This window comes from Camelus ferus, chromosome 19, assembly GCF_009834535.1.
Source record: "Camelus ferus isolate YT-003-E chromosome 19, BCGSAC_Cfer_1.0, whole genome shotgun sequence".
In the NCBI taxonomy this organism is placed as follows: domain Eukaryota; kingdom Metazoa; phylum Chordata; class Mammalia; order Artiodactyla; family Camelidae; genus Camelus; species Camelus ferus.
The window spans coordinates 36,269,155-36,547,585 of NC_045714.1; the positions used below are offsets into that span (position 1 = coordinate 36,269,155).

Below are 278,431 nucleotides of genomic sequence, written 5' to 3' on the forward strand. Positions count from 1 at the left end.
TTTTTAGTTCAATAACCTTGTCATACACATGGAAAAAACTCAGGCCTTGAAGTCATATATATTTTTTGTTTTGTTTTTGGAAAGGAGACTCACAATTTCTATCTGTGAAAATGAAATTCCCTTATGTATTAAAACAGTAGCTTGAAGACATATTAAAGTCTCCAAACAATTTCTCCTGCTGGATGGAAATTCTTTTTTCTTTTTACCCTCCAGCCTTTTGCAGTCAAGGCTTAATCTGGCTCTGACAACTTTGGCTAACCTCCTCCTCAGGAAGGAGAGTGGACCCTGAGCAGATCACATGGCCCTTTCTCATCTCCTTGGGAGCTGTCTCCTGTGAGGGTAGATTAATTTTATTTCTGAGGCCCATGCTTAGAAACCTGTGTTGTCCTGTGTCTACAGAACCAGGTTCAAACTCTAGTCTGGCCCTTGAGGCTATTCTTGATTCGGCTTTCTCCACTGCTGTCATCCCCCACGCCAATTCCTCCCTGACCCAAAATGGTTTTTAGGTACTGCTAACAACAATTCATTGACAGTAATTGAGAATTGACATGAATTGAAAGGGACTTAGGAATCACTAACATTTATTGAGCACATACTATGTGCTAGGAATGGTCTAAGAACATTATACACATCTCATTTGATTCTAACTCCTAGTAGAGTAAGGATTCGGATCCAGAACTGCTGGCTTTGCTACTTATGAAATTCACTCAGCCTGTTAGATTAATGAATGTCCTTGGATATAAGATGGGGGTAACACATTATATCGCCCAGAGCACTTATGAATATCTTTACTCAATTATCTGTGCTTTGCATCAACTCACTATAGTGCTAATATTACTACTATTGCTATAATCATTTGGTTACAGGGCTCTTTGCTGCATCCTCTTGTTTGTCTTTTCCTAGCCCAGCTCTTTTACTGGGTTAACATCTCATCTTTGAGAGCAAGTATCATCTCTGGGAAGTCTTCCCACATTGCTCAGGTGAGGTAAGGTCTCCTGGTGCTATACTCTTGAACCACTGCGTACCAGAGAGGCAAACCAGCAGTACTGGCTTAAGATATTGAAGTGCCTCCCGGCTGGTTGATAAGTAGCTCCTGCCCCAGCTCCCCACCCCATTCTTCCCTGAACATCTCCCTCTGCTTCTGCAACTAACTGGGTGAAACCCAGCCCAGAAGGGGCCACCAGGATCCAGCCCATGCAATGAAGTTGCCATCACTCCTGCCACATTCTGCTCCTGCCTAGCACTACATGTGGTTTGTAATTAAACAGTGATTTATGTGATGAGTTATGTGCTCTGCCTCCCCTGCTAGACTGGAAATTTTAAAGAGCTCAGAGGCTATGTCTGATTCTTGCTTACCGTTAAATCCCCAGGTCATAATTGATCAGTGAAAATACATGTTTGTTGAATACATGAATACATGTTATCTGGATAAGGAAATCTGCTCGAAACAGATTATCTTTTGTGATGCTGGGCAATTGACCCCTCTGAGCCTGTTTCCTCTTCTGTAAAGTGGGTATAATTCATCCTTTCCATAAGTCTCTATGGAGAACCTATGTATCAGGCTCTGGGAAACAGCGGCAAAAGAATTGAGAAGATCCTTGTTTCTGTGAAATTTATGTAAAGGCAGACAATAAAAGCATAAACAAGTAAGATGACCATACCGGTACTCAGAAAAAAATATGATGAGATTACAGGGTCATTATAGATAGTTACAGAATGTGTCTCTGAGGTGGGTCCTTCTTCAAAGCTCCTATCAATTTTTTTTAAATCCAATTTCCCATTTTTATATAAAGTCATTGTAAAACCAATTTTTTTGGCTACTAAGGTGGAGAATTTGTAACTGGATCCCGCCTTCTAGGCGGAGTCACACTGGCCCAAGGAGGGATCTCATTGGCTGAGGCAGGCCACGTGCCGCACAGCCCCGGCAGCCGGCGCCCCGCCCCTTGGGCACCTCAGCCGTCGATCAAGTATCGGGCTCCGCCCCCAGCTCGCGGCTTAGTCCCTCTCTATAAAAGGAGCCGGCGGGCAATGACGAGCCTCTACGTCGGCGCGTAGCCGGGTGGGGTGCGTGTGAGGTCATCGCGCGGGCGGCGGGCGGGGTCGGGCGGTTTGAACGAGACGAAGACGGAACCGGAGCCGGTTAGGGGCAGCGGACGCCGTCCAGCCGAGAGCTGGTGAGCCGGCCAGCGGGCACGGGGCGGCGGCCAGGGGGCGGCCGGGCGGGCCTCGGGCTGGGCAGGCGCCGGCGGGCCGTGCAGGCACTGCGGGCGGTGGCCGGGCCGCTCCTCACGGCCGTGCGGTTCGGCCGGGTGGGGGAAGGGCGGTGCCGTGACCCGGCGCGCGCGGGCTGGGCTGGGGGCGCGCGCTCCGCTCTGCCGTGGGGGCGGGGCCTCTGGCCGGAAGTGGGGGCTGCCCCTCGGCGGCGTGGGGGCTTATGGGCCGCGGCCGAGTTGTGGAACCCAGATATTGGTGGCAGGAGGTTCTTGGGTGGCCGGGCCGGGTAGAGGGCATGTGTGTGGTTAAGGGGGGTCCTGCTGGGAGCCCTGAGGACCCCCACTGTAAGAGGCCGGTGTCGCCTGATGGTTAAAAGAGTTAGGGTTTCGGGTTCAAACCTGGAGTCCCTGCTGTGCGGCCTTGGGCAGGTGCTTTAACTTCTCTGGGCCTCAATTTCCTTATGTGTAAAACGGAGGACAAAGATAGTACTACATACAGAAAGCTCTTGTCGCGATGCATAGCAAAAAGCACGCCAACTCAATGGAGTCCTTCCTTCATCAGGTGTTTGTGTAGGGCCCACTAGGTGCTGGGCACTGTGCTAAGCGCAGGCTGTACATCTGGGAGCAGGCAGGCAAAGGCTTACTCTCCAGGAGTCTGCGTTATGGTGGAGAGACAGGAAATAAGAAAATACGTGGAAGAGATAATTTCATATGGTTACTAGGAAGACAATATAACCGGGTGACAGGAACAATGCTTTTTCAGTACCAGCTTCACAGTTGGCCTGGGCAGCTGCAGGGCAGAGTTTGGCCTCTATCCCATTTTTGGACATGAGGATCCTGAAGACCATTGAAGAAAGGTACACCAGGCCTGCCAGCCACCTCTAATGGGGTATCTCTGAGAGTAGTAACGATAGTAGCAGGTAATTAGGCACTTGCTATGTGCCAGGCATTGTGTTAAGTGCTTGATGTGGCATTGTGTTATTTAATATCACATTGTCTCTAGGAGATACTATCTTCATTTAGCTAATTAGGGGACTGAGACTCTGGGAGGTAATTTGCTTTATGCTGTCCAGCAAGTGGCTGAACCCATGTCTGACTCTTGAGACCAGGCTCTTAACTTCTGCATTACGCTGCCTCCCTGAGTTTCAGTCTAGAGAACGTATTTCATCTAATGTGCCCTTTGTCGTGGTGTGTCACAGTGTGTAGAGGTTTCTGGCACATAGGGATGCTTAGGACATGCTGTGCTTTTCACTGAAGTGTTTTCACTTAGAGTCTCACCACTGCCTTGTGCAGAAGATATTGTTCACCTTTTACAGGTGAGTTGTTTGTGATCCAGGAAGGTGAAGTATCTAGGGTCACATTGCCTTTTGTTTTTTCTTTTTCTGGTGGCACTTTCCTCCTGCTCTTTCCATAGGGCTCAATGTGGTGCCTTGGACGTAAATAGTTGCTCATCAGCCAGCAGTGAATCAGAATGGGTTTGGGAGCTTGCTAGAAGAACTGCAGAGGGAAGAGAGATACCTGGAGAAGCTAGGGGAAGCTTTTTCAAGGCTATTTAAACCTGGATCAAGGAACCTTTGGTGGGGGTGGGGGGTGTGAGGTTTGCGTGGTGGTTCTGGGGTCTTCCACTGAAGCCAAGCAGTGGAATCCTCGTGGAGGAGGAGTGAGCTGTCGCTAGCTGTAGCTGAGGCTCTGAGAACTGGGCTCTGTTTTGACTGTATGGAAGAGCTAATTAAGTGGTTGAGTCAGTGGATGTTTATTGCACATCCACAGGGTGCCTAACCCCATGTATTTAGTGGTTGCAGAGTTTGCAGAGCACATGGGACCAGGTATTAATGTACTGCTAATGAAAGAGTTTTAAATTATATGATGATGAAAGGCCACTAACGTTTTCTGAGCTGGGGTGTGGTCAGGAGACACACGTGGCTTAACCAGCTGCTTACATTTTATGACAGCAGGACACACACAATACCCGATGTATGTATGAATGTTGCCAAAATAGATTACAAGTGCTCAGTCTGGGTCTGTGGTTTTTATTTGGATGTGTCTCTCCTTGGTACCTGATAATAGCATTTTGCACCCAGTGTGCAATTCATTTATTCTTTCATTCAGGGATTTTGAACAGGGGAGACACTTGATCTGATTTGTGATTCAGAATATTCTCCCTGCTGCTGTGAAAACAGATTGAGACAGAGACTAATTTGATGGCTGTTGCAGAGAATGGGGTGAGAGATGGTGGCGGCAGGTCTCCGCACTGTTTTTGACAATGGAGTTGGGAGAATGAGTGGGACAGGGTCCCTCCCTTCCCTGGACCTTGCTTGTTTAATGCGAAACCCAAGCTTAAAATTCTCAGCTCTTTGCATAGAGCAAATTGCCTGCCTGTCCAGGTCTCATCTGGGAATGATTCAGAAATGAAGAGATAATGACAATTGCAGAGGTTTGAATGAAGTACTGTAGGAACATAGGGATTAATTTCCCAGAGGAGTCAGGAGCTAAATTGTGTTGGCTCCTTGTATAACATGGTTTTATCATCTGAGTTTAATGTAAGAGTGTTGATACTTTGCTTTCTGAAAAAAGTTTATATTTGACACTGTCCTGCCAATCTGAAAACAAGTAGCATTTATTGAGCCCGCAGTGTGTAAGGCACTATGCCAAGTGCTGTGGGGGGACGGTGAATGTGGGGCTGGAGGGCACAGACCTGATAAGTCATTTATCTCTCCAGACCTCAGTCATCCGTGTTCATAAAAAGGGATTGAATGGGTAGATATCTGTCTTTAGCAGCCCTCACTTTCTGCAGCCATGTGACTCGGGAGGCAGAGGCTTGCAGGAGATAGGTGGGAGGACTAGCTAGTCACTGGAGGAGAGAAGTAAGAGAGCATGGGGTCCCATGGTGGTACCACTTTAGCTCTGAGTTTTTTCCCCCATTGGTAATACTGATGTTACATGAAGTGAGGAAAATTACGTGTCAAGATTTACTGAAATTTAGTGTTTTATAGTCATGTATCTTCATGGTAATTGCCCAGGGATTTCATTTAGCTCTGGATAAACCTGCCCTTATCTCATATTGCCTGAGTCTTCCCTTCCCACTGTCTGTTCTCTGCCAGCAGTCAGGGTGATCTTTTTCAAACTTCGGTGAGAGTGTGATTCTGCCCCACTTAAATCCCCACAACAGTGGGGATTTACAGTTAAAGAAGGTCTGAACTTCTTGCCATGGCCTGCAGGGTTGTAATGTGATCTGGCTTCTTTGCTTCTTTTCTCACTTCTTTTGCTGCTCTCCCTCCTGCTCACTGGGCTATAGCCACCCTTCTTCCAGATCTCCGCGTGGCTGCTTCCTTCTGATTCTTAAGCTCAAATGTTAACTTGGAGAGGCTTTTCCTGACCACATTTCCCTCCACCCCCATTGCCTGAATGGCCGATATGAAATGACATTTATGTATTTGGTCAGTGTTGAAGTTGCACTACTAGATAGTGCGCTCCCTGCCGACAGACAGCTTGTCTCTCCTTACTTGTTTCCTGCTCCCTAGAGCAGTGCTTCATAAATATTTTAGCTTATTATGTTTCTGTGTATTGTTTGGAATTTGGAAGCCTGGCAGAAAGGTGAGGGGCAGCCTTTTCTAGGGGAGAGAAAAGAATGTGGATGGTGGGGTTGGGTGGACTTGGCACTGGTTCTCAAGGCTTTTGTGTTGAGCCTCTCTTTCCTCATCTGTAAAATGAGGAGAATGAAGTGAGCCTCACAATGAATTGTTGGGTTAAGTGATAAATGTCTGGGAAGCTTCTGGTGCTTAGTAGGCCCGCAGCTGCTCTCCTGTCTTCAGGAGGCTCAACAGAGAATTGGTTACCAAGGGCTCTTCATTGTGAGGTCATTTGCCACCACCTTTGTGGTACTTAGGTTGTTGAAAAGCTTATTTTCTTTTTGATTATAAAAATAGACATAATCTTTAAAGAAAATTTGGAACCTTTATAGTGGAAACTGTAAAGAGAAATTAATAAAAGCCCACCATCTGAAGAAAACTGATGTAAACATTTTGATATGTTAATAGATAAACTTCGATTGACATTTTCTAAGCCGAGAATATTCTTGTGCATCAGCCTCCCTTCATAAAGCACTTTATCATCCCTTTACTTAGTGTCTCTTGTAGCTTAAAATTTTATACCAATCACATTAAGATGGGGCCTGAATTTAAGGCTGGCTGGTGTTGGGCAGTTCATTTCAGGTCATGTTTATGCATGGAAATCCAAGCTCATGGTTGGAATCTGAGTGTCTCTGATTTGGCCTGTTGGGGAGGAAGGTGAGGCTCCCACAGATCTGTTATGAGTGGCTTCAGGAGACATTGGTTCTTTCTTGCTACCTAATAATGTGAGCCTTTCTCATTTCTTCACATGCTGTAGAAGATGGCAGTGAACGTGTACTCAACGTCGGTCACCAGCGATAACCTAAGTCGACATGACATGCTGGCCTGGATCAATGAGTCTTTGCAGTTGAATCTGACAAAGATCGAACAGTTGTGCTCAGGTAAGAGAAATCCAGTAGACCCCTTTTCCAGGAGAGACTGCAGGTCCTTCATGGATGCACAGGCCTGTATCTGCAAAAGCCACAGACAGGTTTGGGTTTGATGTTAGAGCTGCCCCATTTCTTTCAGCCCTGCCCTGGTTCCACTTCTGAAAAGACTGCCTGCCCACTGTCTGGCTGTAGAGGCTGCATTCTGAGGCCTGCAGCTTAGCTCCAGGTTCTCTGTCTGCCCTCTTGCTCATCCAAATTTGAAATGCTTTATTTGAGAGAATAATTGTAATTGTTCTAGTTCTGTATTAGTTTATCAGTGGCTTTTCTTACTCCCAAGTAGCACAGGACCAAAGTTAGGCAAGTTGTACCATTTCACCCACAATTTTAGTGAACTACTACTTAATAAGAATCTGGCAGAGGTAATGATTTAAAACAATTATACTAATTGTATAACTTTTAGAAAACTAGAGAAGAAAATAAAAAATGCCACTAGTTTCATTATTCAGAGAAAGCCACTATTTGGATATTTTCTTTCACTTTTCTGTGCACAGATATATTTGTATATATTCCAGCTTTTTTCACTTTACGTTATATTGTGGATATTCTCTAGTGTCCTCCACTATCTTGGAAATACTTCTGTGTAATGGCTGTATACTATTTCTTTCTGTGGATATGGTGGAGTTATTTAATATCTTGCCAGTTTTTGGACATCTAGGTTATTTCTAACTTTTCCATTGTGAATAATGGCTAGGTGTGGTATCCTTTACCATAAATTTTATCTCTATTTCCCAGTGATTCCTAGGGATGGAATTACTAGATCAAAGGGTATAAACTTTAGGCTCTAGGTAATTATTTTTCAAAAAAGTGTTGTCAATTTCTACTTCCTCCAAAGAGTTCCTGTCTCAACCTTTTGTGAGGTCTGCTGACTGCCCCTGACTGTCCTGACATAAAAAGAATGTAACATGTAGAGTTATCCAAACTGGATTTGCCGTAGACAGGAGGTGAGGTCAAGAATATACCAGAAGAAGGGTGACCTGTATATCCTGGTGCTACTTAAATTCTTGTTCTTTGGATAGAGAATTAGAACCTTCAGCTTCTCCTAGTAATTAGAACAACAGTCATTTAATTGAACTTGTGTGCCAAGCGTATGTAAATACTTTTCAAGTATTTCTTCATTTTATTATCACTATACCTCTGCATGGTAGGGATATTTATTAACCTCATTTTACAATGAGGAGACAGGCTTAGAGAAACTGAGTAGCAAGTACAGAGTTATATGATCAAGAACAGATTTGAGGCTCGAAGTATTGTTCAATCAAGAGCTCACGTTCTTCAATCCCTGTAGCTTGCTCTCCAGACTTTTCTTTTACCAACTAGTGCCATTTGGATTGACTTAAATTATTGCTTTCATTTATATGAAAATTTTTTTAAATTCAGCTTTTGTACTTCCTTATTTTATAGCTGGGGCTTAGTCTTGGTCTTAGTTTCATTTGCTTGACTTCTTATTTCCGCTGTGAGATTGAATCTCAGTTTTATAGATAGTCAGAGAGAGGCCTGATGTGGAGTTGTACAGTGAGACAGTGGTGCCCAAGAGTCATACTTATTAAACATCAGTTACTTTGTTAGTCGTAGGCACTGGTTATTAGCCTTAAATCTCTGCTGCTTTCCCCCTGCTTTTTGTTAATTTCCTCAGTTTCATCACCACGTCCGCATTTGTTCAAGGTTTTTAAAGCAATGTTTGCCGCGTGATTAATGACTAATGTGGGGATGAGGTCACCTTAGTTTTCATTGGAGCCAGCTTTCTCACCAGCAATTTCTCCCTAAAATTTACCTCTTTCTATAAATATACTCCAAAGTGTATTTTACTTAGTTAATTCGGAAATGAGATCTCTTTTCATGTGTAAATAAGGTGTACATGTGCTGATCTGGCTCCAGATTTATCTCATTGGGGCAGAGCCTGTCATTGATAGTCAGGACTGGGCACGAAGAGGCTTCACTGCATGGCCCACACACTTTTTGCTATATACATACTATATCTTTTTAAAAGAATCATTTGAAGAGCTAAACAGATGTAAATTACATATAATGAATTATAATGATACTGTCTCATTAAAAATTTGTGAAGATTTTTAACTTTGCTTGCTACCTGCATTTTTGTTGTCCTAGATAAAGTACTTTTCCCCAGTAAAAAGTGGCAAGTGCAGAACATTTTGATTTGTAAACAAACGTTCATTCATTGCTAGTTCTCGTATGTGCTGTGTAGGACTTTTCTCAGAATACGCAGAATGTTGCACTGTGTTTCACATTGGTGTTTAGAAAATGGGGTCTTGGCTTCCAGTATGAGACCACACTGGATGAGCTACAGACATTGTCCCTGCAGAAGATCTGCTGCCAGGGGATTGGAGTCAGAGTGAGACTCCGCAGATCCTTCAGTTGACTGAGGCCCAAGGAGAATCCCAGTAGCCTTTAACACTAGTGCCTGTTCCGTCTTGATCTTCCCTCTGATGAGCAGAGGGTCACGCAGACCAAATTCTCTACTAAACACAAGCTCTGAAAGGGGTGAATAGGTTTTTTCCCTTGAGAGGGCAAAACTCTGAGGTGCTACACTATTAATGTGCTGGCTGCCTGTGAAATGGCTGTTTGTCAGCATTGTGGGCTCGCTGCCCCTAACAGTGAAATGAGCCTTTGCTTGGCTCTTGTAGTGAGATAAGGTGAGGGTAGCTTTCAGTGATAGAGTTGGCTGGTTGTTTCAAGATTTCATTACATTCTCTAGTCTCTCGTTCTGAAAGAGTTAGTCATCAAGTATTTTGGAAAGAAAGAGAGTGGTTCTGATGAGGGATTGCTTGTGTCAAAGGGGGGATGCTGGTTGCTTTCTGGTCCCTCTGCACTTTTCCATGGGCCTAGCACGGTGCTCTGAACGTGTGGAGTGGCCCTCACTGAATGTTCCTGGGTCCCCCTTGACTTCTTGTCTTCTCCCCTCCAGCCTGGTCTCCTTCATAGTTCCTATGCTGTACAGAAAGGAGAGGTGTTCAGATGCTCGCAGGCCAATGCTAGATTTCCTTTTCCCTCTGCTTATTGTGCGGCCCCGCCAGCCCTCGAGCGTGAATAAAACAATTTGTCAGTTTTGCTCCCAGAGCCACTCTGAGAGTGTGACACCTCTGACTTTGTTTTTCTCCTCATGTTGGCTCCCTTTTCCAGACACTGTATTTTGGGCCGTGATTCCACCATTCTTCCAGTGTCACAGGCCTGAGAAGCATCTTTTGAGGCTATTCACAAAGTTCTATGTCTTCTGCAGGATCTTCTGCAGGATCTAGCTCCTTAGTTTGCAGGTTGCTGCCACAGTGGCCTCCTAACCGGGCCCTAGGTTCCCTCCAGGGCCCTCACACCCACTACTCTCATTTTACCAAGATAGTCTGCAGCCTTTAGAAAAAACCTTTTTTTTTTTTTTTTGAGTAGCTCCTCTGCTGAAGTATCGCTTAAATTTTTTTGCCTAACTCTTCAAGCACCTCCTTGATTTTTCTTTGCATTAATTAAAGCAAAACAAAAGACAAGAAACTTATTTCCTTCTGATTATAAGTAGTTATGTCTTTGTTATAGAAATATATTAAGAAGAAAATCATAATCTTCTGTGTTGTCACAAGTTAGTGATAGTTATTGTTATCTCTTTTAGCTGTATTCCCCCCCCCCCCAATTCTGGTTTTATTTTTTGAGCTCTTATCATAGACCAGGCACTCTCCAAAATGCTTTACTTATATGTTACTTATTTATGTATAATCTGGAAGGTAAGGACTGTCATCCCCTTTTATAAACTGAGATAGAAAGGTTAAACAGCTTGTCCAAGGTTACTCATCTTAGCTGTACTTTGTATTTTCCATAAGTTCAAAACATAATTGACATACTATAGTCACACTATTTTTTGACTAACTTAAGGTCTCAAAGTGGTTTAAAATTTAAAAGAAACAAAGAGATAAACAGTGAAAAGTAAGCCCATCTGCTAGCCACCCAGTTCCCCCACCCAGAAGTAACCAGTGTTATCAGCTGGGTGGCCTCCAGAGAGATTCTGTGTGTACAAGCAGAAATATCCATCTGTCCATATTTTGTGTGTGTGTCTTCTCTTCCCCCCTTTTACACAAGTGCTAGTGTGTATATTCTGGAGAGTGTGCCATATTTTTATAGCAGGTGCCACTCTGCTTTCTTTTATGGCTGTGTAGTACCATGATTTCCTTGGATGAGTCCCCTATTGATGGGCATTTAGTTTGTTTCTAGTCTATTGCTATTGCAGACTGTTGCAGTAAGTAACAAATACAAGCACACATGTGTTGTACAGTTTTGTTTTCTGCTTTTAACATTAAAATTGGATTAATGTTTGCATGTTAAAATATCTGGAGGCTGACTTTTAATGTCTGCGTTAATGACACCTCACAGCTTTCTGTTTCCAAATTTTATTCATTCTTTAAAATGACTCACACCTCACCTACTCTGATGCCTGAACACTCTAACATTTAATAGTCAGTATGTTTCCTGTGTGTTAAAACTTTGAGAGTTCTTAATCTGGAGTTTTCTGATAGGAGGGCATCTATTCTGTGTAGAATGTTGATTCAGCTTTCAACTAATTCTCCAAGGGACCCTTGACCCGAAAGGGTTGAGAGCCAGTGCACTCTAGATACGACAGGGGCTGCGTGGTGCCCTTCTGTGTGCTCGCACCGGTCCCGGTAGGGATGGGCTGAGGCAGTCCGTGGAGACTTGCTAGTTGATGCCTTGACGCAGCTGGTACTGCCCTGAGTCTGTCTGCAGCTTCCAGCCACAAAGGGCATGGCCAATACACCTGCCACAGGCCACTGGGACAGCGGCCATCTACGAGGGGTCCTCTTCTAGCCCTGCTTACATTGCCAGCCTTTGTTACTAAGGCAGAGACTGGAAGGAAGGCCCTTTTTAACCTGTTCTGTACCCACTTAGGACATTTATAGGTCAGGAACTTTTGAGCCCTTTTGTGAAAAAGCAGCTGACAGACTTTTTTCTTTTAAGCATTTACCTTTTTTTTGTTATCTGATTATAAAAGTAATATTCATTGTAGCACATAATTAATATTTTAAAAAGAAATGGCCACTATTCAGTCATATTTGATATATAAAACAATAACTTCATATGGTTTAATATGAATCTTTTCTATGTATATATATTAAGATGGGTATTTTTACATATACAAAGACATTTTATAGATATGTTTTTGTGGATTTTTTTCTTTTAATAATAAATCTTGGTCTTTTCCCCAGAAAGTAAAAAAATACACATATGTTGAATGCTTGCATAATATTCTCTCAGGTGATGGTGTGTGAATTTATGTAATCGATTGCTCCTACTGTTGGACATGTAAGTTGTTTCCATTTTTTACTCCTTTGAATAAAGTTATGATAGAGGTTTCATGTGTAAATCTTTGCCCTATTTTTAAAAATTTTCCTTAGGCTGGATCCCCATGTGTTTATTAGATGTTTACATTTTCGTGTGTGAATTGTCCAGTTAATTTGTCTGTTTTTAGTTGAGGTCTCAGTGTTTACACACACACACACACACACACACACACACTCTTTTCAGTCAGTTAGAGTGTATCAGCATGGCATATCTTTTTTCCCCCAATCTGGGAAATGCTTCTTTATTCCACTGTAGGCTGTTCAAGATGGTGTGTAATGATACAGAAAAGAGCAGTGGACAGGGAGTCAGGATACTTGGGGTCTGGTTCTAAGCTTGCTGTCTGGCCTCTGTGGTCTTGGGCCACAGTTTTTGGTCCTCAGGTTTTAAATTTATAATAGCTCTAAGGGATCTTCTAGCTGTAAAATAAAAACTGAAAGTTTTTCAAGCAGATATTTTCTGAGTTAGATGACTGCTGCTTTTAAATGGTTTTGAATGGAAAGTCCCATGAAAGGCTTGAGAATACTGTGCATTTAATAAATGCACATTGTTTTGCTGTTCCAGAAAAAATACCTTCCATGTGTAAAGCAGTGCTGTGGATATAGATGCTTAATAGGTTCTCTTCTGTGTGTGTGTCTTTTAAGTTGAGTTGTGTGTATCAGGATCCAAAGCTAAATCTGTACAGTGCAATTGGTAAATTATGACTTTTAAATCTCTTTTAAAATATAATAGTCATCACTCTTCACACTATTAGTTTGTTAAAGAGACCTCTGGAATTTAGGGAGCTATTAGTTCTCCATTTAAAAAACATAAATATTGCTAATTTGGTGCCTGGTATATAGAATTCCCACAGTATATTTTTATTGGTTGAGTAAATAAATCAGACACTGAAGAATCAGGCTTTCACTTTCTGATGCGCCTTTCTAGTAAGAATGTCACTCTGGTCATTGAAGTGCTTCTGCTTTCTTTGCATCTTTGTAAAAATAATGATAATGGCACTTTTTTCTAATGCTGGAACTGGTAGGGAGCCAGTTTGGCCTGATGTAAAAATAAGTTGAATATGCATATTATGGCAGCCTTGTTCTGCAGAACACCTATTGCTTAGTTGCTGGGTTTCTTGCCTCCTTTCCTGAAAGGGCAGTAAGTGCACATGAATCCTGCCCTGTATTAGGAGAGTGCAGTTTGGTGGGCATTAGAGAAATAACATGCCTGGAAATTTTAAGTGCCAAGAAAACACTTTTTGGGGGTGGCGATGGATAAAAATGGACACGTGGAGGAAGGAGTGAAATTGGGGAACAAATGGAATGAAATATATGCAGTAATTTCTTATAATGACCTTTAAAATGAAAAAAATTTAAGACACAAAAATGTCTTCTATTCAACTTTGTTTATAAAATGATAGGTTAAGTTTATTTAGAGATGGGAAACAGATATCATAGAAAAAAACATTTTTTTAACCTAGGTCAGAGGAAGGATCTTTGAAATAGTGGGGAAATCCCTCCTCCTGCCAGCATTCATTTTTCTTTGTAGTTGTTTTATTGTCATGCTGGTTTCTTATAAAGAAAAGTTTTAAAATTTCATAGAAACATTCCTTTTTCTCGTCATAGCATTCCAGGTTGCAAGTGTGTTGTAGAACTTACCAGGTAAAACCATAGTCTTGTTAGTTAAAAAATTGACTTTGGGAAAAAAAAAATTGACTGAAGTCATGTGATAATGAAGCGTTTGGGTTTTGTGTTTCCACTTTACAGCTTTTAAAATTGTATATGGATTAAATGAGTTTGAGTAAATTTTCACCCTGCTTTGTTAGTAGCTACTGCATTTAGTGACCTAGTGTGTATTTTCTTCTTTTGTTGTTGTTCCTTCAGGGGCTGCCTATTGTCAGTTTATGGACATGCTGTTCCCCGGCTCTATTGCCTTGAAGAAAGTGAAATTCCAAGCTAAGCTAGAACACGAATACATCCAGAACTTCAAAATACTACAAGCAGGTTTTAAGAGGATGGGTGTTGACAAAGTAAGTAAATTTTATTCTTTCATTTAGGTTGTTTCTTAACTAGTGATAATTACTGGGAGGGAGGGCATAGCTCAAGTGGTATAGAGTATGCTTAGCATGCTTGATATCCTGGGTTCAATCCCCAGTACCTCCTCTAAAAACAAATAAATCTAACTACCCCTCCACAAAAAAACTAAGGAATTAAGAAAGGCTTACCTGGATGGATGGTCACCCTAACTACATGGAATAATTTAGTCTTTGATCAATATTGTTTTTAATATATCTCATAAATATTATTTTTAAGTGTTAATAAGCAAAATTCTATGAAACTCTTGTGAAAATTATTTTAAGAACAATATGTGAAATACTAATTTATATGCCAATAAAAAAAAAACTAGTGATAATTACTGAGGATACAGATGCTGGCCCATTACTTTGGACATTTTCTTCTTTTCTCAATTTATATAGTTATCTTTTCTCCAGTTAACAGAATTTACTGGGAGCAAAGTTTCCCTCTGCTCTCCTACCCCCTTGCTGTCTTCCTTCTTCATTTTGAAGTTGGTAACTTTGTGAAGAATTAACCTGTAAATCTACCTGTAAATTTTTTTTTTAATTACTGTTTAGTCTATTAATCTGACATCTGACTCCTTTAATCTCTGGATTTACTTCTGTAAAGCATACCATATGGTAGAATAAGTAGTTCTAACAGACAAGATTCTAGAAATACTTGATTTTTATAGCAAGATACAAAGAAGATTGCTGGTGGGTGCTAGGAATTTCCCACTTGCCCCCAAGCTTATTTGAAGGTATCAAAAACACAGTCCACCAGGTTTCATTAGGACAAATATCCCTGATTTAGGAGATAATAGATTATTGCAGAATTATGCAGTTATTCCCCACCCCCATTAGAAGGGCCTATCCTTTTTTTTTTCTTTTTTTTTTTTTAGGGCTTATCCTTTAAAAAGCCATTTTGGGGGGGTAAACTTTTTTAAGTAAAGCTTGTAATCACCCCCTAGTTAGCTACTGTATGCTGTATCTGGTTTCTACGTACCGTGAAGTCAGTCTTTTTATTTTAGTTTTGTCTGTGTGCAGTATATAAAATAGGCATTTGTACTGTAAGAATATCATTTGGTTACCAGGCATAATTTTAACTAGGTGTAGTTTATTATATAGAATAATTTTTTCTTTCATGGCATTTATTTTTTTTGTATAAGGAAAATTTCTGAAGTATATAAAAATAGAGGGAAAGGTGCAATGATCCCCCATGTACCTCAGTGATTATCAACTCAAGGCCAGTTTTATTTCATTTATACCTCTACCCCACCCCCTGTTCTCATGGATTATTTTGAAATGAGTTCCAGATGTAACATTTTATTTGTAAATGTTTTGGTGTCATACAAAGAAGTTTTTAAAAATTTATTTGCTCAGAAAGGTGATACAGTTCAGATTATTATGTATATTCTTTTTTTTTAAAATAAAAGTATCATTGCAACTGGAATCCTTTGAGAATTAGAAGATAGTTGAGTTGGACTGCAGTCCAACCATTTGAAGTAATACCTGATAGCACAGTATTCTTCTATAATAAAAAAAAAACGTAGAGGGTCTTTTAAAGTATGTTTTAATAGGATTGGAATTACTTGAAAAACATACCATTTTGTGGAAGTCTATTCCAGGACTGATTCTGTACCTTGACCTACTTTAAGATAATTTTATTTTAAAACACATCTCATAGACACCTGTGGTTAGTTTGTGCTATGGATTTCATACTCTGACAGGCACTGTGGCCATGCAACTTACACGGGAGATTTACTCTTTACAGTGGAATGACATGTCTAAGGATGTGTTTGGATATGTGACTTATATATGATACTTGCTTTTTTGCATTTCTGATTTCTTCTGATGGATTTGGAGGGTGTTTGGCAGGTGTAAGTTCTCTGTGGAGGAAACTGAATGAAACTTGCTCTACAAACTTCTGGGGGCTTACTGAGCACTTAGTCTTGCCTCTAAAAAAAATTTTTTTTTCTCCTTTTGGCAGAGCTTTGAACTGATTTGATGATTGGATATGTTTGATACTTGCCAAAAACCTCTTGCTTTGGGCTCAACAATCTTGATGTTTCTCTGCAGATAATTCCTGTGGACAAATTAGTAAAAGGAAAGTTTCAGGACAATTTTGAATTCGTTCAGTGGTTCAAGAAGTTTTTTGATGCAAACTATGATGGAAAAGATTATGACCCTGTAGCTGCCAGACAAGGTCAAGAAACTGTGGTGGCCCCCTCCCTTGTTGCTCCAGCTCTGAACAAACCGAAGAAACCTCTCAGCTCTAGCAGTGCAGGTAAAAAAAACCACACACACACAAAAACACCATTTCCAAGTAATAATACTCCAGATATTCATTCATTGATTCATACATTCAATATTCAACCAGAATTTTTGGGGTAGCTATAGGCTTAGGGAGCTTAAAGAGCATAAACCCAGTCATGTGGCGGGAGCATGGATTATGGCATCAGGGCCCTGTGTTTGTTCTTAGATCTCTGGAGCCCTGTGTAGTCCATTTCACCTCTTCTCCACTGTTTCCTCTGTAAAATGGGAATTTCAATACTTGCCCCAGAGGGTTGTTCTTAAGACTTGAATGAGTTATTGTACATGATTTTGCCAACACTCTGTATGGAATAGAAATCCCTTGGGTTAGCTCATATTAAAGAGATCTTTAGTTTGAACACAAGGGCGTTTCACAGAGCCCTAGGATAGGAAGTTACAACCAGACCTGAACTCCCAGGAACCGCAGAACTTTCTAGGTCTCTTGAGGATTGCTCTTGGCTCTCTGCATCATTGTTCCGTCTGCAGGTCAGCTTCCTGTGCTTACCACTTCCCTGCCCTCCCTCGAACTTCAGCTGCTTAGTGGTGTTGGCTTGCTGTGATACCAGCAGAATCTGGGAGGCAAGGGGAGGGTGTTGCTACAGACCTTCTCTAAAAGGTCTTGGCCTGGTAGGTTTCCCAAGGTGTGTTTGCAGTACTGTACTTACAGAACATATGTATACTTCGGAACAGGGTAGGTGTTCGTTAGTTGCTAATTTCTTCTTTCCAGAAGGTTTCAAGAACATTAGTTAGAGCCACATAGTACCCTGAGAGAGACTAATCTACCTGGTAGGTAGAGAGGGACATTGAGTACTTTTTAATTTTAATGACTTTATTATGCTATGATTCACTTACCATACAATTCACCCATTTAAAGTACACAACTGAATGGTTTTTAGTATATTCTCAGTGTGTTCAGCTATCACCATAATCAATTTTAGAACATTTTCACTACCCTAAAAAAGAAACGTCATATGTTCCTGATAACTGTCACTTCCTATTTTCCCCTGACTCTCCTCCTTCGTCACTAGCCCTACGCAGCTGCTGATCCACTCTCTGTCTATGGAGTTACCTATTCTGAATATGTTATATAAATGGGATTCTAGAATATGTAATGTTTTGTGTCTGGCTTCTTTAATTTAGTGTAGTATTTTCAAGGTTGATCCATGTTGTAGCATATGTCAGTACTTTATTCCTTTGTATGGCTAAATAATATTCCATTGTATGACTGTAGCATGATTTATTCATCAGCTGATGATCATTTGGGTTGTTTCCATTTTTTAGCTCTTCTGAGCAATGCTGCTGTGACTATTTGTATACAAGTTTCTTTCTGTGGGCATATGTTCTCATTTCTCTTGGATTCAAGAGTAGGTACTCTTGGGAAAAAAAAAAGAGTAGGTACTCTTGGAGCAGAATTCTTGGGTCATGTGGTAATTCTGTGTTTAACCTTCTGCCAAACTACCTGACTCTTGTTCAGAGTGGCTGAACCATTTTACATGCCCATCAGCAGAGTATATGAGGGTTCAGATTTCTTCATATATTGAGTATTTTTATTCTTTAGCTTGTTAGAATGGGGAAGTGTGTAGATAATCCTGTGCAAATTTCAGGTGCTGCCGACAGGCATGTGGAGACTTGCATTATGCATTTAGTCCTCAGGGTAAACATATACTAGAGATCCTCTAGGGAAAATGCCTGTTACTATGGGTGAAAGGCATTATGGTTATTGGGCAGTTTGGGGTGACAGGACGATCAAATATTTCTAAGCCTGGCATAACATACAAGCTTTACAAAATAATTGCTGAATGAATGAATAAAACCATGAAATTTACCTTAAGATAGATTGTTCTTGATTATTCTTATTTTAACTTGTAGATAGGTTGACCCCTTTACCTCTTTTTCCTTGTCTTTGCTTTTGCCCATTCTTACTGAGAGAAGCCTATAAATCCTTGTCACTGTGCTGCTTTTCTCTCCTAACCCTTCTAAACACCCTCTGAAAGTTAAGCAAGATACGGGTTTTGAAGTCAGTAGTGGTCAGAGCAGTCTCTACCCCCGCCTCTTCCCAATCCAAGGAGCCCGAGGTTCAGAGTTCGGAGGCACCTTACTTTCCAGATGGGGAATCGTGGGCACCCTGCAACAGCTGGGACTGTGAGCTCCTGGCGTGAAGTTTTCCTTTGCTGCGTAAAGCTGCCCTGTTTGTGAATTTGGTTGGAGCTGCATTAAGGAAGATCATCCAAATGTGCCCGAATGACTTTGCCTCTTTCAGATGATAGTCCTGTTCACCCCAGTGGAAAAAAGACCACACAGAAGGACTTAGTCCCAGCACGAAAGATCGTGACTAAAATTGGTACTTATCTGTGCTACCAGGATGAAAAACCACTTTGGGCAAACACGAGGGTGCTGTTTTGCATGCTGGGCTCTCTACGTTGGGTCCCCTCACATAGCTGTGGAGGGCAGTTGATCACAGCTTCCTCTTGTTGTCTGGTGGGTTCTTTTTTGTCATGAAATTTTTCCTCTTAAAAAACTACGTCTGCTCCTCTTAGCTCCCCAGAGGCCCATTGCAACACACAGAACTACTGCAACCCCTAAGGCTGGCCCGGGTGTGGTGCGGAAGAACCCCGGTGTGGGGAATGGGGATGACGAAGCAGCCGAATTGATGCAGCAGGTAGGCACTTCCTGTGTTCAAGACAGGAGGCATTAGAGGGGAAAGGGCTCTTGCTGCCCTGACCAGGGGAGGCTTGTCCGTGTTCTTGTTGAAAGACCTGCCTTGTCTGTGTAGAAAAGCAGTCCTCATGACGTGTGTGAGCACTTCGGGTGCTGTGTGGGGACTGTGAGCGTGGAGGTGGGGGACGGTATCAGGCATTTCTGAAATCTGTTAGTGTGACAGAAACCAGTGTCTGTTTGGAAACCCGTCCATACAATAGAACCCTGTTAAAAGTCTCTGGAACGCTGTCAGGGTTCTGTGGGATTTGGAGAATGTCTATTGAATTTTGGCTCTGGCAAAAGATAAAGGAGAGATAACTTTCTAAATAATAATTTGAAAAAGATTCCGCAGTCTGTCTCTGCTGAAGTCTGGGCTCACTAGAGAATTAAGTTGAGAATGGAAGTGGTATGAAAACTTGTTGCTTTTGTGCTTAATAGGTCAGTGATTTGAAATGTCTTCCTTGGGATTAGTTAAATATCCTGAAGGTACTTGGTAGAGTCTCTGTGAATCAGAACAAATTTTAAAACTTTTAGACATTTTCTCACTAATTCTTATAGTTGTTTCATTTGTTCCATTGCTTTTGGATGATTTTGTTGATTAATTCCAGTTTTAAAATCAAGAATGCTCTGTGATTCCTGTGAGTTTGGGATTGAAGCTTTTTACTTTCCTAAAAGCCAAGTCCTAAAGCCCAGGGGAAATGGCCTCACTTTAATCCAGAACCTCTTGTGACCCAGACCGTAATCCTAGGAAATCAGGACATAAAAGCCTGCCCAAAGATCACATTTGGTTTTTTTCATTCTTTGATTTGTGTGTGCCCCATGGTCATAGGTGCCTCTGGAGTATGGAGATGACTGGGTCACCACCCCCATGGTTTGGTTGCCTCATGCACCCTCTAGGCACTGGCACCATAAGTACAGAAGTCCTGGAGAGTAAGGAGACTTCTGTGACTGTTGGTTCCAGGCATGGGTAACAACACAAAGCAGTCTCAGGGAAAAACGGGGAAGAGTTGTTCATGGCCAGACATGGTGACCAGCACAGGGTTGGCCTTATGCTCTCCGGGAGATGATGCAGCGGCTTCTGTGGGACCCGCTGCTCAGCTGGGTCCTCTGTGAGGGAATGCCACCTTCGGGTTGTGTGGATTTGGGGATGATTCTGGTGCTCCCACTTCTACTTGGGGCAAGGCAGTTAACCTCTCTGAGTGCACTGCTGCGTGTGCAGTGGGGCTCATACTTTGATCATGAGCTGATGTTGTGTCAGGTGCCTTAAAGTGTGGGATAAATGGGGTAAATGGCAGTGGGTGAAAGACAGTTGTGGTTACTATGGTTCTTGTCTGTGGTCTTGATAGACTGACATGGTTTCTAACATGAGTTTTAAAAGTTCACAGGAATCAGATTTTTTTGGTGAAATGAACAGATGTTAATAGCAAAAACAAAACATTTTTAGAGTGTGCACGCCATTGCTCTCCTAAGCACTTTGCTTTTGCGGCAGCCCTGTGAAGTGTTACAGAGAAGGACAGTGCGGCTCAGAGAGGTTAAATAGCCTGACCTGGGGTTTGGACCCAGGTCACAGCTAGCTTGTCCAGCCCTGCCTTGGAATTAATTTGTTTGGCTTGCAAAGAGTTTTTATTTTTATTATTATTATTTTTTAATATGAAGGATTTTAGGTTCTCTCCAGGTTGCCGAAGTCCTGCGCACACCCTGTTCCTGAATCCCATGGTCATTTACATGATCTCTCTAACCCTGAAAGTATTTGAAGTGATGGCCCTTGATGAAGTTGTGGAGGTCTGGAGGACACAACCGATGTGGAAAATAGAGCCACGTGGGCTTGGTAGGCTAAGAGAAGAGCAGTGTATTCTACACAAGTTATGTTGTGGTGGTCATAGCATTAGGAGAACTGCAGTGATTCCACATTCTTAAGTTGTCCTGGAGAAATTTACTTCTGGTTGATTTTAGTCTTAAGTAGTGCTGTTCAACAGAAATAGAATGCAAACCAGAATGTGAGGCACATATATAAATTAAAATTTTCTAGTAGCCACATTGGAAAAAGTAAAAAGAAACAGATTAAACTAATTCTAATAACACATTATTCAATATATCTAAAATACTAGTGTTCTGACATGTGATCAGTACAAATAATTGTCAGATGTTTTACATTTGACCACTGTACTAAATCTTTGAAATCCAATGTGTATTTAATGTTTATAGGCTGTCTCAATTGCACTGGCCACATTTCAAGGGCTCAGGAAGCCTTGTGTAGTTCATAGCTACCATATTGGCCAGTGGAAGTTTGAAGTGTTTTCCTTGGGCTTCTCAGGTTATAGCTATTACTTCACTGTAAGGCATGGCTCTAAGAGTGACATTGATTGCTAGCTATAGATTTTTAGTAACCTTATAAATAGAGGAGTACCAGGTGAAAGCTGGTGACTTAGTGTATGGTTATTGTTTTTTTGGAGTCACAGTTACTGAGTGGTGTCAGGGAGAACTGCTGCTTTGGCCTTGGTGGGGCCTGGAGGGCTGGGTTCTGGTGCCCTTGACGACTGGTAGGCCAGAGAAGGTTTCAGTGAGTTTGTGAGGGAGGCACTAGTGGAACATGCGTGTACAGGTGGATTCCAAGGTAGCGTGCCTCAGTAAGGCTTTTGACTTCCTTTTCCTTCTTTCCTTTTCATGTGATTAGAAGGCCTCTTCCTTGGCCCTTGGATCTTGGAGTTGAAGATCCAAGGCAGTTTCCGCTTGGCGGGGTTAGTCACCTCTTGCCCTTTTATCCCCTTCGTACTCCACTTTGAGAGTAACTGATAGTTTAAGGAGAGGTGACAAGCAGCAGTAAGAGCAGGGGTGGGGAGAATGGGGGCAGATGGATGGTTTCGTTTTGCTTGGTACTAGGTAATGATAGTACTTTATTGAAACTTTCAGTTATTTTTAAAAGTGATTTCTGTGACTGCGAAAGGAAAAGTGAAAGGTATCTGGAACCTTGATTCTGGTTTGGTCTGTTCAGGCCTTTGATGATGAACATTGAAGTTAAGTCTTTGACAAAATGGTCCTGGTGGCTCTAGTCACCTGCTTCTCATCTCTGGATGCTTCTTGACTGCAGGTTATGAAGGGGCGCTTCCTTCCACCCTGGATGGGGCTTTGGTTGGGTCTCACTTCTTTGTCGGCTGTGGGGAAGCCGGCTAAGCTGTTTGCTTCAGTTTCTGCAACTAGAAGTTCAGGTGGACTAGATTTCGGTGGTGCCTTCTGGCTCTCAGAATTCCCTGCTATCCAAATTGTTCTTAGTGGCTGCACCTGTGATTTCCTGGCTCACCTTTCAGGAGTGTGCCTGGTTCCTATTCCCTCACCTTTCCGTGTGGCCCCAGCCTATAAGGCCTGTGAGGATTTTGTGCTACACCATATGCCATATAATTTGCATTTAGTGAAAATTAAATTGAATTCGCATGTCAAGAGATTTGAATATACTGGAATGAAGATGCACTGTGCTTAACATACACAAAGGACCGTGAGGGTTGTCGGGACTTTTACTACTCTTGTCTGGATGAAGTCCTGGCCCGAGCACTGAGATTTATTTCTTCCTTGCCCCTTTGTGGAAATTAGAGGCCCTCCGTGGGAGCCTGCAGCATATGTGGTGAGCTGAGAAGATGCTCAAAGAGGCTAGAATGGAATGTAGTGGGATCTGCTCCCTGCCTTTGCCGTCTTCTCTCCCTTTTGAGACTCTCTTGGGGTAGATGGTGGTGCAAGAACTCTCTCTGCAGAGGATACTTTTCTTTTGAGTCATGGATCACCCCCACCCCAACATATTGGGGAGAGAAAGAACCATTGAGTTTTCCAAGCCCAGGTCCCCCTCAGTCCTAGCTGTCTTTGGGCTAGTGTTAGTCATCCTTAGCTAGTCTTCCCCTCCTAACTCGCCACTTCTACCCCGCTGCCTCGGACCAGACCCTCTCTTACTATTGATCTCAACTTGGAAAGAGCTGGACTTGATTGAGCAGTGCCTTGGTAAGGACTCAGTAGATGATTGTTGGCCACCCTGTTGGGCTGGGTGGATTCTGCTTCTGTATTTGTCTCAGGCTCCCATGAGTTTCTCTCCTTGATCTTGTCTTAGTCCTTGAGAAGTTATGCATGTTTCATGGTGTAGTTTGATCTTTCCTGGGAATTGTTATAGTCAAGGTGGCCATGAACAAGCCAATGCTCCTTATCTGGAGCTGAGGAAAATTGACATTAAAGTGAAGTGGGATTTTGTCCATGTTAGAGAGTTTGGTGAAAGATCACATCTCATTTTGGGTTGGAAGTTTGTGTGATATATTACTGGTGTGTGAATGCCAGATGTTTCACCCTTTCTAATGTCTTGTGCAGGTCAACGTGTTGAAACTTACCGTCGAAGACCTGGAGAAGGAGAGAGATTTCTACTTCGGAAAACTAAGGAACATTGAATTGATTTGCCAGGAGAACGAAGGGGAAAACAACCCTGTATTGCAGAGGATTGTGGACATTCTCTATGCCACAGACGTACGTATTGACCTGAGGATACTTTCTTGCCATTTTGCCATCTAAGAGAAAATACATTTTATTTGGTTGCTTTTGCCAGACTCAGTGCTGATGCTTGTTGTGTTACAGCATAGCATTCATCAAAAGACTTCATCTTTGACCCTCAAAGTCAGCCAGAGGGCACCTCTGCCCAGTTTCAGCCTCTGCCTTGAGGTCTCTGAGCATAGGACACTGAGGTGGCTGGCTTGCCCTACTTCTGTAGTTTGTGGCCACTAATAGATCAAGAATGCCACAGAATGCTTTTAGCCCTTCCATCCCCACTCCGCCCCCTTCAGCTTGGACCCCTCAGCCAGAGATGCTGCCTCCTTTTGAACAGAGCCCCAGGCGTGCCCTGGAGAACCAGGCACATGGTCCCTATTTGATGTCTGCTGCCCACAGCTGTCACCTTTACTCCTCCCACCCAGGAGTGTGCCTGGTTCCTATTCCCCCTTTGTGGTCATGTTTCTTGGGATCCATGTACATTACACAGCTGAATCTGCTGATACTAATTATGCTGTGTTAACTGAACAGGGAAAACTGATTTTCCCTAGATTTAGGATTTGGTATCTTGCTGTGTCCACTGTTCAGTGGCTGTAATTGATAATTCTTCTGCGTGCCTAGCAAGGTCTGTAGGAGCAAACTACAGTGTACATCTAAGTGTTTCGTAGTATGTGGCAGGATACAGGTGAAAGGTAACATGTTAATAACTGCTGTTATTAACACTGTCCTCTAAACGTATCAAGTGAATTTGGGGGGATTAAGACAGATGACTGAAAACTTGATAATTTGTTCAAATAAATCCTTATTTCGAGCTTGCTCTGTGCCAGATAATGAAAGCAAAGATGCTAAAGATATAGGGGTCCTTGTTCTAGTCTGAGTATTGTTTTAGTGGAGTCATCTAAAGTAAATTCAGCCATAGAGATTTAGTTAAAAAAAAATAAGATGGTGGTTAAAGGGGAAAGTCTGAATTTTTATGGTAATATAGCCATTAGTACACGCCAGATGCGGTGGAGTGAGGGTGAAGTGGGAGCCATACATGTTTTCCCATGCCTCTAATGTTGGGTCAGTCTTGGGGCTGTTATGGGTGCTGTGGGGGTTTTGGGTAAACAAAACCCTCACAACACCTGCAATAGCATGCGTGGTTCCGAAGTGGGAAAGAGTACATAAAGGAAGGCTGCTGTGTGAGCAGTTTATCGAGAGGAGGTGGTGTGGTACTGTTATGGTGATGTCAGGTATTTTTGGGGGTAAATTTTCTTAAACAGCTTTATTGAAGTTCATTTGACAGAGTGAACTGCACATATTTAAGTACAACTTGGTATGTGGAATCATCACCGTAATTAAGACAGTGTACATACACATCCATCACCCTCAAAAGTTTGAGGGTAAATTTGTGCTCAGTTTATGCCTTCTGTGAGATGTGAGTCCACTGACTAATAAAATAGCAGTCACTTGGTCTTGTGCCATTAAATGCCAAGTGTGTGGTAGAGACAGGAAGAACCGTTGACTTTGAGAGGTTTTAAATATGAGGAAAGTGAACCCACAGTAGAAATCGATCCTTCCTTCAGTGTTGAGTAACAGCTTTCCCCTCTCATTTTCCCATTTTAGGAAGGCTTCGTGATACCTGATGAGGGGGGCCCACAGGAGGAACAGGAAGAGTATTAACAGCCTGGACCAGCTGAGCAACATCCGAATTCTTCACTCCAAATCATGTGCTTAACTGTAAAATACTCCCTTTTATTATTCTTAGAGGACTCACTGGTTTCTTTTCATAAGCAAAAAAGTACCTCTTCTTAAAGTGCACTTTGCAGAAGTTTCACTCCTTTTCCAATAGGTTTGAGTTAGGAGCTTTTACCTTGTAGCAGAGCAGTATTAACATCTAGTTGGTTTACCTAGGGGACAAAGAGGCTGACCATGGGCTCACTGTGTGGATGCTGGTAACACTGATTGCTGGAGAAGGTGTTTTTATGTAATACACTGAGGAGGAGACCTCTAATAGAGAATTGTAAAGACTGATTTGAATTTTAAACTAATGTGAAATCTTGGCAGAGAACGTTTTAATAAATAAATGCCTTAAGAGTATTTAAAATATGCTTCCATATTTCAAAATATAAAATGTAACGTGACAGGTGATTATGTGTTTGACATTGTGTCTGGGAAGGAAGGGCCAGAACCTGGAATCTTTGAAACCTGCAGTTCACAGCCCTTGTGGGGCTGCTCTGATCCTCATAGGCCCAGACCTTGGCCCAAAAGGAAAGTTTAAAAAGTTACTCTGTAAAGCCATTTAGTGTCCTTGACCAATTGCATCTCTGCTAAGAAGCAAGAGGCATTGTTGCCTGGATGAATAGAGTGTGTGTTTCAGCCCTGAGAAGTTTGAGTGGAAGAGCTTGATTTTCATTGCGCATTTCTCTGGTGACTTTTCCAATTATCTCTGCAATTTCTATGTATTGTGTTTTTTTGGAAATGAGGTGCGTCTAGTTTTTAAACCTAACAACTACTTTTGGGGACTTGCCCACATCTCTGGGATTTGAATGGGGGTTGTGTCCCGTTTTACTGTCTTTTAAGTTTACATTTAACGTGTTTCTCTTCTCTGCTCCCCTTGCCCACTGGGGACTCCTCTTTGGCTCCTTAAAGTTTGCTGCTTAGAGTGGAAGTTCAGCAGGCAGGTGATCATGCTGCAAGGTCTATCTGGACCTCTGGCAAAGACAGTGATCAGTGAAGGCCATCGCTACCTTGGGATCTGCAAGGCTGGGTGTTTTTGGTACCTGCTGTCCACAGCCCTCCACTGTTATTGGAATACTTTGCCAGTGCACTAATCTCTTTGGAGATAAAAACGTTAGCGTGTTACTAAATGTTAATTTTCTTTTGCAGAAAATACAGTACCATGTCTGAATTAATTATTAATATTTAAAATATTTCATTCCTTAACTCTCCCTCATTTGCTTTGCCCACAGCCTGTTCAGTTCCTTTGTTTGGCAGAATTCTGCAAAATGTGTGTCACCCACTACTGAGATTGTTCAGCCCCTGATGTATTTGTATTGATTTGTTTCTGGTGGTAGCTTGTCCTAAAATGTGTGTAGAAAGCAGGTATTTTATGATAAATTGTTGTGTAGTGCATGCTCTGTGTGGAATTCAGAGGAAAACCTAGATTCAGTAATTAACAATGCCAAAAAATGCAAGTAACTAGCCATTGTTCAAATAACAGTGGTGCTATTTCTCTTTTGTGGCCTTTTAGACTTTTGTTGCCCTACAATTCCATTTTATTGGGAACCCATTTTCCACCTGGTCTTTCTTGACAGGGTTTTTTTCTACTTTAAACAGTTTCTAAATAAAATTCTGTATTTCAAGAGTATCATGTCTTCTGAAATTTGTCTTGCCCTGGGTATATTCTTTAGGTTCAAATGATAAGGTACCCATGCTTCTTAAATTAGGGCTGATCTTTTGAAATCCTTCACTAGTTTTTCAAATGTGCTTGTTTCTAAGCCTGTTTCTTTTTTCTCCATTCTTCACAGTACATTTCTCAGCCTCCTGCTGTTTCACACTCTCATATTACTGTGAGAGATCTTTCAGAAGTCCATTGCTTGGCCTAGCTTCCATGAAACCTTTTCAGGCTGTTTCCTCCTGAGAAATACAGCAGGACAGAGCTTGGTGGATACAATGGGGCAATACTTTTTTTTTCCCTGAAAGTATGTTTCAAAGGCAATCAACACAATCCATCTATAACGTAACATAAAAATGTCACCATTTCTTCTTTCCGTTTGAAATTCTATGCTATAAAAAATGAATTCAAAAGGAGATGTGCAGAAGGTAGTTACCCACCACAATTATGGATGCTTTGTAAACCCAACTTGATAATTTTGGCTCGGGTTATATCCATATTACTTCCTTAGAAGTTAACAGTGTAATACCTTCCTGAAATGTTATGCACCTCAGAAGGAATTGGAGATGGTATGTGTTGGTAATCTACAAGAATCTGCCTCCAGGAGTCCCTGGAGTTATATTGTTGGGTAATGTCAACTGAGAATTTACCTTGGAAAGAGTGAAGCTGATACTGCATGTACCTCTGACCTAAGTCCTTTGGCCTGTCTCTTTAGGCTGAGGCACATAAAGTCTTTTAATGTGACCTATTCAGGTTGGGTCACTGGTGCAGTTAATTTGAATAAGCTGCTTGGTTTGCTTGGCAAGGTCTGTGTGGCATGCAGGATAGGTAAACAGATCCGTTCTCTGACTGGAGTTGGATTTAGAATTCACTCATGCTGGGTGGTTCTCAAACTGATGGGCTTCAGAATCTTTGACATAATGTATTTCTTGACTGACATAACATATTTCTAAAGTCCAGTCCCAGAAATTCTGAGTCAGATTAGAAGTCTGCATTTTACTGTGAACCTCAGATGACCTGGGCTTGATGTCCTCAGACCTGTACTTTAGCCTCACATTTATGCCTGCAAGTTCAAGCCTAATTCTGGCAAGGGGAACATCAGATTGGAGTCCTTGTAGGCCCCTCCTAGCTTTGTAACTTTTGAGCTAACTGATCTCTTTTCTTATTCTGACCTGCAAAATGGGGATGATCATGTTATTGGCTGTAGTGCCTCCTCACTGGGTGCTTATTGAGATCAGAATGAGCTGATAAACAGAAAAGGTGACCACAGTGTTAGAAAGCCCCCATGGGTTCTTCAGATCCAGCCTGAAATTCTGTTTATAGGTCAGAAGAGTTTAGGACAATTCCTAAGATAGGTTTTGAGTATTTTGTAAAATAAGTAACAGGTTCTCTTAATGTTTCTTTTTCAGCTTTGGAGGCATTGATGAGTCCAGCTTCTTTCATTTTCAGACTCTGATTTTCATCCTGGTTTTCCCCAAGTGAAATCAGTCTAAACACATCTTCCACCATTTTCTCTTAGTTGGAGATTCATTCAGTAGTTCAGATTCATTGATTTAAATATAGGTATTTTCTTCAAGGTTTACTCTCTAGAATATAGTTTGGTGTTGGAAAGGAAGCCCCCCCCCCCTTTTTTTTGTAATAACCAGAATGGCCCTAGGGAGGTGGTTTTTTAAGGATTGTTTTATGAGATTGGTATAAGGACTTTTTTTTTAATGATGTTTAGTATAGTTCACCATAGTCTGCAAACAAAACCTAGGCTTTAAGCCTGATCAGCCTAATCAGATTAGCTTGCAAGTATGTGGGTGACCCAGATGTGACTGCTGTCAGCAGAGTGGAAGTAATTGCTTTGAGCCGAGCTGAGCCTGAGCCCGTGGTCAGTGTTTGTGCCTCACCAGTCATTTTGCTGGTCTGGTGGTACTGTTGCTGTTGATTTAAAATTGGGAGTATGTCGTACTTTTGAATTCATACATTCAATTATAAAATTTTAAAACCAGGTGAGTTTGTGTTTGTTTCTGACACTTGCTGCTTTTTTCTCAGTTTTCACATGTGAGAATATAACTGTCTGAAAGAAAGCCCACAGAGGGATTCTGTACTTTTACATCGAGCTTGACTATCCTTAGAACCACTACCCCAGATGCCTTCAGCCAGATTGTTATGCGGCTATAACTTGTGGAGGTCACTTACCCTTGTAGCTTAATCTGAGTTGGAAAGTAATGTTACCTTAGTCCTTGGAGCACAGAATTTCTATTGAGGTTGTGTTTAGACTGCTTCATTAGTTTGGTTATCTAGGTAAGCAAGTCTAACCTTAGATTTGAATTTCTAGGTCCCTTATTCCAAGACCATATATATAAATTTAAAAAATTAAAATAGCCTATATTTCTTTTTTATTGGAAGCTCTGAGGTTCTGAAATGTAAAATGAAAGGAGCCTTCACAGACGCATTTCTCCAAATGGGGAGAGACAAATCTTTGTCCTGTGATCGTTTGAAAGCAAACCAGGTTAGCCATCAAAGCCTAGAACTTTGTAAATGGTATCAAGAGATAAATTTAGAATGACAAAGTGATCTGTTAGCAGTTTGGAATTCTGTAAGATGCCTTACCTTAAAAACTAAAAAAGAATTTTTTTCTTTTCACTTTCTTGTGGTTTACTTTCATACTTTTCACAGACTGCAGGAATCATTGGTGAGGATAGGCTGGATGCAGGTATGACGAAGAGGAGGAAGAGTAATTTATTCCATTTAGTGATATCTTTAATTTTCAGTTTTGATGGTACAATGAGATTTGAGAAGCTGGTAGTGAGATTCAGTCCATCAGGGTAAGTCTTAAGAAAGCTGGCTTTATGGCTCTTCCTAGTTTCCACTGGGGACAAAGATGAGTTTCTAAGATTCAGCCTTCATGGATGATTCACAAATCACACTGTAGCCTATTAAAGTTAAGCCAAGGTCAAGCATGCAAGTGGGCAGACTGAACATATAAAGGGAGTGTGCGGCTGGAGCTCCTCCCTGACCTTTACCAAAATGAACGAGGGAGAAGTGCTGTGATCAGGGAGCCAAAGACCGGAGTCTTCATCCAGGCCTTGCATCCCTTGTCTCCAGAGCACAGCTTTTCAATTGGCTTAGTGAGGAGATGAGTGAGGATGCTTTCCCCAGGATCCCTTCTGAGCCAGGAAAAGCTACTTAGATCTGTAAAGGCCAGTAGGATACTGGAGCTGGAAAGAGTGGGAGAGTGCCCAGTTCCAGCAAATACTGCCTCTGGAGGCCAGTTTTCATCAGTTGAGCAACAGTTTTGGTACAAAGAAAAAGCACAATGATTCTCAGCATCAGCTGCATACCTTTTGCATGTGAAATTTTGAAAAAATTCTCACAATGAAATGGTTTGTAAAGTGTACAACTTTGGTGTTTAAATAAAAGCTTTGATTCTGAAAGAAGAGGTTTTGACAGGAGAAGTAAAAAGTGGCTCACATGCATTTGGCTTTTTTCCCCCATAGGCTGCAAGCTGCAGGGAGAGCTTCGCTAGTGCATTTGTCCCCAAATCGCCATTTAGTGCAAGAAGCTAAGTATGTTGTACCCAGAATCTGTCATGGTTTGTCCTAGTCTAAGCTGAGTGACCTTCAGATTTCTTTCCTCTCTTGCTTGCTTCACAGTTTTAGCATGTTTGTGTTTATATTTCTCATAACGGGACCTGTTTATATATTTTGAAGTAGTTTAGATCCAGCGTACCTCAGGGTCATCTGGATTTTAGCATTCTAAAGGTTTCTAACCTGATATCTCTCTTTTTTTTTTTTTTTGTATTTTAAATGTTTTTCTACAGAATAATGTGAGCGTTAAATGTGTAATTATATATGACTGCTGGTTTTACTTTGAAATTTTAAACCCTGCTTGGAAGAATGGAATGAATTATTTGTGTTTTTTACAGGTAGCTGTAGGCTAATCCCGGCTTGCCCCTATGTGTGCACCTCCCTCCCTATTAATTTTAAAAGCTGAGAGAAGAAATAACTATTCAGTGTTGAATGAAATAAAAATTATTTTTAAAAATTTCCTAAGAATTTTTAACTCTCTGACTTAATTTTTTTTCTTTCTTTTTGGGGGAGAAGGTGGGTAGGTACTGAATTGCCCTGAGAATCTTCCTTTTTTCTTGAATCCTGGTATTTTGAAATCTTTGGTGTTTGAACCCGGAGTTCTCTTTGGCAGTGTGGTGTGTGGTAGGGAGCATTGTTTTGAATATCATGCGAGCCTCAACTGAAGGTGTGATCTTGCCATTAACCCTCAGGGTCCCCCCCCCCACCTCCACCAGTCACTGACTTCTGTCTTGTTTATTTGAATTTGAAAAGAGAAAAGCCTCTCTTCTTGGTTGTCAAGTTACATTTTAAAATTTTTGACAAATTTTATAAAGCTGAGAAGAACACGAACTTTTGTTAACTTTATTGAGGAATAATTGGCACATATAAATTGTACATTAGGGTACAGTTTTTGACATTTTAAAACCCACCGTGGTGAAGCTGGAGACGACAGTGTTGGCACCGCTGCTCAGTGGAGTGGAGGTGCCTTCCCTGCAGCAGCTGACCGGCTGTTGAAGCGCTGGCCGCCGGGGCTGCTCCCTTCCGGAAGCATCCCATCTCTGCTGACAGGGAGCGGAACAGAATCTCTTCAGGATTAGCAAGTGATGCCTGAACTAGTCTCAAGTAGGACTTTGAACTTTATTCCAGAATTATTCTGTGCAGAGGTTTATCTAGGAGATTTTTTTCTTTTAAATGCCCTCCCTCCTGCTTCTGTTTGGTTTTTGTTTTCAAACCTGAGTTATTGATGATCATATGGTGCTCTTTTTAGGTGGGGGTTTTCTGAACTTTTCCTTACCCAAAAAGTGGAATGCATCTTAGTATTTCCCCGTTGTTCTCATGCCTCTTCCCAGGGAAGGAAGATTACATTTGTTGTGATAGAATTTAGCATATTTTAGGCCCATATAAAAATATTGATAAACACAAGAATTGCTGAAAGTAGGAATAGTAACATTGGATTAGAAAATGGAAGCACTTAGCCAAAAAACAGTGGGAAACAGTCAAATGTAGCATCATCAGTCTTCTGTTTTTTTTTTTTAATCCAAATAAACCCTTCTAATTTATTAATATCTAGTTTAATAAAACTGATTTAAAACTTTTTTTCTATACCTTTTACAGCATTTCATCGAGCCACTCTACGTTTCATGTTCCACAATGTGACAAAATCTTTTGTCTCCATTGTTGTTGAAATGGGAGCAGAGAGTTTTTCCTGCATGTGGGTGTTCTCTGTGTGGTGAAGATTTGGGGAGGGTTTGCTTCATGGTCAGTTCATATTTTGGTAACATCTAGGTCATTGTGAAAAGTGATTTAGCTGGGTATCTTTAAGTCTGGCATCCCCTGGTTGAATTCTCCCCAAGAGATTTAGCTTTGGCCAACTCATCCTGCTGTGTTGTGCCAGGGGCAAGATTGAACAGTGCTGCACAAAGTCCAGGCCTGCCATGAAGTCTGGATTTGTAAGACCCCCATCTTACACATTGTGCTCTTGTAGCCTTCCTCTTTTCAAAGAATTGGAGCTCATGCAGAGGGCATGTTAAGTCAGCTGCTGTGCCTTTCACTGTCCCAACTGTGGGGGCCAGTTGGCTTTTTGGTTTCGGTGAACTTGCTCTGTCGTTAGACTCCTTGGCATTTTCCACGGTTTCCATGAGAGGTGGGCACTCTGTGCTGTATTTGTCCTGTGGCTCACTTTCTACTCATATTTGTCCTGGCTGTGTCTGCTGTAAGTTCAACTTCATCAATAAAATGTCTCACGTGAGATGAAAAATGGCTGCGTGGTTATGGTTTGTGGAATGAATTCTGATGTTCCGTTTTGTGTTCTGTGTGTGGATTCTGTCTCATTTTCCTGGTTCTAAATGGGGGCCAACTGACTGCAGTCAGGTGGAAGCCCTCGGAGTTCAACAGTAACCTCATAGAGGGGCTGCTTTGGACTTGGGGACAGCTGCCAATATGTCTCAGTCGGGAAGGAAGTGGAATACCAATAAGCCCCTGTCAAATATAGCCAGCAGGATTAACTGGGGAGAGGAGATCGGGTCAGGGTGAGCGAAGGTTTGGGGTTAAAGTTATCTCCAAAAGATTGGACACCTGAGCCCTGAGATCTGTTTGCCTGAGATTAAAAGCTGAACCGGAGAGCCTTTCTTACCTGTTTTCAGGACAGCTTTAACTGCATTTGGCCTTAAATCATCTGCCTCTACAAATTCTGACAAACTGATTATTCAGCAAACCAGTTATTCTTTCCCATTCCCCCACGTGCTTCCCTGGTGGCTGCTCTAAGCTCTCACTTGTGTGTCCAGGTTTGTGCTGTACCCCACCCCCACCCCCTTCCCCTCAGAGCAGGCGTCCCCTGATCTTACCTGTTCTCTCCTAGATAGACGTTTAATTCTGCATCTAACTCTTCTCTCCCTCCCCTCCAGCATTAGAGGACGCTCGGCTTCTTACTCTGGTGCTTTGCTTTTGGGTGTCTCTGTTGCTCTCAACCGATGTTTTTTCCCCTTTTGGCCTCAGTCCATGAACATACACAGAGCTCCTCCCTCTCTTCTGGTTAAACTCATATTTCTCTCTTACAGAACTTTCAGTTCTGAAATAATTAAAAAGATTTAAATAGTTGCAAGAATAGTATAAAGAACTCTCCTTTGCCTGGGAAGACTAATGGTGAACATCTTGCCTCATTTACTTTATTGTATACTTTTGTTGAACCATTTAGGAATAAATTACAGACATTGTACCCCTTTACCCTTAAATGCTCAAGTGTATATATCCTAAGAACAAGGACATTCTCTTCTAACCACAGCCCGGTTGCCAAAAGCAGGAAATAACATTAATTCAGTATTCTCCTATAATGTAGAGTCACATTCAAATTTCACCAATGCTCGTAATAATGGCACTGAGAGATTTTTCCCCCCAGTCTAGGATCCAATTCAGAATCACCTATTGCCTTTAGCCTTGCTCTCTTTAGTCACCTTTAATCTGGAACAGTTCCTTAGCTTTTCTTTGTGTTTCATGTCAACGACAGTTTAAGAGTAAAGCCCAGTTGTTTTGGTAGAATGTCCTGCAGTTTGGCAGGGGATAGGGCCAAAGGGACAGTCCTGAGCATGGCACGCAGGAGGTGCGTGTCCTTTGTTGGTGATGTTAACTTTAATCACTTAGTGAAGACTTTAAAGCAAAACAAAGCATGCTTATTTTCTTTATGCATCCCCATGCTTTCCTGCTTTGTATAAATGTGATGATACCTGTGCCTTTTGTTAGTGCAGACTTTTTGCTATTCCTTTATTCTTCGCCCCCCCCTTTTGTCACATTAGCCCCCAGCTTCCCATAATCTGTATCAACACCCTAGTGTGTATGTCTTTCCATATTTTTCTCTGTACTCATACTTTTGTATTACTGATAGTACAGTACCACCTTAGACCCAGGCAGGAAGGGTCCCTGCCCAGGGCCAAGCTTTAGGGTATCCCACTCTGTCCCTCCTCTGGCGATGCCCCTTTCCACCAGATGAGATAGGTCCAAGGGGCTAAGAGGATGGTCACTCAGGCCCTGCTGGTACACGCCCCTCATCCCTGCTCTGAGTACTGAAATTCCCTGTCCAAATCAGTTTGAACCTGATTCCAGAGTCTTTATGGGCCTTTCCCCCAGTGCATCATTTTTGAGGGCATCCCTGCCTAGGCTTGCAGTGGCGGGGGAGCAGTGGAGGTGTTGGGGAGGCGCAGCCTGGGTATAGGGGCTGAGATGTCCTACACGCCACCATCCACAAGCCTCTTAAGCAGGACGGAGGGGTGTAGGGGTGGGTAGAGGGTTTGGAGGCTGGCTCTCTCCTCACTGCCAAATTCTCTCACTGAGCTGAGGAATTCCAGAATTCTAAATTTGAACGAGGCCTTCCATGTTGTTATAAAAGTGTGTGTATGAAGGTAGGAGAATAGAATGTATTTTGTTTAATAGTATGTTAATTTATAAACATTTTAAATAACTAGACTAGCTGTGTGGACCAATATTCTTTTGCTCTCGGCCCCATAATTATTAAGGATCGTCCTGTTTATAAATGTGTTTATGTGTGTGTGTGTGTACACACGTGTTCTTATCTATATAATAAGCACATACCTATTTGTCATTCTTCTATAAAAATTGACATCACAGTGTGCACTGCTTTCTTATAGGATCTCATGAAAATCCCTCCTAGTCATCTGTTGAAGGTCAGGTTCATCCTTCTGCTTGCCTGGGTAATTCTGAATGCAGGTGTACTGATTTAATGAGCCATTTCTCTTAGATACTCATTCACTTTATTTTTGGCTGCAGCAACCACTTTTGTACAATGGTCTTTCACAGATAAGTACCCACCATTCACTCCATTGAAATAAATCTTAAAGATTGCCATTAACCTATTCTGAATTAAAAAGAAAAATAGAGAAATGCATGAATTAGACTATAGACATCCTCCATAATCTCACCTGCCAGCAATAACTGCCATTGGATTTGGAGTGTATTTTTCCAGGCTAACATACACGCGCATATATGCGTAACAGAAATGAACTTATGGATACACCTCTGCGGCTTTTTCACGGGTGACCTTTAATTGCCGTGTTCAGTGGTTTTCATTTCTTAACCATCTTGACCCGCTCTGGAGCATCCCAGTCTTCCTAGCTGACGCATCCTGACTTTTGTGTGTTACTCCCCTCTTTGGCTCCTAAATGTAGCCACTCCTCAAGTTTCAGTCCCCGTATTTCAGGTAATTGTTTTTTATTTCTAATCGGAGAGCCCAGCATCACATGCATTAAGCCACTATCCCGCCTTGCTCCCTTTTCTGGAAATGTTTCTGGTGTTTCCCTCAGTTACCCTGGTTCCTGGCTTCCAAGTCTCCTTTCCTTTGGCTCTTCTCTCTCCTTTGGTCTTTATATCTGAACTGGTGCCAAAACACAGTTAGCTTAGGACACCACTGGCCAGTTTTCAGTCTTCCTCCTCCTCCCCTCTCCCCCCATCTCACGCTGATGTTTTCGTAATTGCCCTTCATCCTGTCCAGACTCCCCAGCGAAGATATTTAGGATTCTACATTCTGCTTCCATTTTTCTTTTCGTTTCTCCTCTTCCATTATTCCTCCCCTTCCATTATTCCTCTCCTCACTTCACCCCCTGCCCCGCCAGGAGCCCTTTGTCAAGCCAAGCTGGCTCGTTCACTCTATCCCCTGGGCCCGTCTGGGGCTTGACTGTTTCCTGGCCATTGCCCGGCCGTCCTCGAGGACCTTCTCGAGGGGGACTTGCTGATGAGGTGGGTTCATGCTCCAGTACTCCTAATAAAACGCTGTCTTCCGTCCCCTATGGAGGTGCCGCTGACCCTGTGGAAGTGTGCCCTTGGTATTGTCAGAGCAGAGCCCCACGGGATGGACTGCTCCCACGTGTTGCACCTGACCCCATGCTACCGTGAGAAGAGATCGTCAGTTCTCCTACAGAAGTTCTTCCTCCAAGGGCTTTGAGGGAGGCTGGCAGAGCACGCAGTGGCAAGTCGGGCCTGTCCTGCCCCACCTCTGGTGCATGTATTTGACCCTTTGGAAATGTGCTTGTCCTGGACCTTATTTCCCTAATCTGTGACTTGTGGTTGGACCCCCATGTGGCATCCTCAGCGTTTTCTACTTCTGTAGAAAGGGCGACTCCCTTTAGGAAGCCTCTGGCATTAAGCCAGGAATGTAGTCACTTGTGAAGCCCAGTAGGCATCAGTAGGACAACTCTTTCCTATCAGGGGAAAGAGACTTACAAGTTAAGCTGTAGAAAAGCTCCCTGTTGGAGGAGCCCCTGTTGGAGAGGTGCTCATTGAATGTGTATGGAGTAGGGGGTGTCCATGGGCATGGGGCAGCCACCCTCTCCCTTGACTGTGACTTCTTTTCCACTCTCCTGTGACGTGGCTAGGTCAGCCTCCCACATGGTCCTTACAAAGACTGGAGTTAAAGCAACTATGATTCCCTATTCTAGGTCAAGTTCAGAGTCTTCCAAGGACTTAAGAGAGAGCTCTCTGTCTCAAAAGGTAAGAAAACCATCAGAGCTGATGATGGGAGGGAGTGTTCCAGAGCCACGAGATGTCACTCATCGGTATGGAGGTTGCAGACTTAGATATTTGCAAAGTAACTTAAACCCACACTGCAGCAGGCGGGTTTTCCCTTTTAAAGCACTCTATGGGCCAAAAGGGGCAAGTCTCAGGCCATCAATTTGTAGTCTCTATATGGACTGTATTTAATTTTGCCCAGCCAAGTTGTGATAATGGTGGGGTGGGCTGTAGAAATTGTTATCAAGCCAAGTAAGTATTTAGTGTCTATTATGTACTTGGAGCTGGGGAATACAGAGAATAATTTGTATAAGTTGAATTAAGATTAAATTAAGATAAATTTAAGGCCCTGGCCTTCAAAGAGCTCACTGTGAGATGGGGAGTAATAACGGGAACTATCAGTGTATGACTACAATTTGCTGCAGCTTCACGTGTGTTCAGGTGTCATTTTGTCTCACCACAACCCTGCATGGTGGGTACTGGGGAGAGATTTTGCAGATGAGGAAACTTGTGGCTCAGAGAAGTGATATGATAACCCCGACATAAATTAGCTTGGAAGTAGGGAGCCAGGCAGAATTGTAGCCCAGAGCTCTGGGACTCCACAGCCACGTCTCCCGTCACACCTTGCTGTCTGCATGTATGGTCAGGCATGCACAGGTCTCATGCATATATGGCAGATATGAACAGAGAATTTGGGAGCATGGAGGTGGCAGTGATGACACTCACCTGAAAGTTACCAAAAAACTCCTTGGAGGAGATGCCATTTGAGCCAGACTTTGAAGAACAGATAGCAGTTCACCTCTCTGGGTGATGGTCTGTTTTGCTTAGAGGTAACAACGTGGGTAAAGTTGAATTCTTGCTAGAGAGACAGGTCTGGGTTACATTGCAAAGGGCTTTGAGTGCCATGCTCAGGAGTTGGGGGTGGTGGGAATAGCCTGGGAAGTGTCAGCTAGAGTCGGGGTCAGATTTACCTTCCAGAAAGATGACTGGTGCCAATGTTAGGAGGATTGGAAGGGAAGGGTAAACTCTGGTCCCAGTTGGGGAAGGTCATTGTACTCATCCCAGCAAAAGTCTAGGGCTTGAGGAGGGGCAAGGATGTGGAAGAGGAAGGTTTAGATGTGGGAGATTGATCACAGTAAGACTCAGTTGGAGGAGGGACAGTAAGAATTCAAGGGAGGCAGAGGGAAGAGCCAAAGATGGTGCTGGCATTTCTAATCTGGGAGCCTGTGTGGCTGGTTAGAGCATTAACTAGCTCATCTGTTTGGCTCCATGAAGGCAGGTCTCCACTCTGTTCACTGGTGAATCCACAGTGCCTATCACTCAGATGTGCATAGACCATGAGTGAATGAAGGCAAGTTCACAGGAGGACAAATGTGTTTGCTCGTTTGGTGCAGTTGGGATGAGGAGAGTGAGCAATCCAACCTCCATGTGGTCTTTTGACTTTTTGAACTGAAGTTTTCTTGACTGCCCGAGGCCCAAAGCAATGTATTTCAGTGGGCAACCCTCACTGGTTATATGTAGTCCACACCTGGAGTCTTTTGGGGGAGGCAGCCTTTGATGGCCCAAGACGTTAGTCACCTGAAACATTGTGCTCAGTGTCAAAATGAGTTGAACATAGAGGCTGTGGAGAGGAAGCATTGTTGAGGGCTGGAGGGGTGGGGAAGGGTAAGGGGGGATGTGAGAAGGTGAGGAGGAGGAGGAGGAGGAAGAAGAAGCCGAGAGCCCCTGATTGGAAGGGACTGTGTGTGCAGGTGGTCTTATCTGACCTGGAGTGTCTGGACTGGTCAGGACAAAATCACAGTCTCGGGAAGACGGAGCTGCATGCCTTGGGGTCTTGAATTCTGACCACTGAAGATTTGAAACTATGTGGTTACTGACTGAAGCACCTTGTAAGTTATAGTCCTGTGATGTGTGAGATGGGATCTTGGCTGTGTCCACTAACCTCGCTGAGCCTCAGTCATGGCATCTGTAAAACAGGAACGATAGTTAACACCCCGAAGTCAGGAGAAGCAGTCCAGATCTTCCTTCATCTTCCTAAGCCTGAAAGTGGTTAAGACTTACACACCATAACGCTACATACCCCGAAGATGTGCTCTTTCAATAAAATGTGTTTAAAAATGTTCATCTCAGGAAATCAACCCTCTTAGTCCCTGGTTTTTGTAGTCATCTTTGTTCCAGGTGTCCTCTCCAGGTGGATTCCAGAAGAACAAGGAGGCTCTTAGCTCCCCAGCACCATCATTCACCCTTAGCCAGACATCCGACTTCCAATATGAGTCTCAGCTGTTTACTGAGCCACACCTGGCAGAGATGGAGAAAATGTTTGAGAATTCAGTTGACTCGACTGGAGGAGTTAAGGCTGCATTGTGGGCTCAGTCCCTGTGGCTTCTGTGCAGGGTGGGAGACCCAGTACCTGGTGTGGGTGGAGGGTGTAGACTCAAGTTTTTCTGCATCCAGTATCTCCTTTAAAACTTTTTATATTGCATTGGAAGCCTATTGGAAGCTATTTGGGACTGAGAAAAAAAATAGCCCTAATCCAAACACTTGGGTAACCATTGTCAGCATTTCAGTGTGCTTTCCTCCAAACAACTTCATATGTATGGTTTATTATCTATTGCGGTGTTAACAGCATTCTCACAGATTTAGTGGTTTAAGCCAATGCATGTTTATTTTATTAATCTCACCGTTTCAGTGGGTCAGGAGTCTGGGTACAGCTTAGCTGGCGCCTCTGCTCAGGGTCTTACTAGGCTGCAATCAGGGTGTCACCTGGGGCTGAAGACTAGCTGGGGCTTGACTGGGAAGAATCCATTTCCAAGTTCACTGAGGTTGTTGGCAGAATTCAGTCCTTTAAGCTGCGGAACTGAGGGCTTTTGTTTCTTCCTGGCTATTGGCTAGTGATTATCGTAAGCTCCTAGAGCTGCCCAGTTCCTGGCCCTGTGGGACTCACCACCATGGCTGATTTCAAGGCTCAAGCCAGGCAGAGAGAAGATCCAGCAAGATATGTGCTATAATCTTGTAATCATGCACATACAGTTCCGTACATCTTGTCACCTTTGCCATATTCTACTGGTCAGAAGCAGGTCACAGGCTATGCCATACTCAAGGGGAGGGGAATCACAGGAGAGCGTGAGCGCCAGGAAGAGGACATCATGGGGCCATCTTCAGTCTCTGCCCCAGATGTCTGCGTGTGTTTTCACATGTCTATAATTGGACTATATATGTAATTTCAGGCCCCTCTTTTCCTCTTAATTTCTTAAGGGTTTTCATAGTGCTGTGTGGTCTTCTGAACCATCATTACCAGTGAATACAAGTGCTCTACTGGTTGACCAAGCCTTTTCCCTAAATAAAACATTTAGATTTTATTGAGTTTAAATAACATTGTGAAGAATGTCCTTTGTGCATCAGACTTTTTTCTCTTTAGAGCTTGATTTTTCCCCTTGGGATGATACACATCAAGTTAAATAATAGGAATAGTTAAAGGCACCTGTATTTCTGTCCACTAGACTCTGAGAGCCAATGCTGGGGCCACAGGTACCTGCCCCATCAATTTGTGTTTGTGTGATGTTTACGTGTTACACATGATGCGGGCAGGAAAGCGTAAATGGCCAGTTTACAAAGTGAGGCCGGGGAGGGACGATTTGTGCCAGACCTGAAGCTGAGATGGTCCTTAATTAGAATTCTTTGGGTGTCGGTGTTGGGCAGCCAGGAAGTGCTACCACGTGTCTTGGAGGAACCAACAGTGCCAACTTTGGCCACGATTTTTATTGTGCTTGTGTTTTGTTTTTATGGTAATATATTCACACAGTTAAAAATTCAGAAGCTACCCTTATCTCTCCCTCCTTTCAAAGCAGACCACAATGCAGTATTTCTACAATGTTGCGTTATAAACATTTTCCAAAAAACAAAAAATTCAAAAGGCACTTTTCTCATGACACCTTTTCTTGGTATACAGAGAAAATGTCTCCCTCAGCTGGATAGTTCTACCCAGTTCCAGCATGTCTGTCCCTTTAGGCGGTTACTGCTTTCAGTTTCCTGTGACCTTCAGAAGCACCGAGTGCAAGTAGTGGCTCCTCGTCTTTTTTCTAGGCAGTGGCAGCCTACCGTCCACACTGTTCTACTCCTGGCTTTTTTTTCCCTCCAATTTTACTGAGACATAATTGACAAATAACATTGCAATATATTTAAAGTGTGCCAAGTGATAATTTGATACCATATATATTGTGAAAGATCCACACAATTGTCTACTTACTCCTTGCTTTTTTAAAAAAATTGAAGTATAGTTAATTTACAGTGTTGTGTTATCCCTTGCTTTTTTAAAAAAATAATTTTTTAAAATCAAGTTTCCCCCCTTGCTTTTAACCTAGTATGTCTTGAAATCTTTTCCTATCAATGTAAAAAGAGCTTCCTTATTTTTAAAAAACTGGCCATAGTTTTAAATGGAAAAAAGGAGAATTCATCCTTAGCTGATGTAGGGTAAAGGAAAACAGGATCATTTTTCTCCTTCAAAAGTCTTTAAAAGAGGTGGATTCTGAGCATTGTTTGATACCATTTCTCGGGAACCCTGACCATTCGTGCCTGCCTTGGAGGGAACAGGGGAGATACAGGGTTCTCTTCCCTGTTCCGCAAGTTCCCTTTTTGGCTGTACTATTTTTGTTGGTCTTGAAAGTGTCCACGTGCCCCAGCCTGTCGTTCTTGTGGGGCCTGCCTCAGGGATGCTGTGGGCTGCTCAGTGGGTCACAGGAGAAGCACTGAGCTGGGGGGCCTGCAGCTCGGCCTGCAGCCAGGAGGGCGCTTTCCTTCTGCACAGGTGCTCCTGGGCGGACGTGGGTGGCACATGTGCTGAGTGCCCCTCTCCCTTAGGCCAGCAGACATTTGACCAAGCTCTGCAGGGCCTTACAGGCTGCAGAGGCCTCTGTCGGGTTTCAGTTCTCCCTGAAGCCCTGCAGCAGGGGTCCTGACTCCACAGGAGGAGCCTGGGCTGGGGGCTCTGCTCAGACAGACACCAACAACAGGCCCCAACAGAGCGGTCCTCTGACTCCAAACCCTGGGCTTTCTTGGGCTCCCCCAGCGTGTGTTAACACCTCAGATGCCCTTCCAGTGAGAGCAGGGGTGTGAGCCCTCACGCACACCAGCCTGCCCTTGGTGATCTGGTGTGCCCTCCGGGCAAGCGTGGGGAGCAGTCCCTTATTTCTCCTAGAGGAGGGATGGAGGCTAGGAAGCACCATGCTTTTCTTAAACATTTTTAATATACCATTTATTCTAAAGATGCTTGTAAGCATATAAAAAATAAGCTATCTTCCTACCTCTTGGCATTACAAAGAAAGGATGAGAAAGGGGCTTGGGGCCAGCGGGCACTTGGGACTGGCAGTGTGTATAGGTAGAAAATTCAGACAGTGCAGAGAAGTGCAGAGGATGCAGTGGAAGCCTTCTCCCTGCGACCCCTCCCCTGACTCCTGCCCCTGTAACAAAGGAAATAATCTGGGACGTGCCTGGGAAAGGTGAAGTAGGAATTTTCCCAGGAGATGGGGAGGAGGGCAGGTCTGGCAGAGACTGGCTTAAGAGAGGTGTTGCTGTGCTCCAGGAGAGAGGGGTGTCCTGCAGGTGAGGCTGGGAGCAAGGCAGCCCTGTGGTGGTGGGTGCTCTTAGATCAGAAGCGATCCTGAACTCCCACAGTGGGGCTGATGGGGAGGTGACACATCTAGACCCGTTTGAAAAAGGTAAGTGTTATGGTGGCCAGGAGGTCAGGATGGACATGGCAGGGAGGTTGGTTGAAAGAGCGCGAGCTCGTCATGTGACCGCCCTGTGTAGGGCAGTGGAGAGGAGAGGAGAGGAGAAAGGCTTCTGGTTCCAAATCCCCGCTGCACCACTGTGTGTCCTTGTGCCAGTTCCACGCCTCTTGTGCCTCTCTATCCTCATCTGTAAGATGGGAGAATGACAGTGCCTGCATTCTAGGACCACAGGATTCACCCCTCAGGTGTTCATCCTGGGCGACTGGGTGGAGGTGATGCCGTTAGCAGAGACAATGAACATAGAAAAGTGGGGCAAGTTTTGGGATAAAGATAATAAATTGTATTTTAAACATGCTAAATTGAAGGGGCCGGGGGATACTTGGAAATGGTCAGGGTCGTGGAGATAAATTCTCTCCTGAGATGTAGAGATGGATGAGTAGATGAGGCTGTTCAAGGGCAGTATCCCACGGAAGAGAAACACTGAATGACAGGGCAGAGCAGGCAGTGGAGCCTGGGGGAGACAGAGCCTCCCAGGCAGGCGGGAGTGGCCGGTGCTTCGCTGCTGCTGGAAGGGAGGAGAGGCTCTAGGACCAGGAGAGCCCCCCTCAGGTGTGGTTCCAGGTCACTGGTGGCTCAGAGGAGTCAGCTGGCAGGAGTCTCCCAGAAAGTCTTCTCCTGTCTGATCCTAGGGAATGTAGTGATGCCCTCCCCAGGGAAGTGACGTTTTCACATTTGTGCTTTCAGAGCTATTAATGAACCATTTGGTGAGAGATGAGTGAGTGCTTCCTTTTAGAGGCGACAAGCAGGGGACCTGACTGGTCTTCATGGTATGCAGGACACCTTTGTGTCTGTTCTCTTGTGATCCTCAAAATTTTTTCGGTAAGCTGTTTGTAAGAAGAAGGATATTAAAATAATACAGCAGTGAATATTATGTACAGGTTCTTAAACACCAATGAAGGGACTCTCCCTGTAGTGCTTTTAAGAGTAGTTTGTTCATTAAACCTGCACAAAGGCGCTTTGACTCCCAGCTCTTTCCTGAGGGGAGGGCTCCGTGCTCGGACTGTCACCTGAGGTCCATGTGATACACAGAAGGACTGTTCGTTAAGTGTCACTCAGACGTGTATGGCTCTTGGCTGTTGCTTCAGGTCAGCAAGATGGATCTTCCTTTAAGCAGGGCAGCTTCTGTTAGGCTTTCGTTTGTTCCTCAGTCTAGCAGTCAGTGATAACTGCTGCTGTAGCGCCTTGCTGGCCGTTGGATGAGGAGCATGGAATTGGGGGAGAGCTTGACCTCTGGAGCCAGATTGCTGGGGACGGCCTGAGTGCCACCACTCACAGCTGTGTGACCTTGGGCACGTGACTCCACCTCTCTGTGCCACAGTTTCCCCACGAGTCCCCCTAACCGCCCCACCTCCGACACCGTCAGGAGGTCAGTATGAATAAACACAGATGATACTGGCACCCAGTCATTGCCATCACTGACATGGAGGGGACAGACTCAGCCCTGCCCTCCCAGAGCTCATGGCTAGGGTGGTAATGAGGAAAGTCAGCCTCCTTAGAAAAGTAGAGGAACCAGACCTGTGAAGACCTTGAGGTTGGCAGGGTGAGAAACCTTGTGGGGCCATCATGGCTGGAGCAGAGAACGCAGGGGATGGAGGTGGGACCTGAGGTCCGAGAGGAGCCAGATAACACATAGCATTCAGGCCATGGTGAGGGTTCCAACACTTGGAGTGGGTTTTAGAAACACTTCTTTTAGTTTAAAAAAAAGATCTAGACAGGGGTGATTGACCCATTTGCAGGCAGATTCCCTTGTAGCCGTAAAACCCAGCATGGGGAGAAAATTTCATCCCTGCGCCTGTGCCTCTCCCCTCCCCATCTTTCTCTCCAGCCCAAGTTTGTATTTTAATTGCCTCTAAAAGATGCACTTCACTTCTTGTGCTATAGCTTTGAATTTATTTATGTCTCTTTGTTGTCACTGTTTACTTTTTTTTTTTTTTTCATCAATGTTCTTTGTCTCAAAGCCTGGTCTGTCTTGTTTGCTGAGAAATGGGATCTGATCTTGGATCTGATCTTTTTTAGCAACCCCGGCCCCACTGCTGTGAGGCCAACACACGGCTCTCGTGTGGCAGGTGCGCAGCCAGCATTTGTGGATGATCTAACGTTGAACAGATGAGATGCAACGTGATCCTCTGTGTGTCCCCCACTCAGCACCCAGACAGCTCCATGACCAGTGATGGACCTGAGGGACTTGCCATAAAGTAGACGGTGTTCTTTCTTGTCTCTTTTGAAGCCCTGGACATCAAGGCTTTCATTAAGGCTGTGAAGAAGATTCTGAGCAATGTGTCAGATGAGATGCTGGAGGCGCTGTTTTTGAAGGTGGACATAAACTGTAACGGCTCCGTCACCTGGGTGAGGAGGGCGCCCCTGCTGCCGCAGGTAGCTGGAGGGAGGCTGGAGGGGTTGGGCCTCAGCTGCTCAGTGGAGCACGTGGAGGGCTGGTGATGAGGGGTGGGCACAACATCAGAAAGCCTCCCGTGGACTCTGGGGGGCTTGCTGCATGGAGGGAACGCTTGGAGTCTTTGAGGGGCCCTCCTGAGACTCCTGTGAGCTGGGTTCATTGCAGCTCATTCCCCTCCAGGGGTACAAGAGAGTGGATAACCAACTCTCAGCGACCCCGCATGAGACCGGCAAGGACCCCCACCTGCCACGTGGCTCCCCTGCACTCCAGCCTCCTATCTGGCTAAGGGGATTCCGGCTGGGGCCACAACCATGTTGTTGCCCTTCATGGTCACTCAGGGGCCATTAGATTTAAAAAATGTCAGGATGTAAGAGCATTTTAATAGTAATGCTTTTTTCCTGCTGATTTTAAATGTTCTACAATGAGCATGTATAACATTTAAGAATACGGAACGAACTGCAAAGAAACAGTCTGACATATTGATGGCGCACTGCTGACAATGATAACTAGCATTTGCACCAAGCACTGTGCAAAGCAGTTTATATTATTATTTTACTTAAACCTCACAGGAATCCTATGGGGTAGTTGCTGGTAATTTACCTCCATGTGACAGATTGGGAAACTGAGGCAAGAGAGGAATAAACTGGTCCAGGGTTACAGAGCTAGTTAGTGCCGAGTCAGTCTTCAGACCCAGGGATTTTGCCTCAAGATCCCATATGTTAAAAGCCCACTCAGTGTAGACATACATTCTGTGTTTTTCTGTGGCTTTTTTTTGCCTTCATTTCGCTTAATATTCTGTAATAAACACGTTTCCAGCACTCTGTCATCTACACAATGATTTTTCTTAATAACTCCCTACTTCTTGTTACAGTTTCATATGGTGGTGGCACTTTGACCTTGGCCATATTTTCGTGAGACTGGTCAACAGAGCCTAGAGTTGCCTTCGTGGCCTGGCTTAGGGGTCCTCCCCTGCTGCTGACTTGATATATGAGCTGGGGCAACTCATCTAGATTTCTGTGGGCCTCAGTCTTACTACCCCAAAGTGGGGTGAATGAAGAGACTCAGATGAGATGCCAGATGTGGAAGTGAGTGAGGATTATCTAGAATTACAGAAACAAATTAAGGAGGGAGGCACTGCTGTGCTAGCTTCACAAATGCTGGCAAACAGACCCTTCGCACCACCCAGATCCAAGAACAGCACTGTGGCTGGCTGGGGAGAGATGGGGGCGGGCACTGGAAGCCAGTGCTCAGACCTCTTGGCTGACACGTATGGCAGTGCTTGCGTTTCTCCCTGAGGCAGCAGGAGTACGTGGATTACGTGATACGCGAGTTCTGAGCGAAGGAGAAGATGATGAGGAGCCACCGCCCGCGCTTCCACCTTCCCATGAGGATCATCCCCCTGTAAGGAGCCTCTCCTGTACTGAAGGGTGTGTCTGGACAAGGCTGGGGCCAGCCCTGCATGGAAAGCCACATAGGAAACCGCTCCTTGAGCCCTGTGCCACTCCTGGGCCAAGTGGCTCTTTGTCCCTGCTTTGACCTCTGCCTGACCCTGAGGGCCCACTCCTTCATGAGGCTCTTTATCCTCTCTCTGTGCTCTGGCCCTGTGTGCCTCCACTCCTCCAAACTCCCCAAGAACCAGGAAAATTCTAGTGGATGTGGACCACAGGCCCAGGCCTCCTAAGCTGGGCTGCCCACAGGCCCCTGGCTCCCTTCCCGGAGCCCACTTTGTTGCGACACCAGATGCCCAGTGCCGGTGGCTGGAGCCCAGGAATGGGTCCTGGGTACCAGGTATGGTGACCTACATTTGTGACCTGGTTAGGATAGGATGTGGGTGGGTCTGTCCCAGGGGACCACACCCCAAGCAGGCCACGCGGCAGACCATGAACTTGAAGACTGTCTTTGCCCTCAAGCAACCTGGATTTTAATAGAGAAGATGGTGTAATGAAAACTGCGGAAGGGTAACTTTTAAAACAACTTGGCCCTGGCAGAGGAGGCAGAATTGGAAGTGACGGCTAGAGGGGAGACTGTGAATGTTCGTCAGGCTGTGGGCAGAGCTGTGGGCTGAGGGCTGGAGTAAGAGGAGGGCCATGTCCAGATGACGAGTCCCCCCTCTTTTCTGCAGAGACTGTAACGCAGTAGCATTTCCCAGAGTCATGGGTTATCTGTAAGTCATGGCTCAGATCACGTCCATAGTGACATGTGGAAACGGCTCTGGCTGGAGTGGGGATCAAGGCGCCTGGGTTCTAGTTCCAGCTCTGCTGGTAACCAGGACATAACTCCAGGCAAATGGTTATCCCCTGTCCCTGTAAGGTGGGGCAACGTTACCTGCCCTGCTGGGGCCTGGAGTTGTGGGCACATCAAGTGGGAGAGTGTGTGCTGTGCCGTGTCTGGCCCTTTAATTGCCAGAAAGAAGCCACTGGAAGGTGGCATTAAAATTCGCTGGGAAGGCTGTTCAGTGGCTTCTGGTGAGGCCAGACCTGCCCCAGGAGCTGTTTGCTACACTCAGGGCAGGTTTTTGGAGAAGAGTTGGGTGCATGGAGTCCTGATTTCTCACTATCCCCTTGTCCACTTCCATCTCATTCTTGGGCCCTATTCCCCACTCCACCTCCAAACACTAGAGCATTGCTGGAAACGCTGTTATTTCAGTTTTTGTCTTGTGACAAACCTCACTTCACTTGCCTTCCATGGATGTTCTTCCTATGAAAGAACTTTTGCAAAAGATGCTTGTCCCCTGTCTTCTCTGGCCCATCCCATCTTGAGGACGCTGACTGGCTATTTCATGGGATAAACTTACTGCTTTGGGAGCGCTGTCTCATCCCAGCATCATAAGTGGGTCTCTTTTCCTTCTGGTGACCGTGGATAATGGTAGCAGTCCCCTGTGAGGAGGGCAGAGCCCATGTCTTGAGTTTCTCTCAGAGCCAGAGTGTCTTGTGGTGCGGGTGTGAGGGAAGCTCCTCTTGCCGGCTTTGGCCTTCCTCCTCTGTGCTGTTTGCCCTGGTTTTGTTTGGGCTCCTCTCTCTTATTACCTTCCACAGGAATCACGGGTGTGAGATTGTGAAAGTAGAGTTTCTAGTCCAGCAGCTTAGGAAGATTGGGCGTTTCCTGACCGTCACCAAGGACGGGATCCTGTAGTTCTGGTCGGAGTCCTTCTCGCTGACCAGCTCTTTCAGGGTGAGTGGGGCCCACACCGCGAGCCTCTGCCTTTATGCCTTGGACACAGAGCAGGCTCCCTCCCTGGGTTCATGGACTAGGCAGTCTTCACTTGCAGCCGCAGCTCCTGGGACTGGCTTCTGGCTTCCCCATGGGACTGTGGCCTCACAGTTCTCTTCTGAAAGCAGGATTCCACCTGGATGTCCACTGCACCTGGATGTCCCAACAGACACCCTAAACCCAGTTTGTCCAAACCGACTGTCGCTGTAGCCCTCCCTGCCCACCAGGCTTACGTCTCTGGTGCCCCATGTCAGTGAATGGCATCACCATCTACCAACGTTCCCTGCTAGAGATCAACCTTCTTTCCTTTCCCCGTCACACCCATTCCATCACCAAGTCCTGCTGGTTCAGATCCTTCCCTTGGACCTGGGAAGAAGTCACAGTGGTTGTGAGCATGGGCTCTGGAGCCCAACTACCAGGTGTAGAACCCTGGCTGCACCACCTTCTAGCTCCCCGGAAAGTAACTGTATCACTCTGAGCATCAGTTTCCTCATCTGTCAAATGGGGTTGGTAACAGTACCCCTCGCAGGGCTGTTGGGAGCACTTAATGACATAATCCATGTCTGGTGCTTGGAGCAGGTCAGGGCAGCAGCACACACCTGAGAAACATAAGCTGACATCACCATTGTCTTTGTGCCTCAGCCCCTGGCCAAGTGTGGTAAATGATAAAACACTCAGGAGAACCCACTGTGTACTTGGTGTTGCCAGGCCAGTCCAGAATCCTCCCGCAGACGAGGGAGGCACAGCTCCACAGGGAAGGCTGAGTGAGTGTGCTGTGTGACTACCGAGCATTTCCTGGTTGCACTGGGGGTCAGCCCTGGGGCAGGAGGATTCTGGATGGTTCCCCCAAGTTGCCAAGGGAGGGAACTAGGTTGGTGGAGTTCCAGCGACTCTCTAGGGTGCACTTTGTAGTCTAGGACCAACGTGGATTCATACTTGTGCTCTTGAGGCTGGGGTTTCTGGCACATTTCACTTTCTTTTGTGTGTTTATTGGGGGAGGGGGTTTACATTATAGCCTGAGCTTCTGGTCGTGGCTATTATGGTCACCAATGCCCCTGAGGGCCAAAGTCTGGGATGGCTGAAGAGGGCAGAGGGAGGCTCCCTGAAAGGCTGAGCAGAGCTGGGCATGCTTCCTTGAGGGGCTGCTTTGGCAAGTAGGTTGGGAAGAGTGAGCCACCAAGTACCGTCTTGAACACCCACTGTATGTCCACGGTGGTGCAGATGGAAAGCCCTGGAGTCTGGGGCAGGGGCTGGGCTTCACTTACTAGCTGTGCAACCTTGGGCAAGTCTCTGAGACGCCCTCTCAGTTTCTCTGAGCATGGGTAGGGAGGGGTGATGGCCATTACCATCATCTCCATTGTGTGTGCATTAGACCCCCAGCCCTGGGCCAGAGAGGGTCCTCGAGGGTCCCCGGTCCATTGTCCTCACTGCCCCAGCTGTTAGCCCAGGCCTCTGCTCTTGGTGCTCTGGGTTCTGATGAAAGAGTTCAGAGCCTGTAGCGTTATTTGGGGAGTAAAATACAAGTTCCGTAGCTGGCGCCCCTCACCCACAGCCCATGCTCTCCAACCCAAGCCTGTCGGGCTGGCCTCCTCTTTTCCTTGGACATAGCAGCTCATTTCTGCTGATCTGCCTTTGCTCATGGTGTCCTCTGCCTGGAGTGTCAGCTCAAATCCTGTCTGCATAAGGGTTACTGAGGCTGGCACCAACCAGGGTGGGAGGCACCCATCCAGCCCCTCCCAAGGCCGGGCAGCACACCAGAGGCTTTATTGTCCCCAGTTCCATCCATTCCTCACAACCCGGCAGGATGATTTCTCGTTAATAAGCCACTCTGGCCAGGTGACACTGGCAGATGGTAAACAAAATTCAGACAAAACAAAGACACCTAATACCAATGTTAAATGTCAATTATATTCCAATAAAAATCAGAAAAAAGATTCAGGCGTAGGGGGCAGACTGTGGAAAAGTCAGTTTCCTTCTCTTAGACCCTAATTCCTCTCGCTGGAGGCAACTGCTGTGACCAGTTTGGGGAGGAATCGCCTGTACATTCACCCTACTTCCTTTTTAAATACACAACTGGTATCACGTTATAATGCTGCTTTCACCTTGCTTTTTCACTTAATAACAGATTTTGGCCACTATTCTGTATTGTACATACACAGCTCCCTTGTTCTTAACGTCTGGGCAGTGGTTGGTGGTGTGGGTTTCTGTGAGGCGTGTTTCCGGGCAGTGTCTGGCCTGTTGCTGTCAGAGCTGGGCAGCAGCGCCCACTCCCACTTACACGTCTCTGTGAGTACATGTGGGTGCAGTCATGGGAGCCTCTTGGAAATGGATCCTGGGATCACAAACGATGCACGTTTAAAACTTTGATAAGCTTCTCAAATAGCTCTGAAAGGGGATTGTGAGGATGGGTGCTCTTTAAGTCCATTTTACAGACGTGGAAACTGAGACTCAGAGAAGTTAGGGAATTTACCCAAGGCCCCACCGTTAGTAGTGGATGGTAGCTCTGGGTTCCACAGCAGGTGTGTGCCTGACTCCCGGGCCTCGGTGGCAGGAGAGGGTTCACGGGACACTGCGTTCCTGGCGTGCTCTCCTAGGCAAGTTTCCCCAGCCCAGGTCTCCTCTGCCCTGCCTCTGGCAGCTTTACCAGATCCAGCCACTCCACAGCCAGCAGATGTGGGTCATCGACATGGTGTGTCTCCACAACATGAACCTGGTTGCGATCGTGTCAACTGACCAGAAGATAAGTGAGTCCCCACAGCTCCCCAGGCCTGCTCCTGGCCACTAGAACCGTGCATTTGCACTTGGAGAGGTCTGTCACCTAGCCAACTGAGAGCGTGGATTAGAGTCCCCTGGGAGCATTGCTGGGTGGAGATCCCCAAGGCCTGGGACATAGGCTTTGGTTCCAAGCATGCCTTCCTCTGTTTCTTTCCCAGAGTTCTTTGATAGCAGTAACCATAGATGTGTCTGGGCCTTCACCTTCATTGATCTGGACAGCTGCGTCCTGACCATGGATTACTGGTGAGTTCCCTGGGAGACCAGTGCACAGTCTTGGCAGCAGCTCCACCACTTGGAGGGGCCTGTGGAAGCAGCCCTGGAAAGATTCCCACCTGTGTGCCTGTGTTCTCTTCCCCCAAGCTGCTTCCCCTTTCATGGTCACTCAGACCTCAGACTCATCGACTCCTCTTCCTCTCCCTCCCCAACCAAGTCAGCCATCTGATTTGCCAAGGCCTGTCCTGCTGTGGCTGAAGGCTCTGGGGATGTCATAGTCCATCAGTAGGGTGACTTGACAAAGAGCAGCTGGAGGACCAGGAATTCATTTATTTTGGTTTAAGATAAATTACTGATTTATCTTGGACCTGATTCACCGATGGTCTGGATCAGGGTGGCTGGGCCCATGTTTGTCAGCTGTTGAGGGCAAGGCTGGAAAGGTGTGTGGGAACTACCCTCACTCCCAAGGTGGAGAAAGGCTGTTGGAATCTGAGGAGGGGTGGAGGGTTGCAGCTGGATGTGCCCAGCTGGCTTCACAGCCTCTTCTGCCTCCCCCTTTTCCAGGTCTGACTACCACAGAGCTGTGTTCTGCTATAGGGACACCAAAGGCAATGTCATTGTCTTCACCTCCGACGATGTGACCAATGGGCTGTTCAACCCCCGAATCCTCCCCAGGACCTCCAAATGAGGTAGTGAAGATGTGAAAGTTTGGGGGGATCGTCTTGCCCGGCGGTGTTCTTCCTCCTCCTTGCCTCCATGCTCAAGAGCCTCTGGGAAGTCACCCACGTGCTCAGCTCAGGGCCACCAGTGGGAGATGGGGTGATGGGGTGACAGCAGGACACAGGAAGGGTAGGTAGTCTCTCTGAAGGTGGGAAGCTGTGCATGTGAGAGCTGGTGTAGGGGTGGGAGGGCTTCAGGACCTTCCTCATCCCAGGAAGAAAGAACCCATGGCAGCTGTGTGACCCTGCTGGGTCTTGGGGAGATGGCCCTGGCTTCCTCCATGGTGTGAGGAGGAGTCTGCTCTTCCTGGCTGGGAGCTGCCTATGGGTAGGTGGGGTGGGGCTAAGAGGCTGCCCCAAACGTGGGCTCTGCAGGGCCTGGAGGAAAGCCCCGCTCCACGCAAGCTGAGGGAGCGGCTGTTGTCACAGCCCATTAAGGGAGCAGGAGCTGGAGTTTAGGGGGTGAAGCGCTTGCACAGGCCCCACAGTGGTAGCTGAGATCAGAGGCAGGCAGTCTGCCCCAGAGCCTGCAGTTTAACCACTTGCTGGGCTGTATCCCAAGTGGACTAAATGCTGGAGGATGCTGTCTGAGGCCGCTCTCCTGAAGGGCACTAGATCCCGAGGGTTCGGAGCTGGGACTGTTGGGAGCTCATCTGAACTGGACCCTGACCAGGTTCGAGCCTTCAACACGGTGTCGGGCCTCCAAGCTGCTCCACGTCCATCTAGAGGGGGCCGGGGCTCCAGCCCCAGGGACACCGGGTCCCTTCCATCCAGGACACCAGGCGGCCCCTTGGGCTTCTAGTCGGTTTCTGAGCAGGACACTTTCCAGGGAGTTCCCTGGCCTCGGTGATAACTCCTGCCCAGGTTGTTGGGGCAGCATCCCCCACTGGCCAAACAGAAGATGGATGCAGTTCTGGATGCAGGAGTGGGCCAGCACCACGCTGTGTTCTGCCTCATTAGCCTCTGCCCTTGGTGCCCGCCCTGCCCTGACCCAGCCCACCTTGGTGACTCTATGCCACCCTGGGAATTGGCACAGGAGGTTGTGGTGATCTTTGGGCTGAGTGGTGGACAGGAAATCGGAAGGTGTGTGGCAGATGACATTGGAGTGGTCAGACAGGAGTCCTTCTGTGCCATGTGCTATCTGGGGGTCAAATAGGAAGGGGGCCCAGCTGCATGTTGACTTGGGAGAGGCTGGACAGACCAGCTCTGTGTGACCTGGAGCCAGTCGCTTAACCTCTCTGTGCCTCAGTTCCCTTATACAAATGGGGATGGGCACATTCTGTTCATGGCTTTGCTATAAGGTGGAAGGAGAGGAAAGTAGGAGGGCAGGGCCGTGCTTCGTGTGCTTGCTCCAGACACGCTTGCTGGATGGCACATGCAGGCAACTTCTTGGAACTTGTGTTTGCTGGACAAGGAGGCATGTAGTTTGAAGCGTGATGGCCGACTCCCAAATGATTATTTTCAGAATCAATAGATCCTAGGATCTCAGTTCATTCTCCACTCCAGCAAAGTCAGAGCTTTCTAATGGAGATCAACAGCTGGGGAGGGTGAGGAGCCCTGAAATCTGGTTCCAGCTCTGCCAGGAGCCAGCAGGGGGACTCCGGGCAGCAGTGTCCACTGGGTCTGTTTTCTGGGTGCTGAGTTCACCTCACTGAACTCACCAGGACACAGTGAGGCTTGAGGGAAAAAGCCTTTTGAGACATATGGGAGTTGCAAACCAACCCAAGGGGTCTTCTGAGGTTTTGCTTGTCTGGCAAACAAGGAGAGCTGGTGACGTAGGCCTTGGTTTTCTCCCCTGTCAGATCACTGGACCAACGTTTCCACGCAGAAGCTCTTGCATGAGAAGTCCCCTATGCATAGAAGTTATCGGGTTATCGGCTGAAGGTGAGTGGAATCTTCCCTTAGCTGTTAGCATGGTAATTAGCTATATACAAGCATCACTCAGAAATAAATGCAGGTGGTGGATCTGCCCCCTGGGTTCAGTCTGAGGCCTTGGGGCTTGGTCTCTGGGAACAGGATGGAGGCAGCTGTTGGATCCTGGCCGCTCTTTCTGCTGAATCCATAGCATCCCAGGCACGGCTGATCTCTCTCACTGCCATCATTGCTCAGACACCACCTCTCCTGGGCAGCTGCGGTGGCTTCTCACCGTTTCCCCACGTCCTTTCTCCATTCAGCAGCTTTAGGAATCATGAGCTAGACGCCCAGCCATGGCACTTTACTCAGAATCCCCCAGGAGCTCTCCTGTTTGAACAAAATCTCAAATGCTCACCACTAACTTACAAATAAATTCACATGACAGTAGACTTCAGTGCTTTTTAACCTACTCCATTCACAAGTGATGGCCACACACCCCTGGTCACATGACCTGGGCTAGGACCGCGAGCTGGATCACTTTGTCAGAGCTGTGATCACTGAAAGGGCGCTAGACTCGGTGATCTCCTGGTCCCTCCCCCCAGCACCTGCCACGTTCTGGGGGCTGGGCCTGGATGACTATCCTTGAGTTGGGTCTCCCACCACCACTGCTCTCTTCCCAGGCTTTCCACCGCAACTGGTGTCAACGGGTCAAGTTCATCCCCCAGCTGAACCTGGTGGCCTCCTGTTCAGCCATCAGCAAGTCCTCTCTGGTGCTGAAAATATTGCCGTCCAAAGCCCCAGAGAGCCTCAGGTAAGGAGCACCTCTCTCCAGGCTGAGGTCAGGGGGCTGGGAGGGGGTGGGCAGTGACAGTCACTCCAAGAGTCAGGCTTCACTTCAGCCACATGTGGCTGTCCCTGCAAAGAGTGGGCCTGCCTCTGGGACAGTGGCATCTCCCACGGGCAGTACCGTGTCCTGTGGATCACACAGGGTCCAAGGAAGCACTGCTTGTCCTAAGGGCCAACAGTGGGGTGTGGCGGTTAGAATGTGGGCTCTGGAGTCTTTTTTTTAAACTGAGATTGTCAGTTTTGAAAACTGATGTATAATATATTAGTTTCAGGTTTACGATTTGCTATTTTTATATATTTGAAGACATCACAATAAGTCAAGTTAACATTCATTGCCACCCACAGTTACACATCTTTTTTTCCCGTGATGAAAACTTTTATGAAGTCTGGTTTTAATCATCATTCTAGTGTTGCCACCAGCAACAAAAATATCGGTAGCCTCTTTTATCCACCAATTAATGCACAAAACTCAGCACAGAAGCTGGCACACCATGTAACTAGACAGAAAAATGTTTTCTGGACAAAGGAATGAATGCGAGTTTCTTCACATCTGTGAGCCTCAGTCTCTTCGTCTGTAAAAGGGCGTGAAAACAGCCCTTACTTCACTTACCACGAGGCTTACTTAAGTGAGCGCTGTACCTGGTATGTATTCAATAGTTGGCCACACGCATTTTTTGGAGATGATTCTAATCTATATCCTTCATCCTAGTATTCCTCTACCCCAGAGTGAATCTTTGCCTCTTCTTTTTTTATTTTTTAAATTCAGCGTTTAGTCAAACAAATATACATACATACATTGTCCTTATAAAAAATCAAAACATCATATATAAAACTGGAATCCTGTAAACCCCACCCCGTCCCCTATCCAACCTCCAAGTCCAAGAATGAGCTGCAGGTGCAAGGAGAGGAGCATCTGCCTGAGGTGGTGCGAATTTCTGTCTTGACTTTCATGCTTTGAGTAGGGCAGTGTGGTGGAATTTTGCTTGGAGCTGGTTTGCTGAGGACCGTCTCTCTATTTGGTGGGAGTATCACCTCATGTCTGTGATGTGTTTCATTCAACTTCTTGTTTTATTGGGTCTCCACAGCAGGAGGATGTCACGGGATGACCTCATCCTGGCCATGAGGGCCTCCACTGTCTGGCCCTGCCACCTTCCCACTCCAGCCACACTGGCCCTCTTGTGCCTCAGGCATGTTCCTGTCCCCAGGCCTTTGCTTTGCTCCTCTCTGCCTGCTTTTAAAACATTTTTATCATGGAAAATTTCAAACACACGCAAATGTAGAGAAAATAGTATAATGCTTTAATATCATAAGTACCCGGTTCAGGTTAATCTTTCCCCAAGTGTCTCAGAAGAATGTTCTTACAATTATTTGCAATCAGATATAGACACAATTCTAGGATGGTTTTGAGCAGAGGAAATGGTGCGGTCTGACATAGGAGCATCCTTCTGACTGCTCTGTTGCAAACAGAATGTTTGTATGTGGGCAGGAGGGGAGATGGGGACACCAGTGAGAACACTATTGTAATAATTCAGGCTACATGTGATGGTGGCCTGGAGTCAGCCAGTGGAGTGGACATGGGGGGATTTGAGATACATTTTGGGGATGGATTGGAGAATATATTTTTACACATGCACACGCACCCTCTTCCTTCTTGTCTGACGGCAGTGCACACACTGGCCAGCGGGTGGCACCATTGACCGCCAGCTGGTCTCCTGTGCAGACCTCTTGGGGCCCAGCCCTGCCAACCCAGACGGCCTCTGGAGTTGGCCTCAGCCTCCAAGGCAATGTGGGTCTCAGGGTCTGGCTTCCTGCTCCGAGCCAGCAGTGACTCTGATGGAGAAGAAGCCGGGGTGGAGGTGGAGGGAGCCTGTGTTGAGCATGTGGACCAACCCACAGCATCTCCCCTGCTTCCCTCCTCCCCTCTCACTCCTGCCACAACCACCTAGTTGAAGCCACTGTCGTTTCCCACCTGAGTTGCTTGCTGTGGCCTTGTGGACTTCTTCCCTGTGTCCCCTCTGACCTTCCAGTCCCTTCTCTGCACAGCAGCCGCCTGCAGACCTGGTCTCCTTCAGCCGTCCTGTCAAAGCCACTTAAAGTTTATTCCCCTGCCGGACTCACCATGATGTGTACATGTCCACCCCCAGCTCTCTGTTCCTTTACTTGCTCATGCCATTTTCCTCTAGAAGGAAAGCCCCAGGGAAGGCAGAGGCATCATATCTATGCGTCTGGTCATCCTGGAAGGGCGTAGGAGCCAGGAAATTTTTGCTGAATAAATGGGTGACTCAGCCTGAAATAATTTCTAGCACTGTTTTGTGACCATTCTTCTAGAATATTTCTCTGCACATATATGCATGGACGACAGAGACATATCTGGTTTGATGATATGTGTATTTGATATGTTGTTCTTGAAGATTTGATTTTTAGATGAATCCCTCTGGTTGTGGAGTAGGGAGCACAGGGAAGTGGGAGGGGGCTGGAGATTGAGAGCCCCCCAGGAGGCCAATACAGAAATGAAAGGGTTCTGAACCAAGTAGAGGCCAAGGCTGTGTGGGACGTGGGTAAAGAGGATGTGGAGCCCACCTGAATAATGGGAGTGCAGGAGAGGGAGCCTCCAGGATGACAACCAGGCAACTGGCTTAGGCCCATGGGAGCGGCAGAGGAGCAGGTCAAGGGCAAGTTCGGTGGAGGACAGTCTATGTTAGAGGGCCAGGGTGCCCTACAATGGGGGACCTTTGTTGAGTTTTGAAGGCAGTTTGAATAGGAGGAGCTGAAAAGGCAGGATGTGTAGACGTGAGGGAACAGCCTGTGCAAAGGCACGGAGCTTCCAGGGCTGACCTCCAGGGCTGAACTTCCTGGAACCCCTGGGTCACCAAGCCTCCTGAGCCCCACCGGGCCCTGCTGCACCTCTTCCTTTCCTAGAGCTCTGGTTCCTGAGCCTCCTGCCTCTTCCTGCCATGCCCACCCTGGGTCTGAATCCTGAACCCCTCACCTTGCCAGCCATGTGACCTTGGGCAAGCTCCTTAACTCCCATATCCTCATTGTGGCCCAAGGCTGATTTCAGTCTTCAGGGTTGTGTGAGGGGTCCAGGTGACTCTCAAGACAACACTTAGCACAGCGACCAGCAGGTGGCAGGGACATGGCACCCAGAGACTTTGTTTTCTTCCCCTAGCCTTTGCCCCCCTCCCCAACCTTGTGGTTGGTGTCATGGGTAGGACTGTCCCAGTATAGCTGCGGTGAAGATCAAGTTAAGTTTGCCCTTGGAAGAAGCAAAACCGTTCAGCTGTAGGAGTTGCTACAGCGGGAGACAGGTGTTTCCTCTGCACTGCTGGTTTCAGAAGTGGTGGGGGCTGCTGCTCTGCCTACAGTGCTCAGCCCTGCCTCGTCTGCAGGGTGAGCCCAGGGCTGGATTTCCCTGGGCTGCTCCTCTCCTTGGGTGGAGAGGTAGTGACTTCTCCCTGGCCTCGCAGCGGCCCTGCCTCCAGCTCCTCCGCATCCCAAGCTCAGAGGCTCCCTGAGGCCTCTGCTCACAGCCTTCCCCCTTTGCTGTCGTAGGTTTTCAGTGCTGAATTTAAGAAAAGGGATTCTTTGCTTTGATTACTGCCCAGAAAAGAACATCCTGGGTAAGTAAACCTCATATCGTGCAGAGGCTGCTGGTCTGACAAAACTAGGGTGAGGGCAGCTGGGGGGTGTGGAGAGCATCAGAGCTGAGGAGGAGGCCCTGCAGTGTCCAGCCTCTGTCCCGCGTCCTCTCTGGCTGCTCTGGTCCCTGCTCATGGGCACCTGGGGTGGTGACATGGGCTAGCTTGGCATGGTGGTGGAAGCTGTGGGAAGGGCAGAGGCATGGATCGCAGCAACGCCCCTCTTCTGCCGAGCCTGGCTGGGACCCAAGGCCTGGCCCCAGGGCAGGGTCCCCGTGTAGGCCCCCGGTGGCTGATACCCATTTTTCGACTCCAGTGACTGGGTTTTATGACCCCCTCATCCACCTGTGGAATCCCTTCTTCTCGAAAAAGCCTGTGTGGCTGATGAAGGGGCATAAGACCTTGGTGACGCACATCCTCGTGAGCAGCAAGAGCAGCAGCACCCTCTTCAGCATCTCCAAGGACAAGGTGTCACCCTCGGAGAGCTCGGCCCTACTGCTCTCCCCCCACCCCACCCCGCATTCCCGTTCCCCGACGAAGCTGGGATAACAAGCTAGCTCAGCCAGCCGCGGGGCGGGCAGGTGGTGGGAGCCTGAGGCCCAGGGCAATGGTGTGACCTCCCTGCCCCTGGGCCCACTGCTGGCCTGAGGCCTAGAGGGATGCATCCTAGGTGGCACCACCATGAGGGGCTACGGGTCTCTGACCACACCCAGCAGAGGTCTGAGCCTAGTTCTGAGCAGCCACCAGAGTGGGCTTCCCATGGAGCCCAGCCTGGCTTCTTACTTTGTGGTTCTGGTCAGGGCCCTTCCCTTTCTGGGTCTCAATCTCCTTGTCCAGAGAATGGGTGTCGAGTGGCTTAGAGGAGAGCTGGTGGTGCAAGGGCAGTGCTTGTCTGGCACATAGTAGGTGTACAACATGTGAGCCATTCCCCTGCCTTTCCCTTCCCCCCAGGTCCAAATTTGCTCCTCGCAGCTCTCCCAGGGACCCTCTCATGGCTGCCCTGGCTATCAGGGCCGGACTGGACCTTCAAATGTCTGGGGCTCCCCTGCTCAAACCCATTACTGTGCTGCTCTGAGCTATGGGTTCAGAGGCTCACCCCATCTGCTGGGGGATGCAGGCCAACTATTCTAGCCCTCCTTTGGGGACAGGTTTGTGTCTTCTGGTACTCAGTAGACCAGGAGCTGGCAGGGCCTTTGGGTCACCAGGTCACACTCCCCAACACATCTCCACACTTGCTATTGTCTGGAATTATCCTGTTAGCCCTGGAAGTTGGGTATCATCGCCTCTGATGAAGGATCCAAGGCTGGAGAGGTGGAAGGAACAGAAACAGACTTGTCCCAACCCTCACGGACAGCAATGTCAGAGGCAGGATGTGGGCTGGAATCTGGTAGACTCTAAGTTCATACCATGTCCAGCTTTCTGTCCATGATGCTGAGTGATGGGTGACCTGGGGGACTTCTGTGGGGCCTCTCTGGGGACAATTCCTCAACCTGAGAGGAACTTGAGGGGAACAGGAGGGACTTTTGGACAACTATGTTGGCAGCTTTCTCTGTGCCCACCTGGCTGTACTTCAGGAAGGCTGGGGTGGGAACTAGTGAGGGTCTGCAGGGGCATGTGCTGCCGTGTGTGGGCTTCGTCCTCAGCTGTTGAGCAGGGTGGAGGCCCTAGGGGAGGCTGGGGGTGGAGCCGGGCCTCGGTTTCCTCATATGAGCATAGGCACGGTGTCTCTGGGGGTACGTTGGAAGTGCTTTCCCTGTGTGCCCCGGCCTCAGGTGCCAGCTGCATCCCTGAGGACCCACTCTTGGCCCCTTTGCCTGCTTCCCACCCCTAGAATATTCGCGTGTGGGACATGCAGGACTATGAAGCCTCCAGTCCTTCTGTGGGAAGCTGTTTGCCCTGGGACACTGCCGCATCACCAGCGCCTACTTCCACAGGGATGACAACAGCCTCATCTGCAGCACCTACTCGGTGAGTGCTGGGCAGAGGGGTGGGGCACTGTGGCCGGGCCCGAAGCCCCGAGAAACGCCAAGGGATGGCCACATCCTGTCCCCCTGAGACTGCGCTTTGTGCCATGAGGACAAAGCTGCTAGACTCTGTGTCCTGGTCCCTGAAGCTTCTGTCTTTTGGGATTTCCTGGAGGAACATTTCTAGGCCCCAGCAGTCACCCTCTACCCTGCTCTCTGCGCTCTTCTCCTGACCTATGCGGCCTCCGGACGCTCCTCCTGGAAGCCCACCTTGACTCCCAGGCTGGGTTAGAAGCCCCCTGATCCAAGCTCCCATGCCTCCCCTCAGTCATGGCCCTTGTTACTCTGCCCTGTCATGGTTACATGTCTGTCTTTCCTGCCAAATCATGAACCCCAGGAAGGCAGGGCCCACACCCCAGCAGCCCCTCTGAAAGAGAGAGCCTGGAGAGACCTGGTGTGAAGACTGTGAACCAAGACTTAGCTGGTGCCCATATGAGGTCTTTCCTGACCCCAGAGGATGGGACGGCTTGGGGGAGGCACAAGGGGCGGACTGTCCAGGGTGGCAGTGGGGCCTGTGACAAGACGGGAGCTTAGGGAGCTGTAAGGACGATCAGCAGCCAGTGGATGGGGAGGCTTGTCTAGAAAGGGAGACCAGGGTGTTGCTTGTGGTTGAGAGGAAGTGGTGGCCCTACTGAGGCCTCCTACCCTCTGTTGGCCAGGCCATCCTGGCAGGGGACACATATTCTGGCCTTGTGCCGTTGGCTGGCTCTCCCAGACGGCAGGTTTATTCAGATGGGAGTTGGTGGGTCCCTTCATCTCTGCTGAGTGCCAGACTGGCTGCCAGCATTTGTTGAATTAAATAGACTTTTGAAGTTCATTTCAGATCATCAAACATTGTCAACTCTCTGCTCTTTCTCAGGAGCAGAGAATATATTAGACACTGTCCCATCCTTTGAGGAACCTATTGGATAGAAGAACAAATTTAGTAGAAACTGCTCTGTATTATGATGGAGATGTGTGCTGGGTGCTTCATGGACACAAGATTGAGGCCTCATGCTTTTCAGAAGTTATAAGAGGGACCTTGGACTTGGACTTCCGGGTTGTAGGAACACTGGGGCTTGGGAGCCCTGATCTCAGGAAGTGGGGGCCACAAAGTAGGGGCAAGAGGCATGAGCAGGCCTGTGTGCAGTGCAGTTGAGGATGTCTTGATGTCTTAGTTTACCGGAAGTTTCTTCCTGGGGCCAGTCACTGAGGGCAGGGCCCTTCTGACCCTGGCTGTCTGCCCCTCTCCTTACCTGCAGATTGGCATCCTAAAAGGATACTTAGAGACCCAGGGGCCTGGGGGACCAGAGGAGAAGACCACGATGTACAGTGCACCCCTGTGCGCCGTCCTATACAGCAAGGTTTTCAAGCAGGTGAGTGGGCTACAGCTGTCTCTGGGGCCGGCAGGAGTGCCCCATGATGTGGGGCAGTGAGCACAGGGCCAGGGTGGCACAGAGCAGCGTGGAGGGAGGTGTGGGCGGCGGGAGGCGGACCAGCAGCAGCCCGGCAGAGGGCTTGACCCTAGGTGAGATGGGAGCTCCACCACGTGGTCAACGGGTCATCAAACTCCTCTGAGCCTGCATGCCCGGGACTGCTGCCTCGGGGCAGTTCTTTGCACAGTGTGGGATGGAACATGAGGCGTGGACTGCCCTGCGAGGTTCCCAGGGTGGGTGCTGGAGTAGAGGTCTCTGTGTTGGGCAGGGAAACTGGGCACACGGTTTCTGGGTTTCTGAAGTGTGGGAACAGAAAGGGCTCTTGGGCCCTCTGACCACTCCTATGGAAACACCTTTTCTGGCCCAGGCTCTGGGCAGGACAGGCTGTGTCTGGTACAGCGGTGGCCTTGGGCTGCATGAGGCCAGAGCTCACCTCTCCAACTTCCCTCTAATTTTGGCTCGTGGTGCCACACGCCCTCATACCTTAGGGTTCTTCAATGCCTTCAAACAGTTTAAAAAAAAAAATCCCCCTTCCTCAGCAGGAAGGTTGGTCTGAAACAGCCCCACCTGCAACTGTCACATTGTAACAGTTGTAATGGCTGCAAAATGTTGCCTTTGGTGGAGTGACCTACCTTTCCTCTCAGCACTTCCCTACTTAAGGGGTAGTTAGTGTATCTCTTACTGGTTTTTCTTCCCTCCATGATTCATGACTTTTCAGTAAAAGTCTTTTCTGAATTAGAGATTACTTTCTCTGGGTAGATTCTGATAAATTTCGTTTCTGAATTAAAGAGGATTTCACCAAACTGGTTCCTTCTAAAAGAACTATGCCAGTTTGCACCACCCTGTGCCCCAGAGCAGAGGAAGGCCTGTTTTTAAGAGTGGCTTATCCCACCACCAGAGGACCCTGAACAACTCTCTCCTCAGTGCACGGAGCCGGGGCTGGGCTAGCCTCCATCACAGCAGGTGGAGGCTGCCCTTGGGAGAAGCCCCAGCTGTGTGCTCGCTCACAGGTGGTGAGCGGCTGCCTGAGCGGCATGGTGAGTGTGTGGGAGGTCGTGACAGGCAGGAGGATGATGGAGTTCTCTGTGACTGATGACCAGCATGTGGAGCTGACTGCCATGTCCCTGGATGAGTCAGAGGGGTGCCTGCTCATGGGTCTGCGGGATGGCACCATTAAGATGTGGAACTACAGTGTTGGTGAATGCCTGTTGACCTTCCCCAACCCGGACCAGATGGAGGTCAGTCTGGTCCATCAGCTGGGGCCAGGGGTCCCTCACAGCTCCCAGAACCCTGGGGTGCACTATTTTTCATGCCTCCCCGAAAGTCTGTACATGTAGTCTGCCTGGCTTCATGCCTCCCTGAGCCTTTGTGTCCTCGTGCATAAGATGAAGATAGGTAACAGTGCCTGTTTGAATCAGAGAGAAAGGATCAGAGACAGCTCAACAGCAGAGTCAGGTTTATTGCGAGAAACCTGCAGAGGGAGTCTCCAGTTAGACTGGAGCCTGCTTTCTGCATACAGGCTTGGTTATTTATGCCTGGGGGGAGGAGCTGATTGGTGGGTTCTTATGCAAATGAGGGATGCTGAAAGTAAGGGGGATGTGTCTGAAAGAGAGAGGGGCGTGTCAGATGAATGCTCCCACCAGTAGTTCTCACTCAGGTCCAGGGAGGGTTTTACTGGCAGAAGGGGCTTTAACTAAAGGCGGAAGTTGTGGCTTGCGGTCAGCTTGGCTTGAGATGGCAGCCAGTCATCAACATGGAGTTGGTCTTGCCGATCGGTGCCTGTCCTTAGTAGGCATTTCACAGACGTTAGCTCCTCTTGCTCTTTTAGCATGCTAGCACTTCTTACCTACACGTTAGAGCTTGGGATGGCATTTCTAGCAGTGGGGCAGGGGATTCAGAGCCCCCGTGCTCACCCCATTTGAGAAATGCCTGACAGGCTTATAGAGACAGTCTGTGGGTGTGGCAAAGTCCAAAGCCAGCCAGCAGTCCCACTTTGGGACTTGAGCCCATTACTAACCCCTGTGGCACAGTCCTTTAGCCGACTCAGAAGGAGCACTTGGCCAAGAGGCCAGGGATTATAGGACTGGTCCAGATTCTGTCACTTAGTTATTTGACCTTAGCTTAGTCATTTGTCCATTTCCCTGCTCTCCGCCTGTAAGATGGACCTGGTTACCTACCCTGTCTGCCTCCTCCAAGTCCATCAAACAGACAATGGGATGTGAGGGCACTCTGGAAAATAGATGGCAGTACCACCTCTAGGGGAGCCTTGTCATCATGGAGAGTTTTGACTCCTTGCATGGTACGATTAGGAAGACATTTGGGGCCTGGAGCCACTTTCTCTGAGGTACCTTAGAGTTCTGTTTTCTTTCATCCTCAACAGATCAGTGGGATTGTCCGTATGAACAAAGTTCTACGTGACCGGATGGAGTAAGAGAATCACTTATTTCATGTGAGTAGCCAGGGTGCACAGGGGGAGGTAGGGCAGCCGACTGTTCTCTCTTCACTTCAGGTGGATTCCTCCAGTCCTAGCTTTGCTGCTGGTTAGAACACCAGGCAGAAAATTAGTGGTGGGTGATGTTCATTGCTTCAGGCGTTCATCTGTCCATCCATTCATCACTCCATGAGGCTGATAGGTTCTAGGGATCGGGTATAAACAAGAATGATGGAGTCGCCATCCTCCTGGAGCTCCTAGGGGAAGGCAGATACTAATCAAATAATATAATTTATAATGGTTTATAATGATAGTCTTTTGGGTGCCATGAAAATAAAACAGTACAGGTTTCTATGGTGAGGGGACAGAACTCTGATCGGGTCTCAGAGGCCATCAGGAAAGGCTCATCTGAGGATGTCATGGGTGGAGTGGGATCTGAAGAGCGAGCAGGAGGGGTCTCAGTGAAGCAGTGAAGGGCTCTGGACAAGAGGGGCCCTCTCCCTTCAAAGGGACTTTCTAGGGCCATCGTTTCCCCTTCTTTAAACCTGAATCCTTACTCAGGTGCCTGAATGGGGCAAATCTGTAAGAGTAGTGTATGTAAAGCCCCTAGGACAGAGCCTTTAGAGGAGGCAGGTAGTAGGTGCTTAGTAAATGAGGTCAGCAGGGCAGAGCTTCAGTCCTGCTCCAACATGTCCCCGGAGGTGTCCTCTGAGTCAGTGCTCTGAGTCCTAGAGGATGCTCTCCCAGGAGACCACTGAGGCTGAACACTCAGCCCTCCTGCCTCTGGGCCTGTGTGCAGGTTCCACAAGACCAAGCTGGTGCTCTTGTGCTACCACTGGCAGACCTTCCACACAGAGGATGTCCTGAGCATGGCCAAGTACCATAAGCAGTTCCTCGGGACCTCCTCCTACAACGGCGACATCCTCTTCTGGAACACCAGCATGTTCAAGCCCGTTCTCAATTTCAGTGCCTCTCAGAGCCCCTTGCCCTTGCTGCCCAAGAGGGTACGGTCAACAGGAACACGCTCCCCTCTTACTTCCCTCTGAGCTGTGGGCCAGAATCATGGGGCTTGCGGGGTGGGGGAGGGTGTACCCCAGGAAGTAGAGGGGATGGTGGTGACTTGTTCTGGAGGAGGTTGGAAGCTAGGTAGGTGGGTGGTAGTTTTTATAATTATCCCCATTTGACAGATGAGGAAACTGAGGCACAGAGAGGTTAAGCAGCTTGCCTAAGGACCCGCAGCCAAGAAGTAATACATCCAAATCTGGGTAGTCTGCCTCCAGAGCCTGGTGGTGCTAGTCCTGTTCTCCCATGAGACCACTCTCGTTGAAGGTGGCTCACATCTTACCCGCTGCGGCTACAGATTACCGCGCTGGGCTCCCTGGGATCACAGTAGGATTTAGAAAGCCCATATAGTCTCTGAATTACCGTATTTGGGTGGATTAGAGCTGGAAGGGGCTTCTGGGGCCACCCTGCCTAGTAGTTTCCCTGCATGTTGTGGAGAGATGCTTGGAGGCTACTGCAGCAGCTTCACCCATAGCACCTCAGTTTTTTAAAAATCTATTTTACACTTTAGAGTTTCCCTTCAGGTTAAAAACAACCTCAAAAATACTTAGAAACACTATCCATTTTATAGGTAGGGAGACTGGTCCCTCCTGGGAGCCATCTCCTGCCAGTGGGTACTTGGGGAGCTAGTGTTTGGCCCAGGCACAGGCTTCTAAGCTCTGGTTTGATGCCTTTAGGGGTACTCGGTTTCTGGGAAGCAAGCCCCAGGGAACCCAGAGGGCTGAGTGGTGTTGGTGTTGGCTGGGGGAGGCCCTCTCTTACCCTCTGGGACGCAGCAGCACCTTAGGGGCGGCCCCTTCCCTGGCACAGGTGCAGGATGTGGATGACTGCTTGACTGAGAGCCACGGGGCCAGCAAGCCCTGTGTGGAGCAGAAGTGGGCACACAAAACCCACACGCAGCCCCAGAGCCCCGGCGCCAGGTCCGTGGCCAACACTCACCTGAGGCGGAACCTGATGTCGGCACCCCCGGTGGTGAGACACCAGAGGGACAAGGAACCAGCCCCCCCTGCACCCCTGCAGGTGGGTGCCCCACAATCCTGCCGCCTGAGGAGGTGCTGTTCCAGGCCCAGGCAGGGTCCCTCCCTGATTAGCTGCATGGTGGCCTCAAGCCTGGGCCCGGCCCCTGCCCAGAGCATGGCCAGTATAGACCCCTGTGTCCACAGGCTCCCGGGCAGGACCTGGAGGGAGCACAACCCAGAGAACTGACAGCTGAAAGCCTTTGTCAGTTCTCTAGCTCTTGTCGCCCTGGCAGAGAGGAGCCACTAGGGGCCTCCCTCCTCCAACAAGCCTCGTTTCACAGAGAACAGGCTCCAGTGGTCTGAGGCCCAGATGCAGCAACCACTTCCCTCCTCCCCCAAGCCCTGGCCTCTGCCCCAGGGTCAACCCTCCCAGGCTTGACTGACAGTCCGATTTTGGAGGGAGTAGCAAGGAAGAGTAGGGGAGCTGCTCTCCCTACTCCCAGAGGGGGGGCTTTGGCCTCAGACCTTCAGCTGTGACAACAGTGATCTCTTGTGTGGGGCTTGAGGGGCCCATCAGGTGGTCTGAGCAACTGAAGCCTGATTCCCGTTCCTGGGAGCTGGGGCTGGAGTGAGAAACCTCACCTTCCCCAAATACCCAGTGCTTGGGAGGTGTAGGGCTCATCCGGCCCCACGTGACCGGCCAGGACATAGTTCTGTGAGATGCCCACACTGTATGTCACTGTGAGGCTCTCGTACCATCTTCAAAGTGTCAGGGTTGCACCATCACATTCAAATCTTCTAGAGCAAGGGGTGCACACACCCCTGTATCCTCACCTCTAGTCAGAATGTCTCTTCCAGGACCAAGAAGAGTACTTCCCCGAAGGTCAACTCAAGTCTCTGCCCTGAGAGCAGAAGCTGCTTATAATTTAAAACAGGGACTCCCCAGCATCAGAGTGTCTTTACAGCCAGGATCCTTTAGACACCCAGCTGTACCATGTGCACAAGGGCGTATCTACTGTGTAGGGCTGCTCTTTCAGCATCCGCCTCTGTCTCTGTTCCCTGGAGACCCTTTCATGATGAGCTGGGAGGTCCATTTTACTTTCCAGAAGCCTCTCAGCGCCTACAGCCTCAAACAGTCAAGAACACCCCATGACAGACTGTCACTTGTCAGAGAGGCTGAAAGGAGAAAAGCAGACTTCCAGAGGAAGCTGTTGCTGCAGTCCAATGCATCAGTGGAGAAGGTCGGCCACGCGCAGGCAGGGTCTAGTTGTGAGGCGTCGTGAGGAACAGTTGGGGTGGGCTGGGAAATGCAGTGCTTCTGAGCCTGGGGGCCTGCGAGCTGGTTCTCCCCAGAGAAGGGCCAGGAGAGGCAGCTTGGAGATGAAGGTACCACTCGGATCTTGGCTGCCGGGCCGCTGTGTCTGAGGGGAGCTCCTGACTCTGACGACGCAGCCCTGCCCGTGTGCTCCCAGCCAGTCCTTGCCACTCACTTGCCTCCATCCTGCCTGCTCAGCTGTCCCAGCGCTGGTGGAGAAAGTGTTGGGAAGGAAGACTCAGCTTTCCCCCAGTTCAGAAAAGGAAGATCTTCGTGGCATATCTTTTTGGTGAATCCTGCAATCATGTTTTAGGAGAATACTTAATGATCTGATTCTTATGACAAGATTTTTAAATTTTCCTTAAAAATGATAAATAATGACTACTATAAAAATTGTGTGCATCTTTTAGGATGTGTTTTTATTTGCCTATGTGCTATGTGTACACACAGGTATGATTTTGGTTTTCAAATAAAGCTGGGAATGTTTGAGACCGTAGTTGAACTGTTTGCCTCTTTTGCAATGCACAGTGGACAACTTTTCCTCTCAGTACATATACATCTATCTACTTCATTCTTTTTAATAGTTTCATACAGGGGGCTGATGCAGGTTTTTTCGGAGCCTGAAACTTACACAGTTTAGGAGGCACCCTTTAAGAAAAATAACACATATTTATAAATATAAAATTAGATAGAAAAGTGAAAATTTCTTTAGAATGAGAAAGAAATGACAGCATATTTCAAAACGTACAAAGCTGACGAAGTTACAACTAGCATGTTGGTAGTTCCTCTCATGACCTTGGAAGGGCCTTGAACTCGACCTTGATCTTAACTTGGCCTAGAACTTCATGAACTTCAATGATAATTCTGCCCCGGCTGCAGTGTATTTCCTTGGATTTGCCGTAATTTATTTAATGAAGGCCCAACTGGTACACACTGAAGTTGTTCCTAGTATTTCACTGTTATAAACTGTGGTGCAGTTGAGACCCTTCTAGGTTTATCTGTGCAGGTTATGCTGGATTTCTCAGAAGTAGGTCTGAGGGATCCAGTTGTGCACAGTTTACATTATGATCTGCTCTCCAGGAAGACTGATGATCTCCATCCCCCTCACCAGTGTGAGAGTCTGCTTGTCCTCACACCAAGCCAGTTCCAGACATCAGCCTTTTCTTCATTTCTGCCAGTTAGATAGCTGGAAAATAGCATTGCCTTTTGACTTTTCTTTTGATTATTTGTGAGTTTGAGCTTTTTGTATATTTGTTAGATATTTGTATTTCTTCAATGGAATAAATATCTATTCACATCCTTTTCCATTCTTTTTTATATTAACTCCTTGGAGCTCTCTGTACTCTCTGGAAGTGAATCCTTTGCCTGTTGTGTCTTACAGCTATTTTCACCTTATCTGCATTCATGGTATCACACTGAGGTTTTAATTTTTTTCTTGCCATTTTTGTTATTTTCCTTTGCGACAACAGAGAAAGTCATTGTTTATCCCAGGATCACAGGAAAATTTATTATATTTTAGACATTTATAATTTTATATATTTTTAGTCAACTTTTTTGCCCCGTCTAAGTAATTTTGTATATAGTGTGATGTATAAATCTAATTTTTCCCCTAAATTGGTAGCCAGTTCTTCCAACACCATTTACTGAATAGTTTATCTTTTCTCCACTGGCTTGAAATTCTATCATTATTATATATTGTGGTCTTCTATAGTCTGTTTCTAGACCATTGTTCCATTGGCATATTTGTCTGTTCTTGCATGTATATTTCACAATTTTAAAAGAAATGATAAAAGTCCTTATGCAATTAGAAAAAAGCCAGAAGAAAATGCATTAAAATCTTAATGGTGGGTGTTAGAATCTGTGGGTGATTTTAATTTCTTTTCATCTGTGCTGTCCACATTTTGTACAGCATGCAAAGTACACTTGTGTAAAGTGGGAAAATACTTCCCCTTTGTCTATGGTTTACAGACTTCTTGTCCTGGGCCAACAGGACACAGGCTGAGCATTTTGTTTTGGGTCTCTATGACAATAAGGATAATCAAGATTTTGTTGTTGTTGGCAACGTGTTTTGGGGACACATAAGCTACTACACTATGATTTTTGACTTAGCAGGAAGGGGGAAGCTTCCAGTTTCTCCTGCCAGGCCTGATTCCTCTCCCTCTGACTGTGTTCTCTCTGCCTCATGCGTGGTGGTTGCCAGGCAAGCAGCTTCCTTCTCACGCACCGTGGGGCCACAGGAGTGACGTGTGAGGTGACAGTGAGCAGAGGAGGGATTTAGCAAAGGGCAAGATCTAAACAAAACTGGAGGAAGAATTTGGTTAAAATGCCAACACCAGCTTCTTGGTGACTGGCTGGAAAATCTGGCATTTCACTGTAGGTATATATGAAGGGGAATGAATTCATTTTCCAAATCATTTTGAGTTGAGCACAAGTCTTAGAAAATCTTGTTTGAGCCTTTAAGACAAACCAAACTTGTATGTCTTCATTCAATAACCATGCCCTGATAAATTACTACATGTCAGACAGCATTGTGGTTGCTGAGGATAAGTAGTGAATAAAAAAAGACAAATCCCTGCCCTCAAGGAGCTCATGGTCCAGCCAAATGTTCCTGGTCACCAGTTAGGTAGGAAGGGTGGTAACCCATCACCATTCTCACTGGGTATCTAGGAAACTGGGGGACCAGGCAGGTGTGGTTTCTTCCCCGGGCCCCTCAGCACCGTGGGACAGTGTCCAGGGTGAGCCCTGGCTCCCAGCCCCACTGAGTGCGCTCACCTCTCTCACGCAGATAATCTTCTTGCAGACCAGACCTTGCCTGCCACACACGGCTGCCCTGCTGAGCAGCTGCATGGACGGCTACATCTACGCCTGGTCCATCCACGGCAGTGGAGGCCTGCTGGGGAAGTTCCCTGTGGACTTTGAAGAGAAAAGGGACGTGGTTGTGGGCGCCATGGCCACTGATGAAAACGACTGGATTCTTGTCACAGGGGATTGTCAGGGACACATCAAGGTGAGGAGGAACTGGCGTCGAGATTGAGGGGCTGACAGCAGCCCAGCTCTGGCCACCTCTTTGCTATATGTGGCCCTCGCCTAGTCCCTATGCCCTCTGGGTGCTGGTTTCACTTGTAAAACAGTGGGCAGTAGGGTGGGTTGCCTTAGAAGTTCTCTCCTGCTCTCATGGGCCCAGTGAAATGAGTGAGGGCTTGGTCAGGAGCCCCCCCTGCCCAGAAGCCTTCCCCAGTGGGTCCTGTGCTCCATCTTTCTCTTCCTACAACTCCCTCCGCTTCCCCCCCCGCCACACATCTAATCTGCGATCAGGAACTGATTTTGTGCTTTGTGATGACATGAGGCAAGATTGTCCTATCCTTGTCTCAGTCACACTCTCTGTGCAAGCTAGCTAAGGGCCTGGCCTAGGAGATCCCTTGGGCCCCTTTGGCCCTGAGTGTCTGGGTAGTTAAGAGGGATGAGTAAGACCTATGCCCCTAAAGTGAAGAGAAATAGTCTGGGAGGGGCCCTCAGATTGAGCTGGTGTTGGGATCAGGAAGTGCTGGGCCACTAATCCACACTTTGTGCCTAGATCTGGGACATCAAGGATTACTGCACATTTTCCGACAAGCAACCAGCCCATCCCAGTAGAACAAATGGGTTTCAGTTCTTAATTCCTAAACAGTTTCAGACCAGCCTCCCATACAACATTCCATTGGAGGAGAAGAAGGTAGGAAGATTATTGAAAGGTTGCTCAGAAAAGTGCCTTTGAGCCTCACAAACAAGCTAGACCATGGTTCCTTTACTGAGATTCTGAATCTTTCATGTGTTCTGTTCAAAGTTGTCTGGGTGAGGTGGAAATGTTTCTGTTAACCAGAAGTCACCATTAACCAGTAACACACAAGTATGCAGATACCAAATATACGCACATGCATACACGTGTACACACACACACACTATCTAGGGGTTTTGATCTTTGTAATAAAGGCCCTAGAATCATGAATTCTTTTTAAAAATAATGAAAATATGTATGTATTTTCTTGAGTAGGTAACACATTTCCATAGCTCAAAAATCAGTTGATTTTTCTCCTGTGACTAATGAAGATGAGCACATATCTCTTCGTTAGTTGTCTGGAAAACGCAAATTGAAGCCACAATGTGATACCACTACACACCTAGCAGAATGAAATTAAAAAGACAGGCAATACCAAATGTTGGCAAGGATATAGATCAACTGGTGATGAAATGGTGTAAAATTGATGATGATGGTTGCAAACTCCGTGAATATACTAATACACCATTGGCGTGAGCACTTTAAATGGGTAAATTGTATGTGAATTGTATTTCAATAGAGCTGTGTTTAAAAGAAATAGAAACGATAGAGCAAATATTCTTTTTCACAGATCTTTGTAATTGTTTATGTAATTTATCCCAAGGAAGTAGTATTTAAAAGAACATAAACCGCTAAGGTCTTTAACGTGAACTGCCAAACCACATTCCAGAAAGTTTATACAGTTTTGCACTTTATTAGTCTGTTTTGCTTTAATCCTTGACAACATAAGGTTTTTATTATTAGCTTTATTTTTCTGAGCGAGCATCCCCTGGGTCTATCAGAGTGCCTTGTTAATAGTATCCATTCAATAAATAAATGTTTAAAGTGAAGAAAAAAACTTTGGGCCAATTTTTAGATATAGTTTCTTTTGATTTTAATCAAGATATCATTGCTTATTAGTGATGTTGACATCTTTCCTTATTTTATTGGCCATATATAATTTTGTGTTGCTTCTTCATGTCCTTTGCCCATTTTTCTATTGTGGTAACCATCTTTTATAAATGATGTATAATCATTTTAAAATATATTAAAAGATATTAACTCATTGCCTGTCATATATCTTATAAATATTTTCCCCAATTTTCATTTGTCTTTTAATTTCACTCATGATGGTTTTTAAGTTACAGTATATTTTTATGACCAAGTCAATTTTTCCTCCCATTGTGATATTTCTCATTGCCTATCACTTTCTTATTCAGAAATAACTAGTCACTCATACTTTCTTTTAGATGTTTAGTGGTGTCATTAAAAAGAATTCTTCGACCTTTCTCGTGTTTATTCAGTTGTAAGATAATGATTTAAGTTTCACTACATGGTTTATCAGGAATTCCAACACTGTTGATTGAGTCCTGCTCTCTATTTACCATCAGTTTTCCTATCATTCTATCATCTAGCAGTGTTTTAAATATATATTTGTGTTGGTTCCTGAGCTATTGTCTTCCATTGTTCTGTTTAGTTGTTATTATTATTTATTTTATTTTATTTTTTATTGAAGTGTTGTTGATTTACAATGTTGGTTTCAGGTGTTCAGCAAAATGATTCAGTTATACATATGCATACACATATTTTTTTCAGATTCTTTTCCATTATAGCTTATTATCATGTCTATTATTGTGACTTAACATACTTGAATATGGTAAAATATGTCCCCCTTCATTAATCTTGTTTTATTTAAAAATGGTCTTGGGTATTTGCACTCATTTTCCAGTTAAGTAGAGTTTTATACTCTCATAGTGCTATGTGATATATTCCCCCTTACTCACCCTATTCTACTCCCGATGCCCAGCTGAGTAAAGAAGACACCCTGGGTTCTTGTCTACCCCGTTACTTTCTAGCTGTGTGGCTTTGGGCCAGTTACTAAACATCTCTGACTCTCACGTCTCTCTTCTGTGCGATGATGAGACTCATATACATCCTATAAGGTTGTTATGAAGGTCATCTGTATACAGACAGCTGCTAAACAACATAGCAATATGCAGTGCTTTTTATGATTTTACCAAAGAGGCCAGTGAGGACCAGAGAAGTGCAGGGACTTACCTAAGGTCACCAGAAAGTTCTTGTGGAAACGTGTCTAGTACTTGAACCCTGGCCCATGTCCCAAGGTCCTTCCAGAGGGCCCTGTTGCCTCTGGATGCCCTCTGAGGGGCCTGTGTCTTAGTATAATGAATTTTCCTGTACTGTCCCCTGTAGGTTGTGGCTGGCCAGACAATTTCTCTGGTTCCGCCCAAGCTTCTGATTACCTGGAAGGGCCATTTGGAGAGTGTGGCAGACATCCTGTATGTGGACAGCTTCCAGCTGAGTATCAGTGCTGGCCAGGACCAGGACGTCAAGGCTTGGAAACTCTCTGGTGATGCCATTGGTATGGTCCTGCTGAAGCTCAGCTGTGCCCCATGGCCCTTCCTGGCCCTGTCCCTAATGGAACATAAGCTGGCACAAACTTTATATCCTGTGGGGTTGGGGGTATCAGGCCATAGCAGCTGCCTTTGGCCAAACATTATTACAAGATGTGAGTCTTTCCAGTTGTCCATTCAGTAGTCTGTCTGTTCATCCATCAGCTGTCCATCCACTCATTCACTCACCCACCCAACAATATTTGCCTTTGTATATCAAATCATATATCTGATAAGGTATATTCCGTTCTCTTTTTAAAAATAAACTTAATTGTTGTGTTATAACATACATAAAGAAAAGCACATAAACCAAAAGGGTTCAGCTTGGGGAATTTTCAGAAAGTAAACATATTACCGTGGAGCCACCGTCATATCAAGAAACAGAACATTACCAGCACTCAGGGCTCCCCTCATCCCCCAACCTGACCATTTCTACCTCCTCCTCTCCAAAAGTAAGCACTGTTCTGATTTCTAAATCCAAAGATTAGGTTTGTCTGGCTTTGAACTTTGTATAGTGAAATCATGTGACAGTTTCTCCTTTGTGTCTGGATTCATGCTCTCAAACACCATTGTGTTTGTGCAGTTCAGCCATTTGTTGGCTGTTCATTCATCCTCATTGCTGCTAATATTATATTGTTGATACATCATTATTTATTTATCTGTGCTACTGTTGGTGGGCTTTGGGGCTATTTCAGGCTATTAAAAATAGCACTGCTATGAACATTCTTATACATATTTTTTTGGTGAACAAGTGTATGCATTTCTGTTGGGTATATATCTAAGAATGGAATTGCTGAACCCCAGTGTATGCACATTAAGTCTCAGCAGATACTGCTAAACAGTCTTTCAGAGTGGTTATCAACTTGCCCTTTTTCACCGCCAGTGTAGAACAACTCTTACTGTCCCGTAATTGTGTCAACACTTGGTATTGTCAGTGCTTTGAATTTTAGCCATTTTGATAGATACATAGTGACATTTCATTGTGGCTTTTAATTTGCATTTCCTGATGGATAAGTAGTGCAGTTGAGCATCTGTTTATGTATATATTATTGATCACTTGGCTGTATTGTTTTTTTAAGTGCTTGTTCAGGTATTTTGCTCGTTTTTCTATCGAGATGTTTTGCTCTTTTGGATTTATAGGAGTTATTCATATTTTCTGGATATGAGTCCTTTGACAATTCTATGTTTTATAGCTGTCTCCTTCCACTTTGGTTTTTATTCTCAGGAATGTCTTTTGATGAACAGAAGTTCTTAATTTTAATGTTATCCATGTTATCAATCTCATCCTTTATGGTTTGTGCCTTTTATATCTTGCCCCTTCCCCCCACACTGGGTCAAATCTTTTTTTATTATGGTAAAAAACAAATTACATGAAATCTACTGATTCAACAATTCCAATTCTAGGCATACATCCGAAGGAAATGAAATCACTATTTCAAAGAGATACCTTCACCTCCATGTTCATTGCAACATTATTTATAAGATCCAAGACATGGAACTGAGCTAAGTGTACAACAATGGGTGAGTGGATAAAAAAAATGTGACATATATGTGATGTATATAATATATATGTTATATGTAACATATATGATTTATATGTGTATATATACACATACACATAATGGAATATTATTTGGCCATAAAAAGAAGGAAATCTTGCCATTTGCAACAACAGGAAGGTATTATGCTAAGTGAAATAAGTCAGACAGAGAAATAAAAGTGTTACATGATCTCACTTATTTATGGAATCCAAAGGAACCAAACTCATCGAAACAGAGTAGATTGGTAGTTACCAAGGGCAAGACGTGGCATGGGGGAAGTGGATGAAGGTGGCCAAGGGGGCACAAACTTCCAGTCATAAGATGACTAAGTTCTGGGCATCTAATGTACACCATGCAGTTAAGAATACTATATATATATATATATCATATACTTGACAGTTACTAAGGAATTACATCTTAAAGTCCCCCCCCCCCACACACACAAAACACACAAAAAAGATACCTATGAGAGGTGATGGATGTGTTAACTAACCTTATTGTGGTAATCATTTTGCAGTATGTACATATATCCAATCATCATGTTGTACACCTTAAACCTAACACAATGTTATATGCAATTATATCTCAGTAGTGCTGGGGGAAGATCATGAAATCTACCCTCTAAACAGAATTGTAAGTGCACATGCAGTGTTGTTAACTATAATGTAATTTGTTGTACAGCAGCTCTCTAGAACCTAATCATCTTGCATAACTGAAACTCCACACACATTGGACAACTTCCCGTATTCCACTCCCCTCAGGACCTGGCACCTACCATTCTACTTTCTGCATCTATGAGAACATTATCTCTTCAATATTATTTTTGCCCATTCTGTCTCTCCTCTCACTGTGGGATTCCAATTACATGTATTTTTAGAGCATTTGGCTTTGTCCCATACGTCTCTCATGCTCTATTCTGTTCTTTCCATTTTTTCTATCTCTGCCTTACAGTTTGGATCGTTTCACTGACCTGCCTTCCAGTTCATTAATCCTATCTTCTTCTGTATGCAGCCTGCTATTAAATCCATCCAATTGATTCTTAATTTCAGATATTGTATTTTGTAGTTCTAGAATACCCATTTGATTTTTTCCCTATAGATTTCAAGTCACTGTTGAAATTCTCCTTTTCCTCCATTTTGTTCATATTTTCCTCCATTTAACATGATTTATAATAGTTATTTAAAGTGTTATCTGAATTATCTGTGGTTCTCATTCTAATACCTATCTCTTCTTTTGATTATTGGTTATATTTTCCTATCTTTTCACACGTCACGTATAGAAACACTCCCAATAAAACAAAACAAAAACCCAAACCAAACCAAACCAAACTAAACCAAACTTTTCGGAATTGTAAAGTCTGAGGATGATGTGATTTTTCCTACAGTATACTTGCTCTTTCCTTTGTATTGGGCATCTCAACTCAAGGCAGTTAGGAAGTAAGCTGGTTGGGGCTGGACTACAGCTTTAAGAGACTCAGTTTACTTGTGTTCATTTGACTCAAGAGTGAAGTCTTTCATGTTTGTTGTCAGCTTCTTCCTTCAGTGGGATTCTGTCTCCCTATGATCTCACTCTGTCTTTCTAGCCCCCGGAACTTCAGCTCACACAGGGCTTAGCAAATGTCCTGGAGGGAAAAACAGCTATGCCTTTGGGACTCCCTCAGACTTAATCCATCATGCCAGCCAGATTGGCTGTCAGAAGCTCTCCTGGCTTCCATGCCCTCCTTGCTTACTTCTACTAAGCTGAGCCTGGTTCTCATTCAGCCTGTGCCCAGACTCAGAAAATGCCCCCAGAGAAGAAAGCAGCTTCCAATTTCAGTTCTTCTTGGAAGGACTCTTTCCTTTCTGCAATCTTAGTTAATCTAGTCTCCTCTCCTTTTTCAGCTTTCCAGTGATTTTTTAATACACCTTTTAAAGTTTACTTTCCATTTTTACAAAATATTGGCTACATTCCCCATGTTGTACAATACATCCTCGAGTCTACCTTACACCCAATATTTTGTACCTTCCACTCGCCTACCCCCCTATTGCCCCTCCCCTATGTCCCTACTGGGAACCACTAGTTTGTTCTCTGTATCTGTGAGTCTACTTCTTTGTTGTTATATTCACTAGTTTGTTGTATTTTTGATTCCACATATAAATAATATCACACAGTATTTGTCTTTACAAATAATGAATGATGCCTCCAAGTCCATCCATGTTGCCCCAAATGGCAAAATTTTGTTCTTTTTTATGGCTGAGTGGTATTCCATTGTGCATGTGGTACGTGTGTGTATACACACACATATACACACACACACATTGATGGACACTTAGGTTGCTTCCATTTCTTGGCATTTATAAATAATGCTCCTATTAACATTGGGGTGCATGTATCTTTTCAAATTAGTGTTTTTACTTTTTTCAGATTATACCCAGGAGTGGAATTGCTGGATCATGTGGTAGTTCTATTTTCAGATTTTTGAGACACCTCCATGCTGTTTTCCATAGTGGCTGCACAATTTACATTCCTGCGAATAGTGTATAAGGGTTCCCTTTTCTGCACATCCTCACCAACATTTATCTGTGTTGTTTTTGATAGCCATTCTGACAGGTGTGAGGTGATAACTCATGGTTCTACAGTGATTTTTTAAAATGTGACTTTGTAACATTTATGTTTTGTTTTTCTTAATTAAAATGAATTCAGCAGAAGAATGGCCTATGACTCACTCTACCCTGTCCAAAGGACTCGTGCTTCTCTATTCTCACTATTTAATTTCTAGTCCAGCCCCATTCCTCCCCAAACTCACTTCTAACTCACATAGGGGATAGACACCTGATCATTTTGTGCTATTGCCATTTTATACATGAACCACTTAAAGCCCAAATGAGGACCATTCAGTCACTGCCATGGTACTCTTTCCATCTTAGCCTACATGTGGGGAAGGATGCTTTAGGCCTGAGCTCCAAGTATATCCTAGGGCCAGTGTCTGATTCCTGCAGGTATTTGCTGAGTAGCTAGCATAATGCCTGGCATGTGGTGGGCATAATAAGGTGTAGGCCAGGGGTTAGGGGTTGCTGGCTACTTCTTGCGAGTGGATGGTGAGGGGCAGAGGGTTCAGCGGTGGGGTGTTGGCCAGTCCTTGTTACTGAATTGGGTCTGGTTAAATCACAGGGAGGTTTGGCCTGAGTGTTTGGAAAATGCTGCAGGATGCCCCGACAGTCAGTGATCAGGAACTGAAAAAAAGCTCAGAGGAGGAGGGTGACTTCATAGACACTACCCAGAAGGCCTTCCATCTAGATCTGCAGTGAGTTATCACAGCCCACTGGGCAACTCTGGCCTGAGGAGGGGGATGCTGGAAGCCTCCCCAGACCCCAGGCAGCCTCACTTGGATTGGGTAGTGCTGGGCATATTTGGGAAGAGCTCTCAGAAGGCCAAAGGCCTGTGGCCTGTAGGCAACTTGACTCTGCAGCCGTGGCCTAGGAGCTTGAGGCTCTGTTCTAGCCCAGATCAGCCGAAAGACTGAGCAGTACATGTCAGAAATATAAAAACCCAATTCCTTAGATGGGACCCTGCCCCAGAGTCAGGTTCAGATTTTCCAGGGCTGGCTTCCCTGCAGAGGCCACTTCCATGTGGCCAGAGGCCCCTGGCAGGAGAGTGCCCAGGGCTCTGGTCCTGAACGGACACTTGTGCTATTTCTCTGATTTGAGGGGGAGGCAGGTTGCTTGCTACTTGTTCTTTCCTCTGCAGGTTTCTCCTCTGTCCCTGCTCTACCCTTATTCCTGACCAAGTCTCGTATAAATTTGAGTCATTCAAAAAATATTTATTGAGGTCCTGCTGACCACTAGGCCCTGTGCTAGGTTGAGAGCCAAAACAACCCAGACGCAGGTCCTGCCTCAAAGAACTCGCAGTCCACTTGGGTAGATGAACATGCAAACCCATGGCTGCAGTTCTATGTGAAAAGTGATGAGACTGTTAAGAACAAGGATGGATTAGAGAACAATCACCTGATTGGTTGGACCAAGTAAGCAAGGCCTCATAGGAGAAGAGACTTTGGAGTTGGATTTTGACATGTAAGTAGGAGTTTGCCAGGCACTCACAGAGTCCTTGTGGCACCTATGTTCTTATCAAGGCATATGTTTTTACCTTGGAGGGGGGATATCAAACAAGACAGAGGCTGGGTTTCCCTGGGAGGGAGAGGGTGTTTAAGTATTCTACAAGGGGAGGTCCGGGAAAGGTCAAGATGGGGTGTCATGCCTCCATAGAAGAGGGCATAGGGTGGTGGGAAGGGTTGCAGGGCTTGTTGGGAGCCAGTGTAAGCAGAGGTTTGCTGGTGTTAATTGAACACTTGCTCAGTGATGGGCCCTGGGTTGTATGGCCTCAGGGGAGGGATGAGAGGGTTGGAAAGGATCAGGCCCACAAGGGAGAAACCCTCCTGGCTTTCCTGGGAGGGCTGTCCACCTTGTGGTGCCGAGGGCATCTTATGAAAGAAAGCCCCTCACATCAGGGAGAAGCAGGATCTTGCTGAGGCCCTGACGTACCAGCGACGGGAGCAGGTGGCCCTCATGGCTCTCCTGAATGGGAAGGCGGACACGGAGGCTGAAGCTTGGGTCAGACTGCGGAAGATAACCCTGATGTCCCCATGGGCTGGAGAGCGCTCCCCGGAAGACACTGAGAATAGCTGGCACAAGTGGGAGTCCAAGGGCAAGCAGGTGAGGCTAGGTCGGGGCGCAGGGAGGGTAGGGGCGCCCTCAACCCGCAGTCCTGAGCCTGTGCTCTTGCCTGGGACTCCTACAGGCTAGCAAAGTCATGGGAGCAGCATACAAGCCCAGGGAGCGGTCACAGAGTCCCGGCCTCCTGTTCACCAACGTGCAGTACGGCTGGATGAAGCACCAGGTGAGGAGGGCATGGGGGAGACTAGCTCCCTGGGATGCTGGGGCTGGAGGCGGGGGATCCCATCTCCATTGGCGGCCACCCTTATACCCATATGGCCCTCCAGTGGGGTGAGGGGTGCATCCATCCATTCTCGGCCACAGACAGTTCTGGGATGAAGCTAATCTGGTTGGTTTGTCTGTCAAGGCCCTGGTTGAGGCCGTGGACACAGGTTTCATCCTTAAGGACAAACCTCCTTGGGTCTAAGGGAGGTGGTCCTCCGTGGACCCGGCACCTGTCCATCACCTTCAAAGCAGTTCCCAGAGTCTGATTGTTTCTTTGTTAGCGTGTTCGCTGCTTGTGTCTCCATACTGCGGGCCACTCCTGAGCAGACACAGGGCTTTCTGGTGCCAGGCACACAGTCAGTAAGAGACAGAAGGAATGGAAAGGAGCCTTGTCCTTGGGGAGAGAAAGGAGCCAGGGGCTTTGGAAAGACCAGCTTTGGGTCCCATCCTGCCTCTTGCTTGGGTGGATCCCAGCCTCTCCTTCCTCACCTGCCTTAGGGGTGTTGGGGGATCTCCCTCGCTCTGTGGGGGGGACTCAGAATCAGTGAGATAACCTCTCTGTCCCAGGCTGGGGAGAGGTCAGTGCAGAGAAGGAACGCTCGGCATCCCTGCCCTTTCCTGGAGATGAGCCTCAAAGCACAGCGTGGCGAGTGCTAACAGGACAGGTGGGGGCACGCCTGGAGAGCTCCGTGCACTGAGCCCCACTCAGGGTCCAGCTTGAGGCTTCACTCTAAGATGAGGACAGTCCAGTGCTGACCTCACAGGACTGTTACCAGCACCAAGAGGAGGGCTGGCTGCTGGGCCTGGCAGACAGTGGGTTCAGCAGGGAGTGGTCATCAGTGATAGCCACAGTATTCTGGAGGTTTCTTCTTTCTCATGGGAGACCCCAGGGCCCAGCATCCCCGTGAGCCTACCCTTGGTCTGCATGCCTCTGCACGCTCCCCTGCTCTGTTCCCCACAGATCTTGCCTCAGATCTACCAGAGCCTGCACTTCAATGAACTGGTGCCCATCCAGCAGCCTGACTCCGTGATGCACAAGGTCGCAGACCAGCAGGGCCGGCTCGCCCTCCTGGCGACCCAGCGCATCCAGAAAGACCTGGATCCCGGCAGGGAGATGGTGCCCGACAGCGCGGCCAGCACCCCCACTGCCGTGGCCTCCTCTCCTGGCTCGCTCTCTCTGTCAGCCTCAGACTCCAGCTTCCTTGCCCACCTCCCGGCAGCTGCGGCCCCAGCCCCAGCACCCCCGCTCCTTGCTTCAGCCCTTGTCAGCCCCCAGGCCCAGTCGGCCCCCGCAGTCCTATTGCAGGTACCCTGGTACATCCTGCAGGGGTCGGCGGCCCCCGGGCCCGTCGCCTCTTCCCTCAATCTGCTCTCCAGGCCTCTGAAAGCCAACATTTCATTCTCTGTGAAGAAGGACTCCCACATCAGGCTCTGAGGTGGCCCACTCTTCTCCCCAGGCCTCCAGCAGTGCCACCAGGCCCATGGGGTCCTGTCTGTCCCTGGGTTACCCTGCCAGGCCCAGAAGATACAGACCTTCCCCTGGCTATCCTCACACTGTCTGTCTGGTGAAGCTGACCCTCACCAGAATCCTAGAGAAGAAAATAAATGTTCTCAGATGTTGGCCTTGAGAGCAGGCTGTGTGTCCCTAGCCCCATCAGGCACCAGGCTGTGTCTCTGAGATGGGGTCACGTTTTCCTGGCAAGACCCTGGGCAGATGCAAGGAGGAGATCCCCTTCCCCAGGACACCTGGTGCAGCTGTCACAGGGCCAGGCCGAAGCCCGGGGCCGGGCCTTCACAGGCCCTGTGGTGATGTGGTGGGTGGGTCGTGCCGCTGGGGTGAGCTGTTTGGTTCTGAAACTTGGTTCAGCTTCCTGGCAGGAGTGAGGTCAGCAGCCATCTGGAGCGCGTAGTGGCTGTTTGTCTCCTGCCCCTGCTGGGTGTCTGTCCTCCTTCCCCGTCAGACACTCCTCCGTGGGGAATCTGTGTTTCCAGACTGTTCTTGAGCAAGAGAGGATGGGAAGTGTGTTGGGCAGCCCCCAGCCTGGCTCTGCCATTGTCTGGCTTGGGAGTGCCTTGTTATCTCTGGGTTCATTGTCCCCCACTGGCCTGGAGGCACTTGTCCAGACCTCTGCTGGGCCACCAGCCCTCTCAGCAGCTCCACACCCTGTTCTGGGGCATGTGGGGGCTCAGGACACATGACCTGCAGCCTGTGGAGAGCCAGAGCAGCCCCTGCTGTGCGCCACGCTGCCCGGGGGGTGGGGGTGGGGAGGGGTGCCTGGGGTGTCCTGGACCAGAGGGTGCAGACACTGATGGCCAGGAGCAGGCCGTGGGGGGCCTCTGAAGTGTGCGGGAGAGGAGCTCTGGGCTGTTTTCCCTTCAAAACCTTTTTTTTTTCTTTTTACTTTAAGAGCTTTTAAATACTATCAAATTTCCTCAATTCTCAGACATAATTCAAAAATTGTACTAAAAAGCAATTTTAAAAGGTTTCAGAAATTGGGATGTATCTCACAATTGATGAGCCCATACAGTATATTATGTTGATACTGTATCTTGGAATAGAAGCAAGGCAGTGAAACCAATCCTGCTGGGGAGGGAGCGCCCCCTGGTGGACAGAGATCCTGTCACAGCCCAGCCCCCTTCAGAGATGCAAGAGAGCAGATTCCTTTCCTGGAGAGGAGTTGGGCTTGTGGAGGAGATTGAAGGTGAGTGGGGAACGTCTAGTACTTCTTTTTCGAGCCTGTTTGGGGTGGGACAGGGGGATGACACAATCTTCCAATTTGTCGGATATTTTACACACATTTTTCTCACAGAGTTTCTATGAGGTAGATCATCTATCCCCATTTTACAGATGGAGAAAACTGAGGCTCAAAAAGAATGATGACTTGCCTGGAGTCCCCCAGCCAGGAAATGTCAGAGCTAGGATTCCAACCAGGGACATCAGGTGTTTCTGCCTCTTCCTGGCTGAGATACTCAGGATTTGGGGGTGCTGCATTTGAACATTGGAGACAGAAAAGTTGTGGGAAGATTCCTTGTGACAGGAAACCCCCACCTCCTGTAACAGGCAAGGTCAAAGGCCAGGGAAAGGGGAGTGTCCTGTTGCCCCACAATGCCGTCCAAGCTGTTCAGTGTGCGGGGAGACCTTGAGCAAGCCACTCACTTCTTCTGAAAGAGCTACCGCTCCCCTGAGCCCTGGGCCGGGGCGCATGCCTTGCGCTGATGGGGCGTGTGTGGAGGGTTGAGGGGAGGTCTTGCAGATGGAGATGCCATCCTGAGTTTTTCCACTTTGCAGAGAGAGCAGCAAGGCTCTGACTTCCAAGGTCTGGCCTCTGATGTGAGGAGTTGAGGAGGGAGTGCCCATCCTGTGTGGACCCTCCAACCTCAATTTTCTTTTCACTCACTCAGTCTCAGGAGCCAGTAGAACTGGACAGAAATTTCTTCACCCAACCTTTTCCCAATCACAACTTCTTAACGTGCAGCATTGAGAAATATTAAAGTCGACAGGCCCTGTAAATTTTATTTGTTCCAGGGTGAGTTGGGCAGATTGACAGCGTGTGTACCACTTCCCTCCCACCTTGCCTGTGGCAGACATCATTAATGGATCATAAACTTTCTTGTTGAGCTTGGACTTGCTTCAGAATCCGTTCCCAGGCAGCCACTTCTAATCAATCTCAGTTGACACTTGAGGTCAAACTCAGTCATCCATGCTGCCCATCCCCAGAAAGACCAACTCTGCTCTGAAGTCAGTTCAGGGAAGTCTTCATTTAGAGGAGAGACAGGAAGCCAGTCAATAGAGCTTTATTAGTAAGTGCTTTACTACTGTGGGCCACTGGAGTGCAATCCTCTGGGGTTGGTAGAACGTGCCTCGTGAGATGCTGTGAAAACTCATTGAGATGGTCACAGTATCTGACATAGAAGGGTAATAAGTCTTTATTGTTATTTTGTGTTAGATGTGACCACATTTAACCTCACAACCACAGGACTCAGAGAGGTTGGGTAACTGCCTTACGGTCCCACAGCTGGGTAGTAGCCATACTGTTAATCAGCCCAATATCATTCCTCAGCAGTAATAATAATAACTGACATTTATTGAGCATTTACTACAGGTAAATATAGGACAGGTACTGTTCAAAAGGCCTTATATGTTCTAAAGTCTTTACTTTTAATTCTCACACCAGTTCTAAGATGTGGGTACTAACATTATCCCAATCTGCTAGACAAAGAAACTGAAACCCAGAGAGCCAGAGAGAGGTGTCTCGATGATTCGATGATTCGTTGTGGGGCTGGGATTCAAATCCAGGAAGAAGCCTGGCTGCAAAGCCTATTTCCCGCCCCCCCCCCCCCTTTTTCTTCGTTTTAAATAGTCTGTTTTCAATCAGCACACTGTCTTGGCTCTCTGAAGGTACCTAATGCCCAATAATTGTGGCCTATTATTATTACCATCATCACTATTATAGGCGACAAGCTGGAGGCTTAGAAAGAAAGGGCATGTTGACTGGAGAGCAGGACAGACTAAAAGCAGACTTCAGGTGTGGGGGTGGGAAATGGTCCTATGGCTCACTGGGGAAGGGGTTGATAGCTCCTCTAGGGGACTGGAGGAGCCTCATCCTTTTTGGAAAGAATTCCATTGAGGTGGGGGAGAATAAACAGAGACAGAGCTGCCAGAGCTGAACCCTTGGGGACACAGCCAGGAAATGTGGACTCCAGAACTGGACCAACATGTGTTCTCTCCTCACTCCTAGCGTGGCCCTGGGCAAGTGATTCAACCTATCGGAGCCTCAGTTTCCACATTTATAAAATGGGGATAAATGGTTGGTGCTTGAATTCCCTGGTGGGAAGGGGACAAGGCCTGGCATTGGAGCCTCTGGGTTCTCAGAGAGGCTGGAGACAGCCGTCGATGCCCTGCAGTGCCCTTTGTGCCCACCATCTGTGGTCCCGGTGCTAATGCAGGTGCTGTTGGGCGCCCCGTTGAGCTGCTGGAGGAGGGCGGGCCCCTGGTGAAGGTGTGTGCTTTTGTGGAGCTGCTACTGGGTTGGCCCCAGGGCTCAGTCAGACTCAACCTGGTGAAGGCTGCGGGGGTATCCACCCTTCTGCTCTTATCTCACCATCCCTGTCTCAGTGGCTCTTAGGAAAGGCTCCTCTGGACTCGTCCCCACTGCAGTGTGAGTGGCTGAGAGCAGCACAGACTAGGTACAGAGTTTTAGGCTGAAGGGCCATGGTGCTAATGGTGGGAAGATGGCACCAGCAGGCCCACAGGGAGCTATGCTTCTAGGCAGATCACAGGAAATTCCAGAGGGAACTGGGTGCCTGTGAGGACCCGGTGGGGTGGGCAACTCCTGGGAGCCCCTTTTTGCCTCCACTGACCCTCCCTTGCAGGACCTGGTCCTCCAAGCTTGTGGTTTATGGATGCAAACTCATGGTCACTGTGGACATGGAGAGGCAAGCAGGGATGGCCTTGGGGCCATTGGTCCCCAGACCTACCTCCAGCTGCCCTTTCACTGCCCAAGTCCTAGGAAGCTGGGACTCAGGAGGAGCCAAACACCCCTCCAAACCTTCTGAGAAAGGGGAACCTTCCCCACCCACACTGCAAGGTATAGATGCCTTAAGGATGGAGGTTCCTGACCTGATGCCACTTGCGGGGTTTGGGGAGGGGTGCTCTGAGTCCTGTGGCTTAGGAGCACAGGCTTTGGCACCTAACAGATCTGAGTCCAAACCCTAAGTTGCTGTGTGACGTGGGCAGGTTACTGCCCCTCTGTGGGCCTCAGGGACCCCATCTGTCAAATGGGGGAAAGTGGAGGCACCGACCTCCTGGGGTGAGGACATGAGGCAGGAGACAGATTTGGCACATCCCAGTTGCCCAGGGCGCCATCTGTTACTGTTGTTACCAGGAGGCTGCTGTCTGTCCCTCTGTCCCCTTGGGGCTGGCTCCACGCTGAGCAGGGCCAGAGCTCACTTGCTCCAGTGCCTCTGGTCACGTTGGTGGAAACCGAGGCTCACTCAGAGAGGCTGGGATCTGCCCTCAGTCACACAGGGAGTGGTGCTTGGGCCCCTGCCCCAGGCTGCTCTGAGGCAGCTCCTCACTGGAGAGGGTGACACAGGGAAGGGCCCCCCTAAAAGGGCCTCCAGACTCAGTGAGCCTTGCTGGTGTGAACCCGGAGGGCAGAGCCTGGACCTGGTGCCCCTCAGAAATTGGCTAAATTCCCCAGCTAGTGAGGAGAATGGAGGGGTATTTAGCGAGTAATGAGATGGGTGGCAGGTGTGGGCAGACCTCAGCCTCCCTGAAGGCAGCTGGCAGGGAACCCCCCTCCCGCCCCCGGAGGTGGAGCCCATAGACTCTCAACAGAAGGCTCCAATTCTTTTACAAAATTAGCATAGTTTTCACCTTTTACTTAATAATATAATTTAATATAAAAACAGTTAAAGTACTTACAGGTAAATCTCTTTACCTCCCCTGGTCCCCAAGTCTCTGTAGAGATTGTCACCCTCTCGCTCCTTCCTTCCTTGGGTGGCATCTGTGTGTGCCTTCTGCCCTGGCCCAGCTCTGTATAGGAGGGCGATCTGGGGTGAGGGTCGGGGTGCCAGACCATGGTCCCTTAGCATCTCACAGGGGCCACAGGAGAGTCCTCATCACAGCCTCCGACCCCTGTCACTGCCAGCCCTCCCTTTCCCAGACACCCCACCAGCAGCGACTCCAGAGAGGGATAGCCAGTCTTGAGGTCCCATAAGCCCTTAGGCCTCATGGTGAAGAGGGATGGATGTGGGTGCTTAAGTTTAGGCTCCCCAGCTGTGACCATGACACATGGTGACCAGCAGCCTTGACCCCTCCTCTCTAGGGCTGAGTCATCCCCAGAGCCCTGGGAGGGTGAAGGGATCTGAAAAACCACTGTGACCACTATAGGACTTCCCACTGGCCTAGATACCTGGGGTCTCGGAGCTGGATGTGATTTGGGGAAATAAAGTGATACTTCCCTCGCTGTGTGTGTGAGGGGTTCATACACGTGATTGCAGTCGACAAGGGCTTTCCACACCAGGATCTTGGGGGCTTCAGTTCGCCTCTGGCCGGGAGGCAGTGAGGACTAGCATCTCCCAGGTACATATGGGGAAACTGAGGCTAAGAGGCCAACTCCCTCCAGGTCACTCGTGAGGGAGCACAGGCCAGGGTGGGGCCCAGGGCGTTGTCTTATCACTGGTCCAGGGGGTCCCTGAGCCTCTGAGAAGCCAGGCCCTGTCCGCCAGCCCCAGCCTCACCCTGCCTGGTGTCCAGGGATTAGCAGGATTAGTGAAATTCCTGGAGCTTGAGCTGGGTTTACCGGAGGCGCCACTCTGGGGGCCCTGGGAGGTGGTTTGGCGCTCTGTGCCTCCGGTCCTGTCTTGGTCATTGCAAGAGCTGCCTCCCACCCTGGCCAGCCGCCCACTCCTCTGCTCCAGGCTAGCGTGTGGGCTGGATGGCAGGTGGATGGCCGCCAGTGCTGTGCTCTGTGGACCTGGAGTGGGGGTGGGGGGAGAGAGGCCTTTGTTCTCCTACAGGAACCAGCCCCTGCCCCACGCTGGGCTGAAAAGGTTTCTGTAGCAGCCTTGGGTGAGACTGGGTCCCCTTCGGGCCTGTCTCCTTGTCTGTTCAAGGGGGCAGTGGATGGTAAGGCCCAATCCAGGGCCTATTGGCCTTGGAGGGCAGGGGCTGTGGGGCGTGGGGCACGTAGGGGGCAGGAGAAGGGGGAACCCATGGTGAATAAGGGGGACCTGATGATCCAGGCGGGGGGCTGAGCCGCGTGCAGTGGGGGCTGCTGGAGAATAGGACCCCTGGTGGGTGGAGCGCCTCCCGGCTCTGCCCTTCCGGTGAGGCCTGGGTGATGGTCCCAGCATCTTGGGATGCAGTAGGGAGCTCAGGCTGCTTTGTGGGGCCCTGTGGGGACAGACCCAGCCATCCTTCCCTCCCTCACGCTTCCTCAGTCGGCCCACCTGAACCCACTGGGATCTGAAATGACAGTGAGAAGGCTCGGGGGTGGCGAGCAAGCACTTCGGGTGTGGAAGGTCTGGGCTGGTGTCACAGCTCCACCATGACCCACTGTTTGACTTTAGGAAGTCACTCCACCTCTCTGAGCCTCTGTCACCTTGCCTGTGGGGATGCTTCGTCCCGGTAGTGAGGAGGAGGCGAGGTGACAGGCGTGAACACACCTGTGCACAGTGGAATGCTTGGATGATATGAGGAGAATTGACTTGAACCCTCAAGAGGGTGGGGACCATGGAACTCGAGGCCACACGAGTTTCCTTTGCTGCAGCTCCAACCATACAGAATGTCACTGAGGGTAAAGATCACATTTACAGTCACCCTAAAACTGGTGAAACATCCAGAATTAAATCTGACAAGAACAGCACAGAAGTCACATGAAGAAAGCAATGACGCTTTACTAAAGATGTTGAAGGAAAACCTGAAGGCATGGAGAGAAGATACCATGTTCCAGAAAGAGAAGAGCTGATGTGGCCACAAGATTTGTCCTCCACAGGTGAATCCATAAAACCAGTGCCAGTTTAGCTGTTAAAAAAATGCAACGTGGCAAGCTGATTCTAAAGTTTGTCTGAAAGAGAAAGTGTATCAGAAACAGAAATAAGAGGGTATGTGGTATAGCACATACCAGCATATTTCCAAAGCTACAGTAACTTGAAGAGAGCAGTTTGGTGCAGGACTAGGCAGGGGCCCAAGGAAGTGAAAAAGACTGGAAGCTAGACACTGATTCTGTTTCCAAGCTACAGAGGAAAGATGAACTATTTGATAGTGGTACCATATTGTGGCCTTTGGGTAGCAATTCAGCAAAAATTAAACTAGATCCCTACCTCACACTGTGCACAAAAATAAATTCCAGATGTATGAAAGAGATTTTATACATCTAAATCTTGTGAGTGCACTTAAAAGCATATATTGTATCTATAGTGTGTAGGTATGCACATATATATTATACATAGATTATAAAATTAGTAGAAGAAAATAGGGAGTATATTGTTATAATCTTGGAACTGGGCAGGGCTTTCCTGACAATACATACAACTTAGAAGCTACAAAGGAAAAGACTGATTTAACCATGTGTGTAAAATTTTCAAAAAAAAATCTGCTGAATGAAAGACACTTTAAACAAATTTGAAAAACAAACGACTAGAAGAAAAGATGTAGAGCAGCTAGAGCAGAGAGACTGGAAGAGGCATTTGTGGGGGGAAGCGGGGTGTCTGTGGGTTTACTTTTCACCAAACCTCAGTATGCTGTGTTAATAACATTCTTGTTGATAACAAGAATGGTTCTCATAAAAACTATGGAAATAATGCTGGCTTGGATACGTTTGGCTCCCACGTCCACAGATTGCTGGGAGGGGTTAGGGAGAGGTGACCCCTTGAAGCCCACCCCACCATTGAGAGCATCAGAGGTCAGGTCCTGGAGCTGGGTGCTGGAGGGTCCCCGGGGGCTGGTGAGGATCCTGGCGGGTGGCCAGAGGGGCAGTTTCTGCAGCAGGACAGGGGCCTGTCCAGGCTGCTCTCCCAGGAGACAAGTGTATTTCTGATTTATCCACCTTCGTAATGCCCAGCTGAACCCTTGTCAGCCTCTCAACCGGCCTGCCCCTGCCCGTATGAAGTCTTTCTCTTGCAGGCTCCATCCCTATGCGCTTTCGAGCTCAGCCACCCTGCCAGCCTGGAAGGCCCTGCTTCGGGGCAGCATCTCCTGGGGTTGGGTTGGAGGTTGGCCCTGATCATTTACCTCAGTGATCGGTGATCGTTTACCCATCATTTACCCAGCACCTACTGGGTGCCTTGCTCTGTGCTGAGAGCTCCGTGGGCGGAACCATGGTACATACTCGCAGTAGATACTGGTTTCAGCATTTCTATAAGCTCTTGAGTAAATACTAAAACAGGTGGGACTAGGCTATGACAAAGCTTATGTACATAAAATGAGTGACTAATTTAGGGAACAGAAAATTTATGTCTGCATTTCTAATAGTACGCAGTGATGATATGGAACGTGCTATCAGAATTTATAGGATTTTCCTATGTTTCCAAAGTATCCCAGATTTTCTCCTGTACAAGATTTAAGATATTTTATAACTTTTTTCCAATTTTAAAAGTTGTGGTAAAATATATATAACATAAAACTTAACCGTCTTAACCTTTTTCAAGCGTACAGCCCAGTGGTTTTAAATGTAGTCACGATACTGTGTAACCATCACCACCATCCATCTCCATAGTTCATTCCATTTTGTAAAACTGAGACTCTGTACCCATTAAACACCAACCCCCCACCCTCTCCTCCCCCAGCCCTGGCAGCCATTATACTTCCATCTCTATGAACTTGACTACTCCAGGTATCTCACGCACGTGGAATCATACTGTATTTGTCTTTTTGTGATTGGCTTATTTCCTTCAGCATAATGTCCTCAAGGTTCCCCCATGTTGTAGCGTATTGTGGAATTCTCTTCCTTTTTAAAACTGGATAATATTCCATTATATGTATAGACCACATTTTGTTTATCCTTTCATCTGTTGATGAACACTTAGGTTGCTTCCAGCTGTTGTGAATAATGCTACTATGAACACGGGTGTATAAATACCTCTTTGAGACCCTGCTTTCAGTTCTTTTGGATATATACCCAGAAGTGGGATTGCTGAGTCATATGGTAATTCTATTTTTAATTTTTTGATGAATTGCCATAATGTTTTCTACAGTGGCTGCACATTCATTCCCACTAACAGTGCATGAGGAGTCCAATTTCTCCACATCTTCATCCACAGTTACTATTTTCTGTTTTGGGTTTTTTGTTTTTTTGATAATAGCCATCCTAATGGATGTGAAGTGGTCTCATTGCAGTTTAGATGTGCATTTCCCTAATGATCAGTGATGCTGAGCAAGTTTTCATATGCTTTTTTGCCATTTGTGTATCTTCTTGGGAGAAATGTCTGTTCAAACCCTTTGCCCATTTTTGAATTGGGTTGTTTGGTTTTTGTTGTTGCATTTTAGTTCTCTATGTATTCTGAATATTAATCTCTCATCAGATACATGATTTGAAAATATTCTCTCCCGTTCTGTGGGTTGCCTTTTTACTTTGTTGATACTGTCTTTTGATGCACACAATGGACTAGAAATATTTACACCTGGAAAAATAGAGTCCAGAGAGGGTGTATGTCTTGTCTAATGTCACACAGTAAATTGTCTGTGTGATGTTGAAACATTGTGGTGGTCAGGGGTCAGACTTCATCTCCCACCTTATCTGATACAATGGCCATAATCCTGTTCCCATTGTACAGACAGGGAGACTGAAAGGGCTGGGTCTTGCCCAAGGTCACACTTGGGTCAGGGGCAGAGCTTGACTTGAAGCAGGGGAAGATGACCCACATATGGGTGTCAGAGTGTCTGGGTCTGAATCCTGGTGCTGCCCTTTGCTGGCTGTGACTTCTGGCAAGTCACCTTTTTGCTTGGAGACTTCACTGTCCCCATCTGTGAAATGGGGCTTCATGGGGGTGTTGTAAGGGTTCCTGGTACCCAGAACAGGACTGATCGTTGCTAACTGGGCCTCAGGAGGCAAACCCTAGCCCACCCTCCCTTTTGGGGGTCAAAAGACACTCAGACTTGGGCTGGGGCATGAAGAATAAACTTTAATCTCTTTTGGGATGGGGGCTCTGGTTAGGCTGCTCTCTGGGTGGAGTCACAGAGCCATGCACACGCACTCGGTACAGGCAGGTGAAGCGTGGGTTCCCCCAGTTGCTTGATATCTTCACCTTGACTGCCCCAAAAGTCCTGGGAGGCTGGTTCTGGAAGAGAGTCATGACATGAGGCAGCTCACGCATCACCCCCCTCCAGGCCTGTCCAGAGGAGTGTTTGGGAGTCAGGGAGCAGGGAAACCTCTATTTCCTCAGTGGGGGAAACTGAGGCTCAGAGAGGAATGGACTGTCCACACAGCAAGCCGATGCTCAGGGACTGGGATGGAACGGGCTGAGGCCAGAATGACAGACAGACTGTGATTGGGAACGTGTCCCAGGCTTTGGGCTCTGGCACACAGGTGCTCTGGGACTCTGGGGAAACCACTGCCTTCTCTGGGCTGCACTTCCCCCTCTGCAAGATGGGAGGGGTGATACCTGCTTCCCAGAGTTGCCGTGAGCACAACGAGAGACCTTGGGGCTGAGATAGCTTATGCGCACCAGGCACACAGTGATGCCAGCAGCATGGCCCCCTCCCCTTTTCCCCCTTAAGAGGGGATGGAGGCCAGTGAAAAAGGGTCCTTGGCCTGTGAGATCTCACTGGATGGTCTCAACCTCCCAGGAAATTACACCAGGGGAAACTGAGGCCCAGAGAGGAAGGGTGTGGCCTGAGATCATGCAGAATTTGTAGCTGGGTCAGGATTTGGGCCCATGTCATCCTGATTCCCAAACCCAGATACTCCACTGAGGCTCAGGGCCATTCCATCAGTCCCCCTCTCATCCTGCTTCTGTCCCCAACTCCCTCCTCTCCAGGCCTCAGTTTCCCAGCCTGTGGTTGGACCAGGTGCTGATTATGTGGCCTCCCAGTGTGGAGACAGTGACCCTGGCCTGATGGGCCCCAACTGCTCAACACCTGCTGTCCCTGGGAGGGCCTGTAGTGGAGTAGGGGGTGGGGCTCCTGGGTGGGTCAGGGAAACAGGACAGCCAGGGATGGGGTGGGTCTCTTCAGGGTCTCACTCTCAGCCCTGAGCCTGGGCTCCATCACTCTGAGACTCTTGTTTCCTCATCCATCAAGGGCGTTAGTGACACCTGTGCACCTTCTCAGGCTGCTAGGGGATGAGGTGGGGCCCTCTGGGTAAAGCCCTGCACATAGTAGGTGCTCAACACAGGCAGCTTTCTCACGTACCTGGAGCTGGAACATCTGAATGATGTTTTCTGGCTGAAACTGAAATGCCCCCAGGAACACCTCCTCCCTGGAGGAGACTTCCATGCCCTGGAGAACCAGAACCAAGGAGAAAGTGTCAGGTACAGGCAGGACCTCCAGAGGGTGCCGCCCCTCTCCAGCCGAGGCTTGCACACCTCTCAGGATGGGAAGCTCACTACCTGTTTGGGCACTGTTCCATTGCAGCACAGAGTAAAGGGGAGGGAAGAGCAGCGGACCGGGAGTCAGAAGGTTGAGGGTCCACTTCTAACTCTGCTACTGACTTGTAAGGCTTGGTGTTTCCCTGTCCTTTCTCTAGACCTCAGTTTCCTTATCAGTAACATGAGAGCTCAGTGGTCTCTGAAGACTACACAGGCTCTGAAAAGCTTGGGTTGAAACAGAATACTGTCTATCCCGTGTCCTGGAAGGCTGCCATCTACCCCAACCCTGGTCATTTCCAGCCTTAATCTCCAGAACCTCTAGGCTACGTGCGTTGTGTGACAGTTTATCACAGCGCCTGGCACACGCCATCTGAGCTGTCCCCTCCGTGAAGCACCCTTCCCTGCCGGAGCATGCTCACATAGATGACAAAGTCCTTGGGGGCGGTGTCCAGGCTGCCTGACAGCGAGATGGTCTTGGGGATGTGCTGCAGGGTCAGGTTGGACAGGTAGACCTTCTGGGCCAGTCGGATGGTCACCTGGCCGCGGTCACCCGAGAAGGCCCAGCAGTTGCCAGGTGTCACGTTGGGCTGGAAGGGGCAGATGCAGTGAGGGCTAGGCTGGGTGGGTAGGTGAGAACGGATTCCTCATCCCACCTTGGCTCCCTGGACCATCTCGGTCCTTCTGGATGAGCCAGATCCTTTCTGTCTATGAAGTTTGGCTTGAGTACAACCAACTCCAGGAAGCTTCCCTGACTGGAGGCAGCAAGGATGAGCCTTCCCCTTAGCGCAGCACGGCAAGGGCAGGGGCCTTCTTGGGGCCTGAGGGTTCCCTGACCCTCAAGACTTGAGGGCTAGGTGAGGGGCCCTTTCCAGCACTGAAGCAGGTGGGCCCTTCCTGCTCCCGTCCCCTACCCCTGCCCAGCCCCCAGTGGTCCCTGCTGTCTGTTCTCGCCTCTTGCCCTTGTCCCCGACTTCTCCCCAGCCACCCCACCCCCATCAACTGCCCCCTTTCTCTGTCTCTGCCCCAGGCCCCCACCCCCTTCACTCTCACCCCAGGCGCTGCTTTCAGCTCCTGCCCCCAGATCCCTGGCCACGCCCCTGCCACTCTCCCCTTGCCCCCGCCACTCCTCCTGCCTCGAGGATCACGTCCGGGGGCTGGGCATAGTTCCACAGCCGGATCCAGTTCCAGTAGGAGCGAGCCTTGTCGTGGTTGTATGTGGCGGACGTTTGCTCAAAGTCGATGGAGGCCCCTGTATGGGAGGTGGTGGGCGGCGGGTCTCAGCTGAGCAGCCCTGGCTTCTGCCTGGTGGAGGGGAGTCTCCCTATGTGCCAGGGGAGGACTTTGGAAGAGTCACTGGTCCTCTCTGGACCTCGGTGTTCTCCTCTGGGAAATGGGAGTACTAATAGTAACGATAGTAGCAGTAAGATAGCCTCCACTTCACAGGGTGGTTGCGAGGCTGAAATGAGTTACTACACCAAACTTTGTCTGGCCTTGCCTGGTGCAAAGTAGTCACTTATGTCAACCTAGTTATTATAACCTAGTTATTATTACTATGGCCACTAGTATACCCATTTCACAGAGGAAGAAACTCGGCCCCGAGAGATTAGACTGATGCCCTGTTTCTCTGCCTCTGACCCTGGTTCTTCTGCTCCGGGCCTCCCCTCCCACCTCAGCTGCCCTGAGAGAAAACAGGCAACTGTGGCAAGAAAACCAGCCGGGTGGCAGAGGTTCGCCCTGAGGACCAACTTCCCAGCAGCAGAGTGTGCGCTGGACCAGGACTGAAATCCACCCTCTGAAGCGTTTCTGGGGACACTGGAGGTGGCCGACCAGTGGGGGAGGGGGGAAATCACTCACCTATCGACTTCAGGGCGAAGTCCGGCTTTTCGATGTAATCCCCTTGTATCATCTTCATGATTTTCTGGGCCATTTTTTGCTGTGAAGGCAGAAGACACAAGCTGTGCACTAGTCCACACGTGTGTTCATGCCAGGTGACGTGGCTGCAGGACCCCACTTGTCTTTACCTGCTTCCCCTGCCAATGGAGGCCAAGGCTGGTCCACACGCAGGGCTGGTCCACACGCAGGGCTGCCCCCACCCCACCTACTGGGTTTTCTCAATGCCTTCACACCTGCTGCGATGGGTGTCACACATGAGACAGGAGTCTCAGTGAAGTTAAGGGCAGGGGGCCTGGAGTCAGACAGACCTTTTCTGCTGTGCACCCTTGGTCTAGTTACTGCCCCCTGCCCCCTGATTCTCTATTTTCTTTCTTTAATTTTAATTTTTCTTTTCTTTCTTTGAACAATTTTTTGTGGGGGGAGGTAATTAGGTTTATTTATTTATTTTTATTATTTTTTCTTTAATGGAGGTACAGGGGATCAAACCCATGACCTCATGCATGCTAAGCATGTGCTCTACCACTGAGCTCTACCCTCCCTGCTTTGATTTTCTTGTCTGTAAGATGGGATTATACCCAGGTCCAACTCCCACTTTTGTGAGGGTGAGAGCTGAGACTTACAAAGCCACTACTAGAGCCCAGGGCTTCACATATGTTCACACTTACCCCCTCCCAGCAGCCCTGGGAGGTTACACTACCATCATCCCCATTTTAATAAGGAGAAACTGAGGCACAGGAGGGTAACTCATATGCAGTCACACTGGTAAGAGGCAGCCCCAAGGACTTTCTTCTTGGGTAATGCTGACACTGCTGGAATGGGGGCCACACTTTGAGAACTGCTGCCCTAAAAGAAGTGAGTCAGAGGGGAGGGTATAGCTCAAGTGGTAGAGCACATGCTTAGCATGAATGAGGTACAATTAGAGGCTGAGAATCCAAGCTTTCCCCTGGAAGAAAAGGCTGCCAATGGGGTCAGCAATCCCCCAAGCAGGTTAAGTACAGAACACCAGGGACAAAAAAATATCCTACAAATTCCAAGGGATAAAAACAGACCACACTCAAAGGACCGATAATGAGTGCCATTAGACTTCTCTATAGCAACAGTATAAAATAGAACACAACAGTGGACCTTTTTCAAAATTCTCAGAGGAAACTACTTCCTATCTGGAATTCTATACCCAGCCAAACTATCAATCAAGTGCAACAGTAGAATAAAGACATTTTCAAACATGCAAGTTAAAAAAATTAATATACCTCCTATTTGACTCTTTCCCAGGAAATTACTGGGGGATGTGTGCCACCAAAACTTGGGAAATGAGGATCAGAGCATCAAACAAAGAGAGAAGATAGGTGTTTGGGGGCAGAATGGCCAGCATCTCACCTCATCTGACATGGCTTCCATCTCCTGGAGCTTGGCAATGAGCTGATTCACGTCACCTCGGAGGTCCTGGATTTCCCCAGTGTGATGTCGTACCTTCTCTTGGTACATCCTTGCAAACAAGGAGTGAGAACATAGACTGATTTGTGATGCTGCTACTATCAACCTCAGCTTCTACCTTTGCCAGTCAGCCCACAAAGAACTAGCTTCACATTTTCCCACTCTTCTGGACCTACCCAGAAGGTACTTATCTTCAAAACATTACATATGCTTGGAATATCCTTAAACCCAGCTCATTCCTTCCAAATATTCAAATATTTTATATGCAGTTAAGGATGCTACCATCAGGTAGTGTCTTGTTGGTTAAAATTTCTTTTCAGGTACCATTGGCTGAGCACTTACTATGGTCCAGAACTATTTAAGAGAGTTTACATCTTCTGTAATACCCATAATTACCTAGAACAAAGTGGGTGGTATGTTTCATCTCCTAACAGAGGGGTCAAAGCCCCAGAGAAGTGAACTGACTTGCTTAAGTTCAGTCGGGAAGGAATATGGGAGCTGGTATTTAAACCCAGTTTGGTCTGACTGCAGAGTCCACATTCTTAGCCAGTACATCCCCAGTCCTTGTTATAGCTCTGGTTTTTAGGTGATAATAGGACTACTGAGCAGATTCTTCTTACCTCAAGCTTTGCAGTGGACTCCTTATGCTGTCATCCTGGTAGGGTGTTGAGGAAAGCAAGGATTCTCCTTCAGACGGCCAAATCTGGGCCCAATAGATCTTCTTCCATCCATCCTCCCACAACTATAAATCCATCCTTTCATCCACTTTCCTATGTATTCTTCCATCCACCCACCCACCCACCTACCATCCATTCAAAATCCAATTTAGTCTCCTTTTTATTCATCCATCCTCATCCACATTCACAGACCCTCCCACCCATCTACCATCCCATCCATCCACCCTTTCCCATCCATCTGCTCCTCCATTTATCCAATCTTCCTCATCCATCTCCCCTCCTATCCATCTACCTTATCTTCTCCTCTGACCCTCTCATCAATCTATGCGTGCATGCATCCAGCTACCCTCCCATCTATCCACCATTCTATTCAACTATCCATTCATCCATCCATCCATCCATCCATCCACCCATCCATTTACTTAGGTATATCCCCTTCGATTTCCCATCCTCACTCGTATCCATAGGCTCTTTCATTCATCGATCCATCTATCTCCCATCCATTTCCCCCCATCCCTACATCTACTCCCTCCATTCACACTCTCATCTGGACATCTAGATGACCAATATTGATCATGGCAACCTTGTGCTTGGCCTTGAAGTGGACATTACTGGAATGAATCAGATCTGGCTCTGCCTTTAAGGACTTCCAATACAGTTGGGGAAATAAGTTATGATTATAAAAAATTGCATTAATAATTACAGAAAATTGTGGGAAGAGAGAGGGAGGTTTGGATACCTCTGCTTGGGTGTTTCTGGAGGAGGTGATATTTTAGCTGGATCTTGAAGCATATAGTAGAGTTCATAAGAGGAGAGGGAGGGACAGGCACATCAGATCCTTTCTCTCTAGGCCTTTTGAGACTCTTTGCTGTCCTCAGACAGAGAGCTCTGGCTGCTGATTTCCTCCTCCTTCCTCCCCAGGAACACAAAGAAAATGGTCTCATCTCATTTGAGCAGAAGAATAAACTGCCTTGAGTAGAAAGAGGAATGTCTTCTCTGGCCTCACTATCCCACTTTAGGTGGGGCCTTGATAAGGGAGAGATGGGTCACCTCTGGGATTGAGTGGCAGGAGAGGCATACTAGAGGAGGGACTATGCATCTGGTCCTTGAAAGTCACATTTTGGCGGGAGAGATGGGTTCGAGGTGGGTGGCATGGCAAAGGCAGAGATTTGGAGCTGAAATGAGTCAGAAACTGAGTAGGGTTCAGATGCGGTAAGAGTGAAAGGAGCTTATGAAGTTGACATTGACTGGTTGGGGTGAGGCCAGTCAGTGGTAGGGCCTGAAAAGAGCATATACTCACCTGCCAGACTTCCATTTTGGACGGTAAGTGCATAGAGCATATCCAGAACCCTGTGGGGCCAGGGGAATGAGAATGAGCCATTTCAGTGAAAAGTTGAGCTTAGGCTCTGGAGTTAAGGCACCTGGATTCAAATCCCAGCCTTGCCATATACTAGTATTGTGCAGCATTGGGAGAATTTACTTAATCTCTCTATACCTCAGTTTCCTTCTCTGCAAAATGGAAATAATGCTAATATCCACTTCATGATTGAATGACATCATATATGCAAAGTGTCTCATGTAAATCAAATAATCCATGTTTCCTCTTCCTTCCTTGTCTCAGTCCTGCTGGGGATAACTGATGAAAAGAAAAAAGGGCGTGGTCTCTCCTGCATTTTATGATCTCCATGCTGCCTGAAACCCCATCATTCAAGCCATTATGAAAAGCCTTTAAACCCTATTTGTTGTTCATGATAAAACACTCAACAAACCAGGAACAGAATGAAACTTCCTCAATCTGATAAAGGCCATTTATGAAAAACCCAAAGCTAACGTCATACTTAACGGTGAAAGGTTGGATGCATTCTCCCTAAGACCAGGAACAAGACCAGGATGTCTGCTCTTGCCATCTCTATTTAACAGTATTCTGGAGATTCAAACCAGGTCAATTAATCAAGAAAAAGAAATAAAAGGCAAATGACCTGATCTTGCCTATGGAAATTCTAAAGTATCCAACACTGGGTGTCTTGCCCCGTGTCAGAAGTAATCGATGAGTTCAGCAAGGTTGTAGGATACAAGGTCAGTACACAAAAATCAACTGTGCAGTTGACCTCTGACAACAAGGGTTTGAACTGTGGGAGTCCACTTACCTGCACTTGTATTTTTTTCAATAAATATACAGTCTGCCCTCCATATTGAGGTGTTTCACATCCACAGAGTCAATCAACTGTTGATCAAAATTTCCATCCGCGGTTGGTGGAATCCGTGCATGCAAAACCTGCAGGTAAGGCAGGCTGACTCTATCCATTGTACTGTGTGATTTAATATAAGAGACTTGAGTATCTCCAGATTTTGGTACATACAGGGGCTCCTGGAACCAATTCCCCTGCGGATATTGAGGGATGACTGTATTTCTAAACACTAGCAGTGAACTATCTGAAAATGAAATTAAGAAAACAATTCCATTTATAGTAGCATCTCAAAGAATGAAATATTTAGGAGTAAATTTAACAAAAGAAGCATAAAACTTGCATTCTGAGAACTATAAAACCTCATTAAAAGAAATGAAAGAAGATGTAGAGATATCAATCAATCATGGAAAGACAGCCCAATGTTCATGGATTGGAAGACTTAATATTCTTAAGGTGACACTGCTCCCCAAATTCATCTATGGTCAATGCAATCCCTATGGCCTTTTTTGCAGAAATGGGAAAGCTGATCCTAAAGTTCATATGGAGACGTAAGGAATCCATAACAGCCAAAACAATCTTAAAAAGAACAAATTTGGAGGACTCACACTTATACAGTTCAAAACTTACTATAAAGCTTTAGCACTCAATCCAGGGTAGGATTAGCAAACAGACATACAGATCAACGGAACAGAACTGAGAATTAATCCAGACATGAACCCTCATATTTATGGTCAATTGATTTTCAATAAGGGTGCCAGACAATTCAGTGGGGGAAAGAATGCTCTTCTCAATAAATGGTGCTGGAGCAACTGTATATCTACATTCAAAAGAATAAGGTTGGACACTTACCTCCCACCATATACAAAAATTAACTGAAAAATGGACTATGTATCTAAATGTAAGGGCTAAAACTATAAAAATTTTAAGAGAAAACACAGGAGTAAACCCTCATGGCTTTGGGTTAGGCAATGACACCAAGAGCACAAAAGAAAACATAGATAGCTTGGACTTAGTTAAAATTTTAAAATTTTGTGCTGCAAAGGACAAGAAAGACAACCCACAAAATAAGAGAAAATATTTGCAAATCATATATCTGATAAGGGACTTGTATCCAGACTGTATTAGGAACCCTAATAACTCATTAACAACAACACAAAAAACCCAATATAAAATATAAAAATGGGCAAAGATCTGAATAGACCTTTCTCCAAAAAAGATATGCCAGTGACCAATAAGCACAGGAAAAGATGCTTAACATCATTAGGGAAATGAAATAAAAACCACAGTGAGATACCACTGCACACCCCCTAGGCTGGCTAAAATAAGAGGCAGACATTAACAGTGGGAACCCTCACCCATTGCTGGTGGGAATGTAAAATGGTTCAGCCCTTGGTAACAAGGTTTGGCAATTCCTCAGATGGTTGAACACAGAATTACCACATGACCCCGCAATTCTACACCAAGGTGTATATCCGAGAGAATTGAAAACGTGTGTCCGTGCGAAAATTTTATAGGAATGTTCATAGCAGCATTATTGATAACAGCCAGGAAGCAGGAACAATCCCGATATCTACTGACTGATGGACGGATAAACAAAATGTAGCACATCTGTACAAAGGATTTTTCAGCTATAAAAAGGAATGAAATGGTTATACTTACAACAACATGGATGAGCTTTGAAAACATTATGATAAATGAAAGAAGCCACAGGGACAACATATTATATGATTCTATTTATATGAAATGTCCAGAATAGGCAAATCTATAGAGCCAGAAAATAGATTAGTGGTTGCCTATGTCTGGGGGAATGGGGCCTGGGGAATGACTGCTTCCCCAGGGACTGGGGAGTTTATTTTGGGGCCGTGAAAATACTGGAATGTGATCGTGGTGATGGATGCACTACTTTGTGAATATACGAAAACCCACTGAATTACACACCTTAAAATTGTGCTTCATAGTATGTGAATTACATCTCAATAAAGCTGTTATTTTAAAAAATCTTATTTGTTAGGTTATGTTACCCAGGAATTTCTAATTTCCTAGGAAAGTTCCCCCTACGCCCTGCCCTACACACACCCTGATCTACTCGAGCCGAGGGAGGAGATTGCCTTGTTGGAGAAAACAAAGCTGTGACATGGGAGGTGGTGGTGGCAGCTGGAAGGAAGCCACAGAAACCCAGAGAGAGGCGGAATGTAATGATTGGCGTAACATGGTTTGGAGAGAGCTTTACCATTTTCAAAGTTTTTCTTAGCTTTCAAAAATTTTTCTTGGACATCTTTTTGTTTAGTCCTCACAGCAACACTTATTAGAAGACAGTAGGGACACTGAGGACGTTGATAGACACTGAAGGACACTGACGAGGACACTGAGGCTCACAGAGGGGCAGCGTCTCACACAGTGTCACATAGTCAGTGCCAGAGCCTTCACTCTGCCCTCCCCATGATGGGCAAGAGCCCAGGGAGACCCCCCCAGCCTGGGGCAGGGCCCTGGACACGCACCAAAAGCACAGAGGATCAGAACGCCTGTCTTCTCCATGAGCTTCTGGAAGAGCAGCTTGCATCTGGAAAACAGAGACGCCGTGGTCAGGGTGAGGCAGGGCTTTGCACAGGCTGGTGAGTCTCAGCCTGGCCTTTCCTTGCCCCTTTCCCACTCTGGGGGGTAGGTCCCAATCTGGGCAGTGATGCTGTCTCCAAGATGCTGGCCGTGTTCAGTGGCTCCACAGCATCTCAGAGGAAAGAAAGCTCTTTCTCCAGTATTTGGAGCCATCAGAGATCCACTCATACCCACGTCCTTCTCAGTCCCTCTCTCCATCTATGTACTTACTGGTTGTCCCCTCTCTTCTCTCCTGGTTAATGCATCCATCAGGGTTCAGTTCAAATGTCCCCTCTGCCTCCAACCTCCAGAGCCAACACTCCCAGGTGGGCACTGTTTTTGGTGTCTGCCTTTGCTATCTGACGGGGAGCTCAGGTATGGTGGAGGCCAAGGCTGGGCCCAGGGTAGACGTTAAGGAAATGTTTAGAAAGTAAAGGAAAGAACTGCAGACGCATTTTCACGTGGAAGAATTGGGAAAGGAAGGAAAGGGGCAGGCATTCCCGGCAGGAAGAACAGCGTGTGCAAAGGCACGGAGGTGGGAATAGAAATAGTGGGTCCATGGAGTGTGGACCCTTTGCTGGCCCAAAGGGTCCACAGCAGAAAGTGGGATAAGGGGAGTTTGGAAAGGAAGGGTGGGGCAATATTTCAGAGGGCCACAGGCTGAGGTGCTGGGGTGACAGGGAGCCACAGTGGGTTCTAGGGTGAGGGGATTTGATAAAAGCCTGGTTTGGGATAGCTTATATGTTTTGGTGATCAAGGGGAGGTCCCGATTAGTGATGGGGCTGCCATGGTCACCAGCTGCACGGTCCCAGTCCCCATAACCCTCCCCTCCCCTGCCCCTGCTCACCTGCACGTGCCAAACAGAACCTGGTGGGCCTGAGTCCTCAGGAAGCAGGCCAGGCAGGTGATCCAGGCTGTGGAGGAGACAGCAGGGAGGAGCTGCAACCTCCTTCTTATCCTACAGCAGCTCACAGGGGGTGAGACCCTGTTGCTGGGAGACCCTCTCAATTTGCTGATTGAGCCCAGGACAGTCCCTGGCTCTGCTTCTGGGTAAGTACCAGCTTGGAGTGAGTAATGGACCGATAGTAAGCACTGCTTGCAACTGGCAGTCAATAAATACATAAAAGTGACTTGGGAGCATGTACTGAGAGCATCTCGTGGAAGAATCCTTGTCCAGGACATCCCTGGCTCCCCAACATTGCCCAGTGTGGAGCTAGGCAAACAGAAAGGGTACAGGATGGAGAGTAGGTGGAAGGACATGTGGGTGGATGGAAGAATGGGTGAGAGAATGGCTTGGAAGATGCATGAACTGGAAGATGGATGACAGGAAGGGAGAGTGAGAGGAGGGACAGAAGGCTGGATGGGTGGATGACCGGGCGGGTGTGAGTATTAACAAAGGTATGTATGAACTGACTTAGTGAATGGATGGGTGGATGAACAAATGGGATGCATGGATATTACAACAGATGGCTATGTGGACAGATGGTTGGATAGATGACTGAATGGATAAATAAGTGGAGGGTGGGTGGATGGACATGGAAGTAGAAGACCAGTCTTTAGGGTGTGGTCAGAACCGTGTCCTTGAAGTGAGGGTGAGTTGCCTCAAATCATTGCCATGATTTCCCCAGTGGCCTCCTGGCCCAGTGACCAGGCTGCCGGCAGAGCAGGGGGTGCTGGCAGTTAGCTCCTCCTCTAAACAGCAAGTCGCCCTACCACTCCCTCTCTCCAACCACCAAAGAGATCCTCGCTGGAATGACATCACTGGCACCTCTGATGAGAAGCCCTCCAGAGCGCCACCTGCAGCTCTCTCCCGCCCCTGCAGCCCAGCACTGGCCTTCGCCCCGCCTCCAGGTCAGCCTGGCCTGAGGCTGGGCCCTCTTCCCAGGCCCACACTGCTGGGAAGCCAGCTCTTCAGTGTATACGTACACATGCATCCCAGCACGCACTGCATCAGGCCTGGAGCCGGGACATTGATGCGGATAGGCAGCAGGAAGGCGTCACCTGCAGAGAGCACAGGGCTGTCACGTTGCTGCCAGCTTCTGGGACATGGTGCCTGCAGACACTGGGGGAGCACCCAGGACTTGGTGCCAGCATCCTTGCCCCCTGCCCTGCCCCTTGCTGGGTGGATTGGGCCCTGGATTGGCCGCTTGATGTCTCTGAGCCTCAGCCCCTCACTGCCCACAAAGACCCCAGGGCTCCCCTCTCCTCTCCCGTCTCACTTGTGTTTGGCAAGGGCTCCTCTGCCATCCTGCAGATGTTCCGGCCTCGCTGGATGATCCTGCCAATGAAAAGATCCACAATTGCATTGTACAGTTTACAAGGAGCACAGTGTCCCCATGTTCCAGATGGAGAAAGTGAATTGCAGAGAAGTTTGCTCAAGACCACAGGTCTGTGGATCAGGGATGGACCAGGTCTGGCTGACCCCCTAGTCCAGGTCTTTTTAGAGGGAAAAAAACTCAGTTTGCCGTGGAAGTCACAGGCAGTTGTCCTTTCAAGAACCACTCCTTTCTCTTGTTGGAAGAAGGCTGATTTCGGTCCCTGGTCCTCTTCTCTCTCGTGTGATTTAGACGGTCTTGGTTGGTCTCAGGCTGTTGCAATACTCTCAGTCCCCTTGCTGTGGGCTCAAGGCGGGGGAAGTCTGCAGGGGGCCTGTAGGCTGGGTGTGGGGGTCTGGGACTTGGGGGAAAGGTTTCCTCATTGCTAAACTGAGACCCGCAGGATACAATGCCCACTCTCCTTCCTCCCTACACAACCAGGCTTCTGCGTGACCCCTGGATTGGTGGCAGCCATTGGTGACTATGAGAGGAGGTCAAAAGAGAGAGCAAAAAGGTGGCAGGAACCTGGGTCTTGGGTGGCATTGCAGATCTGCGGAATTAATGTTCTCTGGAGCCACCCACATCTTGGTATCTTTTTGGTATGTGAGATAAATTTTCTTCATTTCTTTAAAAAATTTAAAAAACTGAAGTATAGTTGACGTACACTATTTTCTAAGTTACAGATATATAATATAGTGAGTCACAATTTTTAAAGGTTATACTTCATTTATAGTTATTATAAAATGTTTTCTATATTCCCTATGTTGTACATTTTTTCTTTATTTCTTCAGGTAATGATCTCCAAACCTCATTTTTGATTATACCCCCAATGTATGTTATATATGTATATATCTCTCCAAGTGTGCTAACATAGTTTACCCTTTCAAACGTACAAACTTTATATATTCCTGAGAAATATAAATTAAAAGAGGATGAGCTAAAAAAAATACACACTGAAGTTCTAATAATTTCCCCCTCACCCCAGTGGCTTGCTTTGTACACCCTCTTGGGATGTACACCTGTCTAGGGGGCCCAGAGGTAGGCACCATTTTGAGTGGGAATTTCTATCACCTGCAACCGGAGGCCTCCTACTGATACAGACAGCAGAGATGCGTGTTTCCTGGTTTACTATCTGTCTCCTTCACGTGAGCTCTGGCGGGGCAGGGAGCATGTCCGGCTGGTGCAACGCCGTCCCCCCAGCACTCTGCCCAGCGCCTGGCATACAGCAGGTGCTCAAAGAGCACGTGCTGAAAGGATGACTGCTCCACCACTTCCTGGCTGGGAGACTTTAGGAAAGCCACTCCCAAAGTTCTCTGACCTCAGGTGCTGCATCTGGGAGTGTAGCTGCTAATGTCTGCTCACTTCCAAGAAAGGCAGAGGGGCAGAGTTTTGTAAACTGTAAAGGGCTGGGCAGAGGGAGGGCTGCTGTCCTCACCTCCTGGGCCTGGCATCCCTGAGGACGTGGGCCACATCTTGGGGTGGGTCACACGAGTCCCCAGGGCTTCTTGAGGACCGTGGCATTGCTTCCTTCTCTAGGACGGGGAGTTAGTGGTGGGGCTCTCTGGGAGCTGGCGAGGAGGAAGTAGCTGCCGCTGCCGCCTCCCCCTAGAGTTCCCTGGAAGGTGCTGTGTGGAATCTGCCTGGGTCAAGTGCTGCCGTTGGCACTGTGACCTCACAGAGCAGGTGGGGGTGGTCTGCCCAGTCTCCAGCTTGGCCTGGAACTTCCCCTCAGAGGAGTCCATTCTGACCAACTTTCCACCTTTAAGATGGGGAAATTGAGGCCTCAAGAAAGGGATGGCCATGCCAGGGTCCCAGGGGCTGGGCAGGGGCAAGACCCAGGGCTCCAATATCCAGGTCACACTTTTTCTTGCTTCCAGACCCTTGCTTTCTTGCTCTGAGCTTCCAGACTTGCCACCTTCTTAGGCTGTACACGAATGCACTCTAATGCTGAGCTTCTCACCGGCGGACGTTTTACATAACATAAAACAATGTGTGCATGTTGTTGTCTTCATAAAGTTCTACTTTTTACTGGTGAAAAGTAAAAGTATACAGAATGCGAATGTCTGGCTATGGTTTTTCCATCAGCCCTGCCTGTGGAGAGCCTATTTGGATCATGAGGCTAAAATGAATTCACTTTTGCCCCCTGGTGGCAGTTGCTCAAATTGCAGGTTAAGTACCTGCAGTAAACAGAACTGTTTCCCAAAGAGGTACCAAAACCTGAACGTGTAAATATGTTACGTTACATAGGAAAGGGGAACTAAAGCTTGCAGGTGAGATCAAAGTTTCTCATCAGCTAACCTTGAAATGGGAGAATATCCTCGATTATCCGGGGGGGTCCCGTGTAATGACAGCAGTCCTTATAAGTGGAAGAGGGCAGCAGAAGAGGAGAGCGGCAGTAGCATAAAGAGAACTCAGCCTCACTTGCTGGTTTTGAAGGTGGAGGAAGGGGCCACGAGCCAAGGAATGAAGGCCAGGAAGTGGATTTTCTTCTAGAGCCTCTAGAAAGAAATAAAGCCCTGCCAATACCTTGATTTTAGCCCAGGGAAACTCATTTTGGACTTTAGACATCCCAAACCGTAACATAATAAATTTGTGTTTTAAGTACCTCAGTTTGTGGTAGTTGGTTATGGCAGCGATAAGAAACTAATACAGTGCTCTGAGGAAAACTTGGTGAAGGGGAAGCTCTGGAATGTGGCCACTGTCATTGTTACAAGGGTCTTTCAATGGTTCATTCATTCATTTATTCATTCAACAAGTGTTTAATAAGCACTGCTATTTATTAATCACAGGGGGGAGCAGAACCAGCTCCCATCCCTGGGGAAGAGGGTAAAGTGACCGAAGAACAGCCTGCTCGTAGCAGGTGCTACTAACGGCGCTTACCATCACCGCAGGGAGGAGGGGCTGGTGAGAATCTCCCTCCTTTGTGTCTACTGGCTGTTGCCCAATGTCCCCTGGTGCTTGAAATGTCGAGAAAGAGGAAGTGTTCATGTCGAGAGCAAACACTGAGAGTGGCTTTGGTCAATATTTGTACCATTCTATGCTGAGTCTGCTGTTTGCCTCGGCTACAGTGAGGACCAGGAGGGCTGGTCTTGTGCATCAGTGGCTAAACTGAGGCCAGGTATAGGGTGTTAGGAGCGTGCAGCTCACTCTGCTCATTCCTTTTTGTCTATAGAATGGGGCAGGGGAGCACTGGCTGGGAGGCAGGGCTGGTCCAGGTGAGCTCTGGCTTCTGGGGGAGGGCCCAGTGGGGTCTGCAGTTCCTGTCAGCACTAGTGGGGACCCAGCACAGGTGGGCCTGGCCTCTGAACCTGAGGTTTGGGCCGGAATGGAATCAGTGGGAGCCATAGAAGGCTCTGGAGTGAGAGGAGGCCCCAAGGCTCCTTGTGCTTGTGTCCCAGGTGAGCCATGCAGAGGAATGGGGGGGGCCTACCTGTGGTTCTGCCATCATCTCCGGGGCACACGTGTATGTACGCACACAAACACATTTGCACACCCCTAATGTCAGGAAACAGTCCACGATACACACACACATTCACACACAGACCCACAGACACACTCAGTATACCAAGCCTACTTTTACATATTGTCCACCAAACTCCCCACACCTGCACTCATGTAAGTTTGTGTAAACAGGCCTGTAACACCATCAACTAAGAGGGCAACATGCCCATTTCATGTACACACACACACACACTCTTTCCTCTGATGCCAGTAATTATGACCTAGTGCACATGTGGACGCATGACTGTGCACACACCACACACACACATAAACAACATACAACCCTCAGACACACACGCATATACACACCCCTTCAGGGGCACGCACAGTTCCCTGGGCCCCCACTAGCCAAGGTGGGAAGAGATGCTGGGCTCAGTCCTTTGTGAGTGGGATGTGCGTTGGGAGAGAGACTGAGGGTTAAGTAGAGGGACTGAGTCCTCCACACTCTCTCATCTGTCACCCTTTGGGTTAGGTCTCCATGTCTGCTGCAGGCTCAGTATGTGACAAGGGTCAGGGCTCAGAGTGCGACCCGGAACAGGGCTCAGTCAATGACTGGGGATGGGGCTCAGGTGGCTTCCTGCTCCTCCTAAAAGGCTGATGCTTCTGCATGGAGGCCCCGGGGAGAAGGGATAACTGCACTTCGGGCATCCCCTTCCTCCTGGGCCTGGCCAGGCCTGGCTGGGGTGATGAGGGGACCCTCCTGGGACCAATCTTCCATCTAGAGATCTCCTGGTCGTCGAGGCCCCAGAGCTGCCCAGCCCCAGGGTCTTGCAGTGGTTGGCAGCTGAGCTCACTACGTGGCAGCCACAGTGCACACGTGGGATGAGACATTTTGGCAAAGGCCATATTTGCAGGGAAAACACTCACAACCGCAAGAAACCCTGCCCCTTCCTGGGTCCCTTCCCGGTGGGCCCTGCGCACTGGGGAGCCTCATAAAGCAGCCTCTGCAACTGCCTGGGGCCACAGAGGGCTTGGCTGGGGCTGAGAGTCAACTTGCCCTGGGAACCACCTGAGGTAGGAATGGAGATCCTCTAGGGAGGAGCCTCAACTTCTCCATCTGTTCAGTGGGGATACTGCCTCCAGCTGCCCTCTGCAGAAGGAACCATCCCTGGTCTGGCTGTGGGACTTTGGGCAAGTGCCACCTGGCTGGGCCTCAGTTACCCATCTGAGCAATGCCTGCCCTGCCAATCTCCTGCTGGGTCCCTTTCCCTGAGTCAGACACGGATTTGTCCACTCAGCTGGTCTGGGGCCTGAGGGGATGGAGCCATGTGAGAGGCTGACACTCAGAACATTCCTGGCCTGGCACAAGAAGAGATGAGGGCAGGAACTGCCCTGGGTCCTCCCCAGTTGGGTTTGGACAGCTGGCCACCAGGCCGGACTGTCTCACTGGGCTGGATTCCTGGCGTCAGGCGACACAGCTCTGGACCTTGGGGTGGTGGGCCTGGGTCTCTCCTTGGGACAGGAAGATGTTCTCAGTCTCCCCATCTGGGAGTCTCTCCATCCTCCTCCGGGTGGCTTGGGTCCGGCAACCGGCCCTGGTTTGCTGTGTGGCCTTAGACAAAGCTATGTCTTCTCTGGGCCTCGGGGGCCATTTCCAGACCAGATGCCCCTGTGGTTCCTAATAAAGCAGAACGGGAAGGCAATTCTTCCCAGTGCAGAGATGCAAAAACTGATGCGTGGGGTCATGGGCAGGACTGGGATCACCACTCACTTGTGATCTCCAGGCTGGGGTGGGATTTGAGCAGCCCAGGGTGGGGTCATTCTGGACAAGCTTCCTGATGCTTGTCCCCACCCTTGCCCACAGATCCTGGGGGGCAGGGGCCAGGGCCGCCATGGCTTGGGCACGAGGGCTGGGCCTGCTGCTGGTGCTGCTGCCCGTGGTCGGTGCCTCCAAGCCGGGCATCGTGGTCAGACTCAACAAGGAAGTGCTGAGCTACGGTAAGAGACATGCCGCCAGGCTGTCCTGCGTGTGTCTGTGCACAAGTGTGTGCACGTGAGTCCACGTCTGTGTGTGTGTATACAACCCTAAGTGTAAACATATGTCTGTGAACTCAAAAGCCCCACAGGGACCTGAATTACCTCATCTGTCACTGTGTCCCTGGCCCTCAGACAGTGCTGCTCATCAAATATTTGTGAAATGAATGCGTGAGTGGGAGTACATGCCGTCTCCAATGTGCACATGCGCACACCTGATCGTGCTCCCGTGCCTGAGTGATGGGAAGATGGGCTGGTCTGAGTGGCCACTTTTGCTTGTGTGTGTCTGGTATGAGTAGAAAATTCATAGAGATGTGCCCACTTTTGTACTCGAGTGTCAGGGAGGGTGACTAACCACGGGCATGTGTGCAGGGGCCAGGGTGCACGCCTGGATGTGTGTATACAGGTGTGGTCGCGCACGTGTGTAGGGGGTCTGGGCGCACATCTGTGCTCAGAGAAGTATGTCTTGCACTCACTATACTAGGGAACGTTCAGGAGCTGGGCCCACCCTGCTGGGCTCACAGAGAGAAGAACCATCCCCTCTCTGGGCCCCTCTTGGGTGAGGCCTCATCCCTGTCTCTGTTCCCTCCTTCCAAGTCCTGCCCCATCCCAAGGTTGGGTGGGGGCAAAGTGAGGGAACCTAGGCTCAGGAAGGGGCAAAAGCGGCCTCCCCGCTGCCCCCGGGAGGCTTCTGTGGTCCCACCAAGACTGGGTGCGGAGCGAGAGGGAAATAAGGAGCTATTCCCGCAGGGCCTGCCCAAGCTCAGATAACAGTTTGAGGGACAGAGGTCAGAGAGTAGACAGGACTTTCAGTGGCCCTGGGCCACAAAGTAGAGGAGCTGGCTCAGGGAAGCAGCAGGGACCCTAGGGCACACATAGACTTCCGGAACCTTGAATCCGGGAAGATGGGCAGACAATGAAAAGGGGTCAGTGATCCGTGTTAGAGAGTGGCACATGGATGACTGCCTGCGGGGACAGGAGGCCACTGCCCTCCCCCAGCCACCTCCCTCTGCCTGCTCTGTGTAAGCCTCCTTTATCCCTGGAGAGCCCTTGTGGTGCACCTGGCTGTTTGTTCTCAGTGGAAACAAACTGCCAAGAACACACTGTACACACCTCTTCCAAGGCTGGGCTGGTGGCTTCTTACCGTGTCCTCCCTGGCCCATCCCGCAAGCCTCAGAGTTTAAGCCTGTGTCAGGGGAGCACTGTAAATGGAGTCCACATATCTGAGTCAGAGAGTCTCAGCTCAGCTGCAGAGAGTCAGGCTGGAGAGGGGTCTTGGGAACATGGAGACCACCCCCATCATGTCTTAGGGTCTGGGGAAACTGAAGCCAAGAGAGGCACAGGGACTTCCCCAGGCCCCACAGTGAGTCTGAGGGAAGATCGGGCCTCTGGACTCCTCCTCTGATGCTCCCTTCCAGCACTGTGACCTCTCATTTTAAGCTCCTGTTTAACTGTTTGCTCAGCACCTCCGTCAACCCAGCAGCACAGGCGTGTGAGGAAGTCCAGGGCCTCGAGGGCCAGGTGCCTGGGCCCCTACCCAGCTTCTCCTTGCCAGGGGTCCTCGGGAAACTGAGCATAATACCATACTGATGTCGTAGAATTTTGAGGAAAACCAAAGCACTCAGAACAGTGCCTGGCACAAAGGGAGCGCCATAGTAGTGCTAGCCGTTATTATTACAAAAACAACCAACCACGGGAGCTAACATTTGTAGTGCGCTGAGTTTTTACAAGCACCCTATGTGACAGGCACCATTCTAATGATTGCAGACTAATAGGCGGGGAAACTGAGGCACAGAGCAGCCACACCGAGAGTGGGCTGCAGAGCTGGGATTTGGACCCAGAATCTGAGGGACTCCAGAGCCCCCAGCCTCCAGGTCAGGATGCCCCCCATCCCCGACCCCGCAGGACTGGGAACTGCTCCTTTTGCCTGGGGGCTTGCGGAAAGCACCCCAGGAGGTGGGGCCTGATCGGAGCCTGGCGAAAAGGCCAAGGATGTTACTGGGTTTTTGTTGTTGTTGTTAATGGAGATACCGGGGATTGAACCTAGGACCTTGTGCATGCTAAGCACATGCTCTACCACTGAGCTCTACCCCTACTCCCCCCAAGATGCTATTGTTTTTGAGAAGGTAGACTGGTAAGATTTGGAGAGGCAGAAGCAAGAGAGGAAAGGCCCGGTGGGGTCGTGCACCCAAGGCGGGCAAATCAGGAGCCAAGCGGCCCTCCGTGTACCCGTGGACCAGCCTGCCCTTCCAGTCTCTGAGCTCTCTCCGCCCAAGGTGTGGGGCAGATGGTGGGCGGTGTGGTTTCTCTCTCGGTGGCTCCTGACCTCACCCTGCTCTGGCCCCTCAGTGGCTGAAGTCGGGAAAGTCCCTCTCCAGCAGGCCCTGCAGGTCCCTATCCCACATTTCCTGGACCGGAGTGGACAGGTGATCCAGCCTACCAGGTGAGTGCTCTCGCCCACTGGGAAAAACGTTCCAGCCCACTAGGTGAGTACACTTATCATGGGAGAGTGCTCCCCCACCCGTTAGATGAGTGTTCCCCTCACCAAGTTAGATTCTCCCACCTACCAGGTGAGAGATCACAAGAGGATTTAGAAGGACCCAGACATGGGGGCCGGGTGCCTCTTTTAGTAGATTTCTCCCCTTAGGGGCCAAGGCTGTGGTTCCTGGGTCCCCAGGGCTGGCAGGGTTCTTGGCTACTTCCTCCAAAAGCTGGACATGGAATCTAGACACCATAGGGGTAAATTAGGGTCAGATTTGTGTCTAGATTCTGTGTCCAGCTTTTGGAGGATGTAGCCAAGGGTCCTGCTAGCTCCGGGCACTCAGGCCATACAAAGGACCCCATGTGGTTGTTTGAAAACAGTGCCAGGAGTTCTTGTTTGATGCAGGGACACATCCAGAATGGTTGTCGAGTAAAGAGAAGCAAGTTCCAGGTCAGCCTGTGTCGTAAGGAGAGTCACGGAAAGGCGTCACCCAAGTGCTAACAGAGAGAGTGTTTGAGGATGGCGTTTTGATGTGACTTTGAAACTTTCTACCATTTTGTAGTGCCCCCCACAACTAACTACTGGGCAGGGAAAAAATGACTTTTATTAAAGAAAAAAATAGATTAGCTGAAGAGCGTTTAGCAATCAGAACAGGCAGCTTTGCAGAAGGTGAGTTTCCCATTGCTGGAGGGCTACAAGCCAAAGCTGTTGACTGAAGGGGATTTCTGACTTCTGTGGATCCCAAAGTCTTTCCCCATCTTCCCAGTTTTCCAGACCCCTATCAAAAACTAAAATCCCCCCAAGACCTGAGCAGTCATCTCACCCAACTCTTGCCCAATGCTGGGGTCCTCCCTGCATTTCCTACGGGCTGATTGGCTAACTTCGGCTTGCATGCCCCCTATGATGGAAAACTCACTACCGCTTCCTTATCCTGTGGTTCTAGTTGTCAGAAAGTCCTTTATAAACTTCAACATATTCAGAACACCCACCCCAGAGTTGATTCCATGGTTTAAAGGGGGCCACCCTGTCACTTTGATTTCTACCCTGCAGGATTCAGATTCTGAATGTCCATATGCCATATCTCCAGCTGAAATTTATTGCCGGTTTTGGAATACGCTTATCGGCAGCCACCAATTTTACTTTCAAGATCTTTCGGTGAGTGACTCTCCACTCCCATTGCGGGCAGGAGGATTTTCAAGGACTCTCTGAAAGCAGAGTGAGGGGAGAGGATTTAGCAACTCCCAGGACCCCAACTTAGACCTTCCAACTCTCTGTCTAGCGCCCCCTCTCCAGTGCCTTCTCTCCCACCCTCCAGGGGGAGCAAGACTGTGAGACAATTTCTGAGAACCCAGACCCTACTCAACAACTGCATAGCTAGGCAGTCATCTCACTTCTCCGCTCCTGAGTTTATCTTCTCTGTAAAACAACCAGGATGAAATGAAACTTTGCAGCATGGCAACACGGGTTGTCGTGAATGTATGCATTGCTATGATTAAAATTATATTACCCCTTTCACAGTGTAAGGCACATAGTAGGTGCTCAATAAAATATTAGAATTACTTCTGTGCATCAGTCACTTTACGTGCATTTAATTTTCAAACTGGGAGCAGGACACTCTTATTTTAACTCCTCTGTCCTGATGCTATCATTTTAAAAGTGCTCATTGTGGGCCAGGCTCCAAGCAGGATGTTTTCACATGACTGTCTCCTAGGAAACTCAGCACAGCAGCCCTGTGAGAGGTAACACCAATCTTATGTCCATTTTACAGAAGAAGAAACTGAGGCTTAGCATAGGGACTGAGTGGCCCAGAGTCTCACAGTAAGAGGGTCCAAGGAAGCCAGAGTTCAAAGTCATCTGTGACGATGTTTGTGACCCTGAGTGGAGTTTGTGGGTGTGCCCAGCATCCATCTCATGTTGAGGGGGGCCCTGCCTGTGTTAAGTGGACGGCAGGCTCTGGCTGGGGAGAGATGTGGGGTCGCACATTGGTCAATGTGGCCTCTGCTGGGCAGTGCCTCTGGGGCTCAGAACTGCTGTCCCTGCAGTGTCCCAGAGCCCCTGCACCTGATGCTGCCCGTGGTGCTGCTGGCTGACACCCTCGTGGCCCAGGGCTCCATCGGGACCCCCGTGGTCAGCATCTCTGCCTGCTACTCACTCTTCAACAAGGCCGTCGTGTTTGATGGTTATAACAGGTGGGTGTCTGTTGGGGGCTCGGCTGCAGGACCCCAGACACTGAGGCTGCAGGTGCCATTTCTTGAACTTCCCACTTCATCCAATCACCACAATGGGACTCAGAGCCTCCCTCCACCCCAGTATGACATCTATTTCATGGCTGAGAACACTGAGACTCAGAGAGGGGGAGGGACACACCCGAGGTCACACGGTGAGAGTGTGGCTAAAGCCTGTGTCCCCATCACTGCCCCGCACCACGTGACTATGCGTACTAGCCACTAACTAGCCACTATTTGGGGAGGGACCCTGGGCTGGCAGTCACTGTTAGGGACCTCAGAGGGATGCCCCACTGCAAAATGAGGAGTCTGATGCCCAGGGAGGGGATGAGACCCACCGAGCTCTCACTGTGAGTCAGGCGGCGGCTCCTGTTGGATCTAAAGCTAACAGCCGTGCCCACCTCCAGAGCACCTGCTGTGTGCTGGGCGCCTTCTGGGCCCTTTATGTGTGTCGTCTCGCAGGAGCCCTACCAGGTGGGTGGGAGTATTGTCCGCATCTCACAGGACAGCAAACAGAGGCACAGAGTGGTTAAGTGACTCACCTAAGGTCACACAGCTGGCAAACGGGTACAAACCCTGGCAGCCTGACTAACCCCACTGCTGTGAATTTCTCTGCCTTATGTCTATGCCTTCCCGCCCATTGGTGGGGGCTCACTGTCAGTTGAGTATTTTAGAGTCTTAAAAGAGTGCAACATTTACACAAAGACTGGACTTTTTCCCCAGAGAAGGCTTGGGCATAAATCTAGTCACACTTGAGTCCCACGATCAGCCTGTGTAACTCATGACCCCTCGCAGTCCTCAGGGGCGGGGGCTGCTTGTGGTTTATTGCTCGGGAACCGGAAGCCCAGAGTTTGATGTCATTGAAAACTTAGATGCCATCCTCCCACCTCCGCCGAGAGGCCACTGTGAAGTTGGGTCACAACTAAGATCAACTTTTGGGAAACCAAGGAACCATAATTTCCCATGGATCCCCACTGAGAAACACAGATTTAGACCCATCCCTCAGCTAGGCCCAGTGAGGAAGGGACTTGGTAGGTATGTCCCAGAGAAAGGGGGCCCACATAGGAAGAAGCAGACCCAGGACCCCTGTCCTGCCCCCGCCTCCCTGGGCTCAGTGGCCACGAAGCCATCAGCCCAGGACATGGCCACGTACGGCTTTTGCAACTCCCTCAGTCTCCCCCGAGCCTGGCCTCATTCTCACATCTCAGCCACTTCCAAACCTCCAGGCTGTTTCCTCCCCTGTGGGGTCAATCGTGCTGGCACCGTGCCCGGCACATGGCAGGGGGTGGTGCGGGAGTTGCCGACCCCCTGGCTGAGGGAGGGGACAGACGTCTCTCAGGGAAATGTGGCTTTGCCGAAAGACAGGCCCCAAGGCACTGACCTGGAGCTCAGGCCCTTTTGGTGTCTCTTCCTTAGCACAGCCCCCGCGCTGCTGGCCCCTCTGCAGAAGCACATCAAAGCTGTCCTGGGGAACAAGGTAAAAGACTTCCTGCCAGGTCTCCTGAGGAGGGGGCCGCTCACATCAGAAGGGTCAGAAGGCATGTGAATGAATGGGAGATTGCAGGTGTCGGAGACTGAGATTTTTTTTCACTAGAAAGCCCTTCGTGGGCTCCTCCAGTTTCCCCGTGAGGGCAGGGAGGAGGCTGGGGCAATGAACGGTCCAGGGCAATGAAGCGGGGGCCCAAACAGGGTGCAGTTGTGGGGCTGCAGCGGAGGGAGGCTCATCCTCTTTGACCAGCCCCAAGTCCATGCTGGAGGGTGGGGTGGGAACAGTGCTTGCAGGGCCAGGTAGCTTCTGAGAAGGGAACAAAATAACAGTGGTCCAGGGCGTGGGCACAACCAGGCTTCCAATCCTGGTTCTCCTCCCTCTCAGCTGGGACCCTGGAACAAGTCCCCCAGCCTCCCTCTCTCCACATCTAGAGCGCCCCTGGCAGGTGGCAGGGGTGGAGAGCATCAACAGCGCGGAGAGTTTAGGACAGTTTGGGAGAGTGAGTGTCACCGTCACTATTTTAGCTCTCATCGTTGTCTGCAGGCAGCTGACTTGGTGGGAGCTGGTGCCCTAGGGGCCAGGGCCCTACCCCACCAGAAGAGCCCTCTCTCTCCCTGCCCCTTCCCACTCCACCCAGCCTCCTTTAATGCGCTGTAGTGGAGACCAGATCAGCCCACTGTGTGCCATCCTGCACTTTCAAGAGGCAAGCCTCAACATTCCCATCTCGCAGATGAGAAAACTGAGGCTTGAGGGCTGAAGGCAGGACAGCCTGACCCAGACCTCTTCTCTGCCTCCTGGCCTTGCCTGGCCCAGCCTCACCAGCTCTTCCCTGGACCAGCTGTGAACACCCCCGGCCTCGCAGCCTCTCCTCTGCCTCACCTTCTCTCACGCTGATCCCACCTTAGTCCGCTTCTCTGTGCCCAGGACTCCAGTCTCCCTGGCCTGGGCTGCTGACCACTGCCTGCCTCCACTGCAGGCCCTTCCGCCAGCTGGGCCTCTGTGCCCCAGGGCAGCAGGCTACTTTCCTTGGCTGCCCGGGGCCCAGCTGTGGCCACCTCTGCTGTGTCCCACAGCCCCTGCTTCCCCTCTGAATCTCGTGTCCAGAGGAGATGCTGGAAGATGCCCACTGGCTGGTGGAGGAAAGATCCCAGGCCTTGGCATCCGGGTTGGGAGAGGCTTCCAGACAGGGACTCTGGACCCTCCCAGCCTTGCCTCTCCAGTCCCAAGGGCCGCCCTAACCCAGCCGCTCTGTCTTTCCGCAGCTGTGCCTGAGAATCTCCAACCTGGTGCAGGGCCTCAATGTTCACCTGGGCACTTTAATCGGTAAGACCTGGGTGCCCAGGGGGAGGGGGCTGAGGCCTCTGAGATCCTCTGGGGCCCCCCGACCCTCCTTTGCATCAGCGTCGACCTCTGGGAGGTCAGTCACAGGCTGCCTGAACAATTATTGGTGGAATTTGAGACTCTCCAAATTCTAGAACTGAATCTGAATATCGTGTGTGTGTGTGTGTGTGTGTGTGTGTGTGTGTGTGTGTGTGTGTGTCAGTTTGTAATTGCCTCCTCCTCTGCCTGGAGATTCAGGGACCCCAGCCTCCCCCAGTTTTGCTGCCACAGCTCCCACATTCTTAGCTGGATTCTCTTCCTGTCCCCCACTTTCTGGGCTTAGGCCCTTATATTCCACCTCCTCTTGGACACCTCCTCCTGGAGTTCCCCCAGCCCCTCCAACTCAGCACATCCTTCACAGAACTCAAGCTCTCCTGCTCCCAAATGCCCCGCTCCCATTTCCCATTCTCAGAGGCCACCCCCCACCCAACAGGGGCCCACAGCCCAGGCTCCCTCTCCTCTGCCTCTGCCATCAGCCACGTCTCACCCCGGATTTTTCCTCCTTACCTAGGGAGTACTAGGACTGTACTAGGAGAAGGTCACTGTCAGGCCAGTGTCCCCAGAAGCGGACCCTGAGATGAGGATCTCAGTGTAAGTGGTTCAAATGCAGGGTGGCCCTAGGCAGCACTGGTTGGGGAAGGGAGCCATGAGACAGGAAGGGAAGGTGTGTTAATGAGGGGTCCTCACTGTGGGCACCTGGGGGCTCAGCCCCACTGGGAGGCTCTTGGAGACTGAGTTGAACATCCCTAGTGTGGTCCTACCTGAGGGGCAGGAGCTGGGGTATGTGTCCACCAACTCCCATCAGTCAGTGGTCACCTCCCCACTGGCCCACACACCTTCCTCCACCCAGGGCTTCCCGGGGCTCGCAGCCCGACACAGTTCACTTAGAACTGTGTGTCCTGAACAAGGCTCAGGCAGGGCTTCAACTTACAACATGGGATTAAAGCCCTGAAAGTAGGTCGGCTTCATCTTTTTAGCGGTATTCATCAGCATTGAAGAACTACACTGGCAGTTACCCACACATCCCCAGACTGATCACAGAACACATCCTCTATTGATTCAGGGGGTGATATATTCTCAGTGAGTCCTGCGCATAATCCAGGGTTCCGTCTGTTTTTTCACGAACCTGTTTTGAAGCTGTTCCTGTTTGAAGTGCACCTTCTCCTACTGGACAGAGAAGGATTCTCATTGACTCTGTGACATCCAGAGCTGCAGACTGTTGGCAGCTGTACTTGGCAATCAGCTGGCTTTGCCTTTGAGTTGGGGGTTTACATCTAACTCTCACACAGCCTGGGATAGGTGTGCAGGGATGAGGGTGGTGGGGACAGGGGTGCAGGAATGGAGGGTGTGGGGACAGTTACAGGGGGTGGTATGTTGGCATTCCATGTCCATCTCAGACAGAAGGGATGTCTGGCAGGGTCCGTGTTTACCCCTGGTGGCTTCTTTAGTGAATATTTTCAAATCAAGGTAGCTTTGGCTTTCTTGTGCAAACTGTTAACAACAGTCCTATAAGATGACATCATTATCCCCAGTTTACAGGTGGGAAATCAGAGGCACCGAGTCTAAAATCCCTAGCATGGTGCTAGAGACCTGGTGAATCAGCTCACCCCGGTTTTCTCCTCTTCATGTGTCCACCTTCTGCTCTGTCCACACTTCACAGCCCAGGTCAAGGTCTGGGGAACATTCCTTGACCTCCCCTACTCCCCTCACTGCTTCAACACCAATATTACCTTAATAGGAGGTACCAAGAAGCCAGGGAAACTGAACTTGGAATCAAAGGATATGAATGTGAATTTTGGCCCTGTTGCTCGCTTGCTGTGTGATCTTAGGTAATTCACGCCATCTCTCTGAGCTTAGTCATTCTACCCAAAAATGGGAATCAGAATTTCTCCTATTCCCATGTGTTGCTGCAAGACAGCACAGGTTTCGTGCCTGGCAGGCAGTAAACTCAATAAACGTTAGTCTCTCCCTCCTTCCTCTGAGGGGTTGTTTCCATCAAGATGCCTTGTAACTGGGTTCATACCAGAGACCACCTCTTCCCCTTGTCTTTGAGGAATTAAGGAAAAAAAAATCTAGTAAAAGAAACCTAAGTGTCTAGCCCTGGGGGACTGTTTACACGAGTCACGTACATGTGGAACGTGGAGTGACAGGAACCATTTAAAAGCACAGTTTAAAGGAGTGTTTAATCACCTAACAACGTCCCCAGCCAAATACAATGTAAGAAGAGCTAATATTTACTGTAGGATTATTAGTTCCATTTTACAGATGAGGAAACCGAGGCAGCCAGCCCTCCTTGAGAGTTTGTGCTTTTCACTAAGCTGTCATGCCACTCGGTAAAGAAAAAGTGATGGACACAAAACTATATATAGCTAGGCTCCAGCTTTACAGGGAGAGAGAGAGAGAGAGTTCATTTCTGCATAAGAAAATACTGAAAAAGAAATACATTTAACATTCTAGGTTATATTTTTTCCATCTTTTAAAATCTTCCATATGCCCACAATAAATGTGCATTATTATTTTATAATTTTTAATGGTTTTACTCATTTAAAAACATATAACAATTATTTTTAGTGTCCAGTTCTATGAGTTTTGATAAATAAATGCATATGGTCATGTAGCCACCACCACACTTGAAATAGAGAACATTCCACCAGCCCCAAAATCTCTTGGTGCTGCCCCCCTCCTCCACCCTGATCTTTGACAACCACTGATGTGTAGAAATGGAGTCAGACTGCATTGCTTTTACAATCATAAATTTCCAAAATGCTAGAGAAAATAAAATTAAATCCAGAAGAGAGTAGAAAATCAGAATGGACACGCACACACACACGCACACACACACACTAAAACGCTGGTTATCCAGAGCCTTTCAGGGAGGACGCCTTGCTAACAGGTGGGCTCTCCTGACGGTGGGCCTTCACCTGCCATGCGGTCTCGCTGTGTCCAGAGGTGTGGTTCCCACAAGTGACTCAGCCTGTGCAAACTTCCCCGTGAGGGTATTCTGAGCTTTCAGAAAACTCACCTTATAGGACTGAGTTCTTAACTCACCTTCCTGGGGGCTTCTCCAAGGATCTGTGGGGGAACCCCCATTGCCCTGGGGCGTGTGCCTTCTGGGTTCCTGCAGGAAGCAGTGTGCTTAAGCGGAGGGAGAGTGGCTTTGGAGTCAGATGGATCAGGTATACAATCCTGAGCACAGCTGAGCTCACCAAACTACGTGTGTGTGTGTGTGTGTGTGTGTGTGTGTGTGTGTTTGTGTGTGTGTGTGTGTGATGGGCTCCTAACCCGACAGGCTGGTGCTGAGGATTGAATGACCTAGTGTAAGCCAGCAGCCTGGGCCTTGATAAATGGACACTCCCTTCTTTTTCTCTGGTTCCTTCTTGCCTTTGTCAGGGGGCACTTGTGCCTGGAGTGACCCTACTCTGTGCTAACTTGTAATCTCTAGTCTTCCACTGACTAGGAAAGCAGACGCCAAAACTGTTAGAATTGTGTCTCAACTAAGAGTCAACAGGTTATGAGTGGCTGAATCTTGGGTGTATGCTTTGCAACTTTAATTTGCTTACTCGGGGCCTTTCCTAACTTCTTTTCTTGGCCTGGGTCTGGCTAAATGAGGCATTGGTGGATAATGCTAAGAATACCATCTTCTCTTCTTCACCCCGGCCTTGTTTAGGCCTCAGCCCTGTGGGTCCAGAGTCCCAGGTTCGCTACACCATGATCAACGCGCCCAACGTCACTAAAGACTACATTTCCTTTGATATCAACGTAAGTGCCTCCTTGTCAGCCCAGAGCTGGGGATTTGTTTCCTCTGGAGTCCTTGGTGTTCTGGAAGATTCCTAAAGGAGCAGAAGAGTTGAGGGGAGAGGAGCTGGGAGCCTTCCAGATGGGAGCATGGCACATAGGCAAAGGCGTGAGGCTGCCAACATGGGGCACCCTGGGGTGGGCAGCATCTCACAGCCCAGGATCTGCTATGGAGCTGCCTGCCTGTTGAGGCCCCACTGCCTCTCCCTCCCTCCTTGCCCCCACCCCCACCCCCCGCAGGCTGTCCTCTTCCTGCTGGGCAAGCCCATCATCCTGCCTATGGATGCCACCCCCTTCGTGCTGCCGTCGCACGTGGGCACCAGCGGTGTCATGGCAACCGTGGGCCTCTCCCAGGACCTCTTTGACTCTGCCATCCTGCTGCTGCAAAAGGCTGGTGCACTCAACATGGACATCACAGGGCAGCTGGTGAGGGCCGGTCCTGCTGCCCAGGGCACGTGGCCCAGCCTGGGGAGACCTGGCAGAGGCCAAATCATGGGTGGGTGGGGCAGCTGGAGCTTTGGGGCCACAGGGTGGCTGTTGGAAGGGTTAAATGGGGTGATCAGGAGGCAAGAAGTGGTCTAGCTCGGGGAGTTGTTGCCTTAACACCTACCATGTATGGGGGCTCATTTCAGAAGTTGAGTAACAACCCGCTGAACACCTCCACGCTGGGCCAGGTCATCCCTGAGGTTGGTGATGTTTCTGGTCATTCCAGGGGCTGAGACTCAGAGCTGGAGTGGGAGGCTCTCTGGGCTGTGGGATCTCTGTTGTATCATGTCTACTCCAAGTGGGGTTCAGCACCTGCCCCTTTATCTGCACCTCCTCCACCTCCCGGATGGCCCCTCCTTCTGCCCAAAACTTGCTCTGTTTTCTCCTCTTTGCAGTGCACAAGAGGTGCCCTCTGCCCTCAGTATCTTTTCTCCTTCCTTTTCCTTATCCATCTTCAAGTCCGAGCTCAAGGATTACCTCCTCAGGGAGGATGAAGCCCGTCATCCGGTCCAGGAGCCTCCTTGTGCTCCCAAGCCCATCCCTCCCTCCTGGTACTGATTGTACAGGATGTGCCTGTCTTCACGCTACCACCATCCGACTGGGTGTCCCTGAGGGCAGGGGGCAGGGGTGGACTCACCTCTGTGGCCCAGGCATGTAAAGCACAATGGTGGCTTGATTGGTGTCTCAGGAATGATGAATAAAGAGTCCACCCAGCCTTAGCCCCCAGGTGCCTTCCTCCCTCTTGCCCTCTCTGCTCCCCAGGTGGCCCGCCAGTTCCCCGAGCCCAGGCCCTTGGCACTCAAGGTGCGGCTGGATGCCATACCCGTGGTCACACTCCATACCAACAATGCCACGTTGAGGATACAGCCCTTCGTGGAGGTCCTGGCCCCAGACTCCGACTCGGCTTTCCAGTCCCTCTTCTCCCTCGATGTGGTGAGTGAGGTGGGCTGGGCGGGGTTGGCCAGGGGGATGGGTGACTCTCAAGGAGACCCCACTTCCTCCCTCGCTCGCCTTACTTGCTCTGCTCTATCCACACCGGTCCCCTGGCTGTTCCTTCAATGTGCCAGGACATTTCTGCCTCAGGACCTTTGCACATGCCTCAGACATACTTCCCTTTGTTCTTGGCATGGCTGGCTTCTCCTCATCTTTTGGGTCTTAGCTTCAATGTCACAACCTTCCTCCCAGCAGCCTTCCAGGACTACTGGGAGAAAGATGGTCTCCACCAGCCTCTCCACACAGCTTCATGGCACCCACCACTCTCTGAAAGGATCCTGTCTGATTACTTTGGTTATTGTTCACCTCATCCACTGACCTGTGCTTCAAAACCCTGAATGAATAGGGGGATAGGTGGGAGGCTGGGGTAGCTGGTGGCCAGCTGAGAGCTCTCCCATGGCTCTGTGCCCTTTGACCCCGTTCTCCCCACACACCCAGGTAGTGAACCTGAGCCTCCAGCTCTACGTGTCTGAGGTGAGACTTCAGGGGACCACGTCTGTGTTGGGGTAAGTGAGGCCTCCTGGACCCAGCAGCCTCAACGTGTTCCTCTGTGCAGTGAGCCTGCAGCCACCCACCACAGTGTCAGTCAGAGGAGCCTGGGAGGCAGCAGGCGTGGTACGTGGGTGGCGGGCACTAGGCCCCATTCCTAACCCCCCTGCTTCCCTTTCAGGAATGTCCAGGTCACTGTGGCCTCCTCTAATGTGGGCTTCATTGAAGTGAGTGTGGTGCTGGGGTCTCCAGATACCCCCTCGCTGGGTGGTGCAGGCCTTGAGCTCGGGGAAGGGGAGTGTGCCCACGTGTGCTCACGTGCGTGTACATGCTGCCACCATCAGGCTTCCTTCCTGGGGTGCTTAGGGACAGTGGCCAGGCAGTGGCCCACCCATCGGACAGTCTGTCTTTCCCAGGCTGTCCGTCTGCTAGGCAGCCAGTCAGCCAGCCTCAGCGGGGTCAGTCAGTCGGTCTGTCCCTCTGCCTGGGTGTCTGCGGCTTGTCAGCCCCGCCCTCAGCCCAAGAATCACTGAGTCCAATAGTACATTTCTATAGAAGCCAGCGTCAGACAGTGTCAGCTGCTCTTGCAGTCACATGGCTGGCCCACCAGCTGCCCTGCATCCCTTTGTCGAGTGGCCCACCAGGTCGCCCCATCAGTCTGTCCACCGTCAGTTGATCTGTCTGTTGGTCGGCACAGCAGGGCAGCCAGTGAATGAAAGTCAGTCAGGGGCTGGTCTTTCAGCCTCCCCTCAGGCCAGCATTTCCGGTGCCTGATGCCGACCCGACCCCAGGGGTAGCTGGCTCTGCTTGAAGCCCGGACCAGGGTGACCTGCCCTCATCCCTCCCCCGTGTCTCTACTGTCTGTGTGTCTGTCTGTGTGTTCACATGTGCCGGCCTGTCCGTCTCTCCTGGCCCCTTGCTGGGGCGGGGCTATGGTCACCATCTCCCTGGCTCCACGAATGCAGATGGAGCAAGTGCAGTCACTCATGGGTAACGTGTTTCAGAGGCCCCTGTTGGACCACCTCAATGGTGAGCTCTGCCCTCTGGCCCCCCTCCTGCCCCTCCACCTGCTCCAGGCTCCAACCGGGCCCCTTTCTACCTCCTAGGCTCAGAGATTAAGAGGGTGGCCTCGGGAGTCCAGCTGCCTGTGTGCGCATCTTGGCTTGACTGTTTAGCAGCTGGATGATCTTAGCTAAGCTCTGTGTCCTCCCTGAGGCTCAGTTTTCCCTTCTGTAAAGTGGGTATAATGATAATGGTTCCTACTTCTGGGGTATCTGTGGAACTCAGTGTCACAATGCACATGAGGACTTCCGCGCAGAGCCAGCTCCAGGTGATACTTTGTTATGGTCTTCCAGCTGAGCATGATTTCTTCTTGCCCTCCTGCAGCTCTCCTGAGCATAGGGGTTGCCCTCCCCAGTGTGACCAATCTCCGCTACATTGCCCCTGAGGTCTTTGTCTACGAGGTGAGAGCCTTTGGGTGTGATCAGAAGGGCCTCCTCCATCCTTAGAGGGAGGCTGGGCTTGGCGATGTGGGGGTCACCTCTCTCCTTCCCTTCCTGCTGGTGCACACACTGGGGTCCAGGGTCAGCCAGGCCTGGGAGTGCCCCCTGCTCCCACCCAGGTCACGCCATGAATCATCAGTTGCAGTGTGATGGACAATTCAGGATGTTGAGAGACATTGGAGCAAGGGTTTCACCCACTCTTTAGTCCTCATCAAGTATCACACCAGGCCACATTCAGGAGATTAGGGCCTTTGTCCTGTGACTCTGTGTCCTGGGATAGGCACGGGCCCCTTAGAGTCTGGGGGAGGGCGGAGGAGGGAGCTCTTCCAGCTTTGTACACAAACCTCCACAGGCTGGATGTGGGAGGGGATTCTGACCCTTCTAAATGACTTTCCCTGGATCAGAAATTGTGGACCAGGGTGAAATTCAATCCCCACCCCCTAGGACAAGATCCTACAACTTCTTTCTGTTTCACCCAAGATTTGAAAGGATAATATTCTTTCTAATTCACTCAATAAGACGTGCACAGGACAGAACACTTAAGCAAGGTCCCTCAAGCCCACCATCTCCGTGTCTCACTCGCACTCCCTGAGTGGAACCTCCTGATGTCCTCCAGGGGGGACGCCCTCACTGTTTGAGAACTGTGGTCCCAGGCAGTTGGGTGCTCTACCCCGCTAAGCAGGAACAACCAGCTCACGCTGGAGCAGGACTTTTGGTGGGAATTCCACCAAGACTTCCCCAAACAGGCAGAGTTGGTGGCTGAGCCACCTTGGCACTTCCAAATCCAGCCACCTGGGTCTGAAGTCAAAGGTTCCTAGACCTATACTGTCCGATAGAACTTCCTGCAAGGATGGAAATCTGCACTGTCCGAGGCAGTGGCCACGATCAGCTGCTGGGCACATGTGGCTATTGGGCACTAGAAATGTGGCAAATGCAACTGAGGAGGTGAATTCTAAATTTTATTTAATTTATATACACAGCAGTCCCCCTTCATCTGCAGGGGATATGTTCCAAGACCCCCCCCCCCCCAAGTGGATGCCTGAAACTGCAGCTAGATTGTACCAAACCCACATATACTATGTTCTCCCTATACTCATGGGCAGGTAGCACAGACAGTGTGGATCCGCTGGACAGAGGGATGACTCATGTCCAGGGTGGGATGGAGCAGGATGGCGGGAGAGTTCATCACACTACTCAGCATAGCATGGAATTTAAAACTTATGAACTGTTTACTTCTAGAATTTTCCATTTAACATTTTTGGACTGTAGTTAAACTTGGGTAAATGAAACCATGGGTAATAGGGGACTACAGTAATTAGCCACATGTGGCTAATGGCTACTGTACTGGACCACCTATGAGCTACACAAAGGCAGGGACTGGGTCTGATTTTTTTCTCTGCTGGGTCCCCAGCACCTGGCACAGGGCTTGGCTCAGAGTAGAGGCTCAGTGAAGATTTGCTGAATGAATGAAAGGAAGGAAGGAAGGAAGATAGATCAGCAGGCCCCCAGGACGTTTCTGCAGTACAGTGAAGAGAGCAGGGGACATATGGGGGATGCCTGAATCTGCTGGGGAGACTTGAACTTGGAGAAGACACTCAGTGGTCTGGACTCCTGGCCATAAAACAGAGATGATCCTGACCATTTGCGGAGCATGCATCCAGCTCCAGCCCCATGCTGAGTGCTCTGCCTGCGCAGTCTGGCTGCATCCTTAGAGTAGCCTTTGCGAGGTGGATGATGTCACCACCCCAAGTGACAGTAGGAAACTGAGGCCCAGAGAGGCAAAGGACACACACAGCAAGAGTGACAGAATATGAACTCAGAGCCAGGCTGATGGGGCAGCTGGGGTCCTATGGTCCTCGTGTCCATAGACCTGACCTGATGGTTGTCTTTGCCCTTCAGGGCTACATTGTGGTGTCCGGCGGACTCTTGTACCAGCGCTGATGTGAGACCACTTGGAGTGCTGCTCTGGGGACCCTTTGCCTCGAGCCACTTGGGAAACCTAGGCAAAGCCACACTTAGACATCACCAGCAAGCTGGATGGCCCGGCTAGCTGCTTAATCCCACCCTTTCCCCTTCCCCTCCCTGGTCCTGCCTTCATCCCTTCTTTGTAAGGAGCAGGTAGCTCCTCCAGGCTGCACAGACCTGTCTCCTCTTGCATTAAACATCTTCTCTTGAGCTGCAACTTCCAGCCAGGCCTGGCCAACTCTTTGCATACCAGAGGCCAGTGTTCCACATGCAGGTGTTGGTCCTGTCTGTCCTTGGAGCCACCAAAGCTGCCTGGAAGAGGAAGAGGACATGACCACATCCCTGTTGACCGTACCTGTCGACAGCATCACCTCCTAGCCCAGGGAACCAACGTGGACGAGCTGGAAGTTACTGATGCCAGGGTGACACTCTCCTCACTGTGTCCTCACCTGGTGGCATTTCCTCTCTACAGTGTCATGTCCTGTCCTGTTCCTAGAACCTCATAAGAGCCCTTCAAGTCAGGCAGGCAGAATGTGCAGCTCCATTTCACAGATGCGGAGAGGAATGTGCCCAGAGTCTCAGAGCTGGATGACAGCAGATCTCTAGGACTGCGACCTTCCTAGAATCCAGACTTAAGCTCTCCAGTGCCCTCTTCCATCCCCAGCACCCCGATCCCAGGGTTTGTCCTGTGGTCACAAGCCTCAGGTAATGGTATTTCACTGCCTTCTCAGGCAGTTTCTCCATCTTTGGTTTACTTGGATCACAAGCGAGTTTTTGTTCAGAGGAGGCAGGATCTGCCTCCCAGGCCTTTGGCCTCATTGAACACATCCAGTTCCTCTTCCCACTGAAAGCTCTTTAAACTCACCACAACACACGCGACAAGATGGCCTAGGGAAAACCCAGGGACGCAAATACTGGCAAGACAAAGCCATGTGATTTTCTCTCTCTGATAAGCCAGTCTCTGCCAGAGATAGTATTCCTTCCTGCCTAGATACACAGGATTCATGCTCTGTGTATGTTTCCCTGGGGACCGGCTTCAGTGGCTGTTCTCCCATCCACACCGCTCACCCCAACCCCTCCAGAAATCACAGGAAGCCCCCTCCTCTACCAGGCCTCCCCTCCACCTCCCTTCCATGTGCCCTCTGGTTAGCATCCTGCTCATTCCAAAGGAGGCTAAAACGAATTCTGAATTCTCTCCTACATAGAGACTTACACAGAAGGGTGCATTCACAGCCGGCAACAATAAACTGCCACGACCTCTCAGGTCTGACGCCTTCATGAACCTCCAACCTGTCCATGCTCCGCCCGCCCTTCACCTTGAATGTGCACCCTGCATGTTTCCTCTCTAGCTCTTGGCCTTTGCCCTCACTCTTTGCTCCATCTGGGCCACCTTAATCTGAACCGGTTTACTCCCCTACACATACCCCCAGCTCAAATGCAGTCTCCCCAGGCCTCATGCAACCCTTCTGCAATGGTGACTCACATCCTTCAATTTCCGAGGATGGTTGTTGGTGCCTGCAGCTTCCCTCCCCAACTACACCTCTCTGACTTTCCAGAGCCCTGCATCCAGCAAGTGCATAATAAGTATGTGGTCAGTGAGCTGCTTCCATGTGTGGTGTTGGAGCTCTGGCCCAGCCTTGCCCAGCTCTGAGCTCGGGAAGCCGTGTGGAGCCCAATCCCCGTAGGCAGGTGGGGCTGCTGGCCTGGGAATCACCCTTATTGGATCCCCAAAGGGTCTGTGAGGAATTAAAAAGATGACACTAAGCTTCAGGGCTGGCAGAGGTGGGGGAGAAGGGGGTTGGGAAGTTTCCCTGGAGGAGGAAGCCGCAGCTGGTCCTGGAAGGGTGGTGGGATTTGGAGCAGTGGCAGGGACCAGGCAGGGTGATGCTGGGGCCCCGGGGGAGGCAGGTCAGGCAGGTAGGCAGCACCCCTCTGGTGGTGCCTTGGCAGGTCTTAGTCTGGGCTCTGGAGCCCCTTGGATCCAGATTCAGCTCCTGGCTGTGCCATGACTCGCTGTCTCCCCTGGGCAAGTGGCTGTATCTCCCCGAGCCTCAGTTTCTCTATCTGTAAAGTGGAGAAATTTACCAAAGTGCCCGCCTCATAGGGTAGTCCTCAGGATTAAATGGACTTAAATGTGCGTATCAAACACTCAGCACGCTGCCTGGCTCAGGTCAGATGCACAGAAAGGGGCCCTCTGATTACCATTGTCAGCAGCGTTAGCAGCACCGGGAGAGCTGGGTCCGAGTGCTTCCAGTGGTTCCCATCACAAGCTGGCTGGACCAGTCTTCCCTGGGAACCCTGAAGCCATGTGATGACCCAGAGCCCCAGGAAAGACTCTCTGTTTCCTTAATGTATTTTTAGGGCGCTTGCCTCCTCTCTGGCCATTGGAACTTGGCTGGGGACACTTTACTTTGAACTCAGGGACGCGACTGTCCTTTTCCCTCTCAGAATTACTGTTATTATTCTGCCCCCTCGTCATAAAGAGGATAAAACAGGGAGGTTAGAGGAGCCACCGCAGGCACACAGCTGGTGAGGGCAAGTGACTGGGACTGGGGCCCAGATCCCTGAACTCACACAAAGGGATGTCTCCAGGCTCCCCAACCCCATGTCCTTCCTGCCTCCCTACCCACCCACCCCCACTCCCAACCCCCACCCTGTACCTAGAATGGCCCTGGGGGAGACAGGGGAGGCTGGGTGACTGGAGGCACACTGGGGAGGGTTTGCATGTGAGGAGGAGGTGGGGCCTGCTGGTCACTCTGTCTGTGGGGGCGGATCTGCAGGGATAAAATGATGCTATCTGTAGTCTGGTTCCTCCAGCTCAGGGCCTGGATCAGGATGGAGACTGGCTGGGCTGACCTGGGTCGTTCTCTTCCCCATTTCAAGGTGGCTTCAGCCTTGTGGACCTCAGGCAGGTCCTCAGGCCCCCTCTCTGGCCTCAGCGGCCCTTTGTATACAATGGGCACAGACGTTTCCTTGATCTTCCAGACCTGTGGGCTTCCTGAGGGTGGAGGAGGAAAACCCCAGTCCTCCAGCAGCTCCCCAAGACTGTTCATCACCCTCAAGGTACCCCCAGCCAGGCCCCCCTGAGAGAGCCTGCTGGAGAGCAGAGCAGAGGCTGGGCATTCCAAGATCTGGGGCCTAGCCCCAGCTCTGTGGCCAGCTCACTATGTGGACCTGGGGTCATCCTGCCTTCACTGCCCTCTAGATTTGGACCTTGCGAGAAAGCCCCTGCCCCAGCATTTATCACCTCTTGGCATCTCCTCCAGGAGGGTCTCCCCTGAAGATACTGCATTGGGCCATTAGCTCCTCATGCCCGCTGTGAATCTCAGAGGGATCCAGTGCTGATGGTCCAGCCCATGCCCCTGGGCCTTTGCACTTGCCTACTCCCCACCTGAAACACCTTTCTCCTGCCTTGCAGAGCTGGCTCTGCTCACCCCTCAGGCATCAGCTGCAACATCCCCCACTCCAGGGGTCTTGGGCTCTGACGTTACCCGTGATAACCTGGTTCTTCTCTCCTCATCCCACCCCTGGGTCAGTGGTTTCCAGCACCCTTATCTCTGCAGGACTGACCTGGCTCTGTGTTGTTGACTCGCGGAGTGCCTGTCCCTCTCGTAGCCTCCAGGCACCCTCTCAGGACAGGAACCCCAGCTGCCTTGTTCACTGAGGCATCCCTAACACGTGCACAGGCCTGGCACACAGTAGGCCCTCAATAAATGTTTGCGAAAGGAATGAATGGATGCCAACTGCGTGTCCATTCCTGTGGGAGGCACTGAGTCTAGAGGAGGAGGAAGTGCGAGCCCAGTGCCCTCTGCCCTGCACCAGCGACCGCGCCCCCTCCCCAGTGCCCGCCCTCATGCAGCTCCCGGGCTCCCCAGCCACCCCGGCCACCCTCGTCCTCTGTGCTATTTACCTTGGAACAGACTGAAACATCACGTGAGCACCAGGGCTCCTGTTCTTTGGGCCTCTAGATAATTATCTGGGCCTTATTAAACCCTTAATTATCCCAGCAACTAATCAGGCTCCCAAATATAAGGGCTTCCTCATCCCAGGGTGGGGAGGCAGGGGCCAGTCATCGGCAAGACAACCCCAAGCTCGGCAAGGTAAGGAGAGGCTCTACCTGTGGAACTCTCCCCAGAGAGTGTCTTATTCAGCCTTGTCATTTTACAGATGAAAACACCGAGGCTCAGAGAGGGCAAAGAACTTGCCCGAGGTCACACAGCAACTGGGTGGCAGGACCAGGGCTTGGATCTATGTCCTTCACACAGGGTTCCTCACCTGACAGGAAGCCACCGGACATCGCAATCCTCAGATGCTGTAGGACTTGGTCAAGGTCATGGAGACAGCAGATCTGAGGTGTCTCTTTTGGCTCCAACTGAGGCCAACGGGAGACAAGGGAGGCTCTGCTTTGCAGGAGCTCAGAGCTGAGACGAGGCAATGAGGGGATGGTGGTGGTGGGGTAGGGGGCATCTAGGAGCATTTCTCAAGCTGAGGGCGGGGGAGGGGCACTCCAGGTGGAGGAAAATGTGTGAGCTGACGATGGGTGTGGAGAAGCAGGAAACACTCATTTTGGGGTGGGATGGATTAGGTATATAGTCAGATTCTAACTGATCTTTGAAGCTAGGGGTGGTTGGGGGTTGAGGGGAGGCTTCCTGGAGGAGGAAGCAAGGACTGAAATTGGACTTGAGAGACAAGCAGGTAGTAGATGGGTGGAGGAAGGGCATTGTAAGAAGGAGGGGAAGCTTAGGCAAAAGCACAAGCACAGTCAGAAACAAAACCCCAGCATTGACCACTTGCCCGGAAATACCTGCCCAGCAGTATACCCCGAGTCGCTTATTAACTGTAAGAGGGCAAAAAAACCTCGTCCAAGTGGCCTTAACACCTGGCATCTGTTCTGGCCTGGGAATGGGGGAACCAGTCTTGGGGCTCGGTCTCCCCAGCTGGGAGATAGGGCGGGGCGGGAGGAGACCTTTACCCAGCCCCTTCCAGCCCTGCCGCCCTGGCCCTGAACTCCACCACCTACCACAGGATGACCTTCAGAGATCTGGCCCTGGGTGTGCCTGTGCCTGGCATTCCCATGGCGCACGTGTATGTGTTCACAGGGGCTGAGGAAACATCAAGGTTGATTATTTTCAAGCCAAGGTGATATTTAAAAATTGGATGGGACCAGAGACAAATCAACCATGCTTTCATTTAGCAAATATTGATTGTAAGCGTGAAGGTCTCCCTGGCTTTTTCTGTGCTGATTGCTTCTTATCCTCTAAGTCTCAGCCTAAATATCTCCTCTTTAGAGAGTCCTTCCCTGGCCACCCCTCCCCACCCCCAAACACACTGTATCCCATTTAATTGCTTCCCTTCAAGATTCAGGAGGAGCAGGACTATCTCTGCCGTGTGTACTTTGTAGGCTGGTCTGCCTGGCATGTAGTAGGTATTCAGGAAATGCGAGTTGAGTGAATGAACGCAGGCAGACACGGGCTCAGTAGGCACCTGCCTCTGCAGATGAGTGGAGCCCTCGGTGGCCGAGCCCACTGTCAGTAGGAGTCCATCTGGAATTTTCCCTCTCCAGTGGCACAGGCCAGGCCCAGTGGCCACGCCACCCCGGCCCCCCACCATTCTTTTCAGCCACAGCTAAAACCGGAAATAAACACTTGGCCTCTGGTTGAATTTCAGGTCTTGGTAAGTAGTAATTAAGAAGAAGGGGTGTCTGGGGATCCAGAGGTGGGAGGGGGCTTTCCTGGAACTTTGAAGGGTCTGGGGTTTTTATTCAAGTCCCTACTCACCAGCTGTGAGACCTTGGGTGTTTCAGACTGTGCCTCAGTTTCCTTGTTGGTGAGGCGAGGTCTCAAGGTGGCTTAAGGGGCTGTGAGCTGAGATTTCTAGAAATGGTTCTGAGTTGGAGGAGGTGGAAGATGCCACTGGCTGTCGTGCCAGTGTCGGGGAAGCAGGGAGTTCCCCCATTCCCACACTGCCATGGGAGTCCCTGAAGTCTGGACCAAGTTGGAATCTCTTCCATAGCCCCAGCATTGCACCATGAGCCACACTTGGACTCAGGAAAAACTGCAGCTAAACCTCCCACCAACCCCATAAAGCAAGCTGTTCAGAATGCATCACACCCAGAGACGCAGAAACCAAAGCTTAGAGAGGGAAGTGACTTGCCTGGGGTGACCCCTGAGGCCCTGTATTTAATCTGGACACTCTTTGGTCCTTCTGGAGGACGCGGTCCAAAACTCCTGGACTCCTGAGATCATCCAGGGGGCCCTGTCTGATCTGGAGCAGGGGAGGTCCCCAAGGGAACCAAGGGTGGGCTGCACCCAATTCAGGCCCTGTGACACAGGTGAGCCATGCTACGAATCCTGTGTCTGGTGCTCTGCGGCCTGCTGACCACCGCACGAGCGGACCCTGGGGCACTGCTGCGACTGGGCATGGACATCATGAATCGGGGTGAGCTGGCAGGCTGGGCCGGGGGCTGGGGGGCAGGGGAAGTGTGGGAAAGGGAGTAGGTGGTAGGTAGTGCCTGCTTGTGTTTGCATAGACTTGAGTATCCTATGATCCTCAAAATCAACTATATATATAGCAATGTTATTATTCTTCCATTTTACAGAGGAGGGAAACTGAGCCCCAGAGAAAATGGGCTGATTTGCCCAAGGATCCCCTGCAAGTTGGAGGCAGAGCTGGAAATCCTTTTTCTTTGGAACCTCTCCTTGGCCCTGAGGGCAGGGGTTGGCATCCACAAGTGGGCTGTAGGGGTGACAGACAATGAGCCAAATTCCAGCTCTGCCAACAATTTACTGTGTGACCTCAGGCAAGTCACTTACCCTCTCTGTGTTGCTGTTTGCTCATCTGCAAATGTAAAGTGTAAAGAAATGTAAAATAGGCTGAACAGTCCTTTTTTGGGTTGGATCAGATGATGTGTGAGATTAAAATGCCCTGGGGACCCTTTAGTAAAATGTATCATCCATCTCCAGCTCTGTGACCCTAAAGGAAATGGAGTCACACCCAGGTGCAAAGGGCTAATGACGTTCATCAGCTCAGTATTTGTCTCCTCTGGGAACTAGCCTGCGACCATTCTGGAGTGTTTCAGGCACATGTCAGTGTCATTTAGGATTGGGGGTCTCCAGTCCTGGGGAATCAGAATGTCTTGGCTTCAAGCACAGAATCTTCACTTAAATAAGCTCCCAGATGAATTCCCTAATCAGTCGAGTTTGAGAGCGGCTGGGCCACAAGATAAAGTTGACACTGCAGCTTGGGGTTCCAGGCCTCCATGATGTGCCTCCTGAAACTGCTCCAGTTTCCCTGTCCTGTCCCTACCCCCTCTAGCTACACTGTATTTCTCACTCCTCCTCCTCTGTGCCACCTCCTTCCCCTCTTCCCCACCTTTGCACTTGCTGGGCCCTCTGCTGGGAGCTGCCTCTTTTATTATCTTACTCCTCCCTCAAGGACCAATTGGCACATCACCTCCTCCTGGAAGCCTTACCTGGCTCTTCCTTTCCTGGCCCAAACCCCTCATGTAGTTCCTCCAGCTGCCTGGGCTTTTCATGGCCCTCATCACTCTAGTGACTCTGTCTTCTCCTCCAGGCTGGAAGAGGGCAGAGGCAGGCATGACTCATTTCTGGGATGCCCGAGAGACTGGCTCCAGGGCAGGGAAGAAGTGAGGAGCCCAGCTGAGTGTCTCTCTGACCCTCCCCCTTTCCAGAGGTCCAGAACGCTATGGATGAGAGTCACATCCTGGAGAAGATGGCAGCTGAGGCGGGCAAAAAACGGCCGGGGATGAAACCCATTAAGGGCATCACTAAGTGAGCAGGGGAGGGGCTTCAGAGTGGGGGTGGCAGTTAGGAGAGAGGGTGGCAGGGGATGCCTGAAAGAGCTGGTGGGACAGCTGGTGCAGGGCATGGGGCCTCTTCCCGGCCTTGCTGCTGGCTTGCTGTGTGACCCTGGGCAGGTCACTGCTCCCACCTGGGCCTCAGTTCCCTGTCATCCAATTTCAGGCCTGTTGCGAGCAGGGCCATTGAGATGGGGCAGTGAGGTTGGAAAGTCAAACTCCAACTCCCTACATGCAGCAGGAACTCACTGAATGTACATGAAACTGAATGCAAAATCCTCTGGAAACAATCATCTAATGACAGGGGCAAAATGGTTTCAGCGCAAGTGTCGTATGGGATTGATTGTTGGGCCTGCCTGGAATGATGTGCTGGGGAGGGTTTTGAGGCACTTTCTGGGCTTAGCAGGAAATAAGACTGTAATCAGTTAGCAATGTCTGCCAAGAGCTCAGGACAGGCAGGTGGAGACGTGCCACAAATTTGCTACCCTGGATCTTGACTGGTAGTTCTCAAGCAGGGGTAATTTTGCCTCCAAGGGGCATTTGGCAGTGTCTGGAGACATTTTTGGTTGCCACAACTCATGGGGTCAGGGAAGGGGAGTGCATCTATGCCTCTAGTGGGCAGAAGCCAGGGATGCTACTAAACACCCTACAATGCACAGGACAGCCCACAGCAAAGAATGATTCTGCCCCAAATGTCAATAGTGTTACTGTTGAGAAACCCTGATCTCTGCCCCAAATGTCAATAGTGTTACTGTTGAGAAACCCTGATCTGAGCAAACATCTCCATTTTGCCAATGGGGAAACTGAGGCCCACAGCAGGGAAGGAAGCAGCCCAATATCACAAAGCCAGGTGTCCCAACTTACACATGACGAGTGCTTTCTGTGTACAAATTGGTCCAGCCTTCTGTTTGTGTTTCACGATGGTCCCAAATGTGGCTTTATCCCCATGACATGGGATGGGGGATTTATCCAAGGCCTCCCATAAAAGGAGTAGAGGAGTGGGTTAAGGGCCTGGGTCTCATCTTTCCAGTTCTCATTGCTTGGTTGTCTGCCTCTCCCAGTCTGAAGGTGAAGGATGTGCAGGTGCCTGTCATCACACTGAACTTCGTACCTGAGGTGGGCATCTTCCAGTGTGTGTCCACAGGCATGACCATCACTGGCAAGAGGTGAGTATGGTGGGGAGGTGAGAAGGAAAGGATAATGATCTCTTTGTCTCACTCTGATATGCACACTTACTGAGTACTTACTGTGTACCATCTGGGGGCTATGGTCTGAGATGATGCAAAACTGGTTCCTACCTTTGATGGGAACCCGACCTGAACACAGATGATCACAGACTGAGGGACTGGCCTGGAACAGAAGAAGCATTGGCAGAGTGCAGGGGTCAGGGATTAGAAAAGGCTTTTGCGAGATGATGACAGCTGAGCAGAACAGGGTTTTGAAATATGTGCAGGAGTTCACCAAAGTAAGAGGGGAGTGGAAAGGCTGGTTGTGCGACCTTGGGCAGGTCCCACCACACTTTCTGTCCTGCGGGATGGTCTTCCACCCTTTCTCCTCTCTCAGAGCTGCTGAGACTGTGGGCAAAGAGGAGACAGGGCTAGTGGCCACAATGGCAGAGGTACCCATGATGCCTGCCTGCCCCCTCCTCCAGCTTCATGGGTGGGAACATGGAGATCATCGTGGTTCTGAACATCACAGCCACCAACCGGCTTCTGCAGGACGAGGAGATGGGCCTCCCCATGTTCAAGAGCGAGGGCTGTGAGGTCATCCTGGTCAGCGTGAAGACGAACCTGCCCAGCAAGTGAGGGGCTCCGTGGCTGGGGAGGAAGGCTGGGTCCACCTTGCCATCCGGGCTCAGCATCCCACTTCCCGAGCCACTACACTTCCTTAGCCATGTCCCTGCATGTCCCATGCCTAACTTCCTGCCATCTATTCCCCTGTCCCCATCCTCTGTGTCTAGCATGCTGCCTAAGGTGGTCAACAAGTTCCTGGACAGCACCCTACACAAAGTCCTTCCTGGCCTGGTGAGTGCCCAGAGCAAACCTCCGCCCCTCATCCACGGGAGTGCTTTGACCAGGGCAAGTGCATTTCATCTTGGGTCTGATCCTGATCAAAGGAGGCTGAGGAGGATCCTGAGGCTGTGGCTGGCTCAGTGGGAGAAAGTGATCAGCTAGTGATGTCTGCTGTGAGAGTGGGAGGAGGAAATGGCAGCCTGCACAGCACCACCTGCCATCCCTGCTTAGAGTACCAGTCCCTGGGGGAACGCGTCCTCACTGACTGCAGGCTGTCGTCAGGAGATCTGGCTCCTGGTCCAGGCTCTGCTGTTGACTTCCTGTGTGGCTTGTGGCTTTGGTTTCCTCCTCGAGCCCCTGCCCCACTAGGGCTCTTGAGTATCCCTGTGGAGTAACATTCAGCTGTAAGGAGTGAGGCCCTCCACACAGGGGCCTCTCTACCCAATGCCTTTTCTTCTTCCAGATGTGTCCAGCCATCGATGCGGTCCTGGGATATGTGAACAAGAAGTGGGCCAATGTGAATGGTGAGTAGCCCTAGCCATGCTTTGCTCCCACATGGGGATGGCAGGATGGCTGGACTTTGACGCCCGACTCCCCATTCAAGTGTCTGCTCCCAGCCCAGCCTTGGGACTAGAGGTGGTCTCAGGTCATGGAGTCCAGCCATCCACCCATTGTTCAGATGGGGAGCCTAAGGCCCTGAGGGACTCTGGGGTCCTTTCCTCTCAGCCCTCCATCTAGTGTTCTATCCATCACCCCCAGACTCTAAGGGCAGCAGCCTTTGCGGGCTCTTCCACAAACCTTGCACTGTGAATAATAACCCCAATGATAATCTCCACTCTTTCCTTTGCCAAGGGGATCTGCTGCCTTCATCATCTTGGGGTCTCCAGGGCTCCTCAGGGTGGGGGAGAGGGAAGCTTAATGGCTGGGACTGAAGAAAACTGGCTCATGTGCCCAGCAGTGTGGCCTGGGACAAGTCACTTCACTCCTCCAAGCCTCAGTTTGTGCATGTGTAAAATAGAGCCAATAATCCTGGCCCCGCCAGTCTGTTGTGAGAACTGAGCTATGACAACCCCTGGGGAACAGCTCTGTGCCTGCTGAGGGATGTGATTTTCTAGGCCAGGCATCATTGCCTCCATTCTGCAGGTGAAACTACTGAGGCCCAGAGATGCAGTCTGCCTGGTGTCACACAGAGGGCCAGGGTTCCTGGTGTCCAGGCCAAGCTCAGGGGGCAGCTGGCTGGTGCCGGCTTCTCTGGGTTGGCCCCAGGTTGGTGCCTCTCTGAGTGAAACCTCCTCTTTACACAGCCCCCATGCCCGTGGGCCAGATGGGCACCGTCAAATATGTCCTGACGTCCATACCAACCACCACAGCCAGCTACATTCAAGTGGACTTTAGTGTAAGCAGCAGGCTGGGGTCTCACAAGCCTGAGCGGTGGGGGCTGCTTCCGCCAGGGCAGGCAGCTGGACTGCGGCCGAGGAGGGTGGGAGGGTCCCTGCCTCTTTCTGCTCCTAACGTGGACCCTGAGTCCTGAGCTGATTTCCAGGATGCTGACTCCACACTCACACCTTCTCCCCAGGCTGCCTGCTTCTCCCAGTGCTCACCCAGCCGTACCCTGTCATTGTACGGGGGGAAGCACCAGGCCCAGGAGGGAGGCAGGACTTGACTAGAATTCCAGCGTGAGTTGGTGGCAGGGTTGGGTTCTCACCCAGGTCTCCAGAGCCCTAGGTACCTAGGTGAATGCATCTTCCAGGAATGGGAAGAAAAACCTCAAGCGCTCACCCCTCTGTGAATTCTTCCTCCAGCGAGGTTCTTACAGGGCCCACCTTGTTTTCCGTTTACCTCCTTCTCCTGAGACTAGAAACACATTCTGTGTAAATGAGGGCTCCTACCACAGTCCGATTAACTGAGGTTACTTAAGCAATCCTAGGAGGGACTGCTAGTGGTTTAGTAACTGACTCCCTTATCCTTTTGGGCCTCAGTCTGCCCGTCTGCACACTGAGAGCGTTGACCCCCATAGCCTGCTCTGGCTCTACCATCTTGGGACTTGCTGACGTGGGGCCGGTTTGAGCGCCATTAGTACTACAGACTCAGCCCCAGCCCCAGTCCTTCCTGGCCAAAGCTGAGTGTCTCCCCCCTGGCTGTCCCACAGCCCGTGGTGCAGCAGCACGAGGGCAGCATCATCCAGCTTGCTGATGCCGGGGAGGCCCTCGGGTTCCCCGAGGACTATGCTGAAGGCTCCTCGCAGCTGCTGCTCTCGGCCACCTTCCTCACAGCAGAGCTTGCTCTCCTGCAGAAGTCCTTTGATGTGAATGTCCAGGACACGATGGTGAGCTGCCCGTGGCCACGTCCCACATCTGTCCCCCTGTAATGACAGTACCTGCCAGAGCCGGCCTTCTGAGGATTATCTTGGGGTTGTTGGCAATCCTAGGGCTGAGAGATGCCAGAACTTATTTGGGTTTCTATCATCAGTTCACCCCACCATCCACCATCTCTGCCCATGTAACCACCACCTACTCATGCATCCATCCAACCCTCAGTCCAATTATCCATTCATTTATTCATCTCTGTTGATCCCTTTATTCATCCTCCCATCCATGCACCCATCATCCATCTGTATACTTTGCCATCCATCATCTACTCTCCCATCCATTTTTCAGACCATTTCACCATCTTCCCATCCACTCATCCTCCCATCTATTATTCCTATCATCCCTCTATCCACCCATCCACCTGCCCGTCTATCTATTATTCATTTCCCTACGCAAACAGTCATCTATCCATCCACCCAAACATTCACCTACTTATCTGTTTATCCATTTTCCCCATCCATCTCTCTATCCACAAATCCATTCACCTACCCCCACTCCTCCATCACATCCACCCATTCTCCCATCTATCTTCCTGCTTTTTCATCCAACAAAACTTTCTCAGCATGTGATCTTGTACTCAGAGCTATGGGCTTTGAAAGGTGTGAGCCACAATCTGGGCTACCCAGGAGCTCATTATCTACCTAATCAAAGAGCAAGGATTTGATGAAGGAATCTCAGAAGACATACCTTATTGAGTCAGAGGAGATGTCTGTTAGGAAGGCTCAGGGAAGTCTTCAGTAATCCTAACTTTGACTTTTATTTTGTAGATTGGCAAACTGCCCCCACAAACCACTGAGACACTGGCTCGCTTCATCCCTGAAGTGAGTGCCCCAGCTACCTGTGATCACCACGCCCTGCCATGTTCTCCAGGCGAAGGGACAGGGATTTTCAATACCACATCTCCTTTGTCCAGTGTGGAATCATCCCAACTTCTCCATAAATTACCCTTTGGACTCAGCACAGACAGCCCGGCTTTTTGCATTGTACTTTTTATGACCAATGTAGAAATAGCCAGATTGTCTGTTTTGTTTCTTTTATTTCCTGATTGATGCATCCCAGCCTTTGCATATTGTGCTTCCTACATCCAAGGTAGAAATCACGTATTTTGTGACGGACTCCTGGTTTCAACTGAAGCCACCAGTCTGAGATTTGGCCTTGAGGGAAGTCTCCTGGTTTCTGTAGGTGGCTGAGGCCTATCCCAAATGGAAACCTCTGGTGACCCAGATCAGGATAAACAAGCCCCTCGAGGTCACCATGAAGACTGGCAAAAGCCTGCTGCACCTCCATGGCACCCTGGAGATGTTCGCTGCTCGGCGACCGGGAAAGGCCCTTGCACCCCTCTTTCTCCTGGAAACTGTGAGTGGAAATCTGTTTCCCATTTAGGTTCAGTCTCATGGATATTCGAGGCTGGAGGGTAGGATTTTAGCTGATAGCCAAGTTTTGGATTAAAGGGATCTTAGTTAATCCCAGAGGTATGAGCCTAACCTGCTGGGCACTGTCACCGGATGTCTGATTTTTGGCTCTGCTGTTGAAACTCTGAATGGCTAGAGAGATCAACAAAATGAGGGTCAAAAGTTTAGTCCTTCCTTTCTTTCTCCTCCCTCCATCCTGCCCCCTTCCTTGCCCTTTTTTCTTTCCTTCCTTCCTCCAACATTCATTAGCATCTATAAGGGTAGTGAAGGGCTCACCCAGGGAACTATAGGAGCCTCAAGAGATCCTGAATCTAGTTTGAGGAAATCACAGAAGACTTCCTAGAGGAGGTGATGCCTGAGCTATGTTTTGAAGGTTGGGCAAGAGCTGGCCAGGAAAAGGGTTGCTGTTGGAGAGGCTGGTGATGGAGGGCACTCCAGACAGAGTCACAGGATGCGCAAAGACCTGGAGCAGTAACATGGTGTTTGTAGGGACCTACACACAGGCCGGGACTTTTGATTGTGCTCTCCTGGGCTAGGTACAGGGAAGATGAGGACCCTGGGCTGGGGGCATGGGGAGACTGCTGCGTTCAGTTCCTGAAGGAGGGATGGGCAGAGAGGAAGACCCCTGCTTTGTCTTGGCAGTGGTGGGGATGCTGGGGAGGTGGTAAAGCCTCTGGTTTTACCAAACCTGATGGGGAACCCACTGCCTTCTCCCTGCTTCCCCCCATGTCAGCACTTCAACCTGAAAATCACAGTACTCAGTTCGTGAGAACCGACTGCAGATGTCCACCTCTCTGGACAGGTAGGAGTCTGCTGCCCACGCTGGCATCCCTGTATCCTTGCATGGGCACTTCCAACACCACTTGTTTTCCTGCTTCAGGGTCTCCCTCTGATCCATCCAGCATGGCCCACACTGCAAGGCTACTCTGGTCACTATCCCTGTTCTAGAACCCTCAATGGCTCCCCATTGTTTGTATGATTTTTTCTCAAATCTTAGCCTGGCACACAAAGCCCTTCTCAAATTCTTCCGCCACTGCTCCTGCGGTTCCACTAGGCTCTTGCACAGTGAGTCTGATCGTGGGCCCATGTCCCCTTTGCCATTAACAGGCTTTTACCCATGCCATCCAAATGCCTCCTGCCACTCAGCACCCACCTCAAATGTCACCTCCTCCATGATTCCTTTCTTTATACTAATAACAACTAACATTTATAGAGTTCTATGTGTGAGGCCAGTTTTCCATTCAGTTGTTCATGAATTTTTGTATTTGTCCTGATTTTTTATCTGACTTGCATTAGGCCAGGATTCTTTCAATTGTAGAGACAATTCCAATTTTAACTGTCTTAAACCCCAAAGGGAATATTTAGACTCAACTAAAATCTCTAGAGATAGATATTCCCTTTCTAGCTGGATCTAGCTGCATGGAATTCTCATAGTCTGTCTCCTCATCCCTTGGCCTTTGCTGCCCACTCTGTTGGCCATTCTCAGGCAGCCTCCCCTCAAGTGGTGGCAAAGTGACCCCAACAATGAGAGAGGCCTCGTGTTTGATAGCTCTGACAAGATTCCCAAGGCTGCTTCTCATTGGCCTAGCATGAATCGCATGACCAACCCTAAGCTAATCACAGTGACTCAAGAGATATAATGCTCTGATTGGCCAGGCTGGGGTCACTGTGCTCAGCCTGAGGTCTCTGGGTTCAGGCCCTCCTAAGTGCCTTGGAATGAGGGTGGAAAATCGAGGATGTGTTACTGGAATAGAGAATAGATGTTGGGAAGATAGAGCCACCAGATGACCATCAGGTGGCCTTTTCTGGTGCCAAGATGTATTAGGGCCCACTGGAGGCTGTGCCAGGGAGGGGGCCATGTAGGGGGCCCTCAATCCTACGTCCTGCAAAAATCTGGGACTGACTAGTTGAGCTGCAAACCCTCTGCCTACCTGGCCTTGGGTGGGAGCAGTGGACATGACTGGGGTCCCAGAGGAAAGAGTCAGGAACAATGAGAGGAGGCAGTGGTTTGTGCTGTGGGAAACAAAATGTCTGTGATGAAAGGTGGTGAGTGCCCCATTATAGGGAGCATGTAAGCAGGCTTCCAAGCACCTGGTGAGAAGCTGTAGAGGACTTCTTCATCAGGGAGGGGCTAGGGGTGTTGAGATCCCTTTTCTCCAGGGGCAGGGGTGTGCTCTGACTGCCCTTCCTCCTCCTTATTTCCCTCTCTTCTGCAGATTACTGAGCCTATCTCGGGGGTCCTCATCGATTGGTGCCTTCAATGTAAGTGTCTCAAGTACTTCTGCCGGGTCTGGCTTAAAGGCAAGACTAGACCTATTCTCCCTTGCGGCTGCAGGGAAAGGCTCTGAAATGGAGGCAGAGTGAACAGACTAGATCACTGTGGGGCTTGGGGCCCCTGACTGGCTGTGTGACCTTGGAAAAATTGCTTAGCCTCTCTGAATCTCTGTTTTCTTTTCTGGATAGAATCTGGACATCTCCTTAGATTGATCTGAAAAGCATTGTCACACATAGCAGTAGCCTGAACTGGCTTGGTTGGCCCAGCTGTTATTTTTATTAGTCTCTGTAGCCTAGGGCCTCAAAACAGAACCTGACCCAGCAGTCGCTAATCATCACCATCATCATCATTAAAACAACACCAGCGGCTCTACTTACTGACCACTTACTCTGTGCTGTGTGCTTTACCCAAACTCACAGAATCCTCATGGAAACCCTATGAGCAGCTGCTATTATATTCCTCTTTCACAGATGGGGTAACTGAGGTGCAGAAAGGCAGGGAATGAATGACTCATCAAAGCTACTGAGTTTTCATGTAGGAGTAAGGGTAGGGTCCACAGGCCACTCTGTGTCTTCTGAATTCTGCCTACCTTCACCATGACCCAAGGTCCACATGTGACGGGAACAGGTGTTACAGAAAAATCAGCCTCTGTACCCCAAAAAGCAAATTCAAAATCAGAGGCAGAGTTTTGGGATCAAAGAAAAGAGCAGCTTTATTACTTTGTCCGGCAAAGGGAGTCACAGCAGGCTAGTGACTTAAAGACTGCGAGCCCATCTTGGGGTTGGGGTCTTGAGGTTCTATAGAAAAACTGGATGGAGCAGAAAAGGTGATAATAATCAGGGTGTTTTACTGGGTGCTCCACCCCTCTTCACGTCAATGAATCTTCAAGAGGAACTCTGGAGGGTCTGTCCATTCTTCCAAGATTATCAGCCTGTTTTCTCCTTCCTGGAGCATAGCCTCTGGGTTAAAGTTATTCTCAGTAAAGAACAAATCAGCAAACTGGTTCACATCAGGGAAGCCAGTTTGTTAGTTTGCTTTATACTCCTTCACAGGGACTAAGCAGAGGTGAAGGGCATCGGTCTACATTCTAACAGTCAGACACAGTTGTGATTCGATTTGATGTCTCTAATATTCATTCCTGTGGTCCCCCGATCCACGGAGCTGAAAAAATCTGTAGAATTTAATTGAACGATGGATGAGGGTGTTTTCTCTTGCTCTCTCTCCCCCAGGAGAAAGAATTGACAGGCTTCATCACTGATTTTCTGCAAGAAGCCTACATCCCAGCCATCAATGGTGAGGGCTCCAACAGGCTTTGATTTTGCTGGTGCCAGGGAGCATTCTGAGCAGGAAGAGATGCCACCTGAGTGGTCTCCAAGCCTCTCCAGTAGCCCCAGATGGGGGAGGCTAAAAGGGAGGGGATGGTCAGTGCTGAATCTTTGAGGCTAATGTCAGCTGAATGTCACTTACCTGGGGACAAAGACCCCCTCCTACAACTTGGACTCTGACCCTTGACTCCACATGGTGAGTCAGATCTTGACCTAGACCTTGTATATAAATATATAAATCTAACATGCACTCTAGGCTCAAGCAGCTGGCAGACATCATGAATCGATCACTGCACTATTTCCCACTACTCTGCTCTAGGCAGCCGCTCCTCAGTTTCAGAGCAGGCTGGCTGAAATGACTCTTCCTGTATTCCTCAGATGCGCTCCAAGTCGGACTCCCACTTCCAGACTTTCTGGACATGAATTACAACCTGGCAGAGCTGAACATAGTAGAGGTGAGGAAAGGAGTTGGGGAAGGCCATGTCAGCCAGTATTTTCGGCCAATGAATGATGAACGAAAGCTGGCTTCTGTCCACCTGGAGGGAGGAGCGCTGAAGGGGGCAGGGGCCATCAGTACAGTCCTGCCAACCCCTTGAGCCAGACCTTGCCCCTCAGAACCGGGGGTTTCCTGGGCCAGGGGTCCCCAAGAGGAAACTTGAATTCTGCTACTCTCCTTCGCTGCCACTTTGGGAAAGTCATTTCATCTTTCTCAATGCTTCTATTTTCTGTGCCTAAAATGGGGGTGATATTAGGGTGTCCACTTCTGAGAGCTATCTCAGTGATGATTCACTGAGATAATTTGCCCAAAGGCAGACAGTAAGTACTCAATAAACATTAGTTTTGTGTTGCATGCCAAACATTGTACTTGGAGCACTCAGTGGGCATTTTTCTCATTTTATCTCTCCACTCAGGAGGTAGGGGTGCTTGTCCCCACTTGACTGTCGAGAAAATTAAGGCTTAGAGAGGTGAAGGGTCATAAGGCCAGCCTAATTCATCCTTTGCTCTTAAACACCGCGCTGATTTCATATCCTGGCCACACTCTGGCCCATCCCATCCTGTGCCTGGGTGGTCCTATCACAGCTGCCATGCCCCAGCCTGGCCCTTTGTCTCCTGCCAGAACGCCCTGGTGCTGGACTTGAAGCTGCACCGACCAGGGCAGGATTTGCCTGCCAGCTGCCTGCACACCACCAACCGGCTGCACGCTGCGGGGGAGCCCACCTGGTCCCCCACCACCAGGGCCACTTCTCTTGATGAGGAGTGAGCAGGGCAGGTCTGGGTGGGGGCTTGGCAATAAACAGGAGAAAGGTCCTTACAAACATGTGATGCTTTGACCTCTTTATTTGTAGCCAATTGATGTGTCTTTTTCTCCCCTACAGTGGGCTTTGGGGACTAAGAGCAGCTTGGGATCTGAGGGGCAGGCTTGAGCATGTATTGAGTAACTGCTGAATGCCATGCTCAGGGCTTTACTTGTACCATCAAATTTAATCTACACAATAACCCTAGGAGAGGAGGGCAACCACTGCTGTCCCCACTTTACAGAGACAGAATTGAGGCCCAGAGAGGTCGACTCCCTTGCCTGTGGTCACACAGTTTAACAAGCTCTTCCCACTCCACCTTAGCTGCTTGCCCCCAAATCTTGGTAACTTGAGGACGACTGATTCACAGGGAGCCTGTAGAAGGCCCAGTGTGCTCCCAGGAGTTCTCCCCACGTCACTTCCTCTCATCCTCCCAACAGATGAGGGAGATGTGTCCACTTCACAGATGAGGAGGCTGGGCTCAGAGAAGTGGAATCTAACAATTCAGGGGATACAGCTGAGATTGGAATTCAGGCTCTAGAGCCAGTCTGTCTGGGTTCAAATCCTGGCCCAGCCTCCTCGCTGCTGGGTGCCCTGGGCAGGTCACTTATCTCTCCGAGCCTCAGTTTCCTCACCTGTAAAATGGGAATGATGACAGTCCCAAGCTCAGCAGGGTTGCTATGAAGATGAATCAAATCATGAAAAATGCTTAGCACAGTGCCTGACACACAGTAAGTGCTCAGTAAGCCACAGGTGAGTTTGTGAGGCTGAGCAAGATGTGAACAGGCATGTCTGTGCTGGAGCGTCTGTGGAGAGTCACTGTGTGTGACCACGTGCTGGCGTGTGCATTTTGGAACACGTGTCGGTGTATAAATGGCCTCTGGCTCAGGGCAGGCCAGGGCATCTGTGCAGACGTGAGTGTCCAGTTGTGGAGAGACCTCTGGTGTCTGTCCGTGTCTGCGTCTTCCCACGTCACTCGGATGCCAGCTGCACTGGGGTGTTTCCACATCTCACAGCCGACACTCATGTGAGGATTGGCTCCTGCTCATATCCTACCTGCCCCATCACCTCTCCTGGGATTCACACTGATGCTATTCTTCAAATTAACTCTTTTTAAAGTAAATGTATGTTTACAAATAACTAAGTTAAAAATACAATTTAAAATAAATGTATTCCAAGTGGACCCTGAAAAATCAGTATCATTTGCTAAAGCGTTAAAAAAAAAAACCAATAACAAAAACAAAACACATAGCTTTGGGAAAAAAAAAAAATATATATATATATACATTGGAGTCCTCCATGATTGGCTGGTGCTCCAGCCCTGAAAATTATGGGGACGCTGGCCTCACGTGTCCATGTGTCCTTGTGTTGGTGTGTGCATCTCTCAGAAGGTCTCTGTTTCCATCAGAGTGGGTCTGTGAGGGTAGAGGGTCCGTGTCTGGCCTCATGCAGTGTCTGTGGGTGGTGTGATATGGCTAGAGGCCTGGTCAGAGCCCACGGGGCCCTGGCAAGTGAGCCGGGCCTAGCCTGGCCCAGCCTGGCCCAGGCCCATGTCGTAGAGGAAGGAGGGCCCCTTCCTGGCCTTGGCCCGGATGCCAGGGCCATCCCCTCTTCCCTCACTGTCGGCCCTAATCCCACCACCTCCCAGCTCTGGGACAATGGTGGCTTTGAGATCTGCCTGGCAGATTCAGACACCTGGGTAATCTGTGGGTGGCTGATGCCTGGCCCTAGGCGTGCCAGAGACGCCCCCTCCACTCCCCTAATCCCGTCTGTGGATGTTCACACAGTAAATTCAGGGCCACCTAAAACCACACCACCACCCTCCCCAGGCCCAGTGCACAGATGGTGGGGAAACCAAGGCACAAAGCTTGAGAGCCAGAAGGGCGAGGACAAACCATAGCTCCTCTCTGGACCTCAGTTTTCCCATCTGGGAAATGGGAGAGGGGTTAAATGCTCTAACCTCTAATCTGATTTCAACATTCTTTGAGTGATCAGTTACCTCTGCTTTACCCTGGGCATAAAATGAGGGCTGGGCTGGCAGGGGGAGCCCTGCGCTGTGACCCCAACTCCTAGGGAGGTAGTGGTGGAGATTCTCTCCTCATGAGCATTGCCTACCCTCTAAGCTTCACTGTTTGAGGAAGTGGAGGCTCTGAGAGATGCAGCCAGTGCCGAAGGGCACACTTGCATGTAGTGCTAGACTTGAACCCTCTCTGCCTGAGTCCATGTCTCCTCCTTGCTTTTTCACACAACATTCAGCAGCAAGATGCAGCATCTACCTTTAAAGAAAGTGAGATCCAGAGAGGGTGTGTAGTCTGCTCATAGTCACAGAGCAAGAAGGGAGCAGAGCCAGGTCTTTGATCCTGGGGGCCTGCCAGGATGGTGGGAAGGATGAAGCCTACACACCATTCCCCACGTTTGTGTCCACACCAGTCACCACCCAGCCTGCCTTCTCCCTCCCAGCCCACTTCAGCTCCAGTACCTTCGGGGGGACCTCCAAGGGACCTTGCCATCCTCTGACTTTCTCTGGCACCTCTTCCTTGATGCCTTACAGTTCATCTACTGGATACCGTTCTCACAGCCAGACTAGTCAGGTGAGGGTGAGGACATGTAACATCAGCCCATTTTGCAGCTGGGGAAACTGAGGCCCTGAGATAGTGATGACCAGAGTCGGGATTTGGACCCAGGAATTCTGGTTCCAGGACCTTCACTCTGGGAGCTAATGCCTAGGAGGTCTTTCTCCTCAAGTCCCTCTCCTGCTCTAATCCCTTCCTTGGCTCCACATCACCCAGGGTTCTCAAAAGTGCTGCACATCAGATTGCCCCTGGAGACTGGTTAAACATGCCAGTTCCCAGGCCCCGTACCCCAGGCCTGTTGAGTCCGGGTTGCAAGATGGGGCCTGGAGATATGGATTTTCATTAATCCTTCTCATGGGCCGGCCCATCCCTGACTCGACTTCAGCACATGAAGGTGGGTAAGTGGTCTCCTCTGGAGTGGGGTGTGCAAGGAATTGGGAAAAAAAGGCCAGAAACTGGGTAGCATCTTCCTCCCTTCCAGGGGGCTGGGCCAAGCGGTGGCTGAGATGATGACTGTCACAGTTAGACAGGTGGCTGGGCTCTTGTGTGACTTTGGGCCAGTGGCTTCCCCTTGGAGAACCTTGGCTCCTTGAGGGTAAGATGGGGAGATACTCACAGTGCTAACCTTCCTGTCTTCGTGGTGACCGTATGGATTCCCACATATCAGTGCTTGCAAACAATAAGCGCTCCATAAATGTTAGGTGCTAGCTTTTCCTTCTGCTCCTTCCAAATAATGTCTTAAAAATATTGGCAACACCCAGTGCTGGCGAGGATGCGGAGCAGCTGTGACTCCCAGACTGCTGGTGGGAGTGCCAGTGCAGAGGCACTGGGAGAGCCCTGGCGGTTCCCCAGAAAACTCGCCAGGCACATGCGTGTGCAGCACCGTGGTCCAGCAATCCCGCTCCTGGCTGGCCATCTGAGAGAAGTAGAAGATAAACCCATGTTCACAAAAAAGACTCAACAAGGATATTCAGAGCAACTTTACTCTAAGAGACAACTGGAAGGTCTGGGTGCCTTTAGACAGAGGAATGGATAGCAAACTGGGGGTGTTCACACAATGGGGTAGCACATAGAGAACAAGAACAAATCTTTGCCTTGCACAACGTAAATAAATTGCATAGACACAGGGTGTGAAGGGGCCACGCAGGAAAGAGTACACACATGCAGTTCCGTTGACATGAGCCCAAGAGCATACTGGGCTCATCCATTAAGGTCAGGACTTGGAGGGGATCCCAGGGACTTCTGGTGTACTGTTTGTAAAAATTCAACAAGTTGTACGCTTAGGATCTGAGCTTTATATTTCAATAAAAGGCTTATTTTTTAAAAAGTGATGTTGAGAAAGCTGGCTTGGTGTCTTCAGTCATAAGATGAACACTATATGGTTAGCGGTTCAGAGATAGGGAGGTGAACCAGGCCAATACCATCCCTCCTCCCCAGCTCATCAGCAGGGCCTCAGGGCCCCGGGCAGGAGACCATGAGCACCAGAAACATGGTTACAGCCCTGAATGTCACCGATTCTGACAGAGGGGATCCCAGGAGGCTGTAGGATCACAGCCAGCTTGGGAGTCAGGAAGGCTTCCTGGAGGAGAGGATGCCTGAGCCAGGACCTGCAGAAGAAGTGCCAACAAAAGCCAAAGTCTGCCAAGCCCCTACAGTAACCTGCAGGGCCTCATCCCCTCCTCAGCCCCATGTCCCACATCCCTCTAAACGCACAGACTTCCCTGATGTTCCTGGAACACAACACCTCAAGGCCTTTGGACTTGCCCATCCCTCCATCTGGTGGGCTGTTCTCCAGACATCCACCTGGCCCACTCCCTCTCCTCCTGCAGGTCAAAAGTCACACTGGCTCTAATAGGAGGCCTCCCCTGACACCATACTGAAAATTACACCCCTTCTACTGCTTTATTTTTGCATCAGCCTCTGACTTACTGCATCATGTGCTTACCTGTTCCCTTCAGAGCTGTGCTGGCCCATATGATGGTCAATGGTATATGAGGAGATTGAACACTTGAAATGTGGCGAGACCAAATTTGGTGTTCAGACTTAGTATGAGAAAAAGTGTAGGGTGAGGCATTAAGAATTTTATATTGATTAGACAGTATATGATAATATTTTGGATATACTGGGTTAAATAAACTCTACTATGCAAATTAATTCATTTGTTTCTTCTTCTTTATATATATATATACATATATATATATGTATATATATATATAAATTTTAATGTGGCTACTAGAAAATACTTTAATTGCATGATATTTCTATCAGTTATCTCCTCAGGGCTGCTGATTTGTTTCTTTTGTTTGTAGTTGTATCCCCAGCACCCAGCAAACAGTATGGGGTTCCCCAAATGCCAGCTGAAGAACTAACGAATGAATGGATGGATGAACGAATGAATTTTTCTCCACTGCCATCTCAGGAGGGGGAAAAGGCAGCCTGCTCTGGAGCACCGGGGACGCTGGGTCTCTGGAGGTGGGGGTGGGGTTGGTGCCCCTCCCCGACATCAGCCCAGAGTTCTTCTCTCCAGGCCTCATGTCTGTCCCCATGGCTGTCCCCGACGCCAGGCCTGGGGTGGGGGTGGCAGAGGGTCAGAAGACCCAGCAGCCCTAAGCTCCTTCTTTCTCTCCCTGGGCCTCAGTTGGGGTAGGAGGGGAGGCAGGGTGGATTCTGTGCCATTCGGGTGTGGCCCTTCGGGAATCCCGGAGGGAGACCCCATAGGTGGGCGTGTCTGGGGGCGGGGCGCGGCTGCCTCTGCAGCCCCCATGCCTCCATTCCCACCCCTGGGCACCGACCCCAGCCCCTCCTTCACTCTCCCCCAAGAAGGAAGGCTTAGCTTAGGCCCGCGGTGAAAACCGCAATTTGTTTCTGACGTGACACCTTGACGGGTTTCTGGCGGCTGTGCCCCCTTTGTGTCCCCAGAGTCATTGTAGGGATATAAGGGCCGCCCCCGGGCCCAAGAGGGTGGAGGAGCTGACAGGAGGCAGGGAACCCCCACCCCACCCCTCGTGGAACTGCAGGAGCGGGTAAGGCAGCCTTACTGGAGCCCAGGCTTTATCCAGATCCTCAACCCTTGACCCTGGGACCACCCCGCTGTCCCACCTGAATAATAGGCACAGAAGGAATTCTCCCTGGGAGGGGTCTGGGGGCACCTGGAGGGTAATGGGAGAAAATGTCTACTTTGCAGATGGGAAAACTAGAGCTCAGAGAGGGCAGAAGCAGAGACGGGTGGGCTGAGGTCAGAAATGTCCTAGACTCAAGGGGTGCCCATTTTTCTCTAAGCCACAGACTTCTGACTGGTTTCCCACTGTGGGAGTATTTCCTTCTGTGAGAGACCCAATGTTACAGGGAGCCACTCTGAGACAAGTCCTGGGGAAAGAAGACAGACAATGCTGGGACAGCTGCTGGTCCATACAGAACCTGTATGCACCCCTGTGCAAATGAGAAAAGGGGGTCCTCCTGGGTAGACATAGTCTGTGCCAGGGCAAACAGTTGGCGAGTGAAGTGGAGCTAAATTTCCATCCACACTCACCCCCTCAGCAGGCAACCCCTCCAGTATACAACCGTGCATGGAGGCCCTAGACAAAGTCCTGCCCTCATGGAGCTCAAAGAGGTGGCAAACAAGGACACAAACATGATGCATAATAGCAAATTGCTTTAAAGTAAATATTCTGGGTGGTGTTTAGTGAAAGATGGGCTTCTTTATACAAAGTAAAAGAGGGAGGCTTTTCCTAGCAGGTGACATTTATTCAGAACCTGAAGGATGAAGAGTCAGTCATGCAAAAAACCAGAGGAAGAGCCTTCCTAACAGAAGGAACAGAATGTGCAAAGGCCCTGAGGTAGAAGGAGCTTGTCATGGTTAACACCGAGAAGGCAGGCAGGGCCCTTGTGAGTAACAGTAAGGAGCCTGTGTGGGGGACCCCAGAAGGGTTTAAGCAGGGGTGACATGAGGGGATAGATGGGTATGTGATTGGGCTGGCAGATATGGAACTGCATGCAGAAAAGTCCCATTCTATGAAACTACTAAGTTAGCTATGCTCCCACCTCCCACCTCGTTCTTTCCAACATCATTCAGAATAAAGGAGGGCAGGAGGAGAGAAATGAGGAATGTTAGGTCTAGTACTGGATGTCTCCAATCAGCCACCCCTTCTCAAACGACTTCATGAGCCAATAAGAAAGTGGTCCAGGGAATAGAGCTCCCATCCTGCTGTCCCAGAAAGGAAGGCCCATCTGTCGCTCTCCTTCAGGGACAGCTCCAGGGCCACTGGGGTCACAGAGGACTAAGACTTTTAAGTCAGATGTGTTAGCCTTTGCTTGCATTGGATGGAGAAGGCTTTCTTGGGAGTGAAGCTGGACTTGAGCTGGGCCAGGTGGGTGGGAGGGCCCCAGGTTGGTGAAGGGGCACAGGGAGGAAGAGGATCCTGGGCACCAGGACAGGATGGCTTCAGGGTTCCCGCTTCTGCCCCTGGTAGGTGTGACGCCGATGATGCTGGGTGTGTGGTCCCTGCTTCTCCTCTGGGGTCTGGTGACTCCGTGCCAGGGGCTGCTTGAGACAGTGGGCACGCTGGCTCGGATTGACAAGGATGAACTCGGCAAAGGTGAGCCCAAGGTGGGCACTGTGTGAGGGGTCCGCTGCAGCCTCAACAACCCCATTGATATGCTTACACTGCAGGAACAGACGAGGACAGTTTTTGATTCCCAACCACACAGAGTTCAGGGGGTTAAAGGCTTGCTTGCAGGTTCCAATGCAGGATTAGTTCACTTTCTTCTGAGAGGTGAACTGGGTGGTATGGGCATGCGCGGGCTGTGTCTCCCTCAGGGAGGGGCAAGTGGGGTTGAGGAGGTCCAGGGGAGCGTGCTGGCTGCCCCACATTTCTGGAGTGGGGGGACTCTACTAGGCATTTGGGGCTCCAGGCCTCAACACTCTCAGGGTTAAGATAGAATAGTCATGAATAGCAAATGCTACAGGGAGCAAATGCTGCACGCTCCCTCCTTTAATTCTGCCCTCTCTTCTGGTGCTACTGGGTGGCCCAGGGTCAATCCCAAACCAATTTGCTGTGTGACTTTGGGCCAGTCTCTACCTGTCTCGGGGCCCTAGTTTCCTCATCCGAAAATGAACCCTCCTCCCCCTGCCCTCTTTGCAGCCATCCAGAACTCACTGGTTGGGGGGCCTGTCCTGCAGAATGTGCTGGGGACGGTCACATCGGTGAACCAAGGCCTCCTGGGCTCGCGGGGCCTGCTCGGAGGAGGTGGCCTGCTGAGCTACGGAGGGGTTTTTGGCGTCGTCGAGGAGCTTTCTGGGTAAGTCCTCACAATGTGGCCATTTGACCTACTGTGTGCCCTACAGAAAGGCTGGTCTTTGCTTTGGGGAATAGAGAAGAGGTTGACTCTTTAAAATTGGTTGGCAGGCAGTGAAGCGACCTGCCTGAGCTCATCCTAACCCAGCGAGGGAGGGCGGTAATGGGGCCGTCTGGGTGTTTAATCACGGCGATGCTGCCTGCCTCAGCTAGGCAGAAACCAGTCCATGGCTGGTGGTGGATCAGGGATCCTCAGGAAAGGCTGAAGGCCAGGAGCTGGGGGATCAGGAAGTGTCCCTGTACAGGAGGAAATGGGGTGCTGGGAGCAGAAAGGGGGATGAATGCCCACCTCCCAAAATAGTAAATGGATGTCTGGAAAGGGAGCTGGTCAGGGCTGACTGCCTGGAGGATCACTAAGTATCACTCTGTGGTGGACACTGTCATTATCCCTATTTTACAGATGTGGAAACTGAGGCATGGAGCAGCCATGTGATTTGCCCAAGTTAATGGTAGAGCTGAAATTGGAACCATCTGGCTTTTACCGGCTGCACCATGAGCAGCTGCTTGTGGGGTGATTGCCAGGATGGTGACTATGTGTCAAACAGCTAAAATAGAACCTGGCACATAGTAAATGCTCAATAAATATTAGTTATCATTATTATAATATTATTATTAATAGATCTAGTCCCCCTCCCACTGTAGACTACCCCCTGCTTGGTGATGCTGGGGCCTCAGACATGAACCAGACATTGTCCTGGCTTCAAAGAGCCGCCAGTATGAGACTAGGCCCAAGAGTCATGATCCTGTGAGCTCAGGGCAGTGACGAAGACAGTCCGGCCAGGTGTGGGAGCTGCTTAGAAGAAGGCATTTGCCTGCATCAGAGAAGCAGGAAAGAGAGCTTCCTGCAGGAGGAGATACCCTAGCTGAAATCAGGAGAGCTGTCAGCTAGCTGACAGTGGATTCAGAATGGAAGGAAAGTCAAGGAAAGGATGTTCCAGACTGAGAGAACAGCTGAGGCAAAGGCCCAGAGGACAGACAAAATAATGAACTGTGGGGAGCTGTGTTTGAGAACCCCCTTGGGTTGATATACAAGCCTAGGAGGTGGGAGTGGGAGGACAGAGACTTAGGCCAGAGACGGAACCAGGGTTGCGGCCATGGGGATGGGGTCGGAGGAGCACTTTAATTCATTGAGCCTCCAGTGAGGATGATGGTTTACAGTTCTAGAGCATGTGCTTTACCAGCTGCTGCACCTACCTTATCTCACTTGTCTTTGTAACATGCCTCTGAAGTGAGTACTTGTATTACCCCCCTTCACAGGTGAAGAAACCCAGGCCCAGAGAGGTGAAGTCACAGGCCCAAGGGCCCACTGTTGGTTTTATGGGTTAGAGGTGGGATGGGAGACACACCGGAGAGAGGCTGTAGGTGCTTGCTGCCTGGTCTGGGATGGTCCAGGCACTAAGGGAGTGGCGCTGGGGGGTGTCTGGTAGTGAGTGGCCTTCTCCACGCAGCCTGACGTTTGAGGAGGTCACACTGCCAAAGGTGTCTCTGAAGCTGCTGCCGGAGTTTGGGGTGCAGGTGACCCTGCACACCAAGGTGGGCCTGCATGGCTCTGGGTGAGTGTGCCCCTGGGAACCTCTACCCTACTGCTCCCCACCCCATCCCACTGCCCCACTGGGGACCTCCTACCCTATTGTCCCCCAACACCCACCCCCCTGCCCCCTATTTTATCCCACCCTACTTCCTTCCCAAGGGACTCTCATTCTCCTATTCCCTCCCTGGATCGCAACCCACTACCCCTCCCCAGGGATGTTCAACCCACTGATGTCTGGGACTTCCATCTCACTCTCCCTGAAGACCCCTACCCCACTGCCTGGAGCTCACCGGTGGGGTTGGGGGAAGGGGGCTTGGGGACTAGACCGCTCGCAGGGCTAGCCCACCCACCTCTCGTCAGAGCCCTGGGGTGGGGGTGGCTGAGGCGACCTGGTGGGTGGAGCGTGGCCAGGCCAGGTCCCAGCCTCTGGTCTTGCAGCCCCCTGGGGGGACTCCTGCAGCTGGCCGCCGAGGTGAACGTGTCGTCGCGGGTGGCACTGGGCGTGAGCGCGCGAGGTACGCCCATCCTCATCCTCAAGCGCTGCAGCACGCTCCTGGGCCACATCAGCGTGCTCTCGGGGTGAGTTCGCAGGCTTGAGCCGGTGCTGGGCCGTTTCCCGCGCCCCTACCTGCCGGGTTCATCGCGCCTGCGCGCACGGGCATCTCCTGGGTCTCCTGGGACCGGCCCGCTGGGCGGGTCCTGAATTCACCCCGCCTCCGCCGGTCTTGCTGGCTTACCCCGCCTCACGGAGCCGTAGACTGAGGCCAACACCGTCACGAGCTCTGGCCCAGTCCGCGGTTTGCCATATCCACTCCTGAGTGTCCCCTTTCTCCTGCTGTCCTTTCTTCCAAATAGAACAAGGGTCCCCTGTGGTCCCTTGACCTGTGGACATCTCAGTCCCTTCTCTTAGCAAATCAGACACCCAGCTCAGCCCTGACTTGCTGTGTGACCCCCACAGAAACCCCCACCCCTCTCTGGGCTTCACTGTCCCCATCTGTATTACGAGGACCTAAATTCAATGATCTGGAAGTCTCTGGCACTTTTGTATCCATTTCTTCCAACACAATGGCCCTTCCTATACTTGTTTGAATCGTCACTCCCATGGGACAGCTGAGGCCCAAAGAGGGCAAGGAACTTGTCCAAGGTCACACACACAGATTGAGGCAAGCATGAAGATGCGCTGGCTCTGGATTCAGGTCCAAGGCTTTCTCTCAGCACTCTACACAGACCCCCAGCGGCCCCTGCCCCAAACTTTGAGTCAACCCCTGTTAGTCTCTCTGTTCCAGGCCAAATCCCATACTTACATTCCACCTGTGCTGGGTGGCCCTGAGCAGTGATGGGTGATCAGGCAGCTCTGTGTTAGCTCCCAAGAAGAAGGTACCTAGATTGGTCCTTCTGCAGAAGGGCCTTAATAAGGGGTTTCTGGGCAGGGTCTTTGGGCTCCATCCTGCTCCTATGGGCTAGAGGGGGCTTGGAGGAGGTGGAGCCCAGGAGGGTGTTGGTGACCTGTGGTTGTGGTCCTGTGGTTGTCACCCCTCCCTCTGTACCCCCATGGTCTCCAAACAGACCTAAGCCCATCTGCATGCACTTCTCATCCTCAGGCCACCCTCTCATGCGTTCATTTATTCAACAGATATTTATTCATTCAACAAATATTCATTCATTCAACGAATACTTATTAAACCCTCACTCTAAGTCAGGTGCTGTTCTAGGCCAAATGTCACTTGTCTATACTTATTGGAGGAGACAGAGTATCAGATATTTATTGAGTACAGACACATAAACACTCCCATTTGATCTCAGCGGCAACAACTCTAAGGCAGGCACTGTATGGATGGGGAAACTGAAATCCTCCTCTGGGTCCCATGTTGAGACAGACCCAGAATTTGAACCCAGGTCCCCAAAGCCCCAGCCAACCCCACCAGGAAGGAAGACAGGAGATGTCCAGAGCCCCCAGTGCCCAGCCTGCTACATCATCTGGGTTGGCACTGTCCCTGTACACTGACCACAGCCTCACGCATCTCTCTCTGCCCAGGGTGCTGCCTGCACCGCTCTTTGGGGTTGTGGAACAGACACTCTTCAAAGTGCTGCCAGGATTGGTGAGTGTGGGGGTCATAGGCTAGTGGCACCCCTCCCCCTGGGCTTGCCGCTCCTCCCCCAGCTTGGAGTAAATCTGGGCGCCAGACAGGATTAGGCTGTTCTTTCCTTTCACGCCCACCAGGTAATCCCATCCTGGCCTGCCCACAGGACTCCCAGGTGCCACCTATCAGTCTGGAGGTGGCCTGGCACAATGTGTCCCCAGAGTTCCCAATCCTAAACTCACAGCTTCAGGTGACCTGAGTCCCCTGCTCCCAAATCCAAGTCCCTTTCTTATCCCCTGCTCTGTCTTTGCCACGTGTATTATATTATTATTTATATATTTCTTTAAACTAGCTCTGAATTAAAATTGGGTCACTCAGTGATTTTAAACTGAGCCCTGTGCTTAGCCAACATGTCCAGAAAATCATGTACATGTATAGTAATGCATCATATGTTAAGCACCTCACGATTAAACTGCTCCAGGATGCTTGTCCTTGGCCTGCCCCCGCTGTCCCTTGAACTACACTTGAGAAGAGCAGGTCTGGCCAAGACCCCACTTCATCGAGGACGGAGGGGGAGGGGCCTGCGGGGGACACACAGCCTGCAAAGGGCAGTCAGGCCTCCTGATCCCCGGCAGGACCTCTCATGTGAAGAACACCCGTGGAAGCGGCAAAACTGCCCTGGGCTTGAAGAATCCAATCAGAAAAGCAGCTCAGGGGGAGAAGGGAAGTTCCCAGCAGCAGAGACCCCAGCCAGGCCTGACTCAGCTGGATTTCAACAAGGGGGTGTGGGTACATTTCAATTGTGGCCCCTAACTGAGGCCTCTGAACAATTGGCTACAAGGCAGAATTTATGTGACTCCAAGAGGTTTTAAAAATAAGACTTAATTGCTGGCACTTAGAGATTAGAAATTTCTCTTAACAATCCGATTTCTGGCCTCTCCTATGCAATCAGCCACCCCAGCTGCACGTACCTCCTTCCTGCAGGTCACACCTGGTTGGCGCCCAGGGGGTCCTCCCTCCTCCCATCACAGCCCTTCTGGTCTCCTCTCATGTCTGTAACGTGCCTGACCCCAGAAGCCCTAGAGTCTGGGGGTCCAAGTTTAAGTGGAAAGGCAGCCCTCTCTCGTCTCTCTGAGAAGAGCTGTGACCTTGGGCAGGTCGCCTGTCTCCTCCGGCCCCAGCTGTGGACTGAAGGCGCTGTGCTGGGTCACCTCTGGGGTTTCTGCTCCAGGGGCCTCAGCTTCTGTGACTCCCAGACTCAGGATTCTGGAAGGCGAACTGCTTGCTCTCTGTTCTCACAGCCCAAGGGTTTTCAGGAAACACAGGGTGGTGTGTGCAGTGGATGCCCTGGGTCCAGGCCTGCCTCCAGGTAGAGGCAGGAGGCGCCCTTTCTGTGGGGTCTGGACTGTACATCTCCCAGCACCCACCTGGGTGGCAGGAGGGCCTGAGGCCTCAGAGGGAAGAGCCACTCTGCCTCCCCACGGGAGGGCCTGGTCCCCACGCCCCCAACTGGTCTCTGGAGTGTGTCTTTCCATCCCCGCAGCATCCTCCAGGGATTTCTGAGGGGGCCCTTGTAACTTGTCCTCTGTTCCAACCACTCTGCCCTCTGACACTTCCAGCTCCTGTCCCCTCCCTCTGTGTGCCCCTCCCTGCATCCATCTCCACATTCTGCCTTGCCTTGGTCCTGGGACCACATAGCAAATCATTTAAAGAAAGTGCAGCTGTTCCCTGTGCCAGACTGGGGCCCGCTCTTACTTTCCTGTAACTCCTGTCTCCTCCGGACACAGCTGTGCCCCATGGTGGACAGTGTGCTGGGCGTGGTGAACGAGCTCCTGGGAACTGTGCTGAGTAAGTTGGGGTCCACCCCCTCCTCTTTGCACCTCCTCTTACCCACTCCCCCATTACCCCAATGGGTGGGGTACCAGGGAAGAGGACAGGTCAGAATTCTGGGTCCTTTCGTGTGTTCCTCAGACTGACAAGGCCACCCCTTTGAGGAGGCCTACTGGTGGAGTTCTGGGCCGAGGCCGGTTCAGCAGGGCGTGGAAACTCGGAGCCATCCAGGTCCCCATCTGCCCGGGGCTTCAGGTCACATACTGAGCACCGGTGGTGTGTCCAGCACTGGCAGAAGCATGAGGCAGATGTTATTATTATCTGGACAGACAAGATGATCCAAGTCCAGAGCTTATGTTAGGAACCCCAGGCCCCATAGCTACAGTGACCCCCAGTCTCTCTGAGCCTTATGGAGACACAGATGCCTTTTGTATTCACAAAAGGGCCTTGAAAAGTATAAAAGTGCATAACTAGGATAAGGATAGAAAACTTGGGGGCAGCTATGTCTCTATACGTGACGTTATATGAGAGAGGCAGGGCAACAAAGTAGTTAGTGGTACCAGCTCTGGAAAACAGGAATCCTGGCTTTGCTGCTGTGGGGCTTGTGTAGCCTGTGGCTGGTGACTTCCTCTGTTGGAGCCTCAGCTTCTGTATCTGTAAAATGGGGATTATAGGAGCCCCCAGTGCGTCTTAGTAGAATGCTAGGCATTCAGCAAGCACTCAATAAATAGAAGTAAGGCCTGTAATTTTGGGGGCCTGGACTTGTGGGGTCCTTCTCCCTCCTCCCCTCTCCATGCAGGCTTGGTGCCCCTTGGGGCTCTTGGGTCCGTGGAATTCACTCTGGCCACACTGCCTCTCATCTCGAACCAGTACATAGAGCTGGACATCAATGTGAGTGCCCACTGTGGCCCTGCCCACAGCTGGGGGTTGAGTACCGGTGGAGGCCAGGTGGGGAATGCTGAGTCAAAGGGAGGTGAGCAAGCTCCCTGAGACCCCGCCATGCCCTGTCTCCGGCCCCTGCAGCCCATCGTGAAGAGCATAGCAGGCGACATCATCGACTTCCCCAAGCCTCACCACCCCATCAAGGTGCCCCCCAAGGAGGACCACACATCCCAGGTGACCGTGCCTCTGTACCTCTTCAACACTGTGTTTGAGCTTCTGCAGACCAATGGTGCCCTTGATCTGGACATCACCCCTGAGCTGGTGAGTGTGGCTCCCTGCTTTGCTGTGCCTTGGTGATGCTAGTGGTGACCTAGTCACATCATCACTGATCAACCTTGATGAGCCCTCTTCTTCTAACTGGAGAGAGTTAGACAAGTTTACAGCACACACATGCCCACTCTTGTCCCTGTGGCAGATGTTGATATTTGATGGTGGCCCTCTACTTGGCTAAACCTGAATGGTACTTCTGAATCCTTCTCAACATGATACTTCAGAAAGTCACTTTCAGTTGATCCAAATTGGCATATGAAATGTAGCCAACTTTCCATCCCTGTGCCAGATGAGCCCTTCTTGAGTCAAAGCCCAATTTTACACTAAAGTGTGAATGACTAACATTTCCACTGCTTCCTCAAGAGCAGATTTGAGTTGGAGTGAACAGTAAGGTTGGGCTATACCAAGGTTACTTGGACATTTGTTCCAAAGCTTCTTAGACCTCTCTGTTTCCATTCTGGCCCCTCTCGTGCCCTCACAGATGTCTGGAAGGCCAAGCCCTCAGAAACCTTACCCAGAGACATTTTCTTGATCTCAGCCCTGTCTAAAGACAATGAGCTCTGAGCCACTGGGGCACCCCCATCTGCAGCTCAGCCCAAGGGAGCGGGGATTGATCACTTACTTCCTGCAGGTTGCGGCCAGAGAGCACTCCAAAGGCCTCTGGTTGGTTGAAACAGACCTCTGAGCTGGGAGGCAGGTGTGACCAGATTTTCCAATTTTTTTAGCCAGAAACTGGCAGACTTAAGTGAAATGTCCTGATTTGTAAATACTGGAAACAAATTCATAGTTTTTAAACATACTTTTTGGGTGAAAGGCAAAAATGTCTAGTGTCAGATTTCTGGGCCTTCAGATTGTGCGCTCTGGCAGGGCAGTTTAGAAGTTCTAGAATTAGCCTACTCAGGTCAAAGCCTGGTGCCACCACTTACCAGCTTATGACCCTGAACAGGAGCCTTGGGTTTCCCATCTGTAAAATGAGAGTAATCATAGCACCCCCTTCTTGGAGCTGTTGTAAAGGTGAAATGAGCAAAGGCACACAAAACCCTTAGCATGTGCCTGACACATAGTAAGGCTTATCATTGACCAATTGAAGGAAAATGAGTGTCTGTAAGAGATGTATGTATGTAATTGGGGGTTGAGGGGGGGAAATATTTTGTATGTGCTGAGGGATCCCTATCTCATCTCTGTATTTACCCTCCATCCCATTTGGTCTTGGGTCCAGGTTCCCAGCAATGTCCCATTGACAACTACAGACCTGGAGGCTTTGGCCCCTGAGGTGAGTGACCCTCTCATAGGCTTTGATCTCTGTAGTCCTTTCCTGATGACCCTGAATGGACTCTAGAATCTTTCTCAATACAGCTCTCCACAGAGCTGTGATTGAATGTTGAGTCCAAATTCACACTAAAGTGTGATTGACTAACACCTATCTTTTCCTGATAGCAGATTTTGCTTAGAGATGAAAGGACCAGGATTTAACTGCCCCAGAAGTCAACTGGGCATTTATCCTGTGACTGTTACTCCTCTGTCAAGCAGAGGACAGGAGATTCTTTCCAAGTGACTGAACGTCCACCCTTCAGCTGCCTTATTTCATCTTGGTTCTAGTCTTTCTTCTTTGTCCTCGGAGAGAAGACTCAGGGCAGTGGCCTTGGGAAGGGAAATGAAGGGAGAAGATTCAGAGACATTTGACCAGTGGGCATCAATCAGTACATGACTACAGAGCCTGGCCTTCAGCATTCCACCCCTTGGCTGGGGATGAACCAGCTTCTTTCCAGCTGTTGGACTCTGATTTATACTGAAGTTGAAATGACTACTACCAGGTCTTTACAAAACAGCAGTTTTTGATAGAGGTTAGGAAGAAACTGGCAAGGTCTGGATTTCCACCAGAAAGAGTGGCAGGGGCAGCTGAATCTGGGGGCACAGACCAACTCTGTGAGCCTTCTTGAAAGTAATGATTCAAAGCATGAGTGGGGCCTCTGCTTATTGGAGTCTTTGGCTAAAGGGCATAGGAGTCTCAGGCAAAGGAGGAGATTGGAGCTAGACACGCAGCAGAGCCTCTTTCTTCTGGGGAGTTTTAAGATGGTGGAGAGGGGCTTCAGGGAGGCAAAGGTGGTAGGAGCAGGGACCCCTGATTCTATTAGTGGGGCTGCCCTCATGCCCCATGCTCGGCCCCTGCTTCTCTCCAGGGCCTGAGGAAGTTGCCCCCTGGTCAGCAGCTCCTGCTCTCACTGCGGGTGAAGGAAGCACCCATGGTCACGCTCCAGAACAAGAAGGCCACGGTCTCCATCCCAGCTGACATCCATGTGCTATCCTACCTCCCTAAAGGGACCCCTGAAGCCCTCTTCGAGCTGAACGGGGTGAGTAGCTGAGGGGTGGGAGCTGGCACTGGGGTTCTGAGTAGGCCGACCCTCTCCAGGATGCAGATTTCAGGGTAGGAGGCCCCACATGGCATAGCACACACAGGAAGTCCCTCCCCAAGTGTCATCACCTGAGCTGAGATCCAAGTGCCTTTAGACGCCTGCCTGCTCCCACATCACACACGTCCATGCTGCTTCCTCAGGATCTCAGAAATTGCCCCCATCTCCCCAGCCTCTCTGCTCAGATATCTCTGGGATCTCTGGGATGACCCTCTAGTTTCCTGCTGGCCCCCTACCTCCAGTCTGCTCCCCTCCACCCCACCTCTGCTAGTTTTCCCTAACACACATCTGGGCAGAGGCAGGTCCCTCTCCTGCTCACTTGCTCCCATGACCACACACCATTCAATGCCCTCTGCCTCATTCCCTTGCCTTTCCTGTCCTTGCGCCTTAAGCCTCAGTTACCCGGGACTACCAGGTCCCACCACCCTGCCTTTGAGCAGCACCACCACCTGGAGTGCCGTTTCTCCCCTTCCCTTGGCTCACTCCTCACCTTTCAAGATTCAGCTCAGGTGTCACCTCGCTGGGGATCCCTTCCCTCACCCCACCGCAGGCTGGATTGAGGGTTTGTTCAAGTTCCTGCAGCCCCAGGACTTCCTCTCATATGACACTGGTTGCCCTCAGTACTCTGCTTCCTGAGCACCAGAACCTTCAAGTTGCCTCCTCATAGACCAGCATGGACCCTAACAACACAATAGGGCCTCAGCAAGGGTTAGTGGAGGGAATGGATGGTGGAAATTCATCCATTGGCCAAGGCAGGCCTGTCCTCAAACTCCTCCTGCTTAATCTGCCTGCTTTTCCTGTGCAGGTGATGACTTTAAATGCCCAGCTGGCTCCCTCGGCTACCAGGCTGCACCTCTCCCTGTCTCTGGAACGGTAACGTGGGATCCTAGCCCTTGTCTTTATGAACAAGAATGAAGGACCAACAGAAACCGCCTCTTAGATCTTGAGCATCAACTAAATTATAGGTGTTTTACCAGAATCCTCTTTGCCTTCAGGATCTGTGGGGAAGGGGTAGTGTTGGCCCATTTTATAGATGAGGCAACTGGAGCTCAGAGAAGTGGCTCCAGAGCAAGCATCTTCCACTGTGGCTGCTCAAAACCTGGCCCTGGAGAGAAACCTACTGCTGGGATATGGAGTCCAGACTCCTGAGTTATGAGCCCTGAAGCGGGCCAAGGAGATAACTGTCCTTGTTATTCATGTGAACTAGTTATTTCTTTAGTTTCTCCACCCTGTGATAATCATAATAACCAAGATCATGAAGTTGATGACAATTCTTCCTTAGACACGCACAGCACTTCACAGCTTGCAAAGCACAACTTGCACAGTGGGTTGTCCCTGGAGGCAGGTACACAATCTGGGCCTCCACTCTCCAGGCCCAGTGCCTTCACCTCGGCCTGGGGCCTGGGGCCAGTCTGTCCCGCCCCTGGATGCAGGGGTTTTCCCAGGGAGCTCTGGGATCTGACTGTCCTGAGCCATAGGTTCCCAGTGCTCATCTGACCCCATTTTGGGGTCCCCTGCAGACCCCTTTGGCTACTACTGCCCCCCTGCAAGTCTCCACCACCACCCTATTTCTAAGCTTGGCAAAGGCCTCGCCCACTACCTCAGTTTATCTCCCCTTCCTGGTGGTGGTTGACGCCTCAGGCCTCAGGAGACAGAGGTGTATGTCTGGGCTCTGGCCCTGGACCTCATCTGGGCCAGCTGTGATCTGTTGGTGGTTTACTGCCTTCAGTGAGCAACTGCTGAGTGCAGGGTGCCCTGTGTCCAGGGCTCAGTCTGTGAGAGGGCCACTCCTTAGAGAGCTTTAGTCAAACAGTTGAGAGTCAGACCAAGGCTCTGGGGCCATGGAGTCAGAGGTGGCGGTCATGATGTCTCAGAGGGAGGTTAGATCCCTCCAGGTCTGTTTCATAGGTGGGAAAACTGAGCCTCTGAGCCAAGGCTGGTTAGAGGCAGAATGGGGCCTGGAATCCTGTTTCTTGATCCTGAGGAGCTGGGGGTGGGGCAGGCAGGGTGGGTGGGGCAGAGTGCCACTCAGCAGGTGGGGTGGTGGGTGCCAGGGCCCCTCAACATCTGTCTTTTCTCCACCAGTCTCAGTGTCAAGCTGGCCTCCCCCTTCAGCCACGCCTTCGATGTAAGTTTCTGGGAGGGTGAGCAGCTTGGCGGTAGTGAGGGTCTATAAGTCGGGGTGGAAAGGATGAGTCATGGGCCCTGTGACTGAGCTGGCCTTGGTCGGAGCTCTGCCCCAACAAGACAGGGTGGGCAGACATCAGGGCAGGTGTGTATGTGCGTGTGCGTGTGCGTGTGTGTGTGGGCGCACGCACACACATGTGCACGTGTGAAACTGTCATCTTGGGAACGTGAATCTCATGATCTTCCAAAGTCTTGGAACCTCACAAAATTGTAAATATCTCAAACCTTACAAGGATTCAGAATTCTGGAACTTTACATAGGTAATAAAGTTTCTGAACTCAGACAGTTTCAGTATTTCAGAGGCGCACAGAGCCCTTAGTTTGCTGCTTCTCATAGAGTTCTGATGTTCTGGAATCTCACGGTGGTCTCAGGTTATGGATTGTTCTCAATGTTCTTAAACTGACAGGAATCTAAGAGCAGACCACACAGAGTTACTGGAGACGGGCACATCTCCTTTCTCAGACACGGGCCCCTTCCAGGACCCACAGACCCTTCCTCCAGGAGAGCAGCTTTTCTAAGCTCATGGGGCCCAGAGTGAAGCCGACCTAAATCAGAGTCCCCTTTGGGGTCCCTGGTGGACAGCCCACCAGGAACTGCCTTCAGGCTTGGGACAGTGAGGCTGGGGCAGCTGGGCCTCTGGGTTTTTCTCCCTGGGAAGGATTGCGCCGTTCCCTGTGGGGCCACACCTCCCAGCCCTCCGTGTGCTCTGTTGCAGGCATCCCGCTTAGAAGAATGGCTCAGTGATGTGGTCCGAGTGGCTTATGTGCCGAAGCTCAACGGTACGGGCCGCCTTCACTGTCTTCTTTGGACACGAGGAGTGTCTGAACTCAGGATTTCTGAATCATTGCCTCTCTCCATTGTTCTTAATAGAGACACTGAGGCTGGAGAGGGGTCTATCCCTATTTCTAAGACGCAGAAATCAAGATAATTTTCACTCAAACAACACTGATTAGCTCCTGCATCACACCAGACTCTGGGCCCCGAGAGCTATCTGACCTGAGTCATGTCTTCAAGCTCACAGTTCAGAGGGAAATAGTCATGTAAATGAGTAGAATATAGATGACCCAGAGCATGCAAGGCACTGACAGAACTTCAAGGAGGCTTTGCTGAGGGGAGCTGCTTACAACAGTACAGAAAAGGGGAGTTTTCATTTGGGTTTAGTAGAATGAGTAAGAGTAGGCCAATAAGGGAACCTGAGTCTCCAAGAAGAGAGCTGGCCAGCTCAAGCAAAGTGGTGGAATAGGGTCAGCAGGTCCCACCCAGACCCCACACATATCTTTGTTTTCAACCACCCCCTCTTCACAGTGAACCTGGATGTTGGAATTCCCCTGCCTAAGGTTCTCAATGTCAATTTTGCCAATGCAGCCCTGGAGATCATAGAGGTGAGTTTCTCATGCAGATATGGCCTAGATGGACCTTAAGATTGTCTCTGGAGAACCCTGCTTGAAACTTATGACGGGACTGCTCTGCCTCATCACCTGGTCTGTTCTGCACCATTTGCTAAATTGCTCAGGGAGTTATAAATTACCCAACTTGGAAATGGCAAATATATGACATACCTGCTACCATTCCTTCCTTACTTGCCCATGGCAGACATTGTCAATCAATCACAGAGTTCTTTCCTGTTGAATTCAGACACATGACTGGCCTATAGGATGGACTCTCAGATTTACTCACAGAATCACAGTTTCCCTGGCCCCGGGGTGGCAAATACATATTCTGTCTCTGCCTTCTGCTGTGCCTGTGGCAGGCATGGCTAATAGATTGACCCTTTTTCTTACTGAATATTGACATGGCCCCACAATCCTTTTCAATCTAGCACAACTTTCTGAGCCTTGGAACAGCTGGGAGTGGGCAGATCAGGGAGTTCTGAGTCCATTTCTCAGATGAGGACCAAGGCTGGAGGAGGCCAAATTTCTGGCCCAAGTTCACACAGTAAATTAGTAGGAGAAATGGCACTTTAACTTAGATCTCTTAAATCCTAAAGTCAGTGACCTTTCCCACACTGAATGTCGTTTAATCATCATTCATTTGTTTGTTCATTCATTCATTTAATGAGTGCCAGCTATGGTCCAAGTGCGGTGCTAATCCCAGGGTGGTAAGGGAGGAACACGGAGATGGCTGCAGGGATGGGGGGATATGGCGGGGGTGTTGGGCACAAGGACTCAGGGGACCTAACCTAGAACTGTCGCTCCTTGTAGAATGCCGTTGTGCTGACTGTGGCATCGTGAGGCTGACAGACGGCCGCCATCCCTCCCTGTTGACTGCCAGATTCCTGTCCACCTGCCTCAATTTCCCTCCCAGGTCTAGCCTGTGTTGGTGACAGTTTAAGTGTCCCTTATCCACCCAGGCCCGCCCAGGTGCTCTGGCCCTGCAGCTCTGCCCCGAATCTGGGGAGGGGACTGCAGGGTTAGCCATGAAACTGCTTTGGAGAAAGCTCTGGGGCCTCCCTGGCAAGTCCTGAGCTCCCAATAAACAATCCTCTGTCTCAGCACCTCCCTGCAGGTTTGTTCTCTCGTCACACAGAGGCTGCCTCGCTTTCTGCCTCTGTTGCCCTCCCCAGCCTCAGGCAGGGCTCCTGGGAGGCGAAGGGACTGGGACCTAGTCGTTGTAGCTTCGTGTTACAAACTTACCTGGTTGGCCTGGCAGCCTCTGTGTCTTGTCCTGCCTTCCTCCCCCTCTGCCTCGAGCTCCCTGTGTCCCCCTCTCCTCCCCTCCCCACCCCTGCCCTTCCCTCTCCTCTCTCTGTTTTTCTAAATATCTCCATCTTTCACTCTGCCTGTCTGAGTCTGTCTCTCTGACTTTGGGACACTTCTCAGAAATGATATCTAAGCTGAATTTTGAAGGGTAAATAAGAATTTTCCAGGGAGAAGAGGAGCCAGCATTCCAGGCAGCAAAGATGAGTGAAACCCTGTGCTGCTCTGGACGGGTTCCTACTGGCTGCACACCTTGCTGTTAACACACCTGAGGACAGACCTCAGAACAGAGATACGCTGGATGCTCATAGTGCAGGTGGGGAAATTGACACCAGAGAGGAGCCTAGCTGGCCCAAGGCCACACAGTGGCAGACTGGGGGCCTGCATCTCTTTCCTGGGCTCCTCTCCACTGCTCAAGATGGGTCTCCTTAGTTCCAGGAAATGGCCCTAAGTTGGTATTTATGGGTGGGGCTAAGTGAAAAGGTGCCAGTGAAGTTTTGGGAACTGGCTCAGAGGATTTGAGGGGACAGAGGAGAGTTGGAACCCATCTAGAGGTTTACCCACCAATGCGAATGATCCTCTGACCATCCAGCCATCCATTCACCATTCGCCAGACACTGTTCTGAATACTTTAAATACATTATGTCATCAACTCCTTATATCAACCCTGCTTTCAAGGAACAGTTTTTGCCCTCATTCCAGAGTTGTGGAGACTGAGGCACAGAGAGGTTGAGTCTTGCCCAAGGCCACATAGCTAGGAAGTGATGAAGTTAGGACTTGAAGCCAGGCCCCCTGACTCTTGACCCAGGTCCAGGCTCTGAACCTCCATACTTAAAAATGGGCGATAGAACAAGACATGCAGGAACCCCCTCCCTTGGCAGCCCCCCTGCAGGCCTGTGAGCTGATAGTTCATGAGAAGGACAAGGGCTGAATAGTGGGGCTGGTTCTGTTTCCTGGTCCTGACAGCTCCCTGCATGAGCCCCTCACATGACCCCTGGCCTGGCTGAATCACCTTCGGAGTGGGTCACCTCCCAGGGCCTGGTCCCGCCAGTGCCAGACAAAGGTGCCTTTTGGACGCTAAGCCCAGGTGATCTCCCTGGCGCCAGAGCTACACTAATCCTCTTGGGGCCGAAGTGGGCAGGCCAGTCTTATGGCCAGCAGGGCCTGGCTGGTCTCAATACAAAGGACAGGGACAGAGCCTTGGTGACTGACCTTCGTGTGTGCACCGCCCTCTACAGTTCACAGTGGTCGTTGATCCCTGACCCCCCAGTGTTGGAGAGGGGCCAGTGGGGAAGGCACAGTTGTCTTCTTTGCATTGTATTTCAATTTAAAAAGGTAATATTTTTGTTTCACAAGCATTTATGTCACACTAAGTACCAGGCAATTGGGAGCCAAAAAGGGGGATTACTGAGCCCCCATAAAGTTCCAGGCACATTCCACATGTTTCCTCTGTAATCTTCAAAACCCTGCTGGGGAAGTACGATTATGCCCATTTCTCAGATGGGCAGACTGAGGCCCTGGAGGAGAACTTTCCAGGGCTGAGAGGGCAAATGGGATGTGGGAATACAAGTGTGTGTGGTTCTTGGGGTCCCTGCCCTGGAGCCCTTCTGCGAAGACTCCACAGATGATAAGATGGTCCAGGGCCTAGACTCAAGAGCGCCTCCCACCTCCACTCCCCTCACAACTCTCACAGACTTACTGCTACACAGAGCCAACAGGGACCCAGGATGATGGGGATAAAAATGCCACCTACTGAGCACCTACTGTGTTCAGCACTTTACATGATTAAGTCACGTGACCTTTACAACATCCTTTTGAGGACAGGCTGCTCTGCTCACCATGTCAAAACCAAAGAACCAGAGGCTTGGCGAGAACTGGTAGCAACATTCGAACTCAGCGTTCAGCTCCAAATCTTGTCTCATCAGTGTACCTACCGCAGATGGGGAAATTGAGTCCCAGAGAGGGGTTGCCCAGGGGCCAGTGGTGACACTGGTGAGTTTGGCAGGACTTGACATCAGCCTTGCCTGCCTTCAGGGCCCCACAACTCCCAAGGTGTTCAGGAGAACACACATTTATTCTCAGCCCGGTTTGAAAGCAGGCCTCGGAGGGGAGAGAAACATGCCCCCTCACCCCAGAGGAGTTCTCAGGTGAGCCTGGTGGGGGAAGGAGGAGATGACATCAGTTAAAAGTGGAGGTCAGACCTAGGTTGGGTCTGGGGGATGGGAAATGAGAAGGACTCAGAGAACTTTCCAACTGATGTGGAGAGTAAGAGCATTCATTCATTCATTCATTTGCTACACTGGCATCTGTGCCCATGCTGGGCTAGGAGTGGGGCACAGGCTTGCTTTGCCCAGAGGAATGCCATCATCTCAGTGTGGGCTTCAGAGGGCCCTGGGTGGTCCAGAGGAAGGGTCGGAGTTGGAGGTTGTCACAGAAAGCTTTCCAGAGCAGCTGGCGTTTCTGCACTAATGTGACCAGTGGAGTCTGGAGAAGAGTATTCTATGGCAGAGATTGCATGTGCAAAGGCCCAGAGGCAGGGAGGCTGTGGGTGGAGTGGTGATGGTAAAGGAATGAGCAGCACCATGTAAGCAGAGGAGCAGTACTGAGTGTGGAAGGCAGATCTGCCTTGAAGGCTGAGGCAGAGCTCTGGGCTAAGGTCCCAGCAGGTCTTGGAGGGGACAGTGGCTGCTCTGAGGCGTGGGAGTAGGCACTGATTGGGACAGGGCAGGATGAAACATTCTGGGGTGATGGAGATGCTCTATATTGAGATACAGGTTGGGGCTACATGCTGTATAACATTGTCAAAATTCAACAAATAAACACTTAACATTTGTGCATTTCACTGTTTATAAATTTTACATTTCAAGAAAAGAATCATAATGGCCTACAAGTTGAAATGTTTTGAGAGGAATGCACTGTTAACTACAATTTATTTTGAAAGACAGTTTTTAAAAAAGATGGGTTAGTTGATGGATAGGTATGCAATAAAGCAAGTGTAACAATGTTAAAGGGAGATGTAGCTGGTGGGTGTGAGGTGACAAGTACGTGGGTGTTCGCTGTACAGTTCTTTCAACTTCACTGTATGGGTGGACATTTCATAATGAAATATTGGGAGAAAATCTTCTTCAGGTCAAGAGAAGCCTATTGCCTTGTTCTCTTTGCACCTGCCCCAAGTTTGAAGAGTCAGATCCATATTCACCTCCCTGAATCCTCAAATCAGCCCTGTGAGACAGGTATTGTACCCATTTATCAGATGGAAACACATAATGAGAGGCACAAAAGAGGGAAGTGACTGGCTCAGGGAGTTCAGGGTTGAACAGGATCTGAACCGGGGCCAGCTGGATGCTGAGTCCAGTCCAGGCCTGTGCGGTCTGCCCAGGCCCTCTGAAGTGTGCAGTGCCTGCTTTAGAGCTGGAAACTAGATGCTTCTGGAGGTGTTTCCACCTCCCCCATCTAGGGGCCCAGCTAGGGTCTCCAGGAATTTGCCCAGACCAGGGGATGATAAACCCCAGCTCATGTGACACCATCCGGGGCTGAACACAGCTCTCAGAATTAGCCACAAACCGCAAACTCTTGTGGTTTTGGATCTCAACACCCAATTTGCAGAGCAAATTTGGATTCGGATTCTGGTCTCTTGTAATTACACGGTGTTTCCCTCCCTGGGTCTGGGACCAGACTCTAGCTGCTATATAAGGCTGACCTGTGAGCAGATTCAGCCAAAAGCAGAGGGCCCAGAGAACAGGACCTCTCAAGACTGAGCTGCAGGGACCTCCCGGGGGTAAGAAGGAGAATCCCTCCCTCTTGAGTGTCTGGGCAGGGGGCAGCTGAGACCTGGGGAATCAATGAGGAATATCCCAGAATGGAGACCTGCCTAGATGACCCCTCTCTGAGCATCAGTTATCTTGCCTGTAATGTGGGCGCATCAGGAGATCCTCTCAGGGATGAACTAAGGGGTTGAGTCACTCCAATTACATGGTTAAACCGAGCTGCACTCATCTTTCCCAGGGATGCTGGGTACCTGGAACCTTTGTTATGTCCCTGAGACCGCTCATCTGCTTGTTGATACCAGAAATCCCTCCATTGATGCCTGTCTTTTTAACTGGAGGTGGTGATCCCTCTTTGAACACAGAATTCTCTGGGCAGTGAGATTAGGATGAAGTGAGGAAGCCAGAAAAAAAAAAAAAAAAACCCGACTCTTACACATATTAGTCCTTAATGTTCTAGTATAAATGAGTGCCTCTGACACTCTCCTGGGAGCAGATAGGAGTGGGGAAAGAACTTGGGGGCTTTGTGAACTTCGATAGAAGTAGGGGCAGGGGAAAGGGAAGAGGGTGCATAAATGGAGGGGCCTGAAGCCAGTAATTTCACAGTTTGGCCCCGGTGGGAGGCCATGTCCTGCTCTGATTCTCTGAGGCTGGAGAGTGGATAGACTGGGCTGGTGGAGCGAAGGAAGTAGGTGAAGGCATGGAGACAGCAAAACAAAGTTTCCTAGAGGTTGACCTGCTCATCCCCAAATGCATCCTTCACTCCTCCAATCTCATAATACTTCACACCCACTTCTTAGAGGTCTGAAATAATAGTCCCAAACAATAGCTACTGCTTATTGAGTGTCAGCTATGTCCAGGCATGATGTACTGGTGACTAGGAAGCAGGGGGTTCAAAAAGGTCAAGCTCTTGCCTAAGAACCCAGATAGCGCTGATCCAGAACCCTTAATCTTAGCACATGATGCAGAATCATCTCCTCCAAAGAGGCGAGGAAAGGTATTTGCTGGCTGGCTGGCTGCATGGAAGTGTGACTAGATGAATGTGTTGATAGATGGATGGACTGATGGAAGGATGTGTGGATGTGTGGATGTGTGGATAAAAGGGAGGGAGGGAGAGAGGAAGGAAGGAAAGATGAATGAATATATATGACTGGCTTGCTGGATCATATATGACTGGTTGGATCATGGATGAATGATGGAGAGATGAGAAGAAGGATGGATGGATGGATGATGAATAAGAGGGGGAGAATGGATGGCTGATAAGTGGATGAATGGACAGATGGATGGATGAATGGATGGGTGAATGGAAGGATGGGTGGGTGGGTGAATAAATGAGTTAGATTTCTGCAGAAATCTCTGGAGAGATTTCCCCAGAGTCTGCCTTGTAATTTGCTATTTTCATTGGCACCCTCATTACTCCTCTCTCTTCCTAAGGCTCCATTTGGGAATTCTCATCTCAGGAAGTAATAAAACATCCATGCTGTGAGACACTTTGGTTAATGGGTCTGCTCTGTGCCTCCAGATTCATTGCAGTTTGAAAAACTTGGAAAGTGGTATCAGGAATTCTGGACCTGCCTCACTGTGTGATCTTGGGTCCATTTCCCCTGTCTCTGGGCCTCAGGGTCTTGATAGGACTCTTGGTTGTATGGGTGGAGGTGCTAACTCCACTTGCTGGCCAGGGTGGTGACACGCAGCCATGGCCACATGATGCCCTGTCTCCTTAGCAGAGAAGCAGTGTCATCATGTGGACGGCATGGTGTGTGGCTGCTCTGTCCGTGGCAGCGGTGTGTGGCATCCGCCAAGAGACAAACACTGTCCTCAGGGTTACCAAGGATGTGCTGAGCAATGGTGAGTCCAGCCCTGCCGGGGGTGAGGGGTGGCATGGGGTAGGGAAGCCCAGCCAACTCTGAAGTTCCCAAGGACTCTTTTCCTCACTGGTAGATTTTACATAGGGTGGATGGCTGACTTCTCTCTGGGTTATAGTTTCTTTGGTTACTATTTCCTGAGCACCTGCTATGTGCCCGACACCACATTGGGGACTTTATGCTTGAGGCAGTAGAAAGTAGTGATTAAGAGCTTGGGTCCTAAAGTCAGGCTTCCTGGGGTTTAGATACTGACTGTGTGACCTTAAGTCTATGACGTGAGTTCTCTGAGTCTCAGTTTTCTCATCTGCAAAGAGGGTGTAATTGTGGTCCCCATCTCAGAGGATTGATATCAGAATTAAATAAGATAATCTTTTGAAAACTTAGCACAGTTCCTGGTTCACAGAAATCCCTCAAAAGTGGGAGCTGTCATTAATCCTGCCTCCAATTCTTGGGACCTCATCTGGCAAACGAGGACACATTTCCTGCCCTACTTCCAGTCCAAGGCAATCATGAGAATAAAAAATTATGTCTTATTTCTTAAATGTAACAGGCTTCCATTTCTTTATCCATCAAATGGGGACAATAATTCTGGCCTTGACTGTTTCCCAAAAATCAGCTAGGGTAGTGCACGAGGAAGTAGGTTTTTTAAGCTGTGAAGTGTGGAGCCCTTGGAAGGGAGGATCCTGAGAAAGATTCACCCAGGTTTGGCTGAATGCTGTCGAAACCCAGATAAAGTGCTAGCAGATCAAGGCCAGCAGCTAATGAGCTCACCAGGACGTCACGGCTGGGTTGGTCTGGAGGAACCTTCTTGTTCGACCTTGGCATTTTACAGAAGGGGAAAGTGGGGCCCAGAGAGTTGAGCAATGCTCCGAAGTGGGGGCTGGAGCGGAGGAGCCCCTGCCTGACACCTCTGCTTCTCTGCAGCCATCTCGGGCACCCTGCAGCAAAGTGATGCTCTCCGCTCGGCCATGAGAGAGGTGCCCTTGGGTAAAGCTGGTGGTGATGGTGGTGGGCCTCTCCTAGGGGGTCTGCTTGGTGGAAGTGGAAGTGGAGGTGGCGGGGGAGGTGGTCTTCTGGGGGGCCTGCTTGGTGGTGGGGGCGGAGGGAGTGGTGGTGATCTGTTGGGTGGAGTTGGAGGAGGGTTACTGGGTGGCGGTAGCAGCAGTGGTGGCGGGCTCCTGGGCGGCAGTGGTGGGGGACTGCTGGGTGGTGGGAGTGGCAGTGGTGGTGGGTTGCTGGGTGGCAGTGGTGGTGGTCTCTTGGGTGGCGGTCTTTTGGGTGGCGGCCGGCACCATTATGATGACTACAGACGAGCTGAAATCTCCCGAGGTGTCGGTGGCGTTCCCTACAATGACTTCCATGTCCGAGAACCACCCCCAAAGTATGCCAATGGCAAGCAGCTTGGTGGTAATTACAAGTATGGTCACATTGAGGCTAACGACAACACCGCTCAGCTCGGGGGCAAATACCGATACGGGGAGATCCTTGAGTCTGATGGAAGCACCAGGGACCTCCGAAACAGCAACTACCGCCATGCTGAGAATGCATATGGCAGCCACAGGGACCACAGGCGGTACAGGTCAGCTGAAGGTGTGGCAACCGTGGGCAGACTTCACCGACGAGAGCTGCAGCCAGGAGAGATCCCACCCGGTGTAGCCACTGGGGCACTGGGCCCAGGTGGTTTGCTGGGCACTGGGGGCATGCTGGCAGCTGATGGCATCCTAGCGGGCCAAGGTGGTCTGCTCGGCGGAGGTGGTCTCCTTGGTGACGGAGGACTTCTCGGAGGAGGAGGTGTCCTGGGCGTGCTCGGCGAGGGCGGCATCCTCAGCACCGTGCAGGGCATCACGGGGTAAGGAGGGGCCAGGCTTTCCCTGTCAAGCTCCCTGAGCACCTTCAGCCAGGACAGATCACCCCCAGAGGCCAGTATTTGGAAAAGGGAGGGTCTTCAGAACTCCGTAGACTTTAGGGCTTGGCTCTAGGACTGGACATCTTGAATCCCAAGTTGTATGGTTTGGGGTCTGGTCAATAAACAGTTCTGAATTTGAATCCCAGCTCAACTTTTTATATTAGTGTATGACTTTGGGCCATTCTTTTCCTCTCTGAGTCTCAGTTTTTTCATCTGTAGAAAGGTCATAGTAATATGGTCTAGGAGGAAAAAACCCAAGGATTTAAAATCATACATGCATTATTATAATTTCAATTATGCCCAGCCTCCTCCTCAGGTTCACTATTTGATTCAGTACTTAGAACACGTACTATGTGTGGGCCGCTATGTTGGCACTAGGGACACAACCTCATGGTTAGCCAAGAAAAGACATGTCCTCATAGAGCTTGCAGGCTGGTGGGGTATATGGCTTTGACAAAGAAGCCTGGAAATAATCATACAATTACAACAGTGGTAAGAAGATAATGGAGAAATGAGGATGTGTATAGTGGGGAGATAAGAGGAGGCTTCCTGGAGGAAGAGGACCTGGAGCTGAAATCTAAAGAATGTGTAGGAGGGAACTGGGCAAAGAAGGGCAGGAACAGGCAGAAGAAATAGCATCTTTACGTGAAAAAAAAGTTCAAAGGAAATACATGGAACTGTAAACAGTGGGTCTCCAGGCAGTGGGAATTTAGGGTCATGGCATTTTGTTGCCTTTAACTTCTCTGTGTTTTTAGAACCACAGGTCTTTTTAGAGTCAGGAGGAATGAATGGGGCAAAGAAGAGGCAGGTGTAGGGAGGGCGGTCCCAGGAGAGTGGGGTGGCAGGCAGTGGTGGTGGCTGACTCTCACCGCTCTCGCCCCACCACGCAGGCTGCGCATCGTGGAGCTGACCCTCCCTCGGGTGTCCGTGCGCCTCCTGCCTGGTGTGGGCGTCTACGTGAGCTTGTACACCCTAGTGGCCATCAACGGGAAGAGGTGTGTGCCCTTGGCCCTGGGGGATCCCGGTCACATCTTGGCTGGGAGATCTTGGGCAGGTCATCTCCCCTCTTTGTCCATAATGCGGGGACTAAAAGACCTAATGCTTCACCAGCTCACGCATGGCTTATACCTTTGGACTCAGGTCATCTCCTGAGCAGTCAGCAGTGAAGGCAGCCTGTGTGGTTGTTAAGATCTGGAAGGCTAGAGTCAGGGGACAGCCTGGATTCGAATCCTGACTCTCTTTTAATCTGCATGACCTTGGGCCAGTCCCCTAATGTCACTGAGCCTTAGTGTCTTCACCTGCAATGAGCATGATAAGGTGGCTGCGGCCACAGTGAGGGAAGGTGAGCAAAAGCCTCCCTGAATAGTGCCTGCCACGTGGTTGGTGCTCATTAGAGGCCCTCAGAAGGTGGAGTTTTGCATCAGTTTATCCCCATGGGACGAGGTCATATCTCCAAAGCTAGGTGATTGGGTGGTCACCTTGCAAACCAGAATTTATACATGGAGTTCATTTATTGGCCTGTTTCCAGCCTTTGAAGCTCTCGTAGACTAAGGGGAGATAGATTCATTTATAGATAACTTGAGGGACTGGGGAAACCTTCTGGTTTGGGACCCCTGGAGAGGAGAAAGCAGCACAGCAGATAGCAGGGACAGCCAGGGCAAAGCCCAACGGGTGAGGTAGTGGTTGGGGGTTGACTCACTGCCTCCCTGGCCCCGTGATCTCCTCCAGTCTTATCGGCTTCCTGGACATCGCAGTGGAGGTGAACATCACAGCCAAGGTCCGGCTGACCATGGACCGCACGGGTTACCCACGGTTGGTCATCGAGCGATGTGACACGCTCCTCGGGGGCATCAAAGTCAAGCTGCTGCGAGGGTGAGTACCAGTGAGCAGGGGGAATGCCTTTGGGGATGGTGGAGTGGTCTGTCTTGGGCAAACCATGTGGCTAAGAGCAGAAGATCTGGAAGCAGCCTGGGGTTCAGACCTCTTCAGCTTCACTGTCCCTTGCTGTGTGACTTCAGACAACTCTGTCGCCCTCTGTGAGCTCCACTTTCTTTATCTGTGAAATGGGGGTAATTTCTTCCCCTTTGGAATTAAGATAATGAATGTAAAATACTTAGTGAAGAATCTGGCACATTTAAAGAGTTTATGAAAACATGCCTCATGGGGTTTTGTGTCCATTTGTGCCCCAACTCCCAGGGAAACTTCCCAAATGATTCTGTTCAATATGACCTTGGTCAGGTGGTGAGTTTTTTCTATTACACACTCCCCACAAAGTGGCCAAGTCCACACCCTCACTCCAGGGAGGTCCAGGTGATGGTCTAGACGTGGGCGCATCAGGGCAGTTCAGAGCTAAGTCCCTTTCTCTTCACTCCCTGACCCGCATCCTGAGAGATGTTTGTTCTGCTTTGAGGCCCCTACTCCTTCCCCTCCTGTCTTACCAATTTCTTGGCCCAATCCCCCCAGCCCGCATCTCGTCTAAACTGAGGAATCAGAGAAATTCACTGTACAATGAGAAACCCAAATTTCTGATCCATGTGGACTTCTCTGAGTCTTTGTTTCTGCCCCAGGATGGCGGAGGCAGAGAAATCAGCTCCTGGTGTTCTGGTGAGGAGGGGGAGAGAAATACAGAAACCTCACAGGTCCTTAATTCATATTTTCATGAGGAAATCTATCGGATAGTACATGGTTCAAAAATATAAAATGATAAAAAGGCACAGATCCTTCCCACCCTGCCTCCCATCGCCCCATCCCATCGAGCTCACCATGGTGGTTTCTCAATTCTCCTTCCGATATCTTTGCACAAATGAAGCAAAGAGGAATGTAGATTCTTTCCCCATCCTCATTTTAACACAAATGGGCACATACTATAAACATCATTTTGCACTTCTCTCTCACCATTCATCTATTGGAAGAATTTTCTGTACGAAACACAGAGTGTCCTTTTGTTTTCCTTTTCACAGCTGCATAATACTCCACTGTCTGGATGGACAGTCGTTTATTTGCCCTGTCCCCTTATTGGTGAACATTGTCTAATCTGCTGTAACAAATGAGGTTGCAATGAATAGCCTCTTACATATGTCCTTTTACATGTGAGCCAATGTGTCTGTTGCATAACTTCCCTGGAGGAAACAGACTGTGCCCTGAATATACACAGATTAACTTCAGACTATCCCCCAACACACATGTGCACATACACACACACTTGGGTAAACATGCGTGTGCATTCTCACAGGCCCTCTCATCCAAGGAGAATTAGAACCAAGACAGGGCCCCTTAAGGTGAATCCACTTACAGTGGAGACCATAATGCATAGTAACCTTGGGAGAAATGACCTAATTTGGACTGTATCTGAAGAAATTCTTTGCTTTGCACAGCATGAGACAGTCAGCTACATCCTGGGGGTGGGGGTGGGGTGCACAGACAAGGCAGAGGTGGACCGATTTGCAAGGGGTCAGGCTGTCAGTGATACTTTTGTGTTAGGATAGCCATGTTTCCCTCATATTCTCATCACTACAGAGCCTCAGGAAACAAATACCTGCATTACAAGTCTGTCTGTCTTGTCATTATATGTCTTGTCTATGCACCAATAATCTCTTTCCTTCCTTCACTAGCTGGTTAGAAGTGTCAGTTTAGAGCTGGGTGATGCACTTAGAACTTGCTCTGGGTCACTTCTCTGGACCTCAGTTTCCTTGTCTGTAGAATGGGTCATATTTCCTAATCTTTTCAGCACCAACAACTCATTTTCCCTTGTGGACCAGTATCTCTTCTTCCCTCCCTTCCACAAACATTTACTGAGCACTGACTTTGCGCCAGATACTGTGCTAGGTGCTTGTTTTCCCTTCAGGAAGATTATGCAAAGCTGCAGCAGAAGCCCATTAGAGGGACAGATGTGCAGGAGGGAATGACATTTGCAGTTAAAAATCAGAAACACCCCAGCCTGGGCCTGGCCCTCTGGAGATCTCAAAGAGCATTTGCTTGTTTGTTGATTGAATGAATGAATAGATGAATGAGTGAATGAATGAATGAAAAGCCAAGCAATTTGCCTGGGTAGCCTGTCCAGCCATGTCTAGGGCCAATGTACACTGCCCTTCTATCCTTCAGAATGATTTTCCAGCACCCCAGGGCTCCCACTGTTCCAACAGTTCCTGGACTAGGGCCCCGAGTGTAGACAAGCTTGGTGAGCCTCCTCGTCCCATTCCTCTCTCCCCAGGCTCCTCCCCAACCTCGTGGACAACTTAGTGAACCGAGTCCTGGCCAATGTCCTCCCGGACTTGGTAAGAACCCATCCTGGGATGGGGAGTGGGGAGCACAGACTTTCCTGAGACAGAGGGGCCACAGACTGGCCTCCATCCCTGGGGGTATGCGGGTGACCCAGAGGGATGGAGTGAGCCAGGGGGCTGGGACATGTTGTGGGGAGTCTGGGAAGGGCCCTGAAGAATGTGGGGAGGCAGACTGGGGGCGAGACAAGGAGGTGAAGCTTGAGAATCACAGTTCTGGGCTTGAATCTCAGTTCCGGCACTTCCAAGCTATGTGACATCTCATATCACCCCCTGAGTCTCAGTTTTCCCATCTGTAAAATGGGAATTGTGAGACAGCCTTCCCCATAGGGCTGTGGGGAGGACAGTGCCAAGCACAGGGATGCAGTCAGTAAACATTGGCTATTGTTACTGTGCACATCCCCCTCCCCAACTACTGCACAACACCGGAACTCAGTGACCTCTCTCCTTTATAGCTCTGCCCCATTGTGGACGTGGTGCTGGGTCTTGTCAACGACCAGCTGGGTCTCGTGGACTGTAAGTCCTTCTTGCCTTGCTTCATTCAGCCACTGTCTACTAGCGCCTGATCTGGGCCCAGCCCGCAGAAGTCACTGGGGACACAGCAGTGCCTGGGAGGAGAGCCCAGTGTGGTGGAGTGCTGTGTGACTGATGCCAGGAGAGAGGGGGATACCTGGCCTTTTCTCTTGTCCCCAAACATCCCCCCAAGTCCCAGAGGGACCTCTTGGACCCCAGGGCACTATGGCTCTGGACTGGGAGTCAGGAGGCTGGATTCAAGCCCTGGCTCTGCCCTGGCAGCATGTGGACTTGGAGAGACTCTTCCCAGTTGCCTCATCTCTAAATGGGGGAGTTGGCTTCAACCACCCAGAGAAATTGGAGAGTGAATAGCAATAGATTGGCAAGTAACAGACGCCATGGAGACTCTAGAATCATGCTCCATCACCAGCCCTTAATCCAAAATTTCTGAGTGAACATCCCCTGAGGCAAGCCTGCTCCATGTAGTTGTGCAGTTGTGCACTCCATAATTCCAGGGACCTCTTTTTAAGCAGACCACAGCACAATGGTGGCACTGAGTTGTGCAGTGCACAGCCTCGACAGCTGTATAGGGCAGCCCTCTGGGATGGTGCTCCTATTTCTCTGGGACTCTAGGTAGTTTGAGGATGGCTTTCCCAGACAGGTAAAATTCTCTCCCTTTGTGTCCAGGAACAAGAGAGGAATAGTCCAGGAGGTGGGGTTGTTCCTCATAAGCAGTCAGGGAAATGCCAGATTCAGTTAAGCCTCCTGTTGTAGAACCCTAAGACTTCTTCCCTGGTGTACAGCACTTCACAGTTTACAAAGCTTATCAATATCCACCATCTCTTTGGCCCCCCAGTACAGTCTAAGGAGTTCTACTAAGCCTATTTTATAAAGGAGGAAACAGATTCAGAGAGGCACAGTGTGTTGACTGAGATCACACAGCAAGGAAGAGGCAAAGCTGGGATTCGAACCCAGAATTTTTACTCTTTCCATGGTGTCTGGAACTGGAGCCCCATCACCCCACCCTTCTCAGGGCACAAAGAGGGCATCTGGGTTGGTGAAGGGGACCTTCCTGTGACCTCCACTTTTGTCTGCAGCTCTGATTCCTCTGGGGATATTAGGAAGCGTCCAGTATACCTTCTCCAGCCTCCCGCTTGTGACTGGGGAATTCCTGGAGCTGGACCTCAATGTGAGTGCCTGGGCTTTGGGGCTTGGGGACGTGGCCCTCTCCTCACGGGCAGAGCTGTGAGAGTCCCCCAGGCTGCTGCTGAGTGCCTGGGAGGCAGCATTTGAACAGGACCCTTTCCTGATTAGATGAGGACCTTCTAGGAGTCATGTTGGAAAATCCAATCGCAGCTAACACTTATTGAGTGCTTACTATATGCCGGGCATATCTCAGTGCTTTCTGTAGATTAATCGTATGAGGTAAGCACTTTTATTGAGGAAATTGAGGCACAGAGAGGGTAAGCCACTTGCCAAAGGTCACACAGCTAATAAATGTGAACCTGGGATCTGAACCAGGCAATCTGGCTTCTAGCTACTAGAGCTGCTGTTGTAGGCTTGGGTTTGCTGCAGAAATGAATCTGGCTAATTGCATGCTGGTAAGCATTAACAATGGGCTTTTCATGATTTATTTTTAAAAGTCCTGATTTGTAGCGTTTTGCTGATTTCCATGGTATAAGGACTCCCACCATGGCCAATGTCAAGCTACTAACATGATTCACTAAACGTGGGGTTGAGAAGAGATGCCTGGAACCAGCTCTTGTGAGCTGGTGGCATCTGGTGGCTGCCAGCTGAATGGCTCCTAACTATGCACGAACGCACACGCACACATACCTCCCCTGGGCTGCACGAACGTGAGTGTCTCCTCACCTGCTCCATCAGACACAGAGCTACGGGTACACACCCAAACCCTCATGCACACACACACCTGTGCGCACAAATCTACGCACTCCTGGTATATTCATAAACACAGAGTTATTCATGAGATATTTATCAGTTACCAGCCAGTCTCTGGGCTGGGGCTGGAGGTGCAGTAGTGAACATGACAAGAGCTCTGGCCTGATGGAGCTGGCAGCCTATTGGAGGGGACAGGCCATCCAAGAACTGTTTAAACCAATGTACAACTAGAGCTCATGAGTGCTGTGAAAGAGATTCCCAGGCCATCAGAGCCTAAAGCAGGCCCGGGGAGGTCACAGAGGGCTTCCTGGTGGAGGTGACGCTTGAGCTGAGGCTAGCCAGATGAGTGGGATGTAACAAAGAAGAGTGTGGGGGAGAGAACAGCATGTGGGAAGCCACCACGGTGGGAGTGCTGAGGTGGGGGCAGGGATGGACAAGGTCCTGGGGGCTGCACCGCAGAAGGCGGGGTGTTGAGGGGCAGAAGTTCCAGGGCAGACCCCATAATGCCTTGTAGGCTATGAGAGTAGTCTGGTCTTTCAAGAGTAGATGCTCCAGTGTGTATTGCGTGGCGAAAAACTTGCTAACTGGTTATAGCAGGGCTGAGCAGAGCAGACTCTATGTCATACATGTATTTCAAATACACGGTGCTATGTTGTGGCTTAATTATAAGTTGTCACTGCGTGGGAACTACAAGAGATGCCATCCCATCACAAAGTGAATTTATGAGGGCCACAAACCAAAGAGTCACTAAGACCCAGTGGGTTTAACCAAGGAAGCCTGCCTGGAGGCAGATGCAGGGCCTCACCCCAGCCTTCAGCCTCCCTTCTCCACTCTTCTCCCTGCACCTCTCCCTGTGACCCCTTTCCTCTCTGCTTCCCCAGACCCTGGTTGGGGAGGCCGGAGGAGATCTCATTGACTATCCCCTGGGGCGGCCAGCCGTGGCCCCCAGGCAAATGCCAGAATTGCCCCCCATGGGTGACAACACCAACTCCCAACTGGCCATTTCTGCCAACTTTCTGGGCTCAGTGCTGACTCTCCTGCAGAAGCAAAGGGCACTGGATATTGACATCACCGACGGCATGGTGAGTCAGGCCCGCGGGGTGGGCTGGGCGGGCAGCACGCTGCTCCCCGTTGATCCTCCCTAGCTCCCATGGCCTTGGGGAAATGGCTCTAACACGAAAACTGCAGATACTTATCTCCAGTTCAGGGTATCGATTATGTCAGCGTTTACCAAAGTGTGCTGTCTGGGAGGGTGGTAGGTGATTCACAGACATGCCACTACGTGACATCAAAAAGTTGATCCCTATTTTACTCAATATAATTTTATTCCAATCCTTTTTTAAAAGCATAATATAATCCATATATCTGTATCTCAAAATAAATGTTTCGAATCTTTTTACTTGGTAAACACTGATGCTAAGTAATTATTAGGAGCACAAGAATAAAATATCACCGTTAGCTATGTTCCAGAGTCATTTTCTCTCCAAATCTTTCAAAAACTGTCAAGCCTTCATAAAAGTTGCAAAAGAGTATAATTAATGTCATAATATCATTCACCTAGTTTCACCAGTTACTATTTTGCTGCATTTGTATCATATCTATCTGTCCATCCATCTGTCCATCCATCCATCCATCCATCCACCTAACCGCCTGTCTTATCCATCCATTCATCTGTTTTTGAACAATTTGAGTTTTTGGAGATTTCATGACATTTCACTCTATAAACTTCAGTGTGTATCTCATAAAAACAAGACGCTCTCCAAAAAAATCATACACATTATGTCAACCTTGATTCTACCTGGAGCATAGTCTCCTTTTGGTGCCAGTGCATCGTAAGCCTCTCTTAAACTTTTAGGCATCTTCTTAAACTCAGAGAGAACAGACCCACACCCCAACCCCCCCAGACAACAATATCCGTGCAGAATGTCATGTCATTGTTTTGTTCTTATTGCATTTGGTTTTACAGCTGCCATCTCTTTCTGCCAAGTGGTACTGGCTTCCCACTTTTTAGTATTTGATATTTTAAAAAGTAAGTCACTTAAAGAAGAAATTAGGTAAATATTAGTACAGGTAGTCCAGGGACACAGCAGAGTCATGCATTTAATTGTCCCTGGGTTACGCACATGGATACGCTGATGCTCACCTTGACTTAATAAAGAATCACATTTTTAGAGGAGAAGGTCTCAGGTCTTGCCTCCTGCTCTAAAAGTCCTGTCTAGTAAGCTTAAGTGGCTGGCCAGTCCACTTTACCACAAAATGGCTACTGTGGTGGCAACCGTTAGACAGGCAAGGCCTCCCTAGGAGTCTTTAAGGAGGAGGAGATGCTCCCAGGGGTTGTCTGAGAGGGTGTAGGAGTTAAACCACTGTTAGAAAATCCTGTCTGTCTCCATAGCCTCAGGGACTCACATAACCCTTCTTCTTTTCCTGCAGTTTGAAGAACTTCCTCCACTCACCACGTCCACACTGGGAGCCCTGATTCCCAAGGTACGGAAGGCTGATGCCTCCACTTGTCCTCAGCCTCACACTCCCTCTAGCTGTCCCAGAATCTGGGTGGGAAGGGAAGACTCTCAGCACTCAGGTGGGGTGCTCCACCCCCGACTCCCACCTTGGGAGTACAGTGACAGAGGCTTGGATCCCAGGCCCCTGTGAGACGAGGACACAGAGGGTTGAGGTGGAGAGAACCTGAGCTCTAGCAGGGGACTGGCCTGCACGGGTCTAATCCCAGCCTGGCCACTTCCTTGCTGTGTGTCTTTAGGCAAGAATCTTAACATCTCTGAACTTTAGTTTCCTCCTCTGTCAAGAAAGGATGCTCATACCTATTCCACACATTCATCCAGGAGGGTGAAGGAGATGAAGGTGATAAAGCATGTAAAGATGCGGACACAGGGCACCTGTGGGTACCTGGAGGCCTAGAGGGAAAGAGCCATATTTTTGGAGTAGACAGATGAGAATTTGAATTCCAGCTCAGCACATCCCAACCTCACTCCCTTAGGCAAGTGACCTCTCTGAGCCTCAGTTTTCTCATCTGGGAAACAGGGGCAAACATGCTCACCTCACAGGGTGGCTGTGGACCTAGGATTTGAACCTAGGCCCAGGGTAGGTGTTGAAGAAGTGTTAACTATTTTTGTTCTTGTTAATAGCGACAAATTCTTGAATTAAAAAAAAAAAAAGAGCAACTGCACTCTTGCTGGCTTAGCGGCCACACATCGTTGGAACGAAGGCCTTTCTGATCCCAGTTCTTGTCCCAGCTCTGCTCCCAGGCCTTTTATGCTACACATGGCAGCAAAGAGCTTCCTATGTAGAAAGCATCACACAGCTGCAAAGGACTGGTTTAATTTACAGCCACGTGAGACATTTTTCATCTCCTTTCTATCTGTGCTGTCTGGTTCTGGGTTGAGTTCAAAGGAGGCGGGAAATGAGACCAAACTCAACAAATGGTCACTATCGTCCTCATGTGGTTAAAAGGTGAATGGCGGGGCACAATTACTAATGTGAACTGCGGCAGCTCCAGGGGGGCAGGTGGATCCTCAATTAGCTGGACCTTTTATTTATTGGACTACTTTTTTTTTTTAACATTTTTAATTGAGTTATAGTCATTTTACAATGTTGTGTCAAATTCCAGTGTAGAGCACAATTTTTCAGTTATACATGAACATACATACATTCATCATCACATTCTCTTTTGCTGTGAGCCACCACAAGATCCTGTATATATTTCCCTGTGGTACACAGTACAGTCTTGTTTATCTATTCTACATTTTGAAATCCCAGTCTGTCCCTTCCCACCCCCCATCCCCCTAGCAACTACAAGTTTGTATTCTATGTCTATGAGTCTTTTTCTGTTTAGTATTTATGTTTTTTTTAGATTCTGCATATGAGTGATCTCATATGATATTTTTCTTTCTCTTTCTTGCTTACTTCACTTAGAATGACATTCTCCAGCAACATCCATGTTGCTGCAAATGGCGTTGTGTTGTCGGTTTTTATGGCTGAGTAGTATTCCATTGCATAAATATACCACCTCTTCTTTATCCAGTCACCTGTTGATGGACATTTAGATTGTTTCCGTGTCTTGGCTATTGTAAATAGTGCTGCTATGAACATTGGGGTGCAGGTGTCATTTTGAAGTAGGGTTCCTTCTGGATATATGCCCAGGAGCGGGATTCCTGGGTCATATGGTAAGTCTATTCCTAGTCTTTTGAGGAATCTCCATACTGTTTTCCACAGTGGCTGCACCAAACTGCATTCCCACCAGCAGTATAGAAGGGTTCCCTTTTCTCTACAGCGTCTCCAGCATTTGTCATTTTGAATGATAGCCATTCTGACTGGTGTGAGGTGATACCTCATTGTAGTTTTGATTTGCATTTCTCTGATAATTAGTGATATTGAGCATTTTTTCATGTGCCTGTTGATCATTTGTATGTCTTCCTTGGAGAATTGCTTGTTTAGGTCTTCTGCCCATTTGTGGATTGGGTTGTTTGTTTTTTTCTTATTAAGTCATATGAGCTGCTTATCTATTCTGGAGATCAAGCCTTTGTCGGTTTCATTTGCAAAAGTTTTCTCCCATTCCGTAGGTTGTCCTTTTGTTTTACTTATGGTTATTGGAACACTTCTTATGTGCACTGAACTTTTTGGTTCATGAAAGTTTTTAAGAATCCACCCTTTCATTTGGTTCTAGTCCTCCCCTCATCCATGAAGTCAGAAGGGACCAGCAACCCAGTTTCCAGGTGGGGAAACAGGCTCAGAGAGATCACCCAACATGGCAGCAGCACGGCTGAGCCAGAGCAGGGGCCTCCATACGGGGCTGGGTCTGCGTAGGGGGATGCAGGCGAGACACAGAGGGATGTCTCCTGGAGACCTAGGTTGGGGCAGAGTCACCAGGAGAGGTTTGAACAGAGCTAGGATGAGCATCCTGGGTCCCCTGTTGCTGTGGAGACAGAATTCACGGTAAACTCTCAGAGTCCCTGTGAAGGCAGTGTTACTAATTCTTGGAGTTTCTGCATGTAGGGGTGGAGGTGGTTGGGAAGGCAGGCCCCTTTGGGGAAGTATCCTGAAAATCTTTTTGTGCAAAGCCAAACTACAAAATCATTGATTTGTTGAAAGCCAATTTGCCAAAAGGCGAATCCACCAAGAGCTTGCTGACAGACCAAGAGCTTGTCCAAAACAGATTCACCTTGAAGGTGTTCAAGAAAGTGAAGAGGGTCTTCTTAGGACTAGGACCCACACCTCATATGGAAAAGTTTCCATTTAAATTGTTTTTTTTTAAAGTAATTTTGTGGGGTTTTTTCTCATCTATTTATGCTCATTTAATATATTCAAGAAGAGCGTTCCTGAAAATAATTTTTTTGGTAAATCCGTTATTTAGCAAATAAGGGAAGCTGGTCATTTGATGAATTGCCCCTTTAGTAAATTTACTTTGAGAGAATCAATTTGCAGCAAACTGGCTCAGATCCCACCCCCCACCCCCACTGTGGGTCTCCAGAGACCCCAGGAGATCTGGTGGGTGGGCAAGCGATGCCTTGCTCTGCACTTCACTGTGAGGCATTCCGAATTCAGCCGGAGGGGAGAGAGGTCCTGGGCTTCAGAGTCACACAGACCTGGCCTAGACTCTCAGTTCTCCTGGTGGCCTTGGAAAATTTGCTTCAGGTTTCCCTCTGAGCCTCAGCTTTCTCATCTGTAACATGAAGGGAAAATACCCTATGGAGTTGTTATGATGATTCAATGAGAGTAGGAATGTCCAGCACTGGGCCCAGTGCCCCCACCCCCACCCCAGGACCCCATCTCGCTAAGTACCAGGTTTTGAGCATTTCCACGTGTCAGGCATTGAGTCTGAAGCTTTTGCTGACATGATCACATTGAATTCTCACGATAACCCTGTGTGAGAGGCTTGGAGAAGGCAGCCCCTGGTCCAAACCCCACAGTGATTGGAAGCTTTCCATGTGGTTCTTGGGACTCAAGCAAGGTAGTTGGGTCTGGAGGGATCGAATGTGGGACCCCTTGCTGTGTATTTAGACTCCCTGAGCCACCCCACCACCCAGGGCCCCACTCACCCCAGCCCACTGCCCCCAACAGGTGTTCCAGCAGTATCCCGAGTCCCGCCCCCTCACTATCAGGATCCAGGTGCCCAACCCACCTTCAGTGACGCTGCAGAAGGACAAGGCGCTGGTGAAGGTGTTTGCCACTGCCGAGATCATGGTCTCCCAGCCCAATGACGTCGAGACCACCATCTGCCTCCTCGATGTGGTGAGTCAGGGGTGTTGTCACGAGGTCTTTCGGAGTCCGAAGACTCCTTCAAATCCCCATGGGCCCTACCACCGTGACAACGAATCTGGCTTGGGGTCCAGATGATCTGGTTCAAAACCAGTCTTTAGCACTTTTAGCTGGGTGATCTGGGGTAAGTCACTCCCTTCTCTATGCTTGATTTTCTCCTGCACCACGTGGGGACGGCGCCAGGGCATCAATGAGATTCAGAGAAGCACCTGAGATACCCTGAGGGCCCAGAAGTGTTGCTGTTATTCTCACAGGTTGTACATCATAGCGTGTGGCAAAGTAGCCTGTGGTCACTTGTTCAGCAAGATTTATTGAGCATCTGCTATGTGTTACGTTTTCTACAAGATGCTGGAGAAAAGGGAAACAAGACAGATGGTTCTGGCTTTCTTGTCCTTGGTACCTAGTACCTAGCAGGGGAAAGAGACAAACACAACGTTTTCCAGTTATTTTATAGAGGGAATCCTCTTAAAATCACATTATTCCTCTCTCAAACCCGAAACAAAAGCCAATGCCCTAACAGTGGTCCACAAAATCCTTCCAAAGCATCCCGAGGTCACCTCTCAGCTCCTCGGTGTCCCCCCAACATGCCAGGCATGGTCCCACCCAGGCCTTTGCCCATGCTCTTCCCTCTGCCTGGAATGCTCTTCCCCCAGACATCTGCGTGGCCCATCCCTCACTTCCATTAGATCTCTGCTCAGATGTCACCTCCTCAGAGAGGTCTTCCCAGACCCCCTTTCTCAAATACCTCCACCTCTCCCTCTGCCTCCCTTGCTTTACTTTGCTCACAGCCTTAATGTGACATTATTAAATGCATTTGTTTGTTAGTTCTTTACTAGGCAGAGACACAAAGTGTCTTATTCCCTTAGGGATCCCCAGAGCTTAGCACAGGATCCGGCACATAGTAGGTGCTCAGTAAATATTTGTGGAAGGAGTGTGTTAAGTTGTACGGAGTGCCAGTTCCTGTTCCATGGTTAAATCTTTAGGCTCAGACACTTAGGCTTCTGTCCCATCTGCTGTATCTGCCTAGTCTCTCCTCCCAGGGCCGGAGACAAAATGAGCCACCTCTTCTCTGGGAAGTGGGTGTTCTCACCTGAAGCATGTGTGGAGTCCACTCTGGGCATTGTGGCATTGACAGATACGAGATTAAAAGGGCTGATTCTCACCCGGGAGTGGAGAGGGCTGCCCCTGATCCAGTCCCTTTTTGACTAGTCCGTGCTGTGCAGAGATTTTTTTTTCCATCAATAGCCCAAACATTTCATCTGGCTCACAACCCTGCTGTGACTCCTCTGCCCCCAGGACACAGCCCTGACTCCTCTCCAGCCCACTAGCCCTGCCTGTTCTGGCCCCATCCCTACTCCAGCCTGCAGAAGCCCTCTCACTCCTCGCTCTCCGGCCTTCTCCCTGTTCCTCTGCCAGCTTCCTTCCTGCCCCAGCACTTCTGCTCATGCTCTTCCCACTGCCTCCATCACCCTCGCACCCTCTTTTCCGTCTGGCCAAATCCTACACATCCTTCAGGCCTCAGCTCAAATGCGGTTGCTGCAGGATGATTTCCCATGCTTGTGTGGGTCCCTGCCCTATACATCCAGACCCCCTGTTTTTTCTCCGTCGTCCCAGTTATTATGAATAACATCACTGATGTCACCTGCTAATAACATCACCTGAATGTGCTGGGAGTGTCTTTTTTTTTTTTTCATAAGATCAACTTGTTTTATTTTATTTGCAGGGAGGGGGATGGGAGGGCAGGGAAGCAAAGAGGGATCCTCCTCCAACAAGGCTTCTGCTTGGAGAGGAGGACAAGTCTAGACCTTGTGTGCCTTCTTGGGGGGGCAGGGCAGTTATGATTGACTGTGATGATACCCAATCCCATCTTCAATGGCTCATCTGAAGCAGGTCTCCCAGGCTACAGGCCACTCCCACCTGCTCTGAGACAGCCCAGAGAAACTTGGTAAACACTCCCCTGCCAACCATCAGCTTCTCGCGACAGCTGTCTTTCTGAGTGATGTTCCCTGCTTGCTGTTACCTACTTGCGAACAACAGTTAATGCAGACAACTTACGATTGCCAACTCCTTCCCTCCAGAGGTGGGGAAAACCCATTACATGGTGAACACTATTGGGGGTCTTGATTTATAAAAGGTCTGACCCCAACCCCAGGGAACCACTGTTCTCGTGGTCAGTGTTGACGAAGCACCTAGCCAGTGCCCGACACGCAGCGAGCGCTCAGCCAGCCATGGCCAGAATGCGACGGCGGTGATGTTTCATTCTCCTCCCCTTTCCTCCAGGACACAGACCTCTTGGCCATGTTTTCCGTGGAGAACGATAAGCTCATGATCGACGCCAAGCTGGACAAGTAAGGGGTTTTGCTCCCTCGGGCTCCTCTCCTTGGAAAGGCCTCTGGGGTGCTGCTGTGTCTGCTGCCAGCTCACCCGGCGACCAGGGACGGCTTGGAGGTCTCTGGGCATGGCTGTCGTGGTAGAGCCAAGGGGCTGCAAAGGGGAAAATGGGCTACTGGCACAAGCTGGGCTGGGGCTGGAGCCATGTGCTTCTCAGATGGACCCACTGCCAACAGTCACGTGGATAATGATGATGATGGTGTGGTGGTGATGTTCCCAGCTCTGCGCTGGGTACCCATATATCTTACCTGGCTTAGCCTTGTGGTGTTGGGGCTGTTAGTCTCCCATTTTAAAGAGGAGAAAACTAGGGTTAGAGAGGTGGATTTACTTACTCAAGGCCACAACTCAGTAACAGAGAGGGGCTTTGAGACAACCCAGGTCTCTCTGACCTGGAGCTACAAGGAATGGTTGGTTACAAGCACAGTTTCTGGAGCCGAGCAGTATGGGTTCAAATCCTAACGTGACCACCAACTGGCTGTGTGACATAGGCCAAGTGACTTTGTCTCTCTGAAATTTGGTTTTTTCATCTGAAAATGGTCATAATTGTCTCTACCTCTTTGGACTTAAAATAATAAGAACTATTATTTATTGGATGCTTTCTATGTGCCAGGCATTGAGCTAAGCCTTCAGTGTGTCTTAATTCATTTAATTCTTGACATTGGCCTGTGTCTAAGTGCTACTATTATTCCAACCTCAAGATGGATGGGATTGTGTGTAAATTGTTCAGCATGTGCCTAGATCCTTGTTAGGTTTTCTTCTTACAACAAATTCTTATCAAGCCCAACAATGGGAGTTCCTCATGACGTGATGCTGATCAAAGCCATTCGGGAATTTCTTAGGCCAGAGACTGAGACCTGGATGGGGAGAAAGGCCAGCCACGTGAAAAGCTGGGGTTTCCAGCAGTGAGAGCAAGGCAGGCAAACTTCCAAGGGCAGGAGAGAGCTTGGGTGTTGTAGATGGACTGACCATGGGGAACGGAGGGATGGGAGTGGAAGTGGGGAAGGAATCCAGCATTCCACCAGAGTCTTCTCCCCTGAGAAGCCTCATTTGTTCATCTCCGGTTGGACATCAGTGGTTCCAATGGCTCTCTGCTCTGTGGGCCAGCCTGATCCGGCCTCTCTCAGGTAGGACTGTCGGTTTGCAGGTGAGATTCAGGCACAGCGAGGCTGAGGTCCTCAGAGTGCAGAGCAAGACCTCAAACCCAGGTCTCAGACCTCACTGCTCAGAATAGCACAGTGGCCACAAGCATGGCTCAGGACGCGAGCCCAGCTCAGGACGTGAGCCCGGGCTCTCTCTCCCTAGCTCTGGGTGATGCCAAGTCCCTGGGGAGTCCCTGGTTCCTCCTCCACGGGGTTGCCAAAGGGTCAAGCGAGGTCGTGGTGATGCTCAGATGTGCGTGGCACTCACCATGCACCAGGCAGGATTCAGAGGGCTTTACTTGAATTCTCTCATTTAGTCCCTGCAGCCACCCACTCTGCAGAGGAGGGAATGGAGGCGGGGGGAGTTAAGTGCTTTGCCGAGGACACCCAGCTGTGATGTTAGCCTTGCGTATATGGCATTGTATCTGGTTCATGGTCAGCGCTCCATACGTGGCGATCAGCTTTGTTCTTAATTAACTCCTCCAGATGGACAGAGGCCTCCGTGAGGATGTTGATGGAGGGGCTTCTGACAGTTTATTGAAATATTTATGATTCTTAGTCAATCACTACTTGTAATGCGCTGTTTTCTTTATCTGCAGGACCAGCCTTAACCTCAGAACCTCAAACGTGGGCAATTTTGATGTAAGCACCATGCTCGGGCCCCAGAGTGAGATCTGGGAATAGCATGCCCGTGAGGCTGGCTGCGGCCTGGGTGTCTGTGAATCCCAAAGCCTTGGTTGTATCAGTGCTGTCAGGCCTCATTTTTCAGATGGAAAAACTGAGGCCCACAAACCGAGGGAGGGGCAGAGTCCAGACACACAGCTCCTTCTACTCTGCCTGTGATGCTGTCCCATTTTGACAGACTGCCCACACGGGGATCACTTGGCCCAAATCCCTCAACTCCAGGGTGGGAGGTGGTGGGGGCCCATGGAGGCTGAGCTGGGGTGGGAACCTGGAGTGTCGGCTCCAGGGCCCAAGGGCCTTCCAAGTCGCCATTGTGGTGTCAGAGCGAGCCACCATAGACCCCCTGCTTCCGGGAAGGACCTGGGCCTCCCTCTGTCCCTGCCTCACCGTGAGCCTTGGACCAGCTTGTGCCCCACTCTGGGCCTCAGCCCCCACAGCTGTACAGGTAGCAGGCAGACCAGGTGTGCCTTGAGGCTCCCAGCATCGTGGTTCCGGAGTCCAGGGGCTCTGACTGCCAGCTCCCAGATTCTCCCAGCGCAGCCTTGCCACTTCCTCTCTGACTGAAGGGCGGGGCCTCGAGGATCCTTTTGGATCTGAGCAACCGAAGCCTCTTGTCCTCCCTCTGTAGGTTGGCCTCATGGAGGTGCTGGTTGGGAAGATTTTCGATCTGGCATTCATGCCCGCGATGAACGGTGAGAGCAGGTGCCTGGGCCTCCCCGGGGGACACATGGCTGGGAGACTGGGTGGCTACTGGTTTGTTGGACATATCTGATGTGCAGCCATCCCACCTCAATAGCATTTCTGAGAACTTCATTGTAAGCTTATCTATTTCAGCCTCTGAATGCAAATGTTGCCCTGAGTCCATCAACTTCCATATTTGCTGCTTTTGCTATATTCCTTACCTCCCTCTTATTTGGCTGATTTTTCTGATTATCTATGAAAACTTCTGCTTATATATGAAAATTACATGTGTGTACATTTGAGAAAGTCCAGGACAGTTTAGAAAACAAAATATCACCTCCCAGAGGCAATAATCGCAACATCTAGGTATATTTCCTTCTAAACTCTTCTTTCTCTGTTTTTTAAAATACAGCTTAAAGTATTTCTGGGTTTATTTTTTTATATGCTCATTTTTAGTTGTGGTAAAACACACATAACATAAAATTTACCTTCTTAATCATTTTTAAGTGCACAGTTCAGTGTCATTAAGTATATTCACCTGGTTGTATTCTTGACTTATTTTTCACTGTGTATTTTTTTTACTTATACAGGGACCACATGCACACATTATTGTGAAAAGTTCAATCAGTACAGATAAAGCTGAAGTTGCTCTTACCGACAACCCCAGCCTCCTAAGCCAGAACCGGCCCCCCTAGGCAGTCGCATTGTCAGTTAGAGGGTTTTCTTGCCCAAATTCATAAACAGAACAGACTGAGCATGGTGCCTCCTCTCTGTGGCTACTTGTTGAACTACGGGGCCACTGGAGGCTGGGACAGCAGCCCTGTCAGTTACCCTGTTAAGATTGGAAACCCCAGTCCCCAGCCCTCATGCTTCTCAGCCCCAACCTCTCTCTCCCCTACTTCTGCTTCCTGCAAGAGAGGATGAAGAGGGGGCAGCATCAGCTCTGTCAGCTGGGTTTACTTGGAGAGCTCTTGATGTCAAACAGACCCTTACTCTGGGAACCATCAGCAGATGAGACTGAATCTGAATCACAAGAAAGTGCTGGTCACCAAGCCCGTGCTCAGTCCCTGACAGGAAAAGGCAATGTCAGGAGCTGGGCTGGGCTGGGCTGACCTGGGGGCCAAGAGCTGGAGACTCTCATCCTGGCTTGGCCACTAAGAGGTGGTATGACCTCGGTAGCTAGGCCCTTAATCTCACTATTAAGCAGTTCATTCTCAAAAGTGAGAGATTGGATTAGATCCGTGATTCCCAAAATGGGTTTCATAGAAAACTAATCCTACAAGATACTCTAAGAAAAGGGTTCTGGGCCAAGCAAGTTTGGGAAATGCTGAATATATTCCTCTGGGGGTAGATTCACAATGCCCTTAGCTTTCTGAAAAATCCTGCTGGAGTCAGGAAGTCTGTTCAGTCTGACTCAATCCTGTTTCCCCACCTGCCCTTTTCTGCCTCCCTTTCTTGTTTCCTCTCTTCCTTCTTTCTTTCTAGAATATTCATCAGCAGCTCTGCTTAGGCTCTGACAATCTAAACCCCACAGTACCTCCCATGGCGGTCACCTTGAGGCCCCCATGCATCCTTCCATGCCCTCATTCTGCAAACCTCTGTCTCCTCTTCTGTACCCGGCCCAAGGCTATAGGGACACAGTCTTTTCCTGAAGAAACTCACAATCTGGTGGCGGTGACAGATGTGGAGATAGAGAATTAATATTTTGTGATTTCTGGAATGGAGTTGTTCAAGAAGAGTGGCAGGAGCCCAGAGCTGCTTGGCCTAGGGTGGAGGATGCCTCACAGAGGTGACATCCAGAATCTCAGGCAAGGCTCAGAACTCAGTGGGCGGGCCAGGGCGAGAGAGTGTGCTCCTGGCAGGAGGAACTGCCAGGCATGAAAGAAATGGTTAGTCTTCCTGAAAATACAGGTGGTTTCCTGGAAGGCTGATGCTTCTTGGCCACACTGACTGTACCTGATCATTTTTTCCCCACAGCCGTGCTGGGCTCTGGCGTCCCTCTCCCCAAAATCCTCAACATCGACTTCAGCAATGCAGACATCGACGTCTTAGAGGTAAGGGGAGATAGAATCTCAGTTCTGCTTTCCTAGCCAGCCCGAGACATGGGGAGGAGAAAGACAAGGGAAGAGAAGGGTGGGACCACAGCCACAGGGGCCTCTTCCTTCAAAAGATGGGGCTCAGGGAACATGAAACAAAGCTGCTCAAGAGACTTAAGTGAAGCTTTTCACACCACACTCTCATTTAGTCCTCAAGACAGATATCATTGCCCCCACCTCACAGATGGGAATACTGAGGCTCAGAGCAGTAAGGGGTCTGCCCAAAGTGGAAGTGTGACATAGTTCATTGGAAAAACTTTGATTGAGCACCTACTCTGTGCCAGAAAACATCCAAAGGACAGGGGACATGTCAGTGAACAAAACATGCACGATCCTGGCCCTTGCAAAGCTCGCCCAGCCAGTGGGGAGAGATGGGCCTTTGGGTAAATATTCCTGAAATAACCACTAATTATAATCATGGCTGGTGCCTTGAAATTCAAATAGAGGGAGTTTTGTTCCCACTACAAAAAAACACATATGCTGAGTGTTTGAAATTTGGAAAATACAGAAAAGATTAAACAAACACATGTTTATCCTCCTAGATGTATTTGCAACTCAGAAATGACCACTTAGAACATTTTGCTGTTTTTCATTCTAATATTTCTGGAATTCTCTTTTTCATATTCTTTATCATTATAGGTTATTACAAGATATTGAATATAGTTCCCTGTGCTGAACAGTAGGACTTGTTGTTTATCTGTTTTATATATAGTTGTTAGTATCTGCAAATTCCAAACTCCTAATTTATCCCTCCCCCACCCCTTTCCCCCCTGGCATCACTTATATGTGGAATCTAAAAAAATATGGCACAAATTTACGAAACAGAAACAGACTCACAGACATAGAAAACAAGCTTATGGTTACCTGGAGTTTTATTTTCAAACATGGCTTCGATCAGGGGCTCCATCAGTAGAGTGTCGGAGTTAAAGAGTGAGGGCACTGGAGCCCAATGGCCAAGGTTCAAATCCTGACTCTGCCAGTTTCCAGCTGAGTGACACTGGGCAAGCTACTTAACTTCTCTGAGTCTCAGTTCCTCCTCTGTAAAAAGGGGCTAATCATAGTAACTACCTATAGGGCTGTGTTTAGGATAAAAGGAGATTCTGTGTGTAAAGTGCCTTATACAGCACTTCCCTGGTACATAGTAAGCATTTTAGAAGCGTCCATTATTATCAGTGTCGTCATTGCAATAAAGAAGGCTGTAGTAAACATCCTAGCACCCAGAGCTGCTTCTGGCTTGGATTTAGTTCCTTAGAACATACTCCTGGAACTGGAATGAATGGGCTTTTGCTCCAGATTGACAATTTTCTTTTCAAAAGGTGGCATCTATTTGCAAAGCCACCAGCCGTGTGCAGAGAACCCAACTCCTTACACTCAGATCAGGCTTGGGCCTCAGTCCAGGGGGTGGGCCCCCACCACCTTAGGGGAGCTGTCAAGGGAGGTGGCAGTGACCTTGGATGGGCAATGTGGGCAAGGGTCAGATGCAAGCTTTGGGACAGTCCCCAGGGGTACCCGCCCTGGTCCCTTCTCTTGAGCACCTGCAGGACCTCAGTACCACTCTGGCCTCAGTTTCCTCATCTGAAAATGAGGAACAACACTACCCATGTCGTGGAGTTTATGGTGAGAGATTAAAAGAGATATAGCATTTTAGTGTTAACTGTTACTGACTTTTTAAAAAGGGTTAGGAAATGTGACCAGGATTGGCATAAATTTATCATCACCATCATCATCATCACTGTTTCTGCCATTTACTGAGCATGTGCAGTGCCCCCTACACTGTTTTATATGCCTTGGGGCCTTACCACAGCTCGGGCTGATGTTTGCCCTCACATCACAGGTGAAGGACCTGAGTATCAGAGAAGGTAGGCCACTTGCCCAAGGTCACCCAGCTAGAGAGATGTAGGGTTTGCACTGAGATAATGGAGGCAGCTCAAACCAGTGGTTCTCAACCAGGGCTGTATTGCAACCAATCTCCTCAACCTGAAGGGATTTTTTAAATTAGTGGGGATGAATCTTACTCTGCTGAATAATCATTCTCTGCTTCAGTATTTCCTATCGAAAAACGTTTTATTTTATAATAAATGACTTAATTTTTATTTCTTCTTTATATTCCAGTGAGTGAATTTATATACTGTTTTTTAAAATATGTGTGTAAGTAGACTGTATAAGTATGAATTTTGTTTCAGAATAATAAAAGAAATAATACAAGAACTTATAATAAAATGTAAAATGGGGTGTTGGGTCTGAAAGGTGGAGAACCACTGGTTTAAAGAAAGACTCAGGAAAAATAAAGACTCAGAGGGTCTTGAAAGCCCTCTGCAAATGGTACCTATTCTTATTATTATATGAGTCTAGCCATTTATTTTAACTTTTTATTTTGAAATAATTTTAGACTTTAAAAAATTGCAATAATAGTACAGAGAGATCCAGAATACTCTTCATTCAACTTCCTCTAATGTTAGCATCTGATACAGCCAGAGCACAATGATCAAAACCAGGAAATTAACCTTGATACAAAGCAATTAACTGCTCAACAGGCCTCATCTATCAGGCTTCCCACTAATGTCCTTTGTCTGGTTCAGGATCCTGGATCCTACTTTGCCTTTGGTTGTCATGGCCCCTTGGTGTCCTCCAGTCTGTGACAGTTCCTCAATTTTCCTTGTATTTTATGATCTTGACATTCCTGATGAGTCTGGCCCATTTTGTGGGATGTCCCTCAATCTGGATTTGACTGATAGTTTCTCATGGTTAAATTTGGATTATGTATTTCCAGCAAGAACTCCACCGAAGTGATGCTCTGTCCTTCTCAAGTGTGCCACGATGGCGCACCTGATGTTAGAATCTGATTATGAGAGATGTTCACTTTGATCTTGTGGTTAAGGTGGTTCCTGCCAGGTTTCTCCAACAAGTTACTATTTTTCCCTTCGTAACTAATAAATATCTCATGGGGAGATACTTTAAGCCTATGCAAATATCCTGTTTCCCATCATACTCTCCCCCACTAATTTTGGCATTCACTAATGGTCCTTGCCTGCAACAGTTATTACCATTGTGTTTGCCCAGTGGTGATTTTCTATTTCTGCAATTCCTTTTACATTTATTAGTTGGAATTCTGCTGTAAGGAAAAAATGCATTTATCTATTTACTCAATTTTTTATATCAGTACAGACTCATGAGTATTGATTTCGTTCTGTGGACTAAGTCTACTACTTTTACTATTTAATTTGTTGTAGATATTTGTAATTATGAACACTGGATTTTGGAAGAATGCGGAGAGGGGCTCAGGCCTGCTTCTTTTGTTTTGGAAAAGAAGGAAATGAGGGGCAGGAAGGGAAGTGTCTTGCCCAAGATCCCCTAAACAGGGCAAGATAATGACATGGCCAGGACAATTCTCAGAATGCTTTAACCCCAGTTGTCCCCACTGTTGAGAGTTACCACTTCCCAGAAATGTGACTTGCCTGATCCAAAGGCAGGCGACTGTCTGTTGAGGCTGCAGCCAGGAGCCACACCACCCCCTAACTGGGTTTTCTGTTCTGCCTTCTAAGGACCTTCTGGTGCTGAGCGCCTGAACGACAGAAGCAGAGATGCTGCCACAGCCCCGGAAGAAGCCAGAACCAGCCCTGGAAAGGCTCGGCCTGACACAGTCCGCAGCTCCAAGTCCCTTCAGCCCTCACAACAGGTCCCTCCCCACCCCTCCAATCCTCTCCTCACCTGGAACCCCACCCCCTGCCCCCTGAGAAAGGACCCAGCCATTTCCCCTGTTGACAAACAATCCCATCCGGCTCAGGGAAGGAGGTCGCCTGGAAGACTGAGGCCTCTCGGACCCTGTGCCAGACCCCAAGTAGCATACTTCACACTTTCAATAAAAAATTCTACTTTCCCTGCAGCTGGGGTGAATCTCCACAAAGGACTCTTCCTCAGGGTTTGGGTGTTTCTTTCCTTCAAGACTTTGCTGGGAGCATCTGGCAGATGGAGCTACAGCTGCACAAATTGAAAGATGTCAGACATCTCTGAGGACCCTGCAACAAGCAGGAGGGGCCTTAATCAGTTCTCACTGCCTCTTCAATGCTCAGCTTGGCTGATCCCTCATGCCTCAGTCCCCGCCCCCCAAAATTCCTCAGCACATGGGGAGGGCCAGGACTCAGGAGCAGCAAATTCAAAATCGTCAGACTGACAGCACACTGCAGAGAGGCTTTCAGCCTAACTCCCATGTGCCGAGATGACAAGGGTCTCCTCTCCTCTCCCAGCTTTCAGTTGCCCTTCCTTGCCCCTTCCTTTCTATGTTCCCAGCATGTGACTCATCCAGGCCCAGAAGTGTGGATGGTGTATCTCAAGTTCCAGGGGAGAGATGAAAGGGGCAAAATAAGATACCCTCCTGCCCCATCCCCCTGAGAGCTCATGTTTGTTGGATGCTTGCCACCTGCTAAGCCCTGCATGGAGGCTGTGGGACTTGATCTCATTTAACCTCATGAGAGCACCATGAGGTAGGTCCCAGGATGGTCTGTATTTTGCATGTGGGGAAACTGGGGCACCAAGAAATGCAGTGACTTGCCCGAGATCACACAGCTACAAAGTGTCAGAGCTGAGGTTTGAACCTGATGATTTAGCTCTAGGATCCATGCCCTCTCCACTTACCACACTGCCTTTGTTCATCAGTTGCAGGGGGAAAACCTGAATTTGGTCCCCAAGCTGTGCAGTTGACACAGCAAAGAGAGCATAGAGAGTTAAGCACCAGCATTTCAATATGCTTCTCCCAAGAAGAGGGGCACATCATTTCCGCTCACATTTCATTGGCCAAATCAGGTCATATGATCCTGCCTGACCTTAAGGGGTAGGGAAGTGTGATCCTTTCCTATGTTCAGCAAGAAAGAGAAACCAGGTATATTGTGAGCATGGTAAGGTTTTCCACACTCCCCGGTCCTCCTGGGTAGGGGAGACTGGAGATGTAGCTGAGAGTTAGTGAGGATCCTGTTGCCATAGAGATTCTGCAGAAATCTAAGGCACCTCCTGCCTTCAGGTCCAAGCTGGGGAGGCACAGATGCAGCAGCAACCCAGAAAATGAGCAAGGAAGCTCCCTAATCAGTTCTTTATAAGCACGCCCTTGGTTTCTAGAAATAAAGCCCAATGACTGTACATGCAAAGAAACCTAGACCCTGGCCATGTATTGTCCACTCAGAGTAACTGCTCCCCAGTTGCCACACCAAGGCTCCCAGAAACCCTGTCTGCCAGACAGTGAGGGAAAAAGCCAGTCTCTTTACATTAAAAATAATCAGACAGCATTCTACAGAGAGGTTCCCCTGCCACAAGACAGCTTTATACATCATCAGTCTCAACTCTGGCATCAGGAGGTCATTAAAGAGCAAGAATTTTGAGGGGAAGTGTATAGCTCAGTGGTAGAGCACATGCTTAGCATGCACTAAGTCCTAGGTTCGATTCCCAGTATCTCTGTTAAAAAAAAATAGGAAAAAACCCTAATTACCATCCCCCCAAAAAAGCAAGAATTTTGGAGTCAAGAGAATGGGATTCAAATTCCAATCCTGTCACTTGGTTGACTTGGCAAGGCCCTTAGACTTCAGTTCTCTCATCTGTAAAATGGGTAGTAGTAGTAGTAGTAGTAGTAGTAATAATAATAATAATAATAATAATAATAATAATAATAATAATAATAATAATAATAATAATAATAATACAATAATAATAATAACAACACTCTAAGGTGAGTGTGAGGCTATTTAAATGAGATCATTTTTTCCTGAGGTGCTTAGCACTGAGCGTGACCACTGTAAGTGCTTCATGTGTGCTTGCTGTGGTTACAGCTATTTTCTAAAGTGTGAGGCTTTGGGACCCCTTGCCTCTGTTGACCTAGAACAAACAGACTGCCATTTCTTTAGCAAAATTCAGAATCAGCAGGAATTTGAGGTCTACAACCATGGTGAGCTATGTGCAAGTCTCCCCAGAGCAAGGGGAGGAGATCGCTATTACAGAGGGGAAAGGAAGCTGGGCCGGCTCTAGTAAACAGAGTCCATGCTTTTCATTGCCTGACTTCTTGCCAGGAGTCTTTCTTCTTGTTGTTGATTCTGCTATTGTTGTGGGATCTGAGAGCTCCCCCTTCTGGTCTCCCAACTCTATTTAATTGAGGTTTCTGTTTATTAACTTTTTACACCTCTGATCAGAGCTAAACTGAGGACAAGGAGGGGCATTTGGCATTTTGGGAAGAGAATGCCCAAGGGATCCTTCCCAGAGCAAGGCAGGGGCTGTTCCCCCAAACAGCTCCACATCTATATTCAGAGCCACAGAGCACATTTAGAGTAGTTTTAACAGAATTATGTGATCCTCAGCTTCTAGCCTTGAGAGGGCACAGAAGTCCCTTATACACAATTAAGACACTTTTCCTCCCAGTGATTTTTAAAAATACTTGCCTTTTTATTTTTGTTTGTTTTTGTTTTATCTTTCACTTAAATTTCAGGGAGCTAAACTATTGAGTTTATTCCCAATAGTTTATGGTAATTCAATAGTCTGTTGGGTATATTCCTGGCTGCATCATTCATTCATTCATCCATTCATTGCACTAAGTGGCTACTAATTCTGCCCTCCTGAGAGTTATATCCTAGTCCACAAGACACTTTTTTTTTTTTTTAACTTTTGGGTGGGGAGCTGGTTGTTTATTATTTATTTATTTTTAAATGGAAGTATTGGGGATTGAACTCGGGACCTTGTGCATGCTAAGCACATGCTGTACCACTGAGCTATACACCGCCCCTAGACCTCTAATAAGATCGAAGAAAACAAGAAGTAAATTAGTATACAAAAGCTCTTTTGAGATTGTCTTGAGGGTTATAAAGGGAATAAACAGGGACAAATATCAGGGAGGGGAAGGCACCGTTGGGTTGTCAGGGAAGGCCTCTCTGAGGAGGAAATACATCATCAGAGACCCGTCTAGGGGTTTTCACAGTGTATCACCCTTCTTTTCCCCAGCATCCAGGGTCTCTCTCTCCTCGTCTCCTTGGTAACACCTAGCTCCCGGGAGGGGGAAGGGGAACTCAGAGAGAAGTGGGGTGGGACTTCCTGTCCAGCCGCCTTGGGAAGGGCTAGTGGGGAGGAAGTCCCGCCTTAGAGGGCGGTGCCTGAGGAGGGTAACCGGAACTTGATTCCTAGGACCGTGGTTGGTTATGGCTATTCTGTTCTTGCTTCCAGTGTTCTACCTCCCTCCTGTAAATCCTCATGAATTCACCCATTTGTTTCTATTTTTACCTCCACCTTGGTCTTACTCCCATCATGGTTCCTCCGGACCACTGCTCCAGCCTCCTCACTGGCCTCCCTTCTTCCAGTCTTGCACCTACTATCCATTCTCTACTCAGCGGCCAGAAGGCTGTGTTTTTAAAACTGCACATCCAATCACCTCTCTTCTCTCCTTCAAGATCTTCTATGGGCTTTTCATGGCACCCAGAGCAAAATCCAGATCCCTCACCACTGCCCACAAAGTCCTGCAGGGAGGTGGACAAAGAAGGAGAGCTGTCCTGGACAAATTTCCGGATAGTCATCACAGCCAGTCTCGGGCCACCTCTGCCTCCCTCTGGGTTTCTCACCAAAGCTGGGTCCCAAGCCGGAGGCAGGAAGGAGTTAGGAGTGCCCCCCGTCAAGCAGGAAGGGTAGCCTATATCCCCCCTGTGGGGCTAGGGAGGATCTGACTCATTTGTGAGCCCTCTTGCTGCTTCCCTGGGAGTTCTCCTTGATTATGGTAAAAGCCAGAGATGATGACCAGAAAGAGCCCTGCCCTGGGCATCCTGAGACCTGGGTTCAAATGTCACTCCAGCTACCAGCTTGCTGGTGACCTTATACCAGCCCCACCCTCTCTCTGGGCCCCTCTTCTCCTGCCTGTAAAACATGCACAATCTAAAGTTCTCTCCCTCAATAATGATGTTAGGGAAATGAGACGGGGAAGAGACCAGAGGCCAGAAGGGCCCCTGGCAAAACCCTGGCCACTGCAGGTCCTTCTCATGGTGGCATCTTCTAATGTCTCCTTTGCTGTCAGTTGCAGAGACCCAGCTGTCCTCCTATCGCTAGGATCAGCTTGAGTCCCCTGCCAGGACTACAGTTAGGATGTTTAAGCCCTGGAGAGTCCCTGTGGAGCTCTCTGACCCCATCTGGAGAAACTGTTGTCTACCCACCAATGATCTCCCACAGCCAAACCACAAACAGTCCTTCGTTAGAGCTTGGGTGTGGATTTGCTCGAAACTGGTCAGATGAAACAACTCTCCAGAATGGGTGTTGACTGAGGCCGAAAAGCCTCAGAACCAAACCAAAGGAATGATGCTCTAATGAGGGAAGGACAGGCAATGAACATCCCTCCCCACTGAGGCAGTTGGCCTGGTTTACAGCCTAGGGTCTGAGTATTACTGAGGACCACTGAAGCTGAGGACATGTCCAGCCAATAGGACGATGGCATTCCAGTGAGGCGCATAAGCCCGGCTGAAGGATTGGCTTCAGGCTTTTGGGACTCAGAGTGAACTAGTGCTGCTGTGAAACTGCCTGTGACCCTCTAACCCTGCCTCCACCGTTCCCACTCCTCTGCACTCTGCTTTCCTCTCCTGCATAAGTTTTGCTCCAAAGCAATTTTTCAGTGTATAAGGTACATTTCAGGTCTTCCTGTTAAAGAAAAAATTGAAGAATAAGATAATACACATTTGGAATTCCAGAACGTCAGAATCCTGGCCTCAGAGACCCTTAGAACCCCAGGACCTTCCCAGTGGGTGGGAATGAGCAGGAATGTCGGGCCAGCTGGTCCTGCATAACTGAAGCCCTGAACCCTTTCTTTGCATGAAACTGTCATGATTTGGTGTATGTTTCACGGAGTGGGTGGCTCCTGTTGTGGCACTTTGGTGTGACAGTGATGGGCACAGGCTTTGGAGGAGGTAGACCAGAATGCAAATCCTGCCTTTCCCATGGACTCTGAACTTCAGTTTTCTCTTCTGCAAAATGGGAGTGAGAATAACACCTATCTTACATGGTAATCCTGAGAAAATGCATGAGGAAAGTCTAGGTGCAGAGCCAAAGACAGTGTATCAAACTGGTTCCACTGATGCATGGTCCAAAAACTACGAGGCAGAGGGGAAACTTGTGCAGAGATGTGGAGGGAAACCTCAAGAGGCTGTGAGAAATCCCCCTCCTTGCTTCATTCCTGCTCTTCAGAGCCCCCACTATCAAAGGGCTGGACATTGTGTGAGTTTCAGCTGCACCCCGACTGCTGCCCCAGCCAGTGCTCCCACCCTCCTGGCTGTGGCTGAAGGAGTAACAAAAGGGGAGGCAGGTGGAGGCATGGAGGGGCAGTTCCCACATGGTACCACAAGATGGAGCCATGATCCTGCTAATCCATGTTTCTCACTCTATGAAGATAATTTGTATAAAGCAGCATTTTTTCAGGCAAGTGTTATGCTGAACCCTTGGCTTTTCGTAATCTCGTTTAATCTTTAAAGCCATCCCTCAAAGTCAGTATCATTCACTCCATCTTAAAGATGGGGAAACTGAGGCTCAGAGAAGTGATATGACTAAATGTGTGGGCTGGGAGTCAGAACTCTAGGCTCAAATTCTAGTTCTTCAGCCTCCTGGGACACGTAACCTCTCCATGCCTCAGTCTTCCCACTTGAAAATGGGCTTAATAATAGCTGTAACAGTTAGTTATTATTACAGTAACTGAAAATAGTTAATAGACCTTAGCTGTTTGTTGATTTTTATCCTAGGTCCAGCCCTGTGCTGTGCTGCTTACGTGGCCCATCTCACGTGGGCCCCATGACCACCCTAGGAGGTGGCTGTTAATATTCGTGTTTTGTAGATGAGGCTGAGAGAGGTCTGCTGCCTGGCCCACTTCCACACAGCTAGAAGGAGGCAGAGTGGATTTGAACCCAGGTCTTCTGGCAGAGAGCAGGAGGAATTGGAGGAGGCAGGGGTGCTTAGGGCCTCAGGGAGGAGAGATGCCCTGGGTTCTTGTCCTGGCCCAGCACTGCCCTGCCATGTCCCTGCTGAGTCCCCGCTGGTACCACAAGGAATTGGGATTCCTGAAGCTGGGCCTCTTCACTACCCCCTGGTGCTATGACTCTGCCCTGGGGGGAAACTCAAGGGGAAGAAGCCAAAAGACCATATCATGGAGGTGCCAGACTGGGGCACGGGGAACCCTCAGTGAGGGGAGGGTCCCAAGCCTCCAGGGGTCTCTCCACACAAAGTGACCCCAGAGCCCGGTCCTCTCTAGGCCTCCCTTGAGCCCCTGGCCTGAAGACACCCTGACTGTGGTGGCTCATGGGGCCCTCCTGGCCAGTGACACACATGACAGCAATGGTTTTCTCAGCCTCCTTTTGCCAGAACCATCTCTGTGAACAACTGGAGGGTCCCTGTGGGCCTGGAGGAAAGTCACGTTGAGCCAGATGGGGGGACAAAAAAAGAGAGAAGAGGAAAGTGGCTCAGCCTTTGGCTCTCCCCGAAGTCTCTGCGGGGCGCCCCGCACCAGGTGTACCTCCTCTGCTCCAGAACCAGTGAGCCTGAGGGGACCTCCAGTGGTCCCCTTGCCAAAGGACCCACGGTGGGAGGCTCTCAGGAGTCGCCCTCACCACGACATTCATTTTTTCAGGTCACATCTGACATAAGTCTGATTTATGCAAATCTGAAGTGTCCTGCAAAATACGAATGAAGTTTCACGTTGCACAGTTAATTTTCCTTTTTGTTAAGAATGCACAACAAACCTACAGCCAGCATAGTACTCAACGGTGAAAAACTCAAAAGCTTCCCACTAAAATCTGGGACAAGACAAGGATGCCCACTATCACCACTCCTATTCAACATAGTCCTGGAAGTCCTAGCCACAGCAGTCAGGCAAGAGAAAGAAATAAAAGGGATCCAAATTGGAAAAGAAGAGGTAAAAGTGTCATTATATGCTGATGACATGTTACTATATATAGAAAACCCTAAAAGGTCCACACAAAAGCTACTAGAGCTGATTGAAGAATTCAGCAAGGTAGCATATTACAAAATTAACGTTCAAAAATCAGTTGCATTTCTTTACACTAACGATAAATCAACAGAAGAAGAAAGTAAAGAAACAATCCCCTTTAAAATAGCACCCAAAGTAATAAAATATCTGGGAATAAATCTAACCAAGGAGGTGAAAGAATTATACACAGAAAACTATAAACCATTGATGAAGGAAATTAAAGAAGACTTTAAAAAATGGAAAGATATTCCATGCTCTTGGATTGGAAGAATCAATATTGTTAAAATGGTCACACTGCCCAAGGCAATCTACAGATTTAATGCAATCCTTATCCAATTACCCAGGACATATTTCACAGAACTAGGAAAAAATCATAATAAAATTCATATGGAACCATCAAAGACCTAGAATTCCCAAAGCATTACTGAAGAGAAAGAAAGAGGCTGGAGGAATAACTCTCCCAGACTTCAGACAATACTATAGAGCTACAGTCATCAAGACAGCATGGTATTGGTACCAAAACAGACATATAGACCAATGGAACAGAATAGAGAGCCCAGAAATGAACCCACAAACTTTTGGTCAACTCATCTTTGACAAAGGAGGCAAGAATATACACTGGAATAAAGACAGTCTCTTCAGCAAATGGTGTTGGGAAAACTGGACAGCAGCATGTAAAACAATGAAGCTAGAACACTCCCTTACACCATATACAAAAATCAACTCAAAATGGATTAAAGACTTAAACATAAGACAAGATACAATATACCTCCTAGAAGAAAACATAGGCAAAACATTATCTGACATACATTTCAAAAATTTTCTCCTAGAAGAAATAAAAACAAGAATAAACAAAAGGGACCTAATGAAACTTACAAGCTTCTGCACAGCAAAGGAAACCAGAAATAAAACAAGAAGAAAACCTACGGAATGGGAGAAAATTTTTGCAAGTGAAACCGACAAAGGCTTGATCTCCAGAATATATAAGCAGCTCATACGACTCAATAAGAAAAAAATAAACAACCCAATCCAAAAATGGGCAGAAGACCTAAACAAGCAATTCTCCAAGGAAGACATACAAATGATCAAAAAGCACATGAAAAAATGCTCAATATCACTAATTATCAGAGAAATGCAAATCAAAACTACAATGAGGTATCACCTCACACCAGTCAGAATGGCCGTCATTCAAAAATCCACAAATGACAAATGCTGGAGAGGCTGTGGAGAAAGGGGAACCCTCCTACACTTCTGGTGGGAATGCAGTTTGGTGCAGCCACTATGGAAAACAGTGTGGAGATTCTTCAAAAGACTAGGAATAGACTTATCATATGACCCAGGAATCCCACTCCTGGGCTTGTATCCAGAAGGAAATCTACTTCAGGATGACACCTGCACCCCAGTGTTCATAGCAGCACTATTTACAATAGCCAAAACATGGAAACAGCCTAAATGTCCATCAACAGGTGACTGGATAAAGAAGAGGTGGTATATTTATGCAATGGAATACTACTCAGCCATAAAAACCGACAACATAATGCCATTTGCAGCAACATGGATGCTCCTGGAGAATGTCATTCTAAGTGAAGTAAGCCAGAGAGAGAAAGAAAAATACCATACGAGATCGCTCATATGTGGAATCTAAAAAACAAAAACAAAAACAAACAAACAAACAAACAAAAACAAAGCGTAAATAAAGGACAGAAATAGACTCACAGACAGAGAATACAGACTTGTGGTTACTAGGGGGGTGGAGGGTGGGAAGGGATAGACTGGGATTTCAAAATTGTAGAATAGACTACACTGTATAGCACAGGGAAATATACACAAAATGTTATGATAACTCACAGAGAAAAAAATGTGACAATGAGTGTGTATATGTCCATGAATAACTGAAAAATTGTGCTGAACACTGGAATTTGACACAACATTGTAAAATGATTATAAATCAATAAAAAATGTTAAAAAAAAAAAAAAAGAATGCACAACAGAACAGGCCACAGGCTCTCTGTCTTAAGGAGAAATCAAGATCCCTCCCTTGACGTCATATCCCCTCCATCTCCCTCCTTCCCTCCCTCCCCATCACAGCCAGGTTCCTAGGAGCTGGGCTTCTCAGCCTTGAACATGCACACAACTCCCTTGGGCTCTTGTTAAAATGCAGATTTTGGTGGGTTGGTCTGGGCCAAGGCCTGAGAGTCTGCATTTTCCACAAGCTCCCCGGAGAGGCTGATGCTACTGGTCCACAGGTCAGCACTTGAGCAGCCTGGGACACGTTCACCCCTTCACCCACCCAGTTTCACTGGTCACCCTACCAACCCAGCATTCACTAGGCCTTCAACAATCTCCACGTGGAAGAAACCAGTAGACCCTTGTCACCCTCATGTTGCTTGACCACAGGGTAGACATCTCTTCCTTCTGCTTGAAACCAGTCCTTCCCTTGGCCATACTCCCCTGCTATCCTCCTGCCTCGCCGACCGTTTGGCCTCTGCCTTCTTTGCAGGAAGAATGTCTTCATATTGGCCAATCGGTGTATTCTTCACCCCAGCCACTGTGATTGGCTCAGATCTCAGCACGTAACCCAGCTGGGCCAATGGGGATCAGCCCTAGGCTTTTGAAGCGATATCAGGAAAGTGATAACCCTCCTTCTGCTAGGGTTGTCAAGAGACAGTGTGGGCCTGGAGCTGCTGGTGGCACTTCCGTGGCCCCTTGGGGAGAGTCAGTTTGAGAATGAAGATAGTGAAGAAGAAAGCAGAGCCAAGTCACAGAGAGAAACATAGCCCTGAAACTTTCCTTTGAGCACCGGGATTCAGCCATGCCTGAAACCCATAAACCTTCAAGTTAACAGGAGCTAAAGACTCCTTTTGACACTTAGGTTAGGTTGGGTTGTGTTTTCCATTACAAACAATCCAAACAATCTTAACAGGTGCAATTAAACACATTTCAGCTCATTCTGCGTAAGCCATAGTAGGAAACAAGAGATGAATCTTAGACCTTGACCTTCCAGAGATGACAATCCTGTGTGTGTGTGTGTAGAAAAGGATGAGACCCATTCAAAAAACACAAGGCAGAAAGTAACAAGGGCCAGCAGGCTGGATCAATGAGGGCTTTGTAGAAGAGGCGCCGGGAAGGATGGGGAGATTTGCAGGGTGTGACATCCTCAGCCCTGGTTCCGGGCACTGGGAGGAGGTGGTGCAAAGCAGATCCAGGAAGCCAGAGAGGATGTCCTGGGATGGCCCAGAAGAGACAGGAGAGCCTGAGAGTGGTGGTGAGGGTAGAACCCCCAAGACGGGTCCCGTGAGGAAAGGTAGAGAGTTCTGCTATTTTCTCCCCACTTTCCTCCCCTTTGAATTCAGGGGCTGTAACATGAGACTCCAGGACTCTTCTTATTCTCCTTTTTATTCAGTGCATCCCCAGTGCCTCCCAGCCAGATTCAGCACCTGCTTTCAGAGAGGAGGTTCCGAGAGCTGACTTGCCTTGCCTGAAATCACAGCCTGTAGGAAGTAGGGTCAGGAAAGAGACCCTGTCCTGTCTCCCACCCTTAATCCTTCCCCTGGGCTCAGCTATCTTTTCTGAGCACTTACCACATGCCAGGCATGGGGCTAACAGGCTTAAATCTTATCTACTCCCCATACCAACTTTAGCAAATGCACTCTCATGAGCTCTACTTTGCAAATGAGGAATGGAGGCTCAGAGAGTTGATGTAACTTGCCCAGGGTCACACAGCTAGAAAGCAGCAGGGCAGGACTCCCACTGAAGTTTGGCCAATTATCAAAAGCCCCTGTGAGACAGATATACTCAGAGCTATGTTTGGGGATTCTGCCAATGTCTTTCAAATTATCTGTCTCCGACTACACTGTAATGTCATATCATTTCTCCTTTCAAGTCCCAAAGTGCTCAGTTCAACCTAATTCAGTGTTTATGAAAGGCCTTCATCAGGACCAGGCTCTGTGCCAGGGACAGCAGCCAAGGCAGCAAGAGGGAAAATTCTGACCAGTTGCATGAAGTTTTCAATGAACAGAACAACTTCAAGAACATTCCCTGCTTTGGAGAAAGTAATTGGTGGTGTGTACGTTTGCCTCTACTCACAGAGGGTGGGTACACATGCACAGGAGTGCTCTTTGGGGCCCAGAGCTTGGCATGGGGCAGGGCTGGAACAGAAGTGCCACAAATACGTGATGAATGAATGGATGTTGGGATGAGTGGGTAGATGGAAGGATGGGAGGATGGAAGGATGGATGGAATTCTTCTGGCTGGAATCTATTCAACCAGTTGGTCAAACTGTTGATTAACTTGTTCTTTTCACTTTAATTCAACATTGTGTTTATTGGGACCTACCACAAGCCAGGCCCTAGAAGGCTGCTGCTGGGGACACAAAGATGGCAGAGCCCCAACCTGGCAGAGGGGAAAGGGCTAATATACATTCTTTAATCAACAAACTTTTATGGAGTGCCCCCTCTGACACAGAACAGAGGCTGGATGATGCTAGAGAAACCGAGAAGAGTCAGAGTGCTTCCTACCCTTGAAGGGCTCACACAGTCCGAGATGGATGCCAATTACTAAGATGTAAATGACAGTGTAATGTAAGGGCTCAGAGCATGGGCTCTGGGACAAGTCTACCTAGGCTCAAATCTGAGCTCACCCACTTACTAGGTGTATTACCTCTCTGTGCCTCAGTTTCCTTGTGTCTAAAATGGGGATAAAATTGTACTTTCCTCTGATTGTCTGGAGGAGTAAACCATGAGGTCATGTTTCCTACCAGTCATGATCTGCTCGCAGTGGCTTATCTACTGCCCTGGACTGTGGCCCATCTCTGGGACAAGGACCAAGATCCATTCCTCTTTGACTCTAATACAGGGCTTGGCACTCAGACAGTGCCCAATAAATGGTTTTTGAATGGACAAGCGGTCCCAGCACAAAACTAATGAGTGAGTGAATGAATGAATGAATGAATGAAGGGATAGATGGGTGGATGAGGGGTCTGGTTCACTTTAGCAGGAGGGATCTGGAACATGACACAGGGAGAAGAGAGACAAGGGGTCAAATTCTGGGAGGTCAGCTAAGGCCAGGGAGGGACTCAGGAACCACTCATGTTAAGGGGCTTCTGACCTCATTCTTTTGCCCATTCATTAATGCATTCATTCAGACAGTCAGTCAGTGCCATTTAGCCGAGCCGGGTCCTGAGAGGTGATGTGGTCCCTGCCCTCAGCGATCTGGTCTGATGGGACATAGCTGACCTCCCTCTCCTGCTCCCTCTCTTTCTTCTCTCCTCTCTCCTTCCTCCCTCCCACGAACATTTGATTCCTACTCTAGTTCGGATCCTATTCCAGCTCTGAGGGACCCCAGATGAAAAAAGATAAGGTGCCCAGACTTCAAGGGACTCAGGGAAGAAGGCAGACCCATTGAACATTCCTCCCAACTGTGTGTTGAATCTTCTCTGGGAGATCTGGGCAAAGTGCTCAGGGAACACTTCCAGGGGGAGAAAGGAGGACCACAGCCTGGGGTGGAGGGCTATGAGACCCCCTGTGCATCCATCTGTCCCTAAGAAGTTCCTCATTTTCTAAGGGCTGGCACCTGGGGAAGCTGTTTAACCCAAAAGATGGTCTTGACACAGAGCCCAGGGTTTAGGAAGGTTTGTGAGCTGAAAAAACAAAACGCGTTACCTACAAAATCAGAAAAATGTCAAAATTGCTGAAAGTTTAATTAAAGGTCTTCAGGCTGTAACACTGACAACTTTATTCATTGTTATATTTAGCAGTCGTGAAAATGACAATATGTTTGAAAACATTTGTTACTTTGATCTTTCATATTTGCCAAGAATTCCCAAGGAGGCAGTTCAAGTGTAAGAAACTGGGGCTTATTGTAACTTGGATGAATTATTCCTACCTGACTGATTTCAAAAGCAAAATGGCCATCCTTTCAAAGGCTTTTTTAATAGCAAAATAAAGAAATTACATTTAGCAGATGGGAGCTGGTTGCACTTCCTTACATTTGCCTTCGTGTGGGGAAGGGGCCGGGAGGGGGAGACTGTGGGCAGAGCCTGGGAGCTGAGTGGGAGCCCTGAGCCTCAGCCAGTCCTGCCCCCATCTCTGTGCAATCTCAGCCCCACCCTCGCCCTTTCTGGCCTCAGTAGCCCGGATAATCTAGAATCTTTCTGACCAGGAGGCCATATTTGGAAAAATATACAAGCTCAGAGCTTAAGGGATGGGTCAGTGGGACCAGGAAGCTGCCATGGCTAGGGATTAGCAGTCACTCAGAGGGTAGGATGCCCCTGGCCTGGGATAACTAATCCTTAATGCCTTGCTAGAGATTCTCAATGAGAAATTCATCCCACAACCCTCGAGGCTGGGGCCTTTGTCCCTGAAAGCAAATACCTTCCATGCAAAAGGACTGCGTGCGCCCTGGAGAGGGAGGAGGAGGCTGACACACAGGAGGTGCTGTCCTCGCTTCTCTTTCCAGGATGAACAGACTAGCCAGCCCTGGCCTCAGATGGCCTTTTAGGGTACCAACCTCCCCACCCTCCACCAGCACCCTTTGTGTGTCCCCCACAGCCAGGCCCTGCAGGGTTCTGACAGTGTTTATTTGGGCAGGAAAGGGCACCAAGAACCCCTGCGCTGTGTTGGCCCCAGAAAGCACCATCACAGCGAACTGGAGAAGCCTTGAGCCTGGCAGTAGTGCCCAGAGTCGAGAAACAACAGACCCAGAGAGGCCACAGCTGGGGCAGAAGCTTGCCTGGCGGCCAAGCCCACACTCCCAGCCCCAGCGCAGACCTCACTTCACCAGAACAAGGAGGGGCCGGAAAGGAGGGGCGGGTCATACTGCAGCTACAGGGCCAATGTCTGGGGAAAGGCAGATGGCGCAGGCAGGGAAAGTGCTTGAAAACAGAGCAACGTGGCTCTCCCTCGAGGAAAGTCACCTATGGGCAAGGTCCCGGACCTGTGTATAACAACAACAACAAAAACAACAACAACAACAACTCAGTGAACATGTATGCAACAGCTATTGTTACAAGGCATTGTTAAGACACTGGGGACACAGCAGGGGACCAAACAGAAGAAATCCCTGCCTCATGGGGCTCCCATTCCAGTGGAAGAGCAGGAAGAGCACATCTTTATGGGCTGCTCACCCAGGGTTATACATGTCAACTTCTGTACCCTTCAGACCAGTCCTGTGAGGTAGGTACACTCATTGTGCCCATTTTACAGGTGAGTAAACTGAGTCTGAGAAGGTAAGGTCACAGGGCCAGTAAGTGACAGAGCTAGGATTTGAACCCAGGCCTGTCATGCTTTTAAGGACTGCACACATTGCTCCTTGTCACCCTCCCAATTTTCCTGGGCTCCTAAATGCTGTGCTAGGTCAGCACTCACTGCTATTTGTTACAGTAATAATAATGATGATGATCGCTATTATTCATGGAGCACCTTCTCCAACGAGGACTGAGCTGGGCTCTCTACTGACCTTTCCTCATTTAGTTCCCCCAGTAACTCTTCTGAGGTACTTAGAACTCTTCCTCTCTAATTCTCATTTTCACACACACACACACTTCTAATTCTCACATTCTAATTCTCATTTTATGGTGGAAAAAAAGAGATCTCACAGAGGTTGGGGCACTTGCCTGCTGTCACACAGCCAACAAGAGGAAAGGTTGGGATGCACATCCAAGGCGGACTCCAAGAGCAAGCTCATAGTACTGTCAGAAATAAAATGCACTGATTTTAAACCATATACATTTTAATTAATTCAGCAATAAAGAAAAATACTTCTGTAGACTGTAATGAATATTTGTTGAGCATCTACTGTGTGCAAGGTCCTAGGGCTGGTGCCCTGTAGTCTGGACCCTCATGGCCCCAGAGAGGGTGCGGTTATCACTCTGCCCAAGGATCTGGTGGGATTCTTGCTCAGAGCAAGAGCGTCGGGTGCTCCAGCTGGTAGGAATGCAGCAAGTCGGCCCCAAACTTCCTTGACTACCTCTCAGAGCCCCAAGGGGTTGGCTGTCTAACTGGGAACCTCTCTTCATTTTGTAGTTGGAGACCCTGGGAGAAAACAAGCATGCTTGGAATCACAAAACAGGTTATTAGCAGAGCCAGGACTGGAACGCAGACTGCAGTCTCCTCCTCCAACCCCCTCCACCAGGCAGGGCCCAGAGTTCAGCCCTCCATGAACATGTGGTGCTCCTGTGCCCATCACTGGCTGGAGGGACCTTGAGAGATCGCCTGGTCCCGCACTGGCAAACGTGCTCCCCTCCTGAATTTGTGGCAGACATCACTCACCTGTCATTCACTCCCAGCCCGGAGCTGCCTCCAGGGGCTTCCCGGTAGAACCTCCATCCAGTCCCTGCAATCAGTCATACTATAGTTCGCAGACCTCCCTAACTCGGCCCCAGACGGGAAACAGAGGCTCGGTGAGGAACCGCACCTCCCGAGGGTTATACAGCAGCAGCCGACGGAGTTAGAACTGTGGACACCGCTATCCTGGAGGCCTGAGTCCGTTTTCTCTCATCTGGTCCCTACTGCACACACAAATAAGAAATGCAGTTGCCATTAATTAAGCATTAAGGGCATTGGATGCTTAATCTTCTCATTTAATCTTCTCTGTAACCCTGTGGAGCAGGGCCAGGTCTACAGATGGTAGAATTGAGGCAGAGAGGAGTGAACGGACCAGAAACCAGCAATCATTATCATCGTCATCCTCCTCATTGTTACGGTGTGTCGGGGGCCCACCACGTGCTAAGCCCTTCCCACATACTATCCCTCGCATCCTCACAACATGCCTGGGAGGAGAGTCCTTTTGTTAGTCCCATTTCACAGCCAGGGAACCTGAGACTCAGGGCGATGAAGCCCCTTGTTAGGGTCACATAGCCAGCCAGAGGCAAAGAAAGATGATTCAAACCCAGCCTGCCCAACTCTAGAGCCAGGCTCTGACCACCACCTCGCTGCACCCTTTTAATTTCCATTTTGCCACCGGGATCCAGGCCCAGGGGTGTTTACCCATTTTACGATGAAGCAACTGAGGCCTGAGGCCGACACCAGGTTTGAGGTCGCTGTATCACACCCGGCCCCCTGGGCTGTGTTCCTGAGGTGGGAAAAACCCTCTTCACAAAATTTCAGCACAGCCCTCAGCTCTGTGTCCTCAACCAGGGGAAGAGGGACCTCGGATGTTTACAGAACTGGGCAGAGACAGTCAGGAAAGGGGGTGTGCTGACTGGGCCAAGGCTCTGCTACACAGGGTCCTCCAGGTCGCAGCCCCAGACTTGGGCACCTGGGAGGCTGCCTCCTCCCTGCTCTGTGCTCTGATGGTGGAACCACAGTCAGCGGGAGGAAAGCGAGCTCCCTAAGCCTACTTCACCCCGGCTGCGTTCATGTGGAGGACGGGCTTACAAGTCCCTGTTGAGCTGCAGGTGTGCCAGCGGAGGAGATGGACACTGGGTGACCCAGAGCTCTCTTCCAATGCTCCCGGCCTAATGCCAAGGATGCGCTTCCTGGACCCTGTTCCGGCTTGACTCTGGCCCAGTGCACCAGGCGTTACAACCAACTCAAACAGAAGAGGCCAAAGGATTAACAGGATATTCAAGCGAGGGCTCTCTTGCCCCACCAGCTGTTTTCAACGTGATGTGGGTGAAAAGTCCTTCCCTGGGGACCCAAATGCTGGTCCTTGTGAGGCCTGGGCAAGCCACCTCCCTTCTCTGAACCTCTGTTTCCTCAACTGGAAAATGGGGCTTTCCAAACCTCCTCACAGAGTTGTTGTGAGCACCAATGGCGAAAGTGGACTGGCAGTGCCATGCCCAGGGCCAGGCTCTGGCCTGCACCTACTGGGTGCTGGGCCCTGGGCCAAGGAACTTGACTCACTGCTGCTCCCAGAGGCTGTGAGCTGGAACAGCTGATCTCAATGGGAGAGGATGCGGGCGTGGGTTCACTCTCCAGCTCTGCCCTTTGCATCTGTGTGGCTGTGAGCAAGTCATCCTCCCTTTCTGACCCTCACACTCGTCCCCCAAGAAATGGGGGCAGTAACATCCCCCAAGGTTGCTGAGAGGATAAAACAAGATGAAGTATCAGCTCTTATCAGAGCTTATCAGCACCTAGGGTTGTGAAGGTCATATCTGGGCTAAGCTGCGGCTCTGGAGGATGGGGTGGGGGTCAGAGCTCACAGAGCTCAAGGTAGAAAGTACCTGTGAGCCATTTGGTCCAGTCGTTCCCATTTCTGGTGGACCACCCCTGGGGCAGCCTGGACACTGGCTGCTCTTGGGCTCCATCCTGGGGCCCCTGACCCAGATTATCTAGGGAGGGACTCAGGCATCTATAGTTTAAACAAACTTCTTAGGCAATTTTGTTTAATCTTTTTTTTTTAAGACCATTGTACAGAGTAGGAAATTTCAACAAAACTAAAAGATATGCAGTGAAAGATGAAAAAAATGAGGTTCAAAGTCACTGTGTAGCCTTGGTCCTTCTCCTTCTCTGGACTATATCCTCCTCAGACTTCCTAGCAAGGTTAAATTGATGAACTCTAAGCTCTCATGTGGCTTTGTTGTCTGTGTTGTTTCCAGTGTGGTCATGTGACCCTCAAGCAGCCAACAGAAGGGAGGAGGCAGATGACGTGTGTCTACAAATGTGTAAGTCAGGATTTATAGTGGGTTTGAATGGCAGAATCCAACTCATGCTGGCTTCAGCAAAAACAAAAAGGAGGAAGGGAGAAATATATTTGAACTGAAAAGTTTGGGGCTTAGTGGACTTCAGGCACAACTGGATCCAGGCACTAAAAGGATACATTTACTCATTCCCTTTGTATGGCTTTGTTCTCCAGTGGGCTTTGACAGTTAATTGTATCTAAAGACTTTAAGGACAAAAACAGACCCAAGCAATCTGTGGCTACCCAAAGTCCCCTTTGTGGGTAGTAAGCTCTTTTGTCCAGAACAGTGGTAACCTGGTCTCCATGACTCTGTAAAAAGTTCCTCTCATGTAGGCAGGGAAATGTCTGTTTTCTTCATAGTAGTCTCAATTGTGCTGTCTTGTTCTTGCACGCGTGTGTGCATGCATGCGTGTATGCGTGAACGTGGATATGCACCTATGTGTAAGTACGTATGTCCTTGTTCAACACACACTGTTTGAAGAAGGATCCAGAGGACCTCGAGAAGAAGAGGGGCATGATTTCTCCCCACTTTGGTAGAGTTAGCCTAGACCAGACTTGGGGGTCTCCCAAGTGCTTTAGCAGAAGTGAGCCCTTGAGGGTGTGGTCAAGTCCTATACTTATGTGAGCTGGGGCCAAGGAAGCTGCAGAAGAGTGGGTAACCCTGAGGATGCAGCTCCTTAGAAAGTGGGACCTTCGAGGTGCATGTGTGTCTCCCCCAGGCCCACCCCCAGGGGAAAAGAGCTTCTAGTTAATTTCACCTCCAAGCTCAGCCGTGAAAGATAACCCACATCAATGGGAGAAGCTGGCTTTGTCCTGAGTGTGACCCGTGCTGAGAAACAGCACGCAGCACCAGCTACCATGGCTCCAGGAAGCCACGGCCAGGTGGAGGTGAGGTCTTGAGAGGTAAGGACAGGGGGAAAAAGAAAGAGGCAGGAAGCCGGAGGGAACCATTTTCCCATCCATTCCAATTCAAGCATCCTGAGTGACCTTTGGGTTGGAAGTCTCTCTGTTCACTCTGGACAGAGATTATTGTCTTTGGAGTCTCTTTAAATTGGTCTGAGACCAGGGCTTGCTTCCATGGGCAGCTTCCCGTCCCATGGCCATCATATAAGATCCATCACCATACCACCAGACAGAATTCCAGGAGACTTGCAGGGGAGCAAGGATCTTGTAAGTATTCCCCTCCGAACCTGTGGGTGGTGAGCTTCCTCCTTAATGTCACCCCATATGGAAGTCTTTGGAAGACTTTGGGGACAAGAGGCAGAGGGAAAGGGTCACTTGAATTAGCTAATATTTTGAATATAGCAAATTAAGAAATAGATTATATCAGGAGAAGTGTCAAACGGATGAGCATGCAGGGTCATGATGTGATGTCCATTTCTTTGTTCCTACTTTTATTCGGTAAATCTTTCTTTGTTGTGTCATATGAGGTGCAGGCCTTTTACTATGGGCTGGCAATTCAACAGGGAAGTAAGTCACAGTCCCTCTCTGAGAAGTTCGCAGCCTGTTGGGAAAGGCAGACAAGTCGTCACTAGTTTGTACCCAAGGCTCTGATCAGAGAATGAAGGCAGCAGGATGGTGGGGAGGGGCTCCTCACCTAGGCTCTGGGGAGGGGCCTTGAGTGGGCTTCATAGAGGGCATGAAGTCTTACTGAGCTGGAGGGTCAGTAGGAAGTGACTTAGGTAAAAATGCAAAAAAGACGGAAATGTGCTGGCAGAGAAGCCAGCATGTGCAAGGGGCCTCTGTGTAAAAAGCATTGACTTGGAGTCAAGTATGGCTCTTCAAATCGCAGCTCCTCCACTTACTTGCTGGGCACATTGCTCCAGCTTTCTGACCTGGGCTGCCCATCTGTAAGAGAGGAGATAACCACATCTATCTTAGAGGACCATAAAGTGTAAGAGTGATAGGTGCTTATCAGAGATCCTTTTTCCTTATGGGTAATTCTCATTCCTGTTCCTCCCATGATCTTCCAGATATCAGGACAAGATGTTTCAGCTTTGGAAACTTGTTCTCTTGTGCGGCCTGCTCACAGGGACCTCAGCGTCCTTTCTTGATCATCTTCTCAAAGACTTGAATACTGCTGTGAACAACCTGGAATCTGCTCTTGATAAAGGACTTGAGACCGTTGACAATAGGCTTGAACGTGAGTCAGCAAGTGTGGTTTACTGAGAAAGGTGGCTTTTTGGTCCCTGGTTCATTCATTTATTATTTTTCTAGAAACAAGCAATGTTTAAATGAATGTCATTTTATGTATTACATCATGGTAAACTTTTCCAATATATGCATAAGATAAATTCCTAACAGTGAGATTTCAAAAGGTATGCACATTTTAAATGATAGCAGACATTGACAAATAATCCCCTGTGTTAACATTTTCCCCAATAGTCTGCAAGAATATCTTTTTTTCTACTCCCTTAACACCACTGGTACAGACAACTTAAATATTTTGCCAGTCTCATAGTTGAAATGTTATAATTCATTTCACTTAGCATTTTTCTAACTATGAAAGAAGTCACTTACTTTCATATTTTATTAGCCATTTGCATATTTTAAATTAAATATTTTGTTTCTATTTTTAGCATATTCCTTGGTTGGGTTGTTCAATTTTCTTATTGATTTGTATTAACTAATTGGAAATTGGGCCCTACCTAGCCTAGGTAGCTTTAAATCTAACTACATTTATATTTAATCATATCTCCGTTTATTTCTGATTTCTTAAAAGAACTTGGCCTTTTTTTTTTTTTTTTTTTCATTTTCTGGAAACATTAGCAGCACACTGACAAACATTCTGTATAAGAGAAAGTAATTTTTGTAAATGGCTGCCTTTCAAACCTTGCCAGGGCGTAGGCAGCCTTCAAAGATACAGAAGGGACCCACTTTCTAATTTCATTGCTAATAAAACTGAGCTTCAAAATAGAAGAGTCTGGATCAAGGTCACCTAGTAAATTATAGGACCAGATGTAGTTTTATTTAAATTGGCATTCTCTGTTTGCATCAGTCTAACTAGGTAGATGTAGTCCATTGCAGAGCCAAGTTGCAGTGTTATGATTATGTCTTTTCTTGTAGTCTTTTGTTTTTCCTTGAGATAGTTATCGCCTTGCTGTTTCTCATTTGAATTATTTTCTACACATATATTCTTTTTTAAAATTTTTATTTTTAATTGAAATGTAGTCAATTTACAATGTTAGTTTCAGGTGTACAGCAAAGCAATTCAGTTTTACATATGCATACATATATATACATACATATTTTTTCAGATTCTTTTCCATTACAGCTCATTACAAGAACGTATATTCTTAATTCTTTTCAAATGTGCCATTCTACATCTGCCATGTCATTTATTCTGTCAAATCCCTCTTTTCTCTGAAGACCCCCGTTGGAAAAATCTGTCCTCCTGCTCCTGTGTGAATCATTGCTTTCTAGGCCTGCAGCAAAGCCGTCATCCAGGGACTCCCATTTTCCACTTTCAGGAGTTAGAGCCATATTTTTTCCTTGATTCTAGATTTTCCATTTCTTTTAGTTTATTTCATTTGTGTCACCATCTCATTAGAGCAACAGAACCCCAGGTCACTCCTAGGAGCTGGTGTACGATCAGTGGATGGATTGCTTTGTTGATGAATGATGAGTCTATATTAATATGAAGGCAGCAGGAAGGAAGAAGGTCTCCCTAGCTGTGTGACTTTAGGCACATTTCTTAACCTTTTGATCCTTTATTTCTTCATCTGAAAGTGCAGGTAATAATATAGACCTCACAGAGTCGTTGCAAAGGTTAAAGAAATAACACAGTCAAATAGTCTCACTTAGTATCTGGTACACAGTAGCTGCTTCGTTGTGTGTAACGCTAAATGGAGATTGTTTTTGCAGCTATTACCCAGGAGTTGAAGGCCGAATTGGGGGTACTCCAGGAAACCAAGTCTTCACAAGAGGTCAACCAGAAGATCGAGAATGTTGAGACCTTGTTGAATGACGTCTTTGCTACTGTTTTTCAAATTGTGGAAACGATTACAGGGTGAGTTGGTGCTTCATGGTGGAGATCTTTGCTCCAAGAAAAGAGAATACATATCTTTGGGGAGGTAAGTTCAAGATCAAAGACAGAAAGGTGAATAAACCTTGTGTGTCCCTGCAGAGTTTGGGTAAATTAGAGGCCGAGCTGCAGGGCCCACCTAGGCATCTCATGGGTTTGGGGTTCCACAGTCTGTGACTTCAGGGTCAGGATGAAGGTTCTCTTCACTCTTACCTCTACCTATTTGCTGAGGTCTAAAATGCTGAGTGTAAAAGTCTGAATCCCCTCAGGAAAGAGGAAACTAGAATTCACACCATGTAGGAGGCCTCATACATGGAGTTTTGGAGTCAAACAGTTCTGGGTTCAAATTCTGCCTTTGGCACATATTCACTCTTGGAGTCTTGGGGGAAATCACACCTGTCTGAGCCTCAGTATGCTGTGCCATCAAATGAAGAGAATCCAAGAATCCAAACTCTAAACAGGGCTGTCGCGAAGACCAAAGAAGGCAAGGTCAGTGAGGCTCAAAGGCTGAGCACAACGCTGGCATAGAGAAGTGCCCAGCAAAGGCTGTCACGAGAGGTGACAAGAGTGAATTGTGGTTTTTGAACAGGTTGAAAATCAGTGACATCAGCATCCTGGATATCGAACCCGAACTGACTTCTGATGGCAATGGCGTTATCCTGAGGATTCCCGCCACCTTTAACATCTCCCTGACCCTGTGAGTACCGTTAGAATCTGAGACTTGGTAGTTTAGCATGGCTGATGGTTCACCAATCTGGAATCAGGCACTTTTCCACACTGCCTGCCTCCGTCTCCCCATCTGTAAAAGAAGGGGACCTTTCCAACTCTAAAATCCCAACCTTTAAAATGTTTCAATAAAGGCTGACCATAATGAAATCTCTGTTTTAAAAAATCCTCCATGAAGTATATTTCTGAAATCATAACATTTACCTAATTATGAAATTTGAAAAATTGAGAAGAGAGGAACATTTATAACTTTTTGGGCAAAGTATCCTCCAGCATTATTTTGTATCTCGAGATTCTCTTTAAATATGAGGGACCAGTATGGATAAATGCATAGAGTATTGTACAGTATATAATAACAGGCATGTGAAAACCATATGAAAATATAATTTTAAATATTTAAATTACTTTAAAAGATATAAAAAGATAAGAAGATGAGCATATGTGGAAGAGTCTTTATAAATTAAATGCACTGTGATTGCATCATTCATTAGCTATGAGATCTCTGGGTAGTTATTTAACCTAGCTATACCAAATATTTCCTCATTCTGAAAATAGAGATAATAATAGTACTTTTCCCTCATGGTGTTGTTGCAATGATTAAATGGATTAATCCAGGTCAAATAATTTGTCAAAAGAGCCTAACGTATAATTTGTGCTCAATAAATGTTAACTATTTTTATTTTAATTATCAGTGTGATACTGTATAGACATTTCACATGAACCAAACCCATGTGGCCCAGGTGAAGAAGCTCCCAATGTAAATATGTAAACTCCATAAAGAATATAGACAATATTAACATTATCTGTGGATATCCCATACAATGCCCACACAGATAGAGGCACTCACGTGGGCAACATGAAGGGACTTCCAGACCTCTGTTCACTGTGAATCTTGTTTCCTGCAGGCCTCTTTTGGGCAAGATCGCCGACCTGAGTGCTTCCTTTGACCTCCTGACTACTGTCACAGTTGAAACTGATGCCGAGACCGGGGTCTCCACGGTGGTCATGGGGGAATGCACTGTCGATTTATCCAACTTCTCACTCACCTTGCTAGACAGGTCAGGCCCACCCAATCTCAGCCGAGCTGGCTCCCAGGGGAGTTGGGGACCCCTCATTTCAGCCTATTCCTATGCCTGGGAGGTGGCATAGGGTGGTGAAAAGAGTTCAGACTCTGGAGTCAGGCAGATTTTGGTCCAAAAACCAGCTTTGCCACTAACTTGTGACTTTGTAATCATTTTAGCCTCTCTGAGCTGCAGTTTTCATATCTGTAAACTGATATGAAATGTAAAATGATAATAATACCTATTCACAGGCTACTGAGCTGACCAGATGAGATATGCAAGTGTTCGGCATACAGCCCGGCACATACTAAGCCCTCAGGAATAATAATGTCCATGCTGATGTTCTGTCTCCTTCTTCTTCCCCTTACTGAGACAGGAGTGTTGACCTTTCCAGCCGTAACCGTGAATTTGCCTATTTCACCTTTTAGCCTTACCCGTTTTTGCTTCATGCTTTTTGAAGCTCTGTCATTAGGTGAATGCACATTTAGCGTTGTTATGTCTTCTTGAGGAATTGACCCATTTATCATTATATAATGTCCCTCAGTAACAATAACAACAATAATAAACTGTATTTACCTTCTTGCTTCCAGTGAAGAAGGGAGAAGAGACGTAAATGCCTACCATGGGCTTTAATTTCAGACTGTCCCCAGCCATCCTCCACCCCCTGGAAAATTCCCAAAATGAGATCTGAAGACTTAATCCTCTCCATTTAAATCATTGATCCCTGTTAATCCATAAAATTTACATCTTAAAATGTGTGCTTGAAACAGCATGTTTGGCCCAGGGAAGAGGGTGGAGGGAGAAAGGTTGACCTTGACCATGGCTAAGAGAGGAAAAATGGTCTGAAGCTGAAGGCTGGGGCAGGTTGGCTTTGGAAGGGCACAAGGCTGAGCCATGAGCAGAGGTCAATCCATCCACCAAGGACTCTGATCACAGGTGGCCTAAAGACCTCCCCAAACTGAAAAAAGTCTATTATCACTTGGAAAGGCTGGGATGTGAGTCCAAACATCTGAGCCCTGCTGGACACTGCCTTGCTTATACCCCCAGGGAATTCATCCTGCCCCTCTGGGTCTCAGTGTCCATATCTGTAATATGGTATTCCACTCTGCCGCTCCAAGTCGTCTCAGGGCCTTTCTTTCCACTTCAGATGGAATCCTACGCCCTCTCTGCTTGGTCTGAAGCCACTGTTAAATCACTGCATCCTCCCTCTTGCTCACTCTGCTCTAGACACATTAGCCTTTGCTCTATGTTTTGGACAAGCTCTTCCCCATTCCAGGACCTGCACCCGGGCTGCTCTGGCTACCTTGAACACCTTTCCCCCATCGCATCTCAATGTACTTCTCATCCTTCAGGGTATAAAACGAGGCTCCTCCTATTCTCTCCTGTAAGGGTCTACTCTTGCCCTTCTGAGTACTTGTCACAAGCTGTCATATATTTAATTGTACATTTACTTCATTTATTCTTTCAGCCAGAAATATATTGAGCATCTGCTACATGCCAGGCAGGCACCCTTCTGAGCTCTGGAGAATTTATTGATGGTGACAGACAAAGACCCTGTTCTCGTGGACCTTATTCTCTTGAGGGAAAGGCAGACAGATGAACATTCAGTCCAACAATAAAGAGGCCACAAGGAAGATGTCAGGTTGCAATGATCCCTGGACAGAGCAGCACACTTAACAGGGCACTATGATACAAAGCCCTCCCTTTGGCGAGCAGTCAGAGAGGGCTGCCTTGAGGAGGTGACAGCTATGTTGAGAGCTGAAACTGGAAAGTCAGCCTTAGCACAACTTACATAATATTTAGGATCCTAGTTAGAAGCTGCTTGTGCTTTGCTCATCCTTGTGTCCCCAGCCTTGCTTGGTTCCTGGCACATAGTTAGTACCCTATAAATCTGTGTTGAATGAATGGATGGATGGATGGGTAGATGGATGGATGGGTGGGACAGATGGATGGATGGATGGATGAGGTCTCCAGGTTGTGATAAGGCTTTCATGAGGTACTGGGGTGGCCTGCTGGTCAGACATAGGGTTCTAAGTGACAATCGCCCTGTATAGAAGCTGAAGTCATCTGACTTCAAGGTGTTCCACCATCTCCCACCCTCTTCTCATCTCACCTGCTTGGCTGCTCTGCCAACTCAACTGTGCTTTATCAATTTCCTTTCTTTTCTAGCCGACTTCCACTGGTCAGCAGAATCGTGGACACCCTGACCAAAGACCTGAGAAAGATCGTGTCCCTCGTAGTGCAGAAGGAGGTGAGTCCCCCACTCCTGGGGGCCCAGAGCCAGGCCTGGTGGAGGGCAGGTGTGACATTCACAGGCCTGGCTCTACTCTCTGACATCTTTCCTTCTGAGGTGCAGACTTCTCCTTGGGCTGTCAGCTGGTACCTCCCGTCTTTTACTCAGCCTGGAGTGGGGAGGAGGGGAGCAAGGATTTAACATTAGCTGAAATCACTGAGTCCCACACTTGAACCATTTGTGACACCCATATACTGCCAATATGCCTTTTAGCAAATATTTTCATTTAATCAACACAATTTTATGTAAATTTATTTAAATGCATTTATTTTTTAAATCTTACATCCCTATCATAAACAGAAATTAATATCACTTATCATGTAATTTAAAAATAAGCATAGACCTATAAAATAGGTTTTTTCATCTGTGCATCACCCAAAACTATTTGTACCAGGTGCAAGTTTCCTAAGTATCATGCAAAACCGCATGTGCTATGTGCCTAAAATTCCAGAGATTTTAAATTAGTCACTCTGGAAGGGGACTGGGAATCTGGGTTTATGCGGAGAAATCCTCCAGGGGGCTGGCTCTGTGATTCACTGAACTGGAGGGTCACTACTCAAAGTGTGGTCCTCCCACCAGCCGCACTGCCCTCACCTGGGCACTTGTTAGAAATGCAGGCTCTCAGGTCCCACCCCAGACCTGCTGAATGAAGAACATGCATTTTAACGAGATCCTCAGGACTTGTTTGCTCACAAAATCGTAAGGAACACTTCACTATAGTTCCTAGGGCCTATCTGACTCTTTAAAATTCCAAAGTTCCAAAGTTCGAGGTTTCTAAGAATGTAGGGTTCTGGGATGTGCAGTCTAAATTCTTAAAGTTCTAGGATCCTAATGTTCTAAGGGAATCTAGCATCCTGTGGTTCTCAGATTTGGGCCTTCTAGGTTTCCATTGTTCTAGAATCCTAACAGTCAAAAGTTTTAAGACCCCAAGTAGGGAGCATCTCTGCGGGTGGCAGGCAGTGTGCTCCCAGCGGATAATGATCAGTTCCCTTCCTTTTCTCTCTCCTTCCTTCCCGTCCTCTCTCCTTCCTTCTTTCTCCGCATCTTTCTCTCTGTCTCTCTCCCTTGCTTCCTGTGGTCCTCAGTTGTGCCCAGAGATCCAAACCCTCGTCGAAGACCTGGATGTGAATTTTGTTAACGAGATCATCGGTAGGTCAGGGCCTGGGGAAGCGGGCGCGTTGCCTCTGCAGACTTCCAAGGGCAGGCATGCAGCTCCACGCCTGCACCACAGGCAGGTCTGGTCAGGGGACCCTGGAGAAGCTGAGGACCCACCATCCTGAGCAAGTCGGGAGAGTGCGGCTGGAGGAGTCCCTGCAGAAGTGAGGGCATTCTGTAGGCCTCTGAGAGCTCCCTATAGTTCTGCTTCATTAAACCTGCAGAGCCTGCTGGGCAGAATGATGCGAGAAAGAAGATGGGGCAGCTCTGGGTTCAAACACTTGGCAACTGCGGGGTCCTTGTCAAGTGGCTCTGCCTCTCTGAGCCTCGGTTTCCTCCCAAGTGAGACGAGATTGCGGGGTTAGTGAGTGGATTGAAAGAAAAGACATAAAGAACCTAATATCCAGGGGTCCTTGCTGATAAACTCCGCCCCTTCTCCTTCCCTTCCTATGAGGATTTGTGGCTTCTCCTCCAGGAGCCTCCAGGGTTCCTTTGACCTTTGGGTCTCCAGGCCTGCCTGGGGTGGCTGCGACCATGAGGCAACACAAATAGGGTAAGGGCAGGGTCCTAGAGGTGGCCCTTCTCAGAAACAGCCACAGGCCCAGTTCCTTGGGCAAGCACTCTGCTTCCCATAAACCATCTCATTGGAACCTTGCAATGATCCTTGCAATGTGGGTGGTACTCTCAGCATACCCATTCTACAGATGAACAAATAAGGCTCAGAGGTGAAGTGACATGCCAGAGGTCCCATGGCTGTCGGGCTGACCCACTGGAGAGTGGCAGCCACTGGGGTCCGGTTTCTATTCAGCTTTCCGGTGGTGGAGACTGAGCCCTGCTCCTGATTTTGTTCCTTCAGCTGAACTTCAAGAGGAGAACCAGCAGCCACAAGGCGAAACTGAAGCTGGTGTATGAAGAAACCCGCTGTGATGTCCGCCTGCTGGTGAGGGCCGGGCTCTGAGCTGAGCAAGGATGAGGGCCCTCCACAGGGGCCTGAGGGGAAGCAGAAACAGACTAGGCCCTGGTGATTCATCTTGGTCATAGACCGAGCCCTGAGCCTTCATCACATACCCAGACTGGGCTCTGATTCTGGTCCCTAACTGAACCCGTAACATAGTGAGACTAAGCCTTGATTCCAGTAGTTGACTGAGCCCTGATGTTGGTCCCACATTGAGACCCAACCCTGATCTCAGTCAGATCCACGATCTTGATCACAGACTGAGCCCTAACCTTGAGTCATCCCGGCCTCTGATCAGCCTTTTCACATCTGCCGTGGTTCCTAAGGTGAGGTCATGGGAGGAGGAGAGGACGAGGATGGGTCAGTGCCAGGTGCCAGGGAAAGACCCTAAACCACAGATGTCAGTCCCTCTTAGACTTAGACCTTGCAGGGTGTCATGGGAAAGAGCTTGGGCAGCCGTGAATGGCAGGTGCCGGTAAGGGCCCCCCCTCCCCCCGCTGTCCCTGCCCTCTCCCCCTGTGGTGTCATTCCAGACTGGTTCCAGAGGCTTGACTGAATTCTCTTTTACCAGCTCCCTAGGGGACGGTGCTGCCACCGATCCAACCCAGGGGAAAGCCTGAGCCGGCTCGAAGGACGCCTTTCAGGTGCTCCTCCTCACGGCTGGGACAGCAGCCCCTGTGCTTATTCGCTCTACCCCCAGCAATTCAAAAAAAAAGCATTTCTGCACCTCCTGTGTGGCCTGCTTATTCCTTGCATGGGGATTTGGGCAGAGGCAAGTTATGTGCCACTGGGGCAGCAGAGCCTGGAGCCAAAGCTGGAAGGGACATTTGGGATTATCCAGCCCCACGTTATTGTCTTCCAAACACAGACACTGAGGCCCAAATGGGCAAGAAACTGACCCAAGGTCACGTAAAGACAGCATCACTCTGCCCCTGCTAACACGACACCATCGTGGTGGGCTGCCTTCGCCAGCACACATGACCTCGTTTATTCCTCACAACATCCTTATGCTGGGAGACACTGGTCTTGTCCCTATCTGACAGATGAGAAAACTGAGGCTCATAGAGGCGAAGTGACTCATTGAGGTCACAGAGTAGCAAGTGGCAGGCCAGGATTTAAACCCACAGCCCTAAGAGGTGACTTGCTGGCTCTCAGATCACCTCTCCCCAGCCCCAACCAGGTCCCACTCTCCTGGCCCCGCTCTCTCCCACCCAGGACTGATGGGATCTATCAAGGGATTCTTTCTCTGCAACAAGCAAGCCCTCAGTTTCCCCTCTGCCCTGGAGTGAGGAGGACGGTGCCCCTTACTCACAACTGCATTCACCCCTGCAGAGGTGTGACGCGGGCTGTGGCCTCAGGTTCCCAGCAGCCCCTCCTTTCCCGGAGGGCCTCTGACTTTCCTGGCAAAAGGCCCAGGGACCCTTTTCCCATTGTGCCAAGCAGCCATCTCGGTACACAACTCTGTGAAGGAAGGACCACTTCAGTGTTCTCACGAGGGGAGCAAAGTCAGGAACGACCTAGGTCTCCACCTCAGTGACATCCCTCTCTCACTCTTCTTATTTGTCTCTGCCCCCCAAGCCTGTGAGCTCCTGAAGGGCAGGTACCTCCCTCTTCTCAGCTGCTCCAGCACCCAGCAAAGGGCCAGACGCAACAGGCATTAACCAATGTTGAATGAATGAATGAATGATTCGCTTTTTAACTGTACACAGTCAGATGCCATCTCCAGGACAGCTGAGTGGGTGGTGAAAAGGAAAATTCTCGCAACCCAGAATTGGGGGTATATCGGAGACTTGTCATTATTTTCTGGTAACCAGAGCCAGTTGGGACAAAAGTGGCCATGGCCACTCGGCCCCACTGGTGACTGATGTGGCCAATGAAGGGAAAAGGGGACAGGTGGAGAAGGGAGGGAGCATTCTCCAGCTGTGATCCTGGCATTCTCAGGACCAGCTCTGGCTCCTCACCCACCCGGCACAGACCCCAAAGAGGGGTGAAGATTTCCTGGAGGCAGTGACACCCCATGAAGGAGGCTTCAGGGAGGAGAAGGATGCTTTGAGAGGGTGAGAGGCTGTCTGCCATAAGGAAACATATAGGACAAAAACAAAACCTGAGCGGACTTTGAGTCATCCAGAAACCCGAGTGCCAAACTCTAGTGCAGACTCTTTTGAAGGCTTAATCCAGTTAAGTAAATGCTGGATCTCTTCAATGTTTGCACATTCCTTCAGGATAATGTCTCAGGATCAAAATTATTACCTCTATGCCTTGGAGCATTTTATGACCCCAAGAATACATCACAAAATTATCTACCAAACCGGATCTTTCCTATTTACACTACGATGGCAGAGTATATACATTTCACCATGTATTTGCCAGTTGATAGACACTTTAAAAAATATATTTGCTCTTCAAATGACGAGAGAATAAACTTCATTACATTGGAATAGCCAAAGATCACAAATTAGGAGAGTCAATTTTTACATCAATTCAATAGACTATTTTCTGAACTTTAAAAAAAACTGAGAAATACTTGTGTTTTATAGCTGGGTGAAAATACAGATGCTGGAACTCTGTTTAGTTGGAATTATAAAGATGCAAAAAACCGAACGGGGTGGGGGGACTGAAAAGTGATGCTGAAATTTGACAAAAGTTCATTTGTTAGAGGTGACTCTTATTTCTGTGTTAAAGTTTATGCAAGAAATAAAAAGGATTTTCAAAAAGTAGGAAGATGGCTGAGTGTCTAGGTTAAGTCAAGCCCCCTGCAGGGTGACGGAAGCGGTACCTCTCCGGGCCAGCACAGGCCACAGTGAGGGCCCTCCTGGGTGTGCAGCACCTATGGAAGGGGCTGGGCAGGGAGAGACCAGGACCTGCTCCTGCCTCCAGGAAGGCACACAGCCTCCTGGGGGAGCGGGTTTAGGAAGAAGCGACAGAATGCTGAGACTCAGAGGAAGGACTTCTGACCCAGCCTGGAGGCAAGGGGCAGTCAGGGAAGCCGTCCCAGAGAGGCTGCTGATGGAGCTAAAACTGAAAGGATGACAGAGAGAGAAGGGAGGGGAGGGCATTGCAAGAGATAGGAACCAAATGAGAGAAGGCTGGAAGGTGAGAATCAAACTAGTGTCACCTGGGGAACCACAAGCCCTCCGTTCTGCTGGGGCATCAACTCCAGAGGGTCAAGTGGAGGGCAGGGCCTTGAATGCCAGGCTGGAGTGGTTTAGACAGAAGTCAGATTTCTTTGTTCTTAGCACACTTTCAAAAATTGAAGACCTCCAAGAGCTTTTGTCTGTGTTGAACTCGTCCATCAGTATTTGCTGTAAAAGAAACTAACCCTGAGAAATTTTAAAAATCCATATTTATTGATTCCTTTAGAAATAATAATAATAAACTCATTGAATTTTAACGAAATGACATATTTTTATGAAAAATAGCCCTCTGTTCCAAAAACATCATTAGCTAGAGGAGTGGCTCTGTGTTACATTTTTTTAAATCTCCATGACGTCTGGCTTAACTGAGGACAGCTGGATTCTCACATCTGCTCTGCCTGCAGTCTGTTTCAAAATCACATGTCATGGAGTGTCTAGAAAATTCCAGCCCTCACTCGTGAGAGAATGAAAGTGAAGAGGCAAATAATGTATTTGAATTAATTTAGAATTTGTTTGGGCCTTGCAGATCCCCTGGAAAGGAACTTGGGGCCCCAGACCACACTTTGAGAGGCACTGGACTAGTTGCTGGGGAGCCATAGAAGGTTTCTGAGCCAAGAAGAGACCATCTGAGCTCTCAAATTGAGGAAGTTTCCGTCCCAGGGCAGGAGCTGTTGGGGTAGATGGCTAGGCTGTAAGCGGGGAGAGAGGGTGGCTGCCAGGGAAGGGGTGATCACGAGAGAGGGATGGCCTTCCTGTGACTCACTCATGCTGAGCCTTTGCCATCCTGAGCCCCCTGGACTAGGTTCCATGGCCAGAGCTGATGGCCCAGGAGCCTGCATTCTGCCATCTTCAGTTTGGGAGGGGGACAGTGTTGCAGGAAGGAGCAAGACCTCAACTTTGGTTCCAGAAGAGGGAACAAAGGACCATTTGGCGTCTACTCAAGTCTGCAGGCAAAGTCAACATTTGTCCCTGTTGTCCTGCAAACCCTGGCCCATCCAACTGAGCCTCTGCCGACGTGGCCGCCAATGGGAGCAGCTGTGCTGACAGTGGTACCTGTGGATCCGATTGTCACACACTGATCAAGACTTCCAGACTGTCTTACCACCTGATCCAGCAATCATGTTCTGTGGTATTTACTCCAAAAAGCTGAAAACGTAGGTCTGCACTAAACCTGCTCATGGATGTTTATAGTAGCTATATTTGTAATTGCCAAAACTTGGACTCAACCAAGATATCCTTCAGTAGGTGAACAGATAAACTGTGTTCCATCCAGACAATGAAATATTATTCGGCGCTGAAAAGAAATGAACTATCGAGTCATGAAAAGACATGGAAGAACCTTAAATGCACGTGACGAAGTGAAGTAAAAAGACTACAAACTGTATGATTCTGACACTTTGGAAAAGGCAACCTATGGAGACAATTTCTAATAAGATCAGTGGTTGTTAGGGGTTGGGTGGGAGGGAGGGATGAATTGGCAGAGAACAGAGGGTTTTCAGGGCAGTGAAACTGTTCTGTACACTATAATGCCAGATACACATCGTTACACATTTGCCAAAACCCACAGAGTGTCTAACACCAAGAGGGACCCTCGAGTAAACTATGGACTTTGAGTGATAATGATGTGTCCACATAAGTTCATCATTATAATAAGTGTCCCTCTCTGGTGGGGGATGTTGATAACGGGGGAGGCTGGGAGGGGTGGAGGAGCAGGAGGTATACAAGAACTCTCTGCATTTCCTACTCAATTTTGCTGAAAACTTCAAATTGCTCTTAAAAATGAAGTCTATTAAAAATGTTGAAAATTTCTAGGGTGGAGACACCAAGCCTGGTGTTGTGCTTCCATCAGAATCTGATCCAGTGTGACTTTTCAGCCCCCTCTCCTGGGCTTCCTGGCCTACGTTCCGTAACAAGGAGGCAAGCAGCAATGTTTTGATGAGCAGTTGTGCTGAAACATTCACTGGGAACTCTGTTCTCCTGTGACCCAGGTTAGAATGGCATTCTGGCTCTAACATGTATCAGCAGGTGGCAAACACACTGGATGAAACTGAATCATGCTTCAGAGCTCAGCTCTGGGGTCTGCCTCCCTGGTTGTGCATCGACTCTTCCAGGGGCCGGAGGCACCTTACTCAGCTTCTCGGAGCACAGTCTGTGCCTGTAATGTGAGTATTACAGCATCGATCCAAACCCTCTCACAGGGTTTGGAGAGGTTGATATAAGATGTGATGTGCAAAGTACGAAGCACAGCGTCTGGGGAGACAGCAAAACTTAGACACAGCTCCTAAGAGCTGACAAATAGTGGCAGAAACTTATATACTCAGACCTAAGGCTGAACAGGGGGACAAACGAACAGCTTTGGAATCAGAAACTCATTTCTACCAGGGAAGTCTAGAACAGCTTCCAGGTAAGGGTGGAATTAGAGCAAGATTTCAAAGAATGTCATTCATTCACTCATTCATTCATTCTTTTAATGCAAATTTATGGAACTTCTGCTGTTTTTTGGGCAGGCCATAGAGACAGCTTGAGCAAAGGCCCTGAGGCAGGAGGAGCAGGACATTCCAGGGAAACAAGTAAGCAGCTGTGGATTCAGCGTGCATCTGGGGATGGTTGGTGGAGATCAGCAATACTAGGGGCCCCAAGGCTGGGCCTCTGCAGGACTGTCCAATCTTTGCCCAGAATGGTTAAGTGACTTAATGTGGCAGACAAGGAAGAACACCGCCAAGTTCTCCCTTCAAAAGGACCCACCGCAAAGAGGGTGGTTTGCTGACCATATCTCGACGTCTGTCTATATCCAGTCACACAGAACGAAGACTAGAGGGAAATGAGCCAAAGTGTTAGTAGGTCTTAGCCCTAAATAGAGACATTGTTCTCTTTATGCAGTTCTATATTTTAAAAATATTCTTTTAAAAACATGAGTTCTTTGAATAATCTGAAACACATATTTTAAAACAAGTTTAAAATTAAGCCTTGAAGGAGGGTCCCAGTTTTTGGAGCAAATGATGGAGAGTGCCTGTCCTTGGAGCCTTGAGGAACAAGCCTTCTTAGTGCAACAGAGAATTATGACTTCCACCCAGCGAGGAGGCCTCAGCTATGCTCTACAAGGAGGAATGTTTGATGTGAAGTCAAGATTATAAGCCTGTGCATAAGGCAGAACTAGATTCAGGTCCTGACTCTACTGCAGACTAGCTCTATGACTTTGGGCAAAATTTTTCCTCTCTTGAGTCTTAGTTTTCTCATCTGTAAAATGGGACTAACAATAGTTCTTATATCATAAGGATGCTATGAGGATTCCACAAGCATTTTTGAAAATTGCCTGTCAATGTCAGCTAGTATTATTACAGATGGGGAAACTGAGGCCCTGGAAGGTCATGGCAGCTGCCCAGTGTCAAATAGTAAGGGATGGGCAGAGCCAGGCTAGAACTGAAGGCTCCCTGAACTGAGGCCAGGGTACCCTCTACCTTGCCTCCATTCAGAAGTAGACTGAATGGCTTCCTCCCTCACCATCCTCGAGTCCACCTCACTCATGGCACAGATGAGAAAACCAGCTCAGAACAGGACAGGGACATGAATGAACCATGAACTCTGTCTCCCGCCTGTGTTAGTGATTCCCGAGTTCCCTACACCTCAGCATATGGTGACATTCATGATGTACAGTTCGAAATCTGTTATTGACACATCCATCAAGTGGCTTAAGTGATTCTCTACCCATTTAATCCCCTGGGCCTTCTATGCAGGAATGTTTGCTTTGGAGGTGTTGGATGGACATGGTGAGATGGAGGGCTTCTCATCCGCTTCCCAGCTGTCCATCACTCAATGCCACGTCTCCCCCTGCGATGGGGTCACTCACCTTTTATTAAGTCTGCCCCAGTGCGCAGCCCATTGGGAACCAACTGACGGAGACGCAGGGCATCTCTACAGCGCACCGGAGAAATCCAGGTGAGCACGATGCAATGACCCTCTCCAACCTGCCTTTTCATCAGATACCAAACCAGATTAAACTTCTGATAAATGTCACCAGTTACAAATTGTGATCATTTCTAGCAAAGAACACAAAGAAACAGTGGCTTAAATAATGACGAGACGTCCGGAGGTAGGCTGTTACACTGGCATGGGGGATCCTACCAGCTCTTCCCTCTCTCTGCCTCCCCCAAGGCTGTGGCTTTCCTCTTTGTGCTAATAAAACAGCTGTGGGGCTCCAGCCATCATGCCTGATATCCAATCAGGAAAAAGCAGGAGAGGAAAACAAAAGCTGGGTCAGCCACATTTAATGAACTTTTTAAGAAACCCCAGCCTAAAACTTCCATTGACCATCCCTGGTGGCAAAGAAGGTTGAGAAAGAAAATTTCTTTGTTAGGTCCCTTTCTGCTCTCAAAAATAAAAGGGTTCTGTAAAGAAAGAGAAAAATGGACAGGTGCCTTCAGCTCACCAAGTTTCCATTTCCTGCTCTTTAAAATAGGTCCATAGGACAGGGCTGTTGCCAGGAATTTCTGCAGACCCCCCAGCACTCTTTGAGCATCCTACGATGCCCCCTGGCCATCCTCTCCTCCTTCGGGCTCTGTTAATCTGTGAATCTTCCAAAGGCATCAGCAGGACCAAGGAGGGATAAAGAGAAACATTAGCTTGCAAAATCCAAAATTAACTTCCATTTAGTGCCAACAGGCTAAGCAACTTTCAGAATGCTTGTTGAATCCTATAGTAGCTGTACTTAGTATGTGTAGGGTAAAGTACACACGACTGAAAGTCAGGAGAGCCAGGTTCTAGCCACTAACTATGAGTGGCCTCAGGAAAAGCATAACCCTGCTCTGAGCCTCAGTTTTCTATCAGTGAAATAAGTACTGGGGTGTGTAGGAAGAAGTCCAGATGAGTCCTTTGATTTCTATCCCTGAAACCCCTGCAGGTCCACAAAGAATCTCTCGGAGTAGCCCTGAAACGGACCCTACCTACCTGGGATCCCCACAGGTACCACCGCAAGATGTTAAAGGCCTCAGGTCTCTTTCTCATCCTCTAGGCTGTCGTCTCCTCAATATTTGAATATTTGAACCACCTGTGGGTCTGTTATATTGTATGTTTTAATTTCTTGGATTTCAGTCCATCTTCCTTTTTTTTTAAGCATGCCTTGTGATTTTTTGATTGAATGCTGGACACGGTGATGAAAAGTTGCAGAGGCTTGAAATGATGTTATGAGTTTCCAAAGATGAAGGAAGATAACAGACAGAGTATAAATGGATTGCTTTGGTCCTGCTGAGGCTTAGATTTATGTTTTATTAGGGTGGAACTATTTTGGCTTTGCTCCTACTCCTTGTGGGGAGCCTTTATTTCTAGAGCATGGCCCTTTTTCCTCCAGCAAAGTCTTCTGGATCTTAACTGAAAGCCCAAAGTGTCTACCAAGGCTATTCCACCTCAGTGGTCCTTAAACTCCAATCAACTGTCTCCCCATCACCACACAGCAGAGGTGCTGAAATCTCTGCTCAGCTTTTTAACTTTCTGCTGCTGTTTTCTGCCTTGGAGTCTAATGATTCTGACACCAACTACCATGTGTGGGGTGTTTTCCAGACCATCACCAAGCGATTCTCCGACACCCGCTGGGTGTCCTGTAATTTAACTCAGTTCTGAGACTACCTACCCCGAGATAGCATCAGATTCCACAGGTAAAGGGTCCAGTCCCCTAAAACTGCCCCCAAATTCAGATACCAATTTCAAGTCCAGGTTGTTACCTGCGCTTCTGACAGATTAGCTATAAATCAGAGGTTCCCATGACCCTGCTCCATGGGTCCAATTAATTTGCTAGAGTGACTCACAGAACTCAGAGAAACATTTTACTTACTAGATTACCAGTGTATTATAAAAATGTATAACTCAGGAACAGTCAGATGGAAGAGTTGCATAGGGCAAGGTATGTGGGAAGGGGCACAGAGCTTCCATGCTCTCTCTGGGTGCCCCACCCAGATTCACCTCTCTGAATCCCCACGTGTTCACAACCCATGAGCTCTGTGAACCCATCTTTTTGGGGTTTTATGAAGACTTCATAACATAGATACAGTTGATTAAATCATCAGCCATTGGTGATTGAACTCAACCTCCAGTCCTCCTCCCCTCCCTGAAGGGGGATGATGGTGAAAGTTCCAACCCTCTATCACCTGTTTGGTTCCCCTGGCAACCAGCCCCCATCCTGGGGTGCTTTCCAAAAGTCACTTGATTAACATAACAAAAGAACTTTGATTACTCTCTTCACTTAGGAAATTTCAAGGGTTTTAGGAGCTCTGTGCTACAAACAGGGACAAGGACCAAATATATGTTTCTTATTATAAATCACAGTTCACAAGTCTCACAGTGCACAGGTGAGCTTAAGAGTAGTCCAGTGAGTTGAGGAAAATTTGTACACCAGTTTCAAGGCTCCCTCACTATGGTCCCTTCCTCTGAAGCCAGTGCACATCACCGCCAACATCTCCCTGGAAAGGGAAGATATGTCCTACACACAATGTCATGTGATGAAGCAACTTGCCCTACTTCCCACAATACCACACCTGGTAAGAGGTGGAGGGCTTCAGAGGCTATTCTCATACTATGACATTATAAACCCTCATACAGGGGCCATTGCAACTCCACTGGGGAAGGCTGCAGGGAAAACAGTATATCCAGGTGTCTTGGGCATAAATATGGTTGTATAGCCTTGGGCAGGCACTTCCATTTCTTGCTCTATACCATGAGGAAAAGCATGTCTCCTGTCTGAGCCTCAATGACCCCATCTGTAAAATGGGTCCACCTGAGTTCTGTAGCCATCCTGCACTCAAGTTCTGATCCTCTCAGAGAATGACCCACAACTCACCCTGTCTGCCCTGCTTCCCCACAGGTACCTGACCCAAGATGCTGAAGGTCTCCGGCCTCTTTGTTCTTCTCTGTGGGCTGCTTGCTTCATCCTCTGCTCAAGAAGTCCTGTCCCAGATCACCAATGGTAAGACTGTCTAGCCTTGGGTCGTGCCTAGTCTCTGTCAGACCCATAAGACTCCCCTAGAGGTCTAGGTCATTAACCAATGTCAGTTAAGTTCTTATTAGCATAGTGTCTGGGGCACAGTTAACACCATTAATCATTAGCTGTTCTGATCATCACTATGTTACTATATTTAACCCTATTCTCCCAAGAATCCCCTCTTTCCTGTCTCTTGCCCTGTTTCATCTATTAAGATCCACCATCAAACCCTCTTGTCCACCTCTCCTATCATCCCACACTCACTCACTCCCCTCCGGCCACAGCAGCCTCTGCAGCATATTAAGCGCACCCCAGGACCTTTGTACTTGCTATACCCTCTGCCTGGAACACTCTTCTCTTATCAGCAGAGTTCCTTTTCTTCCTTCAGGTCTGAGCTAAAATTCTACATTTGCAGAAAGACCTTCCTGGACCGCCCTACATGTATTAGCACCCTCACCCAATACCCTCAATTTCTCACTCGGCCTTTTATTTTTTCCTTCATAGACATAAATAGCATGGAGCAGAATGCACCAGTATGGTCAGTATGGCTTAGTGGTTAAAATGTTGACAATGTTTTCTGTATTCCTTGGGAGATAGTCTCTGCTCAGAGACTCTCTAAGTGTCTCCCCTCATTCACCGAACCAGCCCAGTTTCACCCCCAGCCTCCTCATCAGCCAAAATCTGAAGAGTTAACACCTGGCATAGCCCAGGATCACCAGGACCAGGCTCCAGAGCTCTGGCTGATGTTCTTTCTGATTGGCTGGTGCCATGCCAAGCTGGTTGCTAAATATTTTGCAACAAGCCCCCTTCCAACACTTCTTTGCCCCCGCCTCCTGCGTGTCTCTTTATTCACTCCTCTGTCGTCTCTCTCCCCTCACCCTCCCTGGAACACCAGCTCCATGAGGGCAGAGAGTTCTGCCTGTTCTCACTGGTGCAGCCCCATCCCTGGCATGGCCCTGGCACACCACAGGCCCCTATGAGTATTCACTGAATGACTATGTCTAGAACTTGGACCAGCACCCAGCAGGCCAGAAAGACTAGATGAATGTAGAGTAAGCACCTCATGAAGGATATACTCAGAGGTCAAGTTTACATCTGAGAATCTTTGGCATCTCAACATCTAATTGGGTTTGGTTGTGGGGTGGGAACTTGTTTTTCAGCTTTGACCCAAGAACTTCTCAGTGAGGGCTTTCTTCCCAGCCTGCAGACAATTGAACTCCAAAGCTCGTTGAAGAATGTCTTCAGCCCCGCAACAGACCTCCTGGACATCAGTAGAGACAGCAATTTTAGGTGAGTGGCCCTGATCACAAACCCCAGGTCCAGGCTCTCCTGGTTGGTTGGTTTGTTAGAGCTGCCCCCACCCTTCTGAGTCTACAGAGGCCCTTTCCTCATCTAACAGCCCTTCCAACGCTGAGGCCCTGACATCCACCCACTGGCTGGAAGAAGTTCCCACAGTGGGTGAAGGGGTGGGATGTGCAGAAGCTGGGGAGGTGGACAGACAGGAGTTTGGTCTGGGAGGAGGATGGCTGTTCATCACCCTGAGAGCACCACCAGCTCCGGCATCAACTCCTGCCTCTGTTGAAAGGGGAATTATAGCCTCTACCCCCAGAGGACTGTGGTGAACAGTATATGAAATAATGTATATAAAATGTTTGCACAGCTCCCCACCCTTAGTAAGACCCCAAGCGGCAGTGACAGTAACAGTAACCTCTATAATACGGATGTGGTAACAGAAGAATCAATGCTGTCTGACCACCAGAGTGAAGAAGACCCGGATCCCTGTCCTAACACATCTAATTTAACTGCTGATCCCACCCTCGGCCCCACCCGCCTGCTCCTGCCCTTACCCGGTCCATCTCAGTTAGTGATGGCTCCATCCATGTGGTTGCTCTGGCCAAAAATCCGGATGTCGTCTTAGACTCCTCGCTTTCCCTCACACCCACATCCAGCCTATCAGCCCTACCTTCAAAACACACCCAAGCATCTGACTATTTTCTCCAGTTTCTCTGGTCTGAGCCACCATCGCCTCCCCGCTGACTTACTGTTGAAGGATCCTCTGCTTCCACTTTAACCTCTCCCCCTCCATTCTGCGCCACCAGTATCCAGAAGAATCAAGAAGTATGTCAGATTCTGTAAATCCCTTGCCCAAACCCTCCAGTGTCTTCTCGTTGCTCTCAGAACCAAACCCAAAGTCCTTATCACTGGCCCGACTACCTCCCTCATCTCCTCTCCTACTAGTCTTCCCTCACCCACTTCCCACCAGCCACACTGAGCTTGTTGCTGTTCCTTAAACATGCCAGCCAAGTTCCAGCCTCAGGGCCTTTGCACCTGCTGTCTTCAGCCTGGCCCTTTCTTCCCCTGGCTAATCTCATGACTTGTACTCTCACTTTATTCATGACTCCACCCAAATGTCACCTCCTCTGAGAAGGCTTCCCTGACTACCCTGCCTAAAACTCCATTCTTCCCAATGCCACCCTCTGTCACCTGATCCTGCAGGGCCTTTTCTTCACAGCACCTATCGCCTGGCACATTTTACCTGTATTCATTTACTGGGTTTATTGTTTTGTGCACACACACTTTCCCTAAGCATGTGTTATACATGGCTCCCAATCTTTTCCTTACTATTTATTCACTCATTTATTCCAGCCTGCTTGGTACTGGCCAAAGGACTGGATGCAATCATTCTGAGGTACATTAAAACAAGAGCCTCTTTCTGCTAAGGCTGCATTCCCAGTGCTTATAACACATAGTAGCTGTGCCATAAATCACATGATTAACAAGCGAGTAACTATCTTTGCACACTTTCAGTTTCTGCCCTGCAGGGGACCTGCCTTTGCATAAAGTGAGGTCTGCCTTCAGCTGGAGCTGCAACCTCCCCCTGTTGTGCTCTTTCTTCACCCAGAATACAGCTGAGAGACCCTAAACTCCTTCAGGTCTCCCTCCAGGACTCCCACAACAACAACGAGGCCGAGTTACTGGTAGCATTGTTATTTTCTATCCAAGTGAAGTAAGTAAAGCTGTGAGTTTCATGTACAGCTCTGTCCACTTTTACACAGGTGTGCAGCAGGGAAGGGGGAAGCAGCCATAATTAAAGGGCATCCGGCACAATTTCGGAAAGATTCATTGTGTGGTTGGGACGGAACGCCCTCCCTCTCTGGGCCTGGGTCACCCTGTGTGTAGAATTAGGACCTGAAGACTACTTGAATGCTCCCATCCTGGGGCTCCTCCGGGGTAAGGAGGGAGGTAAAGCAACTTTCTATTCCCTGCTTCATCCAAAGAGCCCCCACTCACTAATTTGGACTTCATGAGCCCATTTAGCTCTGACTGAATATGATTTAAGATGAGGACTTAGGAATTGGCTCTAGACCCCACTCCTCGCCGCCAATGCCTAGAGAGCTTTTTGGGTCTACATGGTGTACTTTTAGAGAGCATGGGCATTCTTCAGTACATTACAGCTTTCACCTCTCCCTGTGAAACTAAGCTGTGGTCTATTTCATTCATTTCCATTTCCAGTCTGGCCCTTGAGGCAGTGGATTTTGAGACATCTGAAAGAGTACTTTCCAAAGTCTCAGTTTCTTGCTTTTGATAGGATGTTATTCTTGAAATTAACTTTTTCCTTTCTAACTGTCCCCTGAACCAGAGGTAGTATCAGTCATACATCCTGAATGCCAATGGCTGGAGTCATTCCCATTCTCTAGTCCTGAATCACCTTTTCCAAACAATGAGGAAAGAATCATAATAGGGGGATTTTGAGGGTCCTGTGCAAACATGGGAACCCTCATTCTAGAAATAAACAAGGGTGTAGTGAGCTCTGAAATTCTCTTCCACCAGCCTTAACTCTTCCCTCCTGCAGGTTCCCAGCTCTTAATTCCCTTCTATTTCAAGTGCGGACAAATATGAAAGTCCAGCTTCATTTGGAGAAGGATGTAGATGGCAGATACCTACTCGCCTTTGGGCACTGCAGGCTTGTTCCAGAAAGTGTATGGATCGAACCTAGAAGTTTGTGAGTTCTCCGTCTTTCTCTCTCTGGATCCAGCTGGTTATGATGAAGCCCATCTTAAGGCTTCACCTGAAAGATGTCACCAGCAAAACAGTACCTTCCAAAATGAGCCTTTTGTATGCAGCAGGTTGTGCATCCTATAAATAGAACATCATGTCAATGAAAAATTGTGTTTATTATAAAAATAATAACTTTATGGACATGAAGAGAGGTTTACTGCATAGCACTGAGGACAAAGAAAAGAGGATCACTTGATCATTGGTTGGTATTTAGATATTTCTGAATTTTTTGCTATCATAAGTCATCCTGAGCATTTTGATACATTTTTCCAAAAATAGAATTATAAATAGAATCATTTATTTATTGTAGATTTCTAAAATTATTGAAAAAGTATAAACATTTTTATGACTTTTAAATTCTAAGGCATATAATAGTTTTAAGACGTTTCAAATCACTTACAAATACTTGGCGAATAGAATTGAACTAAGTGACATGTTTCTGGCCGGTATTAATCAGTTTCACTACATATTCACTGAATACCAATTGTTCTCTTCAGTAGGTAGGAAATATCATGAATGCAATTATTTTCTCTTTTTCTTTTTTTCCTTTTGGCTACCAGTAGTAGTCTATGACATTTCCTTTACTAGTCTATGACATTTCCTCTTCAGAGTTACCATTTTCAAAGGTTTGCACTTTTATTAACTAGAGTTTTAGTGTTTTCTTATAAATTTATAATCTCTTTTTTACAATCGTCTTTGGTAAGATTTTTCTTTTAAACTCAGGCTGACATCCACAATTAACTGAATGCAATAGCCATCACCGATGTATTTTATACTGTGTCTTTTTCACTTCTGCATTGTTTATTTTGACTCATCTCCCAGTCTCTCACAGTTACAAGAAAGGACTGAGTGTGGACTCCTTTCTGAAACCATACAGGTCTGGTACTGTCCTCTGGTCATGTTCAAACATAAGTGAGAACCAGGCCAGCTACAGCCTCCTTGACTCACAGCCATCTCCCCCTAGGAAGACTATATATGGCTCCCGTGTTTTTTGATACATTGAAGAAAATAAGTCCCGTTTTTTGTGGGACATCTGAGATGTTAGGCTGGAAGTGGTAGATCAACTGACATACATAAAAGGGTTTTATAGAATAAAGACACAGACCCATTGCCTGAGATTTAGATTTACCCTGACCCACTAGTCACTCAAGTGACTCATTAGGGACTGAGTCATGAATACAAAGATACCTTTTCACTGCTGTTTCCTGCTTCTTTTTCACCTCCCCTCACTGAAGAATGATAATATACCATTCTTTCCATGAATACACAACCATCTGGCCAAGGAGATAAGTTCTATTGTAGCATTAGATAATCAGAGAAATGGGAGAGTTGGCCAGAGAGGACTCAGGGTTGGCTAGAGAGGTCAGGAAGGACTTTCTGGAGGAAACTGGTTGGCAGGACCTAGAAGGGTGATAGGAGTTGAAGAAGGCTTTCCAGGAGAGAAAACAAAATAGACACAGAGAGGGAAATAAGAGGAGCAATGATAAGGGCAAGAGGATTGAAATTGAAAGATTAATTTTAAGGAGCCCTAAGAGGTAGGTCAGAGCAGGAGGGCAAGGCTGGGTCATGAAGCACACTGGAAACAAGGAGTAGACTTTAAGCAATTTGGGGTCCATTGAGCAAAGAAGTGAGATGAAGAAAGGAGGATTTGGGAGAAATTAATCTGTTCTACCAACTTCTGTCATTCTTCATTTAGAAACACCCGGATATCAAATTTTGTTGTGGGAAACGTGGAGAAAATCCTGAAAAACCTAATCATCAATAATTTGGGAGCCAACGTAAGTCTACAAAACCAGATTACTTCAGTTTTTGAGTCTGATGCTCGGAGGTTGGTGGATTGGCTCTTCTTGATAAATTGGGGGAAAAAATGCCCCAGAAAGGAGAGTTAGGGAGAGAGGAAATGGCATTTATTAAGCTCCCATTCTGCAACAAGACACACGTGAGGTTTTTTAGAGACATTATTTAATTCTTGAGGTCAAAATTGGCATCTGTATGACTGAAGGTGAGTTGATAAGCCTCACCAAGACTCCATTTCCTTATCTGTAAAATAAGTAAAAGTAATAATAAAATTAATAGCTAATATTCTTTAAGCTCACAGATACTGTGCCAAGTATCTTAGATGGATCTTCTTATCTCATTCTCCTAACAGTCTTATACTTCAGGTAACAATATTATCTCCATTTTCCAGATTTAAGAAGAAGTCTGAGAAGAATGACTTACTCAAGTCATATAACTGCCAATTGGCTCAGCTGACATAGGATCCTAGGGCAATCTGTCTGTCCCCCAAAACCACTTTATTACCTGATTTTTCCCTAGGATGCATTGGCTTAGAAGAACTTGCCTTGATTACTCCCATTCACGCTCTGGTTGGTAGAATCCTCCTCCTGACTCTTGCATATTTCCTTGTCTTGCAGGTATGTCCCCTCATTAATTCATGGCTCTATAACCTGAACCCGCAGGTGGCTAATGAGCTGATTAGTAAGTGCTGGCAGTGGGAAGGGACAGGAACACTTTGGGAGAAAACTCCAACCCCTCCTTCACCCTTCATCTCTCTTGCCCTTACCTCACCCTGACACTTCTCCCAGATCAAAAATCCCAACCCTCCTGAGGTGGAACAGTCCCTAATAATAACAGTCCTAATGAACTCAGCCACCGTTTATTGAGGGAGTCCTGTGCGCCAAGCCCAGGGCTAAACATCTTGTTTGCGCTAGTCACTGACCCTCCACCACTAGTTAATTACATGCTACTTCCAATTCTATTCTGATCCCAAAAGCCTAGAGAAGCTGAGATATGAATGGAGGCTTCTCTGGGGGAGAAAACTGTCTCCATTATCCTCCTCCTAAACTTTGGATGTTCAGTTATGAACAGAAAATTGGCCTAGTTTCAGCCAAGACAAAAACTGCTTCCTTCCAGTAGTCTCTACCTCCAAGCACCCGAAGTTTCCACATCTGCCAGAACCCCAAACAATCATGCAAGATTGAATCTCAGCAACTGAGAATTCCCACATGGAATCTGCAAACCAATAGAATTGCTGGGTTGAAAGAACTCTTTCTTCCTTCACTGAATATTTACTAATTCTACCAAGTGCTAGATGCTGGAGGTTCTCTCCCAGCAAGCAGTTTTCTGGCCTCTGCTCACATCCCTCCACTGACAGGAGCTCACTGCTTATGAGGTAGGAGGCTCGAGGCAGTTAATCTAGATGAGCCTTAAAGCTCCCAAAGGTTGGTCCGCAGGCTCCCCAAAGTAAATATGAGTGGAGTAGCTCAACCAACACCCTCACCCTGCTCATATTGGACCACCACTTTAGAGAGGTGGCCAGGAAAATGGAGACTCTGGTTGCTGTAAGGCAAACTTCCTCCATTGTCTCATTTCAGTGTATAGCTCTCAAGTGATTCTCTGGGAAGGACCGTTGTTACCAATTTATGGATGAGAAAAATGAGGCCCAGAACTATGAGTGAAATGGTCAGAATCAGCCAGTGACAAAGAGCCTCCAGCCCTAGCTTCCTGTCTCCAAGCCTTTGGCTCACTCCCCAACCCTGCCCTGCACCCAGTAAGAGCAGAGGAGACTCCCTTGGCCTCTCTGATACGTCTTCACTCCCACTGTCTGAAGTACCTGTTTTGCATTCTAGATGTGCTGCTGCAGCATAGCTCAGCACCAAGTTGCCATCTAAATATCCCCAAAGTGAAGAAGCCAGGTTTGTACCAATCCGGTAAGACATCAGAGTATCTTCCATTCCTTAGTGCTTGGCCTTTACGGTCATTATAAATGTGTGATTCATTCATTCATAAAATTTCAGTTTAGGGACCTACTACGTGCTAGATACTAGGGATACAACCATGAACAACACAAAGACTCTTCTCTCCTGGGGTTTGTATCCTAGTTCGGTGTTCTAACAATGAACTAGGAAATCAGTACATAGTCAGTTAAATTCCAGAGAATGGTACTTCGAAGAAAACAAAGTAGGAGAGTGACTAGGGTGGAGGCAGGGAGGAAGGCATCAAATTAAGAGAGCATAGGCCAGCAGAAGGTGCTTTGAGGAGGTCTTTCACCTGAACCTGAATGATCAAGTGGAAGTTGTGCCAAGCCCCAGGGGGAAAGAACGTCACAGGCAGAAGGATGAGCAGTGTGCAAAAGCCCTGAAGGAATGAACTTGCCTTTTTGAAGCAAAGAAAGAAGAACAATGTGCCTGGAGTGTGGAAGGGGCTCAGCTAGCAGGAAGTGTCTTTATAAGGATGCTATTTGGTGTAGAAAAGAGGGAGCTTTTTGTAAAAGAGGATGCCATTATTCACTTATCATGTCTTTTTTGGGGGGTGGGGACAATTATTTTGTGCTGAATACACTCTGCTCAAATGTCACCATCTCAAGTCTCTCAAAAAAGCCTATCTGCCACTCTCTTCCCTACCTTATTTTTCTTCATGACATTCATCTGACTTCCTACTGTATTACTCATTTCTTTTCTGTCTCCTGCACTAGAATGTATACTTCATGAAGGCAAAGACTTTGTCTTATTCCTTGTTTTATCCCAGGTGACAAGATTACAAAGATGGCTCACACATGGCCCTTGACCTCAAAAGCCCCCCGTGTAGTAAGGAATAAGGCAAATAAATAGGCAATTGTATATGCAAGTAAGGCACTCTGGTTGAGATTCTGTGGAAGTAGAGAGGCAAGATCCAGCAGCCCTGTCCGGGGACTTACTGGACGGCTTCACAGAGGAGGCAGGATTTAAACTGGGTGTTGAAAGACGATTAAGAGTTCCCTTGTGGGAAAAGACATTAAAGCAGAGGATACAGCTTGTGCAAATACACAGGAATTGGAAAGTATCTGTGTTCTGGACAATGGGGAGAAACTCTGGGTGCGTAGGGGACTAACTTAGTTATGTAGCATTCTAAGCCAATGCTGTTCAATAGAAATATAACACAAAACACATATGTAATTTTGAGTTTTTTAGTAACAACACTTTTAAAGGAAAAAGAAACAGATTATATTAACTTTAGCAAAAAAGTTTATTTACCCAGTATACCCAAAATATTGTCATGTCGACATATAATCAATATGAAAATATTAATATATTAATGAAGCATTTTATATTTTATTTTTGTACTAGGTCTTTGATAGCTAGTATGTATTTTATACATACAGCACATTTCAGTTAGGGCTAGCTGTGTTTCAAGTGCTTAATATCCACATCTGGCTATTAGATGCCATATTGGGCAGTACAGCTCTAACCAAGCTAATTTGCTGCTAGCTGCAAAACTTTGAGAGACCTAGAACATCTCATTTTATCCCCACCAATACATCACAGAAGTCCCAAACTGTGTCCCCTATACTGTATTCAGTTCACATACATATTTTATTAAGCCTAGAAAGTATACTATAAAATTTGATATTTGTATATAAAATGTATTTTATTTATATTATTTACAATGTGTAAAATAAATTTATATTATTTATAGCGTGCATGAGTTGCCAATATTAAAAGGAAGAAATATGTCTTTTGATCAACCAAAACATCTGGCAATATTTTACATCTTTGTGTCATGAATATGCCAATGTGAGGAGGAAGATCTATCTTAGTTGATGAGAGTCCAAGGAACATCGAGAAATTGTTATCCAGGGATAGGCAGAGGATGGGCAGCTGGACAGGAATGTGTTTCAGCACCATGGATAGTGGACAGCAATACTAATGTGAAAGAAGGTGGAGGAGGGGAAAGGCTCTCAGCTCTGGCTTACAGCTTCCTTAAAAAGAGTATGAGGTTGGCTAATATCTTGATTATCTCACACAGAGTTAGATCCGGCTGGCTGGTCTCCTCCCTGGAATGTCCTCCAAGCTCCAGGCCATCACTTGTGTAGATGTTCATGTTGATTATTTACCTGCTGCCTAGAATTTCATTAGCCACCCTGGACCCAAAGATTCCCTACTTCTCTGGGTATGAAGGCTATTTCCCTATAAATCCTCACCAAAATCCATGTGATGATTTCCCATAATCTACCCACAATAAATTTTTTGCAGCTCTGAACTGTGGACTGTCCAGCTTCCGTAGTTCCATGTGAGCAGGGGCAAAAATAGCCAGAGATGGTAGTGGGTCTGATCATAACAAAAGTTTGCAAGGTGGGGGAAGATGCCTGGTTAATTTAGCTTTTATCTCAGAAATACCTGAACACTCCGACCCAGAGTTTCCCCAAAGCTAAGGAACAAGGCTTCCTGTTTCAAATAAGATGTTTTCTGAACTGATTCTGTGACCTCGGGTAACTACAGCCTCTGGGCCACAGTCTCCCCACTGTGAAATGACAATGTTGGTCTAAGTGCCCTCAGGCAAGAACAGTCTACAAGTTGTGGTTTATGGAAGAAAGTTTATCTCTGTCCTGGTAACTCCATTTTTCTTCTCTGTGTCACAAAACTCCTTAAAAGACATAGATATTCACTACCTTGACTTCTTTATCTTCATCCATTGCTCGGTTTTGGATAATCTGGCTTCTTCCCCCAAATCCTCAAAATAACTTGCCCTAGGTCATCTATGAACTCCTTCAAGGCCAGTACCAAGGAACGCTTATTCACTGTTCATATTCTTCCATTCACCAGCATTTAACACTTTGAATGACTACTTCAACCTACTTCCCCACCTGCTCCACCTCCTCTTTTTCATCCTTATTACTACCTTTATTCATGCCTGGCACTCTTCTGTGTCTTTAACATACATTACATCACTTACTCTTTTAAATAAGCTTTGTTGGTTATTAAGATTTTGCCTCTCACTTCCAAATCTATTGTTCTGTACTCTGCTTAGTGGTGTTGGTCTGGGACTCTGCAAACCACATATCTTCTTTGCTGGTTTGCTTCTTGTTAGAGTCTGCCAATAGAGTTTGCTAGAGGGAGACTGCAAAACTGGAAGAGGAGAAAAGAAAGCTCCTCTCTCCCTGTTTGCTTCTATTCCTCTAAGCATCACCTGCCAATGGTTCTTTACCCAGCTAGGGAAAGTGGGTTTGAGCTTATCCATTTTTTTTTTTAATGCTCCTAAAACCAGCCTTATCAAGCCCCTTTAGAATACTGCACCAGCCAACAGGTATCCCTTCCTCTGAAGTTTTCTCCCCAGTTTAATGGGGTTCCTCCTTAAAGATCCTCAAAACTCATCCCCACCACTTTTTGTTGCCACAAGACCCATAACTAAGTTCAGATATCAGCAGGCTCCAGGGGGATAAAAATAAAGGATGGAATAACTTATGTACTTAAAATTGTTGCAATTTTTAGCAAATTTACATAAGCAGACACGGGGAATATTTTAGCAATTTATTCTAAATATGTTAGACAAAGGAAGACAGACTATAGCACTGGGTTGTTCTTAATTAATTGATGGGTACATTTATCAGAGGTTCTAGATTTAATATTAGATCACACATCTGAAAATGGCTTAATAGTTCACTGTGCTGATTACTCGAAACTGAACTCAACAATGGCCTTCACTCAGTGAGGCTGAGATGCCAGAACTTCCCAGGTTTAACATAAAGTAAGGCTTTACTTTAAGTAAGTCTCCCAAAAGTTTAAGGAGATGGAACCGTTGGAGTGGATTTATCTTTTGCAAACATATGCACCAACACCATTACATCTCCTGAGGGAGCCTGAAGATCAATCTCTTTACTAAGAAATTGAGAAATACTTTAGTAAGGAGAACATCAGCATCCTTGAAGTGCTCTGTGATGGCTGTTTTCTGTTGCTTGGGAAACGCTGCCATTGAGAAGGACTCCCTGATTTCAATTGGGATCATGAGGTAAAGATAACAGAGAGCAAGTGCAGAGCTTAACTGGCAGAAAAAAAAGGTGGCATGCTTATTGTAATGGATAGCAAGGATGAATTGGTAATCAGAATATTTGGCAATTTCTAACTGATCACAGTTCCCCTATAAAGGAAATAGATGGTCCATCTACTAAATGTTAATTGATCAGTGGGATTTTCAGGTTTGGAATCCAGAAACCTGACTCGGGTTGCCAAAATGGAGAATCAGAGCCTCTAACCCAATTTCCAGTTATAAGCCAGTTCAGAATCAGGAAACCATTGATCAAAGGGAAAGCAAAAGATCTGGCAATATTGCCATAGTAAATATAGTAAAACTTTCTTCAAGTCTTTCCTAAATTGGCCTGTTAACATTTATTAGAATCATAATTTACTATGAAAAAATACTCAAACTTCTAAGAATGTGAGATACTGGCTCTGAATTTGTTATTTTCCAGGAACTCAAAATGCCTTTATGATCCACCAGTTAGAGTGGGCTTATGGTTTTCAAGTGATAAATGGGGTTCTGACACAAGTTTGATTCAGAGTGGGCCAGCTAATTATAGGGACGCGTTCTGGGATTATTTCCCCAGTTCATGAATGTGTAATTGGAATAGACATAATTAGCAACTGGCAGACTCCCCAGCTGGCTCTCTGATCCATGGAGTGAGAGGAGGAAATGCCAAGCAGAAACTCCTGGAGCTTTCTCTTGTAATAGGATAATAAACCAAAATCAATTGGGGGAAATTAAAGAGACAAAGGCTATCATTTAAATTAGAGAGAAAAAAGGATGACGATACTTGTATCAGACAGGATTAATTCAGAGAAGGAGAAAGAGAAGGAATTGGCTTACATGATTACAAGGGTTGGTTAAGCAAGACCAAAAGGCATAGGTCAAGCCATCAGGAAAAGAAGATGAAGGGCTGAAGCTGCTGTCCACAAGAAATATTTCTTCTTTTTCTCCTTCTCCTCCTCCTTTTTCTCCTCCTCCTTTTTCTTCTTTGTCTCTCTGTATCTCTCTTCCTCCCCTTAGCCTTACATTAAAGATCTTCTGACTGATGGAATTAGTCCCACCTAAATTATCCAGTCATCTCATTATGGACCTTAATTACATCTGAAAACTCCCTTCAGAGTAACACCTAGATTCAAATGTGATTAAATGACTGGGGACTTTAGCCTAGCTAAGTTGACACATGGGGGAAAAAACTTACCCCACCCCCACTTAACAGGACTGTTCACTGTCCACAGCTCCTGGCATCTGGGATACACTGTTGCCCTGGAAAACATTTCTGCCCTTATACCAAGTTGTAGGAACCATCAGAATCAGCTGGCTTTTACTTGGCAGTGTTATCTGCACACCTTTATAGTTTTCCTTTGGGCTAGTAAGCAATCTTGCTCTCTACCATAATATAATCTGCAAAAATCTTGATTATTTTGATATCATGGAACATCACATATGCCAATACAATGCTAACATTATGCTTATTAGACTTGAGGAGTAGGAATTAGCAAGCATTTAAATGCATTAGCAAAATACACATGAGTAGAAAGGTAAGACAGGATCTCATGAAAACCCCAGACCCCGTTACTTTGATGACATTTCTGAGAGGACTGTGGTTAAGAGCATGTCAAGGTATCCTTTTCGAGATTAAAAAAAACAAATTGCCATGCCCTTGCAATGCTTATTCTTACAATAAGGCACAAAGCTTCATGGCCATTTTAATTTTTAAGGCAACATATACCACAATTACAAGTACTTTTCTGATGCATTTGCTGAGTAACTTCTTAAAGCATTAGATTTGAGTAGGAATGAGTGCAAGTAAAGTCTCTCCAGCAAACAGTGCAAACTTCTCTGCCACTTTGTCCTTATGGCCTAGGCAGGACCAATGATAATTTTATAGTATCTTTAGCAAACGAAGATGTGGAGTGGATGTTCTGGAAAGCTCTAAAAAAAGAAACACAGCGCACCAGGACTTTTGGAGAAAAGCACTATCCTATTCTGCAGATACCTGTTTTGATTTAGAAGAACAGCTCCTGTCTTGCTACTGAGTCCTGGTGGAGATGAATATCTAACCAGAGGACATCAAATGACCATGCAACCTGAGCTGTCCCTCATGGACGATGTGTAATCTGATCTATCAAGTCTTCATATTGGGCACCCACAGCAACAATCCTTCTCCATTTGGAACAGTATATAAGAGATTATGCCTGGGCAGGTCCTAAAGTCACAAGCAGTTTTTATGAGTAGATGACTCATATATTTGACTCCTTGTAAAGAAAAAAACACACCATTATTTTCATTTGTGTTACATACAGTACTCTCAAATATTATCCACCAATTTTGACATTTCAGACACCAGATATGTGAGTTTTTCCCACACATCAAGAAATCCTGCTGGCTATCCTACAATTGAACTCAATTCTGACACTATCTACCTGGAGATGGGATTAAGGGCACAGGTTAAGGGTTCAGTCCTACAAGAACACCCCCTCTGTCTTCATTAGGGCTCAATCACAAGTCCAGACTGTTACCTGTGCTTCATGAGCCACAGGCTGTAGATCGGAGTTTCCCATGACCCCGTCCTTTGGTCTGATTAATTTGTGAGGGCAGCTCACAGAACCCAAGAAACTGCTTACTTATTAGGTTAGCAGTTTATTGTAAAAGGATGTAACTCAGGAACAGCCAAATAAAAAAGATGAATAGAGCAAGGTATGTGGGAAGGAGTGTAGAGCTTCCATGCCCTTTCTGAGCACACCTGCATCTTTACGCTTTTACCAAGCCCAGAACCTCACCAAACCCTCTCCTTTTGGGTTTTTATGGAGGCTCCACTACGAAGGCATGATTGATTCAATCACTGGCCATTAGTGACTGATTCAATGTGCAGCATGTCTCCCATCCCTGGAGGTCAGTGAGGTGGGACTATATGTTCCAAACCCATATCATGTGTTTGGTTCCCCTGGCAACCAACCCCCATCCTTAAGGGCTTTCCATTAACATAAACTCAGTTGTGGTCGAAAAGGGCTTGTTATGAAAAATGACATATGATGGCTTTGGAACTACTTCAGGAAGCAATGACAAAAGACCTAATATTATAACAAAACATACTCCCATGGCTCCTATATAAAAAACAAGAGTTTTAGGAGCTATGTGCCAGGGACGGTAGACAGACCAAATATATATTTCTTATTATAAATCACATAACACTCCTTGTGCTGCATTGCTTCTTATCCCCCAACACATCCCTCTGGCTTCATGTGGCTATTCTTATGGTCGGTGACTGAGAAGAAAAATATCTTGAGCTTATTTTACAGGTGGTTCTGAACACTGTGATGGATATGACTGGAATGACGTTAGCTGCTTTATTTGTCTGTTGCATGAACAAGAGCAAAGCCCACCATCTGATCAGAACTGCAAGCTCCCTCCAGGCCCTAGACCATCATGGCCTTGGTTGCCATTTAGCAACCCTTCCTTCCCAGTTGTAATTCCTGCATGCTAGAATTGCAGAAAACAGCCCTATGCTCATTTGCAAATGTGCTCAGGAAGGGTGGCTCCTTGACATGCTGTGCACTTCCAGTGTCACAGGCACCATCTCTGGGCTCTTCATATTTGGTGTCATTCACTCCACCAGCTTCCCTAGCTTACAGATGAGGAAACTGAGGCTCAGAGAGGTGAGGATGAGGATGACAGCAATCAGCAACTTGGTTTTTGGGCACTGCCCTGAACACAATTCCCTTTAATCCTCACTACAGCCCTGCAATATTACCCTCCTTGTTTAACAGATCTGGAAGCTGAATATACCAAGAGAGAAAGCCAGGATTTGCACCCTAGTCTGTATGACTCAGAAGCCCAGGCTCTTAACGGCATGTGGTTATGCATTCAGCTGTCTCCAAATTCAGGGCTCACCCTTGAGCAGTGCCTTCCTTCTCCCTTGACATGCACCAGGCTCAGGAAGTCTACGCCCTCCACGTCATCATTTCTTTAGACTCAGTGGCCCTGAGAACCACAACCTGTGATGAGGTGGACTGACAACCTCGTCCACCCTCAGTTCAGATTTCCAAAGAGCCAAGAACAATAGAGCCCACTCATCTCCAATTTTCTTGGCAAAAAATAACAAAATCCACAGGTTACACAAGACCAGGAAGACTAGAAAATTACTATTCCAAAGTAATTGATATTCTACAAACATCCCCAAGGGGAGTATGAACCCTGAGACAGGATCTCAAATCACGAAAGCCATCACCCTGAACTAAAGCTTTCAATTTACAAAACCAGAAGTGAAGTGTCCAAGGATGGCCTGGGGCTTCTGTGAAATTTACACAGGACCCAGCCCGTCCCACGCAGCTGGTAGAGAGAGTACAGGGAGTGGAAAGTACTTTTGTCTCTGAGCTTACAGCAGCTCAGCTGAGGGTCCCAGACCCTCAAGACCTGTGCATCTGCAGGAGAGCAGGAGGAGGGACAGGGTAGTGGGAGGTGAGGTCAGAGAGGACACCAGAGACCCTGCAAGGTCTGGAAGACATCGCTCAGAGTTGGATTTTTGCTCTGAGTGCAATGGGAAACTTTGGAGGGTTTTCAGCAGAGGAGTGCCATGGTCTGATTCCTGCCAATTTTGACCTCAAGAATTAAATAATGTCTCTAAAAAATTTCACATGTGTCTTGTTGCAGAATGGGAGCTTAATAAATGCCATTTCCTCACTCCCTAACTCTCCTTCCTGGGACATTTTTCCCCCCAATTTATCAAGAAGAGCCAATCCACCAACCTCTGAGCATCAGACTTTAAAACTGTGTGCAAAAGAGATTGTGGGCAGGCAAGGGAAGAAGCTGGGACAGCAAGTAGGCCACCCCCTCAATCACTCAGGCCAAGATGATGGCAGCTGAGGGGGAGTTGTTAAATGTGATCAAATTCTGGAAGGAGCTGACAGGATTTCGTGACAGATGGGTCATGAGAGATAAGGAAAGCAGGGTCAAGGGGGACTCCAGGGGCTGGGGCTGGGGCAACCGGATGGATTGGGATGCCATTTCTTGAGACAGTGAGGATGGGGGTATTTGGACTGAATTCTCTATGATCCTCAAACCCAGAGCAGCAAGGTAAACCTAATGCTTTGGCTTTAAGGCTCTTTGTCCACTTCCTGTAAATCTTACTCACAAACTATCCATCCATTCATCCATCCAATTAATCCTTCATTCCTTTGTATCATTTAACAAACCATCACTAGTTTACCATGTGGTAAACATGGGAGGCATGGGAGGATTAATTAGACTTACATCCTGTACTCCAGAAACATAATTTGGTGGGGAATTCAGAGATTAGCCATCCTCACTCATTCATGTGTTCATTCACTTAGTCACTTAACCAACAATCATCAGCACTTAATTTCTGACAAGTAAGCATTGTGGTAGGCACTGCGGATGATCTTGCCCTTAAGAATGTCTTAGTCCAATTGGAAAGCCTTGGATTAGCCACCCTCACCTCTTCATTCATTTATTTTTTCACTGAAGAGTCCAGCCCTCCAGCCCGTGCAGGATCTGGGAGAGGACTCCCACTGGATGACCCAACAGTGGGCTCTACTGGGTGTCTCCAAGCAACAAGGCTTCCCTCTGGATCCCTGGCCTTCCCGCAGGGTTCCACCTGCTGCCCTCACCATGTGAGCAAGCCCCGTGGCAGCTGCCAGAGTCCATCATGACACCTCCCCTCAGCATGCTGGGGGCTAACTCTGGCGTCATCTTCCTAGAGAAAACCATGAGTCCATCCATACAGGTGGCCAGCCTTGCAGCCATCCACCTGGGTACCATCTGACCTTTCTTGATACCCACAGGTCCCAGAACCGAAGATGCATTCACTCTGGAGGCTCCTGGTCATCCTCAGCTTGCTGGCCTTGCCCTCGGCACTGCACAAGCAGCACTGGCCTAGCCTGGTCAAGGCCCACACAGACAGCAAATCTGCTCTGGCGACAAGTAAGCTAAGCCCATGCCCTGTCCGCTGTCATGGGGAGAGTGGGGAAAGCACTATCTGGGCAGCCACCACTGACTTGCTGGATGACCTGGAATCAGTCACTTACCCTCTTTTCTTCCTTTTTTCTTAGACATAAAGTACAGAAAACTGAGGTTGAGTTGATCATATGCTTATTCATAGTGCACTATCATTATCATGAACCATGGCGAGGTCCCTATTGTGTTTAATTTTATGTTATTTTCCCCTTTATCTTATATCCTCTCTCCCATTCCCCTCTTCCTTGGCAGGAACTGCAGTCTGTTTAATATGTGTGTTCAAGTGTATCCATATCCTTATAAAACATGCAGTGTTTTGATTTACATAAGTGGTATTGCCATATAGATTTCATTGTTTTTTACTGCCTTTACTGGACACTACGCTGTTGACATCTGTTGCTTCAGCCTGGTGCAGGAAAGTCCGTGAAATTCATCCATTTCACCACCCCTTCACCATTTCCCTAGGGATGAACAGTTGTCTCTAGATCCCTACTATTATAATCTACAATGAGATGAACATTCTCTTAGAATCTGTGGAAGAATTTCTCTGGGATATATCCTCAACGGGGATGGCTTGTCCCTAGGGCAGAAGCAAACTGAATTTAACTAAAGACTTCTAGATTGCTTCCTAGAGTGGCTATGCTGGTCTACATCCGCTCCAGTAACAAACAAGCATGTTTCCCCACACTGGGGAGAATCCACCTCTCCACTGTATCAGTCAGCTCAGGGCTGCCACAGCAAGATTCACAGATCTGGTGGCTTGAACAACACACATTTACTTTCTCACCGTCCTGGAAGCTGGAAGTTTAAGATCAAGTTGCCCACAGGGTTGGTTTCTGGTGAAACCTCACCTCCCGGCTTGCAGATGGCCGCCTTCTCAGTGTGTCCTCACATGGCCTTTTCTCTGTGTGTGCACAGAGGGTGAGTGAGTGCACTCTGATATCTCTCTCTCTTTTTATTAGGATGCCAGTCCCATTAGTTTAGGGCCCCACTTTGAGGAACTGATTTATCCTTAACTCCTCCTTTAAGAGCCCCATCTCCAAATACAGTCATGTTGGAGATTAAGGTTTAAAATACACTAGTTTGTGGAAGAGGAGTACAATTCAGTACGTAACATCAACTTTCTAATTTTTTGCCAGTCTAATGCGTATTTGAACGATACCTAATGGTTTTAGCTTCACTGTATCTGATTAGTGGGAAGATTAAGCAATTTGACTTATTTTTTTTAGCCATTGTGACTTCTTTGAATTTCCTGTTCTTATCTTTTGTCCGTTTTTCTATTTGCTTTCCTGGGGTTGTCGTTGTTGTTGTTGTCGTTTTGATCCTCTTTGATTTGAGGAGATGTACATTTATTCGTGATGTTAGTCCCTTGTCAGGTCTAGGTGTTGCTCACGTTTCTCCCAAACTGTCATCCATTATCTCTGTTTGGAAGTCCTTCATTGAACAGGAATTTTTTCAAACTCAACAAAATTTCATCTCATGGTTTATATCTGATGAGTCTTAAGCCCTTGTCTCTTCCCTAGGCTTGCTCTACTTTTTTTTTTTTCTAATAGCTTTATAGGAGGCCATCTGGAAGCCATGTTTATGTATGTTCATAGAGATAACAGCTTCACTTCATTCCACGTGAGTCCGTTTTCTCAACCCATCTGCCAAATGATTGAGTTTCTGAACATGCGGATCCCTTTTTGAGTTCTGTATTCTGGGTCTGTGTAGCTGTCTCTACACCAATAAGATAACACTTTAAATACTACATCTTTGTAAAATTTTGTTTTATCTAATAGACCTTTCTTCTTCCACATGAATTTTTGACTGTATTGAGTTCCCCCCAAAAGAAAAAAATCTTCTGGAAATTAACTAATTTAACACTAAATTTGTTTACTAATTTAGAGAGAATTGTCATTTTTGCCATATTAGGTCACCCAATTACAAACTTAGTGTATCTTTCAATTTGTTCCGATTTTATTTTATACCCTTTAGTAGAATTTTAAAGTTCTATAAATGGCTTGAGCATGCTTTATTAAATTGATTCCTAGAGAATCTGTGGTATTTTTTGCCACAGTAAATCTTACCTAATTTTCTGTTCTATTTTCTAGTTGGTATTGCTGGTATAGGCAAGATGAAAGTTGTTGATTTTTTAAAAATTAATCTGCTCCCCCCAAATCTTGCTGACTTCTTATTAGTTCTGATAGTTTGTCCTATTTATTCTGTTTAAGTTTCTATGTAGAGGATTATATCATCTGCAAATTGACAGTTTTATCTTTTCTCTTCTAAACCTTATCTTTCTTGTGCCTTTTTCTTATCTTGCAGTACAGCTAGGCCTCCTATAGGGATGGAATATGTCAGAATTCTCCACTAAGTATATTTTCTGTAGGTTTTTTGAATATAGTTTTATCATGTTAAGGAAATCCCCTTATATTCCTAGTTTCCTAAATTTTTCTTAATCATAAAATCAGTGTTTGTCTTTAACAAGTGTTTGTCTGCATCTAAAAATTAATGCATTTTTTCTTCTATTCCATTCACTTAATAAATTGTATTAATAGATTTTCTTATGTTGAACCAAACCTAGCTTTCCTGGAATAAACATGATTTTTTAATAACGTACCATATATTTATAACGTACTATAATGTATTTATAATGCATCAAACTAAAATTTATACTTTACAATGCAATGTGATTTTTTTTAATGTACCATTAGCTATTAGATTTGTTAACGAGTAATTTATTTAGGATTTTAGCAAATTTTTCATGCACAAAATCGATGTGTGACTTTCTTTCCTTGTACTGTTCTTGAAGCAAGTTGTATTAGCCTCATAAAATCAATTTGCATCTTCTTTTTCTATTTTCTTTCACCAAGCATAATTTCATAGACAAAGAAGGTGGGTCTCAGTGTTGGGGGCAGGGGATGACTCAGCCAATCTCAGCAGAAGCGTGGGTGCGCCAGCCTGGGCCTCCTGGCTTCACACCCCCACGTTTTCAGGACATCATATAATGTCACTTTCCAGTTATTGCCCAGGGCCTCATGAAGCACAATACAGAGAGCCGAATCCAGAACATCCGCTTCCTGGACAGTCTGAATGCCTCCGGGCAGATGGTCCCGGGGGTGGTGGGCTGGCTAATTGGCAGCAAGAGCCTCCAGCAGCATCCAGAAGGCAGGTGAGACCCTGAACCCCATCCCCTGCCCCGGGACTCTTTATAAAGCTCTGGGTCAGAGGGCAGAGCTCAAGGCCCAGAGGGGCAAGGCCTGTGAAGAGGGAGGGAAGGAAGACTGAAAGGAGGAGATGTGAGGCCCAACACCAGGATGAGCTGGGGCCCAGGACAGGGGGTCCCTGGAAGAGGAGGCATAGCAGGGTAATTTAAAAGTGAAGGCTCACAAGTAAAATGTCTGCATTTAAATCCTGGGTCTGCCACCAATTTGGGGGAAATTCCTGGACCACTGTGGACTCATGTATAATGTATATTATACATGTATAATGTATAACGTGGGTACCCAGAACACAGCCTGGATAAACATCTAAGGAGCCAAAGGAACCCCAGTCTATTGCTTGAATGCGTGTGCGACTCTGGGTGAGGCATCTGAGCTCCCTGAGCTTCAGCCTTGGGCCCTCATCGGTGAAATGGGCATGATCGTCCTGCCTCCTAGACCACTTAGACTCTTCCCTGCAGCCCCTGGTGGTTGCATAGCTATTGGCATAATTAACCTCTCAGAACTGGGCCTGTCCTCCACCTCCATTTTCACTCCTTCTTCTCAATGGATACAGGCCTCCTCAGCTGCCCCAGCTCAAAGCTGCTCAACTGTAACCCTGTTATTCCAGCCTGTGGTGCCCCTGACCTACCTTCTCTCTGATTTGAATCTGTCATTCTGTCCATTGTCACCAGCGCCAGTCCTCCCCAGGGGGAGCGTCCCTTGATGTGTGCAGCCTCAAACACCTTCCTTCATTCATTTCTTTGACAGTTGTTATAATAATTCATTGAGCCCCTACTGCGTACCAGCACCTCAGCTGGGTACTGGGAATACAGTGATAAACAGACCCACAGTCCCTGCCTTTTGGGATCTTACATCCTAGTTAGTGAGAGAGACCATGAAAGTGAATAAGTCATTTCAGGTGAAGGGATGTAACATGAAGACAAACTTAGTAAGGTAAGGGGTGAGAATGAAAGGCCTGACCAGGAGGATCTTTCTAAAAAGATAACCCCTTAAGTAGAAACTTAGGAAGGACTTGGGGCACAGGGAGTGCAAAGTCCCTGAGGTCGGAAGGAGATCATTGTGTTTGAGGACGAGAAAAAGTCCTGTGTGGCTGGGTGAGCAAGGGGGAGGGTGGAGGGAGGTGGGGCTGCAGGGAGTGGTGAGGCCAGACTCTGCAGGTCTTAGGGGCTGTGATGCAGATTTTGAATCTTACTGCAAGAGCTTTGAGAAACCAGTAGAGAATGCTGGCGTTAGGGCCCTTCCAGCTGCCACCTGGAGAATAATTTGGGGAGTGGCCAAGATCGTGGCTAGGGGCCCAGAGAGAAACTAGAGCACCTCCAGGCAAGAAGTGATGGCCACCTGGACCAGATGGAAGCACCAGAAGTGATGGGAAGTGGCCCAGTTTAGGATACATTTTGCAAGCAGAGCCAACATGATTTGCTAATGGGTTGAATGTGGAGGTGAGGGATGGAAAGAAGTTGAAGACAGCTCCCAGGGTTTGGGCCTGGGACCTCTGGGCAGGTGGTGGGCCATCCACTGAGATGGGGAGGCTGGGTCTGAGAACAGGCCCAGGGTCTGGGTCTGCAGATGGCTGTGGGTTTCACAAGACAGTTGTGTGGAACTGTTAGCGGCAGGGATGGCTTGCCTCCCAGGACTCCTGCAGGGCACTCTTGCCCTCAGAGCATCTGTAAAAGGTTCTGACTCCAAATCCCACTGCCAGGCCCTTTTAATAGATGGGCCAGCCTTGTCTGTCAGTACAAGGCCTTGAGGTCCGAGGTCCTTCACTCTTGCCGCGCCTCTGCTCTTTCCTTGTGTAGCACCAACATCACCAACATTCAGCTCGACTATGGCAGGATCCGGACGTCTTTCCATAAGGAGTGGTTCTTGGCAAACATCTCACTTGGATTTGATATTGACTTGAGACTGTGAGTCATACAGAATCGGGGTCTGAGAGGCACTGTTTCTCTTCACTTGGAACCTGGGAGTCGGGGAGGAGGGAGAATTTGGCAGCCTGGGAAAACTAGATCTTTCTGACGCCAACCAGGTTTCAAATCCTGGTTTCTGAACTCTTTTGCTGTGTGACCTTAGGCAAGTCACTTCACATCTCTGAGCTTTGGTTTCTTCAGCTACAATATGGATGGCGATCACTGTTCAGTGGAGGCAGGTCATTTGCTCATTTACACCTATGTGAGTTCCCTATGCTGATATAAAAAAAAAGAGAGAGAAACTCTTTAATGATCTCATCACCCTGCCTATTTCCTGTTTAAACTACACTTTAACATCTGCTGCCCTGCCAAAAAGGGAGGTCTCCTCTTAACGGTAAAGAGTTTTAGAATGAGATTAACTCTCCACTTCTGAATTTTCAAAGGCCCACTAATCTGGTCTATTTAAAGGATTTTCAGATTGAAAATGCAGAAAAATGGCTAATAACATTTTTCTCTTTAATCACTGACCGAAGAATTTAACATGCAGGCAACACGGAGCCCACTGGGCTGGTTTGTTGAAAGAGCCACTCTTCATGTTGGCTGTTTTCTCCTCCTTCTATTTTTCTCTCTGTCTCCTGCCCTTCCCTCCATACATCCCTCCCCCAGGCCCTTCAATAACCAGATCATAAGGACACACGCACACATGAACCTCGCTGTGGAGTTCTGGCTGGAGAAAGACGAGTTTGGCCGGAGGGATCTGGTGATAGGCCACTGCCGCGTGGAGCCCAGCAGCGTCCACACGAAATTCCTCACTGAGTAAGGTCCCAGCGGCCCCTCTCCAGGGCCAAGCCCCTCCCTCACTGGCCCCAGCCACGACCGCACCACCTCCTGGTTGAGCCCAAAACAGATCTCACCCTTTCCCCTGGACCTGCTCCTCCTCCTGCATCTGCATCCCAGGAATGTCCTGCCACCTCCCAGAAGCCAGCCCCTCTTCATCATTTGCCATCAATGACCTCCTGGCACCCCTCACTTACTCCCTTTCTCTCCAGCCCTGCAGCCACTGCCCTGGCTCAGAATCCACTTCTTGGACCATTACGGGAGCCTCCTCTGGTTTTCCCTGTCTCAGACCTCACCTCCTTCACTCCATTCTCCCCTTGCAGCAGACATAACTTTCTAGCCCAGAAATCTGGTCATGTTCCCCAGCCTCAGTTCCAAACCCTCCAATGATTCTCCAATGCCCTCTGGATGAAGAGCAAACTCCTGGGTGTCACTCAAGGCCCTCCTTGTTCTGTCTTCTGCCCCATTCTGCAGCCCTGTGCCCTCGAGTCCTTCTGAAAGATGTCCCCTCCATCAATACGCCATGCATTTCCACACCAGCGTGCCTGGGCACATGCTGATCCTTTTGCCTGAATGCCCCTCCTTCTTTGAAGCTCCTCCTCCTAACTCACTCATGCTTGATGCTAGGGATACAGTAATGAGTAAGATAGAAAAATAAATCTAAATGAAGATCTATAGACTGGCTGACCCAAGGATATCAATGTCAACAGACTTTGAGTCCCTCAAGGGCAAGACTTGTGTCTTACTTCTCTCTGTAATTCCAGATCACTGAAAGCAACTAGGTCTTCAGTGGATGTTCATTCATTTATTCATCAGACATTCACTGAATGCCTAGATCATGCCAGGCAGCCACAAAGAGGAGAAAGACTGTGAACTCTGAAGTGGACTGACCTGGTTCTAATCTAATAAGCACTTACTGGCTGTACGACCTTGGGCAAGACACATCACCTCTCTGAGCTGCCCCACTGACTATTGCTTACAATGACGCCCCTTACGTGGGGCTGGCTGAGGATTAAATGGCTGTGTGAGATGTGTGCCGTACACGGCCCCTGACATTAGTATTGCCTGTATTTATCTGTTCTGTTCCGCACATAATACCTCTCTTTCTAGAGATATCCCACCAAAGATAAAACATTTTCTCCGCAACCTCAGAGAGAACCTGGAAAAAGTTATCCCACACCTGATAGAAAGTCAGGTAAGTCTGAGAAAAATATTTTCGCCTTGGGCATCCTTGAGTCTGAGGGTCAAGGCATATATATTGGCATTTCAGCAAAGAATTGGGCTTTAGAACCTGAGAAATCTCAATTAAATATTTCAGTTTTGCCATCTACTGGCTGTGTGTCCTTGGGCAAATGACTCAGCCTCCCTGAGCCTCAGCTTCCCCATCTGTAGAATGGTAACCTTCACAGTTTCAATTTCACAGAGATGTCACAAGGATGCAGGGGGACAAAGCATGGAGGAGCTGTGCGTGGCACCTGGCATGTAGTTGGGGCTCTGCACAAGGGAGTCACTCTTGCCATGATTCCTTGTGGAAATCCAATGGCCTCTGGCCACAAGCCCCCCAGTTTTCCTTTCCCAGTCCCTGCTCTGACTCTGCTCTGTGCTGGTGGCCCAGGTGTGTCCTCTGATCGATGAAATCCTCAGGCAGCTGGATGTGAAACTCTTGAAAAGCCTCATGGGTGAGTGGGTGCCTGTGTCCCTCTGGGGAGGGGGTACTCAGGATGGGAAAATGGCCACAAAAGAAGCCTTGGCTGCTGCCCCCACTGAGCCTGCTCAGGGGTGTCCACATGTGCTCTGAGGTGACCATATGATGGGGTCCATCACTGTCCCCCGAGAAAGCTCGGACAGCAGAAAGCACCCCTCAAAAGCAGGCTGTGCCCTCATCAAGTCACCCAAACCACCAGGTGACCAGAGATTCTCCCAAGATCTCCACTCAATCCTTTAGGGAGCACTGGCCCCATCCCACCTGAGCCTATCCCCTACTCCTGCTGCAGATAAAGAGATACAGTCCTCACCTTCACAGAGCTCTCAGTGCATGGAAGACACAAGAAGCGAAGAACTAGATATCACCTGAAGAGTTTTAATGCGAATGCTCCTGGCACAGGGCCTTGGTCGGCAGGGATGGATGAGAGAGACCCCTTCAGTGTGGACCTGGGGGTTGGAGGGCAGACACTTGGTGACTAACTCTGCCTCTTCTCCTTACAGAGCAGGAGACTGCTCATGAACTCAACCAATTTTGAGTCCAGCCAACCTTCCACGAGCCAGACTCCAGTGTCCTCCTGCAGCTCACTGATAATCAGAAGGAGATTCCACCTTCGGGGACATGAAGTCTCCCTCAGAGTGAGGCTTCTGCTGCCCCGAAAGCTTTTAACATAGGCCCTGTGGACCTCCTGTCTTCTTCCATAATAAATTCTAGCTCTAAAGTGTGCAGAGATCCCCTGCTGGGCCCTGAGGTTTGGGTTCCAGAAGTTAGACCTAATGAAGGTTCATCTCAAGACTAAATATACCTGGGTTAGCTCGTCAACCCAGGAATGCTAGAAAAAACACTTTCCTTTCCTGTAATTTGCAGCTAGAAGCCCATCATTGCAGAAGAGGTCTTGTTGAGGCTTCCCAGTCCTTCATTCATTCAACTTGAGATTTACTGAGCACCTAACATGTGCCAAACACTTCGCTGGGCTCCAAGGGGGTGTGGGAAAATGGTGACAGAGTGGTAAGTATAAACACTGGCACCAAACGGATCTGAGTTCAAATTCAGTTCTGCCCAATGAGAAGTTCTGTGAGGGTGTGGACATGTGCCTCAGGGTGACCAATGACCCCCAAGGCCCCAGCAGAGGCCTGGCACAGAGTGTGAACTCAGCAAATATCTGTGGTTAAACGTGGGTGAATCCCAGTGTTCTGACTCACTAGCTGTGATGGGGCTGAGACACATTAACTTTTGGTCTTCCTCCCCTGCAAATGGGAGTGGAAATCTTCCAGGAGATGGAGCAATGGGAGCCTTCAGACTGCTGGTGGGAGGTGAGTCGTGCCGGCACTTTATACAACTGGGTTACAGCATCTTCTGAAGTGCAGCCTATACCTCCCCCAACCCAAAATCCCGCGCCTAGGTACATGCACCCTGGAAACACGTGTATGTGGCCACCGCAGGACATGTCCAAGGAGGCTCATAGTAGAGGTAGTCATAATAGCCCCAAAGCAAAAACTCCCTAAATGTCTATCAAAACAATGGGTAAATAGAGTGGGTAAGTGTCTTGCAGGAAAGTCACCAGCAGAGTGCTCTACAGTAATGAACATGACCTACACCCACACACCACCACATGGATGGCTCTCACACACCTAACGAAACCAGGAGCGAAAAAAGCACACATCTCCCATTTACATGAAGCTCAAAACCAGCCAACCTGCTCCATCCTGTCAGAGATCCAGAGAATGGTCACCCTCGGGGAGAGGGTTAGTGAATGGGAGGGGCGTGAGGAGCTTCTGGAGGGTTGGTAACGTTCTGTTTCCTGATCTGAGTACTCATTATGGGGACGGTGTTCAGTTTGCAAAAATTCATTGAACTATTCACTTCTGTGCATCTTTCTTCTGTATGTGATACTTTAACCAAAAAAAAAGTTTGAAAAGAAAAAGCAGTTACCATGCAAGATGTTTGTAGGAGTATGTGAAAAAAATTTTTGCAATATGTTTAGCATCTAGCTCCATAGGAAATGCTTATTTTTTAATTTTTATATTTTTTAATTCCTATTTTTTATTGAAGTGTAATCAATTTACAGTGTTAGTTTCAGGTACAGCAAAGCGATTCAGTTATACATGCATATGTATATATTCAGATTCCTTTCCATTACAGCTCATTACAAGAAATAGTTCCCTGTGCTATATAGTAGGTCCCTGTTGTTTATTTATATTATATATAGTAATGTGTATCTGTTAATCCCAAACTCCTAAAGGAAATGGTTATTAAAAGTCACATAATTCATTAATTATTTGACTAATGACTATTCAATTCTTAAATATCAATTCCTTCCCTCTTCCACCCAAGGGAAGGGAAAACAGACTGAGAAATCAAGGGGGAATAACACACACGCACATTAATAATAGTAGCACACATGTGCCGGCATGTGCCGAGCTTGGTGCTATGAACTTACGTTCAGCATCTCGTCAAATCCTCACAGCAACCTCAAGAAATACAAAACTGCAACCCTGTTTATGCATGAGGCCACTGAGGCTCAGAGAGAGAAAGCCACTTGCCCAAGGTCACAGAGCCAGGAAATGACCAAGTCGACAGCACCCAGGCAGCCAGATTCCAGAGCCCACAGTCTTGACCACTGTGATCGCCCCTTCAGTCTTCCCTCCTGTCCTCCTAACACCCCCCCCAACACACACACCCTGCACTGAGTGGAAAGTGATGAAACATGAGTTCAGCTAGGTTGACAAGCTCAAACAAGGAAGTGTCAACAGCTCATGAGGTGAGATACTCATGTCTCCATCTTTCAGGTCAGACTCCCTAAGCCGAAATGCTTCACCAGAGATTTGTAACCCTAAACGCCCAGGTTCACACAAAGGATTCCTTTTGACAGCCTTGAGTTTACGGGGGTTTTCCTGCTTATGATTCAAAGAGCACACATGGCAGTGCTGGGCCCCGTCCTCTGGCAAGCTTACCTGGTCCCTGGGCGGGGACAGGTTTTGTGTGCCTTCCCCTCGACACCTTCCGGGGGTGGCTTTCTCAAGGGGCCCCCTTAGGTTTCTCAAATTTGGTTTTCTTTTATTTTAAGGTTCACAGAGCTGTAGACTCATGTTTTCTCCTGGAAGACCCTGTCGCACAACAGAGCTCCTTTATGACACCAGGGTCCAGGTTCGCGGGTAATTTAAGCAGAAATTTAGCCCCCAATACTCAGAAGCTTGCTCCAGGCCCAGCTCATAACTGTCTGTGCTCGTGGCTTCCATGCCCTTCCACTGCCGAGTTCCGTCTCCCAGGGAAGAAACCAGCATCCCACTCCCACGTTCCAGAGAACAGACCTTGCATACGTAGTTCAATCTCTTGAAACATAAAATTAACTCTGCCCTTTAAAAATGGATCTTTTGATTCACAAAATGCTACCAGTACAGACTCCCAAACACCACCACAATCTGACGTGTAGGAAGGAAAGGGCATTTCCTCCAGTTTCTGAGAAACAAACTGGGAAGGCATTGATGTCACTGACATCACCAATGCGGAAAGCACTGCCCTGAAATGTCAGCTACGTGCCTGTCCACATTTCCTGTGCCCCACAACCCTTGCCCTGCTCTAGGCAGTGGAAGAGGCAGCACCTGCGGCTTCAAGGAAGGACAACTTCAGTAAAAGCAGAGAGAAGGCTTTTGAGTCTCCAAAGCCTGGTCTCAGACAAAACAGTAGTGACAGAGAACAAATCAGTGTTGGTCTGTTGAGGGGAAGGGGAGGGAGGGCGTGACTATGAAAGGGCAGCGTGAGAGTGTTTGGGGGGGTGATGAACTGTTCTGTATCCTGATTATTATGGTGGTTACCTAGAACTATTCACACGTTAAAACTCATTTGACTTGTGCACCAAAAAAAAAAAAAAAAGTTAATTTTACTGTAGGTTTTATTTTTAATTTTTAAGCCTGGGTTTCTCAAGTTCAAAACTTGGAACATAGGGGACATTAAGAATACCAACATTGTGGGGAAAGGTGTAGCTCAAATGGTAGAGCACGTGCTTAGCATGCATGAGGTCCTGGGTTCAATCCCCAGTACCTCCATTAAAAAAACAAACAAACAAAACTAATAATAAATAAATAGATCTAATGACCTCCCCCTACAAAAAAAAATTCAAAAAAAAGAATGGCAACATTGAAGGAATTGAAGCAAGATTTCCTGCCTTCAAGACTAAAAATTTCCCATGTTGGGTTGGTGCAGATTCAAGAGAAAGAGTTACTGTGCCCATGTTCCCTTCCAGAGCCTTGAGAGGGGACCCCAGGGAGAGAAGGTTAACTGGAGGGTCTCAGTGGTCCAGGCAGATGGGCTGGGGCAGTGCCCCCATGGTCCTGCTTGTGGCCCAAGGAATCGAGACGCAGAAAATTTGGGGTGTCCTGCAACAGAGTGAAAAGTAAATGCTAAATTCAAAGGGGCTTCTTGGACAGAAGGGAAGCAAAGCACATAGACTCAGCAGTCAAGAGACCAGATGGCCTATGACTGTCTCTATATCTCCAGTCAAAACAGGGACAGGGCAGCCTCTTTCAGATGCCTTGGCACAAATAAAACCCCCGGAACAGAAATAAAACCCCAGGGGGAAATGGGGAAGTTTCTGTTACTTAGCAAAATGACATTTGAAATGCTAAGTAAACTATACCTACATTAGGAAGAAAAAGAAACACATAGACACATGAGTTTATGAACCAAAATTCACGCACCTCCCCAGATATTATCCCCCGCTGGCCTTTGAGGTAAATATCACCCTCTCATTTTACAGAGAGGAAACTGAAGGTCAAAAGATTGGAATGACTTTCCCAGGGTCACAGGATCTGAACCAGAGCCATGTGAGCCCAAATCCATCTCCTTTCTGTCATAATACAAACAGCCTCCTGGCTTCAAACCAGCAGCTGTGAGCTGTCCCGAAACTCACTGCACCAACTTGAGCCCATTCCTTGACTTATCTACCTCCGTTTTCCCCCAAAGATAGCAGAAACCTGACTCAACCCACAAGAGTTGTACCAAGATAACAAAAAAGTAGGACCCCTTCGAGGATGACATACAAGCTGTGGGAAGAGTCTCGTGAGCATGTGAGTGGATATTTGGGTTCAAAGCCACAGCTCCGGCCCCTCAGAGGCATTGGCCGGACTCACAGCGAGTGGGAGCAGTTCCGGTGAGGGTCTGGCATGAGGGGAAGGCAGCGTGGCTCACTGATTACATGGGCATTAGACACGGGGGCGAATTCTGACCCTGCCACTCATTCGCTTTGTGTCTTTAGGAAGTAATCACCCTCTCTGAACCTCAATCTTCTTATCTGACATTTAAGGTTCAACAACAACCACTCCCGACAAAGACAAAATTCAAATATGAAGAGCACGTGGCACATAGTAAGCGCTCAATAAATGTACATTTCCTCCTTCTCTCTCTGCTTTTGATTATAAGGGGTTTAGTTTTGCAGGGCAAGAGCTGCTGTCACCGGATTAAGACCATGACTTCCCTGTGCCTCTGTTTTACCATCTGTAAAATAGACCCCAACGGCCCAAGCAGGGGGACAAAGGCCTTATTACTTCATTTGGGGAAGGAAAAAGAAAGGGTCAGGGCAAAGACCAGGATGCCACACAGTCCCTCAGGCCCGGGAAACTGGAAAGCCTTTTCTGCAAAGTGGGAGGCGTGGGAGCCTGACATTCACAGACGTGGGGACGTAAAATGCTCGGGGCGTGTGGAAGGCGTTCTCACCTCTCAGCCAACTGATTAAGAGAAAGGACTAGAGTGTGGATGCCTGGGCTCCATGCCCACTGTGCGACTCTGGACGTGTCACCTCACACTCAGGAGAGCCTCAGTTTCCCCCTTGTAACATGGGGTGCTCACAGCCACCCCACACAGGGTTGTGAGGATTCATGAGCAGCTGCATGTGAAAAACAGTGACAGGCCTGGTATTCAGCGGGAGCTCTGTAAGTGTTAGCTGTTGACACTGGGTTTGTTGTCATTATCACCTGACGAGTTGAGTCCTAACTCTGCCCCGTCCTTGCTGCATCCCTGGACACTTGGCCTGCCAGGCCTGTTTCCTCCTCTGCAAAGGAGGAGCAGTAATCTTTCCCTCCCGGGGTTCTATCTAGCTCCCAGCATGTGACTGTAAGGCAACTGGGGTTCAGAAGCCAGGAGACCCCTGCCCTGGAACTGAGGGGCATCCCAGATATAGGGAAATCAGAGGCAGTTTGACTCTTTTTTGACACGTTGGGAACAAGAAGCCTCCAATTGGAGAAAAGTCAGTGGACCAGGAGTGAGAAAGAGCCTGGATATGAGACCGAGGTGCCTTCCCAGGCTCCGCCAGCTGCCTCTCCTGGTGTTCCAAGTGTGACCTTCCAGGTCACCTTGGAGTGTGGGTGCCCAGCCCCAGCCTGACTCATAAACCATGAAGTCTTAAGTTACATTCCCATCTCAAGTTGTTCTCTTGTCAATCAAACAGCTTAACTGTTCCACCTATGAATGTGATTGGCAATTATTTACTTTGGAGAGCGCTGAAAGACACCACCAGATTGCAGAATTCTGAATTGTCTAGAAACCCATCATCCGATCACATGTTTCCTGATTTCCACACTATAAAAGAGGCTGCCTCCTCGGCCAAAGCAAGCAGGAGAGGGAAGAGGAGACTGGGACAGCCACCGGGACCTCCGAGAAGCCCAGGTTAGACCTGCCCATTCTACCCCGGCTCCGAGCAGCAGAGGTGCCGCCTCCTCGCTGTGGGGTAGCACTGGCTGACCGCGTTTAGCATCACTCTTTGGGGGTCTTTCAAGAGAAACAGGACTGGCCATTTTGGGGAGATGGGGGTGGCCCTTCTTCACTCTGCTTCCCTAAGAGACCAGTAACATCGACGTAGAAGTGTTTGGCAGCAGGCTGTTTGAAGGTGCTGGGGAGCAGGTAGCTGTAGGCGCACTGCTGAATTCCACATTAGCGTTCTCTCGTGGGCCCGCTCCTCAGGCCCTAAATCCAAATCTCTATGGCAAGAGTCTTAACTTGAGGCTGTCATTGTGGATTCAGACCATTAGCTACAAACCTAAAATCTACCCAATTTTGTACATTTTTCTGAGACCAACAATCCTTAGCTTCCATTGGCTAAAAGATCTCTTGCCCAAAAGAGATTCAGAGGCCACAAGCCAAGTTTACCTCCCCAGGGAGGCCACAATTGGCTCTTCAGAACAAAAAGCCCTTCTGATTTCAGCGAGCCACAGCAATGATAGCACTTTGGTCAAATCAGCCAATTGATGGAATTTTGTCCAAAGCAGCCAAGTGTCTCCAAAGTGTGGAAACTAGCTCCAGCTTTGGACATGTTTTCTGGCTTCCAAATAGACCCTTGAGAGAGCTGGTGGGCTGGGAAGGGACTGGTGCACAAGGCAAGCAGATGTCAGGGGCTGTCCCACAAGTTCCTCTAGGTCATCTTGAGGGAGAAAAGAAAGTCATGGAAAAGATAGTGTGTATGTTTTGGGGTAGGGGTCGGGGGTAGGAGGGAGACCTACCTCCAACCACAGCTCTACCATCAGTTTGCTGTGTGGTGTTGGGAAAGTCACTACCCCTCTCTGGTCCTCTGGTTCTCCTTGTGCAATGAGGACTTTGGATGGTCCCAGTATTTCCAGTCGTCTGGATGAGATGGTAGCTACAACCATGCCACCTTTGATATTCTCATGACTTGCAAGGGCTTCCACAAACCCTCACAGGCTACACACAGACCAAAAGACTTAGCAAGGATGGTGGCAAAGCAGTCCAGTTCCTCAGCCACTAGCATGTTTAAGCCTTTTAATTTGCTTTGCCTGATTCAAGCCATTGTGAGCAAGGCCAGTTGGAGAGGAAATCTGATGGTCACTTAAACAGAGGCTTCTGGGTCAGAGAGATCTGGCTTCAACTTCTATCCCCATTGTGTACTTGTGACCTTGGGGAGACTTACCTAAACTCACTAGGCCCTCATTTCCTCACCGGTGCAATGCAGGTGATGAGGGCCCACCTCTGAGGGTAAAGATGGAATCGGTCACTGAGCGTGGAGCGCTCTGCCTGGCTCCTGGCACTGAGGAAACGCTGAGTGGTGTCAGCTGTTGATATTCACTCCCTGGTGTGCTGGGGATGGGGGTAGGCGGTGGATGAATTCCTCTCTGGTCCCCATGCCACGTTGGACCTGTCATCCTGTCCATAGATACCAAGAGAGAAAATGTTTCAAATTGCGGGCCTCATTGTCTTCTGTGGGCTACTGGCCCAGACCACGGTGCAGTCGGCCCCGGACGAGAACGTGCCCGTGGATCTGACTTCGACTCTTTTAGATCTTCCTGCAAGTTTGATTAGTGGTAAGTGAGGGTCTGTGACAACTCTTTCAGGTGTGTATATGTGTGCATGTGTGTGTGTGTGTGTGTCCAACTATCCAGTGGTTGGGAAGAGGGGGGCAAAAGGGGAGAGGACTGAGGACTCGTAATTGTCATATCTGACCCCCAAGGACCCCATCTCCATTTCCAGCTCTCAGCGACAACTTGCTCTCTGGGGGTCTGTTGAACAGTCTCCAAACGCTTCCGCTCTTGGACATCCTGAAGTCTGGAGAGAATGCTCCCAGTGGCCTGTTGGGGGGCCTGCTTAGGAAAGCGAATTCAGTGACCTCTCTCTTGAACAATATCATTGAGTGAGTAGCCCTAAAATAGGGCCTGGGACCCCCCCCCCCCGCCAGAGAACCCCCATTGGAGATGTGACGGCCCCAGGCAGTGGCCCTGAAGGAGGGAGGGTGGTGGTCTGAACATGAGGCCAGGACTCAGTCTGAGACCCTTCTCACAGTCTAGCAGGGAACACCAGCCCTCTTGAAACAGCAATTGTCCCCAGTCCTGAGTCCCCAGCATCATCTGTAATCCTCACTCTAACCCTCTGAGGTCAATTTAATAATCCCCAGTTTACAGATAGAAAAACCAAGGCCCAGAAAGGTGCCTGTGCTCACACCACTAGAATGAGGAGATCTCCCTCTAATTTACTTAAGTCCAAAGCCAAGGCCTTTTCCTCTGCACCATGATAATTTTGTTCTCCTTACCTGTGAAATCCCTTAGAACACGGTGGCCTTTGATGTAAGCAAGAAAGTGTAAGATGCTCTCCTCAATTACATCATCATGTGATGTCCATGGAACAATCTATCCAATATGAACAATCCAGGAGCCACCTAAGAGCTCTCTAAGCAAGGAGCAATGATGAAAGGGCTTGATGCCAATGAGCAGGCAAAGTCTGGGTCCTTCATGGGCTTGATAAAAGCCACTTTCCAAATTCCTACCCACTCAGGTGTTTGTCCCTAACTCAAAGACAGACAAATAGCCTTGAGTTTGATGTTTCTATTAACCATGTCCCTGCTGGATGACCAGGGACAAGGTACTCAGTCTCCCTGGGCTTGGTTTCTCCACGTGCAAAATGAAGATTATAGTACCCACAGAGAAAAATTATTGGGAGGACTGAAGAGGGTGTAAATCGCTTGGCACAGTGGTTAGCTCAGAGAAAAGAGGCTTACTCCCATCCTCTCTCCACTCCCCCCTACTTCCTGCTCCTTGATCTCCATGATAAACATTGTTAATTGAGCTGCCATTGAAGGAGGGGCAGAATAAGTGATTCCTACCCACAAGTGTTTGTGAAGGACTTACTCCAGTTGCCCATACATCATCCTCTCATCCACTTACCCACCCATACACCCATTTGTCCATCCTCCCTTCCATCTAATCACTTTACTTACACACATCCACCCACATACCCATCTACCTACCTGTTCATCAGTCCACAAAGTCAACCAATATGGAGTAGCCCTTCTCTTTGTAAGGCTCTGAGCTGGCACACGGGCTGCAAATATAATCCAGACCCAGTCTCTATCCTGGAATACCTCATAGACTTGCGGTGAGGAGATGGCCATGTGTGTGTCAGGATCAGACCCAGGGCAGAGCTAGGGAACATCTGATGTGGGACTCAAAACCCATGTGTCTTGTGCTGCAAGACTCCCCTCCTGTCTCCTCCATCCCACCTCTCATCCGAGAGCTCCACCTCTCGGATGGGTAAGATTGGGTTAAATGTGCTTTCTAGGTTTAGGGCTGGAGAATTGAATGTTTCCCCTCCAATGTTTCTCCCTGGGCAGTTTGAAGATTACTAATCCCCAGCTGCTGGAACTTGGCCTTGTGCAGAACCCTGATGACCGTCGTCTCTATGTCACCGTCCCCCTGAGCCTGGTCATCAATGTGAAAACGTGAGTGGGCCCCAAGGGGGCATGGAAGGATGGCTCACCAAAGGAGACCCTGATGACCATGGGTAGCCAAAAAAGGGTGTTGGAGTCTACATAACAGACTGATTCTTCAACTTTGGTTCATTTGTTGCCACATTGAGTGACCTTGGGTCACTTGGGAAATTCATTCAACCTCTTTGAGCCTTGGTTTCCCCTACTGGAAAATGAGATGAGTACAGCCGTGGGCAAGATGGAGTGAGGCGAGGCTGGCATTCCTGTCAAGGAGAAAAGCCTCTTCTGCCTTGGGATGTGGTTGGAACAGATGCAACAGACGATCTCGTCTGCAGGCCCCCGGTCGGAAGTCTGTTAAAGCTGAAGGTGAAGCTAAACATCACTGCAGAGGTCAAAGCTGTGGAAGATGACCACGAGAATGTCTACCTGGTCCTTGGCGACTGCACTCACTCCCCCGGCAGCCTGAAAATCTCCCTGCTTGATGGGTGAGGCCAGAGGGGTGGCTGCTCCTGCCCAGAGACAATAGGATGGGATGATGGATGGATGGTTGGGAAGATGGAAGAATGGGAGAATGGATGAGTGGAGGATGGAAGGGAGAGAAGACGGATAGAGGGATGGATGGGTGGATGGCTGGATGAATGAATAGGTAAATGGTCACTTACCCCTTCTTAGGCTAGGCTGACCAGTTTTATGCTGGATTAAGCAAGGAGAATCTGTGTTCAAGCCCCATCTTCCAGTGGGGAATGGGGAGAGGTGGAGAGCTTCCTGAGTGAACCTGGGCAGTGCTTCCCCAGCTTGAGTCTCAACTTACTCAGATAACTGTAATATGGAGCTACATGGAGTTCTTGATGGAATCCCCGAAGATAATAGTTGTGAATGTGCTTTGTCCCAAGAAGGGGTAGAATAGCTATGGAACGTGCCTGAGTTACTTACTTCAGTTACTGTAGCAAGGGAGACAAAGGCCTGAATTTAGGAGTTTTCTTCGTCATGGCTAATATTTAGTGAACACGTAGATCGTGCATCACACTTATCGTCTCACTGAAGCCTCATGATAATGACATACTAAGTACTGTTCACTCATTTATGGATTCCACAAAGTCTTACTGAACAAAGTCTACTGTGTGCTGGCACTTTGTGTTTATTCTCTATGTACCTGGTGAATGTACTGCTGTCGGGGGTCACTCCCTTTGCATGGGCCCCTTGCCTGCCTGCATGTTGGTGTGGATGGACGAGGCCCCATTCCTGTAACTCCGTGCTGAGACTGCAGTGGGCACAGTGACCCCTCTGAAGGCTTCTCCTTACCAAGCCCAGGCCTCTGCACTGCCCGTGGCTTTTCTCTTGCAGATCTGGCTCCCTCCCTGCTCAAAGCCTTCTTGACAGCATCACCAGGATCCTGGATAAATCCCTTCCTGAGCTGGTGCAGGGCAAAGTAAGTAGGGTAAAAATGGAGGCTCCTTATCCTTGGCTGAAAGTGGCCCCTGGGATTAGCTTCTCTGAGCCCTTCGGCTGGATAAATAAATTCCATCTATTGGTCTATCTGTCCATTGATCCATCTGTCCATGTTTCTTCTTTCCATCCTTCAAAATGCATTGACTGGTTTCTGCTCTGGGCCAGGCCCTGTGTGTGTCCACACTACAGCTGAAACAGATTGGCTCCTGCCCCGGGAAGCTCCCAGCCCACCCCGCCATGGCTGCAGACAAGTGCTCACCTAGCCTATGCTTGGGTGCCTCCTACAACCAGATACTCACCACTCCCAGAGCAGTTCACCCGGTTCAGAAACATGTCAGATCACAGAATGAACAACAGCCCCCTGTGTGATCGGGCACCCCACACATGTGCCTTCAGTTTCTTCTTCTGCCCAGTATGGAAGTGTGAGCGCTCATCTGTGGGCTTGTTTAGAAGCAAACACTCTCAGACACAGAAAAATGACAGAAAATATCCCCAGAATATCAACCTTGGGGTCTCCCTAAGGTGCCACTTGGCCTAACTCCCCTCTCTACCTCGGGACAGGTCTGCCCTCTGGTCAATGAGGCTCTCAGCCACTTGGACGTCTCCTTGGTGCAGTCCCTTGTCGGTAAGGTCCCACTCCCAAGCCCTCCCTCCCCTCTGCAGGGGCAGTGATGTCCCCCAAGGAGCCCTGTCCTGCATATTGTAGGACAGCTGGGTCCCTCCAGCCTCAAACTCTCTCCATTCCAAGTCTCTTTTTTGCCTTGAATTATCCAGATACTATTGAGGCTTAGGCCCTGTCTCTCCCTGTCGTCCCTGACACTGAGAATTGGGCTGGCTGGTGGGGGACATGTGGCCTCTCCAAGACCATTCTGAGCTTGACTGCATCTCAGAGTCCCCGTTCCCTGGCCCCAGGCCTCCAGGGGAACATGGAGGTCCCTGGACTCCTTCACACTGAGACCATCACTCTCAACTGTGGTTGCCTGTTTTTTTTTTTTTCCACTTTCCAGATGAGCTGATCTCCGGCCAACTTGTCATCAAGGTCTAAGCCTTCTGGGAAAGGGCCTGGCCTCTGCTGAGCTGGTGAGGCTGCTCCCCACTCCCCAGGATTCAGGGGGCTGGCTGTTCTTCTAGTAGGGGCAGCAGGGGGTTTGGGACAGTACATCCAAAGAGAGGGACCAACAGCCATGTAGACACACACAGAGGGGCACAGAGAAGCCCCCAGAAATGCTGACAGAGGTGGAGAGACAGAGGCGGCACCACAACACAGCTACAAAGAGAAACACACACACACACACACACACACCAGCCCACACACTCACAACACACACACACACACTCCAGCCCACACACTCACATCAACACACACACACACACATATGCAAACTCACCACACACAAGTACATGTGGACACACAGACACACACTCACTCAAACATACACACAAGGAGCCCCCTGACCCTGGGCCTGGGCTCCGCTTGTGGCTGAAAAAAGACAGCTCAGGCCCAGGGTCTCAGCCTCCTCCCAACCCTGGAGTCAGGTTTGATGATGGGTCAATACCAACAAGAGTCAGTGACCTTGACTCTCCATTCCACTTGGGGTCTTCTCCCAGCAGAAACATTTCCTGCAGCTTGATCCACTGCTAGGCTCCCGAGGGCTCACAGCAGGCTGGCCCAAGTCCCAGACAACGACACGGCCACGTTTGGAGACCAGAGCAGCCTTCTCCCCAAGGAAACAGCTCTCCCTGCTTTCCCACCACGCATGTGTTCCTTTCCATGTTCCTTGCAAAATAAAATTGCTTTCTCTGTATGAGGAGCCTCGTCACTCCTCACCATCACTTGAGGGCTCAGAGGCTGGAAAGAGGCCTGGTCTGGGGGGGTGGAGCCGTGGACCAGAGTTTGGACCTTACACTGGAGATCTTACTGGCCTTAAGCAGAACAGGAAGGTGTTCGGATGAGTGAGGATTTCAGAGTGACTGCTCTGTGGTCCTTAGGATGGGTGGACAGGCCTTTGGGTAGACATAACTCTCCAGGCAGAGATGATGACATGCCAGGTTACCACACAAGATGTGAAAATGGCAGAACAGAGAGGTGTTCAGGAGGTGGACTTACAAGGGTGTAGGTGAGTGAGCAGTGAGGCTCCCTCCCATGCCTCAGGTGAGGGATCCCAAAGGTAACTGTAAATGTGGGAGATGAGTTGATTCTGGCAGGAAGGTTATCCTTTAGCTGTGGCCACACTGCCTGGAAGTGCCTGGGAGACCCCAAGGGAGAAGTCCAGGAAGCCAGTGGGTACAAGCCATCCACCAGTCCTCTTCTGCATTGGTGCATCCAGTCACACTGGCCTCTTCTCTGTTCTCTCAGCAAGAGGGTGACAAAGATGGCAAGGAAGAAGTGTAGGAGGAAGGACAAACTGGTCCAAAGTGTTCATTGCTGAAAGACTTGGGAAAGATAAGCACAGGAACGGGTCATTGGAGTTGCAGGTGAAAAGATGATTGACGCCCTGGGTAAGAGTGATATTTTTAGAGGAAGTAGCCTGACTTTAAAGGAACGGAGAAGACAAGGGATGTGAGGAAGTTGAGACTGAATGCAGATAAGATTTATGAAAAAAATGGACGCAAGAAGGAAGAACAGAGCAAACCAGATTGGGGAAGTTTGTCCCCCAAATAAAAAATAAGTATGCTATCATTGTTTGAGGTCCTTAGAGGACCTTTCAGCTTTCAGCCCAATCCTTTCACTGCACAGATGAGGCCTTGGGTTGTATGTGAATGACGTGCACAAGGTCACAGAGAACAAAAAGGCAAATTAAGGACTGACACATCATAGACTTCACAGAAAACCTGTCCCTTGCTCTTTGGGAGAGCCCCCGGCCTTGTGGGAATGAGCAGATTCAGAACTGCAAGAAGTTTACACAAAATTACCTTTCACATAGGGAACAGTATGAGTCTTCTGGTGAGGATTTAAGGGGGGAGGCATCTTCCACACTCACAGAAGTAGAAGATCTTTGAACCCAGGGTGAGTAGTTAAGATCTGTAAGCAGCTGAATGATTGTTGTGACCATCTAGTCAATGACCTGAAGTACAGAAAGACCTTTCAGACTGGAAACCAGCAACCAGAACCTGATGGGGCTTGGAGAGAACCCAGGCACCAGTTATTTACCTTCCTGTCCCTTCTGGGCAGACATTAGGTCAGGACTGAGAATCCCCCGTGACGGAGGCCCCAAGAATCACGGTGGATAGGGACAGGCATGCCCATATGGTCCTGCTGCCCTCTGACCACGGCACCAAACTGCACTCCCGCCTAGATATACACACACTGCCCATCTCTGGATCCGATGTTCCCACTGCCCCCCAGACTTCTTTCTAAAGCCCACAGATGTGTCCTTCCCTCCCCGAACAATTTCAATTCCTAATTAACTATTCTAAGATTCCCCTGGATACAAAATAATCTGCCAAGTGCCTAGGTTAATCAGAACACATTTATGACTTTTAATAGCGACATTTTCACATTTCAAAAACTCTCCAGAAGGATGTCAGTGGCAATGGCAGATTAAAGGCCTCCAACAGTTCTTTCCTATATGAAAACGGTCAGAAAGTGGGCAAAAATTGTCAGAACCAATTTTTTCAGAACTCTTGAAATTCTCCAGACTTGGAATAATCTGGGATGGCGAGGCAGCCATTCAATAAAAATTGATGAATCTTGGTCAGAACAACAAGCTTTGTGGCATTTTAGCTTACCTATCTCCCATGCTCTAGCTCCACAGTAGATTTGAAAGCCAAAAGTCCACACTCTTGGTGAAAACCGGTAGCCTGGCAGGCACGGAGGCAAGCAGAAGGTGGTTGATTTGAACAACTTCAAAGCCACCTTCCCAGAGAACTGTCATTAGTTGACTGTCCCTGGAAGACCCCATTCTCCAGGCTGTCTTTACTTGACCTGACTCAGAGTTCACACAGTCAGCATGAATAGTCTTCTCCCCAAGGACATTTGTCAAAATGGTACACAGACCTTAAGATCGGGTCCCCAGAGAACCCTCCTACACTGCTGGTGGGAATGCAGTTTGGTGCAGCCACTGTGGAAAACAGTATGGAGATTCCTCAAAAGACTAGGAATAGACTTACCATATGACCCAGGAATCCCACTCCTGGGATTATATCCAGAAGGAACCCTACTTCAGGATGACATCTGCACCCCAATTTTCACAGCAGCACTATTTACAATAGCCAAGACATGGAGACAGCCTAAATGTCCATCAACGGAGGACTGGATAAAGAAGAGGTGGTATATTTATACAATGGAATACTCTTCAGCCATAAAAACCGACAACGTAACACCATTTGCAGCAACATGGATGTTGCTGGAGAATGTCATTCTAAGTGAAGTAAGCCCGAAAGAGAAAGAAAAATACCATATGAGATTGCTCATATGTGGAATCTAAAAAACAAAAACAAAAACAAAAACAAAAAAACAAAGCATAAATAAAAAACAGAAACAGACTCATAGACATAGAATACAAACTTGTGGTTGCCAAGGGGGCGGAGGGTGGGAAGGGATAGACGGGATTTCAAAATTGTAGAATAGATAAACAAGATTATACTGTATAGCACAGGGAAATATACACAAGATCTTATGGTAGCTCACAGAGAAAAAAATGTGATAATGCATATATATATGTTCATGTATAACTGAAAAATTGTGCTCTACACTGGAATCTGACACAACATTGTA

The 278,431-nt window shown here is 48.5% G+C and overlaps 11 protein-coding genes across 12 annotated transcripts; 10 read left to right on the forward strand and 1 right to left on the reverse strand.

The window, feature by feature from the left end:
- Window positions 1–2,027: 2,027 nt before the first annotated feature.
- Window positions 2,028–31,084, forward strand: MAPRE1 (microtubule associated protein RP/EB family member 1). Its single transcript, XM_032462109.1, has 7 exons — window positions 2,028–2,174; window positions 6,600–6,723; window positions 13,983–14,128; window positions 16,232–16,439; window positions 19,003–19,124; window positions 23,504–23,656; window positions 25,280–31,084. Exons 2-7 carry the CDS (start codon window positions 6,603–6,605, stop codon window positions 25,334–25,336), a joined length of 807 nt encoding a protein of 268 aa, XP_032318000.1. The 5' UTR covers window positions 2,028–2,174; window positions 6,600–6,602; the 3' UTR covers window positions 25,337–31,084.
- A 6,733-nt stretch (window positions 31,085–37,817) lies between these two features.
- Window positions 37,818–82,035, forward strand: EFCAB8 (EF-hand calcium binding domain 8). Its single transcript, XM_032461193.1, is given in 28 exon segments — window positions 37,818–37,823; window positions 39,296–39,536; window positions 45,131–45,249; window positions 46,599–46,699; window positions 48,334–48,469; window positions 51,147–51,252; window positions 51,442–51,526; window positions 52,061–52,185; window positions 54,018–54,085; window positions 54,750–54,880; window positions 58,468–58,535; window positions 58,870–59,021; window positions 60,385–60,412; window positions 60,415–60,521; window positions 61,819–61,932; window positions 63,093–63,230; window positions 64,373–64,398; window positions 64,400–64,441; window positions 65,223–65,427; window positions 66,296–66,505; window positions 67,551–67,685; window positions 70,545–70,766; window positions 71,334–71,471; window positions 73,764–73,932; window positions 78,655–78,787; window positions 79,988–80,192; window positions 80,278–80,376; window positions 81,379–82,035. Coding segments are annotated over 28 exon segments (3,783 nt in total). The 3' UTR covers window positions 81,853–82,035.
- Window positions 82,036–92,027: 9,992 nt separating this feature from the next.
- SUN5 (Sad1 and UNC84 domain containing 5) lies at window positions 92,028–106,161 on the reverse strand. The gene is made up of 13 exons (XM_006179251.1): window positions 105,985–106,161; window positions 104,454–104,512; window positions 104,161–104,235; window positions 103,082–103,148; window positions 102,141–102,202; window positions 98,754–98,803; window positions 97,397–97,431; window positions 96,720–96,828; window positions 95,304–95,382; window positions 94,583–94,698; window positions 93,869–94,036; window positions 93,274–93,360; window positions 92,028–92,201 (listed from the first exon to the last, which is right to left on the reverse strand). The coding sequence occupies exons 1-13, from the start codon at window positions 106,068–106,070 to the stop codon at window positions 92,046–92,048; spliced, it is 1,149 nt and encodes a 382-aa protein (XP_006179313.1). The 5' UTR covers window positions 106,071–106,161; the 3' UTR covers window positions 92,028–92,045.
- Window positions 106,162–108,930: 2,769 nt separating this feature from the next.
- BPIFB2 (BPI fold containing family B member 2) lies at window positions 108,931–127,047 on the forward strand. Its single transcript, XM_032462111.1, has 16 exons — window positions 108,931–109,064; window positions 109,855–109,988; window positions 112,374–112,467; window positions 113,557–113,661; window positions 114,549–114,695; window positions 116,148–116,208; window positions 117,483–117,543; window positions 121,268–121,359; window positions 121,636–121,821; window positions 122,028–122,081; window positions 122,644–122,814; window positions 123,313–123,380; window positions 123,545–123,590; window positions 124,329–124,392; window positions 124,750–124,826; window positions 126,765–127,047. The coding sequence occupies exons 2-16, from the start codon at window positions 109,883–109,885 to the stop codon at window positions 126,804–126,806; spliced, it is 1,374 nt and encodes a 457-aa protein (XP_032318002.1). The 5' UTR covers window positions 108,931–109,064; window positions 109,855–109,882; the 3' UTR covers window positions 126,807–127,047.
- A 161-nt stretch (window positions 127,048–127,208) lies between these two features.
- On the forward strand, window positions 127,209–145,375 carry BPIFB6 (BPI fold containing family B member 6). The gene is given in 17 exon segments (XM_006179270.2): window positions 127,209–132,503; window positions 133,162–133,268; window positions 134,521–134,620; window positions 135,708–135,812; window positions 136,298–136,447; window positions 136,607–136,670; window positions 137,122–137,182; window positions 137,963–138,054; window positions 138,808–138,984; window positions 139,795–139,848; window positions 140,210–140,383; window positions 141,173–141,190; window positions 141,192–141,241; window positions 142,656–142,701; window positions 143,944–144,007; window positions 144,418–144,494; window positions 145,157–145,375. Coding segments are annotated over 16 exon segments (1,476 nt in total). The 5' UTR covers window positions 127,209–132,503; window positions 133,162–133,168; the 3' UTR covers window positions 145,301–145,375.
- Window positions 145,376–152,381: 7,006 nt separating this feature from the next.
- Window positions 152,382–166,987, forward strand: BPIFB3 (BPI fold containing family B member 3). The gene is made up of 15 exons (XM_006179253.2): window positions 152,382–152,502; window positions 153,049–153,205; window positions 154,710–154,814; window positions 155,231–155,371; window positions 156,828–156,891; window positions 158,661–158,721; window positions 159,503–159,594; window positions 159,727–159,906; window positions 161,135–161,188; window positions 162,096–162,266; window positions 163,132–163,199; window positions 164,412–164,454; window positions 165,229–165,292; window positions 165,819–165,895; window positions 166,715–166,987. The coding sequence occupies exons 1-15, from the start codon at window positions 152,388–152,390 to the stop codon at window positions 166,742–166,744; spliced, it is 1,422 nt and encodes a 473-aa protein (XP_006179315.1). The 5' UTR covers window positions 152,382–152,387; the 3' UTR covers window positions 166,745–166,987.
- A 5,728-nt stretch (window positions 166,988–172,715) lies between these two features.
- Window positions 172,716–198,566, forward strand: BPIFB4 (BPI fold containing family B member 4). Its single transcript, XM_006179254.2, has 16 exons — window positions 172,716–172,821; window positions 173,763–173,825; window positions 174,168–174,687; window positions 175,635–175,739; window positions 176,473–176,616; window positions 178,955–179,018; window positions 179,477–179,537; window positions 180,632–180,723; window positions 182,315–182,515; window positions 183,864–183,917; window positions 187,506–187,676; window positions 189,984–190,051; window positions 191,833–191,875; window positions 192,546–192,609; window positions 194,576–194,652; window positions 198,237–198,566. The coding sequence occupies exons 1-16, from the start codon at window positions 172,716–172,718 to the stop codon at window positions 198,258–198,260; spliced, it is 1,857 nt and encodes a 618-aa protein (XP_006179316.2). The 3' UTR covers window positions 198,261–198,566.
- Window positions 198,567–218,275: 19,709 nt separating this feature from the next.
- On the forward strand, window positions 218,276–227,123 carry BPIFA2 (BPI fold containing family A member 2). Its single transcript, XM_006179271.2, has 7 exons — window positions 218,276–218,432; window positions 220,154–220,298; window positions 220,903–221,010; window positions 221,945–222,097; window positions 224,270–224,351; window positions 226,405–226,488; window positions 227,037–227,123. Exons 1-7 carry the CDS (start codon window positions 218,276–218,278, stop codon window positions 227,121–227,123), a joined length of 816 nt encoding a protein of 271 aa, XP_006179333.2.
- A 9,378-nt stretch (window positions 227,124–236,501) lies between these two features.
- On the forward strand, window positions 236,502–254,224 carry LOC102516843 (putative BPIFA4P protein). The gene is made up of 7 exons (XM_006179272.2): window positions 236,502–236,589; window positions 237,765–237,894; window positions 239,507–239,611; window positions 240,458–240,607; window positions 242,360–242,441; window positions 243,078–243,141; window positions 254,049–254,224. Exons 1-7 carry the CDS (start codon window positions 236,502–236,504, stop codon window positions 254,222–254,224), a joined length of 795 nt encoding a protein of 264 aa, XP_006179334.1.
- Window positions 254,039–262,790, forward strand: BPIFA3 (BPI fold containing family A member 3). Its single transcript, XM_006179255.1, has 8 exons — window positions 254,039–254,072; window positions 254,244–254,382; window positions 257,419–257,569; window positions 259,418–259,525; window positions 260,192–260,341; window positions 261,473–261,557; window positions 261,978–262,041; window positions 262,568–262,790. The coding sequence occupies exons 2-8, from the start codon at window positions 254,259–254,261 to the stop codon at window positions 262,600–262,602; spliced, it is 717 nt and encodes a 238-aa protein (XP_006179317.1). The 5' UTR covers window positions 254,039–254,072; window positions 254,244–254,258; the 3' UTR covers window positions 262,603–262,790.
- Window positions 262,791–268,628: 5,838 nt separating this feature from the next.
- Window positions 268,629–275,519, forward strand: BPIFA1 (BPI fold containing family A member 1). Of its 2 annotated transcripts, none has more exons than XM_032462112.1 (9): window positions 268,629–268,724; window positions 270,223–270,370; window positions 270,537–270,696; window positions 272,170–272,277; window positions 272,601–272,750; window positions 273,610–273,694; window positions 274,276–274,339; window positions 274,722–274,794; window positions 275,323–275,519. In XM_032462112.1, exons 2-8 carry the CDS (start codon window positions 270,238–270,240, stop codon window positions 274,757–274,759), a joined length of 738 nt encoding a protein of 245 aa, XP_032318003.1. In that variant the 5' UTR covers window positions 268,629–268,724; window positions 270,223–270,237; the 3' UTR covers window positions 274,760–274,794; window positions 275,323–275,519. The 2 variants fall into 2 exon arrangements, with proteins under 2 accessions (XP_032318003.1, XP_006179335.1); XM_006179273.2 differs by having other exon boundaries at window positions 275,326–275,519.
- The last annotated feature ends 2,912 nt before the right edge of the window (window positions 275,520–278,431 follow it).

Coding starts and splice junctions, on each gene's coding strand:
- MAPRE1 (XM_032462109.1), top strand. CDS start 6,603: ATGGCAGTGAACGTGTACTCAACGTCGGTCACCAGCGATAACCTAAGT. Junction 14,129..16,231: donor AGAGGATGGGTGTTGACAAA/GTAAGTAAATTT, acceptor GTTTCTCTGCAG/ATAATTCCTGTGGACAAATT. Junction 16,440..19,002: donor TCTCAGCTCTAGCAGTGCAG/GTAAAAAAAACC, acceptor TGCTCCTCTTAG/CTCCCCAGAGGCCCATTGCA.
- SUN5 (XM_006179251.1), bottom strand. CDS start 106,070: ATGCCACGGTCCTCAAGAAGCCCTGGGGACTCGTGTGACCCACCCCAA. Junction 103,149..104,160: donor GTGCGTGCTGGGATGCATGT/GTACGTATACAC, acceptor TCTCCTCCACAG/CCTGGATCACCTGCCTGGCC. Junction 95,383..96,719: donor TGGAAGCCATGTCAGATGAG/GTGAGATGCTGG, acceptor CTGCCTTCACAG/CAAAAAATGGCCCAGAAAAT.
- BPIFB2 (XM_032462111.1), top strand. CDS start 109,883: ATGGCTTGGGCACGAGGGCTGGGCCTGCTGCTGGTGCTGCTGCCCGTG. Junction 114,696..116,147: donor GTGTTTGATGGTTATAACAG/GTGGGTGTCTGT, acceptor TCTCTTCCTTAG/CACAGCCCCCGCGCTGCTGG. Junction 122,815..123,312: donor CCCTCTTCTCCCTCGATGTG/GTGAGTGAGGTG, acceptor CCACACACCCAG/GTAGTGAACCTGAGCCTCCA.
- BPIFB3 (XM_006179253.2), top strand. CDS start 152,388: ATGATGCTGGGTGTGTGGTCCCTGCTTCTCCTCTGGGGTCTGGTGACT. Junction 155,372..156,827: donor CACATCAGCGTGCTCTCGGG/GTGAGTTCGCAG, acceptor CTCTCTGCCCAG/GGTGCTGCCTGCACCGCTCT. Junction 159,907..161,134: donor TGGACATCACCCCTGAGCTG/GTGAGTGTGGCT, acceptor TCTTGGGTCCAG/GTTCCCAGCAATGTCCCATT.
- BPIFB4 (XM_006179254.2), top strand. CDS start 172,716: ATGTGGACGGCATGGTGTGTGGCTGCTCTGTCCGTGGCAGCGGTGTGT. Junction 176,617..178,954: donor AAAGTCAAGCTGCTGCGAGG/GTGAGTACCAGT, acceptor CTCTCTCCCCAG/GCTCCTCCCCAACCTCGTGG. Junction 179,538..180,631: donor CCAGCTGGGTCTCGTGGACT/GTAAGTCCTTCT, acceptor TTTTGTCTGCAG/CTCTGATTCCTCTGGGGATA.
- BPIFA2 (XM_006179271.2), top strand. CDS start 218,276: ATGTTTCAGCTTTGGAAACTTGTTCTCTTGTGCGGCCTGCTCACAGGG. Junction 220,299..220,902: donor ATTGTGGAAACGATTACAGG/GTGAGTTGGTGC, acceptor GTTTTTGAACAG/GTTGAAAATCAGTGACATCA. Junction 226,489..227,036: donor GCTGTGATGTCCGCCTGCTG/GTGAGGGCCGGG, acceptor GTGTCATTCCAG/ACTGGTTCCAGAGGCTTGAC.
- LOC102516843 (XM_006179272.2), top strand. CDS start 236,502: ATGCTGAAGGTCTCCGGCCTCTTTGTTCTTCTCTGTGGGCTGCTTGCT. Junction 236,590..237,764: donor CCTGTCCCAGATCACCAATG/GTAAGACTGTCT, acceptor CTTGTTTTTCAG/CTTTGACCCAAGAACTTCTC. Junction 237,895..239,506: donor AGTAGAGACAGCAATTTTAG/GTGAGTGGCCCT, acceptor TTCTTCACCCAG/AATACAGCTGAGAGACCCTA.
- BPIFA3 (XM_006179255.1), top strand. CDS start 254,259: ATGCATTCACTCTGGAGGCTCCTGGTCATCCTCAGCTTGCTGGCCTTG. Junction 257,570..259,417: donor CAGCAGCATCCAGAAGGCAG/GTGAGACCCTGA, acceptor TTCCTTGTGTAG/CACCAACATCACCAACATTC. Junction 262,042..262,567: donor ACTCTTGAAAAGCCTCATGG/GTGAGTGGGTGC, acceptor TTCTCCTTACAG/AGCAGGAGACTGCTCATGAA.
- BPIFA1 (XM_032462112.1), top strand. CDS start 270,238: ATGTTTCAAATTGCGGGCCTCATTGTCTTCTGTGGGCTACTGGCCCAG. Junction 272,751..273,609: donor AAAATCTCCCTGCTTGATGG/GTGAGGCCAGAG, acceptor TTTCTCTTGCAG/ATCTGGCTCCCTCCCTGCTC. Junction 273,695..274,275: donor CTGAGCTGGTGCAGGGCAAA/GTAAGTAGGGTA, acceptor ACCTCGGGACAG/GTCTGCCCTCTGGTCAATGA.